At 46.4% G+C, this 250,274-nt stretch overlaps 15 protein-coding genes, 1 long non-coding RNA gene and 2 pseudogenes across 109 annotated transcripts; 11 read left to right on the forward strand and 7 right to left on the reverse strand.

Annotated features, from left to right (window-relative positions):
- Window positions 1–3,688: 3,688 nt before the first annotated feature.
- On the reverse strand, window positions 3,689–31,062 carry SEMA4F (ssemaphorin 4F). 6 transcript variants are annotated; one of them, XM_005575495.5, is made up of 14 exons: window positions 30,788–31,062; window positions 28,614–28,765; window positions 27,704–27,763; window positions 27,376–27,474; window positions 22,519–22,612; window positions 12,153–12,272; window positions 11,901–12,052; window positions 11,062–11,240; window positions 10,703–10,850; window positions 10,354–10,576; window positions 10,104–10,213; window positions 9,829–9,989; window positions 6,409–6,467; window positions 3,689–6,144 (listed from the first exon to the last, which is right to left on the reverse strand). In XM_005575495.5, exons 1-14 carry the CDS (start codon window positions 30,930–30,932, stop codon window positions 5,534–5,536), a joined length of 2,313 nt encoding a protein of 770 aa, XP_005575552.1. In that variant the 5' UTR covers window positions 30,933–31,062; the 3' UTR covers window positions 3,689–5,533. The 6 variants fall into 6 exon arrangements, with proteins under 6 accessions (XP_005575552.1, XP_005575554.1, XP_073867554.1 ...); XM_005575497.5 differs by lacking the exon at window positions 27,376–27,474; XM_074011453.1 differs by lacking the exon at window positions 22,519–22,612.
- A 6,284-nt stretch (window positions 31,063–37,346) lies between these two features.
- M1AP (meiosis 1 associated protein) lies at window positions 37,347–133,453 on the forward strand. Of its 4 annotated transcripts, none has more exons than XM_005575499.5 (11): window positions 37,347–37,402; window positions 44,133–44,424; window positions 75,016–75,201; window positions 82,989–83,157; window positions 109,310–109,483; window positions 114,575–114,737; window positions 115,615–115,756; window positions 128,778–128,984; window positions 130,677–130,817; window positions 131,267–131,323; window positions 132,108–133,453. In XM_005575499.5, the coding sequence occupies exons 2-11, from the start codon at window positions 44,185–44,187 to the stop codon at window positions 132,264–132,266; spliced, it is 1,638 nt and encodes a 545-aa protein (XP_005575556.1). In that variant the 5' UTR covers window positions 37,347–37,402; window positions 44,133–44,184; the 3' UTR covers window positions 132,267–133,453. The 4 variants fall into 4 exon arrangements, with proteins under 4 accessions (XP_005575556.1, XP_045224952.1, XP_045224951.1 ...); XM_045369017.3 differs by having other exon boundaries at window positions 115,675–115,756; XM_045369016.3 differs by having other exon boundaries at window positions 37,347–37,395.
- LOC102141198 (Golgi apparatus membrane protein TVP23 homolog B pseudogene) lies at window positions 55,834–56,205 on the forward strand (annotated as a pseudogene).
- LOC107127188 (torsin-1B-like) lies at window positions 58,710–71,018 on the forward strand (annotated as a pseudogene).
- DOK1 (docking protein 1) lies at window positions 133,442–136,225 on the reverse strand. Of its 2 annotated transcripts, XM_005596030.5 has the most exons (5): window positions 136,131–136,225; window positions 135,496–135,795; window positions 135,277–135,370; window positions 134,883–135,067; window positions 133,442–134,665 (listed from the first exon to the last, which is right to left on the reverse strand). In XM_005596030.5, the coding sequence occupies exons 1-5, from the start codon at window positions 136,188–136,190 to the stop codon at window positions 133,940–133,942; spliced, it is 1,365 nt and encodes a 454-aa protein (XP_005596087.3). In that variant the 5' UTR covers window positions 136,191–136,225; the 3' UTR covers window positions 133,442–133,939. The 2 variants fall into 2 exon arrangements, with proteins under 2 accessions (XP_005596087.3, XP_045224949.2); XM_045369014.3 differs by lacking the exon at window positions 134,883–135,067.
- A 304-nt stretch (window positions 136,226–136,529) lies between these two features.
- Window positions 136,530–159,293, forward strand: LOXL3 (lysyl oxidase like 3). 14 transcript variants are annotated; one of them, XM_045369008.2, is made up of 16 exons: window positions 136,530–137,069; window positions 138,310–138,634; window positions 140,818–140,981; window positions 141,579–141,793; window positions 152,268–152,324; window positions 152,941–153,000; window positions 155,500–155,719; window positions 155,952–156,132; window positions 156,273–156,427; window positions 156,670–156,837; window positions 156,971–157,133; window positions 157,651–157,894; window positions 157,993–158,108; window positions 158,188–158,324; window positions 158,431–158,542; window positions 158,744–159,293. In XM_045369008.2, exons 2-16 carry the CDS (start codon window positions 138,322–138,324, stop codon window positions 158,815–158,817), a joined length of 2,379 nt encoding a protein of 792 aa, XP_045224943.2. In that variant the 5' UTR covers window positions 136,530–137,069; window positions 138,310–138,321; the 3' UTR covers window positions 158,818–159,293. The 14 variants fall into 14 exon arrangements, 11 of the variants coding, with proteins under 11 accessions (XP_045224943.2, XP_065383603.1, XP_073867574.1 ...); XR_012422138.1 differs by lacking the exon at window positions 136,530–137,069 and adding an exon at window positions 137,575–137,633 and having other exon boundaries at window positions 157,651–157,902; XM_045369007.3 differs by lacking the exon at window positions 136,530–137,069 and adding an exon at window positions 137,575–137,633.
- Window positions 159,107–162,433, reverse strand: HTRA2 (HtrA serine peptidase 2). Its single transcript, XM_015433509.4, has 8 exons — window positions 161,885–162,433; window positions 161,579–161,783; window positions 161,295–161,489; window positions 161,027–161,059; window positions 160,696–160,801; window positions 160,497–160,566; window positions 159,712–159,807; window positions 159,107–159,606 (listed from the first exon to the last, which is right to left on the reverse strand). Exons 1-8 carry the CDS (start codon window positions 162,388–162,390, stop codon window positions 159,441–159,443), a joined length of 1,377 nt encoding a protein of 458 aa, XP_015288995.1. The 5' UTR covers window positions 162,391–162,433; the 3' UTR covers window positions 159,107–159,440.
- Window positions 162,434–162,627: 194 nt separating this feature from the next.
- AUP1 (AUP1 lipid droplet regulating VLDL assembly factor) lies at window positions 162,628–165,735 on the forward strand. 27 transcript variants are annotated; one of them, XR_012422149.1, is made up of 12 exons: window positions 162,709–162,814; window positions 162,895–163,032; window positions 163,112–163,262; window positions 163,455–163,639; window positions 163,901–163,973; window positions 164,069–164,142; window positions 164,390–164,456; window positions 164,558–164,660; window positions 164,797–164,916; window positions 165,025–165,176; window positions 165,267–165,447; window positions 165,552–165,735. XR_012422149.1 is itself a non-coding variant. In XM_045369021.2 (12 exons), exons 1-12 carry the CDS (start codon window positions 162,765–162,767, stop codon window positions 165,586–165,588), a joined length of 1,269 nt encoding a protein of 422 aa, XP_045224956.1. In that variant the 5' UTR covers window positions 162,709–162,764; the 3' UTR covers window positions 165,589–165,735. The 27 variants fall into 27 exon arrangements, 12 of the variants coding, with proteins under 12 accessions (XP_045224957.1, XP_045224956.1, XP_005575564.2 ...); XR_010580624.1 differs by having other exon boundaries at window positions 165,025–165,140; XR_012422157.1 differs by having other exon boundaries at window positions 164,069–164,137.
- A 433-nt stretch (window positions 165,736–166,168) lies between these two features.
- Window positions 166,169–174,160, forward strand: DQX1 (DEAQ-box RNA dependent ATPase 1). Of its 3 annotated transcripts, XM_005575503.5 has the most exons (12): window positions 166,169–166,250; window positions 166,634–166,889; window positions 167,169–167,362; window positions 168,055–168,439; window positions 168,796–169,023; window positions 169,113–169,212; window positions 169,314–169,472; window positions 169,557–169,748; window positions 172,210–172,329; window positions 172,498–172,688; window positions 173,014–173,204; window positions 173,695–174,160. In XM_005575503.5, exons 1-12 carry the CDS (start codon window positions 166,201–166,203, stop codon window positions 173,849–173,851), a joined length of 2,223 nt encoding a protein of 740 aa, XP_005575560.3. In that variant the 5' UTR covers window positions 166,169–166,200; the 3' UTR covers window positions 173,852–174,160. The 3 variants fall into 3 exon arrangements, with proteins under 3 accessions (XP_005575560.3, XP_073867577.1, XP_073867578.1); XM_074011476.1 differs by lacking the exon at window positions 172,210–172,329; XM_074011477.1 differs by lacking the exons at window positions 172,210–172,329; window positions 172,498–172,688; window positions 173,014–173,204; window positions 173,695–174,160 and adding an exon at window positions 170,079–170,244.
- Window positions 174,161–177,080: 2,920 nt separating this feature from the next.
- On the reverse strand, window positions 177,081–178,616 carry TLX2 (T cell leukemia homeobox 2). The gene has a single exon (XM_005575502.5). The coding sequence runs from the start codon at window positions 177,492–177,494 to the stop codon at window positions 177,081–177,083; it is 414 nt and encodes a 137-aa protein (XP_005575559.4). The 5' UTR covers window positions 177,495–178,616.
- Window positions 178,617–184,567: 5,951 nt separating this feature from the next.
- PCGF1 (polycomb group ring finger 1) lies at window positions 184,568–186,912 on the forward strand. The gene is made up of 9 exons (XM_005575512.4): window positions 184,568–184,690; window positions 185,119–185,224; window positions 185,382–185,534; window positions 185,705–185,776; window positions 185,900–186,005; window positions 186,186–186,219; window positions 186,318–186,404; window positions 186,537–186,617; window positions 186,765–186,912. Exons 1-9 carry the CDS (start codon window positions 184,598–184,600, stop codon window positions 186,810–186,812), a joined length of 780 nt encoding a protein of 259 aa, XP_005575569.1. The 5' UTR covers window positions 184,568–184,597; the 3' UTR covers window positions 186,813–186,912.
- Window positions 186,913–192,315: 5,403 nt separating this feature from the next.
- On the forward strand, window positions 192,316–194,434 carry LBX2 (ladybird homeobox 2). The gene is made up of 2 exons (XM_005575513.4): window positions 192,316–192,597; window positions 193,626–194,434. The coding sequence occupies exons 1-2, from the start codon at window positions 192,393–192,395 to the stop codon at window positions 194,015–194,017; spliced, it is 597 nt and encodes a 198-aa protein (XP_005575570.1). The 5' UTR covers window positions 192,316–192,392; the 3' UTR covers window positions 194,018–194,434.
- Window positions 194,435–197,426: 2,992 nt separating this feature from the next.
- On the reverse strand, window positions 197,427–208,870 carry TTC31 (tetratricopeptide repeat domain 31). 14 transcript variants are annotated; one of them, XR_012422142.1, is made up of 13 exons: window positions 208,816–208,870; window positions 208,534–208,622; window positions 202,177–202,279; window positions 201,831–202,060; window positions 201,565–201,648; window positions 201,120–201,176; window positions 200,929–201,009; window positions 200,310–200,501; window positions 199,931–199,978; window positions 199,753–199,843; window positions 199,539–199,680; window positions 199,230–199,331; window positions 197,427–199,055 (listed from the first exon to the last, which is right to left on the reverse strand). XR_012422142.1 is itself a non-coding variant. In XM_045369034.3 (13 exons), the coding sequence occupies exons 1-13, from the start codon at window positions 208,853–208,855 to the stop codon at window positions 198,985–198,987; spliced, it is 1,275 nt and encodes a 424-aa protein (XP_045224969.2). In that variant the 5' UTR covers window positions 208,856–208,870; the 3' UTR covers window positions 197,427–198,984. The 14 variants fall into 14 exon arrangements, 10 of the variants coding, with proteins under 10 accessions (XP_045224969.2, XP_005575580.3, XP_005575579.3 ...); XR_012422141.1 differs by having other exon boundaries at window positions 199,931–200,038; XM_045369034.3 differs by having other exon boundaries at window positions 199,289–199,331; window positions 199,927–199,978.
- Window positions 208,871–209,027: 157 nt separating this feature from the next.
- CCDC142 (coiled-coil domain containing 142) lies at window positions 209,028–220,133 on the forward strand. Of its 23 annotated transcripts, none has more exons than XM_005575514.4 (11): window positions 209,028–210,133; window positions 210,408–210,494; window positions 210,574–210,723; window positions 210,854–210,984; window positions 211,058–211,171; window positions 216,369–216,483; window positions 216,693–216,870; window positions 216,980–217,179; window positions 219,252–219,543; window positions 219,643–219,755; window positions 219,863–220,133. In XM_005575514.4, the coding sequence occupies exons 1-11, from the start codon at window positions 209,053–209,055 to the stop codon at window positions 219,994–219,996; spliced, it is 2,595 nt and encodes an 864-aa protein (XP_005575571.3). In that variant the 5' UTR covers window positions 209,028–209,052; the 3' UTR covers window positions 219,997–220,133. The 23 variants fall into 23 exon arrangements, 12 of the variants coding, with proteins under 12 accessions (XP_005575571.3, XP_015288997.3, XP_005575572.3 ...); XM_015433511.3 differs by having other exon boundaries at window positions 210,875–210,984; XM_005575515.4 differs by lacking the exon at window positions 219,643–219,755.
- Window positions 220,134–226,962: 6,829 nt separating this feature from the next.
- Window positions 226,963–230,996, forward strand: MOGS (mannosyl-oligosaccharide glucosidase). 2 transcript variants are annotated; one of them, XM_005575525.4, is made up of 4 exons: window positions 226,963–227,474; window positions 227,648–227,874; window positions 228,679–228,875; window positions 229,053–230,996. In XM_005575525.4, the coding sequence occupies exons 1-4, from the start codon at window positions 227,123–227,125 to the stop codon at window positions 230,788–230,790; spliced, it is 2,514 nt and encodes an 837-aa protein (XP_005575582.2). In that variant the 5' UTR covers window positions 226,963–227,122; the 3' UTR covers window positions 230,791–230,996. The 2 variants fall into 2 exon arrangements, with proteins under 2 accessions (XP_005575582.2, XP_073867572.1); XM_074011471.1 differs by lacking the exon at window positions 227,648–227,874.
- Window positions 230,997–231,179: 183 nt separating this feature from the next.
- WBP1 (WW domain binding protein 1) lies at window positions 231,180–233,621 on the reverse strand. Of its 6 annotated transcripts, none has more exons than XM_015433513.3 (6): window positions 233,409–233,621; window positions 232,963–233,082; window positions 232,535–232,609; window positions 232,342–232,444; window positions 232,038–232,214; window positions 231,180–231,866 (listed from the first exon to the last, which is right to left on the reverse strand). In XM_015433513.3, exons 1-6 carry the CDS (start codon window positions 233,475–233,477, stop codon window positions 231,406–231,408), a joined length of 1,005 nt encoding a protein of 334 aa, XP_015288999.3. In that variant the 5' UTR covers window positions 233,478–233,621; the 3' UTR covers window positions 231,180–231,405. The 6 variants fall into 6 exon arrangements, with proteins under 6 accessions (XP_015288999.3, XP_073867627.1, XP_015289003.3 ...); XM_074011526.1 differs by having other exon boundaries at window positions 232,963–233,251; XM_015433517.3 differs by lacking the exon at window positions 232,963–233,082.
- Window positions 233,622–234,142: 521 nt separating this feature from the next.
- On the reverse strand, window positions 234,143–237,006 carry INO80B (INO80 complex subunit B). 3 transcript variants are annotated; one of them, XM_005575527.4, is made up of 5 exons: window positions 236,925–237,006; window positions 236,502–236,694; window positions 236,163–236,281; window positions 235,824–235,993; window positions 234,143–234,757 (listed from the first exon to the last, which is right to left on the reverse strand). In XM_005575527.4, exons 1-5 carry the CDS (start codon window positions 236,980–236,982, stop codon window positions 234,227–234,229), a joined length of 1,071 nt encoding a protein of 356 aa, XP_005575584.2. In that variant the 5' UTR covers window positions 236,983–237,006; the 3' UTR covers window positions 234,143–234,226. The 3 variants fall into 3 exon arrangements, with proteins under 3 accessions (XP_005575584.2, XP_073867625.1, XP_065383615.1); XM_074011524.1 differs by having other exon boundaries at window positions 236,102–236,281; XM_065527543.1 differs by having other exon boundaries at window positions 236,502–236,709.
- Window positions 234,470–245,304, forward strand: LOC135966908 (uncharacterized). The gene is made up of 4 exons (XR_010580626.2): window positions 234,470–234,814; window positions 240,249–240,341; window positions 243,476–243,615; window positions 244,219–245,304. It is a non-coding gene; the product is annotated as an uncharacterized lncRNA (long non-coding RNA).
- Window positions 245,305–250,274: the final 4,970 nt, after the last annotated feature.

Below are 250,274 nucleotides of genomic sequence, written 5' to 3' on the forward strand. Positions count from 1 at the left end.
TTCTCCACATCCTCTCCAGCATCTGTTGTTTCCTGACTTTTTAATGATCACCATTCTAACTGGCGTGAGATGGTATCTAATTGTGGTTTTGATTTGCATTTCTCTGATGACCAGTAATGATGAGCATTTTTTCATGTCTGTTGGCTGCATAAATGTCTTCTTTTGAGAAGTGTCTGTTCATATCCTCTGCCCACTTTTTGATGGGGTTGTTTTTTTCTTGTAAATTTGTTTAAGTTCTTTGTAGATTCTGGATATTAGCCCTTTGTCAGACGGATAGATTGCAAAAATTTTCTCCAATCTTAGTCTTCAAAGGTCACTGTCTATATCAAACTCTAAGACAGCTATAGTAAATTAAAGTAATTATGGTTTTTATTTGCCCAGCCAACTTAACCATGTCCCTCATTCTGACAATTTAATCCTGTCCTCCCTGGGCACACACCTGACTCAGGCCTGACCAATCATAGTATCCCATTTCCTTGGACACAGTCATTGCTTCAGTGTGGGCATGTGATCTAAGCTGGGCCAATCAGAGTCCTTCCCTGGGATTCCTGGATTGGAGCTAAAGAAGTAGCCTTGCCTCTACGGTACAGAGCTGAGAGAATGTGAAGGAAAAATGGCAACCATCTATAGCTCTAGGAATATGTCCATTTCCAGCAAGCAGAACATGAAGAGATGACAGACTAATGGGAGAAAAATAATCCTGGTGGCATTAACCCTGATTCCAGTGGCTAAGGCCTCAGTTCCTAAGGCCCTTCTTGCAATCCTAGGGAATACCTACTCCTTATCTTTTCTACTAAGTGAGCCACTAAGTTTCTCTCTTTACTGAACCCTGTCACCATGAACCCTCTCTAACTTAACAGCCCTTCTTACCCAGGTATTTTTTAAAATATCCAGTCACCATTTCTCTAAGAGGAAATTCACTTTACTCCAGGGAGACGGAAGGAGACAAAGCAGCAGGTGCTCAGTAGGAGAGGTGAGTGAGATTATGAGTACAAAGATTTAGTATATGTTTCTCTTCAATAAAGAAACAAAGAGGACATCAGCAGCTCTTGGTCCTAGTAAAAGGGTCTGAGGCCATAATTTTTGTTTTTGTTTTTGTTTGAGACAAGGTCTCGCTCTGTCACCCATGCTGGAGTGCAGTGGCACGATCATGGCTCACTTCAGCCTCCACCTCCCAGGCTCACAGGCTTAATCCATCCTCTCGCCTCAGCCTCCTAAAGTAGCTAGGAGTAGAGGCATGCACCACCATCCCGAGCTAACTTTTGTATTTTTTTCAGAGACAGGATTCCGTCATTTTGCCCTGGCTGCTCTGGAACTCCTGGGCTCAAGTGAGCTGCCTGCCTTGGCCTCCCAAAGTGCTGGGATTACAAATGTGAACCACCGCGCCGGCCCTATGGCCGTACTTCAGGCACAAATGCTTAGTACTGTGCTCTTAGCACAAGGCTATCATAGCTCTTTTCCATCTGCTTGAACTTGCATAGTCACATGGCTTGCTTTGTTCACTGAAATGTGATCATGCATGTTACTTCTAGACAAAAACTTCAGGTGCCTACCTATGGCTAGCCAAGTTCCCTTTTCCTTTTTCTACAATCATGGAAGCTTGTGTCAAGATGGAACCTCCCTGAGCCTTGGTTCCTGAGTGACTGCCAAGGATAGACATACGGCATGAGTAACAAATGTTTTAAGCCACTAAGAGTGTGGGGTTGTTATTGCATCATAGCAAAGCCTGCCCTGGCTAGTAACACAATAAATACCCAAAGTAGAATAAGAACTTATCTAGCAAAGATCCCAATGACAACTGTATTACAAACCTTTGTAGAGGTAGCACGTGGACACCTTATTTTGTTGACTGCAATCCCGTAGGTTCATATTCCTTTTTTCCAAGGACATTTACCTTGGAATTACAAGGTAATCTCAATCTATGATGACCTATATTGTTATGATGAAATCATAGACTTTGAGTCTGGTTAAAAAAAAAAAGTTAATTTGGTGGATATCTGTGGGGAGAAATTGCATTAGGAGGATGGTTCCTACAAAAGGTTGGAAGGAGGTCCTCTTTCTTCATTTCGGGCACTTGGTGCTCACTCAACTCCACCCTATCTACAGCTATTCTGCTCAATCTCTAGGTAGGTTCATCACACATATGCTCCAGACAGACCATTTTAGAAATGCTGATATTAGTATAGTGGGCAGGAATTTTTCTCCACAAACTTATAGGTACAAAAACCTATTTTATTTATTTAATCAAATTAACCCAATTCTAAGCGTCCAGTCATCTGACAAGATATTTGATCTCAGCCATCTTGAGGGTGATCGTCCCTCTCCCTAGAATTCCACATGAATCCAGGGGCCTCATGTGGCTCCCAGCAAAGGGCAGAAGATCCTCTAGTTTTTATGACTGTTGCTGAGAAGCTCCTCATCCAAGCCCATACAGAGGGTGAGCAGCTCCCTCCTTCCACACCAAGCATGGGGACCCTTTCTCACAATCCTCTATGTCACAGCTGTCTCCAGCAAACACATATTCCATCCCAGCAGAGGTCTGTCACATCTGAGGAAGTGGCATGGAAGCAGGGCATAGGTCTACATCACTCAAAGAAAAAACACCCATCCCCGTCCTCACCTCGGGGAAGGCCACTTCTGCCTTCTCACTTCTTATGGAGGAAGGAATTGGAGCTTACGTATCAAACACATTTAAGTGTGTCTTGAGAGTGCTAAGGATGGGTGGCAAGTCCTCGTGTTTTGGGCTGGCAGAGAGTTCAGATGAACCCATGTGAGGGGATTAGTGGCCCTTACTTGACAGATATGCAACGTGCCTAAGGAAGGCCTGAGGCCTCAGCCTCCCTGATTAGACAGGTCCAATCAGCCTTCTCAATCATTAATCTTCAGAGAATCTCTGCTGTTTTAAAAATGTACCCAGGTTTGCTTTAATAAGGTATAATAAGACACACAGACACAGAAATGACTATCATCGAGGAAGTTTATACTCACAGGTCCCTAGAAACAGGAGGCAAAGCACACTATGCAGGGACCACATGGAGAAGCACCAGGGTCAGTCAGGATGCAGAGGGAGCAGGGAATCATGGGCAAGAGCGCTTATTGTAGTTTCCATTGTAAGGTATGAGTGAGGCAGGGTAGGCAGACTTAGGATTGGCTAGTTTGAGTAATTTCTGCAGGCTTTGGAGTAAAGAGGCCAATCCCTAGTTGTCTGGTGCCTGGCCCTAGGTGATTAGGGCAGGGAGATAGTGGCTCAGAGTATAAGAGCCCTGGTCTCTCTCCTCCTTGAAAAACTCTTCCCTCCCACTCCCCACAGGAAGCCCAGTCCCCTTTGACATCTCCCCACCTTCCTTCCTCCCCCAAAGAGGAACTAGGCCATAACCTCAAGTGAGTGGGGTTGAAAGATAGGCTGAGGGTAAACCAAAGAACACACAGCCTTCCTCCATTCTATACAAAGGGATCTCAGGCCACTAAGGTCAGACAGAGCTGAGGATTATAAAAGTCATAGATCTGCCTCCCAAAACCTAGAAACCAGCAGCTATGAGCTGTCCAGAGGTGACCCAGAACAGGACATCTGTGAAGTAATGACTGTCCTTTTACTGAGTGAGGCTTAATGTGATCGCGTGTATCATGGTTATCATATAGTTAAGCTACATGATTATGAATAAGCCCATTTCTGCAATAACAACATATATTGGTACAGACAGGTCTTTATTGTTGACATATTTTCTCATGTAATCCTTGTAGCAACCCTGAGGTAGGTTTTTGTTATCCCCACTTCACAAATGAGTAAACTAATATCCCTAGGTTAGGTTACTTGCCGAAGATCACACATTTATTAGTGGCAAAGCCACTGATCATTCCAAACCCAAGGGGACTCTTTTGAGTAGTTTGCAGGCTGCTGCCAAGGAAAGCAGAGGAGAAAACTTCAAAGGGGCAGGACTGGATCATTGACTGGAGCTTGAGGGGCTCAAGCACCAGGGATGAACGAGGCACATTCACAGGCCAAGACCAGTACTGAGCAGAAGCCTAGAGCATGTGCGAGTGGTCAAGCAGGAAGAGGTTTTGAAGTTTGGTGAGAGTTGACAATGTCATCAAATACACACAGAGCTCAGCTTCCAGGGACTGGAGAAACAAGAAGGCCTCCAGCAGCTACCAGTTCAGGGACTGGCCACAGTCAGTCAGACTCAAAGACAGCTGAAAGGCAACAAGTCTTCCAGACCCAGGAACCTCTGGCATCTCAGTGGTAACTCCATTCCAGCAATCACCCTGTTCCAGGCAGGGCAAGGCCAGGCAGAGCTGCCACAGAGTGATGCCATCCTAGCTTGGTCTCAGTGCAGTGACCTCAGGGCAGCGGTCCTTTAACTTTGTTAAGGCCTTGAAAATCTGACAAAAGCCATAAAACCTCCCCCACAGAGACATACAGACACACATGTACAAACAATATTTTGCATACAATTTCAGGGAGTCCATGGACCCCAGGTAGGGGGGACTCTTGCTTTAGGGCAAGGGTGTCACCCTGAGTAAAGTCACTGATTGTGAACCTATCTTTATACTGCTTGTATATCCTATGACTGTTCCCCTTCTGTTGTTCCCTAACCATCAGAATGCTGTTAATTTTCAATGGGAGCCAAGAAAATGGGGTACAGCCTACACTCTAGCCAGAGAAAGCAGCTGTGACATGGCAGTGGTGGCAGCCAAAGGGCAAAAACAAAGAAAAATATGGAGTCATGTGTACTGCTGCCCTTCCCAGCCGGAAAGTCACTTTACGAGCTTTTCTCTACTCAAATTTAGAGTAAGGTTGTGGGGCAATGGGGAGAGGGGCAGTGTTTCAGTTCCTTTTAGAAAGGAAAGCCATTCCCTCTATGGTTACAGGGTCTAAAGTTCTGCAGGTAATATTCCTATTCCAATCTTCTCCCACCCCATCCCTCATAAATATTCCTAAGCATCAGCCCAGTCATTCATGCACATGTGGCCAGGTCTCCTATGAACACCATGTATTTACACACACTCATTCATGGAAGGAAAACTGAGATGGGGAAGATCTCAGGGCAGAGACTCCATGTCACAACATGGGGATCATGCACTCCCCACAGAAATTCAGATAAACTTGAAGAATAAGCAGAACCACCCCAAGGACTCAGTGCACATTCGCCCCCAACCACCTCCAGGGCTCTTCCTTCTGGTCAGGCTCCAACCAGAAAGCAAAGTCATAGCTATGCCTTGTGCCCCATCCCCAAAACTAATGGGCCCAAGATAGGGGGCCAGGGATGAAGGGTCACAGGGGTTCAGATGTTGGGCAGAAGCCCTGACTGCTGCAGAAAGCAGTTCTGATCTTTCATGGCAATCGGGAATCAGGCAAAGGTCTGGCCCCAAGTCCATCCAGACTCAGAGAGAACAGACACTAAAGTCCAAGTAATCACTCATACTCAAAGAGAACTCAGAGGCTGGGATGGTCTTCCAGGCCTAGTGACCGCAGCATCTCAGTGGTCCCTCCGTTCCAGTGATCACTTATACACTAGTGGTCATTTGCCCAGCTCTAGATGGATGTTTCATCACATGTGGCTAGAGGAGCCCCAGTTAGCCGAATGTGGGCTGGGCTTGGGCAAGGATCAAGCAGGAAGGGTGGAGAGAATCCACCAAAGCCACTGCCCCTCTTGGCCAGGGCCAGGGGCAACCGCTCATCTTCAGGAGAGGGGGAGGGAGGGTCTTGGCTGTAGCTTGTGGTCCCAGAAGGTGGAGCCCCCAGGTCCAAGCCCACCTTATCTCTAGCCAGAAGTTCCCTCTGTCGCCGTCGCTGCTGACGCCGACCAATCAGAAGGAGAGTTAGGGATGCTGCGAGAACCCCCAGGAAGAAGCCAGCCAGTCCCGCCCCCACTGTGTGGGCCCGGCTCGGGGCATCTCGCTGGCTGCCCCACACCAAGCTGTAAGCTGCTACCACACGGGCTGCCCCACCCTCCTGACATTCACAGGCATAAGCGCCCATGGCCCCTGGGGTCACCACCACCTCCAGTCCATCCCGCCGAGGGGTGAGTACAGTCACTCCACTTGGCTGGTGCCACACACAGGATGCCCATGCTGAGCTTGGAGAACACGGCAAGACCACATGCGCAGCTGTAGCCACGGGAACTTCAAACACTACTGGACGTTCTGCGAGAGACAGTAAAGGCACAAAAGGAGGTAAGGCTAAAGGCTGGAGGTGTGATGAAGAAAAGTGTGGGGTGATGTCAATCATGAGAAGGGGCTATGGAGACTAAGCTAAAAAGGGGATTCCCAAAGAGGCTAAGGCCCAAGGTACCTGGCTGCCACATCCTCCAAGATCCAAGGTTTAGAATGGTTCCAAAATGAACAACTCTCTAGCCCCTTTCCATCCACTCCACCCACATTTCCCTAAGCCATACAGACCACACAGACCTCCAGGCTCTTTGGGACACAAAGAGGAGACATCTGCTGACTCTATGTCTTGGACCAACCTATAAAGAAGAGAATGCTTGGTAAATCCAGTGTCAACATTCCCTTCAATCCTCCTCAGTATTACTGAAGACTCCCTCATTCAATACATCTCCCATCATCCCAGAAATCACTCCTGAAATTATCAGTCAAGTTTCTCCTCATCACCAAATGTTTCCCCAACACCTCTTAATATTACTCATGACATTTCATGCATGCATCTTTCTAGCAGACCATGGATAGCTAAATTTGCACTAGGTCTGTTGGAAAGATGTTTAGTGGGGGTGCTTTAAAAGAAACAGAATCTTCTAAGAAATGAACCTGGTTCTCCACAACCACAAGATTTCTCTAGGGAAAAAAAAAGGATAAAAACTATAGGGATTTTTTTTCTCTTATTTAAGACAAAGAGCAAATTCCTTTTCTGCAGAAGCTAATCAAAATTCCTTTAGGGTCAGTGAGGTGATTTTTTGTTTCCTAAAAGCTGCTTGTCTCTACAAAGGAACTCTTCAATAGTGGTTGATATATACTGGCCTATGTGTTATTTGAATGGATCTGTTTCAAATAGCACAGTCCTGGTACTTCCAGGATTTGGGTGGACTATATCTGATGGAGGACAGCAAGATGGACTGCTCACTGCTGAACTCTCTGGCACCACTCCCAGAGGCCGGGAAGTCAATGAGACCCCTACTAGGGTTGTCAGTGAAGGCCAGGTAAAAGGTCTGAACACACAAAGCCTCAATCAAACACAGACTCATCTGAGTAGGAACTCCTTCAATATGAATTGAGGTCCCTGAAATGAGCTCCAAGACTGGTATGAATAGATGGAAGTTTCTTGGGTAAAACCAAGGTTGATTAGTTTAGCTGAGAGTGAGGAACACAGGAAGACCACATGTACAGCTGCTGCCACAGGAACTTCTCAGTCTATGTTCTTCTCCCTTGGATGAACTGAGGTATGGGAAATGTAGACAAGAACAACCCAGAACACTGGCATAAACACACACCCCACACTCTCCCCCCTCCCCCTACTCACGTATACCTTAAGGGAATCCTTGAAGCTCAAGTATAGAGGATATCTAAGACCAGTGAATGCTTATTTTAATGGAAATTAAAACAATAAAGGACAGAATAAAGCCCTTGCTTTTGTCTTAGATGTTTAAAAATTCTCCCCCAGAAAACTAAAAGACCAGGTTAAAGTTCTTAACCAAAAAGGCAAAGCTGGCCAAGCCTGTCATCCAAGAATTACTTTATATCCCCAACTGGCAAAAAGTCAAGAATCTGATCAATAGATGGCATAAGATTTTACACTTATAATTAAAGACAAATATCAGAAAAACAAAATTAAATGTTATGACTATTCTAATTATATGTCAGTTTTTTCTTTCATATCTAGCCCTACAGATCAGCTATCATTTTAAACATTTCACTCTGTTTTGACATGTGTGAATTAATCTGTTTTATTCCAAAAGACAAGTACTTTTACCTCTAAAGAATGTGTAGCCATGGGGTTCTGTAATATTCTGGGGTTCTGTATATACTTGAGGTTCTATAGTATACAAATATGCTATAAATTAACTGGACTTCAAAATAGGAAATCTCAAGGTCAGTTTGCAAAAACACTTCCAAATCAAGTAATTAAAAATATTTCACTAGAAGATATCAATGATTAAAAGACACTTAAGAAACATATCAACCAATTACAATTAATAAGCATTATTTGGATACTGACATAAACTATTTCTTAAATATATGCAATTGAAGAAATCAGAACATTGACTGGATATTTGATGACATTAAGAAAGTAAGTTTTTGGTATGATAATGGTAATATGGTTTTTTTTTTTAAAAACCCTTGTATGTTAGAGATACAGACAGAAAGATTTATGGATGAAGTGAAATGATGTTCAGGATTTGCTTCAAAATAGTTGGGAATGAGTAAACGTACTGAAGAGACAAGATTAACCAGAAGCTGATGGTTGTTGAAGCTGAGGGATGGATGCATGGAAATTCATTACACAATTCTCTCTACTTTTGGCTATGATTGAACTTTCCCACAATAAGATGTTTTTAAGAGTCCTGGGCTAGGCGGAGTGGCTCACGCCTGTAATCCCAGCACTTTGGGAGGCCAAGGCGAGTGGATTGCTTGAGGTCAGGAGTTCCAGACCAGGCTGGCCAACATAGTGAAACCTCATCTCTACTGAAAATACAAAAATTAGCTGGGTGTGGTGGTGGGCACCTGTAATCCCAGCTATTCGGGAGGCTGAAGCAGGAGAATCGCTTGAATAAGGGAGGCGGAGGTTGTGGTGAGCCAAGATGGCGTCACTGCACTCCAGCCTGGGCGACAGAGCGAGACTCCGTCTAAAAAAAAAAAAAAAAAAAAAAAAAAAAAAAAAAAGTCCTTATCTAGTAGAGATACATATTGAAATATTTAAGATGAATATGATATGATGTCAGGGATTTGCTTCAATGTGACATATGCTTTTAAGCTGCTAAATGGAAAATGGATGGTAGCAGCCCAAAATGGTCAAAAGAAGACCAATTAGATTATTAGAGTAGTCCAGTTAAGAAGCGATGATGGCTTGGACTAGAGTGGTAGCAGTAGAGGTGGAGAGAAGAGGGTGGACTAAGGACGTTTAGGGGCTAGAATCAGTACAAATCATAATACAATGTGGGCAATTTCTGGCTTGAGCAACTGGATGCATGGAGGTCCCTTTACTGGAATGAGGAAAACCAGAGGAGGAGCATGTGAGAGAAAGAGGAAACAATACCGCACACTTTGATTTGCTAAATTTGAGTTGCTTATGAAGCATCCAAAGGGAATATCAAGTAGACAGTTGGATGGGGAGTTCCACAGTTCAACTAGATATATTTGTGGTTGTCATTAGCAGTCAGATGGTATTGAAAGTAATGAGAATAAAACTGCCTAGAGATAGCATGAAAGTGTAACGAGAATGGGTGCAGGACTGAACCCTGAGGAATATCAACATTCAGCAGTTGGATGGGAAAGTGAAGGAGACCAAAGAATGCAGAGTCATAGAGACCAAGAGTAAAGTATTTCAAGGAAAGAGGGAGTGGACAACTGTGAAAACACTTCTAAGAGCTCTTGTAAGATGAAAACTAAGAAGCGTCCATTAGAGATAGCACACTGTCAGGTCAAGGCAGGTCCAGCAGAGAGGCAAGAGGCAAGGACATTGATGAGGTGGCACTAGATGGACAAACAGATGAGTTAGTATGGACTAACAGAAGGACACATGAGTGATGTAGACACTAACAGACAGAAAAAGAAAACAGCCTCTGGCAGGGCAGCATTAACAGATGAGAAACATAGACATATGGATGGGACAGAGCCCTGGCACAGTAAGCAAGAAATCCAGGCAGCTACACTCACCCTCGGTGCTGCCCAGCGTGGGCCACACACTCATCCAGCCGGAAGCTCCAGGCACAGACTGGGTCCTGGGCCAGGATGCATTCTGAGCAGCTCTGGAGACGGCCACAGTTGGTTGTATTCACTTGTGTCACCTCAGTACGGGAGCCAACCAGGAGCCAGCTCTACAAAAAGGGAGCGGGGAAGGGGAATACACTGGATCTCCCAGACCTCAGGGTCACAAACTGGCTCTGGACTCAGATGTCTCCCCAATAGATTCTCCAAAATCTACAACTCACGTGGTACAATTTCATGTTCTCAACTGGCTGTGGCTCTGGGAATAAGGCCAGATCTTCAAGAACGCTGAGCTGAGCTCCGATCCGCACTGCTCGATGGAGGTGTCCATCTTCTAGGGGACAGGAAAGGAACAATAATAATGACATAATTGCCCCTGTGCCTGGGACTCAGACATATATGTATTACAGTACTCTCTCTGTGACGAGAATGTGTATGCACTAGGTAGGCAACCTGCTTGACCACTAAATATACCTGTCCCCAGGTAGAGCACATCATACTCTTTCCCTGAGAGGCTGGTCACCCTGTGGGCCACGACTCTGAGATAGGCTGTATCTGTAGTGACCAGCAGGGGGTGGCCATCAGCTGGAAACACTGGCCTGTCCATGAGTGGGTGGTCCCGGATGAAGGTGAGTACACGGTCAGGCAGGGAGAGAGATGAGCCAAAGTGCCGGAGCTTCATGTTGTTGGTGATGCACTAGAGGAAATACAGGGGTGGTGACAAAGTTTCCCACGAACAGGACACGCCAGTGATGCTTGGTGGGGCTCTTGCCTTAATAGCAGCTCTCTACTTCAGGCCTAGAATGAAGATCTGCCCCCTCACCTCTCCAGGTCTTGGCTGGGGCACATCATTGTCCATGACAGGAAGTCCTCTGTTGCAGTCATGTTTTAGTTCTCTGAAGGGACCGTTCATCACTGTCCGAATGTCTTGTGGTCGGAAGGCACAGACAGCAGAAATGGCAGCCCCCTCCCTGGAATTCACAGGTTGGAGCTGGATATCTGGAGGGGTCTAGGGGACAGCAACTCATCCCTTGTCAAATGAGATGACACCCGAGAAACACAGAGCGAGCCATTCAGCCAAAGGCGGGACAGCCTGCCCCCTCTGGAAGAGACAACACTGACATTGTGCCATCCCCACTTATCTCCCACCCTGTAACTCTCCTCCACACCAAGACCCCTCACCACTGGGAAGAAAAGATGCCATAAAAGATGGGAGTCCCTGCCCCAAGCTCAGGTCGAAGCACAGCAACATCCTGCAGGACACTGGAGGCCCGGCCATGCTCAGGCCCTGGACAGAGCAGGTCAGCTTTCAAAAACGTCGTCCATCTCTGCTGGAGAGTCTTCCGGCCCCCAAGGTCCCCCTGCGGTGACGAACACATGGGAGATTCTCTTTAGATGACCATCATTGGGCAAGGAGCATGGAGACCAATTTAAGTTTCCTTCTGACTTCAGGGCAGACATAGACAGATGGGGAGACAGATGCATACAAATGCAAGGACAGGGAGCCACACAGAGTAGCTGCAGGGATAATGAGATACGGGGGTGAAGGGGTCACAATAACAATGACAGTGACTAAGTTAACTGTGCACTTATAAAGTACTACATTATGTGTTTTACGTAAGTTACCTCATTTAATACGCAAACAGCCCTCACAGACAGGCATCATTATTATCCTCTTTTTATAGACAAGTTTCAAAGACACTAAAGAACCTGGACAGAGTTGCAAAGGCAGTTAAGTGGTGGGTGGAGCAGGGACTTGAACCCTGGTCTGTCACCAGTTCCTCCCTTTAACCTCTACACTAGTCTACCTCCTGTAGACAGTGTGTCACAAGGGTAATTGTGGGTGTCAAAGAGGCCAAAGCCTCTCTCTCACATTCCTCAAGCTCCCAGAAGAGAAGTCAAGGCAGAGAAAATAGGAGACACGGGAGAGATTTAAAGACAGAGACCCAAAGAGGAAAAGATAAGACAGGGGGACAGACAGAGCAGGAGACGACAGACAGACAGCTGGGATGGGGTCTCACCGCACACACACGGGCCACCCGTGGGACTTTAATGCGCTCGTATGAGTCAAATGCTCGGGAAGTCTCCGTAAAGAAGAAGTAGATTTCGTCATCTCCATCTTCATCCCCCCATTCGGCTGGGCTCAAGGCCACGGCTGCGACAAAGGCTGGGGCTGGGAATACCAGTGGCCTCAGATCCTCACAGACACAACCTGGGACTTCCCAGACTCCACCCCATCGGTCCCCCCAGAGGACCCCTCTCCCTCTCCCCACCATTCAGCCAGGACGGTAAGGTGTCTGTCCGAATCCAGTCCTCAGCACGACCGACTGCTCGGGTGATAATCGGCTCCGTCCCCAGGTAGTTTTTCACAGTGGCAGCATAGAGGACCCCCCCTGCAGGGCGACAGGGAGGAGATGGGATATCAGTGACCCACTGAGGGAAGCAACAGAGGTCACAGGCAGACTAGGGCATAAAGCAGGGCAGCGACTCTCAGGGACTAAGCACCCATGAGTGCCAGACACTGCTGAGCACATCAAAGGCATTATCGCAATTAAGGAAATCTAGACATAAACTCCTCCAGGGCAGTCAGGGAAACCAGCATTAAGAAAATACTGTGCGGAAATGTCCATGTGTATGAGAATAAAGGCGTCCCTCATAAAAATCAAGCTTGTTTCTCTGGGGCTTTTTTGTTGCTGTTTCAGTAACCCTGTAATGTGCTGACTGTACTGTAACTCTCCAAAAGGGGCATCTGCTTTGTAACAGGTCCCCATCTTGTTTAAGTTGTCCCACTCTGGTAAATGTCTCAGGGAATGAATGTTCTTTCTGAACATTAGTGGGCATACACTGCTTTAGAACAAGTCACAATTTTAGAGAATACTAGACTCACTTGGGGAAGTGATTTAAATGCAGATACCTGGGCCAGCAATTCTCATTCAGTAGAGCTGGGGTTGGCTGAAGAACCTGCATTTCGAAGAAGCAATCAGAGTAATCCGAAGCAGGTAATTCAGGACCTCACTTTGAGAGATACTGGCCTAGGAGATGAGTGGAGATTTCACAGGCAGCCAGGAGAGGCAACAAGGAATCAGGTCCTCCCTCCTAGTATAGTGGAGGGGCAAAGGTGCTTGCTCCAGGGATAGTGGGGATTGAGTAAGAGACAAATCACAGACACTCTGGGAAGGAAGGGGGGTTCAGCTCTGTGGGCTGAATGGGAGAGAACTGTAGCCACTCTGAGTACCACCACCAATGGGTCTGACACGAGTAGGAGGAAAATGAATCAGAGAGTAGTACCAAGTCATGAACACCCTGGGGGTGTGCTGAGTATCAGAGGCACTCTGGAGAAAACAAGGTGGTATGCCTTCACCAGCTACTACGTACAAGGAACTGTGCCGGGTGCTAAGTAAATCCCTGGCCCCAAGAACCCCCATGTGAGTCAGGAAGACAAGTGTGTAATCAGATTCCAGGAGGCACAGACTAACACATATGGGGGACCCAGCTATATCTACCTGAGGGAACAGCATCTCAGAGGCAACATGTGAGCTGGGTATGGGAATAAGAAATTTGCCAGATGGAAGGAGGACTTCAGGGAGGAAGACAAGCAAGCAGTGAAGAGGGGAGCCATGCTCAGCCATGTGGGGGCAGAGGGGCTGCTGGGCAGGGCCAGTGAGCAGAGAGGAAGCTGGAGGTGTGGGGATGGGCACTCTGTGGTTAGTCTGCTCTGCCATGCCAGCAGATATGCACTTTACCCTGCAGGTAAGCGTAAAACTGCAGAGACTTTTTTAGGAGGAAAGTGATATAAACAGTTTTGTTTTTAAAAAAGATAATGCTACTTAAAAGGCTATTCATACAGTCCAGGCAAGAGTGAAAGGCCCAAAGTAAGGCAGAGGCAGAGGAAATAAAGGGGCTGGATTTGGAAGGTATTTCTGAGGTAGAATCCATTAACAGGATTTGAAATTGATCAACTGAATATGAGATGAGACAGAATGGAGTAAACCAATGTTTCTCAAGGTTTCTAGCTTATAAGACTGATGATAGTTGGTGGTGACATTATTAACCAAGACAGCAAATGATAGAACAAGGCCCATAAAAGACACAGCTGGAGAGGAAATGAGTCCACTCGTTGCACATCCTAAGGCTGAAGTGCCTTCAGGATATTGGTCAGAGATCTTGGAAAGCAATTAAGGGAAGGGCCTGGGCAACAGGGCCAGAGACAGCAACTTGGGAGTCATCACACTTCATGCTTAAGTCATGACATGAAAGTCATAGCCAGGGAAAAAGGTAAAGCCAGAAGAGAGCCCTGGGGAACACTCCCATTTAAGGGGAGAGCTACCAAAGGCAACTGAGAAGATCAAGTCAGAGAGGCTAGAGAAGCAAGACAGGCCAATGTGCTGGAAGCGGGTGCATGAAAGCTCAGCCAGAACCACAGGGCTCATGCACACTGGGGGAAGCAGTAGAGAGTAGGGGGCCACTTGGAGGGAAGCATGATCATCCTGGGGTCACAGATGCTCCAGAGAAGCAGCATGTCTCAAGCACCAGAAAGGTAACCAGCACTGAAGAAACACTCTACGTAGAGAACAAGAGGGCCAGAGCCCTACAAGGGCAGCACTGCAGGGTTGAAAGCCTTCTTTTGGGGTGGGGAAGTGAGACTATTCCATTATTTGCAATTTTAAAAAGAATCCAAGTGTTTGGGAGCCAGGAAGACTTGGGTTTGAACCCTGACTACTTAGTAGTACTATGATCTTGGGCAAAGCAACTTTCGAAGCCTCAGGTTCCTCAAATGCAGAATAGAGATAATGCCATCTTCCACTCAGAATAGCGCTAAGGGTTAAATAAGATAAAGAGCCCTAGCTAAGGCCTGGCACATGGTTGACATTCATTCATGTTAGCTCCTTATGAAACTTCAAAGGGCCATATGCTCAATCTGCCACCAGAAGAGGGGGAAGCTATACAAAGATATTCCATTCCCTTCTAGAAAATTTCAGGAAAGAAAAACCAAGTATTAGTCAAAGGTCCTGGCAGAAAATGGAACAGCAAATGAGCCAACCCTCTGTACTTCCAAGGGGGAAAAAGTTGACACAGAGGCCAGAGTTTGAAAATGTTCCCTAAGAGCATGACACATTAAATGCTCTAAAATCAAAACCCTGGTAGAAGCCTTGTCATGGATACCCTAAGAATAGGAGATGTGGTAAAGCAGATGCTGGGATCATGACTTGGTATGTAGGGTTGGAGAAAAACAATCACAAATATTCTGGAAACAGTAAAGGACCACAGATAACCATGCAAAGATTCAGCAGTAGATGGAGGTCACAAAACTTCCTAAGTGACCAATGGGGGAATCAGCAACACTGGAGCCCAGAAATGCTGAGAAGTGCGCAGTCACTCAGAGTGGAACAGCCAAGGATCAGCAGGAGGGATCAGACACTTTGGGAGGAAGTAGCAGGGCTCCAGGTGCCCTAAGAGTACCAGGGGGCTTGCAGCACATCTTACAGACAGACACACACACACACACACCCCTACACAGCAGAAAGAATAGCAACCATTACAATATTGAGCATAGGAGTCCACAAGATCACCACATGCCCTGGACTCTTCAAGACACTCTCAATTCCAAATATTGTGATTGTGATACATTGTTTATATAATAACACTAACCATACAACTGCTTTGCAAATTATTGCTGAATGGATCAAGGCCACATCTGCCATTGGCGAAAGATGATGTGCAAAAGCGAGTAATTCCCACAGTGATGAGTTTGCTCAACAAGCAGGTTAGAAAACATCACCAGGAATAATTCAACCCTATTTTTATTTTTTAAAAAATATGTATATATGCCTGCAAGCATGGGAAAGATTATTCATTGAATAATCCTTGTTTTTTGTAGTTAGCATCTTTTACTTTTATAGTGCAAAAAAACTAAGATATTTTCATTTTGAAAATACAAAAAAAAAAAAAAAAAGACATTGAAAGCCACAAAAGACGAAGAAACACACTCAAGGAAAAATCATAATTGTGTGTAAAAATAGATCCCAACTTGCCAGATGGAAAGCCTATAAACATGTGTCATGGCAGTGAATATTTCTCTACAGCCTGGGGGTTTAAAATTTCCATTCTGGCATCAAAATGCTTCCTTTTAAAGGAGATTTACAATAGGAATTATCAGTTAATTAGTGTGCTCGTTACTTTTTGGTTTGATGTTGTTGTTGTTGTTCGAGACGGAGTCTAGCTCCGTTGCTCAGGCTGGAGTGCAGTGGCACTATCTCACTCACTGCAACCTCCGCCTCCCAGGTTCAAGCGATTCTCCTGTCTCAGCATCCCAAGTAGCTGGGATTACAGGCACCCACCACCATGCCCAGCTAATTTTTGTATTTTTATTACAGACAGGGTTTCACTGTGTAGACTTCTGACCTCGTGATCTGCCCACCTCGGCCTCCCAAAGTACTGCAATTACAGGTGTGAGCCACCACGCCCAGCCTACTTTTTGTTTTTAAGACAGGGTCTCACTCTGTCATCCAGGCTGGAGTGAAGTGGTGTGATCAGCCTCAACCTCCTGGGATCAAGCAATTCTCCCACCTCAGCCTCCCAAGTAGTTGGGACCACAGGCATGCGTCACTATGCCTGGCTAATTTTTTTTTAAAGACACAGTCTTTTTTAAAGACAGGGCCTTTAAAGACCCTGCCTTTAAAAATTAAATTTAATTTTAAATTAATTTTAAATCAATTAAATTAAATTTAACTTTTAAAGACAGGGTCTCAGTATGTTGCCCCAGCTGGTCTTGAACTCCTGGGCTAAAGCAATCTTCCCACCTTGGCCTCCTAAATTGCTGGGATTACAGGTGTGAGCTACCACATCTAGCCTTGTACATTAGTTTTAAAAAGCTGATTTTGATTTTTTTTTTTTTTTTTTTTGGCCGGGCGCGGTGGCTTATGCCTGTAATCCCAGCACTTTGGGAGGCCGAGGTGGTTTGATAACCTGAGGTCAGGGGTTAGAGACCAGCCAAAACCCTGTCTCTGCTAAAAATACAAAAAATTAGCTGGGCGTGGCAGCGCGTGCCTGTAATCCCAGCAACTCAGGAGGCTGAGACAGAAGAATCACTTGAACCCAGGAGGCAGAGGTCGCAGTGAGCCAAGATCACACCACTGTACTCCAGCCTGGGTGAGAGAGCAAGACGCTGTTTAAAAAAAAAAACAAAAACAAAAACAAAACAAAAAAACGGATGTTTTACATGCCCTGGCCTCCTTTCTTCTTCCACTCCCTTTTCTTCTCATGGTCAGACATTTTTCAGGATAGACAGCTCCTACTCAAAAAGTCTTTTCCTTATTTAAGGATTGAGCCAGCTGGATACTTAAAAAAATTTTTTTAAGCCTATTATTGGGCATAATTAGATGATTGGAGATGCAGTGTTGACTCTACATTTCCCTCTGTCGGGCATGTAGGATTTCTGTAATTGTCTTGTTTTCATGTGTGAATGCTAGTCTCGGAGATTTAAGAGGTAGACTTGGCCTCAAAATGCTGGCAGCATGCAGTGCATCTGGAACATTTGCAGAGCTCCTTGGCAGATGCATTCATCACAAGATGCAATGACACCAAAACCATATGATAAAAACACAGGATGGGTTCCCAAAGAGAAAGAGCAAAGTCTTCTGCTCTTCTTGATAGAAACCCTATCCATTATAGGATGTGATAGGGAGGCCCAAAGACGACTGACTGCTGTCCCTAGCTTGGGTACCTGAGTGAGTATGGCACTATACACTCGGAGGAGGGAAGACTGATGGAGAAGCAGGTTTGGGGGAGGTGAGTAAAGACAATGAACTCACTTTGGGGCATGATGATTTTGAGATTCCTGTGGGACATCCAACTGAAGATGTCTGGAAGGCAGTAGGACGTGTGGTCTGTACCTCCAGGTAATGTCCAGGAGGCAGATGTAGATTTGGGAGCCAACAGAATGCAACGGAAACAGAAGCCATGGGGCTCACTGAGATCACAACTACATAGAGTAAGAAGAGAAGAGGCTCTTAGGTAGAAGCCCAAGGAACTCCAACATTTAAGAATGAGCAGAAGACAAAAGCGCTATCAAGAAGACTGAGAAGGAATCACCGATGTTCTTATGCTAACGTGAATGTCAAAATATTCATATATTTCCAAATTAGAACAGCGCAAATAAAGACAAGGAGATCATTTTCTTAATTGTATCTAAGTACAGTACAGATAAACTTCATATTTGAAAATAAGATTTCTGAGGCTTTCCCAAAAGAAACAGAAGTACCAATAAACACATGAAAAATTGTTCAACCTCACTAACAGAAATGCCAATCAAAATATGTAAATATCATACTGGACTTTGTAGGAGGTCACTGTTTGTTTGTACATATTACTTGGGACTGGCAAGAGTGCAATGGGACAGGCCCTTTAGCCACTGCTGGTAGGACTAACTGGAGAGCAATTAATTTGTCCAAATCCATCAGGCACCATCAAAATATTTAGACTTTTACACCTAGCAATTCCACTTTTTGGATTGACTCATATGCAATTAAGTAGATTAATGCAAAGAATTATGTAACAGGATTCCTGCTACAGCATTATTTATAAAAACAATAATTTTAAAATTTGAATGTATAATTACATAGAAATAATTAAATCATGCTACATCCATCTACGTATGCAGTACAATTTATGTAATTGGATGCAATTGCTAAAAATCATGTTTTGAAGAAACAATTTCTGTGATGAGAAAATGCTCAGTATACAATAGTAAATGAAATATACATAATTCCAAGTTATAATAAATACGCAGACACATAGACACAGTAGAAGAAAACACTCAAAATACTCCAAAATAATAATAGTGGTTACTTGGTAATGACAGAATTACAAATAACATTTTTACTTTCTTCTTTATATATTTCTACATTTTCTCAATTTTCTACAATGCACAGTGTAATTTTTGTAGGTTTAAGTAAATACTCCTATTATATTCTAATCATATTTTCATTATTAAAAGCTCTTTTCAAAATACTGCTATTATCTTTAAGAACATTTTTTTAGAACCTAATTGGGAATTTTGGTTCTAACTCTTATATAATGTTACCACTATTTCTATACTGCTATTTTCAAAACAGAGGCAAAGTAAGGCATAATGAATCATTCTAGAAAGCCCCAAGTAGACGCTAGGACCATGTCAGACCAGGAAAAACTTTTAAATTGTAACCCTGTAAAGTAATAACTGCAGATGAAAATGTATAATATTAGTATTGACTATGATTTGGGTCTGAGACAGCTAGAGACAGAGTTTCCACATTAACTGAAGCCATTAGGGAGTTCTGATCACCTCCATCAATTATCCACTGAAAGGCAACATTGAATTTTATTTAAAAAAAAAAAAAGACTTAAAACCTTTTTGAAAATGTTCCTCCCACTTTGTCTCACAACGATCTTCTTTATGAAATTTGTATTCTTATGCTCGCTTCAGCAGCATATATACTAAAACTGGAAATTTATATTCTTAAACCACATTCTAATACGAATTCACTTGCTGACTGAATAAAGAGAAATTACTCACAGAGGGCTGCACATGCTTAAAGATTACTGCTTGAGGCCAGGTGTGGTGGCTCTCATCTGTAATCCCAGCACTTTAGGAGGCCGAGGCGGGCGGATCATGAGGTCGGGAGTTTGAGACCAGCCTGACCAACATGGTGAAACCCCATCTCTACTAAAAATACAAAACTTAGCTGGGCATGGTGGCGGGGGCCTGTAATCTAAGCTACTCAGGAGGCTGAGGCAGGACAATCACTTGAACCTGGGAGACGGAGGCTGCAGTGAGCCAAGATGGCACACTGCACTCCAGCCTGGGCGACAGAGCGAGACTCCATCTCAAAAAAAAAAAAAAGAAATTACGGCTTGAAACAAAAGTATGATAAACGATTATCTTAGATTGTTGCAAGTAAGTCATTTTGTTGATAAACAATTTTATAGACTCAAGAGACATCACAACCATGAAAACTCAGAAACCTTTCTTAATGACTCGGAGTTTTGCCAAAGATGTTGATAAAAAAACCTATAAAAATAAACTATCAACTAAACTGTTTTATTCCAACATGTATGAGTATAAGGAAGGTTTCATCAATTTCAACAGTAGATAATGATAATCATGACAACTCAAAATATTGTATTTAGTCAATATATACTTTATGCTCATTTTCAAAAACTTTTATTTTTCAGAAAAAGGTAAGTCATTAACTATAAGACTAAAGACTGATGTAATTTGTATATCTTTTAAGACTTTCCCTAAAAAATAAAGTCATGCATAGGAAAAAATTTTCATCATTAGATCTTGTGTCCCAATTTTTGTTTTATATAAAATATTTCCCAAAAATATAGGCAAAAATTAATTTTATGATACAGTTGGCAAAAAAAAACCAAGGAAAGAAAAAAACAGTATAATGAATGATGCTGAGTCAACTGATTAGCTAGCTGGGAAAAATTAATTTAGATCCCCCTCTCATGCGATTCATCAAAATAACTCCAAATATTAATAGATCAAAGAGTTACATGTTTGGAAAAAAAATTTTAAGAAAAAATGTTATCTGCTCTTTAAGTGAAGGATTGAGCTTAAAAATTATATACAATCACAAAGGAAAAGATATGTAATTAAAAAGCTAATATCCTACCTCTTAACTGGTCCAAGAACATGAGCAGAGGATTTACCAAAGAATAAATAAAAATAAGTACTAAAACATGAAAAATGTTCAACTTCACTAATATTCAAAGAAATACAAATAAAAACAAGGTGCCATTTTTAGTCTCAAAATAGCAAAGATTTTTTAAAATGAGAACAATACATTCTGGTGAAATGTATGTGAAAAAAAAAGGCCTGTTCTCATTCACTACTGATTTAGGGTGTAAATTGGTATACTCTTTCTAGAAACTCAATTAGCAACAGATAATGAGCCATTAAGTGTTCACACCCTTTGAAACAGTAATCCATTTCTAGGAATCTTAAGAGGCCAACCTAAAATGAGAGCAAAAATGTATGCACAAAGATGTTCATTATAGCAATATGGGTAACAGCAAAATCTTTGAACTAATTAAATTTATATAAATAATATGGAATTGTTTAATTCGTGGTATGTTAGCAGAATGAGTAACATGTCATTAAACATTATCTTTATAATGAATTTTTAAATTACATAGAAATGCCTATGATATAAAGTTACATGAAGAATTCAAAATTACATCCATGTAGCATGACATTTAAAAGTTTTATAATGTGCACATGCTCATAAAATTTCTATTAACCTGCTTGTTTTACACCATCACAAGAAAATGGCTTTTCGCTGAATTTGGAGGGTGTATGTTGGGTGGTCTGATCTAAAATTCAGGCTATGTGGCACAAAAACAATTTGCTGTGTGGCTGCTAACAAATTAGTCATTCTCCAGAAGAGGTTTAGGTTTGTGATAGACCCATTTCACACTTGAGCAATCATAGACAGCTTGTTCAAAAAAAGTACTAGCAGGAATTTATTTAATAGTCATTACTGACTCCCCTGAGCAACAAAAGACTGGCCAGCAAATGTATGTGCATGAATGTACATGGGTGTGCACACACATTAATATCTATCTAGGATATGATATGGTTTGGATGTTTTGTCTCCTCCAAAACTCATGTTGACATGTGACCTCCAGTGTTGGAGGTGGACCTTGTGTGAGGTGTCTGGGTCATGCAAGCAGATGTTTCATGAATGGCTTGGTGCTGTCCTAGCAGTAATGAGTGAGTTCTCACTCTGAGTTCACAAAAGATCTGGCTGTTTAAAAAAGCACCTCCTCCCTCTCTCTCTTGCCCCCTCTCTCACTATGTGACACACGGCTCCCCTTCACCCTCTGCCATGATTGTATGCTTCTTAAGGCCCTTGCCAAAGGCAGATACTAGCACTATGCTTCATGTCCAGCATCCAGAACCATAAGCCAAATAAACTTTTTTCTTTATAAATTACCTGGTCTCAGATATTTCTTTATAGCAACACAAATGAACTAATACAGGATATATCCTAAAATATTAGCAATAATTTTCTAAATAGAGATATTTTAGAATTGCACTAATATGGTACCACTAGACACATAGGGCTATTTACATAAAATTAACTACAATTTAAAATTCCTTCCTTCAGTCACACTAGTCACATTTCAAGGGCTCTATAGCCACAATAGCTAGTGGCTACTGTATTGGACAGTGCAGATCTAGAACATTTCCATCGTTACATAAACTTCTTTTGGCCAGTGCTGTTCTAAAAGTTTTTTTCATGTTCTTCTTTATACTTTTTCCAAATTTATTACAATATGCATTGTAGTATATTCCACTTATTAACAGGGGAAAAAACACTATGAGAAAAGAAAATAAGGTTAAGAGAGGAAACATTACACTAGAGGTGCAGAGGACACATTCTGCAGAGAGAATCCTGGGGATATCATACTAGGTGGGGAAAAGCAGGTGGTCACACAGGCACTCAGGGAAGAACAGGAAAGGCTAAAAAGAGACATGGGAATAATAGACATTCCAAGGTAAGAAAGAACACAGAAATTCTAACAGCAGGGGTGGGGAAGGAGGCAATTAGAGCAAGAAGTTACAGGTTCTTGTCTCTCCCCACTCACCAGCCATTACAGCTGCTGACCGCTGAGCTGGCTCAAAAGGACATTTCCCCCGGCCACTCTCAAGTCTTTCAACCTGCTGGAAACTGGACACGTCCTATAGACCAGAAGGGGGTAATTGGTTTAGGGGTCACAGGGCAGGTTCACGGTGAGAATTACAAAGATGGTCAGATGAAGGAAAAGGTCAATTCCCATTCCTCTCCCCTTCCACTCCCCACCCCCAACTACCATCCCCATATATCCAGTCAGCTATTCCTGATGCCCCCATCTACTCCTGCATTTCTCATATCTGCTATCCTTTGTTCATCAGTTTATTCCTCTTCCCTCAATTCCCCCAGTAGCCAACACCCACATGCCCTGATGAAGAAATTCCTAGGACAGCCCAAGAAGCACCTAAGAGGCTGAAGGTAGGTCTTTCCTCTGAAACACTGCTGAACTGTAGGGTTTGTAACTGGTTGGAGAATATGCTACATGACAAGAAGGATCAGGAAGAAAGCAGGCCTCCTGAGGACTGGAAACCTTAGGAAGGACAAAGAAAAGTACAGGCCGATAAAGGACTATCTGAAACACAGAGGCCTAGAGAGACAAGGGCCATCCTCCTCCTATTCCCCACCCCAAGGATGAAAGAGCTGCATCATACGACCAAGGGCAGAGGATGGGGGAACCTGCAAAGTTGGTAAAGAATGACCTGAAGCTCAGGTCAGAATTTAAGAGTGGTAGATAAGTACCTTCCTCACCCAGGGACTCCAGAGGGACTGACCTGGGCAAGGAACAAGAGGTGTAAGAACTTCATCATGGCCAGCCAGAAGTTACCTTAGTCTAGCATTTGGCACTAAGAGAGGCTTCAAGATAACATCTAAAAACAAGGATGATTTCAACCTAGAACTGAGAGGGAAGTTAACAGTGGCTGGTTGGGAGTCAAAGTTATGGCATGGAGATGCCAGGTATTGTATCTTTAGTTCACAAACTGGGGTGGGCATATGGTGTTATTGGAGCCTAATTACTTCCATGGTAGCTGTTGCAGAAATATCAATATATATCCCCCAAACATAAGTGTACTATTAGCCCACTCCAATTGCTCATCTCTTGCTCTAGATGGCAAACAAGGTTCTGTTTTACTGAGAGTCTTGAAGAAGGCCTGTTAAAACTTTGGAAGTACCCAAAAAGGGAATGCTGGGTCAGAAGAGTCTGCTGGAATGGAGGGCTCCACAGAGGCACAGCACTCCAGCTGTGTGACAGTGGGAGCATCCTCACCTCAGGAGAAAGATGGATTTGGTGAGAGATTAACAAAATGGCTGGGCACTCTAGAGATGTGGTATGTACCTGCTGCTGCTTCCCTTCTTACCTCTCACCCAAAGCATGGCAGTAAACTCCTTTCTCCACATCATCTAGCCACCCCCACCAACCAAGTTATTCTAATAGCCACCCAAGATTAATCTTCTGAAGTATTGGTCACTGACTTAATAATAAATTTTTGTGCAAGAGAATGAGAAAATAGCCCAGTATTGCCTGGAGTACAACCTCATTAGCCAAACCTACTTATTTTCAACTACTTCTCAAAATGACCTTTGTTCTATCCAAACCAGATCACCTGTTATTCCTGGAAAATAAATTATGTTTTCTATGCCTATAACTACTGCCTTACATTTCTCCAAGGACTAAAGGGATGAACTTTTTCTCAGTTCTCATTTTCTTTATGTGCCATTGGATACTTTTGATTCACCCCCTTCCTTGAAATATTCTATTCCTTGACTCTCCTGAAACTCTACCCTTCTGGAATCCCTCCTGTTATTTCTCTATTTCCTTCTTCTTCTTTCTAGCTCCTATATGTGTATCCTAAGAATCTATCCATAGTCACTTTCACATATGCTTCAAAGATGTCATTCATTCTTTCCAGCCAGATATTCTGTGCAAATCATTCCCCAAACTCTCCAAATCTGGTATCTTCCAAACTCTAGCCCATATTTTTATTTGACTGCTGGACTTCCTCACAGAGATTTCTTAGCTGCCCCTTAAAACTCAACATGTCGAAACTAATTCTCTTTTAGTTTTCCCCAATGGCATCATCATGTCATCCAGGTTTCCAACCTTTGAGGAAGTAAGCCTCCTATTAACTAGATAGGTTATGATTATTGCATGGTCAAAATGACATTTAACTCGGGTCTGAAAGAGACATGACCACTCCACTACATTCTCTATCTGAATGTTGAGATTCTTCATTGTATCGTCATTGTGTCAGTCAGCAGCATAGTCTCTCAAAATCAGCTGTCGTAAAGCAAAGTCCCTGAAGCTGAAGGCCAGAGCTGGACAGGAAGGCTCTCTCTGAGCTATGGGTTGGAACTGGTCCTTTGGCCTTGGCCAAGAGGAGTTCAAGGCATAGAAAGGACCTTTCCCAGGCGGCTAAGAAAAAAAGGAAAGAAAAGAAAGATGGTTCCTAGCACATGAAACACATCAAATGCCACAAGAAATCGAAGACAGATAAGGTCTTCTGGGCTGCAGGCTAGAGTAAGGGACAGGATAGTGGAACAGAGCCAGAGGCAAACACAGGTTTAAATTTTGGTTCTGCCTCTGCTAGCTATACAATCTTAGACACAATACTTAATTTCTCTGAACTTCAGTTTCCTTACTTGTAAAATGGAAATAATACCTAAATCTCATGATGTGGTGGTAAGAATTAAATTTAATCCTTAATGTAAAGTACCTAATACCAAGTCTTCATCAAAGCACTCAGTTGAATGGTTGTCGTTGTTGTTGTTTGTTGTTGTTGTTGTTGTTAGAAGTCTAACATTTTTCTCTGTTAACTGCTGGAGGTCCCTCAACAAAACAAATTATGATATTTTCCTCCAATGTTCAATGAGCTATCACTGAAGGACAGCATTCCACATTGTGGGAGCCCTTAGATCCAATGCTTGAACTTCCTTTTAGTAAGAACCTTCATTTCTCCACAATCAACTTTGAGCAAGTTGCTGTGTCCAAAACAAAGCTCTCAGATAATTGTTTATATACAGTCTCAAAGTCATCAGTCATCATGAGAGGTTCAGCAGTGAGGATAAAGGAAGAACTTGGTCAAGCAGACTGGGGCTGCTGGGTAGTAGGATAAGACAGGTTAAGGCAGAAGAGAACTTTCAAAACGTCTACAGAGCAGACAGGATGTGTATCAAAGGGTTACCAGAGCTGACCTTTTGGGGCTAGTCTCTATATTCTCCTTCAGACAAGCCTTGACCAAAGGATGGGCCCTCATTTTATAAGCCTGCTAGACAGGAGGGTTCAGGGAAAGAGCTGAATTTGTGGGAGTTCAGGACATAGACCCCTGGCTTCACTCTTCATTGCTGATGTTCCTCGAGAAGAGATAGGCATCCAAGTCATACCAATCCTGATAGGTATGTCCAGAAAGAACATTTTCTGTCTAGATACCTTATATAACAACCACTAGAGTCCCACCTCAGAGAAACAAGGAAGAATTAAAGGCCCTAGGAGACTAACTTGGAACAATCACACTGTCTATAAGCCATGGCTCTGGCATTCATACCCATGGGATCCCCGAGCCTGGCAGAATGGAAAAGAACAAATATGGCAATGGCAGTACCACTGCTACCTTACAAACTTAAGGAAAACTGTAGGGAAATCAGACCTCAATGTTACCTGAGGGAATACAGAGATTTTCAACACCACCCTGAACTGAGAACCTTTCTAGAATGAGGGAGCTATCCAGATGCTGGTAGGGAGCCTGTATCACTTGCATTATGAAAAGGACTCAACATAAGTCCAACCCACCCCAAGGCAGCCCAGGGGGACTAACTGGAGCAATCATGCATATGATTATGATTAGCATCCTAAGCCAGAGATATGAGGGTGGTATGCAACAAAGAAGGGTTTAGAGATACACACTGACTTGATCCAGGTGGCAAGGATTACTGAGGACTGCAGAAGAGTCAAGACAAGATCTACAGTTAAGGATTAGGTCAAAAAAGGGAGCTGTTATACTCCCTCCTATTGCTCTACAGAGCAGAAAGGGAAGCTACTGGATATAAAGGATATGCGAGGCTTCTGACTCACCCCAGGGGCTTGTCACAAATGTGAGTTGCCAAAAGACCAGTGCTGACTACTGTGTAACTGATGGGAAAAGCTGGGAGTTCAGAAACAGTCATCAGTCCCAGAGATTATGACTAGCCTAGATGTGATTAGGGATACACATGTCCCAAGCCTGGCTGTGTTTGAGGGTGGTGATGTCCAGGCCTTCAGCAGCAATAAACAAGATCTATAAGAAAACGTGATTGACAGAGTGCCCGCCCTGAAGGCAAGATCCAGAATATGGGGCCAGCAGATATTACATTAGTGGAAATGACATCAGAAGCCATGAGAGGAGAGTCACAGCCCACACATAATGAAGTTGGCAGTGGAAGTAAGAGAAGGTGGTAAGATACAGTCACATGCTATGAAAGGAAAAAACAGGCAATGGGCTTCACTAATTAAGAAATGAACCCAGGCTGCCTGGACAAAGCATGCACAGGGCAAGGGAAACATGAGTTTCTGGTTTCTGAAGTCTCTCCCTGGATTTGTTGTTTCCCCAGCCCAACCAGCATCCTTAACTTCCTTAACTATCCCACTACGTCTCTCTTTACACTTTGTATATCTTACCCTCTCCAGACAACCTCCCTTTCCCTCCCTCAGTGGTTTACACATACCCTCATCCCATGAGGACAGCCCCTACACCCAATGCTTATCATGCACAATGGTTGCCTTGACCATGCCCCGATCATGGTAGCTCACAGAAAACCCTTCCCATCCTCCCACCACCACCCCAAGTAACTCACATTGGTGCAGGCACCCTCTCCCTCTCCTCCCACCCCTGTCACTCACAATAACCCCGCACTTCGGATCAAAAGCGAAGGTGCCACAAGTGAGGAGGTGAGAGGCATTGGCAATGGCGAGAATCTGGACAAAATTGTGACATTCGTCCTGGGGGTCAGAGATGGTTAGAAAGAATCAGAAGCAGCAGGTACAAGGAAGGGTAAGGTAATGTCAGGACAGTCAGATGCAGCTTTGGAATCGGAGATGATGGGTGATGGCATGGTGTTAAGAGTCTCTGCCTGGGCCCATTGGGATGGAAGCATTACAGGGGACTGAGAGTCAGGGCTGGGCCAAGGTCTCAACTGACACTCAAGACAGGACTCAGATTTACACCTACCTCTTTCTTGCCTTTCTTCCTACAGTTCTGTCTGTGAGCCTCAGGAACCATCCAGTCAATCTGAGAAAGGAGGAGTGATTATTTCACCCAGATTCCCCTAACATCAAACTCCCACAATGTTAGAGGAGATTAAACCTCCATCAGTTTGGGAACTTCAAAAGTCCCCCTAGAGCACTGTTTTTCAAATGGAGGTCCCCACCCATTAATGAGTAATAAAATCAATTGTGAAATCATGACCAACATCATTTTTAATGAAATAGAATATATCAAAATATAAGAGAGTAGATATTGTTTCAAGAAAGGTTTCTTTTAGTACATAATTGTGTACTGGGTCACAATACACAGTACACACTGAGTATCCCTTATCTGAAATGCTTGTGATCAGAAGTGTTTTACATTTCACATTTTTTCAGATTCGGGGATATTCACAGAATACATAGTGGTTGAGCATCCCTAATTCAAAAATCCAAAATCCAAAATGCTCCAATGAGCATTTCCTTTGAGTGCCATGTTGGCACACAAAAAGTTTCAGATTTTGGAGTATTTTGAATTTCGGATTTTTAGATTAGGGATGCTCCAACTGTATAGTTCTTAATAATGGTCAAAAAAAAATTGAAAGCTCTTTCCCTATTGTAATTTTAATGATCCCTCTGCCCATTGTCACCTGAAACCTGGTCACTGTGGTCTCCTCCCCATCATCATGAACCTCCTTCATATCCTCCCCAGTCACCCTGATCCCCTATACTCTTAGCTAAGAAAACAAAGTGGATGATGTCTCCCAACTCACCCCCTCCTACTACCCCTGCGGTTACATCTTTAGTTATTATGAAATCCCCCCCACACACACTCATAAAATCATAGATTTAATCACATGCTACGGGGTCAGGGGTCCTTCCCTCTCGTCTCTCACCCTGCGGGGTCTCTCCCCTGAGAAGGGCAGAGATAAAGCGAAGATGGTGTCCCGGGCGCCAACGTAAAGTGTGTGGGAAGCAGGATCCACAAGGAGAACAGAGTAATTGTATGTCTGAGGGACAGCGAACCTGGTGAGATAGGAGTCAGCCTCTGGCAGGAAGACAGGAGAGAGTGATGTTAGCCATTGTTTCCTAAGGGTCGAGTCCACAAGAGCAAAACCAAATGGGCCAATTTTTGTTTTCTTCCAAGTACCATTTATTTAGCAGCCATGGGGGAGAAACGGAGCCTGACAAGTGAACCAGAGATAGATGAGGCCAGAATATTTAGCACACAATCCAGTGGGTAAGTATGCTTTTTCTATAAAAACAGAGCACTAGCCAGACGTGGTTGCTCACGCCTGTTATCCCAACATTTTGGGAGGCTGAGGTGGGTGGATCACTTGAGGTCAGGTGTTCAAGACCACCCTAGCCAACATGGTGAAATCCCATCTTTACTAAAAATACAAAAAATTAGCTGGGTATGGTGGCAGGCACCTGTAATCCCAGCTACTTGGGAGACTGAGGCAGGAGAATTGCTTGAACCCTGGAGGCGGAGGTTGCAGTGAGCCAAGATCACGCCACTGCACTCCAGCCTGGGTGACAGAGCAAGACTCCATTTCAAAAAAAAAATCTAAACCTCATATCAGCATTCAAAATTATTATCTATTTAAAGATTGGAATAAGTTGGCATGAATTTACCTTCCTAGCTCAACCTCTGGTTCTGGGGACCCTACCCCTGCACCAATACAGCTCTGCTCTACCTGCTTCCTCTGCTCAGCACCCTCAAGAGGGTAGAATGGACACCAACCCATTCATTCCTAGATGTGCTGATGTGAGTCCCACCCACTCCATCCTCCCACACCCATACTTACCTCTGTGCTGTATCCTGCCCACTCTGTCATGCTTAGCATAAGCCCTGGATCTACTAACTTCCCCTCATATCCTCAACTCTGCTTCACCTTGCTTGCCATCTAGACATCTCTGGATGCCTGCACATCAACTCAGCCCGGCAATCTCAACTTACTTTGTGGCTACTGCTCGGTGCAAACTGAAACCCCAGGCTCTGGCCACAACTTCGCCTTCGGGAATCACAGCATTCCTATATGGCACTCGTCTGCGTTTAAACTCTAAACTACTATTAACCAGTCCAGAGTTGTTGCCAACAGGTGGTACTCTTGGCTTCACTGGTTCTGTCTGCCCAAGGTGCTGATAACACTCAATCCCCACTGAGAAGACAAGATTCATGGCCACGCTCATACCCACCTCAGCAGTCTAAAATGTGAATCGCCCCAATGATCACTTCTAACCTTGTGACGTCTCCTAGCTTCTTCCACATCTTTTCAAAGGATCATATCCCCCTCCTCTATTTTTCCTTCTGAAGACTTGAAAAATCATTTAAGCAGAACTTTACATCAGCACATTGAATGGTTTACCAATATTCAATGTAGGGAATGGGCAGAGATGCAGCAAGGAACGTTGAGGAAGTTAGGAGAGTTCACGTGGATCCAACAATGGGAGAATGGGAGTTGGTGTCAGAGATGTTAGGGGAGCAGGAGGAGGGTTAGGAAGATTAGGGCTGTGAGAAGGGCCAAGAGGCTCGGATGATGTGTAGAACTGATAGGGAAATGAATTGGAGAAGATGGAAATGCTGAGCTGGGGACTGGAATGGAAAGCTGGAGTAGAATGAAAGACTGATGGGTCTGAAAGCAGAGTTGGCGTCAAGCTGGAATGATGGACCCAGGTGTGTGTGCGGGGAAACAGGGGACTAAGGGAGACGGAACTTCGAAATGAACGACCTCTGGCAGCCCCCACCCGAGCTCTGGGCCTCAGTGTCTGCACGGTGAGGACTGGACGCTACCGCGGTTCTGGGAATAGGGCCCGCTGGGGCAGCCTGGGCGTGTCGTGGGAGCCGAGGCGCGAGGCCCAGGCTGGGGATGCGGAGCTGCGGGGCGCGGGGGGGATGCAGAGGGAATGCGGTGAAGTGCGAGGGTCTCGCCCGTGTCGCGGCGGGGCGTGGGCGGCGTGGAACGCCATACACCAGGCTGAGAGGCCCAGGTCCCGCCGCGCGGTCTGGGGAGCAGGTGGGTGTGGGTGTGGGCGCGAAGGGCTGAGGGCGTGGGCGCCCGCGCCTTACCAGAGATGGGAAGCGAGGTTCTGGGCACCGAGCGGGGGACGCGGCCGGATACCGGGCCGCTCAGCACCGCCAGTAGCAGCAGAGGGAAGGGCGAGGCTGTAGGCGGCCCGGGACCCGGGCGGGGCCGTGCATCAGAGGCCGGCATCTTTGGCTCCGCCTGGCCGCGGGTGCGGCGCAAGCTACTGCCTTTGCTCAGGGCCGCAGGGCTACCGGCCTCGGCCCCACTCGGGTCCCCTCGGCTTGGTCCGGCTCGGCCTGAGGCTGAGGGATGAAACACCTCCTGGCTCCGCCCCCTCAAAAAGGGGCCAATGGTCGGGCCGCCTTCTTCCTCCAGTCAATCGGGATTGAGTGGAGGCGGGGCTGAGGGGAGGACAGGCCTAACCCAGGCAGAGGCGGAGCTAGACCCAGGTGAAGGTGGGAGTTCTGCCTCGGAAGTCGGCTGGGGCTGCCACTCAGGGACCTCGAGTAGCGAGTCTGCCCCGGCCACCCCAAAAACTCAAATGCCCATAGCTGTACTAATAAGGAAAACTTACTAATAAGAGACGTGGATACACGCACCAAGTTTCTCAAAATTAATACTTTGCAAGCATTTAAGGACAGCTGCTTATGTGCTGGGGAGGCACAGAGTAACGCGCGCACACATACACACACACACACACACACACACACACACACACACACGATTGTGCAGAAAATACTAAAAATCACAGCCCTTGCCCTAGGGAGTTCACACTGTAGTGGGGCTTCCAAATGTAAACAAATAACTGCAAATAGATAATTGCAATACGAAGCAATGCATGTTTGCTATAATAACGTGCAGAAGGACCAGGTTAGAAGAGGTGACATTTGAACTGAGTCTTCTAGGGTTGGTAGGACTTTGAGGGCGAGGAACAAAGACTACCTTTGGGCATATCCACTTGGATATCCTACAAACAAGGCAAGCATAGGTCCTGAGCATAACTCACCATCTCCTTCATCCCAACCCTAGCTCCTTCTTCAGCCACTTAGTCTGCATTTAGCGGGTAATCTTTGCTTTCTTCTTTTTCACCCCCATTGTATTAGTTATCTAGGCTGCAAAACAAATGTAACAAATTAACCTCAGAATTTGGTGGCTTAAAACAAACACAAACAAAAGACATGGTCCCTGAATTCGAATTGCTTAGCCTAGAGGGAAAATCAGACATTTGGAATAAACTTTTATTATCTCTCACAGTTTCTCTGCGTCAGAAATTTAGGAGTAGTTTAGCTAGGTGGTCTGGCTCCAAGTCTCTCACAAGATTACAGTCCAGATATCAAATGGGGCAGCAGTCCACTGAAGGCTTGCCTGGATCCACTTCCAAGATGGCTGACTTCCATGCCTGCCAAATTGGTAGTGGCTGTTGGCAGTAAGTGAAGGTTGTTCTCCACATGCATTTCTCCATGGGGGTGATTTAATGTCTTCACAAAATGGGCTGACTTCCTCAGAGCAAGTGATCAAAAAGAACAAGGCAAAAGAGCAAATGATATATTTGTGACCTAGCCTCAGAAGTAACACACAATCACTCTGCCATATTTTACTTGTCACACAGGCCAGCCCTGATGCACTGTGGAAGGGGACTTCATCAGGTAGTATACAGGGATTTCAGTGGGAACAAGGATTTCAGCCTCCTTTCCTGGAGACTAGCTACCATGCCCATATGTAAGAAGCCACTATGTCCTTATAAATCCGACTAAAAAATAACTTAAATCCATCCTTTTCTTTCCATTATCATCATAGTTCAGTACATCATCATCATTCACCTGGACTGTGTGATAGTTCATTTAAAAAACAAAAACCTTACCTCCAATCCCTCCCCTTCCAGACTGCCATCAGGATAATCTTTCTAAAGTGCAAGTACTAGTTCTAGTTTATTCTTTCAACAGTTATTAAGGGCCTACTATATGCCTGGCATTTTACTAAGTACTAGAGATAAGAAGATTAAGACATGGTCCCTTGGCTGGGCATGGCGGTTCAGACCTGTAATCCTAGCACTTTGGGAGGCTGAGGCAGGAGGATCACTTGAAGACGAGTTCGAGACCAGCCAGGTCAACATAGTGAGACCCTGTCTCTGCAAAATAATAATAATAGCAAGTGGCACACACCTGTAGTCCCAGCTACTCAGGAGACTGAGGCAGGAAGATCACTTGAATCCAGGAGTTCAAGGCTGCAGGGAGGTACGATCACACCATTGCACTCCAGCCTGCCTAAAAAAAAAAAAAAAAAAAAAAAAAAAAAAAAAAAAAAAAAAGACCTGGTCCCTGATTTCAAATTGCTTAGCCTAGAGGGAAAATCAGGCATTTGGGATCAGCACTTCAAATCGTCTCTCTGAAATCTTCTTTCTAAAACCAACCTCAACACAATGGAAGCCCCTGTCCACCCCCCTGCACCCCCATCTGAGTTTCTTCCTCTAGCACCACTATATGCCTTTCCTAAGCTGCTTCTCATCAGTCTAGCCTAGGCCTTAGTCCCTTCTCTGAACATCATTTATTGGTTATTTTGTCTTTTGATTTTTTTCAAAAATCTTTTTCCAATTTTTTTGCATATGAAAAAACATACAACAAGAGCTTCATTTTACATTGCAACCTAATCACACTTAAGTACATGCATTCACGTACTTAATGTACATATTAGTGAGTTAAATTTTTAGCAAAGTCATACTTACCTCATATTTACCTTTACTTCAGGAGCTAAATTCTCATTTTTTTTCCCTATCATGTTGCATTTTATTCTACTCCATTTTTTTAAATGCTGGTTGGAGCCCACTAAATTGATTTTACTACTCATTAATGAGTTGAGATCCCCACTTTGAAAAAAAAAAAAACTCACTGTTCTATGTAGTCTCATTCATACTAATTTAGTTAACAATGATTTTATGAATCTACATTTCCAGGCAATATCTTTCTCTTCAGCTTCTGACACACACATCCAAGAGCCTAGTGGACATTTCCACATAATGTAACCACAGGCACCTTGATTTCAACATGCCCAAAACTGAAGTGTCATCCCCACCCTCATAGCATCCTGGTAATTGTGTAGATGCTAAAACCAACGTTCCCCATCTCTATACATAGTACTACTGTCTTTCCAGCTGTCTAAGCCAGAGACTTTGCATTCGTTTATTCAACAAGTATTCATTGAATGCCTACTGTGTTCTAGGCCCTGTCATTTTGGATTCCTCCTAATCAATCGAATCAATCACAAAGGCCTGTTAATTTTAACTCCTAAATATTTCCTCCCACATCTCTGCGTCCCCTCTACCAACACCCTAATTCAAGCAACTATCTTCTCTTGCCTGGGCTACTTCCTACTCTAGTCTTATCCCTGTGCCCCGCTGCCACCACCCCAATTTTAGCCCCCAATCCATTCCTTTTAAGTCAGGAAAGGCAGGGAGAACGTTCTCTCCAGTACACAAATCAGATCATGTCACTCTTCTGCTTAAACACTTCAGTTTATCTCCCCATTCTAGCCCACTCCATTTTTGCTATGAGATAAGATCCAAAGTCTTTAATATAGTCCACAGATCGTATATGTTCTGGCCCTTTGCCTAACTCTACTGCTTCATCTTTGCCACTCCTCTTCCACATACTATACTCCAGACTGGAGTATAGTTCAGCAAGACTGTTGGGAGATCATCAAGCCAATGTTGGCCATTAGAGGAGTGCTGTGTGAGGACTGCATTGTTTCCCAGGAATGGGTCTGCCTCAGTATCTCGACCACATTCAGTCAGTGGCTGGGAAGAGGGCCTCCATGGAAATGTGGCAGTAGATTTCTAAGGCAGCAGCTGATGCCCTTGGTCAGTTACACTCCTTGTAGTTTAAAGTCTGCAAGGTGCTTTCTCATGACCATTATAGTTTGTCACCCTCAGAAAACAATTCTTATGTCATAGTCTCCATTTCTGGTACAGTTCTTTGCATATTTTTAATAAATGCTATAGAGGGTACAGAAAGAAATTAATAGTAGGTAAGAGCAATAGGTGGTATGGTTTGGAGTGAGGCTAGTGCTCAAGTTTGAATGTGTCCTCCAAAGTTCATTTGCTGGAAACTTAATACCCAAAGGAACAGTGTTCAGAGGTAGGGCCTAATAAGAGGTGATTAGGTCATAAGGGCTCTACCCCCATAAATGGATTAATGTCATTATCTTGGAAGTAAGTTAGTTACTGAAAGGGTGGGTTTGTTGTAAAAGTGAGTTCAGCTCCCTGTTGCTGTCTTGCTCTTTTGTACTCCCTTACCCTTCTGCTTTCTGCCATGGGATGACACAGAAAGAATGCCCTCACTAGATGTGGGATTCTCAACCTTGGATTCCTACCCTCCAGAATTTAAGAATACATTTCCTTTATTTATAAATTACTTGTTCTGTGGTATTCTGGCATAGCAACACAAAGGGGAGTAAGACAGTTAATGTTGGGGTTGAGCCTAGTAAGGTAGGTGGGGTCAGTTATAATGGACCCTTTAACCGAAAAGGAAACATAAGCCGTTTTTAAGACAAAGAATATGATCAAAATATTTTTACAAGGACAATTCTAACATCAGTGGAAAGGATAATCTGGAGATTAGAGACAGGAAGGCTAATTTGGACTATATGGGGGGAAAGAGCGATTGAGAAGCTACCCTTTCAACAGAAACACAGGAACTCTCTTGTATATCAGATTATAGTGTTTAAAAAAGGACACAAGTTAAATAGTTCTGTTCTTACCCTGAGGAACAGTTGATAGGAGCAAAATTGTTTAGTGGGGCTAGAATACAAGCAGGTGACTCTTTTCCTGTTGAAACATGTAACCTATCCTGTGCCATTCATTGAAATACTGTCCCACCCCACCTCCAACCTGCATCTAGGCAATGAACTGAGAAAATAATAATAATAAAGAAAACAAGGAAAACTGCTTGTACATTTCTAGCTTGGAAGTAGCATTCTCTTTCCCTCTCCTGTGGACTAATTCAGAGAATTCCTTTTTAACCAGACAGAGTTGAAGACCCAGACCAACCAACTGTTAAGGACCAGGACGCTCCTACCCCATCTGGAGTTCGTCAAAGGGACTATGGGAATCAACCTCAAATAAGCGAGAATGAATATGAAGACAGGGACAGACCCTCTTGGAATACAGGAGTTTGAAAAGACTTTAAAAAACTTTCTGAAGGTAGCCTATAACTTCCATGAGGGCAGGGACCATCGTCTGTACATCCACTGTACTCCAGTCCTAGCACAGTGCACGGCACGTAATGTGCCCACCACAGATGTTTAGTGAACAAAATAGCGACTAGCTGAAGGAAATGATGTGGAAGGGAAAAGTTAAAACAAATAACACGGTCGGTGGGGGCGCTACTGGGATGTTTCAGGGAGGGAAGTGGTAGAAAAAGAAAAAATGTCAGGTTTAGCACAGTATTTCCAACAAATAGACAAAATTCTACCTAAGGGACAAAGAATGACTGTTCTCAGGGCGTCTAGGGACTTGGAGACCGTTTTCCTGAAGCGTCACCTGAAGCGCACCCTGAGGCGGCCGGGCCCCGCCTTGCCCGCAGTAAGACTCCCACCCAGCCGCGCGGGCCTGACGGGGGCGCCTCCGAACGCGCAGGCGCACGCTGAGAGCCGGGAGGACCAGGTGAGGAGGCTTCAGCCTTCCGAAGACAGGGCCCCTTCTCCACGCCTCGGGGAGGGAGGGCAGCTGAGGGCAGCCGAGAGCAGCTGGCACCACTTCGCAGGCTGGGCGTGGGCCGAGCTCTGGCCAGTCCTCAGGCAGGTGTTGGCTGCGTGGGCCGTGGCGAGTGCTGGGGCAGGACTGACGCCCAGAGAGAGGCTCCGAAATCGCTGTCGGGTCATCCCTCCGCATACTGTTTTGGGCGGCCAGGCCTGCGCGGAGTCTGGGCCCGGAGCTTCCTCCGCGGGACCCCCAGGCCCGAGGGCCGGGCTGCTGATCCGTCAGGCACGGTAGGCCCCATGCCGAGGGACCACGAGGATTCAGGGGGCCACGATAATTTTTTTTTTTTCTTCTGGTTTTGCTTTGTTTTTGAGGCGGAGTTTCACTCTTGTCGCCCAGGCTGGAGTGCAATGGCGTGATATCGGCTCACTGCAACCTCCGCCTCTTGGGTTCAAGCGATTCTCCTGCCTCAGCCTCCTGAGTAGCTGGAATTACAGGCTCCCGCCACCACGCCCTGCTAGTTTTTAATATTTTTAGTAGAGACGTGGTTTCACTATGTTGGCCAGGCTGGTCTCGAACTCCTGACCTCGTGATCCGCCCGCCTAGGCCTCCCAAAGTGCTGGGATTACAGGCGTGAGCCACCGCGCCCGGCCACGAGAATGTTTTCATTTCGTTTAAAGTGAACTCGTAAAGTCAAATAAAGTGTTTTGATTTTTTTCTCACATCAGGAGGGGAAAATGAGATTTTTAGGGCCTACAAAATCCATTAACTTCTTTTAATCTTTTTTTAATGGAGGAAAGGGCCCACGAAATCTTTAATGGGGCCCTGCCATAGGGAGAACCATTGAATCATTTATCACGTGACAAAGTGAACGAGGGCATGTAAAGGGGCCCTAACCTAGAAAGCTCAGCACGGAACAGAACATCCACCGAGGGAGACACAGCGAGAGGCCGATCTGTGAGAGGTGGATCTCCCGGGTTGCGGGCAGGGGAGGGCCTGGCGTGAGGATGGAGATTTGGGCAGAAGGCACAAGCAACTTTAGGGCCAGGGTAAAGAATTTGGATTTTGTTTCCAGTGGTGTAATTGGAAGTCCTTGGAGAGTTTTTAGTTTGGGTGTAACTTGGTGGTTTTGGGTGGTTCAAGGCCCAGTTCCAGTTTTAACCAGTTTGCAGGGAGAAATCATTAAGCGAGTGTTCTTGGCGAAAGTGGAGAGTGTAGGGTCAAAATAAGGTCAGATCCTGTTTAGTACTATGCCCAGACACATCAGATGCATGAATTGATGATGTTTGAGGATGTAAGGAAGACAGCTGCCTCTTACCTCATTTAAAATACAGTCTTCCAATTGCACATTAGTGTGGGATTGAAAAATGACTGCAAGCTGAAACCATTCAAAGAGATCTTAAACACCAATGGGAAAAATTACAGTCGTTCTATAACCTTGAAAAATTGTCAAAACACTAAAACTTTCTTACTAAGTGTATAGGGAAATGTAAAACAGTAAAACTTTCATACACTAACTTAAAACATTAGAAACATTGAAAGCTAAAGTGTTTTCTTGAAAAAAAACTTATCAAGAGTAGTTTGGGCCGGGCGCGGTGGCTCAAGCCTGTAATCCCAGCACTCTGGGAGGCCGAGGCGGGCGGATCACGAGGTCAGGAGATCGAGACCATCCTGGCTAACACGGTGAAACCCCGTCTCTACTAAAAAAAATACAAAAAACTAGCCGGGCAAGGTGGCGGGCGCCTGTAGTCCCAGCTATTCGGGAGGCTGAGGCAGGAGAATGGCGTAAACCCGGGAGGCGGAGCTTGCAGTGAGCTGAGATCCGGCCACTGCACTCCAGCCCGGGCGACAGAGCGAGACTCCGTCTCAAAAAAAAAAAAAAAAGAGTATTTTGAACAGTACTTGTTTTCTTCTCATAGTAAAACTTGTGAGAGCAAACATTTTTTGTGTGTCTTGGCAAACTGTCATACTTCTAAGTTTGGGTCAATTTCCTACATTTTATCCTTTGTACCTTCAATTTTGTAAAATATCTCTGAAAGTTTCTTTAATAATGAAGCTTTTTGCCAGTGACCCTTTCTGTAGGACGTCTTCATCCTTTTCATCACAATGACTTTCCTCAAGTATGTTGATAAGTTTGCCTTCTCGAAATTCCTCTGGCTGCTTCTCTAGAGTCTATCAAATGGAGGCAGTGTCAACACTCTCATAGTCAGCTGTTTCTCCTTTAACTCCACTTATGTTAGATTCAGATTTCACTCTCAGCATTATCATTTTTTATTTCTTTGCTGCTCTTTTTATTGGCTAATTTCCTCCTTCAATTTTCATTTTTGTAAAACATCACGTGGGCTTATCACTAGGAGACGAGGAGGTGACACAACTATGCACTTTGCTGTCTGCGCTTTAACCGAATAACGGATCTGCAGTGACCAGTCACCAAAAGACTTTGAAAGAAGTGATGTAATTAATTACTGATCATGATGCACTGATCACTATATTATATCAGTACACGATATCAGTATACTATACTATTGATACTGATAACTATGTAATAATTTGTGAACTGAAGAGCTAGATACTACTTTATGTAATTACAGTTAATATTCCATGGTAACTGAAATTTGAACTTTGTTGTTGGAGAACTGGTGTTAATTAACTAAACTGTAGTAACTGAAATCTATATACTGGAACCATGCAAAATGAGGACTGCCTCTACTTTAAAATGGCATTTTCAGAAGTGAGAGATGGAGATGGTTAATTAAATTTAATTATACATTAAATAAGGCCTCTAACTGCCTATTTGTGTGAATTTCTCTGTGTCAGCTTCAAGTTCAGCATTCCATGTAGAAATTGGCCCCATGTACTTAAAGTACAGTTTAAAAATATGTTATGTGCTTTCTTGGTAAATACATTAGTAATTGATTTGGATTTCTGGTTCAAGATAACTTTCAACAGATTAGCATATTCATTCATTTATTTTTCTAGCTGTATCCAACACATAATTGGAACTCAGTTTTTAAAAATGTTGAATGAACAAATGCTGACTTCCGCCATTCAAAAAGGGAAGTTTGAAGTGAATAACTTCACAAATTCATCTGGGGAAATACATCTATCTATGTATTCTTAGATCATTTTTAAAGATTCTAAATTCCAAAGTGTTTCTGAAAATTATCGTAATTATCTTTCTCTTGGTCACAGGGGAAATCACAGAAGCTTTCATTTTCCCTACATTCTTTTTTTTTTTTTTTTTTTTTTTTTTTTTTGAGACAGATTCTTGCTCTGTCACCCAGGCTGGAGTGCAGTGGCCGGATCTCAGCTCACTGCAAGCTCCTCCTCTCGGGTTCACGCCATTCTCCTGCCTCAGCCTCCCGAGTAGCTGGGACTACAGGCACCCGCCACTTTGCCCGGCTAGTTTTTTGTATTTTTTAGTAGAGACGGGGTTTCACCGTATTAGCCAGGATGGTCTCGATCTCCTGACCTCATGATCCGCCCATCTTGGCCTCCCAAAGTGCTGGGATTACAGGCTTGAGCCACCGCGCCCGGCCTCCCTACATTCTTTAGCTAAAAACAATTATATAGAATGATTTTAGTTCTCAGAGGTGGGGACATATTTTTTAGCTATCTTTTTTATCGTGTTTCTTTTATGTTTTCTTTTGATTGTCCTAATGTTCTTTTAAAAATATTTTTATTATTAAATATAACATATATATAGAAAATGTCATAAAACATGACTGTATAGTTAAATAGTATAAAGTGAACACCCAATATCCACAATAAATATCAAGAAATAGAACATTAGGCTGGAAGTGGTGGCTCATCCTGTAATCCCAGTACTTTGGGAGGCCAAGGTGGGAGTATCGCTTGAGCCCAGGAGTTTGAGACCAGCCTGGGCAACATGGCAAAACCCTATCTCTACCAAAAAAAAAAACACACAAAAATTAGCAAGGCATTGTGGTGCATGCCTGTAGTGCCAGGTACTTAGGATGCTGAGGTAGGAGGATCACTTGAGCCTGGGAGGTGGAGGTTGCAGTGAGCTGAGATTGGGCCACTGCTGCACTCCAACCTAGGTGGTGGAGTAAGACCCTATCTCAAAAAAAAAAATTTTGAACATTACCAACACCCTAGGACCCCCTTCTTTTGTCTCTTCTTATCATAATGCCTTCATTCCTTCATAGGGAAAATCACTACTGTCATTTTTGTGGTAATAATTTCTTTGCTTTTCTTTATAGTTTTATCACTGTGTATGCTTCTCTAAACAATATAGCTACTTTTGCTTATTTTTAAAATCTATGTAGATGAAATCATGCTACATGTGTATGTGTTCTTTGTGTCTTGCTGCTTTTACTCAATATTATGTTTCTTAGAATCATCCACGTTGCCACATGCAACTGTAGTTCATTCATCTTCATTGCTGTATGTGAAAATATACTATGATTTATCCTTTTTAATGCAGATTGACATTTGTGTTTTTTTCAGTTTTGGGTAATTGTGAATAAGATTGTTACTAATAGTCTTTTGGCTGCTATGATCTGACTTTTTTCATGTATCCTGGTATATATGATTATTTAAAGATTATATGATTAAGAACAAAAAAATCCAAAAAGTTCTACAGATAAATTATTATAATTAGTAAGAGAGTGCAGCAAGGTTGTTAAATATAAAATCAATATACAAAAATTAATTATAGCTGGGCACAGTGGTTCATGCCTATAATCCCAGCACTTTGGGTGGCAGAGCCGGTTGGATTGGTTGAGCTCAGAAGTTCAAGACCAACCTGGGCAACATAGCAAGACCCCCATCTCTATAAAAAATTGTTTTAATTATATTTTTATACATTAGCAACAAACTAAAAATGAAATTTAAAAAGATGAGAAACGGAGATAAACTTTGTCATCGGTAGTTCTTTGAAATGTAAATTAATATTTAAAAATTAACAGATCCCTAAGACTAAAATTTGACAACAGACAAGGAGATCTTTTGGGAAAAATTATAAAGCTGTAGATTATTTTAGATTTTCTATGTACACAGTCATTGGCACACAATGACAGTTTTCTTTCTTCCATTGCAATGCCTTTTATTTATTTGTCTTACCTCATTACTACCTTCACTATAATGCTGAATAGAAGTGATGATAGCATGCTCCTTGTCTTGCATGGAAAGCGTTCAACATATCACCATGAAGAATGATGTTTGCTCTCCATTTTTGTAAATACATTTTATCAGATTATTCCTATCACCTGTTCTTACTCAGTCTTTATCATGCACAAATGTTGGGTTTTAAACGGAGGCTTTTCTTTGCACCTATTGGGATGATCATATCATTTTTCTAATTTATTTATTTAATGTGATGAATGACGTGATTGATATTCTAATGTTATGTCAACTTTATGTTCTTGGGATAAACTCAACTTGGTCCTGCTGTTATTCTTTTTATATAGTATTAGTTTCAATCTCTCTATATTTTATTTAGAATTTTTACAAGTTTATGGATGAGATTATCCTATAATTTTTTTTCTTACTACACCTTTATCTGGTTTCACTTTCTTTTTTTTTTTTTTGAGACGGAGTCTCACTCAGTCACCCAGGCTGGAGTGCAGTGGCATGATCTCGGCTCACTGCAAGCTCCGCCTCCCGGGTTGACGCCATTCTCCTGCCTCAGCCTCCCGAGTAGCTGGGACTACAGGCGCCCGCCACCACGCCCGGCTAATTTTTTGTATTTTTAGTAGAGACGGGGTTTCACCGCGTTAGCCAGGATGGTCTCGATCTCCTGACCTCGTGATCCACCCGCCTCGGCCTCCCAAAGTGCTGGGATTACAGGCGTGAGCCACCACGCTTGGCTGGTTTCACTATCAAAGGTCGTGCTAACCTTATAAAATTAATTGAGGAGGCCGGGTGCCATGGCTCATGCCTATGTAATCCCAGCACTTTGGGAGGCCAAGGCGGGCAGATCACCCGAGGTCAGGAGTGCGAGACCAGCATGACCAACATGGAGAAACCCTGTCTCTACTAAAAATACAAAATTAGCTAGGCATGGTTCCGCATGCCTGTAATCCTGGCTACCCAGGAGGCTGAGGCAGGAGAATCGCTTGAACCCAGGAGGCCGAGGTTGCAGTGAGCCAAGATCATGCCATTGCACTCCAGCCTGGGCAACAAGAGCGAAACTCCATCTTAAAAAAAAAAAAAAAAATTAATCGAGGAGTGTTTCTTCTTCTGTTCGTAAAATAATTTGTTTAAGATTGAAATTCTTGGCTGGGCACAGTGGCTCACACCTATAATCTCAGCACTTCAGGAGGCTGAGGTAGGTGGATCACTTGAGCCCAGGGGTTTGAGACCGGCTTGGGCAACATGGCAAGACCCCATCTCTAAAAAAAAAAAAAGATGGAAATTCTTGATCTTTGCAAGTTTGATGGAGCTCATCAGTGAAATTATCTGGTCCTCTAACTTACTTTGTGGGAAGATATTTGATTACTGATTACATTTCCTTAATGGTTATAGAGTATTTAGGTTTCTAAAATTTCTTTAGTATTGGTTAGATACATTTTTCTAGGAATTTGTCCATTTTATCAAACTTATTAGGATAAACCTATTCATTATGTCCTCTTATAACCCTTCTCATGTTTGAGCATTTGTAATGATGTCCCTGTCTCATTCCTTATATTGGTTCTTCATTCTCATTTGTTCTCTCTTCCTAATCTGAGTCCTGGGGATAAGTATAAGTAGCCAGTAAAGAAAGAAGGCAGGAGTATTGGAGGCAGAGAACCAGCATGAGCAAATGCACTAAAGTGAATATATTTGGTATTGTTTTCATGAAAACCTTGAGGTGAAAAACAGTTTCTAATGAGGCTAACAATCAGGTAATGACAGATCTTAAAGAGAGTTTAAATTTTACCTTATAAGAGACTCAGACAACCAAAGAATTTAACCAAGGAGAAATGTAGTCATATTTTCATTTTTAAGAATTATTCGTTAGGTACTAAACACACATATACTAGGCACTGATGAATAAAATCAACAAGACAGGTTCTCTACCCTTGGAAAGGTTACAATATAGTGGGAGAGGGAGTCATAGAAAAATTATAATAGAATACAATAAATGCTAATAAAGAAACAAAGTTTATGAGGGCAGATAGCTTACTTTGAGACAGAAGCTTGAGTTTTTTGGTGTAACTTTTTATTAGTTCCACTCAGCATCTCTAAACATTCTCAGACTTACATTATAGGCAGACATCTAGATCTGTTGGGAGCTGTTAAAATTGGATGACTTGGGCCCGGTGTGGTGGCTCACGCCTGTAATCCCAGCACTTTGGGAGACTGAGGCAGGTGGATCATGAGGTCAAGAGATCAAGACCATCCTGGCCAACATGGTGAAACCCCATCTCTAAAAATACAAAAATTAGCTGGGCGTGGTGGCACGTGCTTGTAATCCCAGCTACTCAGGAAGCTGAAGCAGGAGAATTGCTTGAACCTGGGAGGCGAAGGTTGCAGTGAGCCAAGATCGTACCACTGCACTCTAGCCTGGTGACAGTGGGAGACTCTGTCTCAAAAAAAAAAAAAAAAAAAAAAAAAAGGATGGCCTGGACAAGCTTTAGTACCCAATCTGACTCCTTTCTGGATTGTTTCCCTCAACTTGCGTTTTATATTTCAACAGAGCACACACAATTCAGTTTGAAAACCAGTGGTTTCTCTTTCCTTCGCTATAGGTGTAAACAATATCCAGCTGGTGGCTACAGTTCTGCCTCTGGTTTTGCTGCCATGCATCCTGGGCGAACTACTGGTAAAGGGCCCTCCACTCACACTCAGATTGACCAGCAACCTCCACGGCTTCTCATTGTGCACATTGCTCTACCGTCCTGGGGTGATATCTGCGCCAACCTCTGTGAGGCTCTGCAGAACTTCTTCTCTCTAGCCTGCAGTTTGATGGGCCCTAGCCGCATGTCCCTGTTCAGTTTATACATGGTACAAGATCAGCATGAGTGCATCCTCCCTTTTGTGGTATGTATATCTATATTTATTCATTTTATCCTGAAAAGAGATACAGTGGTAAGGTTTCTGGAATAGAGATCACAGTTATTAACACTTACAACAATAACCCCACTACTTCTCCACACACTGTAGCCCCCGAGTGACACCATGAGAGCCAGAGGACATCCTGCATATATAGGGGTATGCACTGTTGAAGAGAAACCCCAAAATTATTAATCTGGGAGTATAAATAGGCTACAAGCTGCCCCTTTCCACTCCAGAGAGAGGGAGAGAAACCTTGGCATTGACAGATGTTTGAAATGTAAACAACTGACTCCTTTTATGCCCTTTGAAATGTAAACACACAAGGAGGGAAGCCTCTAAATCTCTTCTGAGGTCTCTGGCTATTCAATCATCTTTTAAATTACAAGACTTGCCCTTTAACCCAGGTACCAGTTTTCTTTGCTCAGAAAGCCCTAACTATGCAAAAACATGAAAATATTTTTTCTACATTCCACATAGACTCAGGTGAAACTGTCCCCTAGGGTTATGGAAGGCAATCACTGGGCCAGGGGCAGTGTTTTTACAAAGCTCCTTCATACATAAACAATTATCTATGCTCCTCTTCAAAATTTCAATCTTCCCTTTCTCCCTTGTATAAAATTCAGAATCATAGTGATGAGAAAGACTTCCAGAGGTTCTATGCATCTCCTTCCTTGAGGTAGCCTTGCTGCTAATATATGTTATCAAACGGATATAAGTCTTATTTAAGATTTCCAAAAGAGGAAATTTCATAAATCCATTGCTGAATTATGAAAGTAATATATGACTGGAATCTATTTATTTTTTGATTAATGCCTTAGTTTCCCTCATTGGAAGTGGAATGATAACATCTCTGTTGATACTATAAAGAATTAAAATAATATATATTACTTTATGCTTCCTGAGTTAGAACATACCCTGGTTGCTTTGACACAACCTTAGGCTTACAACAACTCACGGTTTATTTCTTGACAAAAGTCACACAGGGAAAGTTTTGAGTATAAATGCTCCAAGTGCTAAGTGTGGGGATTTTGTCTGTGCATTGTTACTTAGGCTGGGTTGGGGATGGGAAAAGGATAAAATTATTTAAGAAATTCAACTGATCCTTTCTACGGTTTGAGCATAATTTGGTACCTCTATTCATTATTTATTGCTGTGTAACAAATTATCCCAAAATGTAGTGGTCTAAATTAATAAACATTATCTCATAGTAGCTATGAGTTAGGAATTCATAAGTGGCTTAGGTAGATCAGGCTTGGGGTCCCTCATAAGGTTGTAACCAAGATGTCAGTCATCTGAAAGCTTGATTGAGACTGGAGGATCCAGTTGTAAGATGGCATATTCACTTAGCTGTTGGCAGAAATTCTTATTTCCTGACTACTCGGATCTCTTCAAAGGACTGCGTGAATGTCCTTAATTTGTGGCAGTGGGCTTCTCCCAGAACAACTGATCCAAAAGAGAGGGAGACCAATGAAGAAGCCAAAATATCTTTTATGTCTTAGTCTCAAAAGTAACATGTTGTCACTTCCTGTACATTCTGTTCATTGGAAGCAAGTCACTGTTCCACCCTATATAGAATAACTGCAAGCAGATTTACCCTCCTGCCTAAAACAATAAAAAAAAACTGGATAAAACCTATGAAAAACACTTTTCAAAACAGTGGACATCACGCAGCAAAGAACAAAGCCCCCAGGAGACAGGAAGTAAATGAGGTGGGACTTAGAATTGTCCCAGCTTGCAGATCACCTGAGGTCAGGAGTTCAAGACCAGTCTGGCCAACATGGTAAAACTCCGCCTCTACAAAAATACAAAAATTAGCCAGACATGATGGCGGCTGCCTGTAATCCCAGCTACTTGGGAGGCTGAGGCGGGAGAATTGCTTGAACCTGGGAGGCGGAGGTTGTAGTGAGCCGAGATTGTGCCACTGCACTCCAGCCTGGACAACAGAGCAAGACTCCATCTCAAAAAAAAGAAAAGAATTGTCCCAGCTTACTGCCTTGAGAAAGTTTCCAAACCACAATGCAGAGAGGGAGAACCTAGGGGTGGGCGCCAGTGGTTTCCTCGAGTCAAGGAGATGGATCTGGGACTTAAGGGAGACCAAGTTATTAATAGCTAGAGGAGAAAGAGCTATATAGAGGAAAGGAGAGAGCTACATACAGAACTCTATAAAGACCTGAAGAGGGTCCCCCTTGAGTATTCAGCAGAGTACTGATCAGTACATGCGCATGAGGAAACTACCCAAGGCCAAAGAAGGAGCCACCCTAAAAGACTAGAGACAATGGTGCCTGATACTCACAACTAGAATAGTACCTGTTCTTATCAGCCAAGCTGGAAATCCTCATAATTCATGATACATTGGGTAGAGGACTCAAAAAGATCTTGCCTTAGTAGTAGGGCATAAAATAGCCCAAGACTTAGTACTGCTCAAGACTACCTAACATAAACACAAGATCCTAAGTGTCACACTGTTTCCAGGTAACTTAACTATCCCAGAACAAAGCTCAATAATATTTATAGAAATACAAAACTATCTAGCACCCATTAAGGTAAAATTCATACTGTCTGGCATTCAATCAAAACTTAAATAGGCATGCAAAGAAGCAGGATTTTATGACTTATGAAGAAATTATTAAAGCTGACACAGAAGTAACATAAATGTTAGAATTAGCAGATGAGGACATTAAGACAATTGTTATAATTGGGTTCCATGTGTTCAAAAAGCTAAGTGGAGATATAGAAGATATTTTAAAAGTTCCAAATCAAACTTTTAGAGAGGAAAACTACAATTTCTGGCATGGAAAGTACACTAGATGGAATTATTGACAGATTAGACATTACGAAAAAAAAGATCAGTGAACATGAAGACATAGGAATAGAAACTATCCAAAATGAAACACAGAAAGAAAACAATCATTTTTTTAAATGAATAGAGCATAATTGAGCTCTGGGACAACTTCAAGCCATCTAATATATGTGTAATTAAAGTCTGCAAAGGAGAGGAACAGGGGACAGAAAAAATACATTTAAAAAATGGCCAGAATGTTTCTAATTTTGATAAGAAACTCCAAAGCCACAAATTTAAGCCATCATTGAATGCCATGCATAAGAAACATGAAGAAAACTACATTATGACACATCATATAAAAACTATTGTTAAAGATGAAATCTTGAGGCTGAGCATGGTGACTCACACCTATAATCTTAGCACTTTGGGAGGCTGAGGCAAGAGGATCACTTGAGCCCAGGAGTTTGAGATATATGTAGAGGAAATACCTAAGACAATTATATTATAAACAAAGGAGGGGAAAGTGATATAAAGGGAGCTAAGGTTTCTACACTTCATTTGAACTGGTAAAATGTTGACACCAGTTGACTCTTGTTAAGTTTCTGTGTACAATATGATAATTAGGGCCACCACTAAAAAACCTATACAAAGAAATACACTCAGAAACACCATAGGTAAATCAAAATAGAGTATTTTTAAAATATTCCAATAGCCCATTGGAAGGTATATAAAAGAAAACAAAGAAACTAAAAACAGAGGGAACAAGCAGGAAACAACAAATAAATTGGCAGGCTAACATATCAATAGTTACATTAAATGTGAGTGGCCTAAAAACATCAATTAAAAGAGCTTGGCAGAGTTAATTTTTTAAATGACCCAACTATATCCTGTCTAAAAGAAACTAACTTCAAACACAATAAATGTAGGCTAAAAAAAAGAATGGAAAGGGATATATCACGCAAACATTAACCAAAACAAAGCAGGAGTGGCTTTATTAATATATCAGATGAAACAGATTTCAGATCGAAGAATACCAGGTACAGAGAGGGACATTAGACAGTGATGAAAAGGTCAATCCACCAAGAAGATACAGAAATCCTAAATGTGTATGCACTAAACAGCAGAAACTATAAAATATGTGGAGCAAAAACTGATTGATCTAAAAGAAGAAATAGATAAATCCACAATTATAGTTAGATTCAGTGTCCCTCTTTCAACAATTGTGGAACATCAATAAGGATACAGAAAAACATCAGCCAACAGGATGTAATTGACATTTATATAATACTCCACCCAACAACAAGCAGAATGCACATTCTTTTCAAGCACCTATGGAACATTTGCCAAACTAGACCATACCATGGGCCATGAAGGAAAGAAACTTAAATTTTAAAAATTGAAATCATACATAGTATGTTCTCTGACACAATGAATCAAGATAAAAATCTATAACAGAAACATAACAGAAAAATTCCCCCAAACACTTGGAAACTAAACAACACACTTCTAAATAATCCATTGGTCAAAAAGCAATATGTCAAGGGAAATTTTAAAAGACAACAACATTGAACTAAAGGTAAATGAAAATACAAATATCAAAATTTGTGGGATGCAGCTAAAGCAGTGCTGAGAAGGAAATTTATGGCACTAAAATGCTTACGTTAGAAAAGAAAAAAGTCAAATCAGTAATATAAACTCCCACCTCAAGAAACTAGAAAAGGAAAAGCAAAATGAACTCAAAACAAGCAAAAGGAAGGAAATAATAAAGAGCAAAAATAAGTGAAATTGAAAACATAAAATAGAGAATATTAATGAAAAGTAGTTGATTCTTTGAAAAGATCAATAAAATTAACAAACCTCTGGCAAGAATGACAAGGAAAATAGAAAAAGAAAATATAAATTACCAATATCAGGAATGAAACAGGGGAGTGTCTTATAGGCCCTTGTTATTCCAAAGAATAATAGGAGAATACTACAAATACCTTTACATACGTAAATCTAACAACTTAGATGAAATGGACCAGTTCCTTGAAAAGCACAAACTATCACAGTTGCCCAATATGAAACAGATAGCTTGAATGGCCCTGTAACCATTAAAGAAATTGAATTCATGATTTTTAAATTTCTGAAAAAGAAATCTTCAGACCCAGATGGTTTTATTGAAGAATTCTACTAAACATTTAAAGAAAAATAACATCAATTCTACATAATCTCTTCCAGAAAATATAAAAGAAGAAAATACTTCCCAACTCATTTTATGAGGCTATTTTTTATCCCAAAAATAGACTAAGACAGTACAAAAGAAAACTGAAGACCAGTATCCCTCATGAACATAGATCACATAAAACTTAACAAAATATTAAAAAATAGAATTCAGCAATTAAAAGGAATTATACACCATAACCAAGTAGAACTTATTTTAGGGATGCAAAATTGGTTCAATATTTGAAAATCAACCAAAGTAGTACACCATATTAAAAAGCTAAAGAAGAAAACCACGTGATTATATCAGTTGAAGTAGAATAAGCATTTGACAAAGTTCAACATCCACTCATGATAAAAGCTACAGCTAATGCCATATTTAATAGTGAAAGACTGAATGCTTTCCTGCTAAGATTGAGACAAGACAAAGATGTCTGCTCTTAGTACTCCTCCGCAGAGTACTAGAAGTCCTAGGCAGCACAATGAGGTAAGAAAAGGAAATAAAAGGCATGCAGCTTGGACAGGAAGAAATAAAATTGTCCATATTTGTAGATGATGTGATGGTCTATTTAGAAAATCCAGAGAATTTTATACTACCCTTTGAGGAGGAGTGTGTCAAATAATTTGTAAACATATTTAAAACTACCATGGTTCCCTTCTGGTGATATACCAACACATTAAGTCACGTGGTAAGAGCCTGGATTTCTGAGAGGGAGCTCAATCCTCAGGTACTTCCCATTGGTAGTTTTGCCCTTAGGAAATTGCCTCTATAGTAACCACCAACCCTCTTATTACAAATATACAAGACATTTGTTGGTCATTTTCAGACACTCAATTCAGAGAAATCACTCTATTTGCTAATATGTTAATAACATTAAGCAGATATTACAGAGTGTTTACTGCATACATGGCATCATGCTAAATGTTTTTTCCATGACTTTCACTTTTATCCTAATATATGTTTGCTTATTGATGTATGTATTCGATGTAGTTTTTAAAATCTATTGTTATCTTTTAGCTTATAACTTTCAAAAGTATTTTAGATTTTATTTTCCTTTTTAATTAAGTATTTATATAAGGAGCTGTTAAGTCAGTCAAATTGCTAGGAAGAAACAGATAGATGGCACATTCAAACCAAATAATTTTCAAAGAAATATAGAAGGGAATATTTACATAGGTGTGGGCAGAGTTTAGATGGTGCAATAGGCATACCACCTCTAGGACTGAAGAGGAGGGAACTGTCTGAAGAGGGCTGCCCGACAGGATCTTTGGCCTTTGTTAAAGAAAAAGTTATTCACGACACTTGTTAAATTATGGTAAGAAAGACCTTATTGAGGACGAGCACGATAGGTATGTTGTTATGATCCTAAATAAAGGGACCATAGCATTGATCCCTTGGAAATCCATCAATGGGTATAAGGACCATGACAATGGAATGTTGCAATGGGAAAGAGAGACTGGGCTCAATTCTGAATATGGCACAAGCAAGTGGGAATATATAGCCAAGGAGCATATGGGGATCAGTGGATAGTTAACTAAGAGGAAATATCAGGGGTAATGGGAATTCTGGCTAAACTGACTTACAGGGTTCTTGCTGAAAACAGGCCAGGGTGTTCAGACATCAGCTGGGGGATAGTGCAGGATGAGGAACCCAATCAGACACTGAGAATGATCAGACATTACGAGTAGGGGATTCTCGCCAAACTGACTTAGCAGGGTTCTTTGCTAAAACTAAATTTTATAAGGAAGTGCACAGATGGGCCTAAGAAAAGGTTTAAAAGCCTGACTAAAGTTTGGTCAAGCAGAGAATCACGTTGCCTTCAGAAGAAGGACGCAGCCATCCTGTGGCAATCTGGTGAGGAGGAAGCCAGGAGATGAAATACCCTGACCTCACTTTCCTCCCACATGCAGATCTCCTGCTGGTGCCTCCCATTGGCCAAAGCCAGCTGGAAGCAAGAGTGTGAATGACCTCATTGAATCAGTCCCTAGGGATCACCTTCCTAGGGCACAAAATAGGGTAGAGAAAAGTAGAGAATGATCTGGAAGGGCAAATGGAAGATATCCAGTATAAAAGGTTTCTTAGGAAATGAGCCCATGTCCCAAACAAGGGTAAAATGATTTTTTTTACTCCTCAAGTGGCTATGTTATATCCCTCTGGCACTCCTCGGTACATTTGGACCTAGTTGAATCCCTTAATCTTTTAATCACTCCACTAGAAAAGGCAGATAGCTTTACACTAGAAACCACTGACTTATCAGAAGCTCAACTAAGCTGGGAAAGAGCTGAGCTGTCATAGTAGCTGATTAACGAAATCAAGCCACAAATGAAAGGGTAAGCCTTTATTTACAGTAATAATATAAGCAAGAATCTAAACTGGAGAAAGTGCCTACTCCCCCTTTTCCATTTCCTCCATGAAACTGTGCACTGGTTGAGGATAAGTGCAGACATGGGGATAGTTTCACTGTTGAAGGAGTCCTGAACAAAAGCCTCTGGCAATTTTATGCACCCTGGGGTTGATGGGAGGGCAAGGAGGGAAGGCTAGGAGTGGAAAAGTACAGAGTACTGACTCAGAGTAGGGAAAAGTGTCTTTAAGGCATCCTTCTCCCTTCCCCCACAAGGAGGTCTTGACAGAGGGCCTAAGGAGGACTTGGCCCAAGGCCTCAGATGAAGAGAGCTAGAAATGAAAGTACCAGAGCTAGGAATACAAATATTCCAAGAACATGACCAGCCAGGGGTTCTGAATCCTTGACTGCAACTCCCATCAGAGAATGCAGTGCATTGGCTGTGTACCAAGTCTGGTGTGGCAAAGGCAGCTTTTCCCCCATGAGGCCTGCCAAGTAAATTATTTGTAATTGCCTATGGTCAGGCTTGAAAAAAATCGCACATAGGTTTTTAACCAGGATCAGATTCCTCACTGGTTTCTCAGGAAAAGTTGAAAGCCAAAATTTCTTTCCAACTGAACAGTAAGTTCAACCCTAGTTAAAAGCTCAAGAAAATTGCTGAAACAGTGCTATTACCTTATGTATAGAACAATCCAGTCTTTACTTATGGAAAAACATGACCTTAAATCCATTGTCACTGACCTGTATAAATATCTGACATTTTCTATCTGCAGAAGCAGCTTAAAATATAAATGGAGAAAGATAGCATGTGGGAAATCTTACTCAGAATGAATACCTCAATATATCCTCTCATATTTAATTTTTGAGTATAATCAAATAATTCTGAATGTTTTATAAGGAGTCATGACGGGAGATTCATAATTAATATTAAAATTCCTTTTATATCCATTGCACCCTTAATATAAATAATTCCAACCAGAATGATTCATTTCCCCTCAAAACAGGGTTTCAGAAGAATGCCCTTATTGTGAAGATCTTCCCAATTCTTTTACTTTTTCATAATAAAAACTTACTTAAATCATATATTATCTACAATGAGGTATTAGGACTCAGAGTATTGTAATTTAGCTATAATACTTATTTTCTCATTCTTAATAGCTGGCATTCAAATGGAATCACTTCAAGGTTACAAATAATAGAGATATAATATATTAAACAGCATAAAGGTAAACCCCAAGAAAGATAATATAATAAACTATAATTTAGTGCTGCAGTAAAGGGAGAGTAAGAGTAATAAAAGGAAATACACTAATTTTGTTGTTTCCATAGTGGTGAATTAATAGATACTGCTAAAGATTAACTTAAGGGAATTACACAGAGTTATAAAGATAGTCACTAAAGCAGAAATATAGGCCTTCCTAATCATGACAAGACAAACATACAGAAAAAATGAAAATAAAATATACGGTAAAGTGATTTTCTAAAAGCTATAAAAATAAAGAGTATACCATAAAATATAACTAAAAACAAACATATCTGTCATATCAGATGATTTTTAGAACTTACAGACAGACTTGATCACAAAGCAAATCTGTCATTTTCAAGAGGCACAGCTACAACAAAATGATTCAGAAAGGTTGAAAATAAAAGGGTGGGCAAACGTATACTAGGCAAAGGCAAACCAAACAAAGAGAATTATGATCAATTGTAGACAAGGTTGAATTTGAAGCAAAATGTATTAAATGAAACTAAGAATGGCACTTTAATGCTAGGGCAAAAAAAAAACAGAGTGATCAAGAAGGCACACTGAGAAATACCATTTGACCCAGCAATCCCATTACTAGGTATATACCAAAAGGAATATAAATCATTCCATTATAAAGATACACGCATTCGTGTGTTTATTGCAGCACTGTTCATGATAGCAAAAACTTGGAACCAACCCATGTGCCCATCAGTGATAGACTGGATTTTAAAAAATGTGGTACATATACACCATGGAATACTATGCAGCCATAAAAAGGAATGAGGTCACGTCATTTGCTGGGACATGGAGGAAGCTGGAAGCTGTCATGCTCAGCAAACTAACACAGGAACAGAAAACCAAAGACCGCATGTTCTCACTCATAAGTGGGAGCTGAACAATGAGAACACATGGACACAGGGAGAGGAACAACACACACTGGGGACTGTTGAGGGGGCAGGAGGAGGGAGAACATCAGGACTAATAGCTAATGCATGTGGGGCTTAATACCTAGGTGATGGGTTGATAGGTACAGCAAACCACTATGGCACACATTTACCTATGTAACAAACCTGCACATTCTGCACACGTATCCCAGAACCTAAAATAAAATAAAATTTTTTAAAGGTGTATTGAAGATATTTAGCATACAAGGCTTGTTGGAAGGGAAGGCTATTAAAAATATATCAGTTTTGAATACCTATATACCAGCCTGGTGAGGTGGCTCATGCCTATAATTCCAGCACTTTGGGAGACCAAGGAAGGAGGATCACATAAGCCCAGGAGTTCAAGACCAGCCTGGGCGACATAGTGAGACCTCAGCTCTACAAAAAAGTTTTTTAAAAGACATGGTGGTGCATACTTGTAGTCTCAGTTACTCAGGAGGATAAGGCAGGAGGATCACCTGAGCCCCAGAGGTTGCAGTTGCAGTAAGTCATGATTATGCCACTGCACTCCAGCCTAGGCAACAGAGCGAGGACTTGTCTTAAAAAAAAAAAAAGTTTGTGAACTCTTATCCAAAATACTTGAGACCAGAAGTGTTTCAGACTTTGGATTTTTTTGAATTTTGGAATATTTGCATGTACATAATGACTTAGGGATGGGACCCAAGTCCACACATGAAATTCACTGGTTTCATGTATACCTTATATACACCATCTGAAAGTAGTTTTATACTTTTTTTTTTTTTTTTTTTTTTTTGAGACAGAGTCTTGCTCTGTCGCCCAGGCTAGAATGCAGTGGCGCGTTCTCGGCTCACTGCAACCTCTGCCTCCCGGGTTCAAGCGACTCTCCTGCCTCAGTCTCCCAAGTTGCTGGGATTACAGGTGCCCACCACCACACCCAGCTAATTTTTGTATTTTCTAGTACAGACAGGGTTTCACCATCTTGGTCAGGCTGGTCTCAAACTCCTGACCTCATGGATCCACCCACCTCGGCCTCCCAAAGTGCTGGGATTACAGGCGTGAGCACCATTCCCAGCCTATACAATATTTTTTTTTTTTTTTTTTTTTTGAGACAGTCTCGCTGTGTCACCCAGGCTGGAGTGCAGTGGCCGGATCTCAGCTCACTACAAGCTCTGCCTCCCAGGTTTACGCCATTCTCCTGCCTCAGCCTCCTAAATAGCTGGGACTACAGGCGCCCGCCACCTCGCCCGGCTAGTTTTTTGTATTTTTAGTAGAGACGGGGTTTCACCGTGTTAGCCAGGCTGGTCTCGATCTCCTGACCTCGTGATCCGCCCATCTCAGCCTCCCAAAGTGCTGGGATTACAGGCTTGAGCCACCGTGCCCGGCCTACAATATTTTTAAAATAATTTTGTGCACGAAACAGAGTTTTGACTGTAACCCATCACATGAGGTCAGATGTGGAATTTTCCACTTATGGCCTCATGTTGGCCCTCAAAAATTTTGGATTTGGAACATTTCAAATTCAGACTTTTAGATTAGGGATGTTCAACCTGTATTGGCAATATAATCCAGTGCCACATTAAAAGAATTATATACCAAAAATTCAAATATGATTTAATATTAGGAAATCTATTAATATAATTTACTATGTTAACATATCTAAGGAGAAGAAACATGATCATGTTCATCTCTCTAACTTCTGAAAAAGCATTTGATAAACTTCAACATCCAATTTTGTTTTGTAAAAACTCTAATAAAACAGAAACAGATAGCTATTCTTTAGCATAATACTTTTTCAATTCAAGAGTTAGTATTGTTCTTAATGGAAAAACACTAAAGACATTCCCATGCAAGATAAAGAAGTTCAGTATCATCACCATTATTTAGAAGTATTCTGGGCCATGAAGCAGTAGGATAGTAATGATGACACTGCAGATGTTTCACTATTTGATACAGAAGAGGAGACAACTGATAGACCAAAAAAATCCAAAAATCAGATATTCAGTGGTATCATTTTTCCACTTATTCTTTCAAGTCAGTCTACCTTCATTCATCATCTGTCTTCTCTATGAGTTACTCAGCAGCAGCTTTATTGCCTGTATGATGACAATTATCTTGTTGTTGTCATGTGACTTTTGGGCAACAAAGAATGTCACAGGTAGACTAACGGTTGGTCTATGTTGGCGGTGTCACATAGATGAAGATGGAAAGAGCCACTGGGTGTTTGAATCTAGAAAGGCATCCTCTCAAGAGAATAAAACTGTGTCAGAAGTTGAATCAAGAATCTTTTGATTGGGACTTATAGCCTGTGCAGTGCTTTGGGTGATATTTGCCTTTAGTGCCCTGTTCTCCTTCAGGGTAAACTGGTTAGCAGTGGTTATTATGGGTATAGTGCTACCAGATGCCAACCTATATGGTTACATCAGGTGTAAGGTGAGCAGCAGAAAGAATTTAACCAACATGGCTACCTTGTATCTTGTAAAGCAGTTTTTAAGACAAAACACTGGAGATGATCAGAGAAGCTTCCTAAATAGAGAAAGCTTATGTGCTTTGTTACATTGGGGAACAACTGAACAGATTCTTGACTCTGAACTTTTTGGAGCTTAGTCCATATCTCGATGAGGATGGTTGGCTTTGTTTTTCCACTTAAAAACTATTTATAGAAAGGAAAAGTAGTTTTCGTTTTGTTTTTATTTCCTTTCCAGCAGTTGGGATTGGAAAGTATGTTGGCAGTAGAAACATTGTCAAGATTTGTTCTGTAGTGTATGTATGTGTTCCATAGGTATGCACGTGGTCATGTAATATCAATATATCCCAAATTAATGAAAGTTTATTTACATATATAATGGAGACCTTTGCATTTTGATCCATAGAACATAGGAGGTTGTTCTTAGTCTATCTCAAAGCTCTATGTGTTTACATATTATTTCTGTAGATTATTTTCAGAAGTAAGTTTTGCTTCCAGGGTAAGAGTGAGTACTTTGACTTAAGTGTAAATGAGAAATAATTGTTAGATTGTAATATGTACTTCATGGAGAAATTTATTAGACAAATACAAGCAAGTGAAAACCAAATTAGGGCTAGTGGTATTAACTAGTTTCTAAAATGTTATTTTTATTTGTAAGAATTCATTTACTTACAGCCCAGGTAATATGAATGGAATCATCATAGTTTATGTTTAAGGGATACCCAGAGATTCCTGCTGTTCTATTTATTTTACAGAAAAGATGGCCAGATTTTTCTTTAGAACTTCCTGAAAGCTCTTCAGTGGACCTTGAGCTAATAAAATCTATCTTTTACCACTAAAACAATAAAAATAAAAATAGAAGTATTCTAGAGATTTTCATTGATGTAATGATACAAGAAAAAGAAATTAGGGTATGAAATGAGAAAAGATGAGATTAAATTGTTATTTGCAGATTATTTGATTATGTATCCAGAAAACCCAAGAGAATCAACTAGGAAATTATTTGAAACAATAAAATAATCCACAGCAAAATCAGCACAGATATTTGTACTCTTTATATGTCTAAGAGCAACAAGTTAAAAGTTATAATGGAAGAAAATTTTTCATCACAATAACCAAAATGATCAAATACTTATGAATGAAATTAACAATAAATATGCAAGATTTGTATGACTTAAAATACTATTGTTATATTTACATTAAAAATAATGTTATACATCATAAATATATACAGTTTTCCTTTTGCCAATTAAAAAATTGTTTAATACTATTGAGAAACACACACAAAAAAAGACTTGAACAAATAAAAAATCATTAGTTCTTGGGAAGACTCAGATGTCAATTATCCCTAATGTACAAATGTAATGCAATTCCCAAAAATTATAAAATTTCCAACAGGAGAACTAGACATTCTGCTACTAAAGTTCAAATTTTAAAAGAAAGAATATCCAGGGACTATTCCTATCAGATATTAAACACAATGTGATACTGGAGATTGAAAAGACAGATTGTAATGGAATACAATTTAAAGTTCATTAAAAAAAAAAATACATGTAGGAACTTAATATATAGATATTATATATATAATATATAAAGATAGCATTTAAAATGAGTTGGGGAAAAGGCTATTAATAAATGTTTGGATCAGCTGGATAGCCATATGGGAAAAATAAAGCTAGATCCATACTCACAGCATATACCAGCATAGATTCCTGATGGAGCAAAGTATAAAAATAAACTAAACAAGTACTAGAACAGATTGTATTAGTCTGAGTATAATCAGGAAACAAACCATAGTGATTTAAACAAGGAAAGTTTGTGTAAAAAGTTTGAATACAGGCTGGGCATGTTGGTTCATGCATGTAATCCTAGCACTTTGGGAGGCCAAGGTGGGAGGATTGCTTGAGGCCAGGTGTTCACAACCAGCCTGAGCAACATAATGAGACCTCATCTCTACAAAAAATTTAAAAATAAAAGATTAGCCAGACATGGTGGCCTGCACCTGTAATCCTAGCTACTCGGGTGGCTGAGGCGAGGGCATCCCTTGAGCCCAGTGTCATGAGCTATGATTTCCTCATTACTGCATTCTAGCCTGGGTGACAGAGCAAGATCCTATCTCAAAAAAACAAAAACAAAAACAAAAAAAAACTGAAATATAGCTTAACATATTAAACTATGATAATAGATTACCTATTAGATATAAGGGAATTTATATGGTACCCTAGGGCTAAGGGAGAGATCCTAAGGAAAGTCAAACTTGAAAAGAGGACTCCCTTCCCGAGGCTGGGGTTCACACCAAATTGCAGAATGTGTATTTGTAACCCACTGGATGGCAGAGAAGTTCACTGGTTTGTCAAGGCTAAAGTTGGTCTACAGTTACTGGGAAAGCAGGAAGCTACTCTCCAGTGATAGGTGAGCTACAGTGATGGCTGGGTATACAGTCATGCAGAGAGAGTGCAGGCAGGATGCCCAGAATGTGTATTCTCCATGTTGGAAGAGCAGTAGCATTGAGATGGCCACAGGAGACAAACTTCTCATGGGGAGGGACAAGTGAGCAAAGGGAATTAGGCATTAGTACAGGCAAGAGGTCTGAATCATATGGTGTCCGTGTTGAAAGGGCTGCAGAAAGGTGATTACTAGGCCAGGCAGGGCTATGAAGTCACTGAAAGACTATGAATTCTGAATGCATGGATGGGTCACCATTAAATAGCCCTGCACCCCACAGCTAACCCACAGTGTGCTGCATGTAACAACAGAAGAGCCTCCTCATGTCCCTCCAGTGCCCTTTACTAAAAAAACTTAACATTGTGCTCACTGTAAAACAGAAATGCTTAAAGGAATTTATCACAGAGCATGTATTGAAGGATGAATTTGGAGTTGAGAAGCAGTAAATTAATAATTAATAAACAGACCATGGGGAGAAAATAATATAAGAATAGGAATGGCTTTTCTAAGCATAATATAAAACCAAAAAAATCTAAAAATAAAAGATTAATAATATATAAAAACAGAATGTATGCTTGGCAAAGAATATACATGCAAATTCTAAAGATAAATAACAATATGAGGAAAAATATTTGCTTCTCATATCACATAGGGTTAATTTTCTACATATGTAGAAAACTCCTACAATTCAGTAAGAAAAAAACATTCAATAACTCAATAGAAAATGAGGATGGATGGGCCGGGCACGGTGGCTCACGCCTGTAATCCTAGCACTTTGGGAGGCCAAGGCGGGCAGATCACGAGGTCAGGAGATTGAGACCATCCTGGCTAACAAGGTGAAACCCTGTCTTTACTAAAAAAATACAAAAAATTAGCCAGGCATGGTGGCGGGTGCCTGTAGTCCCAGCTACTCGGGAGGCTGAGGCAGGAGAATGGCATGAACCCAGGAGGTGGAGCTTGCAGTGAGCCGAGATCACACCACTGCACCTCCAGCCAGGGCAGCAGAGTAAGACTCCATCTCAAAAAAAAAGAAAAAGAAAATGAGGATGGATATACACAGTCAGTTTTCAGAAAAGAAAATATAAATGACATTGAGACATGAAAATACATCAACCTCATTCATAGTAAGAGAAATTCAAATATGCAGAAATGTCACTTTCCACCTATATGATTGGCAAAAATTTTTTCTATGACACATTGTCATGAGAATTTGAAGAAATAAGCATGCTTATATGCCATTTGTCAGTGTATAAATTGACATGATTTCTATAGGGGCAATTTGGTGACAGTATCACAATTTACATATCTTTTAACGTAGCAAATTCACTTCCAGGACCTTATCCTACATATGTATTTGCACATGTGCAAAATAAGTACAAGATTATTTGTTTCAGCACTGTTTGCTGTAACAAAAGATTGGAAACAAATTGAATGTCTGTTAATAGGGGATTGGTTACATAAAATCACAGTTCATCCTTTAATGGAATACTCTATAATGATGTGAAATGATTGCTCAAATACAATAATCAACAAAAGCAAGATACAGAAAAGTATTGCCATCAATTCTATTTAGGGAAGAAAAATGATAAAATTACATATTCTTTTGAATTTCAAACCCTACGAATGTATGTATTCAAAATACATAAATAAATATTAAAAATGCATTTATGGGCCAGGCGCGGTTGCTCAAGCCTGTAATCCCAGCACTTTGGGAGGCCGAGACGGGCGGATCACGAGGTCAAGAGATCGAGACCATCCTGGCTAACACAGTGAAACCCCGTCTCTACTAAAAATACAAAAACTTAGCCGGGCGAGGTGGCAGGCACCTGTAGTCCCAGCTATTCGGGAGGCTGAGGCAGGAGAATGGCGTGAACCCGGGAGGCGGAGCTTGCAGTGAGCTGAGATCCGGCCACTGCACTCCAGCCTGGGTGACAGAGCGAGACTCCGTCTCAAAAAAATAAATAAATAAATAAATAAAAATAAAAATACATTTATGCTGATAAAATGCCAATTTATATATAGGGAGTCTTTGTAAGATTTTATTTTTTACAAAGGGAATTCTGATTTTCTTTTTAAATATTTTTAATCCCCTCCCTAAACAGCATTCTGGTTTCTTGACCTGACCGCCAATGAAACATCAATCTAAGTTATCCTAACTGCCTAGGGCCATATTATCTATAGGATAACCCAAAAAAGTTCATGTATGAAAGCCCAGAAATAGAATTCTTGAAGATTTTGTCAAGCCAAGGCATTTACGTGATGTTCAACAAGTATTAGCCATACTCAAGTGCTCTAGGTCAATAATATATGTCTACTGATTCCTGGAGTTTACCCAATATTTTCAATTTTTTATCCCTTATTTCTCTAACTTGACTTTCTGATAACCAACTAGAATGTGCCACAGCTTTACAGCCTCTGAAATCCTCTTCACCTTTACTTTAATACTGACTTGTGCTGATCTAGCACTAGCCTATGCCTTTGTGACCAATCCCTCCAACAATGATATGAGTGTCAACCTATTTCAAGACAACCCTATAGATAGATGATAGACAGAGAAAATACTTAAATTTTAAATAAATGAGATAATACTATGCCTGCTGATTCCATTATCTAATTTTTTTTTTTTTAATTATAGGCCAGGTATGGTGGCTCACGCCTATAATCCCAACACTTCGGGAGGCAAGGTGGGAGTCTCAATTGAGCCCATGAGTTCGAGACCAGCCTAGGCAACATAGCAAGACCTTGTCTCTACTAAAAATTTAAAAATTAGCCAGGTGTGGTGGTTCATGCCTGTAGTCCCAGCTACTCCAGAGGCTAAGGAAGGAGAATTGCTTGAGCCTGGAAGTTTGAGGCTGCAGTGAATCATTGTTCAATTCCCACCTATGAGTGAGAACATGAGGTATTTGGTTTTCTGTTCTTGCTATAGGTTACTAAGAATGATGGTTTCCAGCTGCATCCATGTCCCTACAAAGGACACAAACTCATCCTTTTGTATGGCTGCATAGTATTCCATGGTGTGTATGTGCCACATTTTCTTAATCCAGTCTGTCACTGATGGACATTTGGGTTGATTCCAAGTCTTTGCTATTGTGAATAGTGCCACATTAAACATACATGTACATGTGTCTTTATAGCAGCATGACTTATAATCCTTTGGGTATATCCCCAGTAATGGGATGGCTGGGTCAAATGGTGTTTCTAGTTCTAGATGCTTGAGGAATCGCCACACTGTTTTCCACAATGGTTGAGCTAGTTTACAGTCCCACCAACAGTGTAAAAGTGTTCCTATTTCTCCACATCCTCTCCAGCACCTGTTGTTTCCTGATTTTTTAATGATTGCCTTTCTAACTGGTGTGAGATGGTATCTCATTGTGGTTTATTTTGATTTGCATTTCTCTGATGGCGAGTGATGATGAGCATTTTTTCATGTGTCTGTTGGCTGTATGAATGTCTTCTTTTGAGAAGTGTCTGTTTATATACTTTGCCCACTTTTTGATGGGGTTGTTTGTTTTTTTCTTGTAAATTTGTTTGAGTTCTTTGTAGGTTCTGGATATTAGCCCTTTGTCAGATGAGTAGATTGCAAAAATTTTCTCCCATTCTATAGGTTGCCTGTTCACTCTGATGGTAGTTTCTTTTGCTGTGCAGAAGCTCTTTAGTTTAATTAGATCCCATTTTTCAATTTTGGCTTTTGTTGCCATTGCTTTTGGTGTTTTGGACATGAAGTCCTTGCCCATGCCTATGTCCTGAATGGTATTACCTAGGTTTTCTTCTAGGGTTTTTATGGTTTTAGGTCTAACATTTAAGTCTCTAATCCATCTTAAATTAATTTTCATATAAGGAGTAAAGAAAGGATCCAGTTTCAGCTTTCTACTTATGGCTAGCCCATTTCCCCAGCACCATTTATTAAATAGGGAATCCATTCCCCATTTCTTGTTTTTGTCAGTTTTGTCAAAGATCAGATGGCTGTAGATGTGTGGTATTATTTCTGAGGGCTCTGTTCTGTTCCATTGGTCTATATCTCTGTTTTGGTACCAGTACCATGCTGTTTTGGTTACTGTAGCCTCGTAGTATAGTTTGAAGTCAGGTAGCGTGATGCCTCCAGCTTTGTTCTTTTGGCTTAGGATTGTCTTGGCAATGCGGGCTCTTTTTTGGTTCCATATGAACTTTAAAGCAGTTTTTTCCAATTCTTTGAAGAAAGTCATTGGCAGCTTAATGGGGATGGCATTGAATCTATAAATAACCTTGGAATTTATAGTATGGGCAGTATAGCCCATACTATAGTATGGCCCATACTATAGTATGGGCAGTATGGCCATTTTCAAGATATTGATTCTTCCTATCCATGAGCATGGTATGTTCTTCCATTTGTTTGTGTCCTCTTTTATTTCATTGAGCAGTGGTTTGTAGTTCTCCTTGAAGAGGTCCTTCACATCCCTTGTAAGTTGGATTCCTAGTTATTTTATTCTCTTTGTAGTAATTGTGAATGGGAATTCATTCATGATTTGGCACTCTGTTTGTCTATTATTGGTGCATAGGAATGCTTGTGATTTTTGCACACTGATTTTGTATCCTGAGACTTTGTTGAAGTTGTTTATCAGCTTAAGGAGATTTTGGGCTGAGACAATGGGGTTTTCTAAATATACAATCATGTCATCTGCAAACAGGGACATTTTGACTTCTTCTTTTCCTAACTGAACCCTTTATTTGTTTCTCTTGCCTGATTACCCTAGCCAGAACTTCCAACACTATGTCGAATAGGAGTGGTGAGAGAGGGCATCCCTGTCTTGTGCCAGTTTTCAAAGGGAATGCTTCCAGTTTTTGCCCATTCAGTATGATATTGGCTGTGGGTTTGTCATCAATAGCTCTTACTATTTTGAGATATGTTCCATCAATACCGAATTTATTGAGAGTTTTTAGCATGAAGGGCTGTTGAATTTTGTCAAAGGCCTTTTCTGCATCTATTGAGATAATCATGTGGTTTTTGTCTTTGGTTCTGTTTATATGCTGGAGTACGTTTATTAATTTGCGTTATGTTGAACCAGCCTTGCATCCCAGGGATGAAGCCCACTTGATCTTGGTGGATAAGCTTTTTGATGTGCTGCTGGATTTGGTTTGCCAGTATTTTATTGAGGATTTTTACATCGATGTTCATCAAGGATATTGGTCTAAAATTCTCTTTTTTTGTTATATCTCTGTCAGGCTTTGGTATCAGGATGATGTTGGCCTCGTAAAATGAGTTAGGGAGGATTCCGTCTTTTTCTATTGATTGGAATAGTTTCAGAAGGAATGGTACCGACTCCTCCTTGTACCTCTGGTAGAATTCGGCTGTGAATCCATCTGGTCCTGGACTTTGTTTGGTTGGTAGGCTATTAATTATTGCCTCAATTTCGGAGCCTGCTATTGGTCTATTCAGGGATTCAACTTCTTCCTGGTTTAGTCTTGGGAGAGTGTAAGTGTCCAGGAAATTATCCATTTCTTCTAGGTTTTCTAGTTTATTTGCGTAGAGGTGTTTATAGTATTCTCTGATGGTAGTTTGTATTTCTGTGGGGTCGGTGGTGATATCCCCTTTATCATTTTTTATTGTGTCTGTTTGATTCTTCTCTCTTTTCTTCTTTATTAGTCTTGCTAGCGGTCTATCAATTTTGTTGATCTTTTCAAAAAACCAGCTCCTGGATTCATTGATTTTTTTGAAGGGTTTTTTGTGTCTCTATCTCCTTCAGTTCTGCTCTGATCTTAGTTATTTCTTGCCTTCTGCTAGCTTTTGAATGTGTTTGTTCTTGCTTCTCTAGTTCTTTTAATTGTGATGTTAGGGTGTCAATTTTAGATCTTTCCTGCTTTCTCTTGTGGGCATTTAGTGCTATAAATTTCCCTCTACACACTGCTTTAAATGTGTCCCAGAGATTCTGGTATGTTGTATCTTTGTTCTTATTGGTTTCAAAGAACATCTTTATTTCTGCCTTCATTTCGTTATGTACCCAGTAGTCATTCAGGAGAAGGTTGTTCAGTTTCCATGTAGTTGAGTGGTTTTAATTGAGTTTCTTAGTCCTGAGTTCTAGTTTGATTGCACTGTGGTCTGAGAGACAGTTTGTTATAATTTCTGTTCTTTTACATTTGCTGAGGAGTGCTTTACTTCCAACTATGTGGTCAATTTTGGAATAAGTGCGATGTGGTGCTGAGAAGAATGTATGTTCTGTTGATTTGGGGTGGAGAGTTCTGTAGATGTCTATTAGGTCCGCTTGGTGCAGAGTTGAGTTCAATTCCTGGATATCCTTGTTAACTTTCTGTCTCGTTGATGTGTCTAATATTGACAGTGGGGTGTTAAAGTCTCCCATTATTATTGTATGGGAGGCTAAGTCTCTTTGTAAGTCTCTAAGGACTTGCTTTATGAATCTGGGTGCTCCTGTATTGGGTGCATATATATTTAGGATAGTTAGCTCTTCCTGATGAATTGATCCCTTTACCATTATGTAATGGCCTTCTTTGTCTCTTTTGATCTTTGATGGTTTAAAGTCTGTTTTATCAGAGACTAGGATTGCAATCCCTGCTTTTTTTTTGTTCTCCATTTGCTTGGTAGATCTTCCTCCATCCCTTTATTTTGAGCCTGTGTGTGTCTCTCAATGTGAGATGGGTCTCCTGAATACAGCAAACTGATGGGTATTGACTCTTTATCCAATTTGCCAGTCTGTGTCTTTTAATTGGACCGTTTAGTCCATTTACATTTAAAGTTAATATTGTTATGTGTGAACTTGATCCTGTCATTATGATATTAGCTGGTTATTTTGCTCGCTAGTTGATGCAGTTTCTTCCTAGCATTGATGGACTTTACATTTTGACATGTTTTTGCAATGGCTGGTACCTGTTGTTCCTTTCCATGTTTAGTGCTTCCTTCAGGATCTCTTGTAGGACAGGCCTGGTGGTGACAAAATCTCTAAGCATTTGCTTGTTTGTAAAGAATTTTATTTCTCCTTCACTTATGAAACTTAGTTTGGCTGGATATGAAATTCTGGGTTGAAAATTCTTTTCTTTAAAAATGTTGAATATTGGCCCCCACTTTCTTCTGGCTTGGAGAGTTTCTGCTGAGAGATCTGCTGTTAGTCTGATGGGCTTCCCTTTGTGTGTAACCCGACCTTTCTCTCTGGCTGCCCTTAACATTTTTTCCTTCATTTCAGCTTTGATGAATCTGACAATTATGTGTCTTGGAGTTGCTCATCTCGAGGAGTATCATTGTGGCGTTCTCTGTATTTCCTGAATTTGAATGTTGGCCTGCCTTACTAAGTTGGGGAAGTTCTCCTGGATGATATCCTGAAGAGTGTTTTCCAACTTGGTTCCATTTTCCCCATCACTTTAAGGCACACCAGTCAGACGCAGATTTGGTCTTTTCGCATAATCCCATACTTCTTGGAGGCTTTGATCATTTCTTTTTACTCTTTTTTCTCCACGCTTCTCTTCTCACTTCATTTCATTCATTTGATCTTCAATCGCTGATACTCTTTCTTCCAGTAGATCGAGTCGGTTACTAAAGCTTGTGCATTTGTCACGTAGTTCTCGTGTTATGGTTTTCATCTTTATCAGTTCTTTTAAGGTCTTCTCTGCCTTGATTATTCTAGTTATCCATTCATCCATTCTTTTTTCAAGGTTTTTAGTTTCTTTGCGCTGGTTATGTAGTTCCTCCTTTAGCTCTAAGAAGTTTGATCGACTGAAGCCTTCTTCTCTCAGCTCGTCAAAGTCATTCTCTGTCCAGCTTTGTTCCGTTGCTGGTTATGAGCTGCGTTCCTTTGGAGGGGAGATGCACTCTGATTTTTTGCATTTCCAGCTTTTCTGCACTGCTTTTCCCCCATCTTTGTGGTTTTATCTGCCTTTGGGCTTTGATGATGGTGATGTACTGATGGGGTTTTGGTGTGGGTGTCCTTTCTGTTTGTTAGTTTTCCTTCTAACAGTCAGGACCCTCAGCTGTAGGTCTGTTGGAGTTTCCTTGAGGTCCACTCCAGACCCTGTTTGCCTGGGTATCAGCAGCGGAGGCTGCAGAAGATAGAATATTGCTGAACAGTGAGTGTTGCTGTCTGATTCTTGCTCTGGAAGCTTCGTCTCAGGGGTGTACCCTGCCATGTGAGGTGTGAGGTGTTTGTCTGCACCTAGTGGGGGATGTCTTCCAGTTAGGCTACTCAGGGGTCAGGGACCCACTTGAGCAGCCAGTCTGTCCATTCTCAGATCTCAACCTCCGTGGCAGTCTTTCCGTTCTCAGATCTCAACCTCCGTGCTGGGAGATACACTGCTCTCTTCAAAGCTATCAGACAGGGGCATTTACCTCTGCCGAGGTTTCTGCTGCTTTTTGTTTAGCTATGCCCTGTGCCCAGAGGAGGAGTCTACAGAGGCAGGCAGGCCTCCTTGAGCTGCGGTGGACTCCACCCAGTTCGAGCTTCCCAAAGGCTTTGTTTACCTACTTAAGCCTCAGCAATGGTGGGCGCCCCTCCCCCAGCCTTACTGCCGCCTAGCAGTTAGATCTCAGACTGCTGTGCTAGCAATGAGGGAGGCTTTGTGGGCGTGGGACCCTCCAGGCCAAGTGTGGGATATAATCTCCTGGTGTGCCATTTGCTAAGACCCTTGGTAAAGCGCAGTATTAGGGTGGGAGTTACCTGATTTTCCAGGTGTTGTGTGTCTCAGTTTCCTTTGGCAAGGAAAAGAGATTCCCTTCCCCCTTGCGCTTCCCAGGTGAGGCGATGCCTCGCCCTGCTTCAGCTCTCGCTGGTCGGGCTGCGCCAGCTGACCAGCACTGATTGTCTGGCACTCCCCAGTGAGATGAACCCAGTACCTCAGTTGAAAATGCAGAAATCACCCGTCTTCTGTGTCACTCACGCTGGGAGCTGGAGGCTGAAGCTGTTCCTATTTGGCCATCTTGGGCATGCCCCCAATATTATCTTTTTTAATTATTATTTTGAGATGGAGTCCCACTCTGTGGCCCAGGCCGGAGTACAGTGGCACGATCTCAGCTCACTGCATCCTCCACCTCCCAGGTCTAAGTGATTCTCATGCCTCAGTCTCCCGAGTACCTGGGATTACAGGTGTGCACAACCACACCTGGCTAATTTTTGTATTTCTTTTTTTTTTAGTAGAGGTGGGGTTTCACCATGTTGGCCAGGCTGGTCTCGAACTCCTGACCTCAAATGATCCACCCACCTCTGCCTCCCAAAGTGCCAGGATTACAGGCTTGAGCCACCGCCCCCAGCCAATATTATCTTTTTTTTTTTTTTTTTGAGACGGAGTCACGCTCTGTCTCCCAGGCTGGAGTGCAGTGGCATGATCTCGGCTCACTGCAAGCTCCGCCTCCCAGGTTCAGGCCATTCTCCTGCCTCAGCCTCCGGAGTAGCTGGGACTACAGGCGCCTGCCACCATACCCGGCTAATTATTGTTGTTGTTGTTGTTGTTGTTATTTTTAGTAGAGACAGGGTTTCACCGTGTTAGCCAGGATATAGTCTCGATCTCCTGACCTCATGATCCTCTTGCCTTGGCCTCCCAAAGTGCTGGGATTACAGGCATGAGCCACTGCGCCCGGCCAATATTACCTTTTTTGCTACTCTTCAAAGCCTTGTGTGTATTTTACATGGACAACAAACCTTCAATTGGAGTAGCCACGTCTCAGATAATACCCACAGGTGGCTAGTGGCTGCCATATTGCACAGAGGCTCTGCTGGATCACTTGTTAATCTGTGCCTCTCACTTTGCCAGCTGGGAAAGTGCTGCTTTTCTGGTGCCTTTTTTTTGACGAAGCCTTGCTCTGTTGCCAAGGCTGGAGGGCAGTGGTGCCATCTCTGCTCACTGCAACCTCCACCTCCCGGGTTCATGCCATTCTCCTGCCTCAGCCTCTGGAATAGCTGGGACTACAGGCGCCTACCACTACGCCTGGCTAATTTTTTTTTTTGTATTTTTAGTAGAGACGGGTTTTCACCATGTTAGCCAGGATGGTCTCGATCTCCTGACCTCGTGATCCGCCCACCTCGGCTTCCCAAAGTGCTAGGATTACAGGCGTGAGCCACTGCGCCCGGCCTTTCTGGTGCATTTTTAGGGTATGTTTCTCTATTCTGGAGCTGGCTCCTAGAACCCTCAAGGCTGACTTTGAAGGAGAAGCTGTTTGGACAGCATGTTGCCACGGAAGTGATTCTCAAGGCACTGACTGGCTTCAGAAGCAACAGAAATCTCTAGAAACCACTAGTTCTTTCCTTACATGGCTGAGCTGGCATAGGCAAGAATTTTGTCAGCCAAATTGTGGCTGAACATCTTAACTCAAAAGGCCTGAAGAGTAACTGTCCACCTATTTGTACCAACTCTGTACTTCCCTCATGAGCAAAAGATAAAACTGTACCAGGCAGGAGAACCCAGTATTATCTCGTTCACAGGCCATTTGGACTGGTCTGGGCAAACTGCACTAACTCTGGCCTCTGCTTCCCTTTTCTTTGCATTGCAATAGCCCCAGGCTCCACTGATTTAAGGCACACTTGAACCCAAATTTCTCAACTCCCAGTTTACATGGTAGTCACATTCTTCAATGAATGAATGCACTCAACATTCCCAGCAGAGCACTTGGTGTTAGGTGGACCACTCTTCAGCAGGTGGTTTGGGCATGGAGTCATTTAATGCTCTCCACCTATGATGCAGCCTCAGCCTTGCCTCTGCATGTTGCAATGTAGATTAGAGGAATTTTTTTCTCCTAAACTCCTTTTATTCTCTTTGTTCCTCTCATCTTTTGAGTCCTTGGCATTGCTTTCTTCAAAGAAAGCCTCAAAGAACTGAACATTGGCACTGTTTCTCCTTTTCAGATATTCTTTACACTTTTAATTTATATTACATTATCTAGGAGGGTTCATTCTCATTTAAATGAATGTCGTCCTTGTCAAGGTTAATATTCCCACTATTAGGTGGGGACTGAAATAAGAAACAGAAACTTAACAAAGAAGTAAAAGTGAGTATTTGCCACACAAACTGTAAGATAGAGAAGACTGCCAAAATCAGGAATAATTTTCTTATCTTTCACATTTTTCCATAAATCTCTAGAAATATAGTAAAATAAATAAGGATGTATCTGGGGGAGTTTCCTGGTCACAACCTTTTTACATTATGAGGTTGAGAGCTTGTCGCTTGGGTGTCTTTTTGTTTGTTCCAAGAATGTGTCAGAACAAATGCTTTTCATGAAATGTCACCTAGGTCAACTCCTTCGTTCATTCCATCAGTACAGGGCATTGGTCTTGGGCACTGTGCAAGTCTTAATCTATTTCCTTAGTCCTCAGTATGTCTGGTAATATTAACTTGAGATTTCAGTTCACAGTGAGATGAACACTATGGATTAGTTAACAGTGAATGATAAATATTTATGTATCTTGTGTTTCTTATACCTTTAAAAAGTCACATTTAACATGTCATTTGAGTTAGAAAAAAACTTCCTTGCATTTTAACATCTAGCTCTCTGCCAGTTTCAACTTTGTATAGATAAAGTTTTGAAAAAAACTGTTACCCACTGAATGGAAGTGAGAGTGCAGTTTCCTGGAGTTCTTCCCCAGGGAGCTCTGATCTTAAGTCTTTTAGAGCATGAAGAGCAGCATAGTGTCTCTGCTCCCTCAGAGCGTCCTTTGAGCCTCCCCATCCTATTTCATCTTTTATGGTTGGTCTAGAACCAATTTCAGAAGTGGATTCATGGTAATATGAGTGCATGTTCCAGCTGTTTTCATATTTGACAAGATGGATAAATTCCACCCCCAGGGTTATCAACACAATCAGTCTGTTTCTAGATCACTACAAAAAGGTTTTCACCAAAAAGCCATCTTCATCTTTCCCAGAAACATAGGCAGGGACCTCATAACTGAGATAGCTCTTGACTTTTGGTAGGTAGGAGGAAAGAGAGAAGACATTTAGCTGAAGGACCTGGAACCTGGGCTGTCTGATAGTCTTCAATAACAAGCACAGTGGTCTGTGGTACAATGGACTGATCAACAGAACCTTAATCAATTACTTTACATTTTTTCTGCCAGTGAAGTATAGACGTGTGAAAATATGCATGAAGGCAGAGATGAGGACCCATGGTTCTGCTATAGATGAAGACATTGTCACAAGAGTGGCAGAGGAAATGACACTTTTCCCCAAAGACAAGAAAATCTACTCAGACAAGAGCTGTAAGACTGAACAATGACAGCTAGATGTCCACTGAGCTCTTCACCAGATGGGATAAGAGGGATTTGGGAGGCTTAGCACACGAGGGGCCTTGCCTTTCAGAAACATTTTGAAGACTTCTTTGGGGTTGGGCACATTTGCACCTGTGAACTTTCAGGATATAGAAGTTTCTAAGAATTGATTTTTGAAAAGACACTAATCTGTCAAGTGCACTTGTCATTTTGCAACATGACAGCAATCCAACTGTTAATTACAGTTAAAGATAAACTATAAAATCCCCTTCACACTTACTGTTGCTGACTTTGACAGAAGTGCCTGGAAACAGCTGTGCAAGGGAGGCCTGAGGATCGAGGATTGTTTCTGACCCACAACACCCACACCTTAGAAGCTACTGTTGTGACTGAAGGTGTTCAAAGGCCCTGCTACAGTCTGAAGAGCATTAGGTTTTCACCTGCTAAAAACATTCTTCTGTTCTGTTTCTTTTTCTTCACACAGAGAGGATTCACTGACTTGCGTTTTCAGTTTAAATTGGTGGCACTTAACAGGTACAAATAGTGTCTGGTGGGAGAGCATGGCCCTGCAAGCTGAGCACTCTTGGCCTGGAGTGAACTGTCTCCATGTGGGGTGGGAGCTCCATATAAGGCCTCTGCAGAGTGGGGCAGACAGGTCCCTTACTCTGGCTGCTGATTACATCCGTGATCATGGAATTCCTTCACCCATCTCTCACTTGATATCGCTTACCCACTTGCCTTCCTTGTACCACATCTTCTCCTGACCTTCACTTGCTACTAGATTTCCCCCAGCCATATCATCACAGAGGCTAATCAGAATAAGACGGTAGCTTCGAATTTGAGTCCTTGGTTCCTGTGGTTAAATGTTTGCTATTAGCTTTAAAATATGGGTCAATCTCTTGCTTTACTCCAGAGAACCATTTGAAATTCACGGGACCTGCACCTTCTCCATGGTTGACATGTGCCCAGACTGAGCAGTCAGTTTGCAGATTCAACATTGCCAAAGAAGTGGGAGTATTAAACACTAGAAATGCTAAGAGTTTTCAAGGATATGTATATTTATTATAATGTTTTTACTTCGGAACTTTAGGTAATAGAAATATAGGACATTGCTTATTTTAAAACATTGAGAAGGACATAAAATGGAATAATAGCTTATTTTTCCCCAGATACTCATAAAACAAATGGTATGAATTTTTTTAACTTTTATTTTAAGTTCAAGGGTGCATATGCAGGTACATAGGTTAACTTGTGTCATGGGGGTTTGTTGTACAGATTATTTCATCACCCAGGTATTAAGCCTACTACCCATTAGTTATTTTTCCTGGTCCTCTCCCTCCTCCCACACTCCACCCTCTGACAGGCCCCAGTGTGTGTTGTCCCTTTTTATGTGTCCATGTGTTCTCATCATTTAGCTCCCACTTATAAGTCAGAACATGCAGTATTTGGTTTTCTGTTCCTGCGTTAGTTGGGAATTTTTATTGTTAAATCCATAGTAATATGTCATCACAATTGTAGACACAGACAAGCTTAGTCTGAAGTTGTGGCTAATTCTGAGTGTCATCTAATGATGACACCCTATATGGCATCACCAGGCTGGACTGCCCTGATCACTGAGAAGTAAGGCTTAGATTCCAGCCGTTGTGAATCATTCTGTGACTGTCCCATAGTTGCAGTACAACTGCAGACACATAATTAGAACAATGTGCAGCATTTTTATATATAAAATGTAATAGAATGAATTTATGATATGGAAATGCCTTGTAGGGTATCACATTTAGTCTTTTAAAAATACCAAAGTGAGGCTTAAAATTTTTAGTACATATTCTCAAATTGGAGTTAAGTTACATTTCTTTTATAGCCTTTTGGGTATCTGGTCAAGAGAAAACAAGATTTTTCTCCGTTTACAGTGATGCAATAAGCTCAACACATTTTGGCCACCAAATAAGTAAAATAGGAATAAAAATTGATACTGAATGTTGTATCATTTGAGCAGTAGTTATTTTATTTATTCACACAAACCTGAGCTAATTGAAAGAAGAGCCCAGCCTGTCTATGCCATTAAGAGGAGGAACATTTCCAATTAAAGCTATGTTTAATGCCGATAATTATTTCTTGAAATTGGTATATACATGTTGTTTTAATAAACTGTATATGAATGATAATTCTAATAATAACTCAATCTAGAGTGCCCCTTAGAGCTTATGCTCATAGGAAACTTAGAACTCTTGCAAAATATAGCTATTTTTGATGCAGAGAAGTATGATGGGATAATCAATAAAAGGTTGCCAAGCATAAAATTTCTTTTACATTATGATAAAACTCTCAGGGAAAGTGAAATGGAAATATGGGTTCAAGGAGAAAAAGGAACAATCTAAATTTCTGTCTCTTGGGGGAAAAAAGAGCTTGTTCATGTACTTTTAACATTGAATAATGGTAAGTATCAAATCACCATGGCATTTAGATTCAATTGGACTGTTTTGAAGAGTTATATTATATTTTTATTTTTAAATGTTGATATTTAAAATATGCTGGAAGTTACATCCTTAGCAACCACTTATAAAGTTGGAATTTTAAAATATAGATGTTCACTTAAAAATGCATAAGGGGGGCCGGGCGCGGTGGCTCAAGCCTGTAATCCCAGCACTTTGGGAGGCCGAGATGGGCGGATCACGAGGTCAGGAGATCGAGACCATCCTGACTAACACGGTGAAACCCCGTCTCTACTAAAAATACAAAAAATGAGCCAGGCGAGGTGGCGGACGCTTGTAGTCCTAGCTACTCGGGAGGCTGAGGCAGGAGAATGGCGTGAACCTGGGAGGCGGAGCTTGCAGCAAGCTGAGATCCAGCCACTGCACTCCAGCCTGGGCAACAGAGCGAGACTCCGTCTCAAAAAAAAAAAAAAAAAATGCATAAGGGGGTACATTGTTTCTCAGATTCTTTTAGGGGGTACATGAGAAGAAGTGCTTAAAGCCTACTAGGCTACACCTGTGGTGTGATTTCTTCTCATTTCTTTCTCAGTTTTCTTATTTTCCTATCTACATTACAAGTTTTCTTTGTGCAAGAATTATATCCAATTTCTTGTGTTTTCACCCCAAAGACTTGGGGAGAGAAGAATGTAAGCAACTGTGGAGCTAAGCCCAGGAAGGGGCTGACTTAAGCCATCTTTGTATTCTGGCAGGTTTACAGCTCATGCTCATGGATTTTATGTGCATTGCAGATATCACTCAGTTCTGCTCTTTGGTCAGGAAGCTGTCCGCGTCCCAAAATGTAATTCTTCCTCACCCTCTACCTGCTATTGATACATGGAATCCCTTCAAATGATGTCACAAATCTTCAGTCCACATTTATCAAAATGCATATATCCTCAGGAGAAGTAACATTGATCTAGTATCAGATTAAATTAGTTGACTCGTAAGAGCAAGTTTTTATAAAGGTAGATGAGGAGAACCAAAAGGTTGCTTGTCTAGGTTAACATGTTGGCTCCTTAAGCTGACTGCAGACTAACCCAAGTATCTCTTCTTTACTGAAGTTATCCTAAAGAGTGTATCAGATAGGACATATGAATTCTGAAGTGATCAACCACATCAAAATTCTCACTTCTGGGAAAACATCATTTTTAAATAGAGAAGCTTTTGGTGCCTAGACTGACTAAGAAATGAAGATAAAGTCTATGGTGAACACTGGCCTGCAGTTTGCAGGTCACCCCAAAGTAAAACTAAGCAGTCACACAACTGGATTTCCCTTTGTGTGAGTGAATGAGTTAAAACACTTCCTTTCATGTTTCCGGTAACTCTACATAATCAAAACCTTTATGGCTACAAATTTTTCTTCCTCTGGTGTAGGGAAGATTTTGGTGCAGTGCCTAGAACACAGTAGGCATTCAGTAGATGTTGGTCAAATAAACAAATTTTCAGGAAGGGAAGGAACTGCTGAGGAATTATTTATAATAAATTTAGACTGCCAATTAATCTGAAACCTGGTCCCTAAAGACTTGTGTCTTTGATTCATTTTTCTCTGCAGCAAGTGAAAGGGAACTTTCCTAGGTTGCAGACCTGCATTTCGGAGCTCCGCATGTTACAGAGAGAAGGCTGTTTCAGATCACAAGGCGCTTCTCTGCGGCTGGCAGTAGAGGATGGGCTCCAGCAATTCAAACAATACAGCACACATGTGACCACAAGGGCAGCTCTGACCTATACCTCCCTGGAGGTAAGTGATGCTGGCCTTTAGGACTGACTCCAAGCTGTGTTCTGATTTCAGTCCATATAGGTCATTATTTTTCATCCTTATGTTGTTCTCTCTTTGATTCACTCTGGATGTAATATTCAAAGCTAGATTTTCAGCTCACTACAGGCAGAGGACATGTTTCTCTTCTTCCTATAACTTGTACAGTTCTTAGTGTAGAGATAGTTATAGAGAAAAGCTCTAAAAACATAGACTGAAGTGAATTATAAGGAAAAACTGAAATCAAAATAAAATCTGAATATGCCATCTGCCTCTGGATTTTTGGAAATTGTAAAGCAAATGTTAAACTGCCTACATTGGTAGCTGTATTTATATTTACCTTGGTACTCTTAGGAATTTACAGTTGTTTTTAATCAAATCTTGGCATCAAATTGAGTAAATTTTCTCAGGATTAGCAAGTGTGCAAATGCAAGAGTGCCAGACTGAGTCAATCTTAAAAATATAAATAAGGGCATGGCTGGATACTCCATTGGGTACATGAGCAAGTGCAAGTTAAGACAATTTTGGTCTCTTGTAACCTCAGGGATCAAACAGACAGGACAAAAAATAATCGTGTGGGATTGCTGGTTTCCAATTCTTCATGTAAGGAGCTTGGAAGTTGTCACTCCATCCTAACAACTAGTAAAAAGCTTAACAAACTAAAAAATCCACAATATTTTTTAGATCCCTGAGAAGTGAGGTCACAGGGCAAACTGTTGCCTCCAAAATGGGAGAGACAACCAGACAAATATAGAGAATCACAACATACTGGAACAGAAACCTCCACAGGAGCCAGTGCTAGAATAGGAAACTGTCATTGACATTGCTACAGGCTAGGTGTGGACAAGTCTCAAATTCTAGGAGAGGATGAGCATTGTGGCTCACACCTGTAATCCCAGCACTTTGAGAGGCCAAGGCAGGAAGATCACCTTGAGGCCAGAAGTTCAAGAGCAGCCTGGACAACATAGCAAGACTCCATCTCCACAAAAAATAAAGATTAGCCAGACTTGGTGGTGTGCACCTATAGTCCTAGCTACTTGAGAGGCTGGGGCAGGAAGATGGCTTGAGCCCAGGAGTTCAAAGTTGCACTGAACTATGATCCTACCACTCCACGCTTTTGTGAGTTTTACCTCCAGGAGCTCAACCAAGTCCTCATAGTGAACATCAGGGGAAAATTCCCTCATGCCTCTGACAGGGAGAGGGAAAAATGAACCATTTTGAAATATACCAGAGCACTCTGTTCTTAACAGGTATAAAGAAACTACCCTAACAGGTAGTTACTCAGGAGAAACTAGTTAAACAGAACCTAACCCCTAACCTTCTGGGATTTTATCAGAATCTAAATGACCTGGAAGAAGGGAAATACCAAACCACAGCCAGCTGTGTCCTTCAATGTAGCAAAAAGGAAATACTCAACTTCAGCCCACTCTAGCCATCCTGTCCCGCCTAAGTAGGGAGAGAAAAAACTGAGGGACACTTGTAAAGTTCACAGTCCAGAGGCATAGGTTCACTAAAAGACTGAGACCTAATCATACTTCCCCTCCCTCTATCCCTTACCGCACATTACTAAAGGCCTGCTTATAGCAGCTCCTTTAGACTGGAACATCATGTACAACTATAAAAAGCATACTAAAAGACAAAAAACACAGTTTGAAGAGACAGAGTAAGCATCAGAACTAGACATGGCAGAGACATTGGAATTCTCAGACCGCAGAATTTAAAGCAACTATGATTAATATGCTAAGGCTCTAATGGATAAAGTAGACAGAATGAAAGAACATATGGGCAATGTAAGCAGAAAGATGGAAATCCTAAGAAAGAATCAAAAAAGGTGCTAGAGATCAAAAACATTGTAATAGATGTGAAGAATGTCTTTGATGGGCTTATTCGTAGACTTATGGCTGAAGAAAGAATCTTTGAGCTTGAGGATGTATCAATAGAAACTTTCAAATCTGAAAAAGCAAAGAGAAAAAAAAACTGGAACAAAAAAAAACAGAACAGAATATTCAAGAACTGTGGGGCAACTACAGAAGGTATGACTTACATGTAACAGGAATACCAGAAGGAAAACAAAGAAAGAAACAGAAGAAACATTTGAACAATAATGACTGAGAATTTCTTAAAGTCAGATACCAAACCATAGATCCAGAAAGCTCAGAGAACACCATTAAACCACATGCTCCTGAACAACCAATGGGTCAATGGAGAAATTAAAAATGAAGTTTAAAATCTTCTTGAGTCAAATGAAAATGGATGCACAATATACCAAAACCTATGAGATACAGCAAAAGAGGGAAGTTTATAGCAATAAATGCCTACATCAAAAAAGAAGAAAGAAATATCTCAAATAAACAACCTAACATTGCACCTTAAGGAACTAGAAGAACAAGAATAGACTAAACCCAAAATTAGTAGAAGGAAAAAAATAGCAATGATCAGAATAAAAATAAAAGAAATAGAGGCTAAAAAAAAAAATAGTACAACGCTTTGGGAGGCTAAGGCAGGAGGATCGCTTGAGGCCAGGAGTTGGAGACAGGCCTGGGCAACATAGTGAGATCCCATCTCTACAAAAAAACTTTTAAATTACCCAGGTATGGTGCACACACCTACACCTGTAGTCCTAGCTACTTGGGAGGCCGAGGTGGAAAGATTGCTTGAGCCCAGGAGTTTGAGGCTGCAATGAGCTATGATCATACCACTGGGGTGACAGAGCAAGACCTTGTCTCTTCAAAAAAAAAAAAAACAAAACACACACACACATAAAAGTTCAATTGAAAAAGAACTAGTTTTTTGTCTGTTTTTTGTTTGTTTTGTTTGTTTGTTTTGAGATGGAGTTTCGCTCTTGTTGCCCAGGCTGGAGTGCAATGGCACCATCTCGGCTCACTGCACCCTTCACCTCCCGGGTTCAAGCAATTCTCCTGCCTCAGCCTCCCTAATAGCTGGGATTACAGGCATGCGCCACCACACCTGGCTAATTTTGTATTTTTAGTAGAGATGGGGTTTCTCCATGTTGGTCAGGCTGGTCTTGAACTAAAAAGAACTGTTTTTTTGAAAGGATAAACAAAATCACAAACTTTTAGCTAGACTAAGAAAACAAGAGAGATGATTCAAATAAATCAGAGATTAAAAAGGAGACATTACAACTGATACCACAGAATACAAAGGATTATTATAAACTATTATGAAGAACTATATGCCAACAAATTGGAAAACTTAAAAGAAATGGATAAATTCCTGTATATACACAATCTGCTAAGACTGAATCATGAAAAAATAGAAAACCTAAACAGACCAACAGCGAGTAATGAGATTGAATCAGTAATAAAAAGTTTTCCGTTGAAGAAAAGCCCCAGACCTCATAGATTCACTGCTGAATTCTACCAAACATTTAAAGGAGAACTAATACCAATTTTTCTCAACTACTCTACAAACTTGAAGTGGAGAGAACTCTTCCAGACTCATTCTACAAGGCCTGCATTACCCTGATACCAAAACCAGACAAGGGCACAACAATAAAAAAGAAGACTATAGGCCAATATCTCTGACGAACATAGATGTAAAAACCCTTACAATATTTGCAAACCAAATCCAATAGCACATCAAAAAGATCATTTAGCATAATCAAGAGGGATTTGTCCCAGGAATGCAAGGATGGTTCACCATATGCAAATCGATAAACATGACACATCACATTAACAGAATGAAAGACATAAACCATATGATCATCTTCATGGATGCAGAAAAAGCATTCAATAAAATTCAACATCACTTCATGATAAAAACTCTCAACAAAATAGGTACAGAAAGAGCGTACCTCAACACAATGAAGACCATATATGACAAACCCACAGCTAACTCATACTGAATGAGGAAAAGTTGAAAGCTTTTCCTCTAAAATCTGGAACAAGTACCAGGTGCAGTAGATCATGCCTGTAATCCCAGCACTTTGGGAGCCGAAATAAGAGGATCACTTGAGGTCAGGAGTTCAAGACTAGCCTGGACAACATAGTGAGACCCTGCCACTACAAAAAAAACTTTTTGGAAAAACTAGCTTAGAGTGGTGGTGCATGCCTGTAGTTCCAACTACCCAGGAGGCTAAGGCAAGAGGATCCCTTGAGCCCAGGAGTTCAAGATTATAGAGAGCTATGACCATACCACTGCATTCCAGCCTGAGCAACAGAACAAGACCCTGACTTAAAATAAGGGAAACAATTCATGACATTGGTCTGGGCAAGGATTTTTTTTTTTAATAAGACCTCAAAAGCACAGGCAACAAAAGCAAAAATAGACAAATGGAATTTTATCAAACCAAAAAGCTTTTGCACACCAAAGGAAACAATCAAAAAAATGAAGTGGGCCAGGTGCAGTGGCTCACACCTGTAATTCTAGCACTTTGGAAGGCCAAGGCAGCAGGATCACTTGAGTCTAGGAGTTCCAGACCAACCTGGTCAACATGGTGAGACCCCCATCTCTACAAAAAAAAAATACAAAAATTAGCCAGGCATGGTGGCATGCATGTGTGATCTCAGCTACATGGGAGGCTGAGGCAGGAGGATCACTTGAGCCTAGGAGGTCAAGGCTGCAGTGAGCCATGATTGCACCACTGCACTCCAACCTGGGCAACAGAGTGAGACCCTGTCTCAAAAAAAAAAAAAAAATAGAGTGAAGTGAGAGCCTACAGAATGGAAGAAAATATTTGTAAACTATGCATCTGACAAGGGATTCATATCCAGAATATATAAGGAACTCAAACAACTCAATAGGGAAAAAATGAATAATTTGAAAGAGCTGAATAAACATTTCTCAAAAGAAGACATACAAATGGCCACAGGTAGGTGAAAAAATGCTCAACATCACTAATCCGAGAAATGCAAATCAAACCCACAATAAAATATTACTTCACCCCAGTTATAATGGCTACTATAAAAAAGATTTTTAAAATAACAAATATTGGTGAGGAGGTGGAGAAGGGGGACCCTCCTTACATTGTTGGTAAGAATGCAAATTAGTACAGCCACTATGGAGAACAATATGAAGGTTCCTCAAAAAATTAAAAACAGAACTACCATATAATCCAACAATCCTACTACTGGGTATATATCCAAAGGAAATGAAATCAGTGTGTTGGAGAGATATCTTCACTCCTAGGTTTATTGCAGCACTGTGCACAATAGCCAAGATATGGAGTCAATCTGAGTGTCTGTCAATAGATAAATGGATTTTTAAAATGTGGTATTTATACACAATGGAATACCATTCCTTCATAAAAAAGAATAAAAGCCTGTTGTTTGTGACAACATGGATGAGTTTAGAGAACATTATATTAAGTCAAATAAGCCAGGCACAGAAGAACAAGTACTGCATAATCTCACTCATTTGTGGAATCTAAAAACATTGATCTCATAGAAGTAGAGAGTTGAATAGCGGTTATCAGAGGCTGAGGAGAGTAGGGAGAAAGGGTGGAAAGGGTGGATGAGGAGAGGTTGGCCAATGGTGCAAAGTTACAATTAGATAGGAGGAATAAGTTCTGGTGTTCTATTGCGCAATAGCATGACTATAGTTAACAATAATGTGTATTTCAAAATAGTTAGCAGAGAGGATTTTGAATGTTCTCATCACAAATAAATGAGAAGTGTTTGAAGTGATAGGCTAATTATCCTGATTTGATCATTATACAATGTATACATGTATCAAAACATCACACTGTACCCGTAAATGTATACAATTATTATGTGTCAATTAAAAACAAAATAAAATTTTAAAAAATGGACCAAAGATCTTATCAGACACCTCACCAAAGAAAGTACACAAATGGTAAACAAACATGAAAAGATGCTCCACATCATATGTCATCAGGGAAATGCAAATTAAAACAACAATGAAATACCACCATATACCTATTAAAATGGCTAAATTCCAGAACACTGACAACACCAAATGCTCATGAGGATGTGGAGCAACAGGAACTCTCATTCATTGCTGATGGGAATGTAGAATGGCACAGCCACTTTGAAAGACAGTTTGATGGTTTCTTACAAAACTAAAAATATATTTACCATATAATCCAGAAATCATGCTTCTTGGCATTTACCCAAAGGAGTTGAAAACCTGTCCACACAAAAACCCGCATGTGGGTATTTATGGCAGCTTTATGCATAATTGCCAAAACTTGGAAGCAACCAAGATATCCTTCAGTAGATGAATGGATAAATAAACTATGATTTATCCAGACAATGGAATATTATTCAGCACTAAAAATAAATGAGCTATCAAGCCACAAAAAGATATGAAGGGACCTTAAATGCATATTACTAAGTGAAAGAAGCCAGTCTGAAAAGGCTGTGTATATATCCCCAACTATATGACATTCTGGAAAAGGCAAAACTATGGCAATAGTAAAAAGATCAATGTTGCCAGGGGCTGAGGAGAAGAAGGGATGAATAGACAGAGCAGAGAGGATTCTTAGGGTGGTGAAAAGGCTCAATATGATATTTATTATACTGATGGGTACATGTCATTATGCATTTGTCTAGACTCATAGAATGTACTACACCAAGAGTCAACCCTAATGTAATCTGTGGACTTTGGGTGATTACGATGTGTCAGTATAGGTTCATCAATTGCAATGACTTTGGTGGAAGATACTGATAATGAGGGAAGCCATGTATATGTGGGACAAGGGGTATATGGGCTATCTCTGTACCTTCCTTTCAGTTTTGCTGTGTACCTAAAACTTCTCAAAAAAATAAAGTCTTTTAAAATAATAGTAATAGTGCTTTAGTCTCATCCCTCTTCATGGATCAAAAACGTCTAACTACAAATGAGAATTGCATACATTTAACAATTACCTTCCAGAGTTTAAAAGTTCAAGAGGAAACTGCTAATAATAACATAGAGTGGCCAGTCATGGTGGCTCACGCCTGTAATCCCAGTACTTTGGGAGGTGGAGGCGGGTGGATCACGAGGTCAGGAGCTTGAGACCAGCCTGACCAACATGGTGAAACCCTGTCTCTACTAAAAATAAATAAAAAATTACCCGGGTGTGGTGGCACGTGCCTGTAATCTCAGCTACCCTGGAGGCTGAGGCAGGAGAATCACTTGACCCTGGAAGGCGGAGGTTGCAGTGAGCCAAGATTGTGCCATTGCACTCCAACCTGGGCAACAGAGTGAGACTGTATATATATATATATATACTGTGTTCATTCAGGTAGAATAAAACATTCAAATTGTATACAGACACCTGAATATTCCTTCAAGTGAGATATATTGGTCAAGGATATGTACATTTTAGAGTCAAAAGAGCAAAAGAAATAACTTGAGTGGATCCAGCAAGGAGATAAATCAGTCTGAGAATATGAGATGGAAGCATCACTAAGAGAAAGGAGTATATAGGCTCTCTAATATTTGGTATACATTTAGTGTGTAAAATTTAAGAATCTTATTTCATCACCTTGTAAAATCTTAAGTATTTTGAGCCATGAGAGGCTCCTAGTGGCTCAAGCAGTCTTAAAAGACTAAAACACAAATATGGTTTCACCAGTCACTTTCTGGGGGTCAGCTCAGCCTGATTGGAAAGGTCTTGTGATAACCTGTCCTATAAGAATCTGTCAGATAAAATTTGATTTTAAGTTACAACCAAATCCTTTTTGCATTAAACACAATAGCCACCACCACAGACTTATGCTGTATTTATCCTCCGGGTAGGAACTGTTATGTTCCTCACTCAGTACATCAGGGAGAACAGACACATTGATTCTTGGATTTATTTTCAGATTACCATTCTGACTTCTCAGCCTGGAAAAGAGGTGGTCAAACAATTGGAGGAAGGGTTGAAAGATACAGACCTAGCCAGAGTCAGGAGGCTTCAGGTCGTTGAGGTCACAAAGGGAATCCTAGAGCATGTGGACTCAGTGTCTCCTGTTGAGGATCCCAGCAATGATGGTAAGAATTTTTTTAACAAGGTAAAAAGAATGGTAAGAATTTTAATGAGCAGTCTTTTACAAGTCAGAAAGATTATTTTCCATGTTTTTTTTGTGTGTGTTGTTAAATGGTAAATGAAGCCAGTAGATTTCATTGAGGTTCAGACAGATGTTTCTAGATGTTGGAGTTGAATTTTTTAATAATCATTTTATTTCAGAAACAATATATCCTAATAATGAAAACTAAAATTTTATGGGTATAAAAACTAAAAATTCCTTTCTCCCCAATCACTTTGAGGGGATTGGGCTAGCCCTTCTAACATTCTTTCATATATATATATATACACACACACACACACACACATACACACACACACTCAACACACACACACACACTCTCAATATTTTAATTAACACCCTTAATATTTTACAGATACATACATACACATACACAATTAATTTACTGAAACCTTCTTTGTTCATGTGTGTTAGACAGCTGTGTCAGTGTTTATAGATCAGACTCATTTTTTTAATGGCTACCTGGTTTTTTATTGTGTCATTTTACCATAATTTTTGTTTAATCACTAATGTAAACAATTGGTTTATTACATTTTGCTATTACAAATAGTGCTGTGTGAACAGACTCATATGCAGGGCTGGCTTCATGGGCTAATGACCAGGGGAGTCACATAGGCTCCTAAGTACAGAAAGACCCCCATGCTTGGGATTTAATGTCCTGTGGCTTCTGTCTTAAAATTCTTAATAATTTTATCTTTGAATTTGTGCAGTTTGATGGAACGGTGGAGCATACACCAGGAGCTTTGAGCCTTGGCTCACACACGCCCTGCCTCCTGCTTCCTTCCCACCACTCCATAGTGGACACCTCACTCATTTGCCAACTTACCAGCCATCCAGTGACCACTGCTGGCCTCTGTTCCCCCTGCTGGGCAGAGGCCTGGACACCTGGGTCAAGGGCCAGCACACTTTCCTTTTGTGTTGAGTTGCCCAGGCCCTTGTGAGGGTCTGCACTTGCTTGGCAAGTATCTGGTGCCAGCTGAGGAAGTGTGACATTAATAGCAAACTTGTTTTTTTTTTAAATGGAGTCTCGCTCTGTCGCCCAGGCTGGAGTGCAGTGGCATGATCTCGGCTCAGTGCAAGCTCTGCCTCCTGGGTTTACACCATTCTCCTGCCTCAGCCTCCCGAGTAGCTGGGATTACAGGCACCTGCCACCAGGCCCGGCTAATTTTTTGTGTGTTTTTAGTAGGGTTTCACTGTGTTAGTAGGATTTTACTGTGTTAGGCAGGATGGTCTCGATCTCCTGACCTCATGATCTGCCCGCCTCGGCCTCCCAAAGTGCTGGGATTGCAGGCGTGAGCCACCACACCCGGCAGCAAACTTTTAAAAACCATGTCATGATGAAAAGGATAAGTTCTAGATATCTGCTATACAACATTATACCTAGAATTAACAATACTGTACTACTGTACGTGTAAAAATGTGTTAAAAGGGTAGATTTCATGCATGGTGTTCTTACCACAATTGAAAAACAACACGCACACACACATACACACACACCATGATATCTTAAGATAAGAGATCATGGGAGAAAGGAAAAGGAAAAAGTTTTATATTTTAGTATTGTCGATGGCACTTTTTTCCTGCTTTTTGAACAAAGGGCTCTGCATTTTCATTTTGCTCTGAGCCCACAAATTATGTAGCCTTTCCTGTTTATGTGTATAACTGTGCATTTGTGAGGATGTTTTCTGTGGAATGAATTTCTAGAAATAAAGTTACTAGGAGGTAAAACAACATATGCATTTTTGACAGTTATTGCCAAAAAACTCTCCAAAAAAGATCATACTAATTCACACTTCCACCAACAGTAAATAAGACTTTCCTACTAGGAATTATCCTTGTTTGTTTGTTTTTTTATCTTTGCTAACCCCATGGGGAAAAAAAAAGTCTAGTTTTGACTTTCTTTCACCATGTTGGCCAGGCTGGTCTCGAACCGACCTCAGGTGATCCACCCGCCTTGGCCTCCCAAAGTGCTGGGATTACAGGCGTGAGCCACCACACCTGGCCAGACTTTTATTTTTGAATTACCTCCTAGGATTTCTTTGGAGAGAAAGTGTGGAGTGGTCCTACGTAGTGGTCTTTCCCCTTGTTCCAGTCACTCTGTTTACCTTAATGACATTTTCCTTGATATTTACATACTGAAAAATATTCATGTTTATTACAAATTAAAACTACAAATAAGCACAAATAAGTAAATCTAAGTTACCCACAATCCGACAATTCCTAGAAGAAGAAATATTCAAACTATGTCTTAGAGCAGGGGTCTCCAACACCCAGGCCATGAACTGGTACCATCTGTGGCCCGTTAAGAACTGGGTCACACAGCAGGAGGGGAGGGAAGGGTGGTGGCAAGTGAGCATTACTGCCTGAGCTCCACCTCTTGTCAGATCAGCTGTGACATTAGATTCTTATAGGAGAGCAAATCCTATTGTGAACTGTGCACGTGAGGGATCTAGATTGTGTGCTCCTTATATGATAATCTGATTAATCCCTGATGATCAGAGGTGGAACAGTTTCATCCCAAAACCATTCCACCCACCCATCTGTGGAAAAATTGTCTTCCATGAAACCAGCCCATCATGTCAAAAAGTTTGGGGACCACTGTCTTGGAAGACAAGTAGGAATTAGCTAAGCAGAGAAAGAGGAAAAGGGCCACTCAAAAAGGAGACCCAGAGACTTGAAAAGCAAGATGTGCCCATGAGAAATGCCCATGGTTCCCTACACCAGAGCCTGTCAGGCAGAGGTGGGAGTGAGCGTTAAAGGTAGGCAAGGATTAGATGAAAATGACCATCTCTGCCATGCTAAAACATTTGGATTTCTTTCTAAGGCAGTGGAAATGTATGAAAATATTTTAGTCACGAAGTCAAGTAGAGATCTCTAAATTATGGAGTTCAAAGGTTTTTGGACCAGTTTTAATTTATCCAACACTCAAGTTACAGTTCACCCTCCTTCAGTCCTTTTGGGCTGTACTGGCCTTTTCCATGGTTGTGCACACATGGAAGTGGCCACTGTTCTGAGACCGTCGATCTCTTTCTGGTGCCATGCGGATGACTTCACTCTTCCTCCCCCTCCTATCTCATCTCCCTCTAATTACGTAGGAGGGAGGGTTGGTAACTAAGGGTGTGGTTCTTGTCAGATTCTGACACATGTAGATCCTTCCACCATCATGCAGCCACTGACATTGTTCTGGCAGGGGAGGGAAGGCAACCAGCCTTAGCCGTGTGATTCGTGAGCTCTCACTGTGTGCACTCCTGTCTCTTCACTGACTGTCCTTTCTATCTCCATCCCTGCACTCACAGCAGTCTTTTCCTCTGAATTCCCTCTTCTTCCCTCTGAATTCCTTCCTCTGTTCTCTTCCAGACAAACCCTACTCATTCCTTAAATCCAAATTCAAGTTCATTACTACTGTATTGATTTTCCTCTTTTTAGAACAACTACATCACTTCTTAGAACAACCACATCACTTGTGTTCTCTACCACGCAATTTACCACTTAATTATATAGCATGTAGAATCGTTCACCATTGCTTTATTTGTGCAATAATTGTGTCTTCTCACCTAAATTGTAAACTACTTGATATCTTTTCCCTCTACATTAAACTGTAAGCACCTTGGCATTAGAAACTTGTCTTACTCATTTCTGTGTCCTGGTGTATATCCTATATTATCAGTACATATTTGTTGAGTGAATCAATGACTTTGATACCCATGGAGGCTACTCTTGGTCAGCCTGGCATCCTCTATATCCCCTTTCTCCGGTAACACCTCCACCTTCCTGGTCACAGAATGGGTCATGACCCAGGTTGAGGCAATCATAGTTCCCTAGGCCACCAGTCAGAGCCCTTTTCATTGGGTTCTGAAAATGAATCTGTGAGAGAGAAGCTCTTTTTCTCTCTCTTTGGCCAATGACAGATCAGGCATGGACTATGTTCTTTGCCTTCTGTGACTGTCACCAGAAAGAACTTGTTATGTCTCTAATGGCATAGAGCTTAGAGTACACTAAGGCTGCCTGATGCCTTTCTTTAGAATAGTTAGTGGCTAGCATTGTATAGAAGAGCTTTTAAATGCAGGAAAACAGCTTTCTACCTGTGTCAGTGCCGATGACTCTTCCAGTAACTTCCCATTTGCTTCTGAATAATGCATCCTCCCATAAATAGCTTGTAATTTCTCTTTGTGGGTTAAGTGTATATGACTCATTGCTCAAAATCTTCCTAGTTTGCCTGTGCTTTCCTCATAATTAATTATTTTATTCCCTTAGTGTTTTAATTCATCTTGGTGTTGTTATCAAGACATTAGCAACAGCAGCCTCTCTCATTCTCAGAAGGATGGGTGTTCCAAAATTAGGTTGCCCAAGTCTAAACTGCAGTTTCTATGACTTTCTAGGTGTGCAACTTTGGGCAAGGTATTTAGCCTCACTAAGCCTCAGTTATTCCTACCCCATGTAGTAGTTGTGGGAATTAAATGAGCTCATGCAAGTGCCCCATAAAAGTTAGCTATACTTATTATTAATATTTTTGAAATTTTTTGTATATGGATGGTTTGTTATATTTCTGAGATTTGTTTTTAATGGCCAGGTCTCAAGTGAACTCTCAGTTACCTGGAATTAAGACTGTGTCTTATATATCTTTCTATCACTAATGCTTATCACTCCACCTGGCACACAGTAGATTCTCAATAAATATTTCTTGACAAAACACATGAATGATTGGAAAAAAAAAAACAACAAATGATTTGTGAGTGGTTGGGGTCAGCCTCTGTGACATCTGCTAAAATAGTTAGGGATATGTCCCAAACAACCATAGCTTCCCTCAATAACTCGTGAATATCATGAATTGATTGAAACACTTCTTAACCTAGTTATAATTCTTTTACTCCAATAGCCATGATCATCAACTAAATACAAATTATCTATACTCCACTTTTCGGAGACAACTAAGTCAAAAGCAAATGTTGATATTGCAGATTCATTTATAAAATAACTATGAGAGTATGTCCTTTGATCAATCTAAATTCTGCCTACTTTAGTACAGTTCTGCACAGTGAGAACTAATTATCACAAAAATTACTTAGAGACCCTGCAAGATCCAGTATCATCAAAAAAGAATGAATTTAGAAATTAAGAAAGTAGACTCACATTTTAGAAAGTTCCTTAACAGGATCTAATATGGAAAGGTTAACTTTAAATTGCATCCACATTAGATAAGGTTTTCTATAAATTTTAACCATATAGCCTATTATATATTTTCTTCTAACTGTATAAATGGGACTTCCTTTAATTTGTTCCTGGTCTTTTTCATTTTATTCTTTATTTTAAAATTTTGCTGAAATACCCTGTCCAGTGCTGTTTGTAGTAGCTTTTGCCTGGCTATTTTAATATTTTTTATTATGCATTATACAAATGTAAACATTATAGAGGCATAATAGAAACAGTTCAAAATGACCAAAATTCCAGCCTCCAGAGATAACTACCATCAACACTGTAGGACACATTCTACTGAATTGCCCTCCTTACACATGCACGTATACTGATATACATGTAACATTATTATTGATATTACTTACTTTGACAAAAAATGAGACTATACCATACCAACTGCTCTGCTTTTTTTACCTTTAGCTATTTATCTAGGATTTTTCCATATTGGCACATAGAGATCTAACACCTTCCTTTTCATAGCTATGAAGTATTCCAATGTATGAATTAATCATCATTTATTTAACTCTCCTTTTGGGTTTTTACATTTTACTCTAGAACTAAGTAACCTTGAACAAGTTAATTTAACTATTCCACAAATTTCTCATTTATAAAATAATAAGCTATTTTATAAAGCTCATTTGTAAAATAATAGCTACCTTATGGGGTTTTTGTGATGATTAAATACAACTTACATGGAAAGAAAGCACTTACAACAGTGCCTGGCACAATCAAATAAATGTCATCTACTGTTATTAATAGTAGTAGAAGTCCTTCTTATATATGCCTTTTACTGAGAAAATTTCAAGCTCTAATAATTCATATTTTATTAAGAATATGACTATAATTTTTAATTTAAAATTACTCATTTCACCATTTCATTGCACTTTTATTTTTGCACATTGATGCTCAGTTGTTCACTCATGTTTATGTTACATAGTTATAATTCATGTATATAATTTTTTGTTTTCATGTAACATAATATTATAAAACTTTTTCCATAGTTCTCATAGCCTTTCTTTGCTGTTCATTCTCTATTTTGTTCCTCTTTTCTCTTTTCCTCTTAAAGGAGAACTAGGAACTGTTGGTTCAAGAAATAGAGATAAGAAGAGATATACCTCTCACAGGGAAAGCCAGATGCTTTCTTTGTCCTTAAATGTCCTCTTTACAATATAAGCCAACCCTACAACCCTAGAGCAGATCCCTAATGCTGGATCTTGATCATATATTTTAGGATAGAGGAGAACCTGCCCATTCTAGCAACCAAGGTTAACCCTATAGAAGAGCCATAAATCATGGGAATAATGCTGCTAACTTATTTTGTTTTTAAATAAATTCTGAGCCTTGAGGAAAAGATATGTGAACTAAAGCCACAGTCTCTTAATATTCTAACATTTGTTTTTAGATCATAATTACAGCAACATTTTATTGAATACTTACTGTTCAAATACTTTCTGTTCTAAATAGTTTCTACATATTATCTTATTTAATCCTTGTTTATCTAGATGAAAAAACTAAGGCATATTTTCTTGTCTATAATAACTTTCCCAGGGTTTTTCAGTTGAGACAGAAAAGGATTCACATCCAAGCAGTGTGGCTCCAATGCCCCCATGCTTAACTCTTCTCTATACTGCTTCAGTTGAAAAGAGCAATAGAGATCAACAGTTCAGAGCCAGGTGTGATGGCTCATACCTGTAATCCTAGCACTTTGAGAGGCTGAGGTGGGAGGATAGCTTGAGGTCAGAAGTTTGAGCCAGAGCAATATAACAAAACCCTCTCTCTACAAAAAAATGTTTAGGCAGGCTGAGGAGGAAGGATCTCCTGAGCTCAGGAGTTTAAAGTTGTAGTGAGCTATGATCGCATCAGTGCACTCCAGCCTGGGTGAGAGCAAGACTCCGTCTCTTAAAAAAAAAAAAAAAAAAAAATCCTGTCAGAGTTTTTAGATGAACTTGACAAGCTGATTTGTGTATGTGTGTGTGTGTGTATTATATATTATATATAGAGAGAGCATATATATTCTAGAATATATATATTCTATATATTAGAAGTAAAGATACATATTAAGGCTAGGGGTTTGCCTTACCAGATGTTTAGATGGTTTATAAAGTTATTCTAATTAAGATAGTGTCAGGCCGGGCGCGGTGGCTCAAGCCTGTAATCCCAGCACTTTGGGAGGCCGAGACGGGCGGATTACGAGGTCAGGAGATCGAGACCATCCTGGCTAATATGGTGAAACCCCGTCTCCACTAAAAAATACAAAAAACTAGCTGGGCGAGGTGGCGGGCACCTGTAGTCCCAGCTACTCCGGAGGCTGAGGCAGGAGAATGGTGTAAACCCGGGAGGCGGAGCTTGCAGTGAGCTGAGATCCGGCCACTGCACTCCAGCCTGGGCGACAGAGCGAGACTCCGACTCAAAAAAAAAAAAAAAAAAATAGTGTCATATTTACATAGGAATAGACAAATTGTCCAAACTGGAATAGATTAGAGAAGTCCGGAAACAGCCACATGAAAACTTGATATGTGGCTTGGCTGATGTGGCAGAGCAGTGTGAAAAGGATGGATTTAGCCATTAAGTCATATTGAAACTATCAATATTCCATATAGGAAAAAATATTCCTACTTCACACCATTTATAATCATGTTTTTAGATGGATTAAAGACTTCAATGTGAAAAGTAACATGTAAAACTTTAAAAAAAAGGTATAGGAGAAAATTTTCATGACAGGGGTTGGGGAAGAGGAAGAAGCGTTTCCTAAATGAGACATAAAGTTTGCTAATCACAAAATAAAAGATTTTTGATGGAGTCTCTGTCACCCAAGCTGGACTGCAGTCGCATGATCTCAGCTCACTGCAACCTCCGCCTCCTGGGTTCAAGCAATTCTCCTGCCTCAGCCTCCCAAGTAACTGGGATTACAGGTGCGCATCACCATGCCCAGCTAATTTTTTTTTTTTTTTTTTTTTTTTTTTTGAGACGGAGTCTCGCTCTGCCGCCCGGGCTGGAGTGCAGTGGCCGGATCTCAGCTCACTGCAAGCTCTGCCTCCCGGGTTTACGCCATTCTCTTGCCTCAGCCTCCCAAGTAGTTGGGACTACAGGCGCACGCCACCTCGCCCGGCTATTTTTTTGTATGTTTTAGTAGAGACGGGGTTTCACCGTGTTAGCCAGGATGGTCTCGATCGCCTGACCTCGTGATCCGCCCGTCTCGGCCTCCCAAAGTGCTGGGATTACAGGCTTGAGCCACCACGCCCAGCCATTTTTTGTATTTTTAATAGAGACAGGATTTCACCATGTTGACCAGGTTGATCTCGAACTCCTGACCTCAGGTGATATGCCCGCCTCGGCCTACCAAAGGGCTAGGATTACAGGCATGAGCCACTGCGCCCGGCCCTTATAACAAAAGATTGATAAGTATAATTACATTAAAATGAAGAATTTCGGTTCATCAAAATATACATGAAAATGACTGGGTGTGGTGGCTCATGCCTATAATCCTAGCATTTTGGGAGGCCAAGGCAGGAGGATCACTTGAGCCCAAGAGTTCAAGATCAGCCTCAACAACATAGTGAGACCTCATCTCTACAAAAAATAAACAAAATTAGCCAGGTATGGTAGCATGCACTTGTAGTCCTAGCTACTCAGGAGTCTGAGGCAGGAGGATCGCTTGAGCCCAGGCGGTCAAGGCTGCAATAAATCAAGATCACACCACTGCACTCCAGCCTGGATGACAGAGCAAGACTCTGTCTCAAAAAAAAAAAAAAAAAAAAAGTTAGTTGATATACAGAATAAATATTACAAGGAATGTTTGGTGGAATAGCATACATTTTTTTAAATAAATGGGCCACAGCTATACATAACAATGTGAATGAATCTTTTCAATATTGAGGAAAAAAACAGATACAGTGTATACTGTATGACACTTATTTATAAAGCTCAAAACTAAAATTATAAAGTGTTATTTAAAGTAACAAAAGTACTTTTATTTATTTATTTGTTTTTTGACATGAAGTCTCGCTCTATCGCCCAGGCTGGAGTACGGTGGTGCAGTCTCAGCTCACCACAACCTCCACCTCCCAGGCTCAAGCCATTCTCCTGCCTCAGCCTCCCGAGTAGCTGGGATTACAGGCACACATCACCACGCCTGGCTAATTTTTGTATTTTGAGTAGAGACAGGGTTGCACCATGTTGGCCAGGCTGGTCTTGAACTCCTGACCTCAAGTGATCTGTCCACCTTGGCCTCCCAAAGTGCTGGGATTACAGGTGTGAGCCACCGCATCCAGCCACAAAACTACTTTTAAAAAGAAAGATATGATAAAAATAAAAGTCAGTGTGGCAAGATTTCTTCTGGAGAAGATTAGGGAAAAGCATGTAGATATCTCAGGAGTATTGATGATGTTCTACATCTGAAGTTAAATGAAGGATTCATGAGTGCTCGCTTTTGTTGTTGTGCTTCATAGCTTACATTTTTATTGCATGTATTTGCATACAATAAAAATTTTGCAATAGCTTTATGAAGAATGACTAAGTAATAAATATGCCAAAACTAAAACAGCCACTGAGATTGATAACTTTGGTATCCAGAGGGCATCTGTGCAGGTTGACAGCAGTCTGCACTCACTGGGTATGTAAGTCATTCAGCCAGTTACAAATCAACCTAATGATGCTGTCAGCTAGTCTACATCTCTCAGTCATACACAAGGATATCAAGTTTCCTTTCTAAGTGCTCGCAAACCATCTGTTTAGTATTTCCTCCTAGACTTTGCCAGGGATCAATGTCAAGCTCTTTTGGGAAGGTATTTTCTCCATATGTGTTCTCAGGAAACACCAAATGTTAACAACCCAAACATAGAAGATAAAGATTCATTGCTTCCTAAAGAATGCCAGAAAAAAAAGGGCTGGAGGCGGGTAGGGAGCCTCTTCTATGCTTCAGTGCAATTGTCAGAACAGATATTGATTTTCTCCCTTTCGGTGTCTTAGAAAATAGACCGGAAAACACAACTGTTCATTGTGTCTGCCTTTGATAACTGCATTAAAGTCATTTCCCTCTGGCATTAAGACTAAATTAGAACCACTGTTGTATTTATTACCTAAAGATTTTTAATACAGAAAGATATTTGTTTATTTCATTAACAGAAGTCATGGTCTCAGAAAAATAGCAAATTGTTCTCTTTAAAACTGAAGTTAAATAATTTTTTGAGTTCAGTAGAAAATATAAAATTATTTAAAAATTGGAATTTAAAAAATGTTTCCTTTCCTTCCTTTATTGGGGATTAATTTACATACCGTAAGTTGCATCCATTCAAAGTATACAGTTCAGTGAATTTTGACCAATGTATATGCCCACAAATCATCATCACAATCAAGATACAGAACATTTCCCTCATCCTCAAAAAAGATTTTTCTTGCTGCTTTACATTCCATCCATCCCTCCAGCCCCAGGTAAGACCACTTATCTGCTTTTTGTCTGTAGATTAGTCTGTATTTTGTGTAAGTGGAATCCTGAAGTACCCACACCTTTTGTATTTATATTTTTTAATTCAGATTTTGAGATTCGTCCATGTTGTTTATATCAGTAGTGAGTTTTCTTTTTATTGCTGCGTAGTGGTATATTGCATGAATGTGTCATATTTTGTTTAAACATTTACATATTAATGGATATTTCTATTGTTTCCATTTTTTGACTGTTGTGAAGAAAGCTGCTATGAATGTTTGTACACAAATCTTTGTGTGGATATATGTTTTCATTTATCTTGGGTCTTACTGTTTTGTTGTTGTTGTTGTTTTGAGACAAGAGTCTCACTCTGTTGCCCAGGCTGGAGTGCAGTGGTGTGATCTCGGCTCACTGCAAGCTCTGCCTCCCAGGTTCATACCATTCTCCTGCCTCAGCCTCCTGAGTAGCTGGGACTACAGGTGCCCACCACCACACCCAGCTAATTTTTTGTATTTTTAGTAAAGACAGGGTTTCACCGTGTTAGCCAGGATGGTCTCGATCTCTTGACCTCGTGATCCGCCTGCCTTGGCCTCCCAAAGTGCTGGGACTACAGGCGTGAGCCACCAGGCCCTGCCGTCTTACTGTTTTTATGGTTTATCTTTTCCCATCCATTTACTTTCAATTCATTTATGTCTTTGTACTTAAAGTCTCTCTCTTATAGACAGCATATAGCTGGGTATTGCTTTATGTCTATTCTGATCATCTCTGGCTTTTATTTAGAATGTAGAGTCCCTTAACATTTACCATACATATTCTTATAGTTGGACTCAGGTCTACCATTTCATTTTCTGTTTGTCCTGTTTTTCATTTTTCTTCCCTGCTTTCCTGCTTTCTTTTAGATTATTTAAATATTTTTCAATTTCATGTTAATTTATCTATTGTCATTTAGCCATTCATCTTTGCACTTTTTGTGGTTTCTCTATGAATTACATTATATATACCTAACTTTTTACAGTCTACTTAGAGTCAATATAATACCATTTAATATAAAATATAGAAACCTCAGGATTACAATATTCACGTAAAATATAAAGACCTTGTGGGAATTAAAATGTATTTTAAAAACTATTTTATAGCCTACTCAGAATTAATATATATAGTACCATTTCATGTAAAATATAGAAAACTTGCTGTTAAGTCCATTTACTGCTCCCATTCACATACACTATCTTTCATGTTAAAATTGTCATGTGTATTACATCTATATAAACTCCACAAGAAAGTGTTGAAATCTTTGCTTTAGCCTATAATCCCAGCACCTTGAGAGGCCAAGACAGGCAGATCCCTTGAGCTCAGGAGTTCAAGACCAGCCTGGGCAACATGGTGAAACCCCATCACTACAAAAAATACGAAAATTAACCTGGCATGGTAGTGTGCACCTGTAATCACAGCTACTCGGGAGGCTGAGATGGGAGGATCACTTGAGCCTGGAAGGTCAAGGCTGCAGTGAGCCATAATCACGCCACTGCACTCCAGCCTGAGTGACAGAGTAAGACCCTGTCTCCAAAAAAAAAAAAAAAAAAAAAAAGTTTTTGCCTTTAAGCAAACATGTTTTAAAGAACTTAAAGAACATATTTTAAAGAACTTAAGAGGGCCAGGCATGGTGGCTCATACCTGTAATCCCAGCACTTTGGGAGGCCAAGCAGGGAGGATTGCTTGAGGTCAGGAGTTGAAGACCAGCCTGGGCAACATAGTGAGACTTCATCTACAAAAAATCAAAAAATTAGCCGGGTGTGGTGGTGCACACCTGTAGTCCCAGCTACTTGGAAAGCTGAGGTGGGAGGATTGCTTGATGTTGTTCCACTGTCTTCTGGCCTTTCATGGTTTCTGATCAAAAGTTACAGTCCCTAACTCATTTTTCTCTGTATGTAAAGGATAATTTTTTCTAGCACTTTCAAGAAATTTCTCTTATGTTTATTATTCAGCAGCTTGACAATGATGTGTTTAGGTGTGAATTTCTTCTAATTCATCCTATTTGGGGTTTCCTGAGCCTCGTGAATCTGAAAATTGATTATCTTTTTTATTTTGAGATAGGATCTCACTGTGTCACTCAGGCTGGAGTGCAGTAGTGTGATCACAGTTCACTGCAGCCTCTATCTCCTGGGCTCAGGTGATCCTCCCACTTCAGCCAAGTAGCTGGGACCACAGACTCGTGCTACCACACCCAGCTAATTTTTGTAATTTTTTTTTGTAGAGATGAGGTTTCACCATGTTGCCCAGGCTGATCTCAAACTCCCGGGCTCAGGCAATCCTCCCGCCTTGGCCTCTGAAAATGCCAGGATTACAGGCATGAGTCACTGTGCCCAGCCTGTAAATTTACATCTTTAACCCAACTTAGGAAATTTTCTGCCTTTTTTTGTTGTTGTTGTTGTTTTTGTATTTTGTCTGCCTCATTCTTTCTCTCTCTCTTTCTAGGACTTCAATTACCCACATGTTAAATCTTTTTAAATTGTTCTGCACAGCCCAAGACTGTGACTTTTTGCTTGGTTGGTTAGTATTGTCCTATCTTTTCATTTATTATAAACATATTTTCCATTCTTCATTGAGCAAATTCTAATTATGCTATTTTAAAATACTTGCCTGATAAATCCAACATCTCTGTCATCTTGGGGTTTGCATCTGTTGACTTATATTTTCCTTTGAGACTGAGTCACAGTTTTCTGTCTCAGTATGCCAAAACATTTGGGTTGTATTTTGTGAACATTGCGTTATAAAGACTCTGGATTCTATTATATTGCTCTGAAAAGTGTTTATTTTTCAGACAATTAACTCAGTTAAACTCAAACTACAACCTGTTGTGCCTGCAGTGAGCAGGGACTCAGATCTTAGTCTCAATCTTTAAGCCTAAACTATAAGCTGCTTTCAGTTCACCCCATATGTGTATAGTGCACGGTCCAATCAGCTATTTACCTAGGCCAAGTTTAAACACATAATTTAGGGCACTCCGGCTCTGGCTCTCTCATTTCATGGATTTCTTCCTCACTCTCTGGAGGTCCTGGTTGCCCCAGACTCCTTACCCTGGCAATGCTAGTGAAAGACAAAGGCCTTCCTTTCCAATTTTTAGCTGCCTCCACACTGTTGTGACTACAGCCACTCTTAGAAAGTGCAAAAAATGGGGAATTCATTCCTTGCTGGTTTACTTGGTTACTTCAAGTTTCAACTCCTCTCCAAAGTCTGTCTACTTTTGTTCACTCTGCAGAGCCTTCAGGTAGTTGATTTTTAAATATTGTTCAGGCCAGGCGCAGGGGCTCACACCTGTAATCCCAGCTCTTTGGGAGGCTGAGGCAGGCAGATCACTTGAGGCCAGGAGTTCAGGACCAGCCTGGCAAACATTGTGAAACCCTGTCTCTACTAAAAATACAAAGCTTAGCCAGATGCAGTGGTGCACACCTGTAGTCCCAGCTATTCAGGAGGCTGAAGCATGAGAATCATTTGAGTCTGGAAGGTGGAAGTTGCAGTGAGTCAAGATTGCACCACTGTACTCCAGCCGGAGTGACAGAATGAGTCTCTGTCTCAAAAAAATAAATAAATAAATAAATAAATAAAATAAATATTGTTCAGAGTTTATAGCTGTTTTTTACAAGAAAATCAGTTGGTTGGGTACTGGAACCTAACCAGACTGGAATTCCCTTATTTACTCTTCTTCATTTTGGTTCTTTCTTTTTACCTCATTTTCTGCCTTCTCTTCAACTCAATAAGCTCAAGTTCTCTGTCATATCTCTCACTCTCTGTCTTTAGGAGATTTTTGCTTAAAAGAAGTTCTGATTAAATCTCACCTCTTCTGTCCTCATTCCCCATCCCCTAACATGCTTGACACCACTGCTTTACTTGGCAAATGACTTATGTTGCCATTACCCAATCTGGGGACAATCTGGCCACTTCTCTGTCTGAAATCAGCCCCATCATATACCCAGCACTAGAGCATTAGTTAGTACAGTGCAAGAATTGATTGGGACACAACTATATACATATTCAAGGTCCAGAAAGAGGCACAAATATAGATATTAATTTAGCATAGGATAGGCCAGGCGCGGTGGCTCAAGCCTGTAATCCCAGCACTTTGGGAGGCCGAGACGGGCGGATCACGAGGTCAGGAGATCGAGACCATCCTGGCTAACACGGTGAAACCCCATCTCTACTAAAAAATACAAAATACTAGCCGGGCGCGGTGGCGGGCACCTGTAGTCCCAACTACTCGGGAGGCTGAGGCAGGAGAATGGCATGAACCCGGGAGGCGGAGCTTGCAGTGAGCTGAGATCCGGCCACTGCACTCCAGCCTGGGCAGCAGAGCGAGACTCCGTCTCAAAAAAAAAAAAAAAAAAAATTTAGCATAGGATAAAGGAGACATCTCAAATCACTAAGGCAGAGATGAACTTGCTCAAAAAGTAATGCAGGGACAACTGGTTAGCCATCTGGAAAAGATTCCAAATGGACCAGGAATCCAAATGTAAATAATAATATTAAAAGTATTAAAAGTAAACATTGGCGAATTTCTTTATAATCTCAGCATAGATAAAGGTCATTTAACTGTGATTCAGAATCCAGGTACAATAAAGAAAAGATTTATTTATTTAACTATATGAAAATAAAAATCTTTGGCATGGCAGAAAGTACCATAAACAATGTCAAAAGACAACTGAAAAACCAGGAGAAAGTATTTGCAATTTATGCCATGGGAAAAAAAAAAAAAAAAGGCTAATATCACTAATATATAAAGAACACTTTAAAACTGAGGAGTAAAAGACCAAAAACACTAGAGAAAAATGGACAAAAGTCATAAACACATAATTCAAAAACAGATTTTTAAATGGTCCTTAAACATGAAAATATGTTCAACCTCACCCATAATTAGAGAAATGATAATTAATACTATACCAAAATATTATTTCCTACCCATTATTAGATTGGCAAAAGTTTAAAAGTATAACACCAATAGAAGTGGCATGTGTTTATTTTTAAACACAAAATTACATATGTGTTTTACTTCTATCCCTAGAAGTCACCAGGCCCACTGCTAGGAATGTAATACCCTGAAGATACACCCGCCGATCTACAAAAATGCATATATATACACAGAGTCTCTTGCACAGCTGTTATACAGTCTATCTACAATTTTTTTAAGAATATGTCTTAGGGCTGGGTACAGTGACTCATGCCTGTGATCCCAGCACTTTGGGAGGCCGAGGTGGGCGGATCACTTAGGTCAGGAGTTCAAGACAAGCCTGGCCAACATGGTGAAACCCCGTCTCTACTAAAAAAAATAAAAATAAAAAACACACACATACACAAAAGTTAGGCAGGCATGGTGGCAGGCACCTGTAATCCCGGCTACTCAGGAGGCTGAGAAGGGAAAATCACTTGAACCTGTGAGATGTAGGTTGCAGTGAGCCGAGGTCGCACCACTGCACTCCAGCCTAGAGACTCCGTCTCAAAAAAATAAAAGAGTATGTCTTACGACTTTCTTTGATTTGAGTGTCTTATTTAGCTTTTCCTTACTCTATTTAGCTCCCCCAAGTAAGTCCTTTCTTTCATGGCTCCACTTACTTTTATTTTCACCTCAAGGCAGCTCTTTCTTTCAGTTCCCTTAGGTATTAAGGAGTCACAACTGCTTGGTGTGATTCTTGGGTCATGTCAAAAGATGTAATGCCTTCCTAGCTCTGCTTTCTTCTTGATTCAAACTTCTAAATAACCCCTTCCCTTGCTCCCTCCCCCACCACAGTGCCTATGACAACATTTCTTCCCAGCTTTTCAATTTTGCATTGCAATTTACATTAAATGCTTTTTGGTTTATAGAATATATGTATTAGTCTCTGTAGAAAAAGAAGACTTTTAAAATACCTTCTAAGTCTAGTGTTTCTCCTGTCAAAAAATTACTTTAGACTTTGGAATATTTCAATCAATAGTGATCAATCTCTTTTGCATATAAGCTGCATTTTTCCAATAAAATGAAAAGTGAGCCATTGAGACCCATAGATAAAATATATTTTCCTGCAACTTAGATATTTATTGAAGAGAAAATTTTCAGTAAAAGAAATGGCACTGGCTTTTAGTGAATAAAATGTTCATATCTACTACATAGACAGCTGGGAGGCAGCTTTATACTCCATCATCCCTTATAGTTGCATGGTGCTTTAAAGTCCACAAATTGCTTTCAGGAGTCAAGTGTCATTATTTCATATTCAAGTAAACCCTTAGCCTAGGTATTACTATCATTCCCATTTTACAGATGGAGAAATTGAGCTTAAAGAGATGAAGTGACTGGCCTAAGGTCACAGAGAAAGTAAGCACCACGCTGGCTAGTTTCTTCTGTTCAAGATAACGTTTACTGAGCCCCTGTTATATGCTGAACACTGTGCTAGTGCAGTGGGTACAGAGGTAGATAAGGTGCTACAACTGGTGCCAGAGGCAGGTATATCCTGCCTTAACCAGGGCCCTTCTCTCCTGTACCTGCAATATCTTCTCTCTGGGCTGTCCAGGGCAGAGCAAGTCGCTCAATTCAAAGTGGGATTGGCAATCCGGGAACACTTACGTGGCTCCAGAGGTGAGGGGTGCAGTACAGCTTCTCTCACAGGGCAGTCCCCACTTCTGCCCTCTTAGAAACACACAAGCCTAAGAAAAAGAGATTCTAAAAAGGCTACACTCCCAGCCAAAACACTCCCTAAACTTTTTCTTACCCAATTCATCTGTTTACTAAAGGCTGAAATACTACATTTGAAACTATAGTATTTGAGACCTATCTTAGAGCTAAGGGAGTCTGCTATGGTCTGAATGTTGTATCCCGCCCCCCCCCCCAAAATTAATCTTTGAAACCTTTAATCACCAGTAAGATAGTATTAGGAGGTGGGGCCTTTGAATGCTGGCTTAGGTCATGAGGGAGGGCAGAATCCTCCTGAATGGGATTAGTGCTTTTATAAAATGTTCCCTTAGGAGCTTGTTTGCCGCCTCCACCATATGAGGACACAGTGAGAAGGGGCCGTTTATCAACCAAAAACAGGTCCTCCCCAGACATTGAATCTGCCAGCACCTTGATCTTGGACTTCCCAGCCTCCAAAACAGTGAGAAATAGTGGCTTTGGTTAAAAAAAAAAAAAACTGGTTTATGGTATTTTGTGATAGCAGCCCAAACAGAACCCACTATTCCCTAGTCAGAAATGATGTAAATCAAGTTTGTCCAACCTGCTTCCCGCAGGCCATATGCAGCCCAGGATGGGTTTGAATGCAACACAAATTCGTAAACTTTTTTAAAACCTTATAAGGTTTGTTTTTTAGCTCCTCAGCTATCATCAGTGTTAGTGCATTTTATGTGTGGCCCAAGACAAATCTTCTTCTTCCAGTGTGCCCAGGGAAGCCAAAAGATTGGACTTCCCTAATATAAATCATCCATTGTGAACCATTTGTTCTTTAGTTAACAGTCAATTATTTTTTTCAGCCTGCCTTAGACTATATTAGCTTGATGAGGGCAGGTGAATGGACAACTGCTAACAATAGAATTCCCTGGGTAGCTGACCAGAGCTGGGAAAGAGGCATATCCACTACAAGCTGAAGGATCTCTGCTTGAGCTCTGCTCATAGAACTCCCAGATTCCTCTTCCCTCCTTCCCCACTGCCTGCCAGCACCACACAACAGGAAAGCATAAGCGGTAAGGCTGGGCTGGGACATGTGGCACCTCACACAAGCTGATAGCTTGGGCACACCTTCAAACAAATATTTTTAAAATGCTAATTCAGCAATTGTTTAGAAGCTAAGAGCTGCAAAGAAAAAGAGAAAGAAAAAGGAACTTGCTTTACTTTGCCCCATTCTTGCACACTTCCTGAGCAATACCAAATAATGAAACCCACCCTTCTTCAAAGCAAGTGTAGTGAGCCCTGTTGATACATTAGTGTGCCACTTTGGGGATCCTGTCCTTCACCCCAGCAGCTTATTAGCTCATCCTCACTTCCTTCTTTATTCTGCTTTAGTCTTCTGGCTAATCCCCCAAAAGAAAAAACTCATTTCCATCTCAAGACCTTTGAACTGGCTCATCTCTCTGTAAGAAACAATCTTCGCACAAATGTTTTTATGACTCACTTCACTTCATTCAAGTTTCTGCCCAACTATCACCTTCTTAGAGAATACTTCCCTGGCCAGCCAAGCTAAAAATTCACATGCATGCACGTGTGCACGCACACACACACACATACACACACACACACCCCTTTATTTTTATTCATAGTATCTATCATTTTCTGAAATTGTATTCTATTTTATTTGCTTATTATCTGTTCTCTCACTAGAATGTAAGCCACGAAAGTAGGCAATTTGTCTCTTTTCTTGATGACACCAATAAGCGCCTGGCTCGTAAAAGACAGTAAACTAATAAGTGCTTCAATGACAAACTAAATAAATGAATGACTAGGCGAATGAATGAATGACAACAGTTCTCTCTCTGCAAAGAATTCTGGGATATAAATTTTCTCTATCTCATTACAGTTATGGTGATGTTTTGATCCTCTTACAGACTGGGGCTCCAGGAAGGTAGTCACCACTAGGTCCATTCCTGCACTCACCTCTCTGCACTGAGTTCGCATGTTGATAACCACTACCACCACCCCTGCCACCTCTTTTCAAGGGGCTTCTCTTTTTTCCTAGGGTCCAAGCATCACTTCCACAAATGGGGCAAATGAGCTTAGAAAGACAAGCTCGACTGCCTCACCATTGTGAGCTGCTAGATTATTCTCATGTTGTGTTGATTTAAAGACAATGGTTGGATGATGCTGCACTGTTGTTCCTGACTAAGCTTTATCTGCTGTGATTACTTACCCTGGTTGTTAACATCCTATAACTATCCTGTATTCAAAGAGTAGACAGCTAATTGTAAACCAACCCAGGCAGGCTAAGATACTGTGACTCTATAGTCTCTGTAGTGGTTCTTGACCTTTTGGGGGTCATAGAGCTCTTTTGAGAATCTGATAAAAGCTAGGGGCTTTCCCCCTTCCCCCACCCCACCAAAATACATCTATGCAAGTACAGATGAATTGTGTATAATTTCAAGGAGTTCTCAGAATGTCTGAAGCCCATCCGTGACATCCAAGTACAGGCCTCATAAATGTCATTCAGAAAGGAACAGGTCAGGCCTAGAGGTTAGGGCCCTGTGGCACAGGGGAAGATGTGGAGGATTGGGCAAGAGCACCTTTTCTGGGCTTCTACTTTCGACATTTTATGTGAAGAGAGAAATACAGACATTGTATATGCACGTATGTGTGTTAAAGTCTCCTATTTTAAACACACTTTAATTTTATAACCCTATTTTAAGCTTTCTTCTGAGAGGGTCTACTTCAGGTATCACCTAATCTTCAATCATTTGGCTTTCTTAGTTTTTTCCCATTGTGGCCACAGGAGGGCAGGATAAGTCCAAAAACAATGTGAATGCTGGCTGCAGCTTGGGCTGCAGTGAACCAGGCCTTCCTCACTGCTTTAACTATCCAAACACAAAGGGCTACCGTTTCACTCCTGTAACCTTTCCATTTCATGACATTGGTGTGACCTGTTCATCTAGTGCACGGATGCCCTGCTCCCCTGCCAGCAAGGGAGCTATTTTTCAACATCTGAGGAGTCTCCTCCCTGATCCCCAGATTTAGCACATTTAGTTGTATTTGTGAGGATCACAATACGTACTAGTTGTTGGTGTTCTATGTATGGTAGTTGGGAGTAGAAAGCAGTGACCAAGGGGGAAAAAAGCATTGAAAAAGGAAAACATATGGCCGGGCGCGGTGGCTCACGCCTGTAATCCCAGCACTTTGGGAGGCCGAGACGGGTGGATCATGAGGTCAGGAGATCGAGACCATCCTGGCTAACCCGGTGAAACCCTGTCTCTACTAAAAATACAAAACAATTAGCCAGGTGTGGTGGCGGGCACCTGTAGTCCCAGCTACTCGCAAGGCTGAGGCAGGAGAATGGTGTGAACCTGGGAGGCGGAGCTTGCAGTGAGCCAAGATTGCGCCACTGCACTCCAGCCTGGGGAACAGAGCGAGACTCCATCTCAAAAAAGAAAAAAAAAAAAAAAGGAAAACATACTATTTTCATATAAGAGTTCATCATTTTGTGGATGAGAGAAAAGGAAGAAAATTATATTTGTTGGACCTACTGGATGCCATTTATAGATAATCATCTCGCTTTTTAGTGCTTTATTAAGAAATAGGTTGTACTATTCCACTTTGCCCAAAATCACATAGCTAACAACTTTTTTTTTTTTTTTTTGGAGATGGAGTTTCACTCTTGTTGCCCAGGTTAGAGTGCAATGGCGCAATCTCAGCTCACCACAACCTCCACCTCCCAGGTTCAAGCGATTCTCCTGCCTCAGCCTCCCAAGTAGCTGGGATTACAGGCATGCACCACCACACCTGGCTAATTTTTTGTATTTTTAGTAGAGACGGGGTTTCTCCATATTGGTCAGGCTGGTCTTGAACTCCCAACCTTAGGTGATCTGGCCGCCTTGGCCTCCCAAAGTGCTGGGATTACAGGCATGAGCCACCGTGCCTGGCTGCTAACAACTTTTAAGCCTCACGTCAAACCCTGATCTTTCCATCAAGCCTTTCATAAACTCGGGAAAAGAAGAAAATCTTTAAAAAAAAAATCAGCAATGTGATTAATATTGCCCAAATGAAGCCCACAGATACCCAGGGATGGCAATTAAAGCTAGATAAGGGAGGATATAGTTAAGCATAACTTCTTGGACAAAGAGTTGAGTTCTGGAAGAGCTGCAGGCCATGGGCTGACAGTAATGAAAGCACTAAGGAAGGAAGGAAGTCATGTGGCAAAGAGACTAACTTAGACGAAGCTCAAGAGTTACAGGAAAAAGTAATGAGAGCTGAGGAGGAGGGAGCCACTGTTCAACTCAGGCATTTGCTAAGCTTCAGCTCTATGCAAGGCACTGATAGGGAGGATAAAAGTGAAAAGAAACAATTTCTACCTTTTAATTCACATTTAGATGGGAGAGATCAAAGGTATTCCCAAATAACAATAGTACCAAGGTAAAGTGTAATATGAACTATATTACAAATGTAAACCAAAAGCTGTGGGGCTACAATAATGGAGGGAATACAATAATGGCAGACTTCATGAAGGAGGTGACATTTGAACTTAGGCTTCAAGGATGCCAATATCTCAACAGGTAGTGATGAGGAGGAAATAGTCTGAGCCATCACAGAGGAAGGAAAGAGTAGGGTACTTGTGGAATAATGAGTAGTACCAAGTGATACAGGATGAGTGAATGACAACAAGAAGGCAGTGTGTGCTCTTGAGCAAAGGAGGGATCTGATGAAACCATGTTTCAGAAAAAGTAACTGGTAGTAGTAATAATAAGTAATGGAAGGAAAGAAATGGAGTTTGCTAGGACAGTTAAGAAGCTACTGCCATAATCCAGGCACAAGGAAATGAATGCCTAGACCAGTGACAAAGAAAATGGAAAATAAGTTTAGCCTCTAAAACATTCTGGTTTACACGTAAGTCTCTAGTTTAGATAATGTAAGTCTGTCCCCAAGAGAGTGTTCACTCCCTTCTGAAACTGCAGAACTGAAAACTCAAACCTGAGACACAGCACCTCTATGGAGATTATATGAGAACTTTTTCAAGAAAGCAGTTCTGCTCCATGGCTCTTCCAAGAACATGTAGGTTAAGAACTTAGAAAGGAATGTCAGAACATTAATGGGTGACAGCAGGGAAGACTGCTGCCTAGCTGGCTGCCAGGAGGACCTAACCACATGACATTTTCCTTCATAGAGAGGCTGTGCTTTAAGCCTGGCTGTTTAGCTCTGCAGGATCAGAAAGTTAATTTTGCCAGCACTCTTTTAAAGACACACACCTTCCTAGGCTCAAGACTAAAGGATAAGTCAGAATGTTTTAGAGGGAGAAGCATAACCATAATCACAAAAAAGAGCAGAGACTTGAAAAACACATCTCTGCCACTGGGACACATCACTGAGTCCGCATGCCTTCTCTGAGCTGCACTCAGGTGGGCATTGCCAGCATGCATCCCTGTTGTTCCCGTTCTCTGCGTTTTTGGCCAACCCTCTTCCAATAGATGCATTCATTCTTTAGATATGCCAATATAGGCCGGGCAGGGTGGCTCACACCTGCAATCCTAGCATTTTGGGAGGTTGACGCAGATGGATTTCTTGAGCTCAGGAGTTTGAGACCACCCTGAGCAACACGGTAAAACCCCATCTCTACAAAAAATACAAAAATTAGCCCATTGTGGTGGCTCGCACCTGTATTCCCAGCTACTTGGGATGCTGAGGCAGGAGAATCACTTGAGCCCAAGAGGTGGAGGTTGCAGAGAGCTGAGATCACACCACTACACTCCAACATGGGTGACAGAGTGAGACCCTATCTCAAAAAAAAAAAAAACAACAACAACAACAACAAAAATATATATATATATACACACACACACACATATGCCCATAACATCAAAAGTCAAATAAGGCTACAGTCAAATCTTGCCCTGGACAATAAGCCATTCTCCCTTCTTAGGGTAACTTTTTCATTGGCCTCACCATTCTGGTTGATTTTATAGTTTAACTCTCTGAGGAAACCTTTATTTTCCTTACTTCCAGATTCTTGACGGGAGATGGCTTTGCATTGTTCCCTCACATTGTCTGTGGTAGGAGTGTCTAATCATCCACCCTTTCCCTGGGGGGAAGAAAAGAAACACTTATTTTCCCCAAAATTCTGTCATTTCAACTCTAAGCAATTTTATCTTCTCTACTTTCTTAGCTCCTTTGCTCAATTCTGGTTTTGTTTTTGGTTTTTTTGTTGTTTTGTTTTGTTTTTGTTTTTGTTTTTGCAACTGAGACAGTGTCTCACTATGTTGCCCAGGTGGGTCTTGAACTTTTGGGCTCAAGCTATCCTCCTGCCTCAGACTTCTAAGTAGCTGGGACTACAGGCATGAGCCACCACGCCTGGTGTTGATTGCATTGCTTTAGTAGCTGCCACTTTATGCTTTAAGAACTGTTTTGCCTCACTGAGGAGAAGCTGCTCAGTCATTTTCATACTTGTTACTCAAATCAAAGCACAGGCTTCAGGCTTAGAAAAATTAAATTACTTTTTGTTTTGCCTGTGACAAAATAAAATTCACATTATTTTTTAAAAAGACATTTCTCTTTACTTACAAGGAGTTTTTTTTTGACAATGACTTTATATATATCACAGTAGTACCCTAAAACATAATGAGGCAGATGAGAATTTGGGGAAAAATGGTCAAGATTCATGTTGCTTTATAAACTCCTTAAGGGCACAGAGTGTCAGTTATATCTGATGGAATGAATGAAATAACTAACTAGTTAACTAATGAATCCTCATAACTATTCATGGAAGATGGCAGAGTTTTCATCATTCTGGCCATAGAGAAATGCATTTCATGCCCCTTTTCAGCTGCAGGATAAGTTGTTAAATATGACATGAAGTCATTTTTCACCACAGTTCCCCTGTGTTGGAAGAAGTATGTTGGACTGAAGCCCCTTTGTTCCCTGTGGAAAGTCTGCCACCTCTGCAAACTTGTCCTCAGGAATGTCGTTCTAGAAATAATCCAGCCTTCTCCCTGGGGTCTGTGAGTCATACACAGAAGCTAATTCATTGGAGCAACTGGCTTTTCTTAGGCCCTTTGTAAAAGTATTTCAGAGATCCCTCCTGATGAAGCAAGGAAAGTAGGGTTCCCCCTCAGCTCCTTTCTAGCTCTTCCCTTATTTGCTCTGTGCTTCTTCCACCACCTCATATTTGGCTTTCACTGATGACCTTTACCTGCAGACCCAGACCCCAGTTCCTTAGCTAGTGTTGCCTGAAGCTGGAATTATACCAGCAAAGCCTCATTACTCCTCCTACCCAGCTCCATTCATTCAGATTTGGAATTAAATCACACTCCACTAGACCCTCCCCATCCTCTTTGCTATTAACCACACGTGTGAGATACAGTATGCCAATGACTGATGCTCCGGGCTTGGTTTTCTACTATAAGGGGATGCCCAAAAATTCATCTTTTTTTCTTTTAGTTTTTTTAAATTTGTTTTTTATAACAAGTAGTAACAGAACACATTTTCACTGTAAAACAACAACATGAAGCTTAAGTCCCCTTTGTTAAACTATTTAATTTGCATTGCTGTATAATTTTTGGTTGTTTTTATATTCTAGAATATTTTGGGGTTGTTTGTTTGCTTTCACAGTGCATTTCTTTCTCCTTTGTTTTATTTTTTATTTATTTTATTTATTATTATTATTTCTTTTCTTTTGAGATGGAGTCGCCCAGGCTGGAGTGCAGTGGCCCGATCTTAGTTCACTGTAGCCTCTGCCTCCCAGGTTCAAGCAATTCTCGTGTCTCAACCTTTCACATAGCTGGGATTACAGGCGCCCACCACCACACCTGGCTAATTTTTGTATTTTTAGTGGAGATGGGATTTCACCATGTTGGCCAGGCTGGTCTCGAACTCCTGAGTTCAAGTGATCTGCCGCCTCGGCCTCCCAAAGTGCTGGGATTACAGGTGTGAGCCACCATGACTGACCTAGGATTTTTTTTTAACACAAGAAATGCACGATGCCAATAAAATTAAAACAGTATAGAAGTATGAATAGTAAAAAGGGAAAGTATCTCAGAACCCTGCCCTATTTCTACTTCCTGTCCACTGTTAACAGTTTGATGATAGCCTTCCAGAGCTTTGTAAAATGCATTTACGTATATGTATATTTATATGTAGATAGTTTTATTTTTATATAAATGGGATCATGTTATATCTGTTCTACAACTTCCTTTATTTACTTACTATCTCCTAGTTTTTCATGTCAGTACATTTAGCTTTGTTAACAAACGCATAATACTACATAGTTTCAGTGTGTATAATTTAAATATTTCCCTATTGAGGGGATTTGAGTTGCTTCCTGTTTGGGGTTTTGATTGTTACTACAGCAATGCTATACCAAACATCTTTGCATATGTCTCTTTGTGTACTACTCAAGAATGTCTCTAGGCTAGATGTCTAGAGGTACAGTCAATGGATCAAAAAATGGATATGGAAGCTGGGCCAGTGACAAGTGCCGCTAATCCCAGCTACTTGGGAGGCTGAGACAAGAAGATTGCTTTGAGGCCAAGAGTTAGAGACCAGCCTGAGCAACATAGTGAGACCTCATCTCTAAAAAATAGTTTTTAAAAAAATTAGTCCTGGTGGTGAGTGCTTGTAGTCCCAGCTACTCAGGAGGCTGAGGCAGGAGGATTGCTAGAGCTCAGGCATTTGGAGGCTGCAGTGAGCAATAACTGCGGGTGTGAACAGCCACTGTCCTCTAGCCTGGGTGACATAATGAGACCCCGTCTCAAAAAAGAAAAGATGGATGTATTTAAAATTTTATATTACTCAAAATTTACAATCTAAGCGAACACTTTATTTCCCTTTCTTTTGCAGAGAGTTCTATTCTGGGAACTGACATTGACCTTCAGACTATAGACAATGATATTGTCAGCATGGAGATTTTCTTCAAAGCCTGGCTACATAACGGTGGAACAGACCAAGAACAAATCCATCTTCTTCTTTCTTCACAGTGTTTCAGCAACATTTCCAGACCCAGAGATAATCCAAGTACATAACCCCCAAAAGATATTTAGGCTATGATTATTCTTATCTGGGATCAGGACTCTAGATTGGTGAGTCAGTGGAATAAAGCATTGTTGAGGTTTGGGGACTGGAAGAGGATTGGATGAGGCTGTCCAGTATAAGCATGAGGAATAAGAAGAGAAGTTCTAAGAAGCAATCACAGTTAGAAAGCTGAACCTAATTAAGCCCAACCAGCAAGGGCCAGTTAGTTTAGGGGCAAAGTCTGAGATACCTCAATGACAGAGAATTGGCTAGACTACGTAAGAACACAGTGGATCACATTTCTCAATATTCTTATGTTTAATGTGGTAAATATATTTGACATTATAATTTGGAGCATGCTGCTACCTCAGCAATATCAATATGGCCTCTGGCAAGAGGAAGAGAACCAAGGTTAAATAAAGATCTTCTCACTAGGGAGGCAGCAAATGGGGGAAAACTAAAGAACCTACAGAGATACGCCCCAGGGAGGACAACCAGTACTCAAGACCATGTTCACAAAGTAGTTCAGGCAATTACTGCAACCAAGAAATCAATCCAGTATTCTGGGCATGCCAGAAGGATCCTGGATAATAGATACTGTTCTGCCTGGCAATTATACTTCATTCCAGGTCCCACTAGATGGCAGGAATAAGGCCATTTCCATTCTCCCATCTCCTCAGAAGGCTGGCTCAGGCAGGACCTGGGGCGGCTGGGCCTGCGGATAGATGGGCCCATCTATCAGTCTAATGAGCCACACTGAGGTTGGGAAAGCTGAGTCCTGAGGGACCAGCTCCAAAGAGAAATGACCAAAGTATATCTTCTTTAGGGCTGGGAGTTGTACCTATCTTTCTCATTGAACAGAATACTGGTAATGGCTACAGAGATCATTGAGGGTTGAAGAATAGATTGAACATGATGTTTACCAAAGCCCTTCTCCTAAGCTTTGACACGATTCACTAGGGTTACTGCTGCCTCTGAGAGCTGTTTCTTGGCCATTGGCAGTCTATTTGAGTTTTTATATATGTTCCTTTTCTTCAGCTATTATAGAACTCTTTATGACCATTGTTTCTTTAGGATAGGGAAGGGCTTTTTGGAGGTGTTACTACACAGGATTAAGGCTTCCCAAGGCCCTTTCTGTCTAAGAATGGCCGTCAAGTCTTTTCCTCTCTCCCCCATTTCAACCTAGTGCCCAGGATGCCTTTGCCAACTTAAGTTGATTTTAATCTGTCTTTTCTTTGTGTAAAATATTCTTCCCAGAACCTCCTTTCCACCCCTTTTGTCCAAGGCTGATAGTACCAATTTCTCCCTGTCCTATCCTCTGGAATTCACTTATCTGTTTTCCCTATTTAAGGCAGCCAGCACCTTTATACAGAAGCTAGTGTATAGCTAACATTACTAAGCCCTTCCTCTGTGCCAAGCACTAAATTAACTTCATTTCTTGCATTATCCCATTTTATCTTCACATAACACTATGAGGCAGGTACTGTTACCATATGTCATTGAATCTAAGATGCTATAATTGTAAGATACACCACTATTTTATGTACCAGTAAGAAAGAAAACAGGCTAGGTGCAGTGGCTCACTCCTATAATGCCAGCATTCTGGGAGGCAAAGGTGGGAGGATCCGTTGAAGCCAGGAATTAATGACAGCCTGTGCAACATAGATTTGTCTCTACAAAAAATAAAAATAAAAAATTAGCCAGACACGGTGGCATGCACCTATAGTCTCAGCTACTCAGGAGGCTGAGCCAAGAGGATCACTTGCACCTAGGAGTTCAAGGTTGCAGTGAGCCGTGATGGAGCCTCTGCACTTCAGCCTGGGTAACAGAGTGAGACCCTGTCTCTAAAAAAATTTTCCTAATGATAAAGTTTTCTTAAAAAAAAGAAAGAAGACATTGCCCATTAAACATTACACAGCTCTTTCTTGTCACTTAGAAGTAGTATTTTACCTGCATTGAGAGAGCTCTTTTAGATTAGAGTAGTAAGTAAGGACTTAGAGTGCCTACCTGGCCAATGGCAATTGTAAGACACAGATAGAGATGAAAAAAAATATGTCTTAGAATCAATTAAATACAATATTACCCCCATTTTACATATGAGAAAACTGAGACTTAGAGAAATTAAACATACTTTCCCAGGGCTGCACAGAAAATTAGTAGCAGAGCTAAGATTTGAAGTCAGGCAACAGGGCCTACTCTTAAACCTTAGGATCAGAAATCTATATTTTGTACACTTGACACTCTCAGCCCAGACAATGTCAATAAACCCAGGTCTGTCTTCCTCCAGAACCTGGGCTTTTATATACTATATTAACCTGCCTCGTGCTAAGCAATTCTGAACAAAGGGGCTAGAGATTCACTTCTTTCATTAGGAGGGCTGGGACCCTCAGAGGTCAAGAACTCCTGTAACCAGCCTTTCTTCCACTATCACATGGCATTTGCCCATGGTGCTAATTGGAATTTCTCTGGCTTCCCCTCTCTCTTTCCAAAGCTTTCAGCACCAGGGTCAGAGCCAGAATATTTATCTCCATCTATAATCATTTTTTCAGAAATGTGTAGGTTTGCGGGATGCAGAGTGGAACTTAGATCCAGACTGCAGTCAGCTTTTCTGCTGGGGAGGTCTTCACTGGAATCCAGATGTTCAGGCACAGCTGGAATGAGGTCTGGGGAAATTAGGCCTCTTCTAGGGTGGATGTGAGATTTTAAACAACCACAATAAAGATTATGCTGTCACTATTATTTTAAAAATTTATGTATTGCCACACATGTAGATTTCTGGACTATGGCTCACTACAAAAACTGAAAGAAAACAAAAACCCCAAGTTTTCCTCCTCTAGACTCTTTGGGTTGTGTGTCTCAGATGTTCACTCTGACTCCTTCTTACAAGGTTCTCTATCTGATGCCACCTGCTTCTTTGACTGCCTAGGGCCCTTCACCCCATCTCTAGGTGCTTCCCTTAGAAAGGCCTTCCTCTGACAGAGCACATGGTGAGCTACACATGAGTTTCTTTTCTTGTTCTTAGGTACCGTGTCTGCCACATCTGCATCTGGGCTCTGGGTAGGAGAAGCACACCTGCTTCTAAATTCAAACCCTGCTAAAACAGCTTTCCCAGCTTTGGGACACTCTGCTGAGACCACAGTTTGGGTAGTTCGTAATCCAGGCTGCAATAAGAATCACATGGGGAACTTATAAAAAAATACCAGTGTCTCAGGGCGGGGAACATCATACACTGGGGCCTGCCATTGGGTGGGGGATTGGGGGAGGAATAGCATTAGGAGAAATACCTAATGTAAATGATGAGTTAATGGGTGCAGAAAACCAACATGACGTGTATACATATGTAACAAACCTGCACGTTTTGTACATGTACCCTAGAACTTAAAGTATAAAAAAAAAATACCAGTGTCTGGGCTTCACCCCCAGAGACTCTGATTCAGTTGGTCTGGGGTAGGGCCCAGACATCAGTATCTTTTTCAGGTTTCCTAGATCAGGGGTCCCCAACCCCTGTGGCCTGTTAGGAACTGGATCAGCAGGAGGTGAGCAACAGGTGAACGAGCATTACCATCTGAGCTCTGCGTCCTGTCAGATCAGCTGCGTCATTAGATTCTCACAGGAGCCCAAACCTTATTGTGAACTACACATGCAAGGGATCTAGGTTGTGCACTCCTTATGAGAATCTAATGCCTGCTGATCTGAGGTGGAACAGTACCATCCCCCACCACCCCGTGGAAAAACCAGTCTTTTATGAAACCAGTCACTAATGGCAAAATGATTGAGGATTGCTGCCCTAGATGATTCTTACTGCAACCAGAATTGAAAACCTCAGCCCGATGAACACAGCTGTCCAGTCCTAAAGCCTCAGGACTGGAAATGGAGAAGTCAGGCACAGAGGAAATGAGAGGAAGCTGGAGTCCTGTCCAGTCCTAAAGCCTCAGGACTGGAAATGGAGAAGTCAGGCACAGAGGAAATGAGAGGAAGCTGGAGTCCTAGGCAAAGTCCCTCCTACTGACTTCCTGTGCTCTGGGACATGTCAGGCTGAGGGCCGTCTCACCCAGAATTAGTGTCTTATTAACAATGTCTAATGTGATAAGACCTAATGTCTAGGTCTTATTCACGGGGCCCAGGAGGGCCAGCTGGATCTGACATCTGTTCTGCCATTCTATTTTTTTCTATGTTGTTTTTTTACCTCATGTTGCAGTTAGTACAGTCATTTCACAAGTCACTAACATCAACTACCAGCCTTCTCAGAAATACTTAACATTCGTATATTCACAAGTTTGTTATCAGTATTCAAACCAGGTATATGTTTTATTGAAGAACTTTGTAATATCAAGGATTCAAGCTTGTGCAACAGATCATCATACACTATGGCATATGCAGTTCCCTACTGGAGCAGAAGCTTAATACAGAAGAGTATAATACCGAGATGAGTAACTCCTACCTAGCCTAAGCACTCCTCAGAATTGTCTGATGCCACTGTGATGCTCCAAGGCCCAGAAGGTCCTAAATTCATGTTTCCTTGGGGGAATTAAAAAATAAGCTATTTCAGGAACTTATTCCTTTCCCCCCACCCGGAATGTCCCTGAATGAGCCCACAGAGAAACAGTAGCAGTCATCTGACTGCCTGACTTCTGCTTTCCTGCTCTTCCTTCATCTGACCTGCACTGTTGCCAAAGCTTAGCCACAAGGAAGCAGCAGAAGCAAGATTTCCTTCTGTGATTGCCAAAGGGCCTCTGCATATTTTGGCATTAGCTACCTCCTCCACAGAGGATGCATGTTCCTCAGACTGGATCACAAGCCAGATGTCTCACTATGAGACAACTCCTCAGCCAGCTCAGAAGTAAACAAGTAAAAATCATGTCAGACCCTTGAAAATAAGTTAACTCTTGTGTAGAGCGATAGAGATACTTATAGGTTCCAGACCTGCTTTCCCTTCCCAAACCAGTCAGACTTTCCTCTTTCCACTCTCCTGCCTACTCCTATCCCTTGCTTGCCTGGTAGAGATGGAATGGATAGCAGATGTTGTCTCTTAATGGCATAGCCTAAGGTAACTTATTACTCACAATCCTTCCTCCAATGCTGCTTTTATTGTAGTGTGTCTGAAATGTGATCTCCAAGAGCGACTGCTCAGCCCATCCCTACTCCCTGGCACAGCTGACGGCTCCTTGAGAATGGATGACCCCAAAGGAGACTTCATCACACTCTATCAGATGGCTTCCCAGTCATCGACCTCTCATTACGAGCTCCAAGTGATCAAGTATGGTCCAAGGGAACCTCCCCAATCCATGCAAATGCTATTCTTAGTGGTTCTGTGACTAGGAGGTCCAGAGATAGATGGTATCTCTTAAGTGTCAGGCAGGCAAGAGTCAGTTCCAAAGTAGCAGTTACAGCTACGGCATGAGGAAGCAAAGACAGGCTACTCAGCATGTGGAGGCTAAATGTGCAGATGGTGGGAGAAGCGCTACAGTAGAACATGCTGAGGTCTGCATGAGGATTGTTTTTCTTTTGACTCATTAGAAAGGTGTTTATCCATTCAGTAAATGTTTACTGAATAACTACTTTGTTTAAGCATCAGGACAGAGATCCAACCTTCAAGGAGTAAGTGGTACGTAGGATCTACCCCTGCCCCCTCCCATTTCTCTAACTACTAGAATTCCTTCTTCCAGGAGAACCAATTGTAGAAGAGAATTAGCAGGCCAGGCATGGTGGCTCATGCCTGTAATCCCAGCCACTCTGGGAAGCTGAGGCAGGAGGATCGCTTGAGCCTAAGAGTTCAAGGCTGCAGTGAGTTATAATCGGACCACTGCACTCCAGCCTGGGTAACAGAGCAAGCCCTTATCTTGAAGAAAAAAAAAAAAGCACACACACACACAATGAATTAGCAATGATGGCAGAGTCCACTTCAACTCTTCCCAGTTGCTACCACTGTGCCCATGCAAAGGTTCCTGAACTTTGACGATCTTCTGTGTGCTAGATACTATGCTAGATGCTGGCCATACAAAGATGGATAGTTCACAGACACTAATTTAAAAGCTTTCACAGTAGCATCTTAGAGTTAAGCTGAATTGAAGTGGATCTAGGTAGAGGTTCCAGATATCACTAAGGAGTCTTTCACTGTAATTATCTCTTCCTAGGGCTTTAAAATCTAGCGGGCTCTGTGAGTCATTGACATATGGACTCCCATTCATCCTCAGACCTACAAGCTGTTGGCAGCTGGACTGGGATGAGCTAGAGACAAATCAGCAACATTTCCATGCTTTGTGTCACAGCCTGCTGGTGAGTACCCATGTCCCCAGGTGAAAAAGAAGAATCATTTTTAAAGTACCAACCACAGAAAAGCAGCTAACTAACTCTGCCCAATCCTAAATCTGCCTCAACCCTCAAGAGGACAGAAAAAACTGGATATACTCTGAAATTTGGAGTAAATATGACTTGCCTTTTGTTGGTTTCATGCTATAGAGAATAATTCCTGAATTCAGTTATACAACACTAAACTTGAAAATTCCCTATTTGTAAGCTTAACATTTAAATGGCAACAGGGAATTTTCCATAAGTACCTGTATTTTAAAACCTACTTCCTTCCTAACACTGTGATAGACATTATGGTTCATTTAAATGAAGAGCACTTAGTCTGTGCCAGACATTGTGTCAAGCCCTAGATATGTATTCTGTAGTGACCTAAAAGACATTAACTATGACCTCAAGAAACCCACTCTCCAATGGAAGAAACAGAAATGTATATATTCTTAATTATGAGAAGTTTATAAAGGAAAAGAAGAGGCTGCTATAAGAAAGCCTGTCTATAAAATTGACATTTAAACTAAGACCTACAAGATAAGTGAGAATTAACCAGGTGAAGGGTGGCAGGAAGAGCATTCCAGGTGTAGGGAAAGGCATGTGCAAAGACCCTAAGGCTGGAAAGAGCTGAGAGAAAAATCAAGAACAGAAAAGCCATTGTGACTGAAACAGGGAGGAAGGGAGAGAGTGACAAAAGGTAGGGTTAGAGAGGTGAGCAGGGGTCAAATCATGCAAAGCTTTGTAGGCCAAATTAAGGATTTGGACTTAAGGAAACAAATCATGAGAAATAACATTATCTATTTAAGTTTTTAAAATATTACTTGGGCAGAAATTTGGAAATGAACTTGCAGAAGCAAAAATGGAAACATGAAAATGAGATAGGAGGGTATTGCAGTAGTCTAGGCAAGAGACAGTGGTGATTCGGACTAGAACATTGCAAGTCAAGATGAGATGAGCAAACCAATTAGAGAAATATTTTAGAATTGTTTCTTGGCCTTTTGGCTATGACCAAGTGTAGAAATATTTCAGAGACAGGATTGTCAGAACTTGTTTGAGAGATTGGATATAGTGAGTGAGAAACAGGAAGTATCAAATAACTGCCCAGTTTCTGACTTGAACTAGATGGATGTCATTCCCTGAAATGGAAAAAATAAAAGCAGTCACATGAAACTAACACAACACTTAGCAAAATTAAAACAACTGCAAATAGAATGCAAAGACAGATATAGAATGAAGGTTTGACCTAGTAGGATGATGAGGACAGCACAGCAATGCATCTCTTTCACTATCAGAAGCAGACTTCTTTTTTTCCTGTTTCAAAGCCCACACTCCCCTTTAGGTCCGCCCACTGAGTTCCTGTTTCCTGTCTGAAGAACACCCATCTCCTGTCTTTGCAGAGCAGAGACAACGGAGCCGTTGTAACTGTTAGTGCCCGACAGCTCAGTTCACTATTTACTCCACCCAGTTCCTCAGAATCTGAGATGATACATCACTTGGGAAGAATTTCTCCCAGGTGGCTTCAATACATTCTTACAGTATTTGATATTTTAAACATACACTGACATTTTAATACACTGCTAGAGAGGGTGTAAATTTTCTGGAAAATGATACCCTTTCCTTTTGCTGGGAATGTAGCCCAAGAAAACAGTCAGGAAAGGGAGCGAAGATATGTACCAGCATGTTCATCTTAGTGTTATTTACAATGGCGAAAAATTGGAAACAACTCAAATGTCCTAAGTAGGGGAAAAGTTATAGGAAGTATAACCTGGTGTGGTGACTCATGCCTGTAATCTCAGCATTTTGGGAGTCCAAGGCAGGTGGATCACTTGAAGCCAGGAGTTCAAGACCAGCCTGGCCAACATGGTGAAATCCCATCGCTACTAAAAATGCAAAACGTAGCTAGGCATAGTGGCACGCCCCTGTAATCCCAGCTACTCGGGAGGCTGAGACATAAAAATCACTTGAACCCGGGAGGCGGAGGTTGCAGTGAGCCAGAGTGCACCACTGCACTCCAGCCTGGGTGACAGAGCAAGACCCTGTCTCAAAAAATAGTTATAATAGGCCGGGCATGGTGGCTCACGCCTGTAATCCCAGCACTTTGGGAGGCCAAGGTGGGTGGATCACAAAGTCAGGCATTCGAGACCAACCTGGCCAACATAACGAAACCCCATCTCTACTAAAAATAAAACAAGATAAATTAGCTGGGCGTGGTGGCAGGCACCTGTAATCCCTGCTACTTGGGAGGCTGAGGCAGGAGAATCGCTTGAACCTGGGAGGCAGAGGTTGCCGTGAGCCGAGATTGTGCCACTGCACTCCAGCCTGGGCAACAGTGTGAGACTCTGTCTCCAAAAAAAAAAAAAAAAAAGTAATAATAAGGATAGGAAAAAGTATTCCCTTCCATCCTGGCTTACCTACACAAGATTAGAGTCTCCCTGCCACTAAACTCAGGGTCTGAGGATCTGCATTTATCTCTCTATCTATTTATCAGATATTTACTGACCACTGTGTGCCAAGCACTGTTGTAGGGATGAAGAGACCTCTTTTTTTTTTTTTTTGAGACGGAGTCTCGCTCTGTCGCCCAGGCTGGAGTTCTGTGGCGTGATCTCGGCTCACTGAAAGCTCCGCCTCCCTGGTTCACGCCATTCTCCCGCCTCAGCCTCCCGAGTAGCTGGGACTACAGGCGCCCGCCACCATGCCCGGCTAATTTTTTGTATTTTTAGTAGAGACAGGGTTTCACCGTGTTAGCCAGGATGGTCTCGATCTCCTGACCTCAGGATCTGCCCGCCTTGGCCTCCCAAAGTGCTGGGATTACAGGCGTGAGCCACCACGCCCGGCTGAGACCTCTTTATTAGTCTTCTGTCATGGAAAAGGACAGGGATGTAGTTGACCTGTCACTAGTAGATACCCATATTTTGGAGCATTTACTAAGTGGTAGTCACTTAACCAGGTGTTTTGCATACTTTACCTCATTTAATCCTCACAATACTCTGTGAAGTAGGGATTGTTATCCCAACTTTTGCAGATGCAGGAGGCTGAGTCCTAAAAAGACCAAGTGAGTTACCAAAGGTCACACGGCTGCCAAAGTAGTCTTGTCAGAATTTGAGGACCTAGCTCATACGTGTAATCCGAGCACTTTAGGAGGCCAAGGCAGAAGGATAACTTGTGCCCAGGAATTCAAGACTAGCCTGAGAAACAGAGTGAAACCCTGTCTCTATTAAAAATTAAGAAATTAGCCAGGAGCAGTGACTCATGCCTGTAGTCCCAGCTACTCGGGAGTCTGAGGTGGAAGGGCTCGCCTGAGCGCAGGAGTTCAAGGCTGCAGTGACCCACGATTGCACCGCTGCACTCTGGGTGACAGAGGGAGACCCTGTCTGAGGGGGAAAAAAAAGAAAGAAAATTTAAAAAGAATTTGAACATAGTTCTGTTGACTACAAAGCCCATGTTTTTAACTTATTTGCTGAACTCCCTACTCTGGATGTAGCCAGATAAATACAGACTATAACACTGAAGCTAATTCTCCCTTCGCTTACACCCTATGCTTCTGTACTTCAGCGGAGCTGAACTCACTTAAAATGGCACAGTACTCATAACAGCTGCTTACCCATCTTGTACTGCTGTTCTCTTTACTCTGTTTGGTCCACCTCCTCTAGATTAAAGATCACTCTCCTATTCTGGAAAAGAGAGAAGCAAAACAGTTTTTTTGTTTGTTTGTTTTTTGTTTTTTTGAGAGAGTTTCACTCTTGTTGCCGAGGCTGGAGTGCAATGGCGCGATCTCAGCTCACCACAACCTTCACCTCCTGGGTTCAAGCAATTCTCCTGCCTCAGCCTCCCGAGTAGCTGGGATTACAAGCATGTACCACTACGCCCAGCTAATTTTGTATTTTTAGTAGAGACAGGGTTTCTCCATGTTGGTCAGGCTGGTCACGAACTCCCAACCTCAGTTGATCCGCCCACCTCAGCCTCCCAAAGTGCTGGGATTACAGGCGTGAGCCACCGCGCCTGGCTGCAAAACAGTGTTTAAATGCCTCTTCCTTCTTGCTTTTCACATGACATTTTCTCCAAGCAGCAAAAATCCTGAATGGCAGTATGTTATAGAGTACAAACTTTTCACAAACTTCAGCTCATTAATTCAACACAAATATTTTTAAGTGTGACAAGATTTATTTAGGGTTTTCAGGGTACTATCTGCTATTGTTATTTCTCCCCTTTTTTGGAAAAAGGCCTCAGTTTTAATTATTTTCTTCCCAAAATAAATCACACATTTGGTTACAATTAAAAAAAAAAAAGATTTATTTAGGGTTTTAACCTCCTAAGCCTATTTTTACAAGTTTGCCATGCTTCTTTAACTCCATCTTTGGTTTTTTATTCTTTCATATACCTTTTTCATATGTTCTTTTAAAATCTGACTTCAAGTCAGCTCCCTATTTAACTCTCTTGCTTTCTGTTTTTCATTGTGATGTTCCCCCCCAGCCAAGTTCTCGTTCTAACTTCTGCCTTTCTGTTAATAGCAGCACCGCCATTGTCTAGTCACCCAGGCTTGAAACCTCAGTCACTTTCAGCCATCTCACCCTTTACACCTACTTCATCACTAAGTCACATCAATTTTCCACTCATAACATGAGTTGTTAACTCTCCTTTACTTCCTGTTCCCACTGCTTGTCTCACCAGGACTTCTTCAGTAAACTCCTAACAGGCTTCCCTGCCTCCAATCTCTCTTCTGGTTTTCCCTGCACATTGGCACCAGCTTAATTTCCTTGAAGCATTCCCCTATCACATGTTTTTCTATGTTATCAATATTCAATCACATATTACACCTTGCCTATTCTATCCCTATAGCATCTGTTATCACTATCCTAGTTCAAGCCCTTTTAACCTTTCCTTTAATACTGCAATAATCTCTCAACTTGTCTCAATGCTTTTAGTGCTTCCCATTCCTAGTCCACTTCGCATAATGCCAACAGATTAATCTTTTGATTAGTCTATTCAGCACTGATTCTGCCACTACTCAGCTTAAAAATACTTTGTGGCTTACCATTGTTCATCCATAAAGTCCATATTCCTTAGCCTAATATTCAAGGTCCCACCTTATCTCCCATTATTCCCCTTCGTTAACCATACACTCCAATCAAATTAATATAAAAACCTTAAATTTTTCCGCCTTTGAGCCTTTGTTCATGTTGACCTTTCTCTCATTTCTGTGTGTTCAAATCCTACCCTATCCTGAAAGACCAAGCTCAAGTGGTACTTCTTGAATGAGAGCTCTCCAGTTTCTTCCACTTGTCATTAGACATTTGTATGCTGTTTCTTTTTGGAGAAAAGCATATTTCAAGTAGGTTTTTAAGTATATGATCCTATGTTTGAGATTAAAGTCAAAGATATAATTTGACTACCCAAACTCCAGATTGACATAGTGCCTTTTCTACCACTCCCCCACTTTACTAACCAATTCCTAGGCTTTGGTCAAATTTAGGCCCACAGTAGAAATTCCCCCGTTCTTACTTCTCTTTTTGGAGGAGTCAAGGCAAGGCAGTTTTCTAATATGTTGTAGTAAAATATAATTTGTATTGTCCAGGAAAATCCTGGATTGTGGAATCACATGGCCTTAGGTTCCTGACAGCTTTTTTCATTTTCCAACTGTGTGAACTTAGGCAACTTGCCTACCCTCACTAAGCATTGGGGTATTTATCTATTTGTAACCCTAACAAATGTAATGGCCCCTATGTGGCTTAGTCTCTGCACAAATGGCATATATGGAAGCACTATCAGAGGCCCAAAAGTAAATTTTAAAGTGATTTGTGTATTCAAAGGACAGCAAAGAGGATCTAGTTCATAACCCACGATGACATTTCTCAAATATTCTTCCCCCACCCAATTATCTCTAACCTGAAGCTGTTCCTAGAACCTTTCACACACACAGGTATACATACACACACACACACACACACACACACATATACATACACAAAATATCTCTACCTCCTCAGTCCCTGTTCTCTCTCAATCCTCTTCCTCCCTCTCTTAGCCATATATTATAAATTGACTTAGCCTCTCTGACATAATGTAGTCCTCCTCTCTCTCAGGTCCTGTCTCCTTCTACCTAGTTAAAATACTAAGAACTAAAGCTGATAAAGCTTCTTCTTTAATCAATAGAAGTAGAGTGAGGGAGGGCCGGGCACAGTGACTCACACCTCTAATCCCAGCACTTTGGGAGGCAGAGGCAGGCAGATCAACTGAGGTTAGGAGTTCAAGACCAGCCTGGCCAACATGGTGAAACCTCATCTCTACTAAAAATGTAAAAATTAGCTGGTGGTAGTGGTGCATGCCTGTAATCCCAGCTACTTGGGAGGCTGAAGCACGAGAATCACTTGAACCGAGGAGGCGGAGGTTGCAGTGAGCCGAGATCACGCCATTGCACTCCAGCCTGGCAGCCTGGGTGACAGAGTGAGACTCCATCTCAAAACAAAAAAAGAAAAAAAAAGTAGAGTAAGGGAGAAGGTGCATGACACACACATTGGTAACTATTGTCCCATCACATATAAAATATAGACAATAAAATATACCTCATGTGGTTTTTAAGATGATTAAATATTGGGTGTGTAAAGCACCCAGCACATGTCTAGCACATGATTTCCACACAGTGGTTGGCTAGCAGTTCTACAGTTTCCATTTGTTTCTATTTTTGTAGATTCTAATTCTCTGAAGAAATTCTCCATATTTTCATCTAATTTCTTTTTTTTTTCTTTTCTTTTCTTTTTTTTTTTAGACAGAGTCTTGCACTGTTGCTTAAGCTAGAGTGCAGTCGTGTGATCTCGGCTCACTGCAAGCTCCACATCCTAGGTTCACTCCTTTCTCCTGCCTCAGCCTCCTAAGTAGCTGGGACTACAGGCGCCTGCCACCACACCCGGCTAATTTTTTGTACTTTTAGTAGAGGCAGGGTTCCACCGTGTTAGCCAGGATGGTCTCGATCTCCTGACCTCATGATCCGCCCACCTTGGCCTCCCAAAGTGCTGGGATTACAGGCATGAGCCACCACGCCTGGCCCTAATTTCTTAAATATACTAATCATGGTAATTTTAAGGTTCTTGTCACCTAACCCCAATACCTGGATCACTTATGTATTTGTTTCTATTGTCTCTTTTTTCTCTTGGTGTTCAGACATGTGGCACATGTCTTTTGTCACACCTGGCAATAACATATATAAATAAATTGTAGAGACTCCAGCTGGTGTTAGCTTTCTCTAGAGAGGGCTCACCCTTCCCACACTAGGCAGATAGAGTGGTGGCTGAGCATCCTGTTTCACTAGAAACTGTGCTGAGTCAAGGCTGGGCTGCAGTCCTGCTAATGCTCAATCTATCCAGGGTTTGTTCCTGGCCCTCCAGAGTTTTCCACTGAAAGCCTGGTGTATTATGTGTATCCCCTCCCTTTGGAAGGTCCCACCTCTAATCACTGGCGCCCAAGTCTGCTCAAACATTCTACTTTTTGGAATCTTTCTCCTTAAGTGTTTTTGCCTTTTGTTCCATGCAGCCCTAATATTTGGCAAATGTGTTTGGGGGAAAATTAACTTGATTCCCATCCCTTCCCACCACCAAGGCTCCACCAAAAAATCTGCTAGTTTCTCTGTTCTCCTATACTTGCCTCCACAGGTGGAAGTCTTGGATTTTCAGCTCCTCCAGCCACCACTACCAGCATGCCCTCTGTCCCAGAATCAACATATACTCCCAGGGTATAAGCAGCTGCAATAATTCCCTCATCTCTGTGGACTCTTCCTTCTCTAGAGACTTAGATACCTCTAGATCTCATTGCCTCAGCAACTCCTTAATGCCTTCCAACAAATTATCCAGCTTTTCTGATTGTTCTAGGCAGGAGAACCAGTCTGCCTCTGGCCACTCCAACCCACTTAGATGCAGAAGTAGATGTTTATTAAATGCTCATTTATTCCCCCTTTGCTATCTGTTCAGACATACAGCACATCTTCTAAGTTCCCCTTAGCCATTTGGCTGGCTTCACCATATTTTCATTTTCAGGCTCGTGGATTTCCTTACAAGTGTGGGTATAGCTCAGTTTATTCAACCACTGCCTCTTCACTTGCGCTTTTTTTTTTTTTTTTGAGCAGTTCTTCTGAACAGAGTTCACATTGCCATAATTAAGTCGTAATGATTAGTGCCAACCCACCAGTCCTCATCGACTATAAATGTTGTGTAACTTTTCAAATTACATTTTACACATACTCTAAGCCTTCGTCAATCACAGCCTTGTTATTTCATTCCCTGATTTTTCACTTGAAAATTTTTTCTGTCTTCCTCATAGATTATTTTGCTGTATTCAGGTATTTCCTTGCTTTTCCTCGGAAAATGATCACTTCATCAGATAGGCAAGACTTTTCCCAGTCTTTTCTGAAAAATATGTATTGTCCACCACTCCCATAAATGTCACTCTTAGATTAATACAGACCACAAGAGAGCTATGTGTTTTGGCAGCATTCTTTGGAGCTTTTATAGATCTATATCTAAGAATTATTCAAGTATTTTTAATTTAACCAAGTTAAATAAACATTCATAATTAAATGTATTTTTAATTTTGAAAAGTTAACACTTCATGGTGCTTACCATGTACCTGACACAGTTCTAAACACTTCACAGCTACTAACTTATTTTATCCCCATAACCATTCTCTGAAGTAAGAATTATTATCCCTGTTTTACAGATGAGGAAACTGAGGCCCAGAGAGTAAATGGTAGAGTTGGGATTGAAAGGCTGGCTTCAGGCCCCAAACTCTACACCACTCTACAGCTCCGTGAAATTTATCAGCATATTGATTGCAGGAGTGCTCTGAAATATATTCACTACTCAATAAGCCACAGACAGCTTCACCCACATTTTATATCAGGAAAAGCTATGGGGCTCCCTTCTAGCAAAAGTGGGTGGTTTGTATTTCTGTGAGCTTATCTAATCCTGGCTGTTTTATTGCCCTATTTTATTTTTCTTTTGCCCAGTCCCCATAATTATTTATTTTATCTTTTTATGCTGTTCCATTTTTCTAAACTGGCGTAGCTGTTTTGTGGAATGTGGTAGGAAATAAATATATAAATAAAATTAATTTTTTCCAAGTCTTTATGAGATCAATCTATCCATTGCCAGGAAAATATCATTTCTATTACCAAATCTTGCTGTATAGTCCTAGTTATGTAGCTAGTGACTCACTTTCCACATCCTCATTTCAATTACAAAGTCATATCTGTGTGAGCTAGAAAAAGAAATGAAAATACCACCTAGGTCTTTCAGTTTCCTACTTAAAATGTCAGAGTCTCTGGAGACACATTCCAGAGCTTTACAGTCCATGTCTGCCCTAATTGGCCACAGAAGTTACAGGATTCAAGCCATGATGTGTTCAGCAGGAGTCTAAGTACATAGGCAATGAGCCAGTTGGGCTATAACTGGGTGGGGAAACGGAAAGTCCTTGGTTAAATAGGCGAAGACTCAAGACCAAGAATCCAAGCTGAGAGTGGGGTGATGGCAGGTCAGGAGCCATTCGAGAACAGAATGAGGTTAGAGTGTAGCATCTGGGCGGGTCAGGGGATGGACAGGTGCTAGAACAGCAGCCTAGCATGAGTCAGTGGGCTTCCTGTGACCCAGCTTTGTCTGTTTCTCTTGCTTCATCTTTCACCTACGCCCCTCGCATCCTCCACCCCAGCCACACTAATAAATGACTGAATGTTCTCCAAATATGCTGAACTGTTTCACACCTCCACACCTTTTTTCATGCTGTTCCCTTCCTCTTGCCTCTGTCCACCTGACAAGTATCTACTCATTTTTTTCTAGATGCTGCTTAAATAATTTCACTACGAAGCCTTTCTTGCCTCCACCACAGCCTGTCTCCATTCATCTTTCTTGCCTTTCCACACCCATGTATTTGTTGCCACATCTATCTAGACCTTTTGCACCATAGCTCTCTGATATGAGAAATGTCACATTACTATATTTTTTCTAAATCAAATTTAGAAAACATTGGTTCCCAAGGGCCAGGATGTTGACACACTCAATATCTTTATGGGTGCCTCTCCCCCTAGAATCATACCCAAAATCCAAGGAGCTTAAAACAGGTCAGAAAATGTGGGAAATGGCCTTCTGGTCTTCAACACACCTCCCAGGACAATACTGAATAGAAGTAGCAAGAGCAGACATCTCTGCCTTGTTTCTGATGATACAGGCAGAGAATCCACTCTTTCACCACCACATATGAGGTTAGCTGTGGAATGCAATGGCACCATCTCGGCCAACAGCAATCTCCGCCTCCCAGGTTCAAGCCATTCTCCTGCCTCAGCCTCCGGAGTAGCTGGGATTACAGACATGCACCACCATGCCCAGCTAATTTTGTATTTTTAGTGGAGACGGGGTTTCTCCATGTTGGTCAGGCTGGTCTCGAACTCCGGACCTCAGGTGATCCGCCCACCTCGTCCTTCTAAAGTGCTGGGATTACAGGCGTGAGGCACCGTGACCGGCCAATAAATTCTTAATAGACAAAAAATTCACAAGCAAATGCAGGAATCAATGTAAAAATAGAAGATTTAAAACAATACTAATAATCCAAATCCTGAGCCCCTGAGCCCCATCAGAAGTTACTTAAGCCAACTGAAATGGAGTCCCCTGAAACTTCCTGGTTACTATCCCTTCCAGGCTTAAACAGGCCATGTCCTCAGAGCAGTGGCAGTTCCCCCCCGCCCACCCACATACACACACACCATGATTTCTATACCATTTATTCCCAGTGTGATGGATTCTAAGCATCAAGCTGACTTTCCTGCACATTTGAATTTGTTCTTCAGGAAGACAGCACATCTCTAGATAGAAGCAAAGCACTAAGCAAGCATGAACTTCTGAAGGCATGCATAAAGCTCTTGGCACAGTACCTGGTGCCTGATAAGCATTCCATTAAAGTTTGTAATTATGATTATGACTAATTTTCCCATGCCCAAATCATCTGCCCCACCCCTGAAACCTTCTAATGAGGATGCATCATGCCTCCCGAATTATCAGTCAAGTCCTACCCCACAAAGGTCAGCAACCACAGGAATGGTACATACCTGTTTTTCTTGGAGATGTTAACAGGTTTCCTACCACTTGCTGTGCCTACCAGACCTCCTCAGAGCTCCACACTGCACAGAATGATGACACTGCTTCAAAGTGCAGAGCCTCCCCTATGACCACCCCAGCACCTCCCCGCTGGGGTCTAACTCTAATGGTACAGCAAGTATTTTCTGTCTCACTGTGTCTCTTTCTATTTGTCTTCCCCAAGACACTGATACTCCTCTTTCTCTGAAAATCTTTTCCCCTGCTTTGCCTTTCCTATTTTTTTATTTGTCTCAACTTTTCATATAAGAGTTGCCAGAACTCATTGTGTTTTCTTCCATCTTATGTAGCAGGGAGGTTGTTATGGTTTGTACCAGATGTAACTAACAATCACCCCCAGTAAGAGGACACAGTTTGAGATGATTATAATAGTTCTAACTCCATATTTCCTGGAGTTTTGTGGTTTTTGTTGAAAAGCTACCACAAAAAATTGCCTCATTTTCATGGCTCATTTAAAAGGATACACCTACGAAATCTTCTCAGAAGTCTGGTTGTCTCTTATTCTTACCCATGCCCTAACCTCTGCCATCTCCATGGCATATGGCAAAGTGCCACCCTCTGTTCCATAATACCCGTCATCCACAGCGGCACTGCCCCCAGCATCCTGACTCTTCTTGTCCTGTGATCGGCTAAGATGATCTCAAGGGCCCTGCACCCACCCACCTCTCCCTCTGCTCTTTCTTTATTTATGTTTTTTTTTATTTTTTGAGACAGTTTCGCTCTTATTACCCAGGCTAAAGTGCAATGGTACAATCTTGGCTCACTGCAACCTCTGCCTCCCAGGTACAAGCGATTCTCCTATCTCAGCCTCCCAAGTAGCTCGGATTACAGGCATGTGCCACCAGGCCCAGCTAATTTTTTTGTATTTAGTAGAGACGGAGTTTCACCATGTTAGTCAGGCTGGTCAAGAACTCCTGACCTCAGGTGATCCACCCGCCTTGGCCTCCCAAAGTGCTGGATTACAGGTGTGTGCCACCGCTCCCGGCCCTGCTCTCTCTTTCTCCTCCCACTTTGCAGGCTGCTTTCACTGCCTTCTCTCTATCTGTCTATCTATCAATCATCTATCTATCTTTATTTATTTAATTTTTTGTAGAGTCTTGGTATGTTGCACAGACTGGTCTTGAACTCCTGGGCTCAAGCAGTCTTCTTGCCTTGGCCTCCCAAAATCCTGGGATTACAGATGTGAGCCACCACATCTGGCCTTACTACCTTGTACACTCTCTGGACATTCCAGGGATATTCCCCAGTCAGCCCGTTCTAATCCCAGTTGTTAACAAACCAGACTTTATTACCCTCAAAAGAAGAACTGAATTTCTACAACAGACAACACTTCATACAAGTCTTGGTTTCAAGATACTGCTTTTTTCTTTTTCCTTTTGAGACAGACAGGGTCTCACTCTGTCACCCAGGCTGGAGTGCAGTGGTACAATCATGGCTCACTGCAGCCTTGATCTGCTAGGCTCAAGGGATCCTCCCACCTCACCCTCCTGAGTAGCTAGGAGTATAGTCACGCACCATGGGCTTCAAGACTCTGTTTTTAAGAATTATAATTCTTAAAAGTCCACATGTAGTGTTGAATATGGTAGGCCCCTCTGGGATGAACATCTACTTCAAGTTACAGGGCATTTCTTAACTTTTCTCTCCATTGTTGACCCTTTTATGTACTCTCTCTGGCATATCCCAGACCAGGCAGGAAGAGTAGTACCTCGTGATATTGATGATTCAAGCAGGAAGTCCCTCCCTACCAGGGCCAAAGTTAAATGGCTCTGCCCCCTCAGCACCCCTGGAAGTCAGGGAAACTTCAATTGGGACTGATCCTCAAATCATGCCATAGACTAAAGATGAACCAGTATTTCTGTATGTCCTTGTTTCAGAAAAGAGAATGGCTGCTGTTAGCCAAGGGGGAACCACTGGGCCCAGGACACAGCCAGAGAATTCCTGCCAGCACCTTCTATGTGATCATGCCATCACGCTCCCTCACACTGCTGGTGAAGGCGGTGGCCACACGGGAACTGATGCTTCCCAGCACCTTCCCCCTGCTACCTGAGGACCCACGTGATGACAGTCTTAAGAATGTGGAGGCAAGTGGAGCCCAGATCTCATGGGACAGATCTAGAAGCGAATGGAGTTTGAGAAAGGGAGGAGGGAGAGGAGTGAGCCCAGGAGGGAATGGATGGGGAGCTGAGGAAGGAGTGTGGTAAGACAGTAAGAAGAGAAAGCAAGAATAGGCAATGATGCCAGAAGAAGGAAGTAAACACTTAGATGATGGCAGCAGGGTAAGGAGTGAAATAGAATGGAGGCTGGGTTGAGGGAAATGAGACTTGAGAGGAAAAAACTGGGAGAGAAAAGGGATATTGGCATCAGTGATGACTGGGAATTAGAGTCATCCTAGAGGACTCACGACATGCACACGGACCTGAAATCTGAGGAATAGGTGGCTGTGAAGGAGAAAAGGGAGCATCACAGAGTAGAAGCCTGATGGCAGGCCAGGGCACAGGGAAGCAGGGGAGGAAGCCACAGCACCGGCAGCTCCAGCTCCTGGGGATGCACTGGACACTTGTTTTGTCGGTTTTGTCTTTGCACAGACTGGTTCTCCTGCCCCCACCTCCTCCCCAGAGAGGAGATTGTGATGTTAGACAAGGGAGAGCAGAACATTGGGAGGGAAAGGAAAGGAGAAGACAACAGCGGAAGACAGAAGAAAAAAGAAAGGAGAAGGGTGTAAAAGGAGACCCAAAAAATCATTCTTTGTATGGGTTTTCGTGTCTTTGTGTGTTTATTTTTTGAATGTGTCAGCGCTTGGGTCTCCAAATTGGTGGCAGTGGGTATAGATGTGCCTGTGCATATCTGTGCTGGTGTATTCTTAGGGGTCTAACTTTCTGCATTGCATGTGTGCATATGTGTATACCTGTGTTGCGCTCATTTATGTTTGTTGAGAAAAGGAGGAAAAGGCAGCCAATGTAGGTGCCCAAAATAGGAAGGGCTTCAAAATGAGACGAGATGGATGTAGATGCAAAGGCCATTTTTTCCTCCTCCTCCTCCTCCTCCTGGGATCTGGATTCTCTACATTTGCTCTGCTAGTCTCCCCAGGCTAAGGGTGGGAGGGATGGCTCTGGGTAGGGAGAACTGGAACCACATTGCTGCTGGCTCGCTGGCTTAAACGCAGCAAGGACAAGGCCTGGGATTGTACTCTTGGCTTGGCGGCCACAGAGACACAGAGAGAGGTGGGCACAAATGGCCATGGCCCGCTCAGCGTCTCACTTTGGGGCCAGTGGTTCCTGGCACAGGATGTTGTGGCCGGAAAACCTGACTGCACAGGAATGTTGTACTCCTGTATCCCCTCCTCCCTTTCCATTCAGCTCAGCTCACCTCCAGGCTGAGAACTCCATGTACTCGCCTTGCAGGCTGTGAGCACCCCGCCCTGCTGTGTAGCCCGCTGACACACTCTCCCTCCGTGCTCACAGGGGATCCCTTGTAGCATTCATGTGCGCCGGCCCCCTCAGAACCCCTGGACATGCGTCTTGGGGCCAGAGTGTTCAGTGTTCCTAACCACTTAGGGTTTTTCCTACTTCTCCTACCCATGCCTGGCCCTTACATCACAAGCACTGGACCTCAGGCCAGAACACCCAGTGGGACAGCATCTATTTCACAGCCTTCATGGCAGCCCTGGGGTTTCACACTTCCTCCAGCCCCTCACACTTCTGGATCACTGCCTGACATCTTGTGTTCTGTGACCTCAAGTTCCCTGGGTAAGGCCCCTCTTTTCTTTTCCTCAGAGCATGCTGGATAGCCTGGAGCTGGAGCCCACCTACAACCCCTTGCAGGTTCAGAGCCACCTGTACTCACACCTGAGCAACATCTATGCCAAGCCTCAGGGGCGGCTCCACCCACACTGGGAGAGCCGAGCCCCGAGAAAGGTACCACTCCTCTCCTTCCCTCCTCTTCCTTATTTCCCCTCCCTCCCCTTCATGCCCAGAGTCCTAGAAAGCCCTCCTCCCCCATCCCAACACCACCCCCATCCAAGGGAGTAGCCCTCTTCCTGGATCCCACCCCTGGTGGAAGGGAAAATTAGAACTCTTACTGGGTAGGGAGGCCTGTTTGCTAGGGCATTTACATATGATAATGTTTAGGTGTTTTAATTGTAGTGTTTATGATAACTCATTAGTCATTTACCAGACTATTGTCCCATTAAGCAAACTGGCTACACAGGAACTACGACCACAGTCCTCCTGAAAGAAAAGGCTGAAGGAAAGGTGGGAAAAGAAATGCCCAAGGGATGGGAAATTAATATTTATAGAGCACCAGTCATTTGCCAGGTTTTATGATAAGTGCTTGCTCATATATTTTTCTCATTTAATCCTCACAGCATCCCTGCAAGGTACGTGTTTGCTCATTTATAGATGAGGAAAGGAGGCTGACCAAGGTTAGTAACTCGAGAGGACTCCCATGACTGGGATTGAAGACAGTTGGGGTTGAAGAGGGAAGAATGATTGAGGATGGAGAAATATTTTTATGAGACCCATGTTCTATATAATATTTGGGCTTCCTTCTGCCCTTATTAACTTTTTCTCAGTTTCTTAGTAACACAGCCTTTAGAAAAATTCTCATTTTGGGCCAGGCATGGTGGCTCATGCCTATAACTCCAGCACTTTGGAAGGCCGAGGCAGGTGGATCGCTTGAGCTCAGGAGTTTGAGACCAGCCTGGGCAACATGGCAAAACCTCGCCTCTACAAAAATACAAAAAATTAGCTGGGAGTGGTGGTGCTCACTGTAGTCCCAGCTACCTGGGAGGCTAAGGTTGGGGGATTGCTTGAGCCCAGGAGGTTGTGGCTGCAGTGAGCCAAGATTGTGCCACTGCACTCCAGCTTGGGTAACAGAGCAAGTTCCTGTCTTAAAAAAAAAAAAAAAAAAAAAAAAGTCATTTTGTCTTAGCTAAAATTACAGGATTTCATTTTCAAACTAGAGGTAGGAGCAGGGGCTACCACAAGTTAGCTGCTGGGCAAGCTGCCAGAGGTAGGACACTGGGCAAGGAGATAGGCACTGTGGAGGCTGGGCTCAAGGGACTCCAGATCACTGTCCTGGGCCTTGAGGCTGTCACTCCAGGGATGGGACTTACGAAAGAGTTAGGACAGGAAGCCCAACAGAGAATGGGATAGGTGCTCAGAAACTCTGATCTTCAGAGAAGACTCTGGTTGCTCTCTTTGCAGACTGGGCAGTTGCAGACCAACCGAGCTCGAGCCACTGTGGCCCCCCTGCCTATAACTCCTGTCCCAGGCAGAGCCTCCAAGATGCCAGCAGTCAGCAAATCTTCCTCAGATGCCTTCTTTCTGCCTTCAGAGTGGGAGGAAGATCCCTCAGGGCCCTAAGTCACCAGCACCAGAGCCCAGCTGCCCAGCTTAACTACATCCATGCTCAGGTTCACATAATGGCTATCTGTGTGTGGTCAGACCTGCTTTCTATCCACCTGAGCCTCTGTGAGTGAGGGCTGACTGGGAAACAACAGCCTTCCCCTCCTCTGTTTCGCTGCTGTCCCACTCCTCAAGTCGGGAAGCGACACACCCGAGCCTGTCCCTTCTCCAGCAAGGACTCTCATTTTCTTTTGAATCATTTGATACTGTTTACACAGGTGAAGATTAAACACCCAGTAAGCTTCCACCATTGTTAGGAGCATTCCTAACCCAGAATTTCTTCTTGTAGCTCTGTGTAAGCAGGTGGATGAGGTCAGATCACCTTTGGTAAACAGGACCTCAGGAACAAGGATGAGGTTTTCAAAGCTCATAAAAAACAAGTAGAATTGAAATCCAGGCCTCATTGCAGAGCCTGTGCCCTTCCCGCTACACCACCAGGCGTAAGCCTCCAAAAAGACAAGTGCTTGGTACCTACATGCAAAGTGTGTGTGTTGTGTGGTGGGAGGGCTGCCATACAGCCCAGAACAGGGGAGAGGATGGTGTAAAAAAGACCTACTCCTTTCCTGTTACTCTCTCCCTACATGTACCAACCTTCCTGTTGCTCCCTCCATCCACAGAATAATAGCTACCATTTATAAAATGTTTACTCTGGGCTGGGAGCAGTGGCTCACACCTTTTATCCCAACACTTTGAGAGACTGAGGTGGGATGATCACTTGGGGCCAGCAGTTCGAGACCAACCTGAGCAACACAGTGAGACCCCCATCTCTACATAAAAAATATTTTTAAAAAACCACTCTGTGCTTCAGATTACACTATATACTTATAATGTATCTAATTTCATACAAAAAGCCCTATGAGGTAGGGCCCATTATAGCTTTCCCATTTTACAGAGGGACACAGAGGAAACTGAGGGTTGCAGATGTTATACAACTCACCCAGGGCCACAGAGCTCATGTCTAGCCCAGGGCAGCCTGACTTGACTCCCCAGGCACTGAACCGCCACACTCCTGTTGTTCCCTTCCTGGACGCCTTTCCGTGACTCTCAACACATTCCTTGTTGTCCTCTTGATCCCCACCACACCCAACCCAACCACTGTGTCCCCTCTTTTTCTGTTCACACACATAAACTTCTTAAACCCAAGCTGACTTTAATGAGAATTTTAAAATTTTTAAATAGGTCTCTGGCAAAGAACAATGCAGGAGTAAGAATCCAGGCACAGTCCAACATCTCCCTGAGGCCTCCACATGGGCCCCTCAAACTGCACCCACTCTGACCATGCACCACTTTCCACAGACCTGGTCCCGCAGCTGTCCCTTCCTTTGGGGAAGTGGAGAAGGGACAGCTTTAGGAGGATACAGAGCCCATCCCTCAGCCTTGCCATCTGCCCCACTTCTTAGGACTTCCTGGGATTGTCCTTCCTTTGACTCCCCTACCCTCTGGTCCCCTGGTCTCATACAGCACGGCCCCTCCCACCTTCTGGCTTCTGCTGGTTCTAACCATTTTCTTAGATCCCTAGTGCCACCTCCCCATGGTCCTCCTTAGCCACCTCAGCCTTGCCCTCCTTCTCAGGTAGAGGCCTCTGACTTGACCCCAGTCTTGTCAGTCCCTACTCTAGACAGCTCACAGTCTCAGCTCCCTGAGGCCCCGCTTTTATGGACCTGGCTGTATAGGGCTGAGTTGTAGCTTTTGCTGCCACTGCCAGTTGCAGTACCAGGTTCAGGCTTGGGAGCAGGGAGGGGCTTTGTGCTCCGAGGGGGTGGCACAGCATAGTCATCAGTGGCAGGGTTGTAGGGGAGCTCATAGCCCTCCTCCTTCACCCGGGCTTGGCACCACCATGCATCCTTGGGCTCCCGAGGCAGATCATAAAGGCCCTGGGGAGGGACTGGGGCCAAGCCTTCAGGTTCATCATAGATGGGGTCCTCTTTGGGGTCCGTCAGCTTGGCCTTCAGCAACTGCTGCTGTGCATGCTCAAACAAGTCCCAATAGAGAGGTTTCTTCCGTTGCACTCCCTCTCCTGCCCGGGCAGGGGTGCTGTCCAAGGGGTCTGAGTATAGGGAGTCCTGGGAAGGGCATGGAGCAATTCGCAAGGAGTCTAAGGGCTCAGCGTACAGGGCTGGGGGGCTGTCAAGGAGCTCTTGGGGGCCAGGTGGGGAAGGCAACTTCCCCTCTGCCACCTCCCCTTCATGGGAATCAGCTCTGAGAACATCGTGCCCCTGTCCGGCCTTTCCCTGGGCCTTCTGCCGGTGGATGGCAGTCTCAACTGCCTGGAAGATGTCATTTCCCTGTGCTGTCTGGAAGGTGAAGGTTCCAGGGCCGGAGGGGCAGCGGCGGCCGGCCTCGAAAGAGAACATGACCTGAGGAGGGTAGAGAGGGAAACACATTACCAGGAGCCATCAGAGGAAGTGAGTCACAGGCCTGCACTAGTTAGGGTATCTACAAAGAAGAGACCACCTGGGGTCACCGGGTAGGCAAGAAAGGGGGATCCAAAGGTCAGCGCTTCCCACCTTCTGTCCTGCCCCACCCCTCCCACAGCTGCCCAACCCAGGAAGCCCTCCCGGACAGCCCCTGCACCTTGTCCCGGCCATAGCGACGCAACAGAGTGTAGGGCCAGGACAGAAGTGGCTCCAGTATCTGACTCTGGGCCCCCATGGTCAGGAGAGTCAGCCTCTCAGTCTCCACCCTCAGCACGTAGGAGCCATGCAGGCCACAGCGCTCGGCGGCCTCAGTCCTCTGCACCGTTACCCAGAATTGGGATCCTGGAAGGCATATACGATTAGACAGCTGCTGGGGGAGGGGCGGGGGCAGCAGTGGGGACCCAGAGGACTCATGAGCGTAATGTCCAAGCACTCACTTGGAAGCCAGATCTCAGGGCCTTCCTACTTCCCCATGGGCCCCTGGGTATCCACCCACTTTCCAAAGGCCCTCCTCCTCACTCCATCCCTGCCCCGGCTTCTTAGGCGTCTACCTTCCCAGGTGGGGCTGTACAAGGAGTTCTCCAGCATCTCCAGGGCAGAAAGCTTAGGTGGGTTATCTGAAGGCGCCAGAGTCCAGCTGCCTTTCTGTAGTAGAGAGAGAGCATCGAGAAACCTGTAATTTTCTCAACGGGGAGTGGGTGTCGGTCTGAGCCAGCCCCATTTCTCTGCCTCTGTAACTGCCCCCACCCCACATCGCCGCAGCTCCTCACCGGAAAGGCGTTTCGGCACAGCGTCTGCACCCAGGCTGCACTGGACGGCGCGTCGGCCGCCAGCAAGTGCGAGCGCTGAGCAGTGTCCAGGCGGAAGGCAGTGGCGCCGGGCTCAGGCGGGGTATCCACGGTAACAGGGGCCACACTCACACACTCAGCCAGACGGATCACCTTGCAGTCCAGGCGGCGCGAGCTCCCTCGGCCACCCCCAGAGCTCGACCCCTTATGGTCAAAGAACTCGAGCCGCGCTACGCCGTGAGGACTGGCCGGGTAGAGCACGGCCCATGTCTTCCTCCACCTCTAGGGAGAGAGTGAGAGGGCTGGAGAGTGAGTGGCGTGCGCGGGCGGCCCGGGTCCCGACGGGGAAGGAGGGAGCGGCGCAGGTCGATTTGGGGTCTGGGGCTTCCAAACGGGGGGGCGAAGTTTCCCAAGGAGGATGCCACTCCGTCTCCCCAAGACCAGAACCCCGAGACTAGAGACGCTTCCTGGGAGCGTACAAAGCAACTTCGCAGGACAGTCACAGGCTCTCCAACTGCCCGCGCCGCGCTCCAGCCTGCTGCCCACCTCTCCCTGTTTCTGGGCTCTCTCACCCACTACTAGCCCGGATAAGGTTAGGCATCCGTGCCCCAGACTACCTTGGTCCCAAAGCGCTGACTCTGCAAAAACAGCGGCCCTTCCATCACGGCTCCGTCCATGGCCCCCGGCGGTTCCTTCCGCGCTTCCTGGCCCTGGGGCGGGAGGCGGGGCGGGAGGCGGGGCCGGGTTCCCTGGAGGCGTTTCCGCCCCTCCCCGGCCCCCACCGGCGGCCGCTGGGGGGTCGCGGTGGGGTGAGGGAGAAGAGCGAGAAGGAAGGGTGGAGGCCCCCGGATTAGCCTGGCGCTACCCAGGCCCCTACCCGCCGTCGTAGGGGCGCGCCGGTAGCTCCACCGAAAGTACTCGGTTTTGGCGCGAGGACCCTGGCCTCTGGACGTGGTGGCTGCGCGTGACGTCATATGTCCAACGTGACATCAGAGTGAAAGCCATGACCTCACCCCGAAAGCCCCCGGAGGCACCGGAGAGACCCACACGGGCCTCCAGAGCTTCAGTTCCCCTGGGCGGGCCCGCCCCCAGCCCCGCCCGAGCCGGGCTGTTTACACTCCGCTGACCCGGGACTCGGAGGGAGGGCTGGGACTGAACCGCTTCCCGCCACCACCGGGGACGCCCCGCCGCCCGGCGGCCGCTTGCATGTCAGCTCCCTGACCGCAGAGGCCTGGCCTCCATGCCGCGGGAAGAGAAAGCTTCTTTGAGCCGGCCGGGAGGGCCGGGGAGGGGGAGGGGGCGCAGCAGTGGCCCGCTCCACAGGGAGGGAGGACCCAGAGGAGGAGAGGAGGGAACTGGCCGGGAGGAATGGAGCGAGAAGGCGGAATGTGGGAGGGCTCAGGGGGATGTGGGAGGGAAGAACGGAGAAGGGGGAGAGAGGGGGGTCTAGTCTCCCCTGGCCGATCTTTTTTTTTTTTTTTTTTTTTTGGAAGTCCTAGGACTGATCTCCAGGACCAGCACTCTTCTCCCAGCCATTAGGGTCCTGCTCGGTCAAGGTAGGGGGAGTCACGTTAACCGCAGAGGGAGAGAGTAGGGGATGGAGAGGATGTGGAGGGACCAGAGAAAACGGTGGTGTGGGATGGAGTCGAGGGGAAGCCACCCAACTGAGAGTTTGATTCTTGTCTAAGGGCATGTGAGACAGAGTACAGAGAGGAGGCACATACCGGAGGCGGGGGCTCCGGGTGTTCTGAACAGGGCCACCAGGCGCGCCCTAAGGGAGGGGGCTCCTCCGGGAGGCCCTACCCCTGGGTCCCCAAGCCAAAATGTCCCCAGAACAAAGCTGCCTTGTTGGATTGATTGTTTGGGTTGGGGGAAGCATGTTGACGGGGGCTTGCTGTAGAGGGGCTGTTCTCAGCCCTAGGCAGAGAAGGCCTTGGCTGAGGAGCCATAGCGCCTGGCCTCCGGTTGCCAGGTGACAGCGATGGTGGTGTTGGCAGGAGGCTGGGACAACCCTACCCCATCCCCCACCCAGCCTTAAGGCCTGGCCCTCCTGGGCCTCTTGACCCTGCAGGGCATCTAAGAGCCTGTGTACTGGGGAGGGCATGCAGCAGGCTCTCCAGGTGAGCATTGGTGCCAGCCTTCCCTGCCTGGGAATCTGCTGGGTTAGGACTCTGGGCTTTCATTCAGGGGATCTGTGATCCCAGGGACGCCTAGGGCCCCTTACGTGCCTCTCTGCACAATCAGTACAGCTGTCTGTCCTCCCTCTGGGTAAATGGGGTCATCTGGATCCCTCCCACGTCCGCCCCTTGGCTCTTGTCAATCTCTCTCCTCCTCACCCAGGGCTTGCTTCATTCCCCTATACTGAGTGCTTGGTTCTTTTCCTATCACCTTCTATCTGTTGTCTCTCTCCTCTGTGTCTTTCTGTTTTTCTCTCTCTCGTTCCCACAGTTTCCCTTCCTCTCACATCCTGTCTGTCTGGGTCTTCCTCTCTGCGTGTCTCTTGCTCAGTCTCTGTCTCTTTTTCTTGACCCTTCTCTGACTCTTGATCTTTCATAGCTGTCTCTTATCTCTGGGTCTCTCAGGCTGTGCCTCTATGACCTGTGCCTCTGCCCTTATTTAATGTGCTTCTCTCCCTGTCTCTCTTGGTCCCTGGGGCTCTTTCTCTCCTGCTGTCTCTCACGATCTCTGTCTTACTCAGTGTCTGTTTTTCTTTCGTGACTTCTCCCTCTCTTTCTAACTGTGGGCCCCACTCAATCTCAGTTTCTCTCACACGTACTTTCTCTCTGGGGCACCCAGGCCTTCCCTACCATGCGACCTGTCAGTGTCTGGCAGTGGAGCCCCTGGGGGCTGCTCCTGTGCCTGCTGTGCAGCTCGTGCTTGGGGTCTCCGTCCCCTTCCACGGACCCTGAGAAGAGGGCCGGGAGCCAGGGGCTGCGGTTCCGGCTGGCTGGCTTCCCCAGGAAGCCCTACGAGGGCCGCGTGGAGATACAGCGAGCTGGTGAATGGGGCACCATCTGCGATGATGACTTCACGCTGCAGGCTGCCCATGTCCTCTGCCGGGAGCTGGGCTTCACAGAGGCCACAGGCTGGACCCACAGTGCCAAATATGGCCCTGGAACCGGTGAGCAATGATCCAGGCATATCCTAGGTATTACCTAAGTGTGGCTGAAGTGCAGGGAAAGGGAACACCAGGATGGCACAGCCATAGGGACCCATGACATCAAGAACAGCCAGCATTGAGTAAACCCATGGGTGACAAACCAAGCAACATAGTTACTTCTCAGAGCTGTGTGACCTTAGGCTAGTTGGTGCTTTCTCTGAGCCTTGGATGCCGTGTGTGCAAAATGACTAGATGATGTCTAAGTTCTTTTCTGCTGCAAAAGTATGATCCTACAAAGCCATCCGCAAAATAGCCCAGATACAGGTGAGCCCTGTACAAATAAAGTACAGTTGGTTTCATGGGACGCTAAGAGCAGGTAAATGATATCTGGATGTCCCAAAGTCATAAGGGGTCACAGACACTGCAGTTAACAAAATCAGGCTATAGGCCAGAGCTAAAATTAACAAGGTGGTACTGTCTAAGGACAAGTATAAAATCTAGGACAAGTATGAGTGTGGGTGGTAGAGGCTTAAGAGCAGTTCCCTGGGTGAGGCCTAGGACTGCGCCCATGGTATGAACCCACAGTGGGATTGATGGACAGAAGCAGGTGCAACCTGCAGCTGATCCCCCAGTTCCCACTGGCTAGACCACCTGTGGAATTAAGTGTCATTTGTAGATGCTGTGTTTTAAGAGGGACAGTAGAAAATGGAAATACTTTCACAGGAGAGCTGCCTAGATGTGAAAGATTCAGAAGCCAAGTTTCAACAAGGAATTGCTGAAGAATCAGGGAATTGATACGGAAAGTAAAAGCCTTGCAATAGCAATGACATAATGGTTGTTTTCAAATATGAGAAGGACAGTCGTGTGGCTGAGGGATTTTTCTGGTTGGCACCAAAGGACTGAATCAGATGTGGTGGGGGAAAGTCACGAAGAGTCACAAGGACTTTGATGACCTTGAACATTGGCTAGGACAGATGACCTTTGAGGCTGCGCCTAATTCTGAGAGGAAGTCAGTGATACTCCACAGGGTTCAGGCCAGGCACGGTGGCTCATGCATGGAATCCCAGCACTTTGGGAGGCTGAGGCGGGTGGATCACCTGAGGTCAGGACTTCAAGACCAGCCTGGCCAACATGGTGAAACCCTGTCTGTACTAAAAATATAAAAATTAGCCGGGCATGGTGGCTGCGCTTATAGTCCCAGCTACTTGGGAGGCTAAGGCAGGAGAATTGCTTGAATCTGGGAGACGGAGGTTGCAGTGAGCCGAGATCATGCCACTGCACTTCAGCCTAGGCGACAGGACAAGACTTCGTTTAAAAAACAAAATCAGGGCTGGGCGCGGTGGCTCAAGCCTGTAATCCCAGCACTTTGGGAGGCCGAGACAAGCAGATCACGAGGTCGGGAGATCGAGACCATCCTGGCTAACACGGTGAAACCCCGTCTCTACTAAAAAATACAAAAAACTAGCCGGGCGAGGTGGCGGGCGCCTGTAGTCCCAGCTACTCGGGAGGCTGAGGCAGGAGAATGGCGTAAACCCAGGAGGCGGAGCTTGCAGTGAGCTGAGATCTGGCCGCTGCACTCCAGCCCGGGCGACAGAGTGAGACTCTGTCTCAAAAAAAAAAAAAAAATCGGGTTTCGGACAGAGAGAAGAACAAGGGCAGCACAGACAGGGCGAGCACAGAAGAGAATGCAAGGATGTGATGAAAGGATCTTGGATGTCCAAGCCTCACAGATAGATCAAACTCCTAAGCCCCCATGTATTGGCTGTGTGGTCTTAAGCAATTTACTTAGCTTCTCTAAACTCCAGTTTCTTTATATAAAACGGTGTTCTGGCAGCCCTGTTCTAAGAATGATCACATATGTGCACACCATGGTAGAAAACCTGGCACGCAGTAGGTACCTGATTAATTGTAGCTATCATTGAATGGGTAGAGACTAATCAGAACATCAGGGTTGATTCTTGGTTTTTTATTCACCCTATCAGGTTCTTGAGTACCCCCAGATCACACCAAACTTCCCTCAATCTTATGCCCCCTTCCTATTCCCTGCCAGGGTCCCCTGTCCCTTCTCCACCCGTTATCATACCAGAAAGATGGGATCATCATGGCCAGGTGGGAGGCATCAGCACTCACTCTTTCCAACATCCCCATTACTCCCCCATCCTCCCTCCCCAAGCTTCTCTGTCCCTTCGTCTCCCCTTCCACAGGCCGCATCTGGCTGGACAACCTGAGCTGCAGTGGGACGGAGCAGAGTGTGACTGAATGTGCCTCCCGGGGCTGGGGGAACAGTGACTGTACGCACGATGAGGATGCTGGGGTCATCTGCAAGGACCAGCGCCTCCCTGGCTTCTCAGACTCCAATGTCATTGAGGTCTGCACTTCCTAGACATACACACACATACCACCCAGGATAGCCAAGAGGACTGTGGGGTGGTTAGGGGAGACATTAGAAAGTAGTTACCACTGGGGGATCATTTGGATTGGTGGGAGGCTTGGAAAAGCAAATGATAGAGCTCCCAGATGCTGTAAAATCCAACAGGGTTTTTAGCATTCGCATTCAAGGGGCTACACCTGGCATGAGCCTCTCCAGCTTCATCCCCAGTCACCCCTGGGGCACCTGGTGCTCTCCTTCTCAAAGGTTCCTGCTTTCCTGAGACATCTTCCTTCTGACTTTCTCCTCCTTCAAAGCCATTTCCTCTCTGAAGTGCGCCCTCCTGCTCCAGGCACAGGGAGGTGCTCCTTCCTAGTGCCCTGAATCCTCTCTGGGAGCAAGCATATCCCCCCGCGCTGCTGGCTGCAAGAGAGTCCACACCGCGGACTGCGGCCATTGTGGCCGCTCTCTCAGTGCCGCCTCGGGCCCATCTGGCCACTGGGTTTACAGCAGGCGCACCAAGCAGGGTTCCTTAAGAGTGGCAGGGCAGGAAAGGTGCCACTGGGATTCTTTCCCTGCTTGTGGCCCCGCCCCCAGGTAGAGCATCACCTGCAAGTGGAGGAGGTGCGAATTCGACCCGCCGTTGGGTGGGGCAGACGACCCCTGCCCGTGACGGAGGGGCTGGTGGAAGTCAGGCTTCCTGACGGCTGGTCGCAAGTGTGCGACAAAGGCTGGAGCGCCCACAACAGCCACGTGGTCTGCGGGATGCTGGGCTTCCCCAGCGAAAAGAGGGTCAACGCGGCCTTCTACAGGTGAGGGGCCGCGGGCACCGGGCGGAGCGGGCCGGGATTGGGGTGCTCCCTGATGAATAGCCTTGGGAGACATCTGAGCAGGTCCGGGGCACGGGAGAAGCCGGGGGTCGAGACGCGCGGGAAAATATGGAGGCCGTTGCGAAGCTGGATTGTTGGGAAATCTTGTGGGACCACGAAAGGTGCCCCAAGGGCACCTTGAAATGGGGACCAGTGAGGGTCCCGCTCTCTCGCGGCCGACGCCTGGCTGGGCAGGCAGATTCCTCGGCCCGGGGCGTGCGCGGCCTCGCGAGGCCACTCCCAGGCCCTGGGGCGATTCCAACGCTGGCGCCGCCGGCCAGCGAGTTCCGAGTTCAGCAAGGACGCGGCCGCCCCTGGGAGGCGGCGCCTGGGTGTGTCCCGCGCGGGCTGGGCGCCCAGGGTCTGGGGACCCCGGGACGGCGGCGCGCGGTGGCCGAAGGGCGCCAGGAGACACGGCGCCCCCTCTCTGCCCGGGCCGCCCCCGGGCGCGTGTGTGAGCGCTCGAGCCCTCGGACTCCTGGAAGTCCTGGAGTTTCCCAGAATCTCTTTTGGCGAGGCCCAACCTCTCCACCTGCGTTGGAGCCCTGGGGTCCAGTCCGGCTTCCAGGGAAACGCATCACCCTGGGAACTGTCTGTGCTTAGCGTCTCCCTTCCCTGGAGCATCTCCTTTGATCTTTTTGAGAAACTGCCATTGACAGCCAGACATTTATTTGGAAATCTTTACACGCTCTCTCTGTAATCTACTTTGCAAGTCAAAAATCCTCCCTTTCTTCAGTGGTTCCCTAGATCAGTATTGCTGAAAGGCCACTTGATGTCCGGATAGCTTTCCGCGGGCACACTACTGCAGATGGGGTCTGATGCGGCCAGCCACTATAGAAATCCTCAACTCCGACAGAAGCATGCTCGGATTACACTGTCTTCCTACTGCGGCAGCTTCCCACTGCTTATACTGAACTTGTCATCACCTAAAACCAGTTCAGGTCTTCCCTATGCTTCCTACTGATAGAGCAGCCTTTTCCAACCCAGGTATAGGTGACGTTTACCCTATTACATTTGTTTTGATACAGAATTTAGAAGCCATAAAAAAGCCATGATGATCCCATGAGATTATCTTGAGTCCTGATGTGACTTTCCATCTGTCATCCCTCTCAGCCTCCTCTGCTGAACAGACATGGCAGCTTTGCCTTCTGGCTTCATCCAAATGGCTAAAAGTTGTTGTGAAAATGTTTAAAACCAAAGTCTAACTCTTCTTGCAAAATGTTCCTGCAGATTTTCATCAAGCTTCTAATCATCAGCTGTAAAATATGTTCCTTCCACCAACTGGGAAGAAACAGAACACTTCAATGATATAACCAACATTTCACCTGATCTATCTACATACTTCTTATCTGTAATGAAATCATGGGAGATTTTCTTAGTCTTTGATAAAAAAATCCAGAAATGCTATATTCACAGTCATTCTCCAGCCTTCCAATTTAGTAACCCTGTCAAAAAAGAAAATCATAGTAGTTTGAGCCTATTTTTACTGAAATCCTTTTAGGTCTCTTAAGAATCACCTTATTTTTTCCTAAATGCTCACAAACTTCTAGTTAATAATTTATTCTAGAATATTACTTATGTGTAGATTGAGGAATTGAGGAATCCTTTTTCGCCTTTTTTTTCTTTTGAAAGTCAGGATATTATCCAGTCTCCAGTCTTTTCTATACCTGCTCACACTTTCTTTGACTTGGTTCTGAGGCTCATCTGAAATGTCTTTCAGTACTGAGGATTTTCAGTACTTTATCTGGCTTGGACACTCAAACCACTTTAAAACAAACATGTGCTGTGCCTCTTTACTTTCATCCATCTTGGGGCTGCATTTCCTTCTCTGTGCTGCTTACCTTCCCTAATTTAAACCCCATGTTCTGAAAGATGCATAGCATTTAAATAGACATTTCCAGTGAAGAGGATAGCATGAACAAAGGTGTAGAGATCCATTCACCCAATATTTATTTACTGAGATCTTACTGTGTGCCAGGTACTGTTGTAGACGCTAGCCGTGGCTCATGCCTGTAATCCCAGCACTTTGGGAGGCCAAGGTGGAAGGATTATTTGAGCCCAGGAATTCGAGACCAGCCTGGGCAACATAGTGAGACCCTGTCTCTACAGATAATTTTTTAAAAATAAAATTAGCTGAACATGGTGGTGTGTACCTGTGGTTCTAGCTACTTGAGAGGCTGAGGCGGGAAGATTGCTTGAGCCCAGGAAGTCAAGGCTGCAGTGAGCCGTGATTATGCCACTACACTGCAGCCTGGGTGGCAGAGCAAGACCCTGTCTCAAAAAATAAATTAACTAAGGCCAGGCGCGTTGGCTCACACCTGTAATCCCAGCACTTTGGGAGGCTGAGGCAGGTAAATCACCTGAGGTCGGGAGTTCGAGACCAGCCTGACCAACACGGAGAAACCCCGTCTCTACTAAAAATACAAAATTAGCCGGGTATGGTGGCGCATGACTATAATCCCAGCTACTCGGGAGGCTGAGGCAGGAGAATCGCTTGAACCCAGGAGGCGGAGGTTGCAGTGAACTGAGATTGCGCCAGCCTGGGCAACAAGAGCGAAACTCCATCTCAAATAAAAATAAAATAAAGTAAGTAAATAAATAAGTGGTCAAGGAAGGCCTCTTGGAGAAGGCATCATTTGAGAAAAGACTTAAAGGAGGTGAGGGCACAAGCTATGCAGACCTCTAGATAAACATTTCCAGGAAGAAGGATCAAAAATGAAAATATTCTGGGGTGTGTGTGCCTGTATATGTGTGTGCGTGTGTGTGTGTGTGTGTGTGTGTAGTGGGTGATGAGATAAGGCATTCTTGTCCTTCTCCTGGAGGCCACTGTGGCTGGAGCTGAGTGAAAAAGAGGAAAATGGTAGGACATGCAGTGTAGGTGGTGATCAGAAAACAATGGGGAGCCAGATCCTGTGGGCCATCTGGGGGAAGCTGGCTTTTGTTCTGTGGGAGATAAGGAACCACTGGAGGGTTTGGAGCAGGGTTGTGACATTGGGCTTCCATTTTTTTTCAGTACTACTTTCACTGCTTTATTAGGAATAGACTGTAAGGGATGCAGTAGAAGCAAGAAGTCAGGTGGCTAGTTATGGGGTTATCGTCTTCTGAAAGCCACGTAAAGAAAGTGAAAGATGATGATGACCAGCGAAAGTGGTGAAAAATGATCAAGTTTTATAGATAGTTGTGATGTGAGAGAGAGGAGTTAAGGCTCTCCAGGTTTTTGGCCCCAGCTAAGTATGCAATTGGCCTCACCTGACAAGCAAAATAGTGGATGGAGCATGTTTTGTTGGGAGATGGGCTTGGGGGTGGAGGGTAGGAACTTGGTTTTAGACCTGTTAAATTTAAGATTCTTTTTTTTTTTTTTTTTTTTTTTTGAGGCGGAGTCTCCCTCTGTCGCCCAGGCTGGAGTGCAGTGGCGCGATCTCGGCTCACTGCAAGCTCCGCCTCCCGGGTTCACGCCATTCTCCTGCCTCAGCCTCCCGAGTAGCTGGGACTACAGGCGCCCACAACCGCGCCCGGCTAATTTTTTGTATTTTTAGTAGAGACGGGGTTTCACCGTGGTCTCGATCTCCTGACCTTGTGATCCGCCCGCCTCGGCCTCCCAAAGTGCTGGGATTACAGGCGTGAGCCACCGCGCCCGGCAAATTTAAGATTCTTTAAGACATTGAAGTGGTGAGGCTAAGTTAGGCAATTTAATATAGGACTCGGAGTTCAGCTGAGTAAAACATATAAAGTCCTGAAACTGGACAACATACCAAGGAAGTGAATGTAAATTTAAAAGACAGAGAGAAAGAGGCCCAGAGACTGAACCTTGGGGAGACTAAATATTTAAAAGTCAGAAGATAAGATGAAATGCAAACAGTGAGGTGAGGTAGGAAGAAAACCAGTGGAGTGTAGTGGCCTGGGAGCCAAGTAAAGTGCTTCAAAGAGGAGAGAGTGACCAGCTGAGTCAGTGCTGCCCAGACCTAAAAACATGAGGACTGAGAAACAAATGCTGGATTTAGCAACAGGGAAGTCACTGTTGTCCCCAACAGAGATGATAATGAATGGCTTATATTTGGAAAACAGTAAGTTAGCAAGAGTAGGTTTATACTGAGAAATAGTGGGAGATCTAGATAAAGGGAGGCCAGAAAATGGAATGCTTTAGGTGCCAAATTGGAGAGCTTGGCCTTTGCCTTATAGAAAAATTACAAATAAAAGTATTTGTATGGGACAAGAATAAAGCCAGTGTTTTTGAAAGTTTGCCTGACAGTAGTAGATGAGGAGAGGAGGGTCTGGATGCAGTAAAACCAGCCAGGAGTTTGTTCTAAAATTGAAGCTTATCAGGAGGGTAACAACAAAGATGGAGGAAAATAAATAGATGTAGGATGACTGATAGAACATGGAGATGAGAGAAGAGACACCTAAAATGATTCCGACACTGCCTGAGAGAAGGATGGTACCAGCAGCCATCTCTGGGCTTCAGGTTAATATGAATTAGCTTTAGAGATGGGCCGTCTTTGGAAAGTTTGAGACACAGGAATTGTCCCCAGGTATGCAAAGCTGAAATAATTTTTAGAGATCAGGAATATTTGTTGGACATATCGGAATCTCATACTAAGTCTGGGATATAAAGCCTGGGGAAAGAGATACACTAAAGCGCAGAGGCCATTTTTCTTGGGGAAAGAGATTGCGGGAGTCCTGGGAGATTCTGTGATGGGGCTATGATCTAGATCCTTCACAGGTCAGGCCCAGCAGAGGGAGCATTCTCGCAGGTGATACAATTACGAAAGACAGGCAAGATAGTTGTGAACAACTCTCCCCTCCCTAGGGGGAAAAAAGATGGATCTGCTAGCTTTTAGAGGAAGTAAGATTTAGGGAATGAGAAAATCAAAACCTGATGTATTAAACATTTTTCAATTTGTTTTGGTAGTTCTACCCTAGAACGTGTAAAAGTTGTAGAACTTTAGAATAAGAAAATAATGTACAGATAATTGAACTATTTACTGCTCTTTTACAGGTAATGAAATTGAGGCTCTAAGAGCTTCAGTGCTATTTAAGAAGTCACTCTTCTAGTTAATTTCAGCTTGACAGATGTTTATTGAACTCCTATTTGCCAAGTACTCTGCAAGGTGCTGAGAATACAAAGGTGAATAAATGACAAGAGAGGTTATTAGGCTGCACACCATAGAAGACCTTATGGTCCTTATAATAAAAAGATTGGGAAGCCATTGATGTTTGGGTTTTTTTGTTTTTTTGTTTTGAGAGGGAGTCTGGCTCTGTTGCCCAGGCTGGAGTACAGTGGCACAATCTCTGCTCACTGCAACCTCCGCCTCCCCAGGTTCAAGTGATTCTTCTGCATCAGCCTCCTGAGTGGCTAGGACTACAGGTGCCCACCACCACGCCCAGCTAATTTTTGTGTTTTTAGTAGAGACGAGGTTTCACCATGTTGGCCAGGCTGGTCTTGAACTCCTCACCTCAGTTGATTCGCCCACCTCGGCCTCCCAAAGTGCTGGAATTACAGGCGTGAGCCACCGCTCCCAGCCATTGAAGTGTTTTTTGTTTGTTTCTTTGTTTGTTTTTTAAGACGGAGTCTCTCTTGTCACCCAGGCTGGAGTGCAGTGGCTTGATCTCAGCTCACTGCAAGCTCCGCCTCCCGGATTCACGCCGTTCTTCTGCCTCAGCCTTTGGAGTAGCTGTGACTACAGGCGCCCGTGGCCACTCCCAGCTAATTTTTTGTATTTTTAACAGAGACAGGGTTTCACTGTGTTAGCCAGGATGGTCTCGATCCCCTGACCTCGTGATCACCCGCCTCGGCCTCCCAAAGTGCTAGGATTACAGGTGTGAGTCACTGTGCCTGGCCCATTGAAGTGTTTTAATGGGGAGGGCTGTGAGATGGCATGATCAGGTTTGTGACTCCAAAAGATCATTTTGAATCTATTTATTTTTCTTTTTCTTTTCTTTTCTTTTCAGACAGAGCCTTGCTTTGTCACCCAGGCTGGAGTGTAGTGGTGCAATCTTGGCTCACTGCAACCTCCGCCTCTCGGGTTCAAGCAGTTCTCCTGCCTCAGCCTCTCGAGTAGTTGGAGTTACAGGCACGCACCACCGTGCCTGGCTAATTTGCTTTTTTTTTTTTTTTTTTTTTTTTTGTATTTTTAGTAAAGATGGGGTTTCTCCATGTTGCCCAGGCTGGTCTTGAACTCCTGACCTCAAGTGTTCTGCCTGTCCTGGCCTCCCAAAGTGCTGGGATTACAGCTGTGAGCCACCATGCCCGGCCTTTGACTCTATTTCTGAGGATGGTCGGGAGAGGAGCAAGATATATGGATTGGAGAGATTTAGGAAGTAAAATTGACAGGACTTGGTTATTGATTGACTTTGGGATCCTAGAAAGGGAGAAGTCAGGATTAACCCCTAGGTTTCTGGAGTGGATTTTGCTGAGATAATTATCTTTCTTCTTTTTTTTTTTTTTTTTTTTTTTTTTTTTTTTTTGACCTACATTACATTTTAGATTACTTTCAGATCTCTACCTAGAAACATCAAGAAGACAATGAAATAGATAAGATTACGGATACACTTTATATTGTGTGTATTAGATTATGGTGTGAATTAGACCATATAGAGGGCCCTATATGAAGTGAGAACAGAATGCCTAAGATAAGAGCTCCACAAATTTTAATGACCAGATAGGGAAGGAGCCTGCAGAGAAGACCAAGAAAGAGCAACCAGAATTAGGAATAGGCGGCTCTGGGCACACTGCCTAGGAGTCAGCCCTGCTCCCTGGGGAGCCACTCCGGAAATTAAAAATATTTTAATAATAATAATAATAAGCAGAATTAGAAATAAAACCAGGATATTGTAGTGTTATAGCAGCCAAAGAAAGAGAGGACAGTCAGATGTTGCAGAGAGGTCAGTAAGATAAAGACTGAAAAATGTCTGCTGGATTTAACAAAATAGAAGTTTGCAGAGTGATAGGTAGGGAAAACCAGAGGAAGTGGGTTAAAGAATGAGTGAGAGGAGGCTGGGCGTGGTGGCTCACACCTGTAATCCCAGCACTTTGGGAGGCCAAGGCAGGTGGATCACTTGAGGTCAGGAGTTTGAGACCACCCTGGCCAACATGGTGAAACTCCATCTCTACTAAAAATACAAAAATTAGCTGGATGTGGTGGTGCATGCCTGTAATCCCAGGTACCTGGGAGGCTAAGGCAAGACAATTGCTGAGCCCAGGAGGCGGAGGTTGCAGTAAGCCAAGATTGCACCACTGCACTCCAGCCTGAGTGACAGATCGAGACTTTGTCTAAAAAAAAAAAAAAAAAAAAAAAAAACGGTGCGAAGAGAGGATATAAAGATGGTAAATATGGACAGCTCCTGAAAAATGTTACTATGAAGGGGAGGAGAGATGAGTAGAGGGTGTGTATGTGTGTGTGTATATATGTGTCTGTGTGTGTGTAGGAGTGATTTGAATGTTTAAAAGGATTCAGTTGAGAAAAAGAAATTGTGTGCAGGACAGAAATTGTAAGAGATGGAATTTAGAAACATTTAGGGACAGTAGACTTAGAGAAGAAAGATAGTTGAAAGGAATGAGAAGAGGATATGCAAATATAGACAGGTTTTTGTTTTGGGTTTTTTTCTGTTTGTTTGATTCTTTGTTTTTGAGATATAGTCTCTCTGTGTTGACCAGGCCGGAGTGCAATGGCACCATCATGGCTCACTGCAACCTCGACCTCCTGGGCTCAAGCAATCCTCCCATCTCAGCCTCATGAGTAGCTGGAACTAAAGGCTCGAGCCACCACATCTGGCTAATTTTTAAATTTTTTGTAGAGACGAGGTCTCACTATGTTGCCCAGGCTGGTCTCAAATTTCTGGGCTCAAGCAGTCCTCCTGTCTCAGCCTCCCAAAGTGCTGGGATTACAGGCGTAAGTCGCTGCCCCTGGCCTATACATAGGTTTTTATGTTTTATGGTTGAAGGAATGAACAAATGGTAGGTGGAAACAAACATATCTGTGAGTGAAGAAATTTAAATCAAGACAAATAACAGCACTGGTCCTCAATAAGACAAAGTCCTTAACATAACTTATATATAATTTTATATATAAAATATTTATAAGATAAAAGGGTCTAAACTCTTTTATATAAATATGAAATAAGATTACATATATGGGCCAGGCGTGGTGGCTCACGCCTGTAATCCCAGCACTTTGGGAGGCCGAGGCGGGCGGATCACAAGGTCAGGAGATCGAGACCACGGTGAAACCCCGTCTCTACTAAAAATACAAAAAATTAGCCGGGCGCGGTTGTGGGCGCCTGTAGTCCCAGCTACTCGGGAGGCTGAGGCAGGAGAATGGCGTGAACCCGGGAGGCGGAGCTTGCAGTGAGCCGAGATCGCGCCACTGCACTCCAGCCTGGGCGACAGAGCGAGACTCCGTCTCAAAAAAAAAAAAAAAAAAAAAAAAAAAAAAGATTACATATATGTACGGGTATATATATATAAATAATACAAAGACCTTATGATATAATGTCCTTAAATAATTTAGAGAAGAGGTACTTCTAAATTTCTAGACAATACCAAAATGTTTGAGTACTACTCTGGAGATCAAGGTGATCTCTCCAGGTTGATTGGTGAAGAGGCCAAGTGTATTTCATTTTGCACATTTTAGACATGTTTAAGAAAAATACATTTGGAGAAAAAATTTCACACCATATTTATAAGATGAAAGGGTCTAACTACTAGTAATGTCTCAGTAAAGGGACCTGAAAGTTGTATATTCTTTGCCAAGAATGTCCAACATTTTGGACACTTTGACAAAGAGACCAACTAAGTAGATCCTCAGGAAGAAGCTGAGGCAGGAAATATCAAACAGCTTCTGACTGGTTTAAAATATATACATATATTTAAATCCCAAGGTGTCTTCACACATTAAACAGTCATTCCTCCGTACCCATGGGGGATTGGTTCCAGAACCTCCCAAGGATACCATAATTCAAAGATGCTCAAGTCCCTGATATAAAATGCTATAGTATTTACATATAACCTATGCACATCGTCTGTATGCTTTAAATCATCTCTAGATTACTTATAATACCGAACATAATGTAAATGCTACATAAGTAGTTGTTATATTTTATTGCTTAGGGAATAATGACAAGAAAAAAAGTTGGTACGTGTTCAGTACAGATGCAGGTTGAATCCACAGATGCAGAGCCCATGGATATGGAAGGCCAGCTGTACTGTGTTGAAATATGACTCCTCAAGAGAAACAGCAGAGCAGGAACATGTTCAAAGAAAGGACAACTAAGGCTGGGCTCAGTGGTTCATGCCTGTTATCCAAGCAATTTGGGAGGCCGAGGCAGGAGGATAGCTTGGGCTCAGAAATTTGAGATGAGACCAGCCTGGACAACATAGTGAGACCCTGCTTCTACAAGAAAAAAAAAATAATAATCAAAAATATTAGCCAGTCATGATGGTGTACGCCTGTGGTCCCAGCTATTCAGAAGGCTAAGGTGGGAGAATCACTTGAGCCCAGGAGGTCAAGGCTGCAGTAAGCCATGGTTGCACCATGGCACTGCAGCCTGGGTGACAGAGTGACCCTGTCTCAAAAAAAAAAAAAAAGGAAAAATGATTTATTTCCCTGGAAGTTAGGGAGATGAGCTCAGTTTGTGAATGACCACGGCATATGGGATTGGAACTTCAGCAGGAAGGGCGGTGTCATTGTGAGGAGCCTGGCCTGTGTTCCCCAGTCAAACCAAGTTAACGCCCTTGGATATTCAGCCTTCGTTCTTGGTCCTGGCCCAGCAGCCTCAGGCATGGACAGTGTCAGAATTCTTTCTCAAAGAGAGCATCCAGGAAAAAAAGACACGGTAGCCTCCCTAGGCCTGACTCAGGCTGGTTCTCCCTCCTAGCCTGCTCAGTCTAGCAATCCTAACAATCCTAACAATGCTCCCCTTAGCCCTCCACTGAGGTTTAGCACTAACATCTGGGCCCAGGAGTCCTTACTTGCCATCTGCCCTATCTAATTTCTGAGGGTGGTAGCATGGGGACACCATCCTGAGTCCACGGCCTTCATTTCTGCTCACCCACCTGGTCGTGTGCTGATGAGGCCAAGCAACCATGAAACCTCGGGTCTCGGCCAGGCACAGTGACTCACACCTGTAATCCCAGCACTTCTGGAGGCTAAGATGGGCGGATCACAAGGTCAGGAGTTTGAGACCAGCCTGGCCAAGATAGTGAAACCCGATCTCTACTAAAAATACAAAAAAAAAAGAAAGCAAGCAAGCTCGGGTCTCAGGAGTGTCTTGTCTGCTGTTATAATGTCGTGCCACCAGGAAGCCTTCTGACTTCCTGGTGAAGAAGTCAGAAGAGAAATCTTGCCCCTGGTCCTAGTTGCACCAGCCTTTTCCACTTGGTTCTACACTGACCCTGACTACTATTGTCTTATCCTCACAGAAAGTTGAGGAAGCAAGCGGCCAAGGTCTCAGCCCGACACCCCAAGTCCCTTGGAAGGTAATGGGGCAAGAGCCCAGGGACCTCCTGCTCACCCCGTGGCCCCAGGAGGTGGATGGATGGATGGCAGCCTATCCATATCCATCCCAGAACCCAAACTGATGGATTAGGGATGTGAGGAAAATGGCTTTTCCTGTGGGGAGGTGAAGGGAGCAGGCATGGGGTTGGGCAAGCTTTGATCTTAGGGAACACAAGGAGGAAGTAATGTAGGAGCGGCTGAGAAGCCTGCCATCTTTACATGTCCCTCCAACCTCAGCCACCTTCATTCCTCCTCCTTCCTGCCCCCTCCATCACTTCACTTAGTTCACCCACATTCCCATTCTCTCCCCTCTCCACCTTTCTTCTTCCCTCCTTCCCCTCCCAACTCTGCCACGTCAATTGACATCGCTAGATTTCCCATTACTGTTGCTGAATCCAGAGAGCAGCAAGAGTTCCTGAAATGCAGTTTAGTGGTATTCGGCAGACGGTGGACGTGGAAAATCTGGCCGTCCTTCACTTTTCCTGTCCCCATGCTGCCCGCGAAGGGTCTTTCCCAGAAACAGAAAAATAACCCTCTACCTTTCCTGTGCCACATACGTAACCACTACCTCTACCAACTTCCTTCTCCTTTTTGCAGACCAATCACCAAGCTTAAAGTCAAACCCAAACCCCGAGTGGGCAGGGGGCCAGCCAAGAGGTAAATAAAATTCAGGTTGGGTGGAAAGGAGAGGGAGCACGGAGTTACCCGGCTGTGGCCAGGGAGGGAGGGGGTCCAGGAGGCCTGTGTGGCTGAAAGAGCTGACCAAGAAGAGGAGCAGCAGCACCTCTTAGAAATCACTTTCCAGGCCGGGCGCGGTGGCTCAAGCCTGTAATCCCAGCACTTTGGGAGGCCGAGACGGGCGGATCACGAGGCCAGGAGATCGAGACCATCCTGGCTAACACAGTGAAACCCCGTCTCTACTAAAAAAAATACAAAAAACTAGCCGGGCGAGGTGGTGGGCGCCTGTAGTCCCAGCTACTCGGGAGGCTGAGGCAGGAGAATGACGTAAACCCGGGAGGCGGAGCTTGCAGTGAGCTGAGATCCGGCCACTGTACTCCAGCCCGGGCGACAGAGTGAGACTCCGTCTCAAAAAAAAAAAAAAAAAAAAAGAAAGAAATCACTTTCCAGGGCTTTAACCAAAGTGTTATGCAAGACTGGTCCTTACCTTGGTCTTAGGAATGATGCTCGTCCCAGGATTTGTTGGTGTTTTCACTCACTGACTACCTCGTTCCACATGCTTACTTATCTTCCCCTGGTGAGTTCCAGGAGACAACCTGGTGCTTTTCTCTTTCAGACGCCATACTTGCCTCTCCTGTAAGAGGCTACATTTGCCTAAGGGATCAGTGTTCCCAAATCAAATGTTTTATTTGATTAGTTGTTGAAAATAAGTGCTACCAGCTTACTCAAGATGGAGTGAAACTCAGGGTCCCCTTTGGAACCTTTACCAGGAATGTGGACAGATTGACAGCCCCTGCCTCTCTGGCTCATTTTCCACAATTAGGCTCCCAGTTCCCTAATCTTCCTCCTGGGCTCCTTTAGAACTCGAAGTGGGAAGCTTCCAACCCCTGTGATTACATCTAACTTGTCTTCAAAAGGCAGTTTGCACATTAAAAGTCTCCCTGATAACTTCAACAGGGACTGAAGTATCGATAATTCATCCCTTTCTCCTCTCCTGTTCTCAACAAGTTCTAGTCTCACCCAGTGGTCCCCTCATAGCCCTCATTCCCCAGGTTCTCTGGTGGTTTCAAAGGATCCCAGAAATTTGGGGATGTTCTTGTAGTGCCCTTCTAGCTTAGGGTCACCTTTGCCCAACATGGCCACACTCTAGCCTTCCCTGACCCCCACATTAAAGTACACACTGCCATTTTTATTTTGTTCATTGTAGACAACGGGGATGAGGATGTTTAGAAGATAGATGTCTTTTTCCTGTGATGGGCTCTTTTTTACTTTCAGCCAAACAGGACTCTGGGAGAGTGCCTGATCTCTAGATCTTCAGGATCCATTTATCCTGAGCTTCCAAAGGTGTTCTGTAAAGTCTCCAGGCTTCCTTTGTCTGTTTTGTGTATAAACTTTTCCTCCTCCTGTGTCTTCCTAGCCAGTGGCTTCAAGTCATCATACTCCATCCTTCCTCTGACATCAGGTGATAGGGCACATTACTGCAATAATGCATGACCACATCAGCCTCACAGACCCATTCCACTGACACCAGACCTCATCTTCTTCCCTTTTTCTGTGGGCTTGACCCAACTGTTTTGGGCAGAGTGTACTTCACTCAGGCACATGCCTCACTGCAGCCTCTCATTCTATTGGTATCGATAAACAAGTCCCCCCATTCTCTCAAACATCTATAGTTCAGTCCCATTATCCTATTCAGATGGCTTTGGGACACTGTTATGTTGAAATTGCAGAAGCATGGACTGCCTTTTTAAAGACTTACACAGCACAGGTCCTGGGATGTCTCTGCCATTTTGTTGTTCACATCCACCTCCTTTCTCTGGTCATTTATTCCCTCAGACGTTGACCTGTCCTGCATTTGTACATCTTCATTCTTGCATATGCCAGTCCCAGTTCTTCCTGCATCTACCTGCTGGTCTGTTCTTGCTGCATCTGCCCCTCCTAATCTGTCCTGCAGAGTCTCTGGCCTCTGCAGAGCCATGTAGATGGGAGACTTCCTTAGTCCTTTGCATCCTGACTTACTCAGTTATTCCAGTCTCAGCATCACAGAAGGACTTGCTCGCTCCGGCTTTTCAGGCTTCCTGTGTCAGCCACTCCCTCCTGGCCATTTCTTCCAACTGGAAAGTCCTGGTTTCCCCTTCCCTGAGGCCTTAGCCTCAGCCTCCTTTAGGGCCAGCAGCCTGAAACCACTTGGAACTGTTTCTTCCAGGCAAGTCGAGACTAGCCATCCTTCCCTTAGGGTTGTTCTACTGTAGGAGGTCCCCAAGGGCCCTCCTGTCTAGGTAGTTGAGGCTCCCTCAGCCTGGAAACGCAGCAGTCCCCACGTATCTCCGGAGGGAAACACAGAAGGGGGAAGAAGAGGGGATAAATGGTCACAAAAGGGTGGGGGGCATGGTGGAGGCTTGAAGTGGGAGGATGGTTGTGGGGCCAAGAGGCAGGAGCATTGTTTTACCCTACTGCACCTCACTCCTGTCCCCCCAGGCTGCTGGCCCAGCGGCAGCAACACTCCTTTGGTCTGCATGGGGTGGCGTGCATGGGCACGGAGGCCCACCTCTCCCTCTGTTCCCTGGAGTTCTATCGTGCCAATGACACCGCCAGGTGCCCTGGGGGGGGCCCTGCGGTGGTGAGCTGTGTGCCAGGCCCTCTCTACGCAGCATCCAGTGGCCAGAAGAAGCAACAACAGTCGAAGCCTCAGGGGGAGGTGTGTGAGACAGTGACTATGACCTTTCCCACCCCAGGTGGAGAACCCCTAGCCTGGCAACCCCTGATTAAGCACAGCCCTGACCTTTGAGGACAGAGAGGAGCCTTCCAGGGGGTGGGCCACAGACCTGATACCACCCACTCCCTCCCACCAAAGTCTCACTCATCTCCTAGGTGCCCTCTCCGTGCAGATGTTGCCATTTGCCTCTGTTGGGCACTTCTCTGTTCTGTAGGCCCGTGTCCGTCTAAAGAGCGGCGCCCACCCTGGAGAGGGCCGGGTAGAAGTCCTGAAGGCCAGCACATGGGGCACAGTCTGTGACCGCAAGTGGGACCTGCATGCAGCCAGCGTGGTGTGTCGGGAGCTGGGCTTCGGGAGTGCTCGAGAAGCTCTGAGTGGCGCTCGCATGGGGCAGGGTGAGGCGGCATGGAGGTGGGAGGGAGAGGGAAGGAGGTACATGCTCCTGGGGGGCACACTCCTTCGGAAGGTTAGGTGTCCCCTGGGCAGACAGTATATGCTTAGTTACAACTTCCTGATCTTTGCCATCCGGTCCTAGGCATGGGTGCTATCCACCTGAGTGAAGTTCGCTGCTCTGGACAGGAGCTCTCCCTCTGGAAGTGCCCCCACAAGAACATCACAGCTGAGGATTGTTCGCATAGCCAGGATGCCGGGGTCCGGTGCAACCTACCTTACACTGGGGCGGAGACCAGGGTCAGTCATCCTCTCCACCTTGGTTGAGGTCTCTTTCATCCTATCCAGGCCTGGCCTCCAATCTACAGTCCAATGGCCCCCAGCCCGTGGACTGGCCCCTGCCATCCTGCAGCTCCCACCTGACCCATCACTTGCTAGCCCATTATGTGCCTCTGAGTCATGCTTCAGCTACATCTATGTTACAGACTCCCACTACCTCACCTCAAAGCTTCCTCCAGCGCTTCCATTCTGTGTCACTACAGATCCGACTCAGTGGGGGCCGCAGCCAACATGAGGGGCGAGTCGAGGTGCAAATAGGGGGACCTGGGCCCCTTCGCTGGGGCCTCATCTGTGGGGATGACTGGGGGACCCTGGAGGCCATGGTGGCCTGTAGGCAACTGGGTCTGGGCTACGCCAACCACGGCCTGCAGGTGAGTGGGAAGGAGAGGGGAGCCGAGGCTGTTGTCTCAAAGCCTGTGTTTTGGGCAGAGGGCTGAGGAATGAGTCCCTTGGCCCAAGATGCTGGATCCTGGGCCTTACAGAAACATCTGCATATATCCCCAGGAGACCTGGTACTGGGACTCTGGGAATATAACAGAGGTGGTGATGAGTGGAGTGCGCTGCACGGGGACTGAGCTGTCCCTGGATCAGTGTGCCCATCATGGCACCCACACTACCTGCAAGAGGACAGGGACCCGCTTCACTGCTGGAGTCATCTGTTCTGAGAGTGAGTGAAGGAGGGGGTGATGCATGCCAGGGAAGGGAGGGTCTGGGCCACCCCTTTGCTGGGAACGGGGGCTGTAATCTGGAGGGGCACTCGTTCCCCATAAAAGAACCAGTTTCACCAGGCAGGCGTGGTGGCTCACACCTGTAATCCCAGCACTTTAGGAAGCCAAGGCAGATGGATCACGAGGTCAGGAGTTCAAGACCAGCCTGGCCAACATGGTGAATCCCTGTCTCTACTAAAACTACAAAAATTAGCCAGGTGCGGTGGCAGGCGCCTGTAATCCCAGCTACTTGGGAGGCTGAGGCAGCAGAATCACTTGAACCCGGGCGGCAGAGGTTGCAGTGAGCCAAGATCACGCCACTGCACTCCATCCTGGGCGACAGAGTGAGACTCTTTCTCAAAAAAAAAAAAAAAACCACAACCAAAAAAACAGTCTCACACACTAGGGAGGGATGGAAGCACCCCTCTCTGTGAAGTCAGCAGTGACTTCTAACACCCTCTTCCTTTATCGGTGCAGCTGCATCGGATCTGCTGCTGCACTCAGCATTGGTGCAGGAAACCGCCTATATCGAAGACCGGCCCCTGCATATGTTGTACTGTGCTGCGGAAGAGAACTGCCTGGCCAGCTCAGCCCGCTCAGCCAACTGGCCCTATGGTCACCGGCGTCTACTCCGATTCTCCTCCCAGATCCACAACCTGGGACGAGCTGACTTCAGGCCCAAGGCTGGGCGCCACTCCTGGGTGTGGCACGAGTGCCATGGGTGAGAGGGTAGGGAGTCAAGTAGAAAGGCAAGGCCACGGGGATGGGGCAAACCTTCTGGGGGAAGAGAAGGAAACAGAAGTTCCCTTCTCCCCACAGGCATTACCACAGCATGGACATCTTCACTCACTATGATATCCTCACCCCAAATGGCACCAAGGTAGCTGAGGGCCACAAAGCTAGTTTCTGTCTCGAAGACACTGAGTGTCAGGAGGGTGAGTTGGGGCCTGAAGTGGACCACATGGTATCCATCGCACAGCCTTTCCTTACACTGACATATGCCAATCCCTCCAGATGTCTCCAAGAGATATGAGTGTGCCAACTTTGGAGAGCAAGGCATCACCGTGGGTTGCTGGGATCTCTACCGGCATGACATTGACTGTCAGTGGATTGATATCACAGATGTGAAGCCAGGAAACTACATTCTCCAGGTACCTGGAGTCTGGGGCTTCCAGATGGGTGACTAGGGGGAGCGTTAAAGACACCTTTGAATTTGAGGATTGTTGCTGGGTTAAGTGGCCTTTTTCTCACTCACAGATTGTCATCAACCCAAATTTTGAAGTAGCAGAGAGTGACTTTACCAACAATGCAATGAAATGTAACTGCAAATATGATGGACATCGAATCTGGGTGCACAACTGCCACATTGGTATTTGATGGGAAGAGCAACCCAGGAAGATTAGGGGATGGGAGGGAAAGACGTTCATTCTCTTTTCTGTAACTTGTTTCTGCATCTTCCCACCCTCCTCTGGAGCTCTCAGTCCCTCCACTTGTACCCATCTTTCTCCACAGTGGGTCTGTCTTCCTCCTCTGTGCAGGGCGCCTCCCAAATTGCCTGTCCACTCTGCAGGTGATGCCTTCAGTGAAGAGGCCAACAGGAGGTTTGAACGCTACCCTGGCCAGACCAGCAACCAGATTATCTAAGTGCCATCGCCCTCTGCAAACCACCACTGGCCCCTAATGGCAGGGGTCTGAGGCTGCCATTACCTCAGGAGCTTACCAAGAAACCCATGTCAGCAACCGCACTCATCAGACCATGTACTATGGATGTGGAACTGTCAAGCAGAAGTTCTCACCCTCCTTCAGAGGCCAGCTGTCAGTACCTGTAGCCAAGCATGGGAATCTTTTCTCCCAGGCCCAGCACCGAGCAGAACAGAGCAGAGCCCACCACACCACAAAGAGCAGCACCTGACTAACTGCCCACAACAAAAGATGGCAGCAGCTCATTTTCTTTAATAGGAGGTCAGGATGGTCAGCTCCAGTATCTCCCCTAACCTTAGGGGGATACAGCTTTACCTCTAGCCTTTTGGTGGGGGAAAAGATCCAGCCCTCCCACCTCATTTTTGACTATAATATGTTGCTAGGTATAATTTTATTTTATATAAAAAGTGTTTCTGTGATTCTTTAGAGCCCTGGAATCAGTGCTGGTGGTTGGAGGGACCTGCCCCCACTGGTTCATTTAACCCTCTGTCCCGGCACCCTCAGAGCCTCAGCCAGGAAGGCAAGGAGGAAATCAGAGCAGGAGCCTCATACTCTTGGTGATCTATTCATTCTGTGACCTCAGGGGTCACATATAAGGTCAGTGTTTCTCGTCCCCGCCGGATCTGCACTGCCAGCTGGGATTGGGTTCGAACAGCTTCATAAACATCTTCAGCATTTTGTACCATCTGCCCCCCAATGGCCAAAATCACATCACCAGGCCGCAGACCAGCCCTACAGAGAAAAATGGACAGAGAGAAAAGAAGGAGTACAAAGCCTAGTTCAAGGACACATGCACACCTCACCCATCCCCATATCACACTGCAGCCTCTCCCTCACCGGTGTGCAGGGGAGCCCAGGATGACTTTATGGATGAGTACACCATGCTGAACATCAGGAAAGCTTGGTTCTCGAAGCTGTAGTTCAGCAAGGATGCTGAAAGTACACAGATCACCCTATTAGCCAAACCCAGGCATTCTCCCCATCCTGAGTTCCACCTCAAGTCTCTCATCAACACATTGGCAAATAGATGGACAGGACATGCGCTAGGTACTACAAAATACAACGGCAACTCACTTTCTGTCTTCTAGCAATAAAGTGCAACATGTACATAAAAGATGTACACCACATGAGGGCACCAAATGACAAACAGTATGAAATCAATAGCACTAATGTCATTCTAGAGTACTAAAAGAAGCTTTAAGGGGAAAAAACTTAAGCTGAGCCTAAAAGGATGGGTCCAATATTAACCATATAAAACAAGAACAGCATAAATAAAAAACATGGGAGTAGGAAATCAGGTTGGCTGAGTATTCATATAGGAAGGTATTACAGCCAGGTCTAGAAAGTTGATTTACAGACAGATGGAAAATGCCCTTAAATGCCAAGTTAATGGATTGAAGGCTTGAAATCAAAGCAGTAACAGGATGAAATCAGTCTGACAGGTGTACAAAGTGGAGTGGAATAAGAAAGTCAAGATGATGAAGGGAGACAGCTCTTGTGATTATTTCAAGTGTGACACAGTTCATTTTAGATAAAGACAGAAATGAGAACAAAGCTCAATAGAGGTGCCCACCTCTGATTACACTGGTCACATTACATGTCACTATCCCTAAAGCTCATACCTGGGACTCAGGGTCAGCATCATCACCCCAATGTAGCGCCGCTGGGACCCACTGATTCCAGAGGAGGAATCTGTGACAGAGGGACAAATAAGCCCCACCCAGCTACATCCTTCCTTCCCTGCCCTCTTCTCCCAATAGACCACCCTCCAGGAAGTCCCAATGAATGCCCCTCCCGTATTTCCCCATAAGCCAGGCTCACTCTTCTTTTCCCCACGATGCAGAAACTCTCGAAGGCGATCAGAAGGGATGGCAAAGGAGATTCCAGCTGTGACCTTCATGGTGTTCACTCCAATCACCTCTCCATCCTGCAGGGATACATCCCCCAGTTCCCTAGCCCAAACAAATAGTAGGGGATGGGGGCACCCGAACAAAAGTAGCAGCAAGTGTTGGGGAGATCCAGTTGGATGTTGAGAGATAGCCAACAAAGAACTGCTCAGAAACTTGACCAAACATCCTTGAATTAGGGAAAACCTACCCTTCCCACACAGACCTGGGGCTGGGATTCTTGGAAGGAAGGATGTCTCACTCACCAGGTTAACCAGGGGACCTCCAGAGTTCCCAAACTGCAGGACAAGGAGAAAACATGAAAGAGATCTGAGGATTCTAAGTCTGGGGGCATACCAGGATGTAGGTACTTTCTCCAAATTCTCTTCTTTCTCAGCCCATGAATGAGTGGCCACATTTTTGCAGCCTAAGCTCTGTATATAGGCTCATCCACCATATATCAGTTGGTGCTTGTACCACACAGCCTCTCCCCACTCCCCCATCATGTGTCATTTCTCTCCTATCAGGACGCACATCAATAGCTGCATCCGTCTGAATGTATTCCACATTGGTTTGGGGGAGTCCCAGGTCTCTGGCTGGACGCTGAGCAGAGCTAACAATGCCGGATGTGATCGTGTTCTGCAGTGCAAAGGGACTTCCCATGGCAACAACAAACTCCCCTTGCCGGACATCAGCTGAGCGTCCCAGAGGCAGCGTGGGGAGAGGCTCCTAAGGGAGAATGGGTATAAGAGACCTGTCATCTGGAGATGCGAGCAAACAAGCAGCTCCAACCAGACCTGGCCTACCCCAGCCCCCACCTTAGTCTGAATCCTCAGCGTTGCGATGTCTGCCACGGGATCCACAGCTGTGACCACGGCCTCATACGTGTCGCCGCTAAGCAGTCTCACACGGACTCTGCGCCGATCAGCCACCACATGGGCGTTGGTGACAATGAGCCCATCGGCAGCCACCACGAATCCTGAGCCGTTCGAGATAGGGACTTCACGGCCCAAGAAAGGGTGCCTGGAATGGAGGGAAAGCACGGATATGAGGAGGCCCTGACCCCTCCTACCTGCCCGCCCTCCGGCCCGTGGCTTCAGTGCCTCCCGGTCTACCCCCATTACCGGTCCAGGATCTCGATATAGACCACGGCAGGTGCTGTCTTCTCCACCACATCTGCGATGAAGTTGTACTGACTCCGGGGAGAAGCGGGCGGCGGGCCAGGGACGGCGGCGAGGACGGCCGGAGGACCCCGACCCCCGCCCCACAACAACAACAGCACTGCCCCCCCAGCGCCCAGTGCCACAGCCAGCCACGCGCGCGAACGGGTTCCAGAGTTCTCTGAGGCCTCCCGGGTCCTGGTATCTGGGGTCACCGCAGTCAGTTGTGCCCGGGGACCCGGGGTCCCAGACGTCAGACATGCTCGGGGTTCAGGGACCCCAACACACAACCGGGCCCAGAGACTGGGGGTCCCATAAGTCACTCGGGCCCGGGGGTCAGAAGTTCCTGACGTCAGCAGGGCCCGGAGGTCAGGGGTCAACCGGGGTCTCCTCCCCCAGCGAATGCCCCCCAAAGCCCGCCATGCCCGAAGGCTCCAGCCTGCACCCCGCCCCGCCCTCGGCGCAGCCATCAGCTCCGCCTCGGCTGCCTCCTCGCCCGCCCTACTCAGAGGCGGCACCCGGGACGCGAGCAGGCGGACAGTAGGACGCGGGGCACGCCGGTACCTGAAGTCCTCCAGAAGTGCACGTCGGGACCAGGATTCCGGGAGGCCGACTCCTCCCCGTCCCGCGAATGCCGGGAATTGTGGTCTCCGTGGGACGCGAGTTGTGAGACGGCCCAAGGGGCCGCAGGGTATGCTGGGACCGCTAGCCCTTCCGGCGCGCCTCAAGACTTCGGGTCCTGTCACCCCGGGCGGATGCCCAAAGACTCCGCCTTCCCAGGAGCCCCTGCGGCCGGGCGCGAAGATGGCGGCGGCGACGGCTGGGCGCTCCTGAAGCAGCAGTTATGGAGCTTCCCTCAGGGCCGGGGCCGGAGCGGCTCTTTGACTCGCACCGGTAAGAGACCCGGCGGGAAGAGACCTACCCCTGCGTCCTCTCGGCCTTCGGCGCCCGACCACTTCGCCTCTCGCCCCCAGGCTCCCGGGTGACTGCTTCCTGCTGCTCGCGCTGCTGCTCTACGCGCCGGTCGGGTTCTGCCTCCTCGTCCTGCGCCTCTTTCTCGGGATTCACGTCTTCCTGGTCAGCTGCGCGCTGCCAGACAGCGTCCTTCGCAGGTTCTGACGCGGGCGTTTGGGGAGTGTCAAAGCTGGGCCTGGCCCGAGGCCACACAGTCACCACCGCCTGTGTCCCCAGGTTCGTAGTGCGGACCATGTGTGCGGTGCTGGGGCTCGTGGCCCGGCAGGAGGACTCCGGACTCCGGGATCACAGTGTCAGGGTCCTCATTTCCAACCACGTGACACCTTTCGACCACAACATAGTCAATTTGCTCACCACCTGTAGCACCGTGAGTGAGAGCGAGGCCGAGAGCGCCACGGGGCGGTTCCCTGGGGCCCAGCTGAAGGCCCCCCTGTCCCACTCGCGTTCCCCATGGAGGATACTGAGCCTTACCCCTAACCCCGATCCTCTACCCCACATGTCATTTTTTTTCATTTTCCTCAATTTTTTTCTTCTTGCTTTCTCTTCTCCTGGTTCCCAGCCTCTACTTAATAGTCCCCCCAGCTTTGTGTGCTGGTCTCGGGGCTTCATGGAGATGGATGGGCGGGGGGAGTTGGTGGAGTCACTCAAGAGATTCTGTGCTTCCACGAGGCTTCCCCCCACTCCTCTGCTGCTATTCCCTGAGGAAGAGGCCACCAATGGCCGGGAGGGGCTCCTGCGCTTCAGGTGGGTTTAGCACAGGTATCGGGTGCCAACTGGGTAGGTGGTCAAGCTTGTGGGCCCTTGAGTTTTTACAACCTTCTTCGGCCCTTAGCCCCCAACATCTCTAGTTCATTTCCTTTCTGTCCACTTTTAGTTCTTTCTCCTGAATGCCTTCTTTCTTCAATTGTGTGCTTGTAGAGTTTGACAGTTGCCTGTTTTAAGGCACCTATGATCTGTTGACTAGCCTGGCTGGATTCCCATCCTACTTTCTCCTTCCTCTTCTAGTTCCTGGCCATTTTCTATCCAAGATGTGGTACAGCCTCTTACCCTGCAAGTTCAGAGACCCCTGGTCTCTGTGGTGAGTGTGTGTTGAACAAGGAATCTCTGGGGCTTGGAGGGGAAGTTTCCCATCCCTGGCCCTGGCTTAGGCCTCACTTCATGCCCTCCCCTCAGACGGTGTCAGACGCCTCCTGGGTCTCAGAACTGCTGTGGTCACTTTTCGTCCCTTTCACGGTGTATCAAGTAAGGTATTATTAACTGCCCTCACATTTTGGTCGCTGGGGAGAGGCTCACCTCAAGGTCAAGGAATTAGTGGCCTCTGCCCTGTCCATTTGTAGATCTTTATATCAGAGTTCTACCACAGAAGCAACACAAAGTATTTACAGTATTTACTATTTTCCCACCCTCACCATGCAAAGAGTTACCAAAGCGGGGAATGGTGACAGCCTCTACCCTGGGTGCCCACAACATAGCCCTGGATTGTTTTTTTTGCAGGTGGCTTCGTCCTGTTCATCGCCAACTAGGGGAAGCGAATGAGGAGTTTGCGCTCCGTGTACAACAGGTGGTCGGGTGCACAGGCAGGGTGGAGGTGGGGTCCCTACTTAGGAGGAGAGGGAGGAAAGCTTGAGATCTTGACACTTCCAGTCTTCCAATTCTCCCTAGCTGGTGGCCAAGGAATTGGGCCAGACAGGGACACGGCTCACTCCAGCTGACAAAGCAGAACACATGAAGCGACAAAGACACCCCAGATTGCGCCCCCAGTCAGGTATGTGGTCTCTATACATTACAGCTTTGGAGTTTTTTGTTTTTCACCCTACTGTGATTCCTCCCCTTTTCCTGTGCTAGTTAGCCTCTCCTAGTTCTCTACTTACCAGAATTTCTTTTTTTTTCTTTTTCCACAGCCCAGTCTTCTTTCCCTCCCTCCCCTGGTACTTCTCCTGATGTGCAACTGGCAACTCTGGCTCAGAGAGTTAAGGAAGTTTTGCCCCATGTGCCATTGGGTGTCATCCAGAGAGACCTGGGTATGGGAAAGGGTGGCCCCACACCGGGAGATTGGGCACAGGGAGGAAAAGTGGGTTGTGAAGGAAGAAAGTGAGCAAGGAGTGGACTCCCTTCTCTTTTCTCCTCAGCCAAGACTGGCTGTGTAGACTTGACTATCACTAATCTGCTTGAGGGAGCCGTAGCTTTCATGCCTGAAGACATCACCAAGGGAACTCAGTCCCTACCCACAGCCTCTGCCCCCAAGGTGAGACCCAGGAAATGGTCAGATCCAAGTCTTGCGGTGAGTTGGGGGCAGGCTACATACTCCCTTATCCCTGACCTTTCTTTTTTGATCCTGAGACCCTAGCATAGTGCCTCTCTTGCAAAGTAGGCATTCGATGCGTGTTTAATGATGATGACTCCGCAAGCCCTCTGACATTGTGATCACCTCAGTTCCCCAGCTCTGGCCCGGTGACCCCTCAGCCAACAGCCCTAACATTTGCCAAGTCTTCCTGGGCCCGGCAGGAGAGCCTGCAGGAGCGCAAGCAAGCACTATATGAATACGCAAGAAGGTGAGGGGGTTAGAGGGCAATGAATAAGTTGGGGCAAATTGGAGAATGGAATTATGGAGCTACTATGGCAAAGCCTGAATAATGTCTCTCCCTATGTCCCACAGGAGATTCACAGAGAGACGAGCCCAGGAGGCTGACTGAGCTCAAAGGAACAGGATGGCACCCAGAGCCGCAGGACGGAGACTGGGGGCAGCCCTCACCCAACTCACAACAGGCTGGATGGGTGGGTGGTAAAAGGGAAGGATGAGGCTCCCCCAATATCACATTAAATTCATGGTTTTCATTCAAGGTGTATGTTGTCTCTCTGGGTCTCAAAAGCCCTGTGAGTGGGTTCCTTATTCCTTGGCTTGGGGGGATGGGGGTGAGAGTCTTCTTGTACATTTGAAGGGGGTAGTCGGACTGCAACTGTCTAAAATCAACTCCTCATGCCAAGCGATGAGTGATAAATTAAGGAAGTGTAACTGAACTGAAGACCCAGCTTGGGTGATCAGCCCAGGTTTTGGACGAAGCTGCTGCAAAACTACAAGTCCCAGCATGCCTTTCACAAGCACACTACACATCATCTGTAGCATTCACACATGCTCAGTGTGGTGGCTGGAGCCTGTTTTCCATAGGTTCCTGACTAGGTTAAATAAGGTGGAGCAAATAGCCCCACCCCAAAAGCAGGCTTCAGGATTTGAAGTTTGAGCCTAGCCCTGAGGTAGAGCCGGAATTTACCTTTGTACTTACACGGTCAGGGTTGGTGGTGACTACATGGGTCTGGAGCTGGCTGCCGTCCTGACGCGTCCTAGAGCTGCAAGCAGGTTTGAATCCAGGATCACTTGGACTGCTGTTCCTTTCCCCACCCCCTATATTCTTTATCCTTTTCCCTTCAGGACTTTCCCACAGGTTACTAGGTCTCACATAATTTCTACTGCCCTTGAGGACCCCTGCCTAAGTAAGATTTCTACTACCTGCCGACAGTACTAGTATCAGGCAGGTTTCTACTACCTGACTATAGGGACTGTCGACTAACTCTCAGTAGCCCCTTATGAAAATACCTAGCACTGTTTCCTGGCAGGAAATGCTGGGAAGGGTGGGCCCCAGAGCATGATCAACTAAAGGTAGAGGTTAAGGATCAGGGCTGAGGTGGGAAGATGGTGTCAGTCACCAAATATGACCTTACTGACTGCTCTGCCTTCTGCAGGTCCTGCCAGAGAGCCACCATGGCCTCTCAGCCTCTCAGGCTGGCAGAAGAGTATGGCCCAAGTCCTGGGGAATCTGAACTGGCTGTGAACCCCTTTGATGGGCTTCCCTACTCTTCCCGCTACTATGAGCTGCTGGAGCAGCGCCACACCTTGCCCATCTGGGCTGCTCGCTTTACCTTCTTGGAGCAGTTGGAGAGTAACCCCACTGGAGTGGTGCTGGTGTCTGGGGAGCCTGGTTCTGGCAAGAGCACCCAGGTGTGGTGGGGGTTGTAGGGGCAGGCTGATTCTGGGAGTGGACAAAGGGAGGAGCTAGGGAATTGGCCTTTCCCTGGGCACGGGGGATACTGGACTTCGTGGGGTCATGAGGAAGGTGAACAAAGAGAGATGGGATGGGTTAGGCTGGCCCAGGAGGCTGGTGAAAGACCAGGGGACTCCCCAAATATAGAAAGATTAAAGTGGCCATAGTTCCCTGAGCACTTCTGACTGAAGTCCTACAACTTCCTCACTGGTTGTCCTTCCCTACTTCTATCCCAGATCCCTCAGTGGTGTGCAGAGTTTGTGCTGGCCAGAGGGTTCCAGAAAGGACAGGTTACTGTCACGCAGCCCTACCCTCTTGCAGCCCGGAGCCTGGCTCTGCGGGTTGCTGATGAGATGGACCTGACCCTGGGTCATGAAGTTGGATACAGCATCCCCCAGGAGGACTGCACAGGGCCCAACACCCTGCTCAGGTGGGGGCCTCTGCAGGCCTTACCCAAATCTAATTCCCCTCACTCCGTAGAAACAAACCCATTCCTCTGGCATCTCACCATACCCTCCCTCAGCCCAACTCACTCTTTTTTATTTTATTTATTTTGGAGACAGGGTCTCACTCTGTCACCCAGGCTGGAGTGCAGTGGTGCAATCACAACTCACTGCAGCCTCAACCTCCCGGGCTCAAGTGATCCTCCCACCTCAGCCTCCCAAGTAACTGGGATGACAGGCGCATACCACCATGCCTGGCTAATTTTTGTATTTTTTGCCATGTTGCCCAGGCTGGTCTCAAACTCCTGGGCTCAAGTGATCCGCCCACCTCGGTCTCCCAAAGTATAAAGCATGAGCCACCGTGCCTGACTCCCACTCACTCTAAATTGTGTATGGTACAATGGCTAAATTAAGCCCTTGAATCCCAGCCAGGGCCTCAGACATTCAGCCTAACTCTCATCAGAAAAATGTCACTTCCCAGTTGGAGTATACCTTGTGAACAAAGTGTTCTCAGTGGGGTTATGGGGTCACAGTTATGGGTCCACAGGCTCAGGAAGTCACAGCATATTTTTCTGACCTTCAATATCAAAATCTAGGTCCCTTGGGGAGAAGTTCCCCTGAGCTTGTGTGGCTGGTCAGTGTCCACACTGATTCCTCTGCCCATTACCAATGTCAACAGGTTCTGCTGGGACAGGCTGCTTCTGCAGGAGGTGGCCTCGACCCGGGGCACTGGAGTCTGGGGCGTGCTGATACTAGATGAGGCTCAGGAGCGGTCGGTGGCATCAGATTCACTCCAGGGGCTACTGCAAGATGCCAGACTGGAAAACCTTCCGGGGGACCTCAGAGTGGTTGTGGTTACTGACCCAGCCCTTGAACCTAAGCTCCGAGCTTTCTGGGGCAATCCTCCTATTGTGCATATACCCAGAGAGGCTGGTGAGAGACCTTCCCCCATCTACCGGGACACCATCCCCCCTGATCGAGTGGAAGCTGCCTGCCAAGCAGTGCTTGAGTTGTGTCGGAAGGAGGCTCCAGGAGATGTGCTAGTGTACCTGCCCAGTGAGGAGGTAAAAAAAAAAAAAAAAAAAAGCCTGCAAAAGGAGGTACTCATCATCTTCTAGTCCTAGGGAATGGGAATGGGAGCAATGCCTGTTAGGAACAGTAGAGTTGCAGTATTTACTCTCCCCTGGGGTCCCAGAGAAAAACTTGAGGATTTCAGAGTAAAGAGGTTTACCACTCACTTTTTTATTCCCTTTAATGCAGAGATTTGTGATTCAGTGAACCTCTGAAATTATAAAATCTTCAACTTTATGAGTATTTGCATTTTCTCAGAGTGAAGGGCCGTAACTTTCAACAGTCTTTCAAAGGGATCTGTGACCCCAAAAAGGTGAGAACTGCCCTAATGTCCCACCCTTCTCCTCAGGAAATTTCCCTCTGCTGTGAATCCTTGTCCAGGGAGGTAGAGTCCCTGCCTCTCCAAAGGCTTCCACCACGAGTACTGCCCCTTCACCCAGACTGTGGACAAGCCGTTCAGGCTGTATATGAGGACATGGATGCCCGAAAGGTTGTGGTCACTCACTGGCTGGCTGACTTCTCCTTCTCCCTCCCTTCCATCCAACATGTCATCGACTCAGGACTGGAGCTCCGAAGTGTGAGTGAGAGAGAGATGGCGGTGGGGTAGTAAAGACAGAAATGGCCCACTCTGATCTGTCTTGGCCTTGGTTGGGGCACGGGCAACAGGTTTACAATCCTAGGATCCGAGCAGAATTCCAAGTGTTGAGGCCAATCAGCAAGTGTCAGGCAGAGGCAAGACGACTGCGAGCAAGAGGGTTCCCACCAGGTAAGAGCCTTTGCCCTCACTGAAATAAAAAACCCAAGAGTCACCAACATGCAAGCCCTGAGAAATCTACAGTGGTCTTTCCCAGGTCTTTTTCCCCTCAGGATCCTGCCTCTGCCTGTATCCTAAGTCCTTCTTAGAACTAGAAGCTCCACCATTGCCCCAACCCAGGGTGTGTGAGGAGAATCTGAGCTCCCTGGTGTTACTACTAAAAAGGAGACAGATTGCAGAGCCAGGGGAGTGTCACTTCCTGGACCAGCCTGGTGAGTACCTCTCCTGCCCAAGTATTGCCATCTGATCACCCAGTTCTGAAATTTCACATCCTGTAAGCCCTGTTTCCTCACCAGCTCCAGAAGCATTGATGCAAGCCCTGGAAGATTTAGACTATCTGGCAGCCCTGGATGATGATGGGGACCTGTCAGATCTGGGCGTCATACTATCAGAATTCCCTCTGGCCCCTGAGCTGGCCAAAGCCCTGCTGGCCTCATGCGAGTTTGACTGTGTGGACGAGATGCTCACCCTGGCTGCCATGCTCACAGGTATAAATCCCTGCTGTAAATCTGTAGCTCTTGCAGCCACTTCAGCCCTTCCCCTTGGGTTTTGGTGCTCCTGAGGCTAGCCCTTTCCTCTCTGCTCCAGTTGCCACCCCTCACAATGCCTAAAGAACCAGGCTTAGTCACCTATCTCCCTCTTGTCTCTTTAGCCTTTTTTCTCTGCTGGTTCTTGCCCCCAGCATGCTTAAATCTCTCCTAATCTGTTATTGCTAAAACTCACACACTCCTCTTCCTCAACCCTATCCTCCCCTTCAGCTGTGCAGCATGATTTCTATCCTATTCTAACTGGTGTATTGCTCACCTACTGCACTCCAGCTTCAGGTCTACCATGCCAGTGAAACAGCTTTCAACTCACCAGTGACCTCCCAGGTACCTAATCCAGTGGATACTTTTGAGCCCTTATTCATGACCTTCTTTTATACTTGAAATTGCTGACCGCTTCACCTCGAAACTGCCTCCTCCCTAGGCCTCTGTAATGCTGCTCCTCATGGTTTTCATCCTACATCTCTGGCCATCCCCTTTATCTTTTCCTCGAGCTCTTTGTCCTCTTGTTATCCATTGTAAATTGGTCCTCAGGGTTCTATTCTTGCCTCTTTTGTCTTCTATTCCCTGAACTCTCTGAGCAAGTTTATCCACAACCATGGTTTGAAGTTCTACCTTTAGCCTTAACATTTCCAAACCTTGTGCCTTGTATCTCTCACCCAATACCATTCTTCTGAATCTGAGAGACAGAGAGAAAGAGAGAGATGGAGAGAGGGATGGGGAGAGGGGGAGAGAGGGAGAGACAGAGAGAGCATACCCCAACTCCTGATGGACGTTTCTTTTTTTCCTTTTCTTTTTTTTTTTTTTTTTTTGAGACAAAATCTCACTCTGTCACCCAGGCTGGAGTGCAATGGCATGATCTCGGCTCACTGCAACCTTTGTCTGCCAGGTTCAAGCAATTCTCGTGCCTCAGCCTCCCAAGTAGCTGGGACTACAGGCATGCACCACCACACCCAGCTGATTCTTGTATTTTTAGTAGAGTCGGGATTTCACCATGTTGGCCAGGCTGGTCTCAAAGTCCTGACCTCAGGTGATCCACCCACCTCAGCCTCCCAAACTGCTGGGATTACAGCCCTGAGCCTCGGCGCCCAGCCCCGATGGACATTTCTACCAGAATAGTTAACAGTACCTCAGCTCAGAACTGAACTCGAATGTTCTATTAAACCACTCCCTCGCCACTATCACCACAAAATCTTTTCCTCTCTCTAGAGTCTCAGATTCAGATAATACTATTATCCTGCTGCTCTGCTACCATCACTCTAGACCAGTCTTTCTCCAGGTTATTTCACTTTTATCTTGTAAAAGTAAATATATATTCATCTGCCCTTCTCCATATTCACTTCCAGTGAATATGGTAGGCAGGATCTGCCAATGGTAGGTCCTCCTCATTGCTCAGCTGGATTTCCTCAGTAACCTCCTAACTACTAATGTGAACTTTTTCAGACATATGGACTCTCTTACTTAAAAACTCTTCTTCAGCCCGGCATGGTGGCTTGTGCCTGTAATCTCAGCACTTTGGGAGGCTGAGATGGGAGGATCACATGAGGTCAGGAGTTTGAGACCAACCTGGGCAACATAGTGAGACCCTGTCTCTATAAAAACAAAAAATTAGTCGGGTGTGGTGGCATGTACCTATAGTCTCAGCTACTGAAGAGACTGAGGTAGGAGGATCATTTAAGCCTGGGAGGTTGAGGCTGCAGTGGGCCATAATCACGCCATTTCACTCTAGCCTGGGCAAGATAGTGAGACCCTGTCTCAAACAAACAACAACAACAAAAAAACACAACTCTTCCTCTACAGCTACTCTTTACCTTGAAGATAGTTCCTTTCCTCAGTACTCCAGGGTCTCATGACCTTACCTATACCTACCTCTTCAGCTTTATCTCCTGCCATTCTGCAACATGTCATTTCATTCCCTCCACCCATCCCAGATGGCTTGCAGTTCCCCAAATATGCTATGTTATTAACTTAGGTGCTATGCTGTTGCCACAGTCTAAAACATACTCCCTGCCCCTTCTCCACTCTGCTAATTCCTACTCAAATTTCAAATACTAACCCAAGGGTCCTCATCCTTTTCTGTTACATCACTCACATCCTCACCACCTAAAGCCTTGATTAGTTATCCTCCTCTTTGTTTCCACAGTACCATATACAAACACCTATCATGCTTATCAAGTCTGCTTACCTGTTGGTCTCTCCCACCAGACTTGAAGCTCCTTGATGGCAGATTGTATTTCATTTGTTTATCCTCAACGTTTAATAAAGTGCATAACACCTAGAAGTTATCTGTCTTTTGAATAAAGTTCCCAAAGGGACACTTCGGCCTTTTCAGCATTCCACCTTTACTACTATCCCTTCCCATTTCCCAAATGGCAGATTCTACCTTCCGCTCTTCTGCCTCCAGCTGCCCCTGGGTTTACCCGTCCTCCACTCAGTGCAGAAGAAGCTGCCCTGCGTCGGGCCCTGGAACACACAGATGGTGACCACAGTTCTCTGATCCAGGTGTATGAAGCCTTTATACAAAGTGAGCTCTGCATCCTCTTATAGAATCCCAGATTGTCCAAAGAGGGGAAATGTTATGCAGCCAGCTGACAGATCTCTATGTTCAGAAAGAGGAGGACCTTTGGCTAAGGGTTGGGTTATTTCAGGGGTCTCAAGGACTTTAGTTTAGCTGGTCCCTTTCTTCTCCTAGGTGGAGCAGATGAGGCTTGGTGCCAGGCTCGAGGTCTGAATTGGGCAGCATTGTGCCAAGCCCATAAACTTCGGAGAGAGCTCCTAGAACTCATGCAACGAATTGAACTTCCCTTGTCCCTACCAGCCTTTGGCTCTGAGCAGAATCGCAGAGACCTTCAGAAAGCACTGGTGTCAGGATACTTTCTCAAGGTTAGAGGAAAGGGTGGGGGTGAGGATGATCAAAGGAGCAAAAGGCAAAGAGAACAAATATTGGTAAGCCACTTTGAAATCAGGGTCCAGGTGGCCATTCAAAAGATTCTTTAGATCCAGAAAGGACTTTTCCCTTGAGGATTTGGGGCACAAGGGGCTATGGAAAATGCCATGAGGTATAGTAGAGACCAGACAACACCTAGAGGTAATGCTTTACTTTTAATACTCTCACCACCCTTACTCTTTCTCAGTCCCCTTTTCTTTTCTTCTACTGTCTGCCTCTTCCCTTTTATTTATTCCATCAATATTTTTGCCTTTCAATAAGGTGGCCAGAGACACAGACGGGACTGGAAATTACCTACTCCTAACCCATAAGCATGTGGCCCAGCTCTCCTCATACTGCTGCTACCGAAGTCGTAGAGCTCCTGCCAGACCCCCACCGTGGGTGCTCTACCACAATTTCACCATATCCAAAGACAACTGCCTTTCCATTGTTTCTGAGATTGAACCACAGATGTGAGTTCCCTGACATCCTCCTACACTGCCTATTCCTCTCCCTGGGGCCAAAATTATGGCTGGGGAGTTAGAGAGACAGAAGAAGGGATCTTAGTGGTTAGTAAAAACATGATCTGAAGAGAAAGGAATTGTGGAAGGGCTGGTGAGAAGTTTAAAAGTCTGCATCATAAGAGAAGATGCACTTTTGGAGACCTAGGCAGGAGGAGTGCTTGAGGCTAAGAGTTTGAAACCACCCTGTGCAACATACTGAGACCCTGTCTCTACAAAAATTATTTTAAAAAGATTAGCTGGGTGTGGTGGTGTGCACCTGTAGTCCCAGCTATTTCAGAGATTGAGGTGGGAGGATTACTTGAGCTCAGGAGTCTAAGGCTACAGTGAGTTATGATGATGCCACTGAACTCCAGCCCAGGCAACAGAGCAAGACCCTGTCTCTAAAAAGAGACAGAGAAAGAGAAGATGCAGATCATCTAATTATGACTCTCTCTATTAGGCTGGTGGAATTGGCCCCTCCATACTTCCTGAGTAACTTGCCTCCCAGTGAGAGCAGAGACCTCCTGAACCAGCTAAGGGAAGGAATGGCAGATTCTTCAGCAGGGAGCGAATCATCCTCAGTCCAGGAGTTCAGAGATCCCTGTGTCCTGCAGTGACCTGCCTGCCTATGGAATGGAGCTGGGTTCATCTCATCACATTAGATTCTCCCTCAGGGTGGCACCAAAGCACCCAGACAGATTTAGAAGCCCAAAGTTTAGGGTTAAATATAAACCCTGGAAAGTGAGTCCCAAGAAATGGTAGGCTGGGAATGGAGAGAATGGGGTAAACCACAGTCTACATAGGGAAGGACTCTTTCCTTAGCCTTCTCTTATTGATTGGAGAGGGACTGACATGCTCCCCATTCTCTCAACTTTGCCAAACCCATTCTTGTACTCCCTTGTGGTCTATAAAAGATTTTTCTGTGGTGCCAGTTTTTAGTTTGGTCCTGCAGTGCCATATACAACATCCATAAATCAGCGATGATACTACAGTAAAGAACCAGGGCCAGCTCCTCCAACTATAGTTTGCAGCCTCTTCCCATCTCCAGTCAGGCCTTCATTCTATGATCAACATAGTTGTCACTAGCACAGGCATGAGTTGTCTGACTACGGTTGGTCTCTAGCCTGGCCTCTCTTCCCTCTGTCACAGTGCACCAGTCTCCAGGGGACAAAGGATGGGGGTGCTAGAGGAATCAGATAAATTCTTCCCTTCCTCATACAACTTAAATCCAATTCCTTTTTAACCCTTAAGGCTAATGCAACCATCCCCTAACTAGACTTTCTATTAACAAGCTTCCCAGCAGCCCAGACACACCGACAAGCTGAAGTCTTTCGAACAACTTCAGAGACATCATGCTTTCCTTTCTTTCTTCCTAGGTTCTCCTCCTTCCCTTCCCCTTTTCTGCCCTCGAATTTTTTTTTTTTTTTTTTTTTTTTAGATGAAGTCTCGCTTTGTCACCCAGGCTGGAGTGCAGTGGTGTGATCTCGGCTTACTGCAACCTCCACCTCCCAGGTTCAAGCGATTCTCCTGCCTCAGCTGCCCGAGTAGCTGGGACTACAGGCACATGCCACCATGCCCGGCTAATTTTTGTATTTTTAGTAGAGAGGGGATTTCACCATGTTGGCCAGGATGGTCTTGATCTCCTGACCTCGTGATCCTCCCACGTCAGCCCAAAGTGCTGGAATTATAGGCGTGAGCCACCGTGCCCGGCCTGCCTTGGACTATTGACTTAGGTATTCTCCATCATCTTGCACATTGCAAACGTGGTTGTCGAATTTGGTGGAAAGGTTTAGTCCTTAGAACTCGGCTTTTCTCCTCAGAGTGCCCTCCCTCAGAGATTCTATCTGTTCTCATTCATTCTATCTAGGTCCACCTCTATGTGGATGTCAGTTGATCTCCCTCAAAGGCACTTCTCCAGGATTTATTTTCTCTAGGTATAACATTTAGTTTTGCCTGTATAGTTAATCTTGCTCCAATCTTCCCAATTTCCCTTTCATCATCCACAGCACCACTGATTTCCTGATGCTGCACATTTCCAGTCGTGGAATTACCTTTGATTCTTCTTAAGCTTGTCACTTCCAAATTATTTTCAAAATTCTCTTCACCCTAACTCCACTGGGCCCATTAACTTTGTCCACTGTTTCCTCCTCTCCCTTCTCTGTCCCTATGTGACACCAGAGCCAGATTTTCTTTCTAGATTTTCTCTTTCGTTGGGTGTGTAAGTATCCTACTCGCCTCCTGCCCAGGCGTGTTGCCGGAGGATGTTGCCAGCAGGCTGAACACACATGACAACGTGAGGCTCAAAGTCAGGAAGGAATCCTTAGCGATTATTTTACAGTTGAGGGATGATGCCCGGGGTGGACAACCCTCTGGTTCCGGTCACAATCAGCCAGCCTCTCGCTCTCCGGCACCCCCTCCATGACTTCGCAGTGGTAGATGTCTTCCTTCCTTCACACCTTTGGTACGGACCCAGCGTGCACCGCGCGCAATGCCGCTAGCGCCCCGCAGAGCCCCAGCTCCCGACCACCCGCCGGAGAATTCCGAGTCCCTCAGGAAAGCAGCTCCCATTGGCCAGCCCGGCCCCCTCCCCGCACCTCATTGGCTACTGTCCTGCAGGTCCCGCCCTCTCGGCGCCTCAGGTTCCAGCGGCGGCTTAACTGCAGTGAAGTGAAAAATGGCGGGAAGGGCCGCCTCTGAGCGGACCGTGCATCTGCGCAACGCTGGCTTGGGAGTCAGCCGGTGGTGGGGGAGCCCTCGACGACAGCCTCAAGGCCTGCCGCTCCTCACGCGCCCGGCTGCCACCAGACCATGTGCTCAGGCAGCCGCGCGCTCCACCGCTCCGGGCCCGGCGTTCCACGCCGATCGGACGGGCGTCGCTCACACCACCGAGGCGAGCCCGGACACGGAAGCCACTTTGTTGTCCTCGGCCCAGGGCTGCAGGTTCTGCAGCGCGAAGAGCGACGAGTTGTGCAGGCAGAGAGGGTCCGGGGGCAGCGGCGGCCGCAGCGGCCGTGGCAACGCGTCCTGCTGCAGGTGCAGGAGCAGCCGGCCCGCGCGGTGCCGCTCGGCCTCGCGCTCCTCCGCCGTCTGGCGCCTGGGGAAGGGAGACGCGGGGTCAGCGGGGTTGCCCGCCGCCTCGCTTCTCACCAGGCCCGGCCCGGGGACGCCGTCCGCCCTCGCCCGCGCCGCGCCTCACCGCCACTTGGTGCGTCGGTTCTGGAACCACGTTTTGACCTGTGCGTCGGTCATGCGCAAGGCCTTGGCCAATGCCGCCCTCTCCGCAGAGGCCAGGTACTTCTGGCGCAGGAAGCGCCGCTCCAGCTCCAGCACCTGTGAGCGGGAGAAGGACGTGCGCGGCTTCTTCCTTTTCGGAGGGGTCCGGTTTTGGTAGGGGTGGCCTATGCGGCGCGTCCCAGAGAAGGGCGAGAGCGCAGCTACCGGGAGGAAGAAAGAGCAGGGCAGGGTTTGCAGGGTAGCCCTAGGTGCCACTAAGAAGGCCGCGCCGCTGTCCAGGCCTCAGAGCTCCCGCGCCCTGCCCTTACCCGGATCCTAAGCATCAGCCGAGCCCTATAGCCAAGAAAGGCCCTTCCCCTGAGATGCTAGGGAGGCGTCCCCTGTAACTTCACCCTACCCTCCCCGCGCCTGGACAGTGGGACTGCAAAGGAGGGCGCGGGCACCGACGGCAGCTCCCTCCCCATCGCCTCTCGGAGGCAGGACCCAGAGATTCGAGTTGGGGGAGGATCCCCTGGGAGGATCTAGTGGGAGGTGTGAAAGGGGTCCTTGAGTTGGAGCAGAAAGCTGAGAGATGAGGAGACGGGGTCAGAGTCGGGCGTGACACTGGAGGGGTCAGACAACCTCACCCGTGAGCCGGTCCTTGGCAAAGCGGCGGCCGCTGTCCATCCAGGGGAAGGTGAGTCCCGCTAGGCCTCCGGCGCCGCCCAAACCCGAGGGCCCAGGCACTGCAGGCGCCCCCGCCGCGGGCGGCGGCACAGGCAGCGGGCGGTGCGCAGGGACGCGGATCACGCCGCCCGGGCCCACTCCGGAGCTGCCGGGCAGCGGGGCCAGTGAGCCAGCGGGACCGTAGCCCGAGGCTCCGTGGTATCCACCCGAGAACGCCCCACTCTCCCCATGACCCTGGCCCCCGCGACCCGGACCTAGGCCGCCCCCAGGGGTTTCGGGGCCGCTCAGGATCTGATCGATGCCGAAGCTGATTGGCTCGTGGTGTGGGAGGTTGTGTGGACCCAGCATCCCCGGCTCCATCGGCCCGGGCCGAGAAGAACCGCCGGAGGTTCGGTGGTTGGGGAGGATGCCTCAGGCAGCTCCAGAAGCCCGGCGGCGGCGCGCTCCGGACAGTGACCTCAGGGGCCCGCGGGGCTGGCCAAGGCAGGGCGCCGGGGTCCCCAGAACAGCAGCATCCCTGTGCACCCGGAGCAGCCGCGCCCGTGCCAGCCGCTGCCGGGCGTCCGCGCAGGGACTTGCATCCCGGGGGAGCACGGCCGGCTGGGGCCCCTGGAGCTTTCTTGCTGGCTCTCAAGCGCAAATAGACGCTGGGCTGCCGGCGCCGCTGCCCAAGTCCCGGGTGGAGAGGGTTGGCCAGCTCCGGCTGGGGCAGTGACTGACGGATCGGCCCGGGTGGGTAGTGGGGGCTGGGGGTAGGGCAGGGGCGGGGCCCAGCAGTTAAAGGGGAAGGGACGCCTGTTTGCGCCAAGCGCAGGGGGAAGGCTGGCTGGTGGAGATGTGCGGGGCGGGGGACAGGGGGCCAGGGTGTTAGGAACCAGGCTCAGCGCGGGAGGGGCCCGAGCATGGGCCGCTGAGTCAGCGGAGATGCTCACCGCGCCTCCATCCTTGCTGGCCTCCGCCTTTGGGTTGCCTCCGCCTCACCGGCTTCCTGCGCAGGTGCCTCCTCCCCCAGCCCCCACTCTTCGCCTCTCGATGGATCCTGCTGGCCAACTCCTGGATTCGTTGTGGTCCCCGCCTAAGTGCCCTCGAAGACCAAATCTCGTTGTGGTTTCCCGGCTGCGTAAGAAGCGGCTGGGGAACGGCGCCCGGTGAGCTGCAGGCCCAGGAAGAGAACAGGTGTGGGAAGGGGACGGCAGGGGCTAAGGGCGGGGAACGGCCGCTTTGGGCCGGCGACCATGGTGCGCCTTCCGGCCTCTCCTGCAGGTCCCCCCCAGCCCTGTTCATGCGCACCGGTAATTGATGTCCCGTGTTTCTTAGAATTTCGATTTTCCGAAATCCGTGTAAACTGGACCATGGCTCAACCCCGGCCAAATCAGGCCGGTGGGTTCTTGGGGCTGGCGCTCTACCCCGGACCCCAAGTGCAGGGAGTCCCCAGTGCAGGACTCCGCCCTTCCATTCTGTGCCTAGGAAGTCTGTTCTCACACTCTTCCTCCTCAACGGCGGGAGGGCGAAATCTCGCCACAAGGGACACGTGGGACCTCACTGAGGCCTTGGTTGGATCCTGGCCGCCTTGTTTCCCATAAACATTTTACCCCACCCAAAATCAGAAAACGGCCTGGAGCTGTCAGAGAAGGGAGGTGGGGAAAGACCCAAGCCGCTTGGTGACCCTGTGACCTCTGGCCGTGGATCCAGGAGCTGGGAGTGTGTGAACTCTGCGTCCTTCCCGGGGATGGGACCCCCGCCGGACGGGCCCCTGAGCCTTAGACCCGCCCCCGCCGCCGCCCTGCCCGGTGCAGGCCGCCGTAATCGGGTTAGCTGGGCCGGAATTACATTACCTTCCCCGGCCCGCCCCGGCCCCCGGGGGGGCCCTGGCGCCTCTGAGCCGGTGAGACTGGGCTCAGAGAGGGGGGCGCTTCTACCATCCTGCGGTGGCGATGGCGGGTGGGCACCAATGAGCAGCTCAGCCTACCTCTGACACGTGGTAGCCAAAGGACCTTACTCTGCTGTGCCAGCCCTCTACCCTGGTCCCCAGCCCATCCCGCTGTTCAGCTCCATCCTGCTGGTTTCCCGTGTGAACCGAAATGCCTTGGAAGTCTAGTAGCTGGATCTCCCTGGGAGCACTGATCTTCAAACTGATTCTTCAGGATCCCCTGGGAAAGACTCTGCCCCCTCCTTTCTCCCCAGCAGATGGGCCGGCAGCCTGGTGCCTGGGGCAGGGTGAGGGGGTCTTTTCTCCCCTGGGAACCAGGAATGATATTTGGGCATCTGGGCAGGAAGATGAAGAGAAAGAAGAGTGAGCTCTGTCCACCAGCCCTACCAGCCCTCCAGTGTTCTCCGAAGCCTTATGTCTAGAGGAGGTGAACCATAAATGGGACAGAGGGCAGTAGGGGGAACAGTGTCAACCTGGCGGGCGCAGTGGCTCACGCCTGTAACCCCAGCACTTTGGGGGGCCGAGGCGGCGGGGGGGAGGGGATCATGAGGTCAGGAGATTGAGACCTTCCTGGTTAACACGGTGAAACCCCGTCTCTACTAAAAATACAAAAATTAGCCGGGCGAGGTGGTGGGTGCCTGTAGTCCCAGCTACTTGGGAGGCTGAGGCAGGAGAATGGCATGAACCCAGGAGATGGAGCTTGCAGTGAGGCGAGATCATGCCACTGCACTCCAGCTTGGGTGACAGAGCAAGACTCTGTCTCAAAAAAAAAGTGTCAACCTCCCCCATCTTGACCACCTCTACTATCCAATTTGTCCAGCCCCTCCTCAGCCCTGCTCACAGCCTGTTCTGAAAGAGGATGGGGGCTCCTACCAATTTACCAGATGTATTTTCATCTTGATGGAGAAGACAAACAACATTATCACCTCCCATCCCTTTACAGAAACCCATGCACTTTTCTCAGCAGTTGAGAGGGCTACAAGGAAGCATGAACCTGTTCAAATCTTCAAGCCGGGAGCAGTGACTCACACCTGTAATCCCAGCACTTTGGAAGGCCAAGAGGGGGCAGATCACCTGATGTCAGGAGTTCAAGACAGACCAGCCTGGCCAACATGGTGAAACCCTGTCTCTACTAAAAATACAAAAAAATTAGCTGGGCATGGTGGCAGGCACCTGTAATCCCAGCTACTGGGGAGGCTGAGAATCACTTGAATCCGGGAGGCAGAGGTTTCAGTGAGCTGAGATCACTACTGCATTCCAGTCTGGGGTGACAGAGCAAGACTCCATCTCAAAAAAAAAAAAAATCTTCCTTGATAGCAAGGGCTGGATTCCCCCAGATGGGAACAGGGAACCTAGGGAGACAGCAAAGAAATATAATCTCTGAATGGGGGGCTGGTGTGCAGGTTAGGAGTTTGCTAGTCCCTTTCTCTGCTCTGAAGGGTGAGTCTGGGGGCAGGCGGGCAGGGTAACCAGTGTGTCTCCAGCCAACCTAAATAAATCCTTGAATGAGTCCGTGAGTGAATCAACAAATGAAAAAAAAGGCAACATCATGCAGACCCGTACACACACCCCTGCCTTTTGAGTTCAGCACAGATGGTACTGCCACCCAGAGACTGTCCAACTAATCGTTTAAGAATGGTCACAAACTCAGTAGTTCATACAAGTCTTCTGGGGAGTTTTAAAAATATTTTAGTGCCCCACTTCAAGAACAGATGGTATCCAGTTATGTCACTCAGACCACAGTCCTAGGACTTTCTCTTTTTTTAAGAGACATCTCACTATGATGCCCAGGCTGGCTGACTGGCCTCAAACTCCTGGGCTCAAACAATCCTCCCACCTTGACCTCCTGAGTATCTAGAGTTACAGGTGTGTGCCACCATCCCAACCTGGCTTGAAATGTCCTCTCTTGCCTCCTTGAATCTGATTCACAGGGAAAGGATTGTTCCTGCTGGTTTATGTTGAAGATAGAGGTGCTGGAATGAGTGCCCCCTCAAACATACTGCTTTGGATCTGTCTCACCATGTCCTGTGTGTCCGTGGCTCTCATCAACTTAGTCTTTCCTATGCCTCAACTGTCTCAGATCTTTATTATCTGGACAAAATCTTGGCCTGAGTCTTCAAAAGAGATCATGCTTTTCCTTTCCTTTTTACTTCATGTGTACTGCCTCCATTTCATCATGATTTATTCTTAACTCAGTGCAAGCTGCCTTCATTATAGTAACCCTTTCTCAGAGAGCTCCAGTGTTCAGTATCCCTCCTCCAGGACTTCCCTGACATGTTTTACTTTGTTGGTCATCAATTATTTTTTGAAGTGTCCCTTCTTTTTGCTTCTGTAATATCTTATTCCACATCTTTGGACTTTCGTAGTCACTGCTTATGTTTTTCTTCCACTGATTTGGCTTTTTCCACTGAAGACTGTGAGGATTCTTCAGAGCTCACACTTAAGCTTTCTTTTTTCTTTTTTTTTAAGACATGGGATCTCACTCTGTTGCTCAGGCTGGAGTGCAGTAGCACGATCATAGTTCACTGCTGCCTCAACATCCCAGGCTCGAGCAATCTTCCCACCTTAGCCTCCCAAGTAGCTGAGACTACAGGTATGCGCCACCATGCCAGGCTAATTTTTGTACTTTTTGTAGAGACGGAGTCCCACCATGTTGCCCAGGCTGGTCTCCAACTCCTGGGCTCAAGTATACACCCACCTTAGCCTCCCAAAGTGCTGGTATTACAGGCGTGAGCCACTGCACCAGGCCTTAAACTTTCTTTATCTCTACATCTGCTCAAGTTCCACCCATTCCAAAAGTCCCAACTCTCATATCCAGCCAGATAACTCTGAGACCTCCATCCCTGGTTCGTTCTGACACTTCAGCCCCACCACTCACTCTTCTAGCCTTCTAACAAGCTCCCCCTGCTTCCCTGCAGCCACATAAGTCCAGCAGGCTGGAGGACATGCTTCCCTCCAAAGCTCTTCTTTCACCCTCTTACCCAGGCCTACCAAGCCAGGTTCCTGGCTACTTCCTCCTATTATACTTTCCTTTGAAATGTTTCAGATACAGCCCTTCCTTTCCATTGCCATTGCTAAAACCCTAATTGAGGCTGTCATCACCACCACTTGGATTCATTCATGTATTCATCCAGAAAATTTTTATTGAACACCAACTATGCAGCTGGCACTGGAGCTGTATCTGTGAACACAACAGAGGAAAAAAATCCCTGCCACTGAGAAGCTTATAGTCTAGTGGAAAGGGCAGATGAAAAACTAGGAAATATGTTTTCTAGAAAATATTTTCTGAAAATAACTAGAAAATATTTATAATATATATTAGAAATGTATATTAAATAATAATAAATGCTAAGAATGCTAATAAATGCTAACAAAAAAAAAAAAAAAAAACAAGGAAGTGAAAGGGTGGGTGAGTTGTTATTCATCTAGAGTGATTACAGAAGCCTCATGAGTAAAGACCTGAAAGAAGGGGGGAGCCATTTTGGATGCCTAAGCATTTCAAGTTGGGGACACAGTGGAAGGATATCCTGGTGTATCTGAAGAGACTATGCAGGCCCTTGCACACCACTGTAAGACTTTGACTTTTATTCTGATTGAAAAGGGAAGCTCTCAACAGGTTTTAAACAGTAAAAAAGAAACAACCTAATTTTTCTTTTTTTTTTTTTTTTTTTTTTTTTTTTTTTTTTTTTTTGAGACGGAGTCTCGCTCTGTCGCCCGGGCTGGAGTGCAGTGGCCGGATCTCAGCTCACTGCGAGCTCCGCCTCCCAGGTTTACGCCATTCTCCTGCCTCAGCCTCCCGAGTAGCTGGGACTACAGGCGCCCGCCACCTCGCCCGGCTAGTTTTTTGTATTTTTTAGTAGAGACGGGGTTTCACTGTGTTAGCCAGGATGGTCTCGATCTCCTGACCTCGTGATCCGCCCGTCTTGGCCTCCCAAAGTGCTGGGATTACAGGCTTGAGCCACCGCGCCCGGCCACAACCTAATTTTTCAACTTTATTTTTAATAGCTTTCTTGAGGTATAATGGACATATAAACTGCAGATATTTGAAGTGTACAGTTTGATAAGTTTTGACATATGTATATACCCATGAAACCAACATCACCATAAAAATAATAAACACATCCACATCTCAAAAATTGTCCTTTGTCCTTTGTGTTTCATATTTTATCAGAATCACTAGCTCTGAGAAACATAGCACTGAGCTGTTATGTTGAGAACACGCGAAGGGGGACTCGAGGAAAACAGTCAAGAAGCCACTACAGAGGATAGTGACTTGGACCAGGGAAGTAGGTAAACAGTGGCTGTAATGAATAGTTGATTAATCACTAATCTCATAACTTCTTGCTGCATATTCACTCCAATTCCCTCTGAAGAGAAATGAACAAAAATGTCGCTTTCACAGGATAACCTCCTCCCTTCAAAAAAGTCCGCTAGCTCCCAATTGCCCTCAGGCTAAAAATTACAACTCTTTAAGGCCCTGCTTTTTCTATTACCACTCTCAAATCTACATCTTGACCTTCCTGTCCTCTGGTCATTCCCCTCCACGTCCTTTCTATTTCAGCACACTTCCACCCCCTCCCCCAAGTCTAAATTGTGCCCAAAGTCCCACTTTCTCCAGAAAGCCTTTTTGAGGTCTCCATTGGAATCTCTCCCTTCTCGAATCTCCAGTTACATTTGATGTTAATACCTCAAAGGAAATTTATCCTTTTTTAAGTACCCAGGGCTGGCGGTGTAGAGCTCTCGAGCATCCCGCGTAATCCCCAAGTGCGAGGCTGGGCCTATGCTACTACAGGCGCTCGCTGCCTAAGCCTGTCTGTGTGTGGCAGTGTCCTAGTCGTCCTCCCCTCCTCCTTCGGCATCTGCTCTGCATTAGTCTGTCCCAGGCCTCCGCAGGCGCCGATGATTAAATCATCATCATTAACCAGGGCCTGCCCCCCCCATCCCCGGCAGCAGGGGGAGAATGGGGGGATAAGATCACTACCAAGTCCCTGGGGGTCTCTCCCTCCCCATCCCCCGGCACCCTCTCCGAGACTCTGCAAAGCCCGAGAAACTCCCTCCGTGGAGCGGGGAGAAGGCCCGCCATCTGGATGAAGCTCCGCTCCGCGGACGCCGACAGGGCGGCATTACGAGGAGAGGACCCAGGAGGGGCTTCTTCAGCAGGGTAGTCGTCACAGAAGACCGACGACCCTGAGCGGGTAGCAGGCACAAGACTGCCGGGCCTTTGGGGGTAGGAGGGGGCGGTCTTTCGCAGGCTCCAAAAGTTAGTCTTGAGGTCGCTTAGGGTCTACTATGATGAGTTCTACAGGAGGCTGAAGAGATAGGACCCTTCCCTATTCCCCCCCACCACTCCTTAATTACGGATTGAGGAGGGGAGGGGCCGGTGGGGCTCAGGTGAGCACACGGGGAGAAAGGAACGTGGGCGGGGCCTTACAGAGGGTGAGCGAATCCGAAAAGACCTAGAACCTCGTTGCTGGGAGACAAGTCCCGCCCTGCAGGCGGCACCGGAAGTGGCAGGCTGGGATCAGCCTTTAAGATGGCGTCTCCTCAGGGGGGCCAGATTGCGATCGCGATGAGGCTTCGGAACCAGCTCCAGTCAGTGTACAAGATGGACCCGCTACGGAACGAGGTGCAAGGGCGGCAGGGTTACTGCTGTGGTCGGCCAGCGGTGCGAACTGGGGCGGGCTAAAGGACGGGCGGTGGCTGGCCGGGCGCCCAGTGCGCCTGCGCAGAGACAGAGTACCCAGTGCGCCTGCGTGATTGCGATCGAGTTGCCAAACTCCGCTTAGGACGCCTGCGCATTGTGTCGCCGACGTCGTGTAGTCTCCCCTGGGAAAGGAGGGTCAGGCGAGTCCACGTGAGGGAAGCCCCCGCTGTGCGCGGAGCCCTCTGCTGGGCGGAGGGGGAGTGCCAGTCCCCTGGAGCTCATCCCCGGCTGATGGCGCAGGACGCGGGGCTTGGCCGTGGAGTGTGATGAAGGAGGCGACCCCCAGAGTGGGAAGGCGCACGGGTTGGGGGCTGAGGGTGGATGGTTGGTGACGGAGGGTGTATATTCAGGAGGAAGTTCGAGTGAAGATCAAAGACTTGAATGAACACATTGTTTGCTGCCTATGCGCCGGCTACTTCGTGGATGCCACCACCATCACAGAGTGTCTTCATACTTGTGAGTGCCTTGGAGACTGCCTAGTTCTTCCAGTCCCTAGTCTTCACCAAGCCGACTGCCAACTTCTGTGCGGCCTGCCCCACGAATCCAGGCACCCCACCCAGCCCATGAATCCAGTTTCCAGAGGGCCTGAGAATCTACTTTTCTTTTCCTGCAGTCTGCAAGAGTTGTATTGTGAAGTACCTCCAAACTAGCAAGTACTGCCCCATGTGCAACATTAAGATCCACGAGACACAGCCACTGCTCAACCTCAAACTGGACCGGGTCATGCAGGACATCGTGTACAAGCTGGTGCCTGGCTTGCAAGACAGTGAGTGACTAACCTGACTTTGAGGGGCTTCTTGAGGACTAATTGCTGAGTGGCAGCTTGAGGTGACAGGGGCTTTGGTAGGAATCATGTAGGCAGAAGGCCAAAGATGAGGGAAGGACAAAGAGTGAGGAGGGGCTAATACTTTATTCTCATATTTCACCTTCTTCTAGGTGAAGAGAAACGGATTCGGGAATTCTACCAGTCCCGAGGTTTGGACCGGGTCACCCAGCCCAGTGGGGAAGGTATGTCCTTGGCCGCGGGAGAGTAAAGCCCCCAGAGCATTCTTCTTGCCCAGTTTTGCTCTCTGGGGAAAGAGGAGTATGGAATGTGTGCCACCAGCCACCTCACTACCCTATCTTTCTCAGAGCCAGCACTGAGCAACCTTGGCCTCCCCTTCAGCAGCTTTGACCACTCTAAAGCCCACTACTATCGCTATGATGAGCAGCTGAACCTGTGCCTGGAGCGGCTGAGGTAGGAGAAGGTCAGGGGTTGCAGAAGGTGACAGTGCCAATGACCCAGAGCCAGGGAGGGTATGGGGGAGAGGCCAAGCAGTGAGTGAGTACCTATCCCCTTGAAGAGAGTATATCATGGCTCTGGGTGGGGGAGAGGAGGAAAGATAGGGTTCCCTAACCTGTGTCTATTTCCCCCCAGTTCTGGCAAAGACAAGAATAAAAGCGTCCTGCAGGTGAGAAGGGCTGAGGGGAGGGCCTCTCTAAGGAGACTCACCTCCCATGGCCCTTCCCTCACACACCTTGCCCTCTTCCCTCCCCTCCCTGCTCCCAGAACAAGTATGTCCGATGTTCTGTTAGAGCTGAGGTACGCCATCTCCGGAGGGTCCTGTGTCACCGCTTGATGCTAAACCCTCAGCATGTGAGTAGTCTCACAGTTGGTTTCTTGGAGGGGAGAAGGGGCTAAGAAAGGAGGGACAAAGTCTAGGGTGGACGAGGGTAGTTTTTGACCTGCCAGAAAGTTCCTAAAATTATACCCCCATCTCCCTCCTAGGTGCAGCTCCTTTTTGACAATGAAGTTCTCCCTGATCACATGACAATGAAGCAGATATGGCTCTCCCGCTGGTTCGGCAAGGTAAGCCAGGCCACCCTCCCTGGCTTCACCCCCCTTCAGACTCCCCCCAACCAACCCACAGTCTGCAGGGGAAGGGTGGGCTGAGGGGCCCTTTGGATAATAGAATAATACTCCCCACTGACTACTACTTCCTCATTCTCTCCTTAGCCATCCCCTTTGCTTTTACAATACAGTGTGAAAGAGAAGAGGAGGTAGGGGCCAAGCCCCCACCCCATCCCACTCCCCTTCCCTCCCCAGATATTTATGTGAAATGAACTGCAGCTTTATTTTTTGAAATAAAAACTTTTAAAAAGCACCTCTCTTCCTTATTCTTCCTGCCTCACACTCATGCTGTGTCCTGCCTTCTTCAAAAATCCTGAGTTTCATTGTGAAGAAGGACCTGTGCTCTATGGCCATGGGTCCTCAATGTCTTGCCAAAGGAGAAGGGTAGAGGATCCCTATATGTGTGAAACCAGGCCTCCCACACCACTCTTTTTGGTGATGGGAAGCCTTCCTCGAGGGGAGCTCTCAGCTGTCCTTGTATGCTGCAGCATACAGTGTGGGTGCGGGCCTCTTAGGAGATGTCCTAATTCAGCGGTGGTGAGAAGGCTGGAGTTGGACAGTGGCTGCTGCAGGATTGAACAAGTGAGATATTTAAAAAAAAAAATCCAAAGAATTGTGTTATAGTTTTATAACTTGGGGGATGGGGACAAAAAGGAGGGAGAAGTCTAAAAAACAAATGGGGTGGGGCCACAGGGATTGTCAAAAGTGGATGCTTGGCTGTCCATACAGAATTCAACAAGTACTTGGGGACCAAGACTAGAAGTCAGGATGGAGAATAAGTAGCTGAGGAGGGGAGGGAGCTGATGTGGAGGACAGCAAGGGCAACTTCAAGGAACAAAAGGGAAGCTGCAAGGCACCAGCTCCATTAATTGAGCAAACATTCCTTGTCTGTATGCCATGCCAGGGTCCTTGTTCTATGGTCCTCTCAGTGGGGTAGCTAGAAACTTGCCCAACTGCGACAGGAACAGACAGAGGCCAAAGCAGAGTTCCGGCCTGCTGCCAAATCTGGGACAAACTGTACGGAGGCGCAGCATGTGTAGCCAGAACCCGAGTTAAAACCTAGGTCCCACCCTGGCTGGTCTGACTTCACAGCTTCTAGGGGATTGGTTGTGCGAAGCTGTTGAGGGCTGAAGGCGCTAACCATCAAAGATGGAGGTAGGGTGGCAGAGGGTGGGGCGGGAGGGTAGGGAGTGAGTACAGCAAAGGTGGCCTCAACTGGGTAAGAAAACTCCAGACTTGTGGGAAAGGCCTGAGCTCGCATTGGACGCTCTGGGGTGCTACAGTCAGACTGGCTTTCCGGGAGACCTCCGCCTCTCCGCGCGGATGAAGAGGAGTGCGTGGGGCACTGATGGGGACCCGGGTGGGCACACCGCAGACGGCATGGGTACGCTTCTTTCCTGACATGGTCTCCAAGATTACCAAAGCTTCCAAACGTTTCCAGGGAATGCCTCTCCCCCACTAGCCCCCTCCTCGACCTCCTCCAGAAACACCCCAGCTCAGGGCTCCCCACTCCTCTTCCTCCGAATTGAAGCTCTGTGGGCTTTGCAGTCCGGGCAAGTACGTGGCGCCCAGGGCTGTTCTCCAGGAGTTTCTGCGCAAAAACGCGTTTCCTAGGAGTGACAGGGGAGTGGCATGGGCTCAAGGGAGAGTAGAAACGCTCCCGGGGGCTTTGCAGGGGCCGAGCAGCTGCGGGAGTTGGGGAGCAGTCCGACTTGGTCTCCCTGGAAGGCCCTCCCGTTGGGGCTGGGCGGCAGCTCGGCGTCGAAAAAGCCAGGTCTGAAGATTAATGGGCCCGAGGCCGGAGACCCTGAGAACCAAGTCACGGGACTTGAGGCCCTTGGTGACTCACGCCTTGAGGCCAAGCAGCGCGGAAGGCGCTCTGGCCGGATCTGGGGTGGGGCCCCGCTGAGCCTTGGTCTAGTCTGTCAGCGGCGGCAGCTGCACTGCGTCTCCCAAGGGGGCTGAAGCTGGCCAGCTGCGGGCTCCGCGCCGCTCGTCCCGGGTCTATGGGTCCATTCCCCACTCCCACCCGGACCCCGGGGTCACTCGGGTCTCCGTCTGTGCCAGGGAGGGAGAATCACGCCCAGGGTCCTCTCTGGCTGCGAGCAACTGAGAACGCGCCCGGACGCGGCGCGGCGCTCCGGAGTCAAAGGAGAGGCGGCGGCAGGACCATCCCAGGGCGCTCTCTGCACCCCCGGACGCTCTCGGCCGTGCTGCACTTTCGGGACAAGGCGTCCGTTCTCCCCTGGGGGGCCAAACCTTGCCTCTGCCCACCTTCCTCAACCCCGCCATTTCCAGGACTCACACGCAAAGGCGACAGCACCAGGATTTGCTCCAGCCTTTGGCACAGAGGAGGACGGGTCCCTCTCTCAGCCTGGCCAATCATTCCCAGGGCTTGATGGGAAAAAGGACTTCCCTAGAAATGATTATTGCGGAGTTGGGGGGAGAAAAGTGTCGGGGAGGGCGTCCGAGTTTCCCACCGCTGGCTGCTTCCCCACCCGCACACCTGGGAGGGTGGCGGTGGGCGCGCAGAGATCTTTGCAAAACAACGTCCAGGGAGCAAAACAACTCATAGGCCTGCCGCGCCCCAAGTCATGAAACTAAAATATAAGGATCGGTTCACTCCGCAGTAGCTCTTTTTGAAAGAGAAAACAATCCCAGAAGTGTGCGGGACGGACGGACGCCCCTTCTCACGCTCCTCTGCCTGGACTTTGCTCCCTGAACTCCCACTTCCCTCTCACTCCCGTTCACGGATGTTCCCTAAGGGTGGGGAGGAGTGGGGCAAGCTCTTCTCTGAGACTGTCCTTGTCCACCTCCCCAACGGGTTATTCTAAGGGGTTACTCCAACCCTCCTACACATTCACAGAATTCAGTGGAATGTCCGGGCCAGGCAATCAGAGACTAAAGGTCGTTTATTGAGCAGGACTCCGTGCCACCAGTGGGGAACTGGGTTGAGCAGGGGCAGCCCTGGGTGGAGGAATCCGCCGATGGGGTATGCAAGATGAGGTGGGGGTAGGGCTGGGGGATGAGAATGGGAAATCTGAAAGGGGAGGTGTGAGAAAGCATCCTTAAGTGGGAATGGGGTGCCTTCCCAAGAGACCGAATTTGGAATGTGGGGATCTCTACAAGGGGAGGGAGTGCAGGGCCCTGAAATGTCTGAAGGGACAATAAAAGGAATCTGAGAAGGTGGGAAACACAAGAGATTGCCTGAGGATGACGGGGAAGGAAAACCGTCCGCCCTGCCCTGCGGGGCCAGTGGTGAAGGCTGGCCTCCCTGCATCTCTTGAGAAGGATCTTGAACAGGGAGGGTTCCACCCGTGGGCGGGAAGAGGCGAGCACCCGGGATTTTCTGCGCTTCCAAGCTGGGGTTGGGGGTAGCCTATAGGACAGCCGAGTAAGTGTCCCCTCCCCAACCTAGAACAAGGTTTAATCTCTTAATCTTCCTCATTAATCACTCACCCTCCTCCTACCCCTCTCTGTGGATCCGGTTTCTCCCCAGCTCGAGTTCCAGTACTGGGAAAAGTCCCCTTCTGTGGCCCCATGATCCCCTGGACTAGTCCCTGGCCGCTATGATGACCTTAGAGGGGCCTCTGCTGTCCTGGCCTCCTCCCTTTGCTAGTCTCCACTTCCATCTCCTCCCCCAAACTCATGTTTGGGAGCTGTCCAATCCCAGTACCTGAGCCCAGCTGCAGAGGGGAGAACCAGGCGGGAGAGATGGAAGGGGCTGCAAGGCACAGGCCCATAAGGAGCTCCGCACTCCTCACAGACACACACAAGTAATTGAGAGCAGAGGTAGAGACAGACACAAAAGCCACATAGAGGATGTATGAGTGAAGATTGCAGCATCTGCTTGGTGACATGCCTGGGATGCAGTGGGGCAGTTCCTGCTGCCTCCAGAGAGCTGCTTTATTGCACATTAAGTGAAACCACTGGGATGGTTTCCAGGGCTGAGGCCTGTAGCCCGAAGATCTCTCCAGGACCTCCTCTGCCCCTCACCATTAATAACCATTTAACAAGGTCCTGAGGCAGCTCAGCTTTCCACCATGGCCTGGCTCTGCTCTTTGATCCAGCAGTGGCCTATCAGGCTTTAAGTGTGTTGCTCAGCTTTCCAGGAGGGCATTGTGTGAATGTTGCGGGTGGGGGAGGGGGGTTGTTGGAGTGAGCCCTTTACCAAGAAGACCCGATGAAGGTGCCTTCCCATCTTTGTCAAAGAGTCTTTGGCCCAGGTGCCTTGGATCTCCTAAGCCCTGTTTAGGGAACCCCAATTGCATGCTGCAGTTGCCCCAGGGAATAGACAGGTGGACACTGCACAGATGGTGGGAGACGCAGCAGTCTACAAGGAAAGTGACATAATGGACAGTCCAGGAGGGACTGGCCTGGTTCTTCGTGGCACTGTTTTAAAAAGCTAGAAGCACATCAGTTTCTAACTTCCCTGGGCAGCAAAGCTGCAGGCTCCTCAGGAGTGGCAGGGCTTCCCTGCCTCTGGGCTGTCAATCCTCCAACTGTTTGGGGTGGAATGTAGGAACAAAACCCATACCTTGCTGGGTCTCCACTGCTGAGGCACCGCTGTCCCTGAGCTGCCTTCTTCCTACAAAGGAGGGCTGCAGGTGCTTACCCAGGTATGAGCCCAGAACCAGTATAAGTGTGGCAGATAAAACCCAGATTAAAGAGGAATGAATACACCAGGCCTCACAGTTAGCACCTGGGTTGTCAGGATGCCTGTCCCAAAATCCAGTTGGGTTCATAAAGTCTGCCCTTCAAGTCTCTCTTCTATGGGGAGTGACCCCTCTCTGGCCAGGGCACCTTGCTCCCCTTGGCAGTTTCTGAGCCTCCGCAGGCTGGGGAAACCATACATACCTGAACTATGGGAGCTTAAGAAGAAGAAGACAAAGACAGACGAAATCGACTGATTTTGCCAGTCCTCACTGACAAAGACCCCTCCTGGGCAGTTGCACCAGTTTGGAGTTCCCTGGGTCTTCTCTCCTGCGGCCCGGGTCTCCTGGCAGCTTCTCTGTGTGTTCTGACCTCGTCAGGTGGGGCAGCCTACAATCCATTCACCTGTGCTTGCTTCTTCGTGGCATCCCCACTACTCCCAGTTGCAGTCGCTCTGCCAGGCCAGGTCCTCTCAAGTGTTGCGCCCCCGACCCACGCAGCACTAATCACTTCCAGCCGCCAGGACCTTTTAAACAACGTTTCTCAGGGGTGGGGTGGGGAAGAGGGAGCCAGGTTAGGAGACTGAGGTCCTAGCTGGGATCAGATATCCCAGCACAGTCAGCCCTGATAGCCTTCCTTAGAACTTTGCAAATCCCCAGCCGCTGGGGCCAGAGAAGGCAATTTTATCGTCTACGAGTTTATGAGCCAGAGCGGCTGCTAGGCGGGGAGTCGGCGGCATACAGCGTCTGGAGGTATGGCCCGGCCTGACTGTGCACAGTGCAGCACCCCGCAGCGCGGAGCAGCCCCGCGGCCCTGCTCTGAAGGGTAGTTTGGTCGGCTTCTGCTCTCCGGGCCTGCCCCAGCCTGCAGAATTACCCTCCCCGGACATCTAGGAGCTCCAAACCCACCAGGGCCCAGGGTGGAGAGGTGGGGACGCAGGAGGAGGGGCACACGGGACTCGGGCCCAGAGCCGGGGGCGGGTCCGAGGCTAGGGGCCCGGATCGGGAGCCAAGCGGTGGGGCCCAGGCGGCTGCGGAGCCGAGCGCAGCGGGCAGCGGGACCGCCCCAGCCCGGCCGACCATGAACTCGGGACGCGAGCCCCGAACACCCCGGACACTCTTAAGCATCGCAGACATCCTAGCCCCGGGCATGGTCCCCCGAGCACCCTCTGCGCCGCAGCTTCCAGAGTCGGGTCCGGGTCCAACGTCGCCGCTGTGCGCGCTGGAGGAGCTGACTAGTAAAACTTTCCGCGGACTTGACGCGCGCGCCCCGCAGCCCTCTGAAGGTATAGAGCCGGCAAGGTCGCGGACTCTGACTTGGCCTTTTCCCCACCTCTCTCCTCCTGGTTCCCTGTCTCAAACCTTTGTCCCACCCAGGCCACCCACCCTAATCCGTCCCCTGTCCTCAGCCCACATGCCAGGACTCGCACCTGCGACTTCTCACCTCTCTTCCGTTAGTCCCTAGTTTCCGCGGCGGCTCCAGAAGGCCGCCAGTACCGCAGGGAAAGGGCAGACTGTCGCCAACTGAGCTACCAGTTGCTCTGTTCCCTGTAGGCAGGGCAGTCGCGATAGAGAAAGGCAGGAGAGAAAGAGACAAAAGGCTTGAGCCGCAGGCGGTAAACGACTGAGCCTGCAAGGGAGGCACAGAAAGCGCTGGAAAGAGGGTCGAGTCTCTCCGTGTGACCAAGCTCCGCTCCAAGGCACTCTCTTCTCGAGAGGAGTCAAGGAGCAGAAAGTCCTTGGCGCAGCATTGGGCGCGGGACTGCGCACTCTGCCTTTCCTCGCTTTCTGTACCTCATTATCTTCCCTTTTGGGCTCGAGGAGCGGGCTCTGGTGTCACTAAGGAACTGTAAGCCGAATGCCCGACCCGATCCATGGAAGGGCATGATGTAAGTCCTGTTAACACCGCCACGCTGGGTCGGCTGCCCTGACTCTTACTCGCCTCTGGTGTCACCCTCAACCTATAGCCTGCTCAGCCTGAGGCTCCTAAAAGCCTCAAAGGCTCCACCCCAGAAGGTTTGACCCTGCACCCGGTCCCCTCTGAATCATCCCTCCCTTCCTTCACTTCCTTGCCCCTACAATACGCCCTCAGTCTGCTGCCTTTCTTATCCTTGTGGCCAGCCCGCTTTGCGCCCCCTATCCCCACCTGGGCCTGACTCCCGATAAGGGATCACAGTTCGGGTCCCCATCCGCCTTCCTGGCTCTCCCTCTACTTTCCCCACCGCCACCGGCCCAACCCCACCCCCAATTTTTCTTTCCAGGCCGCAGCCTGATTCCCGGAGACTGGAAACTGACCCCCTCCCTATCCCTGCAGGGCGGGCAGCCGCGAACGCGCTGGGCCCTGGCCCTGCCGGCCGCAAACGGCGCAAGTCACGCACGGCGTTCACCGCGCAACAGGTGCTGGAGCTGGAGCGGCGCTTTGTCTTCCAGAAGTACCTGGCGCCGTCCGAGCGAGACGGGCTAGCTACGCGACTAGGCCTGGCCAACGCGCAAGTGGTCACTTGGTTCCAGAACCGACGAGCCAAGCTCAAGCGCGACGTGGAGGAGATGCGCGCCGACGTCGCCTCGCTACGTGCGCTGTCCCCCGAAGTCCTGTGCAGTTTAGCACTGCCCGACGGCGCTCCAGATCCCAGCCTCCGCCTCGGACCCGCCGGCCCTGACTCCCGGCCCCACCAGTCAGACGAGGAGATACAGGTGGACGATTGAAGACAAAGCCGCCGCCAACCCTGGGCTCTGGGGTCCGGGACTCCTCACCTCGTGCTCTGCCTCCTGCCCGAGTTCCAGGGTGGAGGAAGGAGGTCCACTTGGGCCTCTTCCGGCCCACAGTCCAGACGCTCACCTTTCCCGGTTTTTTTTTTTTTTGGTAAGTTTGTTTTGTTGTTTGAGACAGGGCCTCGCTCTGTCGCCCAGGCTGGAGTGCCGTGGAGCGATCACCACTCACTGCAGCCTCGACCTCCTTGGCTCAAGCAATCCTCCTGCTTCAATCTCCTGACTAGCTGGGATTACAGACGTCTAACCCCACCTCAGGCTAATTTTAAAAACTTTTTTTTAGAGAGGAGGTCCCGCTATGTTGTCCAGGCTACCTTTCCCAATATTTTAGAATAAAGTCGAGACTCTGCCGCACCATGCCTCTATTCAGACTCCCGTCATGAACAAAGAACAGTAAAATCTGTAGTGCTATGGAGTCTGCACTTGGCACTGTGCCAGGGCTTTCAATGCAATGTTTCCTTTAGCCCTTATAGCAACCCTTAAGGTAGGTAATAATTACGCCATTTTTACAAAGTAAGAACCCTAAGGTCAAGTTTTGGACCCAGCATCCAGCCAGCCATCAGGGCTGATGCTTACCAGTCTACCAAGGGGAAGTCACCGGGCCTAAGTGAAAGACAGTGGGGTCTTGGTCCACCTACTCTGTGCCTGGGAGACCTTGATTCTAATCCCTAGGTTGGCCCCAGGGTGATGACATTGCTTCCCTACCCATAGGTCATTTGTTAATGGGTGCCTGACCCTTTCCCCATCCTGCCAAAAGAACCCTCCGCTGGGACACAGGCAAAGAGATGGGTGCCCAGAGAGGCCACACCCCTACTTGGAAGCCCTCTGCCAGGCCCCTGGGCTGGAAATGTTCCCACTATGATGGTGCCAGCAGCCAGAGGGTGGAAAGGCCTGGCCCGCTGGGGTGAAGCTTGGAGTAGTGGCCTTGCCTGGTAGGGATTCCAGCCTAACTCAGCCAGTGGACATTTCTGACATTCATTTATTCCACTGGTGATAATCACCCTCCTGCAGTATGAGGGGAGAGGAGGGGGAACGCTCAGTAGTTGCAAGCCTTCCCCTCCCCAATGGTCCCAGACCAAGCTCAGGTGTCTTTCCTGCTTCCCTTCTCTCCTGTCAGTCCTCCAGCTCTCTTCAGACTTTCTCCTGCCTCTGCCTAAGTGTGACAACCCCACTTTCAAGGAAGCTCCATGGGTTCAAGGGGGGTCAGCTAGGGCCTTAGTTGCAGGTGGAGGGCCCAAGAGAGGACATGCCTTGGGGAGTGAACAAGGCTGGAAGGTAGAAGGGAACCTGGCATTTTCAGACAATTAACTACCATTTATTAAGCAGTTCCAAGTGCTTTGCAGGTATTAATCCTTAAAATAACCCAACGGGACAGAGAATTTTCTTCCCATTTTAAGGATAAGGAGACTGAATCACAGAACCCTGAGGAAACTTGGCCACGTGACAGTTTGCAAGTGGTAGCACAGGGACTGAGTTGTTTGCTTGTCTGATTCAGGAGCCCATGCTCTTGGTCTCTATAAAGGTGACTGATCCTAAAGGAAAGCAGCAAAGGATTTACAGAGAGAGGGGAGGAGAAAGGGCCACAGGTAGGAACTTAGGCATTGTACTTTAGAGCATGGTCCCTGGAGGTTTTAGAGAGAGACATGAGACCATTGTTTAGGGTAGGCCAATCTGGCTGTGGGCGCAGGGTGGATCAGAGACTGATAGAGACCTGAGGAAGGGAGTATATCTCTGGCCACTGCAGAAAGTAACAACAGAGAACTCAGGGCCAGACTTGAGGTAGGGCTGGGAGGTGGTCACAGAAGAGGAATCTGCGATTGCCCCAGGGATTAAGGATTGCATGAGTCAATGACAACCTAGCAAATGTCGGCAACTGGAAGAAAAATGGCAACATGGAAACAGACAGTGACCACTGGTGTAGAGCTAAGAATCTGTCAGCCATTATGCATATGCAAAAAAAACCTCTTTGCAACTGCATTGCCCCCTCAGTACTCCCTTCATACCTTCTAAATAATGCCTCTCTGGAACATTTCCAGTAGAGTGATCAACTCTTTTCCATCTGCCCAGCATTTTCCAAGTTTTGGCACTGAAAGTCCCTCATTCCAGGACATCCCTCAGTTCCAGGAAAACCAGGATGGTTGGTCACCCAACTTTCCAGTCCTGGGAACTCAGAACTCAGGCTATTGGGTCAGACCCCTATTAATTAGGAGGGTGAAAGTGGGGCAAAGTGTCAGGAGTCACATGACTCTTGGAAAACCTAGAAGTCCAGGACAGGCTAAGGTACCGGGGAGGGAACATTTACTTGAGAAGCTAGAACAAGGAGCCAGTTCAGCTGGAAGGCAAAAATACCATTGAGTAGTGGTGGGCGGCCATTGTTTGAGAGGCCAGGAGCCCCACAGAAGTCCCAAAAGCGTGCAGGTCCCTGCTCAAAAACGGAAAGCCAGATGAGCAGACCTCTTATGGAACCACTGTAATATAATCACCCCTTGAACAAACACAACCACCTATGCCCATCCTGCTCCCCAACCAGGGGTGAGCAAAGAACTCTCACAGCAAATCCTTCTAGTTAGGAAGGTAGGGTCCAGTCAAGTTAACTGGCTTTGAGTCATAACCTCTCTCCCCGTTAAGGTTTCCCAAATTCTCGCCCAGCTAGCACTGCCACCTCTTACACTCAAGCCTTGGACAACAAAACTCAAACCTGTCCCACCAAAATGGCCTCTGGATCAAGGTCTGCTCAGCTAAGCCTTCGAATAGTGTGTATCAGGATCACTTGGTAGGTTTATTGAAACACAAATTGCTGGGCTCTGCTCCCATGGTTTCTGACATAGAAGGTCTAGGATGGGGACTGAAAAATTGCATTTCTTTCTTTTTTTTTTTTTGAGAGGAGTTTTGCTCGTTACCCAGGCTGGAGTGCAATGGCGCGATCTTGGCTCACCGCAACCTCCACCTCCCGGGTTCAAGTGATTCTCCTGCCTCAGCCTCCCGAGTAGCTGGGATTACTAGCTACTTGACACGTGACACTACGCCTGGTTAATTTTGTATTTTTAGTAGAGGAGACATTTCTCCATGTTGGTCAGGCTGGTCTCAAACTCCTGACCTGATCCACCCGTCTTGGCCTCCCAAGTAATCTCCCTGTAATCTCCCCTGCTGGGATTACAGACGTGAGCCACCGTGCCCAGCCTGAGAAATTGCATTTCTAATAAGTTCCTGGATGATGCTGATGCTGCTAGCTTAGAAACCACACTTTGAGAATCACAGTCCCAGAACTATAGATTTTGTGAATTTCAGTACCAATTCACCCATACTCCTCTCTTCCTACTGTGGGAAGCATGACTATGTAGGACAGTTGCAGACAAAAACTGGTTTATTTAGCACCCACTATGTACCAGGCACTTGGGAGGTATTTTCTCACACTTTCGCTTTCCATCCTCACAATATCTCTTATGAGGTAGGGACTACCCTCATTTTTATAGACGAGGGAACTGAGGCTTAGATGTTGACAGACCCGTCCAAGGTGACTCAGTTGGTAATGGTAGACTTCATCCTGCTACACAGTATTTAAGGGGCCTAAACCATAAACAAGTTTTTAAAATTTGCGAAAGTCACACATAAAGGAGATGTTTCAATACCTCCTCTCTCCAGGTATGAACAGTATTGAGCAAGACCCATAGGGCAGCAATAATCATTTATCCTGATGAATGGTTCCTCTGTGAAAGGCAAGGGGCTTGGGGGAGAGCTAAAGCCTCCTGCAGACCCACATTTAAATGAGCTGACAGTCCCAGTAGGACTACGGAGGAACCAGCTAGGGGAAGCTGCCAGGATCTTAGTGGTGAAATTAAAAGGAGATCATGATTCTTACACAGGAAGTGGTGAATTCAGTTGACCCTTGGAAAAACTGAATAAATTAACATGGGGAAAGGCTAATTACAATGCCCAATGGTGGGGTAGAGAAATAGAGTGGCCAAGGTTGTAGCAGCCTGGGCACCTGCTGAGGCCCCATTCAGCAGGAGAGCCACCAGTCAGGAGCGTGGACATGTATGGCCCTACCAGCTCTAAGCAGGAGCTGGTAAGAGACTTCCCAAATGCAACCCTTGGTGAATATTCTAGCAGTGAGAGGAGGTGAGCACCAGACCACTGAACAAGAGAGGTCAGAGTCATACACAGCTATCTGGACAGGAAATGGCATGAGGAGCTGTGAGCAATCTGGGGGCTGTGGCTAGAAAAACAGGGCATGAGCTGGGGCTGGGAAGAGGTGAGCATCTATTAAGCTGAAAGGTGGGACTCAAGACCCCTCAGCATTGTGACCCTGTTCCTGCACACCAAGCTCTAGTTGGTGAATGAGGCCCCCAGGACCAAGAGGAAGAGCAAGGCCCAGATGCTTTCTCACTGTCTCTGTTATAGCCTAAAAACCTGAACTTTCCTATAGTTCCCTTCTTGAGCCTTGTTGGGTTTTATTTTTCCTTACTGCCCCCAGAAGAAGCCTTCTGCTTGAGAACCAAAGGATGTTTCAATGGATGTGGGGCTCCTTTCTCTCATCAGAAACTTCCCCATGGCAAGAGGAATGACTGCTAGGGACATCATTAACTATGGATCTAGAGAATAAGGTCTCAAAATATGCAGTGAAGTGTCACCACACTATGTCCCCCGCCATGGGATGTATATAGGGACTGGTACCCCCTCATCTGGCCTGAGGTAGATGCTGGAGCCCAAGTCCCAGGATGTCCCAGCCCTTTGAGGAATCCTGGGGCTGGAGAGGATGGGGCCTTCTACTCTGAGTCTGGGAGAGGGGCTGGCTGGGGTGGCTTCGGTGACACGGAGGATAATGCAAGAGTGGACACAGGCCAGGGGACCTCGGAGCAGTGCTTCGAGGGCACCTGAGGGAAGGTAGGCCTGAGGCTCCCAGCTCAGCATGGGGAAGTGGCTGGAGGGTCCCAGGTGACAGAGGTGGTACACAGATTCCTCTTCGCTGACCCTGCTGAGAAGGGAGAGAGAAGGGCACCAGATCCTTCTTCTAAGCAGGACAGCCCATGCCTCTCATTCCACCCATCCTTCCCCACCCCCTCCTTAGCCACCTGAGGCTTGGTATTGCAATCCCAGCCAATTCTCCCCGATACCCGCCTCAGCATGACAGTGGGCCTGGCCCCCTTACCAGTGTGAGTTGGAGAAGGCAAGAGCGGAGCTCTCGGGCTGCATCAGGCTGGGACCCACCTTTCAGAGTCTCCTGAAACACAGCAGCTGCCTCTCTGAAGCGCTTTGGTCCCAGAGGGATCAGAAAGAAAAGATTAGGTGTCAGGGTGTCAAGGAGCTTAAAAGTACCTTTTCCAAAACTGGCCCCTGCTCCTAGTACCACACCATTGTGACATTTTGGTACTAGAAGCTTATCTAGAAAGTCAACATAGACCCTCTCCCCACTCCATCCCACCCAAATCTCTCCTGTTTCCAGTCCCAGACCTATTACCTGTAGTCCCATCAAGGCCTTGCCCAGGCGGAAGAGGCCCCGGGGCCAGCCAGGCAGTAGGGTAAGGGCCACTTGGGCATCAGCCAGGGCCCACACTGGCTGACCCAGCCGCTCATGGCAGAAGGAACGATTTCCAAATAACCTGATAAAGACAGAAGGTGGCCAAATGTCTGAGTCCTCAACACTGCCCTGCCCTGGCCAAGCCCCCACCTACCGGTGGTCCTGGGGGTTGAGCTTCAAGGCCTGGGTGAAGAGGACCACGGCCTCATGGTAGAAACCATTTTGAGCAAAGCTGGTACCCAACTCTGGAAAGGAAAGAGGGTGAGAAGGTTCAGAAGGGGCTACCCCAGGGAAGGCAGGGTAAGGAGGGAGAGAGAAAGGATCTCACTTGCCAGTTCCTGGCTCCGTTGTAAGGCAGCTGCCAGCAGTCCCGGAGATGCCTGGGGATAGGGTGCAAAGTCAAGCAGGCCTTGAGGTCTCAGCCTCCCCAAATCCTTCTCCTTTGTTTAAACAGATAACACTATAATTAGTATTACCCAACTCATGTAATCCTCATGACAGCCGTACAAGATGGTATCAGCCCTATCTTCCTAGAGAGGAAACCACCCGGGGTCATGGTGACAGTGACAGGGCCTGACTCCACGTCTCTTGACCCTAGGGCCAGAGAACTCCCACTGGACCCTGCGTCAGTCCTTAGATCCTGTGCCTCCCCAGCAGATCCTTGTGCCCCTTCCACGGTTCCAGCTGAAAAAGGTTCTTCAGCCACCTCACCTGTGCCTTTGGACTCTGCTGGGGCCTCTCCTTTCTTGAAGGGCTCTCTTCCTTTTGACCCATCTTCTGGAGGGGCAGGCCCCTGCCTTGGGGCTCCTGATTCAGTCCCTTCTCTCTGCGGGCACTGAGGGGCCAATCGCCAACCTTGCGCAAAGCCAGAGACACAAAAGTGCTAGACAGATCCAGTGAGTCCTGTGAACAAAATGGAAAGTTAGGGAGGGGGTGGGGATAAAGTACATTCTGGAGGAAGAGGAGGAAAATGAGCAAAGACCAAGAAGAGGCCGGGCGCGGTGGCTCAAGCCTGTAATCCCAGCACTTTGGGAGGCCGAGATGGGCGGATCACGAGGTCAGGAGATCGAGACCATCCTGGCTAACACGGTGAAACCCCGTCTCTACTAAAAATACAAAAAACTAGCCGGGCGAGGTGGCGGGCGCCTGTAGTCCCAGCTACTCCGGAGGCTGAGGCAGGAGAATGGCGTGAACCCGGGAGGCGGAGCTTGCAGTGAGCCGAGATCTGGCCACTGCACTCCAGCCTGGGCGGCAGAGCGAGACTCCGTCTCAAAAAAAAAAAAAAAAAAAAAAAAAAAAAAGACCAAGAAGAGAAAAAAGGGGTTCTTACCTCTTCTTCACCACACTGTCCCTGAACTGGGTTTCCAGGGCTGGATGGGGGGCTCTCATCCCCATCTGAGATAGCGCTGGCCTGGAAGAAAGGTGGACAGGTACACAGCTGGGATCACCTGGAGCTGTCTGCTTTCTTGGCCCTCACCTTCCTGGCACTTGGTGCTCTTAGTACCGGCCGTAGATACTCACCTTGGGCTCCCCACAGTACTGCTCCAAACGCTCCTGTCGCTTTCGTTCCTTTTGACGCTGCAATAGTAATGGTAATAATGATGTATTTTGAATACTTACTGTATGTCATCTGTTGGGCTAAGATTTCTCATTCCATCTTTGCAGCTCTATGAGACAGGCATCGTTATTATCCTCATTTTGCAGGTAAAAAAGCAGACAAGAGAGGCACCAGCCAGAGGCCTCATGTAAGGAGGCAGATTCCTACCTAGGCAGCACAGTAGGATTCCAGAACCACTGCACCAGATAGCCTGTGAGAGACCCCCCAGTCCCCGGGCCCCTTGTGTCCTCCTGGCAAGACAGTCCACTGCAGGCCATCTTGAGCTCTCTCCTGTTCCCACAAACCTTCCTCTTTCCCTCTCCCAAATCGCTTTGGCTCCCCTGCACCCTCCAGCTATGCTCTAGCCACCTTCTTCTTAAGTCGCTTCTTCTCTGCTTTCTGTTTCATGCGCTCCTCCTCAGCCACCAGCTCCTCAGCCAGGCGGTTGGCTTCCTGAAGGACGAAGGGCAGGTGACAGAAAAAGGGAGAAACAGGGAAATGGAGAGCAAACATGAAAGGGGGCAGGCAGTGCAGAAGGATCTTGAAAGGTACCAATTAGGGGAGAATATAGGGATGGGAATACGGGGATTGAAAGAACCCCCGGGGACGGCAAAGTCCTCTCCTGAGAATCTCACCTCTTCTGTCACCAGGAGCTTCTGGGGCATGGCCACCTGAAGCAGGCTGTCTGAGACACTGGGGAAGGTGGCAGAGGCAGAAGGGCTTTGAGGGCAGGGCTCAGACTCTTGGGGAGGATACAGGAAGGACTTGCGGAGACCACAGTAGGTGCCCAGTCCCTCAGCCCCCTTGCCCCCGTCACTCTGTCGAGTTGATTTCCCTTCATCATCCAAGTGGCCCAGGAGGTAATCTGTCAGGAGGGAGAAACAGACAGGAAAGAAAGAACATGAGACAGGGGTGCATCTGAGGGTCAGCCCTCCCAGGGTACCAGCCTCGATCCCTGGGCCCAGCCCCTGCACTCCCCACCATGGTGCCACAGCTGCAGCCGCCCGCTGCTCCCATCCACATGGATCCGGTGCAGGCCCTGGGGATCACTCTCCACAAGCCGTCGAAGAAAATCCACTATGTCCTGGGAGGGGGAGGGGAGGGGAGGCTGGTGTTGGGGGCAGTTCCTGGAGAGAGCGAGGGCTTCGCTGGCTTGATCTCTCCACCACGGCAGCCACCAACCAGCCATCCAGCCCAAGACTCTCACTGGCTCTGACCTCTCCCTCCTCAGCACCACAAAATCTGCTGCCCCCGGCTTTTGTAGTGAATCACTTCCCCTTGCTGCTCTCCTGCCTTCCCAAGGGTTGAGTATGGTATTCAGCCTAGCCTTCTCCACCATCCAGGATCTTCTCTCCTCAACCTGAGTTAGCCACACTGAAGCCCCTGGAATGAAGCTCTCTCACCTGCTCTTCAGCTAGGCCCCCTGTCATATCTGCAGTATGAACAGCCCCACATAACCCACCCTGAGGTTAGCTCACACCTAAACAAGTACAGCAGCTCCTGGCTGGCTGCTCCTCTGAACCTCATCTGTTTCTCCACAAAGCTAAGCTCTGAGAAATTACTTCCCTACTCAGGGACATCCAATAATCCCCCACTGCCAAGGCCATAGGCAGCGTTGAACCCAGTTCCCAGCCTAGGATTCAGAGCCTTCCAAAAGGCTCCCAGACTGACTTTTCTAGCCCTCCTTTTAATCCTCCCCTGCTTCACTGCTGTCCTCCCTCTCACCACCAGGCTCCCTCCAGCCTTGGGGCCTTCCCCCAGCTGCTCTCCAATCCCTACTAACTCTGAGCTTCTTTCTCACCACATCGTGCCTTACCTGCAAGGTCCAGTTCAAATTCTATCTCCCTTCAAACCTTCCCAGACCCTTTCATCTCCAATTATCTCTGCCCCCTCCAACTAATCTGCACCCACGTGGTCTGTGTTACACAATTTAGAACCTTGTTATTGATTGCTTTCTATTGCTCTCCTCATTGGCCAGGCAGCATGGAATTGCAAAGGGCATTGTGCTGGAGTGGAGCCACTTGCATCTGAGGTTATTTTTTCTTTTGAGGCGGAGTCTTGCTCTGTCACCCAGGCTGGAGTGCAATGGCACAATCTCAGCTCACTGCAACCTCTGCCTCCCGTGTTCAAGCAATTCTCCTGCTTCACCCTCCCAAGTAGCTGGGATTACAGACACGTGCCACAATGCCATTTGTATTTTTAGTAGAGATGGGGTTTCACCACATTGGCCAGGTTTCTTGAACTCGACCTCAAGTGACCCACCTGCCTCGGCCTCCCAAAGTGCTGGGATTGCAGGCGTGAGCCACTGTGCCCGGCCAACTATTTTTTGTTTGTTTCTGAGGCAAGGTCTTGCTGTGTTGCCCAGGCTAGACCGAAACACCTAGGCTCAAGTGATCCTCCTGCCTGTGCCTCCTGAGTAGATGGGACTTCAGGTGTGCACCATCATGCCCAGCTTGTCCAAGTTTTCACTCTGCCACTTCCTGGCTGTTTGATTCTGGAGATGTCATGTAACTTCTTTGGACCTCTCCCTCATTCACAAAATAAGGCAAGACTCTTTAAGACCTGGCTCACACATTCTGTGGTTCTGATGAGAGTCATTTCCTCAGGGAGTATAAGCTTCAAAGACAGGAATGATTACATTCCTATTTGCCTAATCAGGCCTAAACAGAGCAGGACTGACTGAGAAGCTTAGAAGTCAATGATCTTTTGGATTTATTGATTTAGAAGCCACAAACTTAGAAACTCCAGCATGCTAAAAAAAAGCTGTAGGCAGGACTTCAGATGATTGAGGTATACTCAATTTTCTAAACAATCTTCGATCCAAGGCTTCCCTCCGAAGACAGTCCTGGCTTAACAGCATCTCCACTTATACTGCTAGGCACCTTCATCAGTCCTATACTTAAATTCAATTTCCTGGTGGGTTTGTTTCACCTTCCTAACTGCAACATAAGCATAAATAATGAGCCAGGTGTGGTGGCGCATGCCTATAGTCCCAGCTACTTGGGAGGCTGAAGTCGAAGGACTGTTTGAGCCCAGGAGTTCAAGACTGCAGTGAACTATGATCATGCCACTGCACTGAAGCCTGGATAACAGAGGGAGACCCTGTCTCGATAAATAAATATGGCTGGGCACGGTGGCGCACGCCTGTAATCCCAGCACTTTGGGAGGCCAAGACGGGTGGATCACTTGAGGTCAAGAGTTTTAGACCAGCCTGGCCAACATGGCAAAACCCCACCTATACTAAAGATACAAAAATGAGCCGGGCATGGGTGGCACATGCCTGTAGTCCCAGCTACTCAGGAGGCTTAGGCATGAGAATTGCTTGAACCTGGGAGGCAGATGTTGCAGTAGCCAAGATCACACCACTGCACACCAGCCTGGGTGAGAGAGCGAGACTCTGTCTCATAAACATAAATAAATAAATAAATAATAAATAAATAAATCAATAAAGCATGCTCTCTGCCCCATGTTAGGCAGCCTCCTCAGGATGTGCCACTCAAATATATACTGTATTTCCTCTCTCTTCCTCCTCAAACCAGTGTAATCATCATTAAAAATAAAAAATAAAAATAAAAAAAAAGCTGGGTGCAGTGGCTCACGCCTGTAATCTCAGCACTTTGGGAGGCTGAGGCGAGTGGATCACTTGAGGTCAGGAGTTTGAGACCAACCTGACCAACATGGTGAAACCCGTCTCTGCTAAAAATACAAAAATCAGCCAGGCGTGGTGGCACGCATCTGTAATCCCAGCTACTTGGGAGGCTGAGGTAGGAGAATTGCTGGAAACTGGGAGGTGGAGGTTGTGGTGAGCCGAGATCGTGCCACTGCACTCCAGCCTGGGCAACAGAGAGAGACTCCGTCTCAAAAAAAACAAACAGGTATTTCCTTGACCTTCTACTACCTGTCCCCAAACCACAGTCTGTGCTACTCTTTGAATTCACTACATGGCCCCTACATATGATCTGGTCCCCCAATATCACTGTGAATCTTCTGCTATCTTGTCACTCTCCTCCAGCCACAGTACTGTCCTTGGAAGTTCCCACAGCACACCAGCTGTGCTCCCATCTTAGGGCTTTGCACTTTACTTTGCCTGGAATGCTCGTTCCCCAGTGAACAGCTCACCCCTTCATCCTTTTTAGATCTCTACGTAAATGTCACTTTCTCAGAGAGGACTTCTCTGACCACTCCTTTTTTTTTTTTTTTGAGGTGGAGTTTTGCCCTTGTTGCCCAGGCTGGAGTGAATGGTATGAACTCAGCTCACCGCAACCTCCGCCTCCAGGGTTCAAGTGATTCTCCTGCCTCAGCCTCCGGAGTAGCTGGGGTTACAGGCATGCACCACCATGCCCAGCTAATTTTGTATTTTTTAGTAGAGACGGGGTTTCTCCATGTTGGTCAGACTGGTCTCGAACTCCTGACCTCAGGTGATCCGCCTGCCTCAGCCTCCCAAAGTGCTGGGATTACAGGCGTGAGCCACCACACTTGGTCTGACCACTCCTTTTAGAAGGAGAAACTTCCCAACTCCACTAGCATTCCCTATCCTCCTTCTTGCTTTTTCTTTGTACTTCTCATATTTAACATACTATGTTGCTTATTTATTTGTTCACTGGCTGCCCTCATTAGATGCTCCTAATTTGTTGAATACAAAGATTTTTGTCTGTTTGGTTTACTGCTATCTCCCAGTACCTACAACAGTGTCCAGTACATAGGTGGTATTCTGTAAGTGTGTGCTGAGTAAACAAAGAGATTGGTGAGGAGGCTATTCCAGTAGAGACATAGCCAGGAACCGTGTGTGAAGAAACATGTGTGACACAGTGAGTGTACATTTTTTTTTGTTTTTTTTTGAGACACATTCTCACCCTGTCGCCAGGCTGGAGTGCAATGGCACAATTTCAACTCACTGCAACCTCTGTCTCCTGGGTTCAAGCGATTCTCTTGTCTCAGCCTCCCGAGTAGCTGGGACTACAGGCACCCACCACCACACTCGGCTAATTTTTTGTATTTTAGTAGAGACGGTGTTTCACCATGTTGGCCAGGATGGTCTCCGTCTCCTGACCTCATGATCCGCCTGCACCAACCTCCCAAAGTGCTGGGATTACAGGTGTGAGCCACCGCGCCTGGCCGTGAGTATGGACTTTATCTTGTCAGTGATAGCAGTGGACTTGATCTGGGGAATGAAACAATCAAATGAAATAGTGTTGAGACAGCCGGGCGCAGTGGCCGGGCGTGGTGGCTCAAGCCTGTAATCCCAGCACTTTGGGAAGTCAAGGCAGGTGGATCACCTGAGGTCTGGAGTTTGAGATCAGCATGACCAACATGGAGAAACGCAGTCTCTACAAAAATACAGAATTATCCAGGCATGGTGGTGCATGCCTGTAATCCCAGCTACTCGGGAGGCTGAGGCAGGAGAATTGCTTGAACCCGGGAGGTGGAGGTTGCGGTGAGCCAAGATTGCACCATTGCACTCCAGCCTGGACAACAAGAGCGAAACTCCGTCTCAAAAAAAAAAAAAAAGAAAAAAGAAAAGAAAAAGAAAAAGAAATACTGCTGAGGGAAGATGAGGCTATGGATGTAATGTTTAGTTCAGGCCAGATACAAGGAGTCTTGATCTAAAGGAGTGGCAGTGAGACCAGGAATGGAAATGAGGGGCTTCTGTCAAGAGACATTTCAGAAGTAGATTTTAGTGGCTGGCACGATGGCTCATGCCTGTAATCCCAGCACTCTGGGAGGCCGAGACGGGTGGATCACAAGGTCAGGAGTTTGAGACCAGCCTGGCCAATATGGTGAAACCCCTCTCTACTAAAAATACAAAAATTAGCTGGGCGTGGTGGGAGGCGTCTGTCATCTCAGCTACTCAGTAGGCTGAGGCAGGAGAATTGCCTGAATCCGGGAGGTGGAGGTTGCAGTGAGTGGAGATGGAGCCACTGCACTCCAGTCTGGGTGACAGAGTGAGACTCTGTCTCAAAAAAAAAAAAAAGAAAAAAAAAAAAAAAAAGGCCGGGCGTGGTGGCTCACGCCTGTAATCCTAGCACTTTGGGAGGCCAAGGCGGGCGGATCACGAGGTCAAGAGATCGAGACTATGCTGGCCAACATAGTGAAACCCGGTCTCTACTAAAAATACAAAAATTAGCTGGGAGTGGTGGCATGTGCCTGTAGTCCCAGCTACTCAGGAGGCTGAGGCAGAAGAATTGCTTGAACCAGGGAGGTGGAGGTTGCAGTGAGCCAAGGTCACACCACTGCACTCCAGCCTGGGTGACAGAGTAAGACTCCATCTCAAAAAAACCAAAAAACAAAAAAACCCTGTTGCCTACTGAGAACATCCAAATCCCTGTGCTAAGTCAAAGCCTTTCAAACTATCTGCTGCCTTCTCTCCCGCCCCATCTTTTACTGTTCCAACCAAATTCTCCACTCTGGTCTCACTTTAGTAAAGTTCTCTCAACTTTTCCTTGTTTTACTGTCTTTGCTCACACCGTCCCCTCCATCTATAAAAAAAAAATTTTTTCTTTTTTTTGAGATGGAGTCTCCCTCTGTTGCTCAGGCTGGAGTGCAGTGGTGTGATCTCAGCTCACTGCAACCTCTGCCTCCCAGGTTCAAGCGATCCTCCTGCCTCAGCCACCCGAGGGGCTGGGATTACAGGTGCACACCACCACACCCAACTAGTTTTTTGTATTTTTGGTAGAGATGGGGTTTCACCATGTTGGCCGGGATGGTCTCAAACCACGGACCTCAAGTGATCCTCCCGCCTAAGCCTCCCAAAGTGCTGGGATTACAGGTGTGAGTCACTGGGCCTGGCTTTTTAAAAATTTTTTTAGACAGAGTCTCACTGTTCCCCAGGCTGGAGTGCAGTGGCATGATCATGGTTCACTGCAACCTCGACCTCTCGCGCTCCAGATATCCCCCACCCACCATGCGGCTAAATTTTTAAAAAACATTTTTGTAGAGATGGGGTCTCACTATGTTGCCCAGGCTGGTCTCGAACTCGTGGGTTCAAGCAATCCTCCCGTCTCAGTCTCCCAACGTGTTGAGATTACACGCACAAGCCACCGCGCCCGGCCTCCATAACATCTTTCCCCAAGGAACTCGTACCCACTCCCTAATCCTCACCTCAGAGGCCCTTGTCTGCTCAATTCTATCCACTTGGAGCATCTGTTACAGCAGGATCATCCTGCTGGTCCCCTGCCTCTCACTTGCCTACGATCCTCAAGGGCATGGCCGGAGACTACAACTCCCCAAAGCCTCCAGGGCCCCGTCTGGCGCTCACCCGTCGCCGGTTTCTGCACAGCTGATTTAAAAGAGGCGTGACCAAAATAAGCAGGACTGGGGGAAACTGGGGGTCGCTTTTACCTCTTCGCCGTAATCCTCTGGACCGAATTCCTTGCAAAGTTTGGGTACAGCAGCGACCTCCAGTGGGCAGCTGGGCCGCAGAGGGCAGTCTACAGGAAAGGAAGGCGGAGCCTCGTCAGCGGGCTTGGGATAGATGGGCTTGAGTCCTCCCTACTCCACCCTCGACTCTCCACCCTCTGCCCTCTGCATAAAATCCTACTCGAAACGTTCAGACCACAGGTGGACCCAAGAGGGGCTGCCTCTGCCCTCCTAGACCCTCTCTGGTCTTGTCATACTGCTCACCTAGCTTGATCCTCTCCACAGCCTTCGGAATCGGCGCCATCGCGTCTACAGTGACTCGGAAGTGAAAGGTAGTCTAGTATTTGATACCAGCCAAAGGGCGGGGTGGGACAGAGAAGGCGGCCATCTTTGTTAGGGGCAGAAGCCTCCCATTACGGAGTACGAGAGGGCCCATGAAGGTCCCCGCGACTCCTGGACTGGAGAAAACGGCTCTTGGAATGGGGCGAAGTCCGAGCTACGATGGGCGTTGGTCCGTGCGGGGAAGTGGGAATCGCTAGGTTCGTTCCGGACCCGCCGCTCATGGCTCAGGCGTCTCGCTCTGGTAGCCTGCCTCCACTTGTTATCGTGCCCCCGCTGAGGGCGCAACCCGGGGGCACTGGGGAGGAGCAGTGGGAGAGAAGGCGAACGGGCGCTCTTCGCGGGGAGGTTCACGGTTGGCCGGGCGGAACTTCTGGAGGGACGCCGTGGTGGCCGACGCCGGCGGGTGTGAGCGAGGACTATGAGGCTGATGCTGCGGCCTGGAGGCGAGGGCCCGCAGGTGGCGGCCCGATCCCTCCCGCGCTGCAGCGTCTCCGGGCCGTGTTGCTGCGGCTGCATCGCGAGCGGGAGCAGCTCCTCCAGGCCCGAAACTGCGCCTGCCACCTACAGGCGGCTGTGCGCCTCATGAAGACCCTGAGTCCTGGCTCGCCATCCGGCGGCCCTAGCCCCTTGCCCCAGTGGTGCCGCGACCTGCAGCTGCCCCCTTCCCAAGGGGCAGTCCTGCGAATCGGCCTTGGGGAGACTCTCGAGCCGTTGCTGCTAGCGCGCCCCATCGGACTAGCCGCCCAGTGCCTGGAGGCTGTCATTGAGATGCAGCTTCGCGCTCTCGGCCGGGAGCCTGCCAGCCCAGGCCTGTCATCCCAACTTGCCGAACTTCTCCTGGTACTTCCCGCCTATCACACGCTACAGGGAAAAACCTTGAGCCACGTCCCGGGGGCTGCACGTCCTTTCCCCACGTCCCGTGTGCTCCGCCTCTTGACGGGGGAGCGGGGTTGCCAGGTGGCAAGTCGGCTGGACGAGGCGCTCCGGGGATCGGGATTGAGAGACCAGCTCCGCAGGCGGTGCCATGAGGAGCGAGATCTGCTACCAGGGCTGCTGGGCCTGGTAGGGGGCGTGGCGGGTTCAGCCAGCTGTGGACTACGGCTTGGAGGGGCTGGAGCCTTGTGGAGCCAATATTGGACCCTGCTGTGGGCAGCCTGTGCTCAGAGTCTGGACCTAAATCTGGGACCCTGGAGGGACCTCAGGGCAACAGCGCAACAGCTGAGTCAGGCACTGGGTCAGGGTGAGTGATGGGCTTGGGTGGGCGTTTGGGAAGGCTGGGGTCTCTTCCCCCTGGCAAACTCACTCACCTTCCATCCTGAAGGCAAAGGCAGGCCCTTTAGAATGAACATCCCTGGGTTCAGACTATATCTTCTGAACTTTCAAGGCGAAGTCTTGCTTTCCACCCCAGTCCTGAGTCTTGGAGGAAGCATGCCTTCTTCCCTCATCATTGAGTGGGCAGGGGTTGTGGAAAGTGAGACCTTGTTTTCAGGCTCCAGAGTCATTTCTCCCACTAGCATCCCTGCCTCAGGAGTGTGAGAAGGAGCTGGCTTCTTTGTGTCACAGCTTACTTCATCAGTCGCTTATCTGGAACTGGGACCAAGGTGAGAAGGAAGGGGCCCTGGGGGTGACATAAATCCCAGGTTACCGCTTCCCCACCACACTATAGTCTCTCATCCTCAGGTTTCTGCCAGGCCTTGGGATCAGCTCTTGGGGGTCAGAGCAGCCTTCCCACATCCTCTCGCACTGCTGAACTTTTGCAGCAGCTCTTTCCTCCTCTCTTGGATGCCCTTCGAGAGCCCAGGTTACGACTGATTTTCTGCCAGCCTGCAGGTGAGACAAGGGGCTGGGTCTGGGGAGACAAAGCACTTGAGGATATCTCTTTTCTTTGTTCTGAAGTCTGCCTCTTCCCAAAGGTACTCCATGACCCCTAAGATACTCACTTTACTGCTCAAATCCCCAGATCCTGCGCCTGTCGCCCTAGGTCTCTGTACCCTGCAGACCACCTTGCTTTGGTTCCTGGGCAGAGCTCAGCAGTACTTGGCAGCATGGGACCCAGCTTCCTTCCTGCTCCTGATCCAAAAGGACTTACCTGTGAGTGGCTGGGGAGTAGGGAGGGGAGCAGCCTGAGCTAGGCTGAGCCCTCACTTCCTGTTTCCACCCAAAGCCTCTATTGCATGAGGCAGAAGCTTTGTCTAGCCTGGCCTCAGAGGAAAGCTTAGCTCTGGAAGTGGAGCAGCAGCTGGGCCTGGAGATCCAGAAGCTGACTGCACAGATCCAGGTGAGAACAGGGGCCTTAACAGTGGCAGTTTAAGACCCTGTGTTCTGTGCCAAGTATCAGGGGTGGGAAGAGTAGAGCATCTCAGTAACTTGGAATCTCCTTGGAGTCTCTGCTAAATTTATCTTTTTTTGCTCTGTTCATTTTTTATTTTTTGTTCTCTTTAACTTTTTTTTTTTCTCTCTGAGACAGGGTATCACTTTGTCACCCAGGCTGGAGTGCAGTGGCACAATCTCAGCTCACTGCAGCCTCTACCTCCTGGGCTCAAACGGTCCTCCCACCTCAGCCTCCCTAGTAGCTGAGACTACAGGCTTGTGCCACCACACCTGGCTAACTTTTGTATTTTTTTTGGTAGAGATAGGGTTTCACTATGTTGCCCAATCTGGTCTTGGACCCCTGAGCTCAAGTGATCCACCTACCTTGGTCTCCCAAAGCGCTGGGATTACAGGCATGTGCCACCATGCCTGGCCCCTTTAACATTTTACTATGGAAAATTTCAAACATGTACAAATGTAGAGAGAGGTATATAATGGACTCCCATATGTCTATCACCAAGCATTTAACAATTATCAACTCATGGTCAATTTCATCTGTGTATCCCCCATCCTCTCCCCAGTAATGCCAGACTCTCGTTTTGTGATGGCACCAGCGGATCATTGCCTTGATTCATTATTTCATTAGAGGTTGTAAAGGGGTAACATTTCAATTCTCATCATTCCTACTTCATTTATGAGTTGGATTACTCCTATGAAGAAAAACTTGCCTTCATTAATGATTTGGTTACTCTTAGGTATATTTTAAAGAGAAAATTCAGGATACATGATTGCATCTTTCCCTTTACTTACCAGTTATCGGCACATTTCTCCTCTCTTAAAAGTTTAATTTGTATTTTTATTAATGCTTTGGGAGGCCAAGGCAAGAGGATTGCTTGAGGCCAGGAGTTTGAGACCACCAGGGGCAACATAGCGAGACCACCCTAAGCAACACAGACCCCCGTCTCTACAAAAATTAAAAAATTTAGCTGAGCATGGTGGCTGCGCCTGTAGTCCCAGCTACTTGGGAGGCTGAGGCAAGAGGATCGTTTGAGCCCAGGAGGCCGAGGCTGCAGTAAGCTATGATAGCCACTGCATTTCAGCCAGCCTAGGCAATACAGTGAGAGATCCTGTCTCAAAAAATAAAATAATGCATGTCTATAGTTTAAAAAGTGAAATAGAATATTATTTTATAAAACTAATGAAAAAATAGCACTTTGTTTGCCCTCACCCACCTCTGATTTCTGTTTCACAGTAGTAACCTTCATCCATGTTTGCCTGTTTCTCCTAACATTTTCTTATATACTTATGAATAAAGCCATTATACTTTCTCTTCCCCATTTTGTACATTTATCTGTTCCTATGTCGAAGATGTCTGGTTTTTGTTTCCCTGCTCAGTTTTCTCCTCTTTGCCCTGAATAGGGGCATGGCTGTAGGGTTCAGTCCTTAACTCTCTGCTTTTCTCTCTGTAGTCCTGCTTACCCACAGTGTCTTGGGTCCCAGAGTTTTTTTTTTTTTTTCTAAGACAGGGTCTCACTGTCACCCAGGCTGAAGTGCAGTTATGTGATCTTGGCTCACTGCAACCTCCACCTCCTGGGCTCAAGCAATCCTCCCACCTCAGCCTCCTGAGTAGCTGGGACCACAGATGCAAGCCACAATGCCTAGCTACATTTTTTTTTTTTTTTTTTGAGAAGGAGTCTCACTCTTGTCACCCAGGCTGGAGTGCAGTGGCATGATCACCACTCACTGCAATCTTCACCTCTTGGGTTCAAGTGATTCTCCTGCCTCAGCCTCCTGAGTGGCTGGGATTACAGGCGCCCACCACCACACCCGGCTAATTTTTGTATTTTTAGTAGAGATGGGTTTCACCATGTTGGCCAAGCTGGTCTCGAACCCCTGGCCTCAGGTGATCCACCCGCCTCAGCCTCCCAAAGTGCTGGGATTATAGGTGTGAGCCACCCTGCCTGGCCAATGCCCAGCTACTTAAATTTTTTTTTTTTTTTTTTTTTTTTGTAGAGACAAGGTTTTGCCGTGTTGCCCAGGCTGGTCTTGAACTCTTTTTAAAAATATTTTTTTAAAACTTTTTTGGGAGGCCGAGGTGGGTGGATCGCCTGAGGTCAGGAGTTTAAGACCAGCCTGACCAACATGGTGAAACCCCGTCTCTATTAAAAATACAAAAAAGTACTGCTATGGTGGTGGGGGCCTGTAATCCCAGCTACTCGGGAGGTTGAGGCAGGAGAATCGCCTGAACCCAGGAGGAAGAGGTTGCAGTGAACTGAGATAGCGCCATTGCACTCCAGCCTGGGCAACAAGAACAAAAACTCTGTCTCAAAGAAAACAAAAAACGAAACTTTTTTGGCCAGGTGCAGTGGCTCACACCTGTAATCCCAGGACTTTGGGAAGCCGAAGCAGGCAGATCATCTGAGGTTAGGAGATCAAGACCGGCGTGGCCAACATGGTGAAACCTGTCTCTTCTAAAAATACAAAAATTAGCTGGACATTGTGATGCACGCCCGTAACCCCAGCTACTTCGGAAGCTGAGGCAGGAGAATCACTTGAATCTGGGAGGTGGAGGTTGCAGTGAGCTGAGAGCATGCCATTGCACTCCAGCCTGGGCAACAGAGTGTATATATACATTTATATATATATGTGTATATATATATTTGTTTTAATTAAAAGTTTGGGCCGGGCACGGTGGCTCAAGCCTGTAATCCCAGCACTTTGGGAGGCCGAGACGGGCAGATCACGAGGTCAGGAGATCGAGAGCATCGTGGCTAACACGGTGAAACCCCGTCTCTACTAAAAAAAATACAAAAAACTAGCCAGGCGAGGTAGCGGGCGCCCGTAGTCCCAGCTACTCGGGAGGCTGAGGCAGGAGAATGGTGTAAAACCGGGAGGCGGAGCTTGCAGTGAGCCGAGATCACGCCACTGCACTCCAGCCTGGGTGACAGAGCAAGACTCTGTCTCAAAAAAAAAGTTTGGCTCGTGACACAGCCTCAGGAGATCCTGAAAACATGTGCCCTGTTCTTGAACTCTTGAGCTCAAAGCAATCCACCTCCTTGGCCTCCCAAAGTGCTGGGATTACAGGCATGAGCCACCGCGCCCAGCCTGGCTCCCAGAGTTCTAGTCAAACATCTGCATTTGCCTGTTGGGCATTTCTACCTCAATTTACTGCTATCTACTTAAACTCAACATGCCCCAGAGCTGGTTTATCATGAGTACTGCACACAGTGACGGTCATAGAGCCCTGAGGAAGGAAGGCTATAGTGGGCATGTGGTTTACAGAAGGCTCCATACATGGCCTACTGCTGGAGATGGTGGCTGGGAAGCCTCGGAGGAGTGGCTGGGGTTACTGGAAGTGGGCAGTTTGTCGATCCTTGGGGGAGTAGCAGAGAGGTGGTCTTACCAGAGCAGAGGTTCCTTTTGTGGGTATGTTCACCGGGGTTGGGTGTGTGGGTAAAGTAGTAAGCAATTTGGCATCAAATTGTGGAGGGCATGAACACCAGCCCCAAGAATTTGGGCTTTACCTCATGAGTGATGGGGTGACATTGTAAGAGCAGAAGGGCAGTAATCCCAGCATTTTGGGAGGCCGAGATGGGCGGATCATTTGAGATGAGGAGTTTGTGACCAGCCTGGCCAACATGGTGAAACCCCATCTCTACTAAAAATGCAAAAATTAGCCGGGCGTGGTGACGGGTGCCTGTAATCCCAGCTGCTCAAGAGGCTGAGGCATGAGAAGCAGTTGAACCTGGGAGGCAGAGGTTGCAGCGAGCTGAGATTGCACAACTGCACTCCAGCTTGGGCAACAAGAGTGAAACTCCGTCTCAATAAAAAAAGAGGCATTATGAGTTTTCTCCCTGTTTGGACTGTAAGATCCCAGTGGTTCGGGGAGAGACTGTCACATACTCTGCACCTTGTATTCCCTTGGTGTTGAGTACAGAGGCTCCTAACAAAAGTCCATTGACAAAAGGGTAATTTCCTTGACATAAATAAGGAAAGAGAAGGGGGTTTGCATTTACTGGAGAAGAGAGGAAGATTTTGGATTTAGACAGGTTGTCAGATGTGCCAGGAGCCATATGGACTCCACTCCATGTCTGCCCCCCACCCAGGTCTATCCTGTCTTCAGGCTCCCTGGTATCTACCATTTCTTTACAGAGCAGCTGCCATTAACCACATTTATTGGGGTTCCTCTCCCTCAAGATGGGCTGTAGAGCAGAAACCAGCTTTATTGCTGTGTTCTTTCCCTCCAAAAACAATCTATCAAACCAAAGAAACAAAACCAGCATATAGGCCTTTTCTTGCTGTATTGCTCTGGAGTGGGCTGTCAAGAATAATAATATATAATAATAATGCCCTTCAATGTAAGGACATTCCAAAACTTCCTGAGTCTCAGAACGTTCAAATAGTCATTGCTTCTGGTCTACACACAGTTATTGTCTTCCTTTTGTAGGTGATAACCAAAAGATCATTGTAGGCTGGGTGTAGTGGCTAACATCTGTAATCCCAGCACTTTGGGAGGCAGAGGCAGGCAGATCACCTGAGATCAGGAGTTCAAGACCAGCCTGACCAACATGGCAAAACCTTGTCTCTACTAAAAATACAAAAATTAGCTGGGTGTGGTGGTGCACTCCTGTAGTACCACCTACTTGGGAGCCTGAGGCAGGAGAATCACTTGAACCTGGGAGGCAGAGGTTGCAATGAGCCGAGATCACGCCACTGCACTCCAGTCTGGGTGACAGAGCAAGACTCTGTCTCAAAAATAAAAGGTCATTGTAATTCCCCTTTCTTCCCTCAACCTCTGGCCCATTGCAGATCATACAATCCCTCTCTCTGGCATGTACTATGTGTGTGTGTTGTGGGGGTGGGGGCAGGGTATGTCTTTTTCCTGAAAGCTCCTGTATAATAAAATTAACCTCAAGGATTTTCCATGTTTTGAACCAAGCTGGGGAGAGCAAGGTAATCCTAGGACAATTGTTCATAATTTGGGTCCAGACCTCTTGGAAAACCCAATGACAACTATGGCATTGCTCCTCAAAAAATGGCCAGGCATACACAACTCTGCAACAATTCTGGGGTTTTATGGATGTCAAGTTGGACATAGAGCTCCTTAGATATACAGGATCATCATAATTTGACAAGCCCCTTTTACTTTTTCCCTATCCCTACAGCTCCTGCCTGAAGAGTCACTAAGTCTCTTTTCTCAAGAATGTCATAAACAAGCCATGCAAGGTTTCAAGCTCTACATGCCACGGGGTCGGTACTGGCGGCTTCATCTCTGTCCTGGTAACTCCTCATCCCAGCTTCTCCTTCCAGGGTTCCAAGAGGGTAATAGTGTCTCAGCCCTGCCAAATCCCAATTCCCCTCCACTGTCTCCATCCTTGTCCTCAGCTTCTGTTCCCTTCCCTGCTGAAATCCTACCCTCTTCTCCCAAACACTCCATTTAGGGGTTCAGTGGATCTCCACAGCCTTATATTCTGTCTTCTCTACTCCAGAACTTCCCAGTGCTCCTAGTGAGTATGCTGGTTTAGTGGTCCGTACCGTACTGGAGCCTGTGTTACAAGGATTGCAAGGGTTGCCACCCCAAGCCCAGGCCCCTGCCCTTGGTCAGGCACTGACAGCCATCGTGGGTGCCTGGCTCGACCACATTCTTACCCATGGGATTCGGTTCAGGTCAGGAGTAAAGGCGGAAGTGGCAGGGGGTGAATGGAACAGGGAAAAGGAAGGGGATAAGTGGGAGAGGCAGGAGGGTCAAGTGGCCATACTGTACCTCTGCCTTCAGCCTGCAGGGAGCGCTGCAGCTCAGACAAGACTTTGGAGTGGTCAGGGAGTTGCTGGAAGAGGAGCAGTGGAGCCTGACCCCTGATCTCCGCCAGACGCTGCTTATGCTCAGCATCTTCCAGCAGCTGGATGGAGCCCTGCTGTGTCTGTTGCAGCAGCCCTTGCCCAAGTCTCAAGTCCACAGGAGGCCCCCCTGTTGCTGTGAGTCACTCCCCTTCGCTCACCGCTTTGTGTGTCCCAAACCCCATTCTCACCATTGATCTGGCTTCAGTATATCCCCACCAGCCACCTGCCTTCTGCTTCTGCCTTACCAGGTGCTTGTCAGGAGGTCCAGACCACGGAATTGCCCAGCAGCTGCCTCAATAGCCTGGAGAGCTTGGAGCCCCCTCTCCAGCCTGGAACATCTCCAGCCCAGACAGCTCAGCTGCAAAACACACTAGAGGGAGGGGGACCTAGCCCAGAGGGCTACCTAGTGGGAAATCAGCAGGCCTGGCTTGCCCTCAGGCAACACCAGCGACCCCGTTGGCACCTGCCATTTTTTTCCTGCCTGCGAACTAGTCCTGAATCCTAAGGAGCCTGGGACCAGGAGCCAGAAAGTTAAGAGCTCCCCATCTCTAGCTGGAAAAATCCAGACATTTGGAATTACATATTAAGGAAGCCTAGAACTGGAAGCTTGGAGGAAAGCATACTGGAGAATAAGCTACAAAGAGCCTGGGCTTAAGAATCCAAGATTAGGGGCTGGGCACAGTGGCTCACACCTGTAATCCCAGCACTTTGGGAGGCCAAGGCAGGCAGATCATGAGGTCAGGAGATCAAGACCATCCTGGCTAACACAGTGAAACCCAGTCTCCACTAAAAATACAAAAAAGTAGCCGGGTGTGGTGGTGGGCGCCTGTAGTCCCAGCTACTCAGGAGGCTGAGGCAGGACAATGACGTGAACCTGGGAGATGGAGCTTGCAGTGAGCCAAGACTGAGCCACTGCACTCCAGCCTGGGTGACAGAGAGAGACTCCGTCTCAAAAAAAAAAGAAAAAAAAAAGAATCCAAGATTAGGCAGGGCATGGTGGCTCATGCCTGTAATCCCAGCACTTTGGGAGGCTGAGGCAGGTGGATCACCTGAGGTCGGGAATTCGAGACCAGCCTGACCAACGTGGAGAAACCCCGTCTTTACTGAAAATACAAAATTAGCCAGGCGTGGTGGCACAGGCCTGTAATCCCAGCTACTCAGGAGGCTGAGGCAGGAGAATCGCTTGAACCTGGGAGGCAGAGGTTGCGCTGAGCTGAGATTGTGCCATTGCACTCCAGCCTGGGCAACAAGGGTGAAACTCTGTCTCAAAAAAAAAAAAAAAAAAAAAAAAAAAAAAAAAAATCACTCCAGCACCTGGAATCCAGAGTAAAGAGCAAGACCGCAAGACCACAGCCTGGAACCTGAAGGTCAGCACCCTTGGGAGGTTCAGGCCTAGTTCTCCATCACTGAAGACATCTCAGGGATAAAGAGTTCAGTGCTCGGCCGCGCGCCGTGGCTCACGCCTGTAATCCCAGCACTTTGGGAGGCCGATCACGAGGTCCGATCAAGACCATCCTGGCTAACGCGGTGAAACCCCGCCTCTACTAAAAATACAAAAAATTAGCTGGGCGTGGTGGCACACGCCTGTAGTCCCAGCTACTCAGGAGGCTGAGACAGGAGAATCGCTTGAACCCTGGAGGCAGAGATTGCAGTGAGCCGAGATCGCGCCATTGCATTCCAGCCTGGGCAACAAGAGCGAAACTTTGTCTCAAAAAAATGAAAAAGAAAGAAAAAGAAAACAGGCTAGAATGCACTTCAACTTAAGTCCTCGGAGCCAGGCTAATTCATGGGGAACTACAGAGGTGTAATAGGCATTTCTACACCTGGATCAGCCCCAAGGACTGTATTACCCTGTACTGCCCTTCCTATTACTATTTTCAGTCATTTACGAATATTAGGCTGTAGTATTTTCGCGTTGAAGCTTTGGCTATTCAGAGCTCACTGTGTTTAATCTTCAGTTACCTGAATGGTGTTTACCTTCTGGTGTGGATCATCCTGGCTTGTGTTAGTGCTCTCTCTTTGGAAGGAGCCAGGACTTCAGCTCGAGTTAGCCTAGATCTGGCCCAGCAGGGTACAGAAGGGGAAAGGCTGCAGAAAACAGGCGTATATTCGTGCCAAAAGGTTTTTGGCGCCATTTATTTATGGTTTTCACCATTGTATGAGAGGACTATTAATGATAGGTTGTATTTGCTGACCGCCTACTTTAGGCTCCCCCATGCATTGTGCCGAAACCACCTCTCTCCTTCCTGACTTCCTCCGCCTGGGCTCGGGAGCCCTGAGCTGCGGTTCGCAGGCCTACTTGCCTGCCGACGGCCGGAAGTATCTATCCCGCAGAAGCGCAGCCATTCACGGCCTAACGCAATGCGACACTTCCGCCTGCACGAGCTCTTCCGGGGTGGAGGTCACCATGGCAGCTGCGTTGGCTCGGCTTGGTCTGCGGCCTGTCAAGGAGGTTCGGGTTCAGTTCTGCCCCTTCGAGAAAAACGTGGAATCGACGAGGTACGAAGGGGAAGTGGGTAGAAGCGGGAAGTGGTGCGTCTTCCTTCAGCTGGGGCTTTAAGCCCTCAGCCTGGCGCTCACTCTGTTTTTCCACCGTAGGACCTTCCTCCAAGCAGTGAGCAGCGAGAAGGTCCGCTCCACTAATCTCAACTGCTCAGTGATTGCGGACGTGAGGCACGACGGCTCCGATCCCTGCGTGGACGTGCTGTTCGGTGGGCTTGGTGGAGAGACGGGCAGGAGGGGACAGCAAACAGCCCGCGCGCCCCTAAGCCCCAGCACTGCCGTCCCTCCCTATCTGACTCGTTTGTTTCTTCCCCAGGAGACGGGCATCGCCTGATTATGCGCGGCGCTCATCTCACCGCTGTGGAAATGCTCACTGCCTTCGCTTCCCATATCCGGGCCAGGGACGCGGCGGGCAGCGCGGACAAGCCGGGCGCTGATACTAGTCGCTGACAGCGTCAGAGAGACCAACAAGATGATTTTAGCGTGGACTAGGACACTTAACCTAAGAAGAGTTTCACTTAATCATTCAAATCACTATCTGGAGGGCCGCGGAGCGCAAAATAAAATGTAAAACCCTGCTACCACAATGTTTCTGGAACAAGACTAGATCAGGGAGGTGTCTGGATGAACCTGGATTTATTTCACTTTCTTACTATCATCACTTATTGCTTAACCCTTTTGAATTTGGCTTCTGGCTTCTCCTACCACTCACTCAAGGTACTTTTGTTTGTTTGTTTGTTTTTGAGACAGGTCTGTTTCTGTCACTCAGGCTGGAGTGCAGTGGCATAATCATAGCTCACTGTAACCTGGGCTTAGTCGAGCCTCTCGAGTAACTGGGAAGCTGGGACTACAGGCACGTGCCACCAGGTTTAGTTAATTTTTAAGTTTTTTGTAGAGAAGGATTTTCGCTGTTTCCCAGGCTGGTCTTGAAGTTCTGGACTCAAGTGATCCTCCCACCTTGGCCTCCCAAAGTGTTGGGCGTGGGCCACTGTGCCCAGCCCTCTTACTTTTACCAAATCCAGTGTGAAAGAACACTGATAGGCTGAGCACGGTGGCTCACATCTGTAATCGCAGCACTTTAGGAGGCTGAGGCCAGCAGATCACCTGCTTGGAGAAATCCCACCTCTACTAGAAAATACAAAAAAATTATCTGGGTGTGGTGGCACAAGCCTGTAATCCCAGCTACTCGGGAGGCCGAGAGAGGCAAGAGAATCGCTCAAATCCAGGAGGTGGAGGTTGAAGTGAGCTGAGGTCACACCACTGCACTCCAGCCTGGACAACAGAGTGAGACTCTGTCTCAGAACACACACACACACACACACACTGACAGTGTTGTTTTTTCAGCTCTTGTCTTTCTATCCCAGTTCCATCTGTCACTTGTTTTGGGGGGGGGTCTTGTCCTGTTCCATGGGCTGGTCTCTAGCTCTTGGACACAAGTGACCCTCCTGCCTTGGCTTCCCAAAGCCCTGGGATTACAGGCGTGTGCCACCAATGCCTGGCCACATCGACAACTCTTTTGTTTGTTTTTGAGACAGTCTCACTGTCACCCAGGCTGGAGTGCAGTGGTGTGACCTTGTCTCACTGCAGCCTCCGCCTTCCGGGTTCCAGTGATTCTCCTGTTTCAGCCTCCTGGGTGGCTGAGATTACAGGCATGTGCCACCACTCCTGGCTGATTTTTGTATTTTTAGTAGAGATGGGATTTTGCCATGTCAGCCAGGCTGGCCTCAAACTCCTGACCTCAGGTGATCTGCCCCCCTCAGCTTCCCAAAGTGCTGGGATTACAGGCATGAGCCACTGCGCTCGGCCTGCAACTCTTAATTCACGCATTTGTGGAACTTCTCTCCCTCTTGGGTCCTTTTTCTTTAGAACTACACAGGTGTTCTACCTTCATTCTTTTTCTCTATTTTTTTCTGGGGCATCTCATCCTCTTACACAACTTGAATTACACCTTCTGGGGTTAAACTGTTTCTTTTGGTTCTAATCCCAACTTCTGTGCATAGTCAGGTTACCTGCTACCAATTCCCTCCAAATCCCACCAACTATCTTTGTCTAAAATAGAATTGATAATCTTACATACACATATACTTGCCTCTCTTCCCTGACTTACCCATTCCTTTTTAAAAACAGGCACTTCATCTACTCAGCCACCTGGGCTGGAAACCACAGTGTTCTCTAGTTCTGCTCCTTTCTGTCTCTGCATATCTGGTCACTCAGTTCAGAATATTCTGTCTTTTAAAAACGTGCCTGAAAGTCGGGCAAGGTAGCTCATACTTGTAGTCCCACCTACTCAGAAGGCTGAGACAGGAGGATCTTTTGAGCCCAAGAATTCAAGGCTACAGTGAGCTATGGTTGCACCACTGTACTCTAGCCTGGTGACAGAGCAAGATACCGTCTCAAGAAAAAAAAAAAAAAAAAACTTCTGAAATGATCTCTCCATTCCCATTCACTCTATTCATCATTATTGCCTTCTGCTACCCAGTCTATTTCCTAAACATTTTTGCTGCCACTTAATTTTATCATTCCAAAGCATGCGATTGGTTTTATCTCTCAGTACTCCCTGTTTAAGAAAACAGTGCCGGCTGGGTGCAGTGGCTCACGCCTGTAATCCCAGCACTCTGGGAGACCAAGGTGGGTGGATCATGAGGCCAGGAGTTCAAGACCAGCCCGGCCAACATGGTGAAATCTCATCTTTATTAAAAATACAAAAATTAGCCAGGCATGGTGGTGGGTGCCTATAATGCCAGCTACTCAGCAGGCTGAGGCAGGAGAATCACTTGAACCCAAGAAGCGGAGGTTACAGTGAGCCAATATTGCACCACTGCACTCCAGCCTGGGCGACAGAGCAAGACTCCATCTCAAAAAGAAAAACGTTCCTAAAGTGTTTTTCATACTTCCTCAACACTCATTAGTGTGGACCATGCAATCAATTTAGGGAGTTCATTCTTTTTTTTTTTTTTTGGAGACAGGGTTTTACTCTTGTTTCCCAGGCTGGAGTGGAATGGCACAATCTCGGCTCACTGCAACCTCCACATCCCAGGTTCAAGCAATTCTCCTGCCTCAACCTTGCAAGTAGCTGGGATAACAGGCATGCACCACCATGCCTAATTTTATATTTTTAGTAGAGACGGGGTTTCTCCATGTTGGTCAGGCTGGTCTCAAACTCCAGGCCTCAGGTGATCTGCCCACCTCGGCCTCCCAAAATGCTGGTATTACAGGCGTGAGCCACCGCACCCAGCCTAAACCATTCTTAAAAAAAAAAAAAAAAAAAAAAAGGTAGGCTGGGTGCGGTGGCTCATGCCTGTAATCCCAGCACTTTGGGAGGCCTTGGCAGGCAGATTGCCTGAGGTTGGGAGTTAGAGACCAGCCTGGCCAATATGATGAAACCCTGTCTCTACTAAAAAGACAAAAAAATTAGCTGGGTGTGGTGGCGGGCACCTGTAATCCCACCTACTCAGGAGGCTGAGACAGGAAAATTGCTTGAACCCAGGAGGTAGAGGCTGCGGTGAGCCAAGATCATGCCACTGCACTCCAGCTCCGGTGATGGAGTGAGACTTTGTCAAAAAAAAAAAAAAGAATAGAATAAAAATTTTCAGACTGAGGCTGAGTTCAGTGGCTCATGCCTGTAATCCCATCACTTTGAGAAGCCGAGGTGGGCAAAATCACCTGAGGTCAGGAGTTCAAGACCAGCCTGACCAATATGGTGAAACCTCATCTGTACTAAAAATACAAAAAATTAGCCAGGCGTGGTGGTTGGCACCTGTAATCCCAGCCACTTGGGAGGCTGAGGCAGAAGAATTGCTTTAACCCGGGAGGTGGAGGTTGCAGTGAGCCGATGGCACCACTGCACTCTAGCCTGGTTGACAAGAACAAGGCTCCATCTCAAAAAAAAAAAAAAAAAAAAAAAAAAAAATCAGACTGCATGGCACTTAGAATAGGAAGTTTAAATAGATTAAGTCATGCTTTGTCACCCAGGCTGGAGTGCGGTGGCACAATTGTAGCTCACTGCAGCCTCCATCTCCTGGGCTCAAGCAGTTCTCTCACCTCAGCCTCCCAAGTAGCTGGGATTGTTCTCCCACCTCAGCCTCCCAAGTAGCTGGGATTACAGGCGTGAGCCACCATGCCTGGCTTAATTTTTTTTTTTTTTTTTTTTTTTTGAGACGGAGTCTGGCTCTGTCGCCCGGGCTAGAGTGCAGTGGCCGGATCTCAGCTCACTGCAAGCTCCGCCCCCCGGGTTTACGCCATTCTCCTGCCTCAGCCTCCCGAGTACCTAGGACTACAGGCGCCCGCCGCCTCGCCCGGCTAGTTTTTTGTATTTTTTAGTAGAGACGGGGTTTCACCGTGTTCGCCAGGATGGTCTCGATCTCCTGACCTCATGATCCGCCCGTCTCGGCCTCCCAAAGTGCTGGGATTACAGGCTTGAGCCACCGCGCCCGGCCAATTTTTTTTTTTTTTTTTTGAGATGGAGTCTTGCTCTGTTGCCCAGGCTGGAGTGCACTGGAGCACAATCTTGGCTCACTGCAACCTCCATCTCCTGGGTTCAAGCGATTTCCAGCAAATTTTTGTATTTTCAGCAGAGACGGAGTTTCACCATGTTGGCCAGGCTGGTCAGGAACTCCTGATCTCAAGTAATCCACTGGTCTTGGCCTCCCAAATTTTTTTTTTTGAGACGGAGTCTTGCTCTGTCACCCCAGGCTGGAGTGCGATGGTGCCATCTCGGCTCACTGCAACCTCTGTCTCCCAGGTTCAAGCAATTATCCTGCCTCAGCCTCCCAAGTAGCTGGGATTACAGGTGCGCACCATCATGCCCGTCTATTTTTTGTGTTTTTAGTAGAGGCAGGGTTTCACCATGTTTGCCAGTCTGGTCTCGAACTCCTGACCTCAGGTGATCCACCCGCCTCAGCCTTCCAAGGTGTCGGGATTACAGGCGTGAGCCACCACACCTGGCCAACCCTAATTTTTAATTTTTTTGTAGATGGGGGGGTCTCCTCCTAGAACCCCTGAACTCAAGCGATTCTCCTGCCTTAGTGTCCTAAAGTGCTGTGATTACAGACATGAGCCACCACACCCAGTTGGAAGTATTCTTTTAGGAAACTCGTTTTAAGTCTGTAATCCTGTATATAAGTTGTGTGTGCATGTGTATCTGCACATACTGGGTTGCACTATGGAATATTTCTTATTGTGGGTTGTAGGAAAATGGTTGAAAGCCACTGCTTTAGACACCTTCAGAATGCTCAGCTAGGTAACAAAAGATCTGTAGTCAGTGGCCTGCTGTGTACTTTGCCGGATACATTTCCCACAACCCTGCTACAGCAGCATTACTATACCTTTTCCCTGTCTAAAAGGGTGCTATCTTCAAAGGACTGTTTTTCCCCTCCCCCTTTAAAGAAGAAAGCTAGGAGGAGGCAGTATACTGTTGTAATGAGCCAGACTGCTTGGGGTTGAGATCCTAGCTTTGTTCTTATGTAGCTGTATGACTTTAGACAAATTATTTAATCTCTCAGTGCCTATTTCATTTGTAAAATGAAAATAATAGTACTTTCCTCATTGGACTGTTGAGATTAAATGAATTAATATCTGTAAAGTGCCTAAAATATTGCTGGGAGCATATCTAAGAGGCCTTATTTATTCTTTTTTTTTTTTTTTTTTTTTTAAGACAGAGTTTCACTCTTGTCACCCAGGCTGGATTGCAATGGCACGATCTCGGCTTACTGAAACCTCTGCTTCCTGGGTTCAAGTAATCCTCCTGACTCTGCCTCACGAGTAGCTGGGATTACAGGCATGCACCATCATGCCCAGCTAATTCTGTATTTTTAGTAGAGACGGGGTTTCTCCATGTTGGTCAGGCTGGTCTCGAACTCTCGACCTCAGGTGATCTGCCCGCCTTGGCCTCCCAAAGTGCTGGGATTACAGGCGTGAGCCACTGCACCCGGCCTAAGAGGCCTTATTCTAAAGTCAAAAGAACAACCTGGATTTGAGTTCCCCAGCTCCAAAATTAACTGGCTGTTATTTGGGTCAATCTTAACTACTCTCCTCATCTGTAAAAATGGGGGTGGCCTGGCCAGGTGTGTTGGCTCACACCTGTAATCCCAGCACTTTGGGAGGCTGAGGTGGTTGGATCACCTGAGGTCAGGAGTTCGAGACCAGCCTGGCAAACCTGGCGAAACTCCATCTCTACTAAAAATACAAAAATTAGCTGGGCATGGTGGTGGGTGCCTGTAATCCCAGCTACTCGGGAGGCTGAGGAAGAAGAATCACTTGAACTCTGGAGGCAGAGGTTGCAGTGAACTGAGATCACGCCATTGCACTCCAGCCTGGGTGACAGAGCGGGACTCTGTCTCAAAAAAAAAAAAAAAAAAAAATCAAATTAAAAAAAATGGGGATGGTTGCACATGCACTGAGCGCTGGCATTGTGCTTCAAGATTGTGAACTTGAGGTTGGGGCCATTTTCTCTGAGTCCCCAGCACCTTGCATAATGCAATATAGGGTATACAATAAACATTTGTTGAATTTCTAAATATTTAGCATCTACCTTATGCCTATAATTGATTAGTACTGTGATACAAAGATGAATAATGAAACAGGTATGTAATAAGTGCTACAATAAGGATGTAGACAAATGCAATGGTAGCAAGAAAGACAAAAATAGGACTGACCACTGGGTTTGGTCAGATGATTGTTTAATAAGCAAAAAGTCTACCACCAGTGGAGAGTGGGGCCAGAAGTCAGATTATAGTGAAATATAAGTGGTCGTGTTGCATAAAGCATCAGTATTTTCTTTCCTCCTTTCCTTCCTTCCTTCTTTCTTTCTTTCCTTTCTTTTTTTGAGACAGAGTTTCACTCTTGTTGCCCAGGCTGGAGTGCAATGGCCCGATCTTGGCTCACTGCAACCTTCGCCTCCCGGATTCAAGCAATTCTCCTGCCTCAGCCTCCCGAGTAGCTGGGATTACAGGCACCCACCACCACACCCGGCTAATTTTTGTATTTTTAGTAGAGATAGGGTTTTACCAAGTGGACCAGGCTGGTCTCGAACTGATGTCAGGTGATCCACCTGCTTTGGCCTCCCAAAGTGCTGGGATTACAGATGTTAGCCTCCAAGCCTGGCCACATCAGTGTTTTGTTTTGTTTTGTTTTGTTTTGTTTTGAGACGAAGTCTCGTTCTGTCGCCCAGGTTGGAGTGCAATGGCACAATCTCGGCTCACTGTAACCTCCGCCTCCCGGGTTCAAATGATTCTCATGCCTCAGCCCAACGCTAGATTGGTTTTTCCGAGCCTGTGAAGTCCATGGAGTTGCCAGATAAGCGCAGTCCCGGTGGACCAACGCCCAGGACGGATGCTGTAGACGAACCCTATGCCAAGCCGCAGGCAGCGGTTCCGGACTCTGGGACTTAACCTAATGTGGCGGGGCGGGACTTCCGGCGGGAGGCTGACGCGGCGGCGGAGGCGCAGGCGCGGGCTGGCAGGTGTCGCTGACCGGACGGTGGTCGCTGGGGCGAGAAGCTGGAGCCGGAGAGGCGAGGCAGGACCCCGGCTCCACTGCCGCCTCTCCGAGCTCTCGCGACGCGGACCTCAGTGCCAGAATGGCTCGGGGCGAGCGGCGGCGCCGCGCAGTGCCGGCAGAGGGAGTGCGTACCGTCGAGAGGGCGGCTCGGGGAGGCCCCGGGCGACGGGACGGCCGGGGCGGCGGGCCGCGTAGCACGGCTGGAGGAGTGGCTCTGGCCGTCGTGGTCCTGTCTTTGGCCCTGGGCATGTCGGGGCGCTGGGTGCTGGCGTGGTACCGTGCGCGGCGGGCGGTCACGCTGCACTCCGCGCCTCCTGTGTTGCCTGCCGACTCCTCCAGCCCCGCCGTGGCCCCGGACCTCTTCTGGGGAACTTACCGCCCTCACGTCTACTTCGGCATGAAGACCCGCAGCCCGAAGCCACTCCTCACCGGTAACCGGGCCCCAGGGCGGGCAGGCAGGCGGACTCCTAATCTGGGCGCCCCAGCTTGAAGCCAGATCAAGGGTGGGGAGGAATGGATCAGGAGAGTTATGAAGAGGGATGACCCAGAGACCCGGAGGGACAGGTCCCCTGCTCGTTGACTTACGTGGCCATTCTACCCCCAGGACTGATGTGGGCGCAGCAGGGCACCACCCCGGGGACTCCTAAGCTCAGGCACACGTGTGAGCAGGGGGACGGTGTGGGTCCCTATGGCTGGGAGTTCCACGACGGCCTCTCCTTCGGGCGGCAGCACATCCAGGATGGGGCCTTAAAGCTCACCACTGAGTTCGTCAAGAGGCCTGGGGGTCAGCACGGAGGGGACTGGAGCTGGAGAGTGACTGTAGAGCCTCAGGTCAGGGCCTCAGGACACCCTTTTCTCAGCCCAGACCCCCTCTATCCTTCCCTTGCTGCCAGCAAATGCAGCATGAAGTGGGCTCTGGCTGCCTGGCTTAAATCCTGCCTTAAACAGCTGCCTCTATGAGCATCTCTAAGCCTTGATTTCCTTGCTTGTAAAATGTAAAATGTAGATAATAATAGCACCTAACTCACAGGACTGTAAGAATTAAATGAAAAAGAGGCTGGGCGCGGTGGCTCACGCCTGTAATCCCAGTACTCTGGGAGGCTGAGGCTGTCAGATCACCTGAGGTCGGGAGTTCCAGACCAGCCTGGCCAACATGGAGAAACTCCGTCTCTACTAAAAATACAAAATTAGCCGGGCATGGTGGCGCATGCCTGTAATCCAAGCTACTCGGGAGGCTGAGGCAGGAGAATTGCTTGAACCCAGGAGGTGGAGGTTGCACTGAGCCAAGATCGTGCCATTGCACTCCAGCCTGGGCAACAAGAGCGAAACTGTGTCTCAAAAAAAAAAAAAAAAAAAAAAAAAAAAAAAAAAAAAGAATTAAATGAAATAAACTGTGTAGATTTCTTAGTGTGGGACATAGTACAAAGTATACTGTTATCTTCCAGGGCACCCAGTGCAAGGCTCTTTATCTCATCCCACTTGGGTGTACCTGGTTACCCTCAGTGACCCTCAGTACTGCCAGATGTATGTTGTTTACATTACCCCTGCCTGCTGTTCCTTTCCCTCACTAAGGCTGATTCTCAAGAGAGAATGCCAGTCTCACACTGTTCTTTTCTGTCCTCCTTGGTCACTTAGGCCTCAGGTACCTCTGCCATCCCTTTGGTCTCCCTGTTCTTCTATGTGGTGACAGATAGCAATGAAGTCCTAATACCGGAGGTTGGGTCCAAGGGGCAGTTGAAGTTCATCAGTGGGCACACCAGTGAACTTGGTGACTTCCGTTTTACACTTCTGCCACCAACTAGTCCAGGGGATACAGCCCCCAAGTATGGCAGGTAATTGGGGGAAGAGAATGTTCAGGGATGGAAGGGGTGGTTATTCCCATTTTCACCAGTCTCCATGTCCCCTGCCTGAGACCTCCCAACCTGACTCCTGAACATTTCGTATTTCTCTTTATAATGCCCACTGCCTTCTCTTGAATAATATTTCCTATTTATCTTCTCCCCTTCAAGCTACAATGTCTTCTGGACCTCCAACCCAGGACTGCCCCTGCTGACAGAGATGGTAAAGAGTCGCCTAAATAGCTGGTTTCAGCATCGGCCCCCAGGGGCCTCCCCTGAACGCTACCTCGGCTTGCCAGGATCTCTGAAGTGGGAGGACAGAGGCCCAAGTGGGCAAGGGCAGGGGCAGTTCTTGATACAGCAGGTGACCCTGAAAGTTCCCTTTTCCATAGAGTTTGTGTTTGAATCGGGCAGTGCCAAGGCAGGAGGAAATCAAGTCCTACCAAGACTGGCAGGCAGTCTACTGACCCATGCCCTGGAGAGCCATGCTGAGGCCTTTAGAGAGCGCTTTGAGAAGACCTTCCAGCTGAAGGAGAAGGGCCTGAGCCCTGGCGAGCAGGCTTTGGGTCAGGCTGCCCTCAGCAGCCTCCTTGGTGGAATTGGCTACTTCTATGGACAAGGACTGGTATTGCCAGACATGGGGGTGGAAGGGTCTGAGCAGAAGGTGGACCCAGCCCTCTTTCCACCCCTACCTCTTTTTACAGCAGTGCCTTCCCGGTCATTCTTCCCACGAGGCTTCCTTTGGGATGAGGGCTTTCACCAGCTGGTGGTTCAGCGGTGGGATCCCTCCCTCACCCGGGAAGCCCTAGGCCACTGGCTGGGGCTGCTAAATGCTGATGGCTGGATTGGGAGGGAGCAGATACTGGGGGATGAGGCCCGAGCCCGGGTACCTCCAGAATTCCTAGTGCAACGAGCAGTCCATGCCAACCCCCCAACCCTACTTTTGCCTGTAGCCCATATGCTAGAGGTTGGTGACCCTGACGACTTGGCCTTCCTCCGAAAGGCCTTCCCCCGCCTGCATGCCTGGTTCTCCTGGCTCCATCAGAGCCAGGCAGGCCCAGTTCCACTATCTTACCGCTGGCGGGGACGGGACCCTGCCTTACCAACCTTACTGAACCCCAAGACCCTACCCTCTGGGCTGGATGACTATCCCCGGGCTTCACACCCTTCAGTCACCGAACGGCACCTGGACCTGCGATGTTGGGTGGCACTGGGTGCCCGTGTGCTGACGCAGCTGGCAGAGTATCTGGGTGAGGCTGAGGTAGCTGCTGAGCTGGGCCCACTGGCTGCCTCACTGGAGGCAGCAGAGAGCCTGGATGAGCTGCACTGGGCCCCAGAGCTAGGAGTCTTTGCAGACTTTGGGAACCACACAAAAGCAGTACAGCTGAAGCCCAGGCCCCCTCAGGGGCTGGTTCGGGTGGTGGGCCGGCCCCAACCTCGACTGCAGTATGTAGATGCCCTTGGCTATGTCAGTCTTTTTCCCTTGCTGCTGCGACTGCTGGACCCCAACTCATCCCGCCTTGGGCCCCTGCTGGACATTCTAGCTGATAGCCGCCATCTCTGGAGCCCCTTTGGTTTACGCTCCCTTGCAGCCTCCAGCTCCTTTTATGGCCAGCGCAATTCAGAGCATGATCCCCCCTACTGGCGGGGTGCTGTGTGGCTCAATGTCAACTACCTGGCTTTGGGAGCACTCCACCACTATGGGCATCTGGAGGGTCCTCACCAGGCTCGGGCTGCCAAACTCCACAGTGAGCTCCGTGCCAATGTGGTAGGCAATGTATGGCGCCAGTACCAGGCTACAGGCTTTCTCTGGGAGCAGTATAGTGACCGAGATGGGCGAGGCATGGGCTGCCGCCCTTTCCACGGCTGGACCAGCCTTGTCTTACTGGCCATGGCTGAAGACTACTGAAGGGAGGGAGAGGAGGGGAGCCAGGCCACTCATACCATTCTGGCTCTAGAGGGACAAAGGCTTCTGGCTTCTGCCCCCAGTCCCTTGGATACCAGTAATTCAAACCTTCCTCATTTCATCTCAGGTGTCTCCTTACTGTCATCCCACATAGCCCTGGGGTGAATGTGAATTCAGAGTCTATTTTTCTAAATAAATTGGAAAAAACATTTTGAACTCTATTGCTTTTGCCAGATTTGCCTCACCCAGAGGCCTTAGGTCAGTCCAGGCCTCAGGATTGTCTGCTGTCCTCAGGGAAGGTGGGGTCAAGTGGCCATAACCTGTCCCCTTCAAACCCAGTCAGGTCAAGTGCAATGCAGTGAGTTGAGCTTTAGTCCACCCAAATCCACAAGTGGCTGGTTCAAATCTCTTTAATGAGATCAAAGGCTCCTGTGTATATGTCTTGATGCCTTGCGGGGGTAAAGCTAGCACAATCCCCCAAATACTGCCCCTCTCCTCGGGGCTCCAGCCCTTTCGGGCAGATCTAGGTAGGCAGGAAGGGGCCAAAGGGAACGCAAGGAGGTGGGACTAGGGCTGTTTCTGGTGGGCAAGTAACCCACCCACCCTCTCAAAACTTACTTACGGGATGTCCCCTTCACTGGAGGACAGCCCCATGGGAGAGACCTGCCGTACAGAATCTGGGGGCAGTGCACAAGGGGAATAGTCCTCCAGATCTGGCAGGGTGGCACTAGCCCTCACCTCCTTGACTGGCTCACCCTCACCGGAGGCAGGACAAGGGCAGAGCTCAATACCGGAGTCACCAGTTAAACGGCGATAGCGACAGGAGGGGGGTGTGGGGGCAGGGCTCACCCCTGCCCCCGGCTCACCCTCCTGATGGCGGGGGGCACTCTGGTGGGAGGAAACACCTTCCACATTTGTTCCTTCGAAGTGGGCAGGGCAGCTGGATGAGGAGGAACACCAGGTTTGTTCGCTGGAAGCAGTCAAGGGGAGGCCTGGGGCCACAGTATAAGCGGGGGGTGGTGTGCCTGGGCGGTGAACCACATCCTCGTAGGCTGGGGGCTTGAAGGTGCTGAGGAGGCCTGCAGGGGAGAAAATTGGCATAATTCGTTGAAGGCAACCAGGTATAGGGTGCTAGCTTTTATATTAGGGAAAAATACTTTGAAATGTGTAGAAAAAGGAATGTCAGATGATTTGGGGTCCTGGTTCGGGGAGGGCCACTGGTAGTTGACCCAGAGCATCAAGTCACTCACGAAGGTCAAGCAGTGAACCGGTAGGGAAAGGACCAGCCCCATGGCATGCCCCATGGTAGGCCAACAAGTTGATTTCACGCTGCCGCTGCTGTTGTTGCAGCCGGAGTTTAGCTCGTCGGTGGCGGAAGGCGCAACAGCAGCTAAAGAGGATGAGGACAGTCCAGAGCAGCCAGAACCCTGCAAGAGGCAAGGAGGGAGCGACTCAGGCATCTTTCATGCAGAGAAGGGGCCCTGAAGGCCGAAATTCTGAGGTCCAAGGGAGGGTGGGCACAGGGACCTGGAAACAGCCCTCTTGGAGACTTACACCAGAGCTCATAGTAGTAGGTGCAGCAGCCAGTCTCCCCACAGCAGTGACCACTCTCACAGAGGTAGGGCTGGTTGTTCACTCCTGGGCACAGCTCTCGAAGCTGGGGGCAAGGAGGCACTTAGAACTAAGGGGGATTCCAGCGCAGGGCACTGTCCACCCCCACCTCCTGCATGCACATACACAATCCCACCCTGTGAACCAAGTTCAGCTTGGAGAGATGGGGGAAGTGGAGGATGCTGAGAGGAGTGTTGAAATATCTGAAGGGCTGTCAACGTGGAAGAGGATTTGGAATAGCAAGAATCAGTCTAGAGAACAAGACAAAAGTGTGGACATACAAAGAGGGAGATTTCAGGTCTGCATATATAAGACTTCCTTCACACTCAAGCCTCACCCTCCCCAACCCCCCTACCCCCATCCCCCCGGTGCTTTCTGTTATGGGAGTGTTTTGGCAGAAGCCAGAAGACAGTCTGAGATAGTCTCAGACAACGGGTAGGGGAAGGTCATTTCCAAAGCAAGTTGCTTTCATTATCCTGCGCAGTTCACTACCCCCACCCCCAACTGGATCTTTCCACCCCTGGGCCTCAGGCTCCCTAGGACAGAGGAGGGGCAGTGTGAGACCCAGAGCAGTGCTCCCAACCAGATGGGAAGCTGTGGATGATAAAGGATGGCATCCAGGGCGCGAGTCTGGGTTCCAGCTCTTCTCCAAATTGCTCCCTCAAGAGAAGACGCTGCCGGACTCTGTTGTGACAACAGGCACATAGAAAAAGATCACAAATAACTGTTGCAAGACAGAGGGAGCCTCCCTGGGGCCTGCCTCACTATGCCTCTGGTCACTGGCGAGCCACCGCAAGCTTCCACTGCAGCCATGGGATGGGGTCTATGAGGCTACAGGAAAAGTCAGCTGCATCTACGTTACAAAGTTTAGACAAAGAGTGGAACATGTTTAGGAACTTCACAGTACCTTTGGCTCCGTGAGTTCCTCCCCCACCCCCAAAAAGGAAGGGACAAGGAAAGGGGAAAGAGACAAACGGCTGTCGTGATAGGCTTTGGAGCTGTTGGGATACCTGCTGTTGCGATGCCCGAAGTGCCCCCCAAGCCTCCTCGCTGCCGTTCCCGCTGCTGGCCCGAGCCATGCCTCCACCTACAGCCCCCTGAGGACCACAGCCTCCTCTACCGCCAGCCGCCCCGCCCCTGCCACCTCTGCTGCCACCGCCATGGTCCCTGCCCGGCCCATCTTCGCTGCCGCCACCATCACTACGCGGCCTGAGCTTCCATCCGGGGAGAACTCCACCAACTAGGACTCAGATTGCTCTGCCCTACCAATCAGCATCGTCCCTTGACGGACAGGCCAATAGGAACAGATAAGAGGTTTCTCCCTGTGACCAATCCACAGCAGCGCCTTCGCCGCTCTCCCAGACAACATGAGCTTGTACAGACAAAGAGTAGGGGAAGGTTCGACCCACGGCCCTGACTGACAGCGGCAATAGCCAATACAGACAGCAGAACAGGCTCTGGCATATCAACCAACGAACAGCCGCCCCGAAGACCAAGGTTACCGCTGATTGGCTTGCGCTATGTTTTCGGAATGACGCCAAATGCCGGCGACCGCCAGGTAATCCCGCCTGTAAGAGGCGGGGTCCCAAAAGTCGGTCCGACTCTGGCCGCGAACCAGCCCAGTTTCTTGCGGTGCTTTCCAAGCCCCAGGCATCGACGCAAGCTCCGACAGGGGCAAAATATGTGTATACTGGAGACTGGTCTGCCCACAACATCCCACTCCCCCAGTTCTGTACAAGCCAAAGCACCGGATGAAATTTAATAGGGTGGGGAAGACACTCAGGAGCGGGCATGGGACAGGGCGCAGAGTCCAGGTTAGGTAAGGGCCTTACGTAGCCAAAAGGGGGGATCCAGGACCCTCGGGTCCCCCCAGCCGCATCTGCAGGTTGATGCGGTAGCACTGAAGACTGCAGAGTGCCTGGCCGGTGCGAGAGCAAGCGTAGCGGCGCGGATGGGGACAGCCGGGGACAGAGCAGCGCGGAGGCGGGCCTAAGGGGGATGGCCGCTGAGACACCGCCGTGGGGGTGGGGACGCCAGGTGGGAAGGAAAGGGTGGAACCCTGTGCTCCGCTGCAGTAGCGCACCATGGGGGCCGGAGCCGCAGCCCGCCCTCCCCGCCGCTCGCCCCGTGCAGCTCCCCGGCCTCCCCGCCCACTGGTCGCCGCAGTCTTGGTGAGGCGCTCGATAGTCTGGTTCTTGTGCTCTTCTGCCCGCCGCGCCGCCTGGAGCCGCCGCTTACGCGCCCGCTCCTCGCGCTTCAGCAGCATCTCCTCTGTGAGAGCAGGAGCTGGACAGCCCTCAGCCACAGGCAGCGGCAGCATCGGGGAAGGCTGACTCCGCGCCTTCTGGAGCAGAGCTCGCTAGGGAGAGACAGAGACGGGGTGCTGTCTGAAAACGGAGGAGGATGGAGAGGCGAGGTCGGTCAGATCGGGGGAGGGGAAAGCAGGGACATGGAAGGCAGGGTCTTGAGCAGCGCAGGCCTTGGGAGACGGGAGATTAATTAATAAGCACCCTCTCCAGGACACCCTCCATAGGTTCCTCTTCATAAATACTGCCTCATCCCAGATCTCCTGACATTCAGCTTTAGGTCCTTAACTCTCAAGGGGAGAAGCATCAATAATGTTGCCTGCCTGACCTGTGCACCAAAACTGTACCAGCTTTCCCAGAGGTCTGTTGTTTTTAATCTTATCTCAGTAGAGAGTATCAGTTGGATAACTGCTGAAGCCAAAATCCCAGGCTTAGCCTTGATATATTTTCTCTCCATTCCCCTCCCCACAAGTATCTACTTCCAAAATATAGCCATATTTCATATGATTTTCTCCATCTCCACCACTTTGGTCTTGGTTAAAGCAACCACTGCCTCTCGGCTGATTACTTCAACAGCTTCCTAGTTGGTCTCCATACTTCTATCTCTTGTCTCCACGGAGATTCATTCTCTACAAGGATGCCAGAGTAATCTATTGAAATGTAAACCAAGTTTGTCACTTCTCTGCGTACAGCCCTTCAGTGGCTTGTGCAGTTTTTCTTCTCCTTTACTCTGCTAGACATGTTCCAGTCTCAAGGTCTGTGCGCCTGTTGGTCTCTGCTGGAAAAGCTCCTCTGGTATTGCAAATGTTATCTCTTCAGAGAAGCCTTCTCTAACTACCCTAATGTCTCTCTTCTGTCATTTTCTATTTGTTTGTTTATGCCATTTCTATTTCATCACCCTATTCTTTTTGTCATAAACCATATAGCTTTTTGAAATTATTTACTTATTTACTTCCCAGCCCCCCAACACACACACTAGAATACTAGCTCCAGGAGAACAGAAACTTTGTCTGTCTTTTCTCCACTATCGATATCCCCACTACCACGCAAAGTGCTTGGGTCGTGGAGAGTTCTCAATACAGTATACTTTGGTGAGTGAATAAACAATGACCAACATACCTGTCGAGCAGTAAGCAGCCGCTCATTGATCTCCTTCTTGAGGTCTCCATTATCATCCAGCTCCCCCTTCTCCAGGGCATCCAGCCACCTCTGTTCCTCCTCTTCCTCTTGACCCCCTAACCCTCCTGATAGGTCCCGAAGTGGAGAGGGAGAGAGATTACTGTCTTCATCTGGGAAGGAAGTTGGAGAAAGAAAAATACAATTGTTCAGATGGTGCACCCTAATTTGGCTGAGTTAATACTGGGATATGGAAAATCCTAACCCATTTCAGAACCAACCTTCTTTCCTTAGGCGGGTATAATAAGAAACCCAGTTTCCCCACCTCCAGATCCTTCTCACCCAGCCAGGCACGGTACTGCTCAAGGGGGACTCCTTCCATAGGTTCCTCTTCATTATCCACAACCATAAGGGGAGAGGGTGAGCGAGGCCCCTCTGGGATCACAGTGAAGGTAGGAACACTGCAGAGAAGCAACACTACTCTTTAAAATGAGCAAGCGTCTCCTCCTCCTACGCAGTAGCTCCACCCAACTTTCCCCACCCTCTTAAGACTCTTGCTGCCTAAACCTGGACCCTGAAGTCACAGTGTCCATTCGGTCTTCTAGAAAGCCCAGTCGGCTTCTAACTACTTTCTCTGCTCCTAAAGTTCCCCTTATAAAACTTTGACCCTCTTGGCCTCACCTCTTGGTCCCCAGGACTTGTCCCCCAAGCTTGATTTTGAGTTTGAGCTGGGGCTTGGCAGGGGACGGCTGCGTGGGCCCGGCATCTTCTTCCTGATGGTGTTTCTTCTTGTGTTTCTTCTTGTGCTTCTTGTGTTTTTTCTTGTGCACTCCATGGCCATGGGCACCCGCTAGGCTCAACTCCAGGGCTTCTCCTGCGGAAGGAACGCCTGTCGACAGTGTTCGGCCGGAGGGTGGCAGGGGAAGCCCTGAATAACCTAAGCCCCTACCGATCCCACCCTTTCCGCAATACTCTCTGTTACCATAACAACAGCACCGCCTTTCTCCTTCCCACCTGTGGCCGAAGTACCCTGAACTCTCCGAGGAGAAAGAACGGGACTTCTTTTCTAACACGGCCTAAATTGCTTGATCTATCCGCGCTTACCCGGCTCAGGGGCCTCCATAGCCCCAGAGGTGCTTCCACGCCGCCACAGCTTACTCATGAGGTCCTGCAAGGAAAGGGGACTAGAAATGGTTGGGACACACGCAGACATGCCTTTTCCGCCCCGCGGAAAAACTGGAGCCAGCAAAATAACCAGTTACTTCCCGTTCGTAGCAACCATCCTTGTGCGGGGCACGCTTCGCGTCCAAAATCGTCCCTGAGAAACAAGAATCCTTCCAACTAACGTTCCGGTCCCTCTGAGGTCGGGACCGCCCAGATGGGCAGGGCTTTCCCCTGGCTCCGCCTCCCCACACTAGATTTCAGAACTCAACGCGGGTGAATCAATTATTGAACTCGAGTTTGGTGAATGTATACGCCAGACCAAGTGCGGGAAGCTAGTCTAAGAGGATGCAAAGATGAATATGAACACCGCCCCTGTCCTTGAGGAACTCACAGTTGGGTGGAGGAATACATAAACTATACTGATGACAAAATGGCCGAAATGCTTAAACAGCACGAGTGCCCTAAGAGCAGAGCAAAGCACATGCTCTTAGGTATTTAGACTTCAATTTTCATAAGTAGGGGAATAAATAAATGAATTACGGTGCAGCTGTACAATGTGGGACACCATATTGCTAAGAAAAGTTGAGTGATAAGTAATTAATGAGATTGACACAGAATTTTAACAGTCTAAGTGTCCTAATGAACTTGGTATATCCATACAGTGGGATGTCAAGTAGCTTGGAAAAGAAATGAGGCGCGCCAGAAGGCTACCTAGGAAATTGGTAAGAGTCATTTGCTGATGAGCAGATGGAGAACAAGGGTGGATGGCCACCTATTTTTTATTATTATACCCTTTTGCGTCTTTTGAATTTTGTATAAAACGTGTATATTTTACCTCATTTTTAAAAAGATATAAAAACAGGTAGGTTTGTATGTGTTGATACATGAAATAAGAAAAGTGAATTCCCCATTCTGGCTAATGTGGTGAAACCACGTCTCTACTAAAAATACAAAAAAAAAAAAAAAAAAAGAAAAAAATTAGCTGGCGTTTTGGCACGCGCCTGTAGACCCAGCTACTCTGGAGGCTGAGGCAGGAGAATCGCTTGAACTCAGGAGGTGGAGGTTGCAGTGAGCCGAGATCGCGCCACTGCACTCCAGCCTGGTGGACAGAGCGAGACTCCGTCTCAAAAAAAGAAAAAAAAAAAAAAAAAGAGAAAAAAAAAGTAAATTTCAGGATTATGTGATCTGATTTTTAAAAGCATAATATACTAGCAAATACATAGAAAAAAATGAGGAATGTATACCTGTTAATATTGGTTAACTGTAGAAGTTGGGGTTTAGGAACTTTCACTATCTAGATCTGTAATGTATTTTCTTACAGCCAATATATATCACGTTTATAATTGGAAAAAAACACCTATATACATATATCTAAATATATATGAGTGTCTGAGCAAGGTAACAGCAGTGAAAAAAGAAAGAACTCATTCCTCTTGTCTCTTACATTTCAGTGATAAAATTACTAAGAATCAATGAGCAATTATATTGGGGGAATCCAGGATGAAGTCATGTAGTATGTGATTATGAAAAGGGATTTTGGAGTCAGACAAGCCTATTATCAAATCCCAGTTTCACCATTTATTAGCTATGCAACCTTGGGCTTAAAATTATTTAAGCTCTCTGAACCTCAGAATCCAACTCTGTAAGATGGAATACAGTAGGATCCACCCCATGAGGGCTCTTTCAAGGAATAGAGGAAATCAAGAACGCACGATACCTAGGGTATCAGCAGGCACAGGCACATAGTAGATGCTTCAGTAAGCAAATAATAATAAGTGATTTATAGGTTTGTAGCCCAAGTATTTAGTGGGAAGATGGTATTTTCAGGCCGGGCGCGGTGGCTCAAGCCTGTAATCCCAGCACTTTGGGAGGCCGAGACGGGCGGATCACGAGGTCAGGAGATCAAGACCATCCTGGCTAGCACGGTGAAACTCCGTTTCTACTAAAAAATACAAAAAACTAGCCGGGCGAGGTGGCGGGCGCCTGTAGTCCCAGCTACACAGGAGGCTGAGGCAGGAGAATGGCGTAAACCCGGGAGATGGAGCTTGCAGTGAGCTGAGATTGTGCCACTGCACTCCAGCCTGGGCGACAGAGCGAGACTCCGTCTCAAAAAAAAAAAAAAAAAAAAAGATGGTATTTTCAGTAAGGAAGAGAACATAGGAAGAGAAACAAGTTAAGAAGAGAATTATTTAGTTTTGCCCAAGGTGAATTTGAAGTGCCTGTGGGAATGCCTGGGTGGAGGTGGAATAGCTGAGAGAAGCCAAGGATGAAAGTATGAGTGGGGATGTCATCAGCGTAATACTGGAGGTCCCCAAGTGATGGAAGCAGATGAGACACCCAGAAAGAGTAAGTAGATAATAGGAAAAGAACCAGGAACAGAAACAAGTGAGCACCTGTCCTGCACAGCCGAGCAGAGGGGCCAGACAGGGTTGAGAAGGTCAGGAGAGGCACAAAGTATCAAGGGACTAAGGCTGTGATCAGCTGGGTACAGTCCTTCAGAGGGCAGGCTGAGCTCCAAGAAGAGAATGGCTTTTATCACGGTGTGAAGGCAATACTCTTTTCACCGGGAGTAACAGTGAGGGATCACTTGCAATTCGTATTTGTAGAATACATTCGAGTTTATAACCTACCTTTATATTCCTTCTCTCCCTTGGCCCCCACAGCATCTCCATAAGGGAGATACCATTGTTTCCATCTTATAAATGAGGAAACTGAGGCTTAGAAAAAGAAATGTTTTTGCCAAAGTCACAAAGTTAGGGAGTGGCAGAGCCAGACTCAAACAGAGGCTTCCTGACACCTGGCCCAGTGGTGTTTCCTGTGCATCATGATGCCCAGTAGGGAGGAAGTGGCAACAGTAAGTGACAACTGGCTTCATTATTTTGTTTGTTTTTAGTTTTGCTTTGTTTACAGTGAGAGAGATTTGAGCATGTTTGTAGGCTGAGAGGCACTCTTCTTTCTGAAAGATTTCTTAGTCTTATTTTAAACAATTATTTTGAAGTAACTTCAAACAGAAAAATTGCAAGATGAATACAAATAACTTTCTCTAATAACGTTTTTGTTTTATTTAGTTTAGTTTAGTTTTGTTTTTGAGACAGGGTCTAGCTCTGTCTCCCAGGCTGGAATGCAGTGGTGCAAACATGGCTTACTGCAGCCTCAAACTCCCAGGCCTGAGTGATCCTCCCATCTCAGCCTCCCAAGTAGTTGGGACTACAGGTACACACCACCATGCTCAGCTAATTCTTCTATTTTTTTTTTTTTTTGTAGGGACAAGGTTTGGCCATGTTGTCGAGGCTGGTCTCAGACTCCTGAGCTCAAGCGATCCTACTGCCTCAGCCTCCCAAAGTGCCGGGATTACAGGTGTGAGCGACAGTGCCGGGCCAAAACTTTCTTAACTCCTTAAACATTCCACGTGTTTCAGGTTAACATGGAATGCCCAACATGGTTGGGGGGTGGGGCAGATTCTGAAATTGTTAACATTTATCTGTGTTTATGCCCATTATCATTGTCAATGAAAAGTCAAACTCTAAAATATTTGAAGAGATTTATTCAGAGCCAAATATGAGTGACTAATGGCCCTTGACACACCCCTCAAGAGATCCTGAGAACATGTGCCCAAAGTGATCTGACTACAACTTGATTTTATACATTTTAGGGAGACATAAGACATCAATCAATACATGTAAGATGTACGTTGGTTTGGTCTGGAAAGGCAGGACAACTGGAAGGTGGGGGCTTTCAGGTATTGTGTAGATGCAGTTTTCTGATTGGCAATTGGTTGAAAGAATTAAATTATTGGCTGACTGCGGTGGCTCACACCTCTAATCCCAGCACTTTGGGAGGCCAAGGCGGGTGGATCGCCTGAGGCCAGGAGTTTGAGACCAGCCTGGCCAATGTGTTGAAACCCCGTCTCTACTAAAAATACAAAAATTAACTGGACATGGTGGCACATGCCTGTAATCCCAGCTACTGGGGAGGCTGAGGCAAGAGAATCGCTTGAACCCAGGAGGCAGAGGTTGCAGTGAGCTGACATCAAGCCATTGGACTCCAGCCTGGGCAGCAACAGTGAAACTCCATCTCAAAAGAAAAAAAGAGTTAAATTATTGTCTAGAGACTTGGGATCAATAGAAAGGAATGTCTGGGTTGACATAAGGGGTTGTGGAGACCAAGATTTTATCATGCAAGTGAAGCATCCAGGTAGCCGACTTCAGAGAGAATACATTGTAAATGTTTCTTATCAGACTTAAAGAGTCTGTTATAACAGTATTTACAAAAGGGAGGAGGGTATAACAAGGCATGTCCAGCCCCCGCTTTCCCATCATGGCCCATACTAGTTTTTCAGGTTAACATGGAATGGCCCAACATGGTTGGGGGACTCAGAATTTTATTTTTGGTTTACATCATTATTCTTTTTCTGATCAATATGAGAGCAAGTTGCAGACATGATGTCATATCACTCCTAAATCATTCAGTGTGTATTTCCCTCAAACAAGCACAGTTTTCTATAAGCTTTGTGCAACTGTCCCAATCAGGAAATTAACTTGATACAACATTAATCCAGACACCATTCAAATTTCAGCAACAGTGAAACTGTGAAATACCTCCCTTTTTTTTTTTTTTTTTTTTTTTGAGATAGAGTCTCACTCTGTTGCCCAGGCTGGAGTGCAGTGGCACAGTCTCGGCTTACTGCAACCTCCACCTCCTGGGTTCAAGCAGTTCTCTGCCTTGGCCTCCTAAGTAACTGGAATTACAGGCGCCTGCTACCATCCCTAGCTAATTTTTGTATTTTTAGTAGAGATGGGATTTCACCGTGTTGACTAGGCTGATCTTGAACTCCTCACCTCATGATCCATCCGCTTCAGCCTCCCAACGTGCTGAGATTACAGGGATGAGCCACCATACCTGGCCTCTTTTTTTTTTTTTTTGAGATGGAGTTTCGCTCTTGTTGCCCAGGCTGGAGTGAAATGGCGCAGTATCGGCTCACTGCAACTTCCGCCTCGCGAGTTCAAGTGATCCTCCTGCCTCAGCCTCCTGGGTAGCTGGGATTACAGGCATGTGCTAATTTTGTATTTTTAATAGAGATAGGGTTTCTCCCTGTTGGTCAGGTTGGTCTCGAACTCCCAGTCTCAGGTGATCTACCCACCTCAGCCTCCCAAAGTGCTGGGATTATAGGTATGAGCCACTGTGCCTGGTCCTCCTTTTTCTTTTTATCCAGGATCCAAATTTAGGATCATGTATTACATTTTTAAATTAAGTCCCTTTAATCTGTTTTAATCTGGAACATTTCCTCACTCTTATCCTGTCTTTCATGACCTTGACAAATTTAAAGGGTAGAAGTCTTTAATTCTATAGGATGGCCATCAACTTGGGTCTGTCTGGTGTTTCCTCAGGTCTAGATTTATACATTGATTGGTTGATTGAAACAGAGTCTTGCTCTGTCACCCAGGCTGGAGTGCAGTGGTATGATCTCGGCTCACTACAATCTCTGCTGCCTGGGTTCAAGCAATTCTCGTGCCTCAGCCTCCTGAGTAGCTGGGACTACAGGCGTGCACCACCATGCCCAGCTAATTTTTGTATATTTTGGTAGAAATGGAGTTTTACCATGTTGGTCAGGCTGGTCTTGAACTCTTAGCTTCAAGTGATCTGCCCACTTCGGCCTCCCAAAGTGTTGGGATTACACTATGAGCCGCCTAGACTTATAAATTCTTGGCAAGAACACCACACACAAAAAAAATTGATTTCTTTTTTTTTTTTTTTTTTGAGACAGGGTCTGAAAAAGTTCAAGCCCAGTTTAGTCTTGAACTTCTGGGCTCAAGTGATTCTCCTCCCTCAGCCTCAAAAAGTGTTGGGATTACAGGCGTGAGCCACCGTGCCCGGCCCACAAAAACATTATGCTGTGTTCTTCGCAGTGTGTCATATTGGGAGGCCCATGATGTCAGCCTTTCCCACCACTGATGATATTAACCTTGATCACCTGGTCAAGATGCTGTCTGCCTATTTCCTCCACTGTAACGTCGCCATTTTTACCTTTCCAACTAATAAGTATTTTCTGGGAAATACTCTGCAACTACCCTAATATCCCATTCCCCATCAAACCTTCACCCACCAGGCATTGTATCCATTGATGACTAGTGTATGAATCAACTCTACTATAATAATTGCCAAATGGTGATCTATTTCCATTATTGCAGTTACATGTATTAGTTAGCATTCTACTATAAAAGCTTTCTCTCCTTATATTTACATATATATTTATTTGTTTCAGTTTGGGTTCCAATTTTAAGCAGTGAGTTGTAATCCATTGCTGTCATTACTTATTATGATGCTCAATTTTTAGAGGTGGACAGAGTCTAGCTCTATTGTAGTGGCCAAATCATAGCTCCCTGCAACCTCGAATTGCTGGCCTCAACTGATCCTCCCACCTCAGCCTCCTGAGTAGCTGGGATTACAGGGATGTGCCACCCTGCCCAACTAATTTTTTAAATTTCTTGTAGGGTTCAGGTTATGTTGCCCAGGCTGGTCTCTAACTCCTAGGCAAAAGCAGTCCTCCTGCCTTGGCCTCCGTACGCGCTGGGATTACAGGCAGGAGCCTCCACGCCTGGCTTGATGTTCAAATTTCTCACAGGTTTGGCCAGTGAGTATTCCTTTAAGCTGGTTTCTGTATCATTTTGACATGTCTCCAACATTCTTTGAGCTTTTTTTTTTTTTTTTTTGAGACGGAGTCTCGCTCTGTCACCCAGGCTGGAGTGCAGTGGCCAGATCTCAGCTCACTGCAAGCTCCGCCTCCCGGGTTCACGCCATTCTCCTGCCTCAGCCTCCTGAGTATCTGGGACTACAGGCGCCCGCCACCTTGCCTGGCTAGTTTTTTGTATTTTTTAGTAGAAACGGAGTTTCACCGTGCTAGCCAGGATGGTCTCGATCTCCTGACCTCGTGATCTGCCCGTCTTGGCCTCCCAAAGTGCTGGGATTACAGGCTTGAGCCACCGCACCCGGCCTTTTTTTTTCTTTTTTAAGGAAAAGTCTTGCTCTGTCGTCCAGGCTGGAGTGCAGTAGCACGATCATGGCTTATTGGCTTATTGCAGCCTCAATCTCCCAAGCTCAAGTGATCCTCCCTTGTCAGCCTCCCAGGTAGCTGGGATGACTGGCTAGTGCCATCATGTCTGGCTACTTTTTTATTTGTAGTTTTTTGTCGTTGTTGTTTTGTTTTGTTGTTTTAATTTAATTTTTTTTTTTTTAGACGGAGTCTCGCTCTGTCACCAGACTGGAGTGCAGTGGCGCGATCTCAGTTCACTGCAACCTCTGCCTCCCGGGTTCAAGCGATTGTCCTGCATCAGCCTCCCGAGTAGCTGAGACTATAGGTGTGCACCACCATGCCCAGCTAATTGTCATATTTTTAGTAGAGATGGAGTTTCACTATGTTGGCCAGGTGATCTTGATCTCATGATCCGCCCGCCTCCGCCTCTCAAAGTGCTGGGATTACAGGCATGAGTCCCGCTCCCAGCCTTTTTTTCATTTTTTTTGAAACACAGTCTCATTCTGTCGCTCAGGCTGGAGTGTAATGGTGCAATCTCAGCTCACTGCAACCTCTGCCTCCTGGGTTCAAGCAATTCTTCTGCTTCAGCCTCCCAAGTAGCTGGGATTACAGGTGCCTGCCACCACGCCTGGCTAATTGTTTTGTGTTGTTAGTAGGGATGGGGTTTCACCATGTTGGCCAGGCTGGTCTTGAACTCCTGGCCTCAAGTGACCCACCTGCCTCAGCTTCCCAAAGTGCTGGGATTACAGGCGTGAGCCACCACGCCCAATCTTTTTTATTTTTTGTAGAGACAGAGTCTCACTATGTTGCCCAGGCTGGTCTCAAATTCCTGGGCTCAAGTGATCCTCCTGCCTCAACCTCCTAAAGTGCTGGGATTACAGGCATGAGCCACCATGCCAGGTGGCTAATCTCGTACTTTCCCTGGATAAGAAGTGAGACTCAAATTTCCCTGGATAAAATGTTCTGGGGCTCGTCTCATACTTTCTCTGGATAAGAAGCAAGATTCAAAGGAGGCCAGGCAGCACGAACCTATGGCTAAAGTTATGCCAAGGCCACACTGAAGTCAGGCCCCTTGAACTTGCTGTGAGAATCTTCTACTGGCATTGCTACGCTCTTCTCAGGTGCTGCAGGTGCACTGAGTGTATATCATGAACTCTGGCTAGGTCTTGTCTGCACTCCCTCAATATTCAAAGTCCAGTTGGAAACATTCCAGTTAGTTGGGTTAGGCCAAGTACCTACCTTTAGGCTGTGAAAAAGTGGGAAGAAGAATAAATGTTCTCCAACTACCATAAAGGGGCTAGAGCTCATTCTGTCAATACTGTCCACAGTGGGGAACTGTGCAGAAATATAAGATGATTTGAACCCTAGGTGACCCACAGCCCCTTTCCCACATATCTGTTTCGTAGCTGGGGAGATACAGATACAGACATAAACGAAAGGATAAAGTTGGAAAGACTGTGCACCAAACCAGTGGCATGTTGGTAAATGTTCAACAAAAGCTCCCTGGGGAAAACAAACAAACAAACAACAAGCTGAATTTGTTATGTTCACCTATTTCTGTTGTGTAAGTACTCCCACCGTGGCCAATTTCAAATGAGACATCACTGAATACAGAGTTGGAAAGAGATGTGCATTGGCATATATAGCATTCCCTCCATACAGATACTACAGATGGAAACTACTCAAGACCTCATAGTGAAATACAGTAAAATACTCAGGAAGTGATGAGTTTTGAATATTTATCACCTTTGCTTTAATAAAATTTATTTAGCTGTATGTTTATGTAATGTAATGTAATTTAATTTAATTTTTTTTTTTTTTTTTTTTTTTGAGATAGAGCCTTGCTCTGTTGCCCAGGCTGGAGTGCAGTGGCCCAATCTCGGCCTACTGCAACCTCCGCCTCCCAGGTACAAGCAATTCTCCTGCCTCAGCCTCCTAAGTAGCGCCCAGCTAATTTTTGTATTTTTAGTAGAGATGGAGTTTCACTTTGTTGGTCAGGCTGGTGTCAAACTCCTGACCTTGTGATCTGCCTGCCTTGGCCTCCCAAAGTGCTGGGATTACAGGCGTGAGCCACTGAGCCCAGCCGGTAATTTAATTTTTAATTAAGGCAATGTTTAGCAACTGGCATGCCCAATTCCAGAAAAGTCAGCAACACGAGCTGCTGGTGTGAGCTTCAGCACTTGAATGCACCAAACTGTCTCACTGTTTTCTTCTGGAAGTGGAATAATTGAGGGTGGGGAAGGCATACTTTTATTCATTGTTTTCATCATTTACATTATTTAAAAAACAGTGGCATTTATAGTGTTTAAAAAACTGTACATGTACTTTCAAATATTTTTCAAATGAAAATTTAACTTAAAAAATAAATCTGGCCGAGTGCGGTGGCTCACGCCTGTAATCCTAGCACTTTGGGAGGCCGAGGTGGGTGGATCACAAGGTCAGGAGTTCAAGACCAGACTGACCAACATGGTGAAACCCCGTCTCTACTAAAAATAGAAAAATTAGCTGGGCGTGGTGGTACGTGCCTGTAATCCCAGCTACTTAAGAGGCTGAGGCAGGAGACTCGTGTGAACCTGGGAGGCAGAGGTTGCAGTGAGCCGAGATTATGCCACTGCACTCTAGCCTGGGGGACAGAGCTAGACTCCGTCTCAAAAATAAAAATAAAAATCATACATACATACCTACATAAATACGTAAATAAATAAATCCAGCCGGGCGCAGTGGCTCACGCCTGTAATCCCAGCACTTTGGGAGGCCAAGGCTGGCGGATCACAAGGTTAGGAGATCGAGACCATCCTAGCTAACACGGTGAAACCCCGTCTCTACTAAAAATGCAAAAAATGAGCCGGGCGTGGTGGCTGGCGCCTGTAGTCCCAGCTACTCGGGAGGCTGAAGCAGGAGAATGGCATGAACCCAGGAGGCGGAGCTGGCAGTGAGCCAAGATCGCGCCACTACACTCCAGCCTGGGTGACAGAGCAAGACTCCATCTCAAAAAAAAAAAAAAAAAACATAGAAATTTTGACCTTTATCTCTCCTCCCTCAGTTGAGTGCAGTGTTAGTTGGCTTCCCTGACTCCAGTCACAACTCCTCCAACTGATTTATGGAAAAGGTTGCCAAATTACAATCTCTAAAGTTAATTCTGGGCTGAGGAACAGTGGTCATGCCTGTAATCCCAGAACTTTGGGAGGCTGAGGCAGGAGGATCACTTAAGGCCAGGAGTTCAAGACTAGCCTGTAAAATACTGTCTCTACAAAAAAATTTTAAAAATTAGCCTCGCATGGCGGTGCATGCCTTTAGTCCTAGCTACTCAGGAGGCTGAGACAGGAGGATTGCTTGAGCCCAGGAGTTCGAGGCTGCAGTGAGTTATCATGGCACCACTTTGCTCCAGCTAGGCAACAGAGTGATATATATATATATAATATAAATATATATATTATATAATATAAGATAAACCTGATCATGTCCCTCCTTCCCCAAAATCTTCAGCCACACTGAGTACAAACTCTCAGGCAGGATTTGAGCTCAACCTCCTTTTCGAAGATCCTCCATTCCTCTGCCTCCTTTCTGGGTCTCAGGCCAGGGGTTTTCTTTTTCTTTTCTTTTTTTTTCTTGAGATGGAGTCTCGCTCTGTCACCCAGGCTGGAATGCAGTGGCGCAATCTCGGCTCACTGCAAGCTCTGCCTCCCGGGTTCATGCCATTCTCCTGCCTCAGCCTCCCGAGTAGCTGGGACTACAGGTGCCCGCCACCACGCCCGGCTAATTTTTTGTATTTTTAGTAGAGACGGGGTTTCACCGTGTTAGCCAGGATGGTCTTGATCTTCTGACCTTGCGATCCGCCTGCCTTGGCCTCCCAAAGTGCTGGGATTACAGACATGAGCCACTGCACCCGGCCAGGCCAGGGGTTTTCAAACTCTTCCATAGAGCTTGTGTTCACTGGGGGAGCAGGGAGTGGCTGAGCACTTGTGGGTAGACAAGGCATGAGGCTCCAGCACCTATTCCTATCATAGCAGCTCTGATTTGATTTCACACATTTCAGGTAAGATTTCATTAAAAAAAAAAAAAAAAAAAGGTTCTGTTGCTTAAAAGCAAACATTTGAAATGAACTGTCTTAGTCCAAGAGGATGGCACATCTCAGTCAAGGACTCGCAAATCTGCATGCTTCTCCTTTGTTTATTTACTTCAACTGATGTTAATTGATCACTTGCTATGTGCCAGGCACTGGGGACAAGACAGACTGCCCCTCCCTGGAAGGCTTACAGTTCAGATGAGTGATGATGAATATTTGAAGAAATTAAGGAACAATATCTTTCCCTTTCATTCCCCTCACACATCTTTTGTGGTTAATCTCAGATGCCATGGACTTTATAAATCTTTTCATCTGCCTTTCCTACTGACCAGAAGAACTCTCTTCTCCATATAAAATTTTGTGTGTAGGGGATGTTCGTTGTTTTTCCTGTTCATTTTCCATTCTCTCACCTTCTGGTGGTAGTGGTTGGAACATTCTTTGGGAAACAACCCTCCCCCACCTTCTCCCTCCCAGTTCACTGGGTTCTGGTTAGTCTCCAGGAGTGGGCAAGTGACCCCAGGCCTGGCCAGCTGGCACCTAGAACCTCCTTAGCCACAGCAATTGGTTCATATCTGGCCACCCTCTGACTCCAGTGATTGGTTTGGGATGGATGAATGATCCTAAATGTCTCACAGTGAATCCCAGACATGTGTAGGAGCCTCAGGAAACAGATGCTCTTTTCAGATGAATTTAAGCCTGAAAAGATGTAGACCCAGAATTTTGGGCAGCAATTTTGTTACACTGTAGAGAGTGAAGCCAACATGGAGGAAAGTAGAGCCAAGTGTTGGGAAGAGACTGGATCTTCCTGACACTCAATGAGTGGGTCAAGCCACATCTAAAGCTTGACCCCTGGCTCATTTGTTTGTATTGGCTCAGTTCCAGGAGCCAATACATTTCCCCTTTTGCTTTAGTAGTTTTCAGTCAGCTTTTCCAAAAGAATCTTGAATGATTTGCTGTAGCAGAAATTTCTAATCTGGACTCTCTAAGAGCTCAAGACTGGTATGTCTCTGGGTCCAGCCAGCCTGCTATGTAGGAGCCTCACCCTTTCTCAAATTCTGTCTGTGTTCTGAAACCTTCAGGAGATCCCTTTATGTGTGGTCAGCAAGCTAATTCTTTACCATTTCCTTCTCTTCCACTGGGCTTTCCCCGGAGTGGGCAAGAAGGGAACCCTGTTTTTATGGAAGCAGGGAGTGATAAGTCCAGCTGGGTAAGTCCAGCCATCCAGCAAAGCAGCTGATATATCTGTATCTATATCTATATCTATATCTATATCTATAGGTAGATAGATAGGTAGGTAGATAATATTGGCCAGGCATGGGCCATGCCTGAAATCCCAGCACTTTGCGAGACCGAGGCAGGTGTATCACCTGAGGTCAAGAGTTGGAGACCAGCCTTACCAACATGGTGTAACCCCGTCTCTACTGAAAATACAAAAATTAGCCAGACGTGGTGGCAGACACCTGTAATCCCAGCTACTCGGGAGGCTGAGGCAGGATAATCGATTGAACCCAGGAGGCAGAGGTTGCAGTGAGCCGAGATCATGCCATTGCACTCCAGCCTGGGTGACAGAGCGAGACTCTGTCTCAAAAAAATAAAAAATAAAAAATAAAAAGTAATATATATTTGTAATGCTTTTTAAGAGATAGGGTCCTTGGCTGGGCACGGTGGCTCAAGCCTGTAATCCCAGCACTTTGGGAGGCCGAGACGGGCGGATCACGAGGTCAGGAGATCGAGACCATCCTGGCTAACACAGTGAAACCCCGTCTCTACTAAAAAAAAAATACAAAAAACTAGCCGGGCAAGGTGGCGGGCACCTGTAGTCCCAGCTACTCGGGAGGCTGAGGCAGGAGAATGGTGTAAACCTGGGAGGGGGAGCTTGCAGTGAGCTGAGATCCGGGCACTGCACTCCAGCCTGGGTGACAGAGCGAGACTCCATCTCAAAAAAAAAAAAAAAAAAAAAAAGTGATGGGGTCCCACTATGTTGCCCAGGCTGGACTTGAGCTTTTGGGCTCAAGCCATCCTCCCACCTTAGGCTCCCGAGTAGCTGGGACTACAGGTATGCACCACCACCAGGCCAGGCTAATTTGTGTGTGTGTCTGTGTGTGTGTGTTTTGTTGAGACAGGATTTCACCATGTTGCCCAGGCTGGTCTCCAACTCCTGAGCTCAAGTAATCAGTCCCCCTTGGCCTCCCAA

Source organism: Macaca fascicularis, chromosome 13, assembly GCF_037993035.2.
Source record: "Macaca fascicularis isolate 582-1 chromosome 13, T2T-MFA8v1.1".
Lineage (NCBI taxonomy): Eukaryota > Metazoa > Chordata > Mammalia > Primates > Cercopithecidae > Macaca > Macaca fascicularis.

Excerpts from the sequence above, each read along its gene's own strand:
- SEMA4F (XM_005575495.5), bottom strand. The coding sequence starts at position 30,932 with ATGCCGGCCTCTGATGCACGGCCCCGCCCGGGTCCCGGGCCGCCTACA. Across the intron at positions 11,241-11,900 it reads GGGTGGCCCGTGTGTGTGCG|GGGGACCTTGGGGGCCGGAA; the intron begins GTGAGACCCCAT and ends TCGTCACCGCAG. Across the intron at positions 10,851-11,061 it reads GGCATCTTTTCTTCCCAGTG|GGAGGGGGCTGCCATTTCTG; the intron begins GTGAGGGGTCTT and ends TGTGAATTCCAG.
- M1AP (XM_005575499.5), top strand. The coding sequence starts at position 44,185 with ATGCATCCTGGGCGAACTACTGGTAAAGGGCCCTCCACTCACACTCAG. Across the intron at positions 115,757-128,777 it reads CTTTGTGTCACAGCCTGCTG|AAAAGAGAATGGCTGCTGTT; the intron begins GTGAGTACCCAT and ends TCCTTGTTTCAG. Across the intron at positions 131,324-132,107 it reads AGGAAAGGAGGCTGACCAAG|ACTGGGCAGTTGCAGACCAA; the intron begins GTTAGTAACTCG and ends CTCTCTTTGCAG.
- DOK1 (XM_005596030.5), bottom strand. The coding sequence starts at position 136,190 with ATGGACGGAGCCGTGATGGAAGGGCCGCTGTTTTTGCAGAGTCAGCGC. Across the intron at positions 135,796-136,130 it reads GTCAGCGCTTTGGGACCAAG|AGGTGGAGGAAGACATGGGC; the intron begins GTAGTCTGGGGC and ends CTCTCTCCCTAG. Across the intron at positions 134,666-134,882 it reads GTCGCTATGGCCGGGACAAG|GTCATGTTCTCTTTCGAGGC; the intron begins GTGCAGGGGCTG and ends TACCCTCCTCAG.
- LOXL3 (XM_045369007.3), top strand. Across the intron at positions 157,895-157,992 it reads GTGTGGCACGAGTGCCATGG|GCATTACCACAGCATGGACA; the intron begins GTGAGAGGGTAG and ends TTCTCCCCACAG. Across the intron at positions 158,109-158,187 it reads AGACACTGAGTGTCAGGAGG|ATGTCTCCAAGAGATATGAG; the intron begins GTGAGTTGGGGC and ends CAATCCCTCCAG.
- HTRA2 (XM_015433509.4), bottom strand. The coding sequence starts at position 162,390 with ATGGCTGCGCCGAGGGCGGGGCGGGGTGCAGGCTGGAGCCTTCGGGCA. Across the intron at positions 160,802-161,026 it reads GAGGTCCCCTGGTTAACCTG|GATGGAGAGGTGATTGGAGT; the intron begins GTGAGTGAGACA and ends GTATCCCTGCAG. Across the intron at positions 160,567-160,695 it reads GCATCGTGGGGAAAAGAAGA|ATTCCTCCTCTGGAATCAGT; the intron begins GTGAGCCTGGCT and ends CCTCTGTCACAG.
- AUP1 (XM_045369018.2), top strand. The coding sequence starts at position 162,765 with ATGGAGCTTCCCTCAGGGCCGGGGCCGGAGCGGCTCTTTGACTCGCAC. Across the intron at positions 163,033-163,111 it reads CCAGACAGCGTCCTTCGCAG|GTTCGTAGTGCGGACCATGT; the intron begins GTTCTGACGCGG and ends CTGTGTCCCCAG. Across the intron at positions 163,974-164,068 it reads AGAGACCCCTGGTCTCTGTG|ACGGTGTCAGACGCCTCCTG; the intron begins GTGAGTGTGTGT and ends CCCTCCCCTCAG.
- DQX1 (XM_005575503.5), top strand. The coding sequence starts at position 166,201 with ATGGGTCTGGAGCTGGCTGCCGTCCTGACGCGTCCTAGAGCTGCAAGC. Across the intron at positions 166,251-166,633 it reads CGTCCTAGAGCTGCAAGCAG|GTCCTGCCAGAGAGCCACCA; the intron begins GTTTGAATCCAG and ends TGCCTTCTGCAG. Across the intron at positions 166,890-167,168 it reads GTTCTGGCAAGAGCACCCAG|ATCCCTCAGTGGTGTGCAGA; the intron begins GTGTGGTGGGGG and ends CTTCTATCCCAG.
- TLX2 (XM_005575502.5), bottom strand. The coding sequence starts at position 177,494 with ATGGAGCCGGGGATGCTGGGTCCACACAACCTCCCACACCACGAGCCA.
- PCGF1 (XM_005575512.4), top strand. The coding sequence starts at position 184,598 with ATGGCGTCTCCTCAGGGGGGCCAGATTGCGATCGCGATGAGGCTTCGG. Across the intron at positions 185,225-185,381 it reads CACAGAGTGTCTTCATACTT|TCTGCAAGAGTTGTATTGTG; the intron begins GTGAGTGCCTTG and ends CTTTTCCTGCAG. Across the intron at positions 185,535-185,704 it reads GGTGCCTGGCTTGCAAGACA|GTGAAGAGAAACGGATTCGG; the intron begins GTGAGTGACTAA and ends ACCTTCTTCTAG.
- LBX2 (XM_005575513.4), top strand. The coding sequence starts at position 192,393 with ATGAACTCGGGACGCGAGCCCCGAACACCCCGGACACTCTTAAGCATC. Across the intron at positions 192,598-193,625 it reads CGCCCCGCAGCCCTCTGAAG|GGCGGGCAGCCGCGAACGCG; the intron begins GTATAGAGCCGG and ends CTATCCCTGCAG.
- TTC31 (XM_005575522.4), bottom strand. The coding sequence starts at position 208,855 with ATGGCGCCGATTCCGAAGGCTGTGGAGAGGATCAAGCTAG. Across the intron at positions 200,502-200,928 it reads GACAGTGTGGTGAAGAAGAG|GACTCACTGGATCTGTCTAG; the intron begins GTAAGAACCCCT and ends TTTTGTTCACAG. Across the intron at positions 199,681-199,752 it reads CTCAACCCCCAGGACCACCG|GTTATTTGGAAATCGTTCCT; the intron begins GTAGGTGGGGGC and ends TGTCTTTATCAG.
- CCDC142 (XM_005575514.4), top strand. The coding sequence starts at position 209,053 with ATGGGCGTTGGTCCGTGCGGGGAAGTGGGAATCGCTAGGTTCGTTCCG. Across the intron at positions 210,724-210,853 it reads GATTTTCTGCCAGCCTGCAG|ATCCTGCGCCTGTCGCCCTA; the intron begins GTGAGACAAGGG and ends TCAAATCCCCAG. Across the intron at positions 216,484-216,692 it reads GCGGCTTCATCTCTGTCCTG|AACTTCCCAGTGCTCCTAGT; the intron begins GTAACTCCTCAT and ends TCTCTACTCCAG.
- MOGS (XM_005575525.4), top strand. The coding sequence starts at position 227,123 with ATGGCTCGGGGCGAGCGGCGGCGCCGCGCAGTGCCGGCAGAGGGAGTG. Across the intron at positions 227,875-228,678 it reads GAGTGACTGTAGAGCCTCAG|GCCTCAGGTACCTCTGCCAT; the intron begins GTCAGGGCCTCA and ends TTGGTCACTTAG. Across the intron at positions 228,876-229,052 it reads ACAGCCCCCAAGTATGGCAG|CTACAATGTCTTCTGGACCT; the intron begins GTAATTGGGGGA and ends CTCCCCTTCAAG.
- WBP1 (XM_015433513.3), bottom strand. The coding sequence starts at position 233,477 with ATGGCTCGGGCCAGCAGCGGGAACGGCAGCGAGGAGGCTTGGGGGGCA. Across the intron at positions 232,610-232,962 it reads GGTTGGGAGCACTGCTCTGG|CCCTTCAGATATTTCAACAC; the intron begins GTCTCACACTGC and ends CCACGTTGACAG. Across the intron at positions 232,445-232,534 it reads AGCTGAACTTGGTTCACAGG|CTTCGAGAGCTGTGCCCAGG; the intron begins GTGGGATTGTGT and ends CCTTGCCCCCAG.
- INO80B (XM_065527543.1), bottom strand. The coding sequence starts at position 236,982 with ATGAGTAAGCTGTGGCGGCGTGGAAGCACCTCTGGGGCTATGGAGGCC. Across the intron at positions 235,994-236,162 it reads GCAGTACCGTGCCTGGCTGG|ATGAAGACAGTAATCTCTCT; the intron begins GTGAGAAGGATC and ends CTTCCTTCCCAG. Across the intron at positions 234,758-235,823 it reads GGCTGCTTACTGCTCGACAG|CGAGCTCTGCTCCAGAAGGC; the intron begins GTATGTTGGTCA and ends GTCTCTCCCTAG.